Source organism: Rhyacophila brunnea, unplaced genomic scaffold (assembly GCF_057557595.1).
Source record: "Rhyacophila brunnea isolate RB1 unplaced genomic scaffold, BYU_Rbru_1.0 scaffold_4, whole genome shotgun sequence".
NCBI classification, from domain to species: domain Eukaryota; kingdom Metazoa; phylum Arthropoda; class Insecta; order Trichoptera; family Rhyacophilidae; genus Rhyacophila; species Rhyacophila brunnea.
The window spans coordinates 50,160,574-50,422,964 of NW_028233068.1; the positions used below are offsets into that span (position 1 = coordinate 50,160,574).

General features: G+C 32.8%; 3 protein-coding genes and 1 long non-coding RNA gene across 5 annotated transcripts; all 4 read left to right on the forward strand.

Annotated features, from left to right (window-relative positions):
* Positions 1-731: 731 nt before the first annotated feature.
* LOC147067484 (uncharacterized) lies at positions 732-56,233 on the forward strand. Of its 2 annotated transcripts, XM_085954108.1 has the most exons (7): positions 735-1,068; positions 32,573-32,670; positions 34,980-35,068; positions 37,912-38,054; positions 45,283-45,474; positions 50,917-52,698; positions 54,999-56,233. In XM_085954108.1, the coding sequence occupies exons 1-7, from the start codon at positions 1,030-1,032 to the stop codon at positions 55,152-55,154; spliced, it is 2,499 nt and encodes an 832-aa protein (XP_085810234.1). In that variant the 5' UTR covers positions 735-1,029; the 3' UTR covers positions 55,155-56,233. The 2 variants fall into 2 exon arrangements, with proteins under 2 accessions (XP_085810233.1, XP_085810234.1); XM_085954107.1 differs by lacking the exon at positions 54,999-56,233 and having other exon boundaries at positions 732-1,068; positions 50,917-53,452.
* Positions 56,234-74,604: 18,371 nt separating this feature from the next.
* Positions 74,605-200,591, forward strand: LOC147067485 (uncharacterized). Its single transcript, XM_085954286.1, has 47 exons — positions 74,605-75,544; positions 109,383-109,484; positions 124,126-124,305; positions 125,444-125,560; positions 128,006-128,158; positions 129,478-129,643; positions 129,808-129,968; positions 130,062-130,231; positions 130,586-130,692; positions 131,467-131,627; positions 131,891-132,094; positions 133,492-133,731; positions 134,187-134,333; positions 134,595-134,738; positions 135,984-136,105; positions 137,362-137,455; positions 137,997-138,174; positions 141,592-141,744; positions 141,907-142,033; positions 143,340-143,360; positions 143,673-143,792; positions 144,058-144,162; positions 145,054-145,214; positions 145,352-145,474; positions 146,735-146,823; positions 156,717-156,921; positions 159,997-160,023; positions 169,228-169,387; positions 170,743-170,908; positions 171,621-171,833; positions 172,537-172,709; positions 173,169-173,338; positions 175,412-175,564; positions 175,654-175,926; positions 176,019-176,212; positions 176,292-177,566; positions 177,770-177,982; positions 178,388-178,639; positions 179,378-180,368; positions 181,293-181,490; positions 182,069-182,183; positions 183,211-183,443; positions 184,196-184,332; positions 184,442-186,263; positions 186,954-187,064; positions 187,889-187,990; positions 194,602-200,591. Exons 1-47 carry the CDS (start codon positions 75,515-75,517, stop codon positions 200,589-200,591), a joined length of 16,548 nt encoding a protein of 5,515 aa, XP_085810412.1. The 5' UTR covers positions 74,605-75,514.
* A 5,601-nt stretch (positions 200,592-206,192) lies between these two features.
* LOC147067486 (uncharacterized) lies at positions 206,193-212,134 on the forward strand. The gene is made up of 4 exons (XR_015071498.1): positions 206,193-206,356; positions 208,270-208,396; positions 209,133-209,211; positions 210,914-212,134. It is a non-coding gene; the product is annotated as an uncharacterized LOC147067486 (long non-coding RNA).
* A 7,586-nt stretch (positions 212,135-219,720) lies between these two features.
* Positions 219,721-244,845, forward strand: LOC147067487 (dual serine/threonine and tyrosine protein kinase-like). The gene is made up of 19 exons (XM_085954288.1): positions 219,721-219,895; positions 221,703-221,886; positions 222,200-222,366; positions 222,640-222,753; positions 223,516-224,145; positions 225,519-226,023; positions 228,790-229,040; positions 229,305-229,421; positions 230,259-230,373; positions 231,736-232,345; positions 237,596-237,751; positions 238,598-238,724; positions 239,642-239,852; positions 240,536-240,668; positions 240,752-240,936; positions 241,977-242,202; positions 243,105-243,190; positions 243,458-243,645; positions 244,556-244,845. Exons 2-18 carry the CDS (start codon positions 221,721-221,723, stop codon positions 243,622-243,624), a joined length of 3,966 nt encoding a protein of 1,321 aa, XP_085810414.1. The 5' UTR covers positions 219,721-219,895; positions 221,703-221,720; the 3' UTR covers positions 243,625-243,645; positions 244,556-244,845.
* The last annotated feature ends 17,546 nt before the right edge of the window (positions 244,846-262,391 follow it).

The window sequence follows — 262,391 nt, forward strand, 5'->3', positions numbered from 1 at the left end:
GAACTGTTTCCTCGTGTCATGCCTATCAGGCACTATTAGTAAAGGTTGCGAGACTACTCAATGCGCTCCCCAAAGCCATAGACATTTTCAGTGATGTGCTGTGTATTTTGTTTTACTGTATAAAATTGTTTATGTTTTTTTAATTTTTTTCTTCTTCTCTAATGTGAGGGTAATATTAACTTGTTATAATGTAAATCTCATGTTGTGAACGTCCTGAATTTTGATTTGTTTTCTTAAATTAATAAATAAATAAAATAATATGTGAATGGTTTATAGTGGTTGGTAGTGGTTTTATTTTTTGTGATATTCGGTCAATTAAAATGATGTTATAATTTATTATTAATCATAGATGTTAAATTATAAAAAAATCTTGAATATATTTCCAAACATGTAATTATTATGATTATACATTGACTGATGTGTAGAATTGTTAATGAATGAATAAAATAAAATACAATGTTAACGCAATCGATAGCTTCAATGCCATTTAACTTTTCAAATTAGCATCACTTGTGATGTAAAACCACTTCACAAATTGAATTTCATCGGAACTAAATTGAATCATCGACATATCACTTTTATTTGAGAAATGATTACATATTACAGAGTACATACAGTTGATTCTGAGCAAGAAAAAACGCTTACGATAACGAAATATTACTTCCAGTTTTTCTTTCCGAATAAAAGCTTAATTATTAGTTACGCTTTCCACCGCCAGGTTAAAACCGTGTGCCAGTCTGCATTACATTTTCGCTGAAAGCGGACATGATCGGTTAGTTCCCGCGAATTTCACACAGTTAAAAACTAATCTCAAACTTTATCAATCTAACTAAATAACGTCATTCAGCGATAACTCACACGCGACAATGTTGATACGGATTTAACTTAATTACGCGTGTTTTAAAACTGTGCTTTTGTAATGTTATTCTAGTGGCAGTGTTATTAATCGTGTTAGTTTACATTATGTGTAAATCTGTTCCGGTGATGTTGTGATTGAGCATATATTAAAAATATCTGTTATATATTATTATGCTGACATGTATTCTGGAATTACTCTGGTTTAAACAGGTAAACACAACAAAATAGCTGGTATCATCATCATCAATATGTATATTGTTTACCATTAGTATGTTTCGTTGAATATTAGAAATTCCTGCATAATAGTAGGTGAGCCTGCAGTGGCGAAGGGTGGAGGTAGGCTGTGAAGATCCGCTATAAATAGTGAACACTAAACTTTGTCAGTCATACGTTTTTGTTTTCATTGAAATAAGACTACAATTTACAGATAGTGTTGGTTAGTTTTTAAAATTCAATGAAACCCTGCGAAAACCAAGCCATAATAGATATTAGTAAAAAAAAATACTAGTCTATCTATAAAAAACCTAAAATTATGCAATTAAATTATACAAAAGTTTGAATATTTTATAGATATATGTAATGATATATTATACCTACTTTGGCTTACGCAGGACTTCATGAATTTAAAAAAATTAACCAAAAATATGTATAATATGTATTCTTATTCCAACGAAAACAAATAAGTGTAAATGAAAAAGTGTCCACAATTTTGTCGTATCGCCCAAAATATACTAAAACTATTATGGTTTGGTTAGACAGGGATTAATTGATTGTTAAAACTGACCGATACTATTTGTAAATAAATTGTTGTCTTAGTTCAATAAAAACAAATACGTATGACTAACAAAGTTTAATGTGCACTATTTATGGGGAATCTTAACAGCCTACCTCCACCCTTCGCTACTGAGGTGAGGTGATGAATAAAATATTTTTTTTTAACTTTTAATCTAAGATAATAATCTTCTTCAAATCTTTATACTGCACGACAGGTGATATTAATATAATTTTACAATAATTACTACAATATATTAATAAATACGTATATTATCCCATACACTCTTTTCACAATATTATTATTATATAAACATAAATACTTCCTACAGACATATTTTATATCGTAGTGATCTTTTCTGACTTTTGTTTTATTTGTTTACAAACAGCACACGCTACGTGGAGATATCTTTTTATCTACGTATATACAGTAATTTAAATGCTTTAGCTATCTAAATGCCATTATTACATATTTCAGAAACGATTTTTGGAGTTTACGTGGTGTAATCAGAAGAAGATTTCGTCTTTCCTCATTGTGTTATTATACAATATTAATTAAATACTTTCCCATACAGATACGGGATTGATTAAAACACAATACGTATCATAGATACATTTACCAGAAAGTTTATGTTTTATTATCCTAACTATAAATACTGAAAATAATATCTAATCACGCCCCCCCCCCCCCAGCTGTCGATTTTGCCCGATGTCGTCGCTAGGCAGGGTGTCATGTGACCTTCTCAGAATTTTTGGTGTGCTCATTATTTGATTGAGCAGGTGTTTAGTTCATTTATATTACATTGTAAATCGACATGCGATCGTTACAAAATTTAAGATAACTCCAAGTTATACGACCATCAGAAGCCGTCTCTAGCCTAATCCCCAAAAAGAGAGTCAGTTTAGTGGATGTTCGTATTTAATGACCCATCCGACATTAATTTAATTATAATAATAAAAAGGAGAATTTAAAACTTTTCTTTATTTTATGGAAAGATTTTTAAGAAAAAAAATATGGAAGAAGGTTTGTACGGAGGTCGATTTTATGCAACATGGAAGTGAAGCTAAAGAATAGATTAATAAGGCTAATAATTAAAAATTCAGGTCATTTCGCATTGCAGCCTACATAGCTGGTTGTATAGTATAATTTGTACAGTTGTTGAAAAAGTCACTACAGTTTATTGAATATCAATGATTTCATACCCTGGCGACCCTCATAATTTAATACGTAAGGCAGTACTCTCAGGCCGGGAATTCTGAGTGCAATCTCGGCGAGGTTAAAATATATACGATTGTTTGTTCCAAGTTGGTTTATGATTGTATCATTCATAACGTTTTTTCACTGTGTATTTGGAATTAAGAAATTTACTTTTTGAAATAGATTGAATAGTAAATAACTATTTCTCTTAAAAAATATGTTATCAAACCTCTTGGAGCCTAAATCTATACAGGGCTCTAGAACTGTTTAAAAATTATCTGGGTGGACAAAATATACCCCGATTTTACATATAGGAAAGCAGGGGAAGTTGAATATAACCTTTATATATATATGGACAGTGACGTCCCTAGACAAAATGCCGCTCCTGGGCAGCGCCATAATGCCGCCCCATTTTTAAACAATATTTTTTAATATCCGTGCTCGTTTCGTTTCTGGTCACCAAAGACATCGAAGGGCAACGGAAGTAAACTAGACATCGCGAAACTGACAAAAATTAAAGTCCTCTTAAACTTTTTAAGCTAATTAATACAATTTGTTTCCAACCAGTGAGCTGAATTTTTGAAAGGAACGATATTTTCGTTATAAAGTACTAAGTTTAGGGAGTTATTTCTATATATACCAAATGATTTTCTTCGGTTTGCCGCCCTTCAAGTAACTGCCGCCCCCAAGCGACGCTCAATCTGCCTACCCCCACGGGACGTCACTGTATGGAGCCTAAACATAATAAGAAAGTGAGGCTAAAAAGAATCCTGGTCATTTTCATACAAACTGTGAAGAGATAGTAGCAGTTTGTTGATATTGCATTGGACAATGGCACGTGAACAAAAACACAAAAACGTGGATTTATAATCATTGAAAAATACAGTAAGGATGGTAAGTACTTGAAATTGTCAGTAACTCTTGAGTGTGCCATCTTATTAAAACGGGCGCCTCGTGCGCCTGTTGTATAAACCAGTCGTCAAACAACATGAAGCTTTTATTTTTCAATAATAATTACCTATTATGACATTCTATTAATCAACAAAAGATTGATACCTACATCTCAGACTTTTAACTATTTTTAATCTGTTGAAACAATATTCTGTAATTCTGTACCCACATAGAATATTTAATATTGAGTGTCCATGCTTACCGCCCGATGGAAAAGTTTACCTAAGAGTATATGTAAATATGTATGTAGGTATGTAGGTATATACGTTTTGCAGTAAAGGTTGCGCAAAGAGTGTCAGTGGAGGGAAGCCATTTATTCCGCCAGTGTCCGAGTGACCCAAATTCTAATCTACACTAATTCACTGAGCAGGTGTCATATAAAGAAATGCAGATAACTTAAACATACTTACCTAAATTTAAATATGTTTTTAGACTTTTCACTAATATCCAAAAAAATACGACAGATATTTAATTTTATTAAACAAACATAATTTAAATTAATGTGAAATTACCATATTCGTACTATGGAATATATTTAATGGACCCCCGTGCAGAGTTGAGATTACCTTAAGAGATGTCGTACATACTAGGAAATGTAAATTAGTTCTGAATTCAAATCAAACATAAAATATGAATTATTAAAATCCAATAAAATAATGTTATTACTTGATTATGGTTAAATCTACACAATATTGTGTTTTGTTATACCTAGGCACGTGAGACTGCAGTCAAAATTCGAATTATTATAGTTTTTTTTATTCCATTTTAAATTTTGAGTTTATTTTATATTGACTCCATTGCGCTCAACACTGAATACAGTGAGATCCAGGAGGGTTAGGCAGGTCATGCGTCGCGTTGCGGCGGAAAATCATAAAGGACGGCAATTACAAATTCTGAAGGCAGTTGCAGTTTTCTATGAAGCGGGCAATGCTGAGATATTAGTTTAAAAAAATCAAAAGGGGGTCTCCAAACTTGTCAGCGCCTCAGATCTGCACGTGGGTACCTAAAACCACCACTATTTGAGAGTGGATTTCGTGAAAATGCTCTAATCGTCAGTATTTAAAAAAAAAAATCACTTTAACACTTTCGCATACAATTTGAGACCAAAAATGAATGGGGACGGCATTCTAAGTCTGCATATGGGCGGCACTTTACCTAGGGACGACACTGACTAATATTCACAAAATGTAATATATTATGTCACTTAAAATACATATCGCGCAAAAAGGGCTATCTTAGACCAAGTTGAATTCCAACACACATCTTCTGATTGCTGGCGAATACTATAAAAAAATCATTTATTTCCAAAACTGATTGCTGCATTCTTATTTATTCTGTATAGTATGAATTCAATATTGTGACGTCAAAGTTAAAATAATATGAACTTATCTATGAATATAATTTAGTAATTTAATTACAGCGATAATAGTCGTGATGGATTTTTAAAGACCTTCAGATCTTAAGAGAACTTGCTTACTACAATATAGGTATTAAGCCACTTGAGCCAGTTACTTAACGGTTACCTACAAATAAGAAGAATTCCATTGGACCCAAAGTTAACATTAACTGAATAATTAATACACATTTAAATGAAATTAATTTGATATTCAGCGAAACCAAATATTTCATATAAGTATATAATATTGTCATCTATCTATAGTATATCAGTTCTTTAACGACAAAATTCAGTATAGGTATGTATAGGATAATATTATTGGGCAGGTTTACTCGCGCATAGATAGATAGGCGAGAAGTTGTAAAGTAACAGTGTTTATATCGAGACGTAGTGTTAACAGCAATGTGAACCAAAATAGATCTCACAACCAATTTGTGAAAGTGAGTTCTATTTCTTGGGCATTCGGTTTGACAGGCGACTTAAAACAAAACCAAGATCCTACATTCCTGACTAGACTGACACTTTATAATTGGATAGTCCAAAGTAAGATAGAAATATTTATCCAGTATACATTTCGTTTACAGTCAATCCTTGTTGGAGGCTGAAAGTTCATCCATCGTATTAAAAAAAAAAACAGCGCTTGAAATGGATTTTTTCACGAACTGGAGCGCTAAATAATATTCTAAAAATATTAACATATTTATCTAATTATACGTATATTTTATAAAAATAAGTGTGTTAGATTGTTGTGTTATATGGCCTATCTAGCTCAGATGTTCAAATAAATTTTTCCACGAGACGAAGCGATTATTTTGAGGATTTCATGTACCGGAACGGCGCTCCAGTGCCCTCCAGTCCATTTCGAGCCATGTAAAAAATAAATAACTTCATCCACAAGTTTTTTTGTTTTTGATAATTAAAACCGATTACAACGTCTTCTCTTGGTGTAGTTTTCTACCGAAAGTTGGCGACTGAATTGAAGTAGATGTCCATATCCTGGACCTGTCGTATCTATCAGACCACTGACGTCTTGAACGTTCAAACACATTTTTTGATGTTACGTATATAAGAGAATTATTATTTAGTCCACGCGTTTACTGTCCTCTACCATTGATTACCATGGCCCGGACTAATAAGTATCAAGGCCATCACTATAATCAGGCCGTGGCATGAAACTGTAAATTTTAATCGTTACGTTATCTTGTACTTTGAATTCAATATCGTAAATACCAAACGGTGTAGAAAATGATGGTTGTTTCATATTGAGAAAAATGGTAATACATCACGTTATAAGTTAAGCGATAACTAGCACTACCATCGGAACAATTTAGCTCCTAACTATAGATGACATTACTGAGTACGTATGTTTGAAAAATTATATGTCCAGTTGTCTTGGACCAGTACCTTCGTTCATACGTTTCTAGTCCATAGACTTTAATACACCTAAAATTAAAACCTGAGTACCGAAGTGTGTGTGAACAATAGTATTGTACAAGTATAGAAAGTTTAAATAACTTTTTTCCAACACTAGAATATTAATAGATAATATATATAAAAAATATATTTTTAGAATATAATACATCATTTTTTTATGAAGCGTACACTCTAGCTACGCTCCGGTGCACTCCAGTTCATTTCGAGCCCTGCTTTTTCTAATAATTATGTAACTATATTAATTCTATCAAATATACTCACATGCAAGTACATATTATTAATATTTAAATCAATATACACTCACTATACTGCCTTTCTAAGGAAGAAGGCAGTAACTGACTCTCACACACTTTCGAGATAAATGACATAACGTGTTTTTTCTCAAACTTTAGTACTGTGAATTAATAAAAATCGGTGGTAATTTTTATTAGTAGGATGTTAAAATACAAACAAAGTGATAATAAACAAGCAATAACTGCAATGAATAGGTGCAATTACTGCCTTTTTGCTAAAAAAAAATATAATTTTAGAAGATGTCTATTTTTTCACTAGGGATTTTAGCGGTAAATGACTAACGGTATTTTAGTGATAATACTGATTTTAAAGTGAACAGAATATATAGCTTTCAAAATTACCTAACGGATGACATTCATCTATTTCTAAAGAAAACTAAAGAAGAGTCTTGACATATTCATTGAGAACCGACCAGGGAGTTTAAAAGCAGGAAAACAAAAAGGGTATCTTTCGTCGAATGAATTCCCAAACCTAATTTAAAAAGATTTATATTTCCTTACAAGAAAGAACTTGACTTTGATATCTACTCCCAATCGAAATATATGGTCACCGTAGTGTTGGGATGTTTTATATGTGAAATGGTGGAATGAAGCAAGTCGTCAGCTGAATGCAAAACTATTCCAACTTACTTTTGAAATTTTTGAGGAGAGAGTTTTTTAAAACAACTTACTGAAATTATTTATTATCTTTATGGATAAATGGATGCATCATATTTTAGTAGGATTATTGATGAAAAAAATGGTGTATACGCTTGTCCATATAAATAATAAATAGCTGAAGTAGGCTGTTTCAAAAAACTCTTCTGCAAAATATTTCAAATGTGAGTTAGAATAGTTCTGCATTCAGCTGACGATTAGTGTCCAAGGTAAGAATATCACACCAAAAAAATAACAGGCATCAAAATATTCATATTAAATCAAAAATCGATACATCTGCATGATATTCTTAATTTAATTATGTAGTAATAATTAATATTATATAATATATATACCAGTGGCGAAGTGTGGAGGTAGGCTGTTAAGATCCGATATAAATAGTACACATTTAACTTTGTCAGTTATACGTATTTGTTTTCATTGAACGAATACTACAATTTTATTTACAAATGTTGTTGGTTAGTTTTAAAATTCAATTAAACCCTGCGAAACCAAGCCATAATAGATAATAGTCAAAAAATACTCGTATATATCTATGAAATACCTAAAATTACGCCATTAAATCATAGATAATTTTGGATATTTTATAGATAGAATAATATTTGTATACAGTATGGCTTGGTTGAGCAGAAAACTGACCAACAACATGTGTAATACTACTAGGTATTCTTAATTCAACGAAAACAAATAAGTATGAATGAAAAAGTGTGCACAATTTTGTCAGACCGCCCAAAGTATATTAATACTATTATGGTTGGGTTTAGGCAGGGTTAACTTGTTTTTTTTTTAAATTGATCAACTCCATCTATAAATAATTGTAGTCTTACTTCAATAAAAATAAATACGTATGACTGACAAAGTTTAATGTGCACTATTTATGTCGGATCTTAACAGCCTACCTCCACCCTTTGCCATGGATATATACGTAACTTGGAGCAGCGTAAGAAATATGAAATATTTGACCAAGAGGGATTTCAACACACAGCTTTAATTTTTCGGACAATTGATTATTCATTAAGCAAACCAAGTGGTCTTCCTGCTGATAATATATAATTCATACGTAACTGAGTATGTTTTCAAATTCCGTTAACTCTATCATCATTGTTATCAAAATATTAAATTCCTGTGTATGAAAATAAAATGTAGATTCCGCGAACCGACACTGTAAGACGTGAATACCGGTCAATGCGCTTAAAATCAAATCTCTTCTGCTTTCGCCAAATTAAAAATATTACGAGTATCATCATCATAACTAGAAGAACAACCGCCAATGGATGCATGATTCCTTCAACAACACTCACTATGAGTGTATCTTCAAATCGTCCACTTTTAAATTCAGTAGGTATCTTCCCCAAGAATACGGCAGTTTTCGTGTATTTAACCTCCGGCGACTGAATTGTTGGCTATCACTCTCTCTATTCACAGTCGTTTCGATGTATCAACACACTGCCGACTGAAGAGGAAAGCCGATACATTTCACGAATGGTGCTACCTTTCCGCCCCTCCCGTTCTCTATGGATGACCTGTCATTGCCTGTCATTGGTGTCATTATTAATAAATAGTATGGAAATGGACCACTCGTTATGCAAAAAGTTATGATCAGGCTTTATTAATCTAAAGATGGCCGTGATCAACATCATCAGGAATCTAACCCTGAACACCCGGCAGTGGCGAAGGGTGGAGGTAGGCTGTTAATATCCTCCATAAATAGTGCACACTAAACTTTTTCAAGCATACGTGTTTGTTTTCATTCACATAAGACTACAATTTACAGATGGTGTTGGTTTATTTTTAAAATTCAATTAAACCCTGTAAAAACCAAGTTTTGGCTTTTGTCGTCGTTTCACGTCGTGATCACGTCGGGCCCGTTTAATTATGTCGGGGTCACCACTCAGTAGATGATGTGGAGGCAGGTGAGTTGATTGAGACAGCGGTGTAGATGTATGTAGATGTTTATTGTATTGGTGCAGAGTACAGAGAGTTACACTGGTAGGTAGATGTAACCGAGATTTGTTTGTGTTGATGATATTATTGAGCTGAGAGACTTTATTCGAGTGGAATGACGTTGACTATGTCGAGTGAAGAACCCGTGACAATAGTAGTGCCTCTCGTGACGGATTCGATGAGTTAAGTGAGGATTCCTGCATTGTCCTTCCAATTATTTATACAAATGCAATAGGTACCTATTACAAGATATATTGTCGCAATTACCAATCATAACAGACCCTACTGATCTAGTTATGATCGAGGAAATGCATAGATAACAGTAAAAAAATACTCGTCTATCTATAAAATATCTAAAATTATGCAATTAAATCATACATAACTTTGGATATTTTATAGATAGAATAATATTTTTATTAGAATAATTTATTTTACAGGCAGGGCTTAATTGATTTTTAAAAACTAACAAACATAATCTGTAAATTGTAGTCTTAGTTCAATAAAAACAAATACGTATGACTAATAAAGTTTAATTTGCATTATTTATGGCGGATCTTTACAGCCTACCTCCACCCTTCGCTACTTACCCCCGATATGGCCCAATATATATATAAACCAATGCTGTACCCAGGTCGCCATAATATGATGATATATGGGTTTGTATTGTTTGGTTTCCTTAAATATTACTTAGGTAGATACGAGTATAAAAAGCTTATTTTAAACTTTAAGCTCGTATCACTTGAAGCTACGCAGGAATAATGATAGGTTATTCGGCAATCAAATATTTTAGAGTTTCAATGAGGTGCGAACAACACACTCGAATATGTTCATACATAAACATAGGGATTAAATGGTACAGAAATAGAATACTTAGGTATGTATTGTAGTTTCAATAAATGGCAGCGAATATTTCATTTTATACGCATTCACCGGGAATCGCTATTACTTACTAGCGCATGTATAATTTTATTTTAAAGTTTACCTTTTATTATCAATTTTTTAATTTTTAATCGATATATCGGATTTAGTTTCTAACCAAATTTAATTGGTCTACACTATTTTTAATAATATGTTAAATTATTATGATATCAACTTAACGTTACGAGGTAGGAAGAATATAACTATACATTTTGTATTTATAACATTAAACTTGTATGATGTGATATTCTACTGCGTACGTCACTTAAAGCCCAGTACAATGCTTTACATATTTTCATAACAGTATATATTATATATTACAACTTTCTTTGTTGATAACTTTACGGGTTATTTTTTATTTGAATGGTCAATTTTGGTTTTGGTTTTGGTCCATATATGGCTGCAGGTGAAAGTTATTGTTTTTAATGAACCCCACTTTTTGACGTGTTTTTAGTTATAATACGCTGAAAATCCTGTAAACTCAGGCTTATAACTTGAAAGTCTTGAAACTGATTGGAAATTGAATGTACAGATAACAGGCGGCTCCAATTTCACTATTTAACTATGTGACCTGGCATAAAAGGACTATTTAGATTTCTAATTTAATGCAACCGCTGTCAGAACCCTCATTTTTTTAGAAGGATTGGTCACATTGGGAAAATCTAATTTTGGTTCTGTTCCGGTTCTTTACAATAAATATACCTATATGTAACATTACCTACATACCAAGTTATGTGTATATTGTATTTTAATTATATGACCATCTACTACATTTTGTATTCAATTCAATTTAAACCATTCGGTACTGTTCGGTTATACCGGAGCCAGCGGAAAACGCATTTTGAAAATAGCCGATAAACTGGATTATTTGTTAGGTTAACCTAACCAAACCTAACCTAACCTAACCTAACCTAACCTAACCCAACCTAACCGAACCTAAACTAACCCAAACTAACAAATAATCCAGTTTATCGGCTATTTTCAAAATGCGTTTTCCGCTGGCTCCGGTATAACCGAACAGTACCAACCATTCTTAACATCACTAACACTTCGATTCGAAATTTCACGATATAAAATAGTATAAAAAAGCATATTCCCCAAACGGAGAACTTTGCTGAAAATTTACGATCGTCGAATATAAGGAAGTACCTACGTTTGTACGAAAAGCAATTCAAGCCAGAGAGGAATTTGTTTTCTGCCTCTCAATAGGTAGGTACATTTGATAGCTTTTGCGGCGTTCAGGAAATAAATAAACTTTAATACGCGGGTACGTACTACATACCATAGGGACTCAATCTAGTGCATTGTCAGTGTGTCGTTATTGAGCTCATTAGAGCAGCGCTTCCCAACCCCTTTTGCTCCACGAATTATAAAATTTTCTTGATCATATAACAGGAATAAACTAAACTTGATACAATTCTTTTTAATAGACAAAAACGAAGACGACAGTTTACATCACTGTCAAATTTTAGTTTTACCTAGTTTAAAAAGTATAAATATAAGCGAATGCAAAGAAAACCTGAGATTTACGTGCTTGCTCTTTTTAGTATTATGACCCGCCTTTGTATCTACAGAGATCCGAAGTAGGTATTTTGTCTGTTACGTTTGTAAAAATTTTATCGGTTTTTTAGCAGTGGGGAGCATTTTTAGCTGTGGTTTAGATATATGTAGATAGCTACGATGACAATTCCTAATACAATGCTTAATCACTGTAATTCTGTCAAGTTTAATAATTAAGATATCCAAATAAATGATTCTTGCGCAACTTCTCTTCATGTTTCCACAATTGAGTATTATGCAAATCAGCGCTCGAAATGTAAAATTTTACGAACCGGAGCGCTCGATAATTTTACGAAAATATTACCTAACATTATTATCTAATTGTATATGTATTTAAAAAAATAAGTGTGTTAGATTTTTATATTATATGGTATATGTCGCTCAGAGGATCAAATTAATATTTCCACGAGACGGAGCGATAATTTTGGGGATGTTACGAACCAGAACGGCGCTCCGGTGTGTTCCGATCCATTTCGAGCCCTAATGTAAATGTTTCTTGCGTAATGTTCTCCCGGTTCTGTCACTGGGACCTCTCTCATCCTCTTCAAGGAGTGCATGAGTGATGATTAGTGGTTACCAATCCCAGTTATAATAAATCCTGATACTTTTGTGTTTCATTCGATGCTTGAAAGACCTGCTTGTAATAATTTATAATAAAGACATTTTAAATGACATCATCTGTCTAGCATCAACACAATAAACAAGACTAAATATTAAAAAAAATCTTAACGTCGACGTCATCGCAGCACACTTAGCGTCTCCGGAAACTTCTATGTATCCAGTTCGCCGTATCATACTTCACCGTGAAATGTTGTATCGGAAATATATGGGTTATCCCATTCGCTGCGGACCTTTTAATTAATATTTAATTACCACATTTAAATAACATTCTTATTATATCTAATGTCCACCTGATGGGCAACGCACCAGTTGCGTTGGACGCAGTGAATCGGAAAGACCGTCCAACCTCTTTGGGTCGTATAGTACTGACATAAAATTCATGTCTAAATAAAACACGGTTCTTGTCAGTTTACACTTTACAGGAAGCCAGCAGCAAACAAATTTTGAAAATAGCCGATGTATTGAATTATTTTTTACGCTAGGCTACGTTTGGTAAGGTTTTCATTCTTGGATTCACGAATTTAGCCAAAATTATGAAAATTGAATTAACGTTCATATTGAATTGGAGACCGTATAGTACACGGTCATCTCTTTCAGATAAGAAAGCTCACGGCAAACTGTGTAACGGTGAAATGTTTTACGTACAATTTACATGCAACCCTGCCTTAGAGTGAGCTTATAATGGATTAGGAAAATGGTATCTACTTAACTCACTTATCTGCATATTGGATTATCACTATAGTCATTCATTTAATACTTTTACTGCTTCATTGAGTAAAGTATTATCGTGGAATTTTTATCCAGTGTCACCTTGGTTATATATTACATGTGAAATTCTTCGTCTTATTCAATAATTTGGCATCATTGGACCCCGACTAGTCTCCACTGTTCAGCCATGGAATGATATCTTATTAACACGAGTTGCCTCTTGTGAATGAGTAACTAACCAAGGATTCTTCTGTCTTTCTCTCGACCATGTCCAATCCTAATACGATCATAATATGGGCCTCCACAGAATGGATGTCTATATTAACAGATTTTGTTTTTCAAAAGAAATGGATGTTAGCCACTTACTCAACCTATTAGGTCCATACTCTGACTCATACACAAATTGAAAGTGTACTTACCAGACCCAGGATTCGAACCTGGGACCCACGATGATATAGGCCGACCTAACCTAACCAAGGATATTGAATACAAACATTTCTAATCTCAGAAAAGGTTAATAGGACTGATGATTACATTAGAAGTCGTTTCACATTCATTTTAATCATTCATCAGTCATCACATTTATCCTGTAAGAATTAAATAATTGTAAATGAGGCTCTTTTGTACAACTTGACAGGAATATTTATAATTTATATGAATCAGTTAATTAAATATAAAAACGTAACAGTACATATATATATATATATATATAAATATACGTAGACAGCCTTTTTTATAAAAAAAATATGGTAAACAATGTTATCAACGCAGATAATATTATTAATTTTACTAAGTTTTATTTCATTAAGTTCACCACCAGTTCTACCATAGTTTAAAGTCTTTAAATTTTCTGAAATCGGTGTTAAGGGCTGTACTTTTAAAAATTACAGCACCCCCGTATTTATAATATCAATCGTTTGGTTGTGGAACTCGATACCATACTAAATATTACTAGTTAGATAGGTGTTTTAGGCTGTTTACCACTGTTCACCTACATCGCATATTCTCTTCGTCTTAAGTTTATTCTTACAATTTGATTCGTACACTCGTATGGCGTATATTTGTTTCTATTATTTTTCCGAGGCTTTAACTGCGACTTACTGTCATATCGCCTTTTCTTATCTGGTAAAGGATCCGCCAATCAGGCCCTCCCTCTAATTCTGTTCAAGAATTTTATAATTCTACCGAGGTCTTCCGTTCTACCCACCGCCAGGGCACCTATCAATTGATCGACATTCTTGAAGATATCCGCAATTCGCAGCTGTACTCTGTGTCGTTCATATTGAGGAAATTGTACTGCTTTTCATTGTGTGTCCTGTTCTGAGTCTCAGAATCAGCTTAAGCTAATTTCTCTTCAAAGGAGACTCCACAAACCAGGGCACCGAACGTGGGGATGGTAGAATGGACTTAATCTATTTCCCTTTTCGTATAGGCGTATATGATGTTGATGATTGCATAACAGTATATACCTACTATAATATAGTGACGAAGGGTGGAGGTAGGCTGTTAAGATCCGCCATAAATAGTGCACACTAAACTTTGTCGGTCACACGTATTTGTTTTCATCGAAACAAGACTAAAATTTCCAGATGGTGTTGGTAAGTTTTTAATATTCCATTAAACCCCTCGAAAACAGAGCCACAATAGCCTACCTATAAAATATCTAAAATTATGCAATTAAATCATACATAACTTTGGATATTTTATAGATAGAATAATATTTTTATCTGTTATAGTTTGGTTAGGCTTAATTAGAAAAAATGAACCAACAATAATTCATGTAATATGTATTAATCCAACGAAAACAATGAAAAAGTGATAAAAAAAAAGTGTGCACAATTTTATCGTATCACCCAAAATATACCTAAACTATTATGATTTGGTTTAGGCAGGGTTTAATTGATTTTTAAAAACTAACCGATACCATCTGTAAATAGTAGTCTTAGTTCAATAATAACAAATACGTATGACTAACAAAGTGTAATCTGCACTATTTATGGCGGATCTTAATAGCCTACCTCCACCCTTCGCTAATGGTGTGTCGTATTGTTAGCCTTAGTATCAGCTTAAACTCATTTCTCTTCAAGAAACTCCACAAACCAGGGCACCGAACGGGATGGTAGAATGGACTTACTCCATTTCTCCGTTTCGTATAGGCGTATATTATGATGTTTATAATTTAAAAACAGTTCATACTATAAGATATACGTCATAGAAAAAATTTCTTTTATAAAAACAGAGCCTTCTTATAGTATTATAAAAGTGATTATATGATTAAATTAGATGAAAGCAAAAAAGTAATGTTTGAGGCTTTCACGCTTGTTTTTTTTATCGTAATAGATTTTTGGGTTTCCACCGTGTTTACTTCTTCCTTCTTTCCTCAACGTCAGCAATTGCCGAGCACTCGATGGACACAGGATACAAATTTGACTTTGAAACCAAGATATTGGGTCGGAATAAAGGATATTTCGCACGATTGGTAAAGGAGGCCATCGAAATCCATAGAAACCCTGAAAATATTCATACGGATGATGGGTCAGGGTTAAAAACGTCATGGCTTCCGGCGCTATCAGCAAAATCTAATATTTGAGGCGGTATCTCTGGTCGTAACGATTGACACATTTCTCTGAGCAATGTTTGCTCTTAGCTAATCGGTTTCCTTTTGACATTCTTAGAGCAACGTTTACATTTATATACGTACACTACACTTCATCATAAAACATAGCATCTCTTGGTAATGGCCTCTGCAACTAGCCCGAAACGTCGAGGAAAGAAGGAAGAAGTACACACGGTGGAAACCCAACAATCGATTACGATGAGAACGTATCAATCAATCATGGCATGTCATCAATGACTGCCCTATACTAGAAAGGGAGCGATGAACTCGATGTAGATAGCATAATCATGAAATTGACATCCAAAAGCCTCACGAAGTACTAAGCAATAGAACTACACAAAATATTTAATCCTGGCCATAAAGAAAATTAAAGAACCTAATAAGCCCCACAATGGCAACTTTACTGTAGTACCGAATAAGCTATTCTGGTTGCAAACTGCATCTAGTTATGAACCATATAATTTAATCTCTTAACTTAACTGAGTTGGCGAAATTTTATTTATCACTTTGGGTTTAGCGGCCGACTTCTCGTCTGTTAATAGGTCTGTGATATTTAATAATGGGTCAACAAAATCTATTTCCGTTTTGTTTCGCACACTGACCATTCCTACGAATGCTCTACTCTGAAACTCAAGATGAATGCATGGTGCATAGCACTGGCGAAGACTCCATACTAGGCGATTATTTAAAGCCTACCTTCTTAAGAAAAATATTTTTTAATTGCATATTGACATATTTATATAATCCCTCGATTATTTTATATTCTATAAAAATAATTTAATTTACCAACGACAAATGTCCTATAATATATGGACATGTATTATACAGATTACAAAACAATCTGCAAAGGTTTAAAGAAAAATATACCACAGCGCGCCATCTATGAACTGTGATATTTTTTCGTATGGACTTTACGTCACGTAACCTCAGTCAGTCTATCGAATTGTATAAAATATGGTAGGCTCCTATCGCAGAGCTTAAAACCTTCGCGCATAATATTGTTGTTATGACTGCACTTTGTCCAAAATAATTAATAATTTAAAAAAAATCTAAGGCGTTTAATCGCGTATTATTAATTTTAATTTTAATTTTTTAATTTTAAAAATAAAAATAAATTTTATCTAATGATTTTTTATGTGTATAATGTTTTGAAAAATACGTAATTTATACTCATCGCTCAATTTTATATCGTCAGTGAGTTTTTGAAATTTCATTGAATTAGTGCATCGTCGTTATTTATGTGTACCTATTAATTAATAGTAATATCGTGTTATCATCTTATTTCCCGTAAGTATACCTGACAAGTGTGCTCTTTTTCTCAGATCTCCAAAGCCTACCTCTTTCCAAAAGTCACCCTTCGCCACTGGTGCATAGGTATAATATTATATTTCTGAAGACATTATTTTCAATAAAAACTGGATTGTACCTTCATGTATGTACCAATACCTAAAAGCCATCATCGTCTGTATTATGCCAATGTTTAGGTGAATCCCTAAAATCAGTAATAATCGTATGTCCTCACAATTTTAACTATCTATTCTGTATTCAATATTAAATATTATATTATACTTAGAATGCATCGCGTTTTCACTGAAATATGTTAACTTCAAAATATCTTAGAAACATAACTATTAAAGTAACGTAACTGTAATACGTTAAATTTGCTGAGGAAATTAAAAAAGTTCAGTAAAAGTTTTCTTGAAAACTCGTCGGGTTTTTGTTGAATTTCCACGTAAAAATATAAAATTGAAATTTACTATATCTGTACATAAAATGGTCGGATCGATGCAACTTAACTAGCAACATTTAGCCAAAATAATATAGATATGTACAGGTAAATTTGTAATGCCACTACCTATATTATGTTGGTTTAAATTGTCACGGCCACGAACACATCATCAGTAGGTACTTAAAGTTTTAAACAACCACGATTTATAAAAAAAAAGATGACATAGTAACCATATAATTGAAAATAGACTTTAAATTAAATATGTATAAAAATTCACTCTAGTAAAGATATTATATTATAAACTTTGATATAAGAAACCGTTGCAAAACATACATAATAATATTATATAAGATATCTAACTCATTTTTTCTTAGAGTCGAGACCTTTTTTAGCTCTCCATACCATTTCTTTTCTTCAATACAAAAAAGCTTTTTAAGTAAGTATAAATTTTAATACAGCAGCGTTTCTCAATTAACTTTAATTACGTAACCCTTTTATATTTCGTACAACATAATGGAACCCCTTAAATATTTTAGCGTCGCACGAAAAAACAATTTTCGTCACGATTTTTTTTCTTCAAGTGTTGAAAAAGATTCATATTTATTTCCACAGTAGGTAGAGATCCAAAACTGTAATCAGATGAATAAGAGTGATAATATTTTGTCACGAATTTTCCAACAAGATATACAGTTTCGTGATATTCACAAAATATTTGTTTAAAGTACTCGTATAGGTATATTATAATATAGATAATATTCTAACTCTTGCCTCAGTTTAAACATTCTTAGAATGATTTTATCTCGTGATGCCACGGAGCTTCTGAATCCAAAAACATAATATGATTGACTTTTCATAAAATTAAAATCTGTCAGCTTTCGAAATGGAAAATGTTACGAACCGGAACGCTCAATAATTTTCCGAAAATATTAACATAGTTAAGTATCAATTTTATGTACATATGTTATTAAAATATTTTTTGTTATATGGATTTTCTAGCTCGGATGGTCAAGTATTTTTTTTCTACGAGACGGAGCGATAATTTTGGGGATTTCATGGACCGGAACGGCACTCCGGAACGCTCCGTTCTATTTCGATCCCTATAATCTGGACAGCTTTGTCTAGCATTTTTTTTAAAGTTTTATTGAAATAACTTTAGTTAAATTCTAATGGATCTATTCCATTTGAGCCGAGAGTGATGGTGAATATTGGTGAGTGCGCGTAGTGCCTGAAGATGCTGAAATATGAAACTTCGGTCGCAAAAAACAACTCGAATGGAATAGTACAAAACTTAAATCCATTAGAATTTAAATTCAAATTCCATCAAGTTCTCGGTCGATTATTAATTTTAGTTACCTAAGTAAATTAGTCTTACTCAATTATTTTGTCAATATCATAATTATCTTACTTAAATTAGCAAACCCTCACTGAACCCATTATTATAACCCATTTGACTAAATTTTGGAAACGTTGTAACATATTGTCACATCAATACTACAACTAGATAACGCTGATTTGGTTATTGTTGGTAAAATTGAATTTAAACTTTTACCTGATTAACATAAATCTATTACCATACCATAATTATTATTTAAAATAAAAATGGAAAATTGTGCTTGTCTAATTGGGAAAAAATGTTGTAGATACGTATATTATTTTATTTAATTTATTTGTTTATTTAGTTGCATTTAACATGTTAACGCGCGTGTTTGAACACGTACCTAACCGAAAAAAAATCTTTTTTTTAAACGGTACCTACATGTTCAAACACGTGCGTTATCATGATCTTACTCCCTACTTCAGTTTTAGTTTGTCAATTTATGGCTACGGCCGTATGTTGTAGCTTAACCACTGGGTATTGCCAAAAGAAATGGCGTATTTCAAAAAACACTACCTTATTCTTAGGTCAATAATTACTATAAAGCAATCATTATTCGTAGAATGTTTATCACACATGAATGGTCAAAGACATAGCTTATAATTCGTATCTTTAGAATTATCTTCAAATGTGTTAATCTTGCCCATTTTTGAATAATAAAATTATTATAACTAATTCTTGTCAAATTTGGGAACACAGAGATTATCAATATAATTTTTTTTCGTAAATATTTCACTATAATAATGTCGACATAAATTATACTGATGGTTTTATAAATGCGTTTAAAAATTAATAAATGTAGAGAATCTTAACACCACTGCACATGTATGTACTGAAATATGACTATATTCTAAAATATAAAGCGAGAGGTTTAAAAGAATACTATTTTATGTAATAAAAATACTTTATGCAGTCATCAAATGTTTAAAATAAATATAAAAGATAATAAAGCTTCAAAATTATATAAATAGATTATCTACAACGTTTAAGGAATGTCTAGGATCATGCTTTGAAAATAGAATAAAAGCTTCATTTTGACCCACGCTGAGCACGTCCACCCTTAAGAAAATAGTTTAATACTTTGGGTGGGTAACAAAAAAGAGCAGGAGTGGTTCTGTGTGAGACAGGCTGATATAACGGGATCAAATTGCATTAATTGGTAACACCACTCAAAAGCAATCTTCTATACCTAACTATCATCATCATCGGCACTACAACCCAATGTGGGTCTTGGCCGCCTCCAGGAAACGTCTCCACTCCCCTCTGTCTGCCGCAAGCTCCCTCCACCACTTTAGTCTCAGGGATGCTGTGTCTCTTTCTATACAGTACAGCCACCGCAGTCTAGGTCTCCCGATCCTCCTTTTCCCTTCTGGTCTGTTGAAGAAAAGCCTCTTTGATGGTTAGGTGTCTTCCATCCTTGAGACATACCTAACTATAGCAGAATAAATTTATAAATAAGTTTTGGCATTAATTAGGTTACAATAATAAAACAAGTATTATAGTCTTATCATCTCTATGAAGCATTCTTTCTAAAAATCAGTGAAAGTCTTTGAAATGTATATTCTATCTCAGTCGGCAACCCGTTATAAAAAGAATTATAAAAATCCAAGCCATGTTTACAATTTTTAGACAGATGGTACGCCTACAAGTTCATATTAATGACGTAAAATTTGGCTTCAGATAAAACCGAATCCATTCACTGATGAATTTAAAAATAAATTAAATTATCACAATATTCCACTAGCCGCTAGTTATTAAATATTTTATATAACTAGCCGCGTTGGTTGTTTAGTGTTGCACTATTAATCGTTACAATATATTGTAGCGAAATGGTTATAGCGTTGTGCAAACGATGCTGCAATCCCACAGGCTCGGTGAAACTCATAGTTTTGTTTTCTTGTATTCTTCCTATTGTCGTGTATATGGGGAATATCCGCAGACGCGAACATCCAAGACTTTCTAGGACCATGGAAATTGAGGTCGGAAGAACATAAACGATAACAAACAGAAATGATTCATGCCTTTCAGATCTAACAGTTGAAGTAATATAAATTATGAGTATGTTCAAATATTTATTCTCAGAGCTTTAAAGCTCAGAAGTTCAATCATTATAATATTATGATATTCCTTCCATGGGAAAATTACAAGCAATGCGGCAGTTTAGAGTTCTCATTTCTAAATAAATATGACAAAATATTCATCATAATCACGACCGCATTGTGCTACAAAGAATTTTCCACGGTTTTTTAAAATGCAGTTTCGTTCAGGGCGAAGCCTGCAATACTCATCTTTCTCAGTCGGTACATTGTTATTTTAAATTAGCATCAAGTAGGATCGTTTTGCAAAAAAATGAGACGCCTCCTTAGCAATCGAGATCTTAACTTAGGTCTGAGACTGCGTATGGTACGTTGTTATGTTCTCTCAATTCTTTTCTATTGTATGGAAGTATGGACGCTAAACCAAGAGATGTCACGGAGACTTCAAGCATTCGAGATGTGTCTGTATAGGCACATCCTCAAAATTCCTTGGACAGACCGGGTGACAAATGTTGAAGTTCTCAATCGAATTGGGAAGGACCGAGAAGTTCTACGTAGTATCAACACCAGGAAACTACAGTACCTCGGCTACATTATGAGAGGACAAAAATACAGCATTCCCCAACTTGTCATTCAAGGAAAGATTAATGGGAAGCGTAGCAGAGGACGGCGCCACATTTCGTGGCTTAAGAACCTCCGTGATTGGTACGAGTGCAGCTCCACTGAACTGTTCCGGGTAGCAGACGACAAAGATAAGATCGCCTTGATGATGGCCGACCTCCGCTAGGGGATGGCACAATAAGAAGAAGAAAGATCGTTTTCATGAAAAATTCCCTAAAGAAACCTTGATAGTAAACGCTAGGCATACATACAGTAAATAAAAAAATCCTTGATCACTTTATGGCCGTTTCATTGGTTTCCAATATTTCATTGATACTACAGCTGGACGCAGCAAACGAACATATCATCACGGGTGTGCTGCGGAGTGGGTTTAATTAGTGAAAATATTTTGGAGACAATCACGGTTTTCTTCTCACCTCATTCGCAATTTGCAGGATCATAAGAATATCACAATTCCTAGTATTAACGTTTACTTTAGTATGCTCAGTCCGTATGTGTTTTATCTTCTCCCAAACTCTCTCCAAAGCATTTTGTCTGGAACATTTTGAGAGGGCTGTATGTCAACTGATGACCGTTTACTATTATTTACAAAACAGACAGCTACTGTTAAAACTATTTGGTCACCTATTCATAGATATATTCAAGAAAATAACGAGATCATTTTGTCATAGTGCAGTTTTTATCGGGATATGATCTATCTTTTACGTCGTGAATGCATTGAGTAGAGTGTAGTGTAGGCTAAGGCCCGTTTCACACGGGACACCTGTGTGGCGCCACCGGCGTGATTCCGCATTTACATAATATAAATGAACGCGTCACTCATGTGTCCCCGTCTGCACGCGACCATTCAGTTATGTGTAAATGCGGAGTATCGCCACACTGGTGGCGCCACGCAGGTGTCCCGTGTGGAACGGGTCTAAGGCCATCACAATCGATAAGTACCCTTCATACGAGTATGGAAAAATGTAAAATGACAGTCATATGCTTGTTTTGTCTCGTATCACCGTGAATTCAATAAAGACGATCTGAATGCGAATGAAAATGAGATCTCCGCTGCTGCAATGTTTTAGAGTCAAGATACGATATATAAATACTTAGTAAATAGGATTCGTAAACTTGACTAAGTGATTAGAATTTCTGTGCAGTGGTGGGACTTTATAGAGCATAATATAATTATTTATGTTTCTAGCATTTAATGTGTCACTATATTCAGTTGTATAACACAAAAACACCGATCGACTCTTTACTCTTTCCGTTAGCTTTCTAGCACAAAGTTCGTAAACTAACATCTATTTTTAATCTGATTTTGTAGTTATTTTAGTGAACCAAAAATATTTCTATAGAGGTTTACGTGGGCGCTAACTCGTGCCGCACATCGTAAAAGCGTAATATTGAGTTTTATTTTTATGACATCGTCACTATGCATAAGCCATTATCAAAACATGCTTAGCTAATATAATTATCAGCCAATAAAGTCTGAAGATCTGGACTCGAAGTGACTAGATACCTAACTTATAATACACTCCATCATCGGATATTTCTTGGTCGCCTTTTAATAATCTAGGCCGCTTCATCTGGCACAATTTAAAGTGTGATTGAAATATTTTTAGCTACCAGGTACATGTCTGCGAATAACATAATTACCTACACATTACCTTTTGGTGAGTGCACATAGTGCATGAAGGTGCCTAAAGGCGAAACCCGGGAGCAAAAAACGACTCAAATGGAATAGTACAAAACTTAAATACATTAGAATTTAAATTCAAATTCCGTCAACTACCTTCGGTCGATAGTATTAATATTATGATTTCTTCTTCTTTCTTCTTTCGACCATATTCTAATAATTTTTTTTCTAATATTGATAGTTCTGAGAATAAAATAGTCTGAATAATTAAATATTGCATAATATTCTTTTGACCATAAATATTTTTTTATCGTAAATATTTTACTAAAATTATCTCGTCATAAATTATACTAATGGTTTTATAAATTCGTTTAAAAATTAATAAATGTAAAAAATCTTAACACCACTGCACAGTTATGTACCGAAATATGACTATATTCTAAAACATTAGAGCGAGAGGTGTAAAAGAATACTATTTTATGTAATAAAAATACTTTATGCAGTCATCAAATGTTTAAAATAAATATAAAGGATAATAAGGCTTCAAAATTATACAAATAGATTATCTACAACGTTTAAGGTATGTCCAGGATCATGCTTTAAAAATAGATAAAAAGCTCCATTTTGACCCACGCTGAGCACGTCCGCCCTTAATTAAAAAAAAAACAAATGGCTTAAAATATTTTTAAAGATAAGTGTTACTTTTACTTCTCAGATCGTCTGTGTTGATAGTATTTTTGTTATGCATATTATGATTTTATGATTATTATTATTATTATTGTGTAAATAAACAGACATCTTTCAACATAATTCATGTTAAAAAAATTAACGTGTGTCCTGTTAATAACGGAATATTTTGCAAAGCTTGGCACATTTTCAAAAAACAACATCCAAAAATACCCCATAACTTATAAAATAATTAATCCTAAAAACCTGCCATTAGCTCGATTTTTAGCAAGAGATCGGTGTGATCTATTTATCATCATTATAATTAATTATTTTACCGAAGCGTAAAAATGGCGTAAAATTTGATGGCGTTAAACTTATTAGCATATTTTTTTTTCAAAATTCAATTATTTTTTTCGATACTTATATCATCACCGTCTATTCTTCTTTTTCCACCCTCTTTCAACATAAATCTTAAAAAAGCATAACCAACAGTTAAATTATAGATTACAAAAGAATGTGAGACAAATAAAAATATATTTCTGGAATTACTCATTTGGTGGAATTTGAATTTAAATTCTAATTGATGAAAGCTTCGTACTGTTCCATAGAAATTGTTTTTAACGGCCTGGCTTTCACCTTTCGGTGTTCACGCTCTACATAATATATTAATTCTAGCAAAAGACAGGAAGGCAGTCAGTTGTATATTTGCCATATATAATCTATAAATTTTATACAGTTTAAAGATATGGAAAGGTGTGTATATAAATTATATTTTCTATTAAATATTACAAACCTGGTATAAATTAGAATGATTTTTTGTTTTTCACTTTCATTATCATTATTTCATTGAGTAAACCTAATTGACACCACAAAAATGGCGGGATTTTTGATACTACGTTAGCATGTTGAACTTTATCAAGTATGAGTACCCAAATTTACATTTGAGTTTATGTAATGTTATAATTATTGACAATACGTGATTGGTTATAGAAAAGGAACTATGCCAAGAGTAAGAAATAATACATACAAGTAATATGGGAAATGGATTGATAGTAAAACTCCAAGTTAGATTAGGGAGGGGACTGAGCATTTTTTATGTGAAACTCGTCAGAAGTGGGAAGCAATTAACATCTATGTTGTTAATTAATAATATATTTTATTAATTTTTATTAATATTTTTACTTTTCTAAGATTTCTAAACCAACTCGACATGCTCTGTAAAGTATTTTTTAGGTATTGTCTCTAACAAAATTATTATTATTTTCAATTATATATTCCCAATGCTTAGGGCCGCACAAAATTGTGTTTTTGCTAATTGCTTTTCAAATGCAAATTAACACGTTAATTACAAAATTAATTAAAAGGGCCCGTAAGCATTGGGTTAAACAACCAAGTATTGAATGCTCTTTGGGTTTACCCAATGTAGACCCTGTCACAGTAATTTCATACAAACTCATAAATCCAGCTGTTATCTTTTTGAATTAATAAGCTATAAAGTTTCAGTTGAGACATATTTAGGTATACTATTTACACATTATATTTATACAAGATTAATAATTATAATATTTATACTACAACAAAAAACACATTATTTAATTCATGTTATTTATAGGTTTGTTTTTGTTTTTTATATTTAAAATTACTTGTCATTGCTATATTTAAAGTATAAAATGCTTATTCTATGTCACTTGGCGAGCATTTTGAAATTTTTGTGGATGAGTCATCGAGATATATAATTTGACGTATAATTTTAATTAAGTATTACGTTAAATTAACTATTTGAATTGTAAATTATTATCTCGAGATTATAACTACGTGTTCGTAAGTATATGCGATTGTTTCTATTTAAGGAGGTTGTTGATAAGATTCTAAGCATATACTTTGTAAATATATAAAAAAATATATATAACTAGCTAAATCAAACGTTTCAATTGGGAGCCCACCTTTCTATTAATACGAAAACGAACGCATGGATACCATAATACACTATTAAATACAAAATATAACAAACACACCAAATACAGAGTAATCAATCAATCACTTCACAAGAGATAGAAGATAGAGAAGATCAATCAAACTGACAATAATTCATTACTTAACTACCCCTAAAATAATACAAGGGTTTGAAGGGTTACTATCTCTAAGAAAATCTATGCCGCTATTATAGCAATCCGAGTAACCTTCATGAAATCTATCTGATGGAGAATTCGCATCGGTCCGCATATATTATATTATTATATAATATAATACACACTATATGTGTGTTCACAGATATTTTTTTATTCATGGATATTAAAGGTATTTTTATTTTATTTTATTTTGTTAATAATATTGTTGATTAATTGAGTTAGCATTTACTTGGTAGAAAAACATTTTACAATCTTATCATTTGTGATATTATTAATGTCTCCAACTATTATTTTCGACTCATTCGCACACGGTGCCTGATTGATTGTCTGTGAAACCATGAGTTGCGGGTTTGACCGGCTGGTATAAATGCAAGCTGATTTTCAATATGTGTTTAATGCAGTGCAAGATTTCAATAAGTTGGTCGAATGGTTAACAACTATCCCTCGTAAAAATCTGTTAACATAAAATCCACGGTCCCATATTACGTGGTTCAGTAATGTACTTTTTTATTAATATTTTGACGTTTTTCAACTATGAATAGTAAACATATAACATATAAAGCGAGGGGTAGGTTACATTAGTACATATATTTTATATCGATATTAGCTGTGCCTATTCGGTATATAACTCTTTAACTTATGTAACTCAATTAGCTTTTCCATACATCTGTAATAGCATGCGACCAAGTGGATGTAATTTTATGAAATTTTATGAATGAAAACTAATAGGTAAAGATGGTCATAACACTCATAACCATGTTCATATGCTCCAAATAAGGGGCGGATATGGCCAACGAAGACTCTAGCCATAGGATTCAAATTCGTACTCACGTGACTCAAGTCTCCACAGTAGGATAATCTCCCACTAGTCCATAGTAAAGAAGGGTGCCGGACAAAATCCCGAAGGCCGAAATCCCGAATGCTGAAATCCTGAATGGCCGAAAATTTATTTTTAGGGATTTCGGCCCTCGGGATTCCGGCCATTCGGGATTTCGGCCATTCGGGATTTCAGCATTCGGGAGTTCGGCCTTCAGGATTCCGGCCTTCGGGATTTCGACCCAAACCCAGTAAAGAATATGCCAAAGAGAACACTAAATTAAATGAAAATATTTTAGACAAACTTGTTTTTAATGAAATAAAAATATGTAAACTCTTTTTTAATAAACAGCTTTATAGTGAGCATTAAACGATATCCATTTGTTTTCTACAGTAGCGTCGCGACGCGCGGTGGCGCCGGCTGACCAAAACGACGTCGGCGTCGTCAGTCGGTCAGTATGCTCTTACTCCGTGTGGTTTACGAGAAACCGTCACTGAACCGCGTATAGTTTACGATGCGAGCTGTCACTGTACGCATAAAATATAAGCATCACAATGAAACCCGAAATAGCATTTTTTTTTTACAAATATGCAAAATTAGTGGGTGGTAGTAACGATATTTTGCGCCGTAAATTATTATAAAATTCAATTTTATTTATTTTTATTGAAATTAACCGGATATTATACAATTTTCATGTTGTTTTGAATTGTATATACACTTAATATGTAATTATACTACGTGATGCAATAAACGGTGGCCTAATCTAATCAGTCTTTCCAGACTTCTGATCTAATGACTTTAACTGTCTATATTTTGATATTTTAGTAGGTAAACAAAAACAAATCTACTTTTGAAGTCCGGACACTTAGATTTGCTTATCGCAAAAAAAACTGTCAAAAATGTTCTATAATTCACGCGTGGAAAGGATAGCAAAATTAGAATATCATACATTGTATTTTACGTAATTTTCCTCTCGGCAGATTTCCCAATTTTCAATAAATGAAAAGAAAACCAGCATCCTACTTAAATAATATGTACCTATCTACAGACAAAATATTGTGTTACAACAGTTATAATTCTGAAATTTTGGGGATGGTCTGAGACGTCTATTAGGGGTTGAACTATTCGGGATTCCTATGTGACTGCCTGGCCGCAACTTATATGTATTATAATATAAGTACTCTTCAATTACACGATTTAATCCAAAAATCGTTGTTTTTTCTTCTAACGTTATAGTGTTTTATTTTATCATAGTTTTACTTTATTTTATGTTTACATGTAATGTTAGTGTTCTAGTAAAACTATTTTAACGGTTTTTCGGAATATTTATTCAAAAACCATAAAACAGCTGACAGCGCCTTTTATTTATAGCTTGCAAGCCAGTTTTATTGGAAACTTAATAAAAATCTCCAAGATATATATTACACACTTTATTATGCCAGTAAACATATCAGACATGTGCTCCAAATGGGTAATAAAGTTTATTTTTGCTAAATCAAATCATTCATGTCCAAATTTTTTTGATAGTGTTGGGTCACTACTGTGGTGTTCGATGTGTAGATTGAGGATGATGATAATGAAGTCTACGATGTAGCAGGGTGAGATTTATTATCAGCGTATCGGTACAATAGTATATTATACAATGATAGTTACGAGCTAAGTACTTGGATTCGAGTGACATCTAGATAAATTATTCTTCGTTATTTATACAATAAAAAGTAACACATTAACATAAAATTCTGGTACATAATAACATTAGACTAATTATAGAATCAGCGTTTTAAATTGAGTAGCGAAATGAAATATTATTTGTTATTACAGTTGTAAGAAAATATGATACTATGAAAAATGATTATTCGGCTAATACACCGTAATGGTATAATGTGCTGTGATATGATGTAATAATACACCGTCTCTAATTTTGCCAACCGACTTGCTGATCTAGCTCAGTTGTTTGCTGGAAATGGATTCGCTGGGAATATATTACTGCAGAGTAATTTGAAACCTTTAAACAATAGATATTTGATCGCTATTATTCTGCAGCTACAATAGTATGAAGGCTTTTAGAGACATACTTAAAAAATTAGCATCTCTCAAAATGAATTAACTTTTATCAAACATATTCTTTTTCTTATTATAAACGCTTTCACATAATATATGCTCATATTAAAAACTAAATGAATTACTAGTTACATTCATTCGCACATACTCTGGTGGAACCAAATAATACGCACAAGTTTTTTTGCGTCGTTTCCGCTCTATTCCCTTGATGTTGATATACGATTAATAATTCTAGAATACACATAGGATCGGATTTGCAGTAGAAGGGGCCATGGTATAATACATATTAGGGGTTCCAAGACATCTTATTAATATGTAGAGTTATTAAATAATACTCTTTTTTTGTTGCTAAATCACTTCATCAAAATGTATTATTCTTAACATTTCAGGCTTTATTGGCATAAGGACAGGTGAACTTAATCGATGTTGACTAAAATGGTACTTCACAAATAATTTGTATTTCAGGTCTATATAATATTCTAGGTTTATTTATAAAATTTTAGTTAAGCGTCAATTACATTGAGCTTTTTTACGAGCTGCTTATTGGCGAATTTAAAAGCGGGCGGTTCAGCTACTGCGATTTCATGATTACACACAAAACTTTCCATTCGCTGATAAGCCACAAGCCAGCGAGCGATTTTGACGGAACGTAGTTCGTTTTTTTACCGGGAGGTCGCTACGCTCCATAACAATGTTTCCATTAAACGTCAAAAATGTAAATTTCAAAATGAGTAGTTCGTTTTTCCACCACCATCGCTCTACTGCGCAGACGCAGTAAGCCCACACGCCGGCGTGTAGTGTGAAAAGTTGACCGGCTTTCAACTTTTCTAGGTGGAGTGTTTACAACCTGCTTATTAGCTTATTCGATGATTACACTGGGCGAATTTACAGGCAGATTATAAATTTGCCAATAATCAGCTCATAAAAAAGCTCAATGTAATTGACGCTTTAGGCACATGGCGTATAAAACTTTGGCTAGTAGTATAATGTACTTGAATAATAAATTCCAATAATACTTCGGATGCCATCACTAACTACAACTTATTTAGTAAAAAAAGTCATATTCAAATGCTTTCAATGGAAATTTACCGAACTTCAACTACTTATATATGAAATTAATTTCACATTCCCTTACGTTATTCACGTTATAGCATACCTACCTTCAATGAATATTTAAGAAACATATTTAATAAATTCATTAAAAATTAACATGTTATTATAAATTATAAGATTGGGATGTTTTATACATACCTACTTAAGGACCCACGTGCGCCATGTAGGTGAATGAATGAAAACAAATACGTATAACTGACAAAGTTTATTGTGCACTATTTATGTCGGATCTTATCAACCTACCTCCACTCTTCACCACTGGATTATATAGCCGTAAATGTTAGTTGGAGATCTGGAAGACAATGCAATTATTAATAGTGTGGTGGGAAGGAAACGAAATTTTATCAATTTCTATGTCTATAATAATTTTATTGTCAGTGTGTGATTTACTCTGTTTTATTTTAATCAATTCCACAGTGTATTTTCTCGAAAATTACCAGAGCCGTCAATTTTCCGACTCGTCTAATCGATCAGGAATGCCTGCCTTTAAATAATCTTGCGTAGATTCTGCGAAACGGGGAAGCTTTTGTTTACGCATCTCGACCAAGTAATTAAATTAAGCTCTCCAACATAAACTTGGTACGATTTGTTAGGCCATTATTGACCATCAACTGTAGTCATTGCTATTAACATACATCACGTTATTAAAATAATGCAGAGTCAAGGCTGATCTGATGATGAATACGAATCTTTAAATAACTCACAATAATTTGCAAACATTTCAATAACACAGAGGAAAGTGTCGTATCTGCCAAATTTAGCCATTTTATCTATTCCTTATTAATTTTGGTTTTATAATCGTAGAGTTTAATTTTAATGAACATGATAGCTCAGGTAAACAGCGTTGGTATTTGTTAATGGTGCGACTAACTGAATGATTTATATAATATTTTCGATATATAAATATTTAAATATACCTACCAATGAGAACAATGAATGGCTCAGGTCGCCAATTGCATGTGTCTAACTTTGGCGGTGAAGCATTCAAATTGAAACGATATCGTGGCAAATTATAAATTTAGAAAATCTTTTTTATACAAGTGTAATATGAACAAAAATAATATATGTATAAAGAAATACACGATGTTTATCAAATAAAAGCCTACTACAAGAATAGACCACAAATTTTAAATACCGTTTGGAGGTAACATGGAAAAAACATATCATGTTATTTTGAAACCAGTATATTATTTATTGGATTGTAAAATTGCAAATATTCATTTACAAATGATCGAATGACAGAATAAGCAACTTCGAGATTTTGTTTTACCTCTCTACTGAAAGTGTTGATTTACAATACTTCACCTCTGGTGCAAAATTACTTGAGTTTCTTCCTGTCATATAGTTACACTGTTACATGTACAAATTATAGTTTACTGAGATAAACATAAACGCACTAGCCAACATACATTTGTATTGAAAGACAATGGATTATTTTGACAGTGTTAATATAATGTCAAGTTTATTTTTAATGAAATATGTTAGGTAACAAACAATAGAGATAATAAAGAAAAATGTATGGAATTAATATTCAATTAACATATTGCTTGTCCATCGGTGACCGTGACTTGGAAATATACTTGTCATCGACTTCATAATCCAGATTCTTCCGAAGAACCACCTCACCAGCCGTATATGGTAAACTTTGTCAGAAATTTCCTGCTTGAGACAAAGTACTTCAGACCCTGAAATAAAAGTGTAATTTTTAATACAATAACAGTGAACAATATTAGTATAAATTGCAAATATCTTTCTACGTCTATAGTACCCATATCCCTAACATAGTTTGTCACTTCGAATATAAATACGAATATCATTGTCACTTTCCCTCCACGGATCGTTCGATATAAAATTTATGGAAGTAAAAATAGGACATAATATACTGTATTACACCGCTCGAAATTGATAAATTTACGAACCGGAGCGCTCGACAGTTTTCTGAAGATTTTGACATAGTAAAGTTATCAAAGTTTATGTGTTTTTTTTTCATAAAAATAATTGTGTTAGATTTTCTATTATATGGCCTATCCAGCTCAGACGGTCAAATCATTTATTCCACGAGACGGAGCGATAATTTTACCGATTTCACGAACAGGAACGGCGCTCCGGTGCGTTCCGGTCCATTTCGAGCCCTGCTGTATTATCTAAAAACAGACATAAAACATTCGTTTTTCAAGTGATAAACTGCTGTAGAATTTTAACGTCAACATATTTACAGGCTAATGGAGAAGTTTGGGCGTAAAGGCCACCGACTGGATGAAATTGTGAAAGTGAAAAGGGTTTAATTTTTCAGTTAATGTTCCTACCTATTATTTTAATTAAATTTGATTGAATGGATGTGCATTTTTATTGTTCTTTCACTTCACACAACCAAAACACGATACGAGTGTCATTACCCGTTGTTACTTGTTCTCAAGTATTCTCCAATGTATACATGAGTAATTAATATTATGACAAATTAATATTTTACAGGCATTCGATTGCAAAAGCTCCGCCATCATGTCGGGGATGTCAGGAGGTAGCATGTTGCGAACGCGCAGGAAGGATGCCAACATTAAGCCAAACAGAAGGTAAATATGTTGTTTTTGAAATTAAAAAAAAAATAATAGTACTAATAATACTCATGTGTCACATAGCCTAACATGTTTCATTCTGCTATATATACGAGGGTGGGTCAATAAGTCCTTAGAAAAGCCGACAGGTGGTGCGACTAGTACTGTAAGCGGTTTGTTTTCATGCAGCGGCACTACCGATTCAGTATGCTGCGAAGTTTCAATCAGATTGGTCGGGTTGTTGTGTGTTTCTCGTACATTTAAAAAAAAATTTTGCTTGTGGAAAATGGAAAAATGGAAAATGGAAAAAAATTGAGTTTAGAACTGTTATTAAACATTTTAATATAAAAGGGTTAACAGCAAAGGAAATAAGAAATGAGTTGGATTTAGTTCACGGCATATCTGCTCCTTCACTTGCAACTATTTATAACTGGTTAAATGAATTTAAACGTGGTCGTACATCAACAAAGGATGAACCACGCTCAGGACGTCCTGTAGAGGTGACTACACCAGAAATGATCAATAAAATCCACGATATGGTGTTAAGTGACCGAAGATTAAAGTTGAGTGAGATAATTGAGGTTACAGGGATCTCAAAAGGTAGCGTCATTTCTATTTTACATGACAAATTGGGCATGAAAAATATATCTGCAAGATGGGTGCCGCGTTTGCTCACAGTCGACAATAAACGCAATAGGGTGGTGGCCTCTAAAGCCCTGTTGTCGCTCATGCAACGCAATCCGGATGAATTTTTTCGTCGCTTTGTGACTGTAGATGAAACATGGATACACCACTGTACTCCCGAGACGAAAGAACAGTCAAAGCAGTGGATTGCGAAGGCAAACCATGTCCAAAGAAGGCGAAAACCGTAAAATCAGCTGGTAAGGTTATGGCTACTGTATTTTGGGATGCACGTGAAATTATTTTCGTTGACTATTTGGAAAAAGGAAAAAAAATAACAGGGGATTATTATGCATCTTTATTGGACCAGCTAAAAAACAAAATTGAAGAAAAACGGCCTCATTTAAACAGAAAAAAAATCCTCTTTCATCAGGACAATGCCCGTGTTCACACATGTTTATGATCAATGGCTAAAATTGAAGAATTGAAGTTCGAATTGGTCGACCACCCACCGTATTCGCCAGATTTAGCCCCCAGTGACTTTTTCCTTTTCCCAAACTTAAAAAAATGGCTAAGTGGACAACGTTTTTTTTCAAATGAAGAAGTCATCGATCGGACAAATGCTTATTTTGAGGACCTTCCGAAAACTTATTTTTCTCACGGTTTAAAAAATATTGAGAAACTTCTAACCAAGTGTATTGAGCTCCAAGGAGATTATGTTGAGAAATAAAAAAAAAATACAAAAATAAAAATAAAAACTGTTTTAATGCTTTTTTCTAAGGAATTATTGACCCACCCTCGTACTAAACGATAACAGAGATGGATAAGGCGCGAAATATATTATGGTGCATGTCGCAGTGCATGTCGCATCACGTGACGTCACAGTAAGCGGCCGCTACGGGGAAAAAGTGTGTAACGTCATTTTTCTTGGTGTTTAAAATGTTATCAGATTGATGCTCCCATCCCGTAGCACATTTTGAAGTTTTAAACGAGCATTGTCAGTTGGCAAAATCTGCCGAAATCACCAAAACAACAATGAGGTCAACTCACGTTGAACCGCACTGCATCGACACCTGCATGACGTTTTGAACGTTTTTATCATATTCTAGAATATTTTATATATCTAAACTTTTTCGAATCATGTCAAAATCACGTTTTTTGTTTTTAGTGGTCGGCACTATGTATTTTCTATAATAATATTGTCTATTATATATTGTCTGCAGGTTGGATTATATTAAAAATATTATCTATGGATATAATATTGCAAGTCATTGTAACGTACGCACACGTTAAATTAATTTAAATTAGCATGAATAATTAATAATAATTCAAAATACTAATACATTAGAGTTGGCACTCTCTATAATTGAATCTAGAAAGGTGGTGATCATTCAAAATATTCTGCAAAATTACGAAACCATAGACTAAATTTGTCGCCGTGACAGCGTGACAGTGACATGCCATGCATCTCAATTTGATCACAACTTAAGATAAACAAACGTATTGAAATAAATTGAATTAAAAATACGTCGATTGATTATATTCTTATTTTGAAAAAATGGTTTTGTTCATAATATCTATAAAACAAAACACATTTAGTTTGGTTAATTTGAAAACAGAATTGTAGGAATTCTCTGTCACCATAGTTGGTGATGGTTGGTGATGAGTAATGGAAATTTGTTTATATGTATTTTTTTATTTTTCAGGTTGGATAGAAAATCGTCCCGTGGTATGATATATGAAAATGAAGAATTACGACTAAGGACGATTAATATTAACGCAGAAGTAGAAAGAGGTGACTATATAATTATTAAAATCTGAACATTATCCATAGAAACAAAAGACAGAATTTTTATATACTCTTAAAATAATATGTAATTGCCAAATATTTGACACACTAGTGAAAACAACTCTTATACCAAATAATATTTTAATTTTAGGGATCTAAACTGTGTATCAATCAATTATAAAATTGAAAAAATTTAACAAATTTGGTATGCTATCAGAAAAAAAACGACTTTTCTCTAAACATTTGCATGACGGTTTAAACTGTATGTAATAAATACTATTGTTTTGTAGTTTGTATTTTTTTTTTCCATTTACTTATTTTTCTCATTATATTATTCTATCATTCTATCATTATATTATGGGTATTCTGCGAAAAAGCACTAAGTCAAAATTTTGCTGTTTTGACTTAATGATGAGGTAATCTTATTAAGAGTACGCTCTATAGTCTACAAAAACACACACAGTCATATCTATAAAACTGGCGAAGATAATTTATGTTACAAGTCAAAAAGACATACATCTATTCAGATAAAATGCACCAAAGGGACTTAGTGCATTTGCTTCTCTCATTCTCAGGCTATATTCACAAAATTCTGGGTGCGAAACTGCACTAAGTCATACTCAAAGCAATATCGCAGAAAAGAATTTGCCTTTTATATATATAAAACAAGTTAAGACCGTCCAAACTTTCAAACTCGATTATCTCAAAACTAGTATTTTTGACTTAATACTTATTCGCAGAATACCCACGATTATTAATATGTATATGCGTACAATGGCCGAGCAGCTTGCACGTCGGTTTATAATGTCGTGGGCAGGGAACTCAGAAATAATGGGAACTGAAATACACAACGGGTAAGGCGATAGCAGGTAACCGACTCGAGTAAGGAAGAATCCGGGTTAAACTTACACACATGTTAAGAATACGTTTTACGTCGAATACTAAAAACTGCTCTCGGTTTATGCATTTACGCTCATTTAATGTTAGTGTATTACACACACTATTGCACGTGCATAATGCGTGCTTCATTTTCGTAGGACACTCACACATTCAAAAGCCTGCTTCACCATGTGGCGTATTGAATATTGCCTATCGGTATTCTATTTATTATCTGTTCTGTGGTCGTGGGTATCAGGTTCGAATCTTGGGTCTGGTAAATTAACATATGTATTGTTTTTCAATTTGTGTTTGAAATGAGAGTGTGGACCTAATATGTTTAGAAAGTGGCTAACATCTATTTCTCGTTAAAAAAAATGTTAATACAAACCTCCACTCTGTAGAGGCCCATATAATCCTGTTAGGATCGGCTATGGTCAAAATAATAATATGCAATATTTAATTATTCGGACTATTTTATTCTCAAAACTATCAATATTAGAAAAATCTTAAAAGTTTTCCGATTACCTACTCCTGACGCCATTTATAAATCAATTGAATAATGGCATTTCGTCCGCTTCAATTTAACATTGCCAACTGATCCAACATCATTGTTTCGAAAACTAGTTGCAACCAGTATGAGTATTCTACAACGTTTTTCTTAGGTCGTATTCTTATTTCTCCGGTGGTTGTTTATCCGGTACAAATCTTGCAATCGATTTTTAACTAACTTCTCGACTAGCTGGACATTTGAAACTTTTAGAATACATCAGAACACGATGCCAATGCATTTTTTTTAAATTCTTTTAACCATCTTTAAGTAGAATTGAATTCATTTTCAGTTAATGCTGTTTTGTATGAAAAGTTATTTCGGAAGAAATCCGTAATTCAATCCACTATTATTGGTTGCTAGGGGTCTGGGGTCCTAGCAACTAAATTATTAATATACATATAAGTGCGTTACTATGGAAATCAATATGAATGTCAAAATGACATTACAGTATTATTTCTATCAAGTACATTTTTTTTGATCGTTTAATCTAGTCAAGTCAAGTTTATATGATTCATCAGAAAATTTAAAAATGTTGTATATAAAAAGTTCTTTTTATCTTGTAATTATTTGTATATTTAAAAATAATGGTGAGCTGCTATTTCTTCCTAGAATTATTTAAACTATTAAAACAACAGAATTTCGCTTACTCGATTTAGTTTATTCATTTATAAACGTTATAAAAACATTATATTTTAAAACTAAATAGAATTAAAAGAATCTCGTTAACTCAAATACAATTATGAAGTTTAGATATAATAACTTATTAAATTATAGTATTAAAATTACAGTTATATTTAATAAAAAATCGGTGTGTGTACTTATGTACGCGCGTTAGAAGTTATACTTTTTTGGCGTAACAAAACAAAAACAAAACTTGTGATAACCTAGATTCTTCGACTAGCTCTTAATTATCTTGTTAAATTACACACTCAAGAAAAAGCACCGATTATTGGAACGCCGTTGGCTTATTTCTATACACTTTAACTTATATTACTAAATTATATAATTATTTATCGTTGTTTTTATTTTTAAAGTAAGAATTGCCACTATGACGTGTAATAGTTTATTTACGTAAGGAATTGCAAATGGCCGACAATAATACATTCGCTGCCTAGGCAACGGAACAAATCTAAACTATAATATTATACTGTATAATCGTTATGATTGGAGTATCATACTGTGGCGTAATGGTAGTACGTTCGGCTGATAACCGAACAATCGGTGGTTCGAATGCAATCGAGTGCGTTTATTTTCGTGTGAAAAAATAAATTATGTGTTACATGTCACGCGCCAAAAATACACTCTTATATGATTTTCCAAACGCGCCTAAAGGAGTATAACTTCAATAAAATTCTTATTTAATAAAGGTTATTCAAAAATTTAAGACAATAAATGGTTTAAGTATCGTTTTCCATTGCAGGACAGACTGATATCAAAAAACTAAAACGCGAGAATGAGCAACTTCGTCGGGAGGTCGGAGCAATTCGAGGAGAGTACGACAGACTGGAGAGACTCCTGAGATCCAGGCACCAAAACCCCAGCGACCACAACTCAGACCCCGAGGTAAACACATCGGTTGATGACAGAAACCGTGGTCTCCAAGACCCAGCAGTTTTAAAGCTTCCCGGGAATAAAATCAAGAATAAGTTGCAGAGGTTTCTTTTTAAAAAAGAGGTGATATGGAAAATAATACCATGGTTTTCATATGCATCTAAATGTTCTAGTTTAGATAATTTTTGAGTAGGTATGTTTTCCATCCTTTTAGTCTGGTGGTGTTTTTAGTCTCATTGACCACAAAACGTCATTTATGTTCTTTTGCTGTGATTTGTCTTTTTGATTTTAACATCCCTTTTTTCACCTCTGTATTATGTTTAAAGTGTTACCATTCCTGTTGGTAATCTAATACTATACTGATTTATTTAAGTTATCAATTGATAGTAATCGCATTTGACTTCAGCATTAAATAAGGGTAGTAAACCGATATACATAATGAAGCAGTGATGAGGGGTGAATGTAGGCTATTTAGATCCGACATAAATAGTGCACATTAAACTTTGTCAGTCATACTCGTATGTTCTCATTGAACTATGAATACAAATTGCAAATGGTGCTGGTTATTTTTTTAAATTCAATTAAACCCTCCCTAAACCAACTCATAGTAGTTTATATGCTATGGGCGATCCGACAAAAATAGTGCACACTTTTTCAGTTCACTTGTTAGTTGTTTGTTTTCGTTGAATTAAGAATAGGTACATAATATTAGAGATGGTGTTGGTTGGTTTTTTTAAATTCATTAAGCTTTACCTAAAACAAACCATAATAGATAAAAAATATTCTTCTAATGACATAATTTTAGATTGTTTTATAGATTGACGAATATTTTATGATTATTAGCTATTCTGGCTGGTTTACGTAAGGTTTAATTTAATTGTGAAAACTAACCAATGCTATCTGCAATTTATAGTTTTAGTTCAATTAAAACAAATATGTATGACTGATAAAGTGTAGTGTGCATTATTTTTGTCGGATCTTAACAGCCTACGTCCATTCTTCGCAACTGCAATAAAACAATAGACTGATTCGTATTATTAATTTTTTGATATATAGGCGCGCGCTTCTCTACCGGGATTTCACTCCATATTGTTGTAAATCATTTATTTACGCAGAATTTATTCAGTTTCTGAGAGCACGCTTCTCAACCCGTGCCTCACCTAATATTGTTGCAAGTGTGAAGAAGTTTCTTTTGAGATATCGAGAATTGTATTAAAAGTTTTCTAAATATTTATAAAATTGATAGCCATAAAGTACTCTACTAATATTGGTCCAGTAGTTATTGCCGAACAAGTGTTTGTATTGTATGAAGGTTGCTTAAGTTGCCCGTGTTAGAAGAACCAATAATGAAGTTATTCAAGTTTCATCAATGTTAGTCTAGTAGTATTTTTTTTAAATCTAAAACAAAAGGAATGGAAATGGTAATAAAACTAGTAGTAGGTACATACATAAATAGTCTTTAAATATATAATATACTTACATTGGCAATTCTGTATATCGAAGTAAGCTCATTAGTCATTACGTTCCAGTGGGTCTATTCTATACTTATCGAACGCTAAAGTGATAAATAGTATCAAACTTAGGGTAGGCTTGTATCAAAGTATTAGCACTTATTGTAACAATTACAATAAGTTGGTTTTTATTGTTGCAATACGTGCTTTATTCTAACAGCAGCAAGATAGGTACTGTTAAAATATAGCACTTATTTCAACAATAAAAACCAACTTCGTGTAATTGTTACAATAAGTGCTAATATTTTGATACAAACCTACCCTAAAGTTTGATAATATTCATCACTTTATCACTTTAGCGGTCGATAAGTATAGAATAGACCCACAGGTCAGAGAGTGGGTCATGGCGTGAATTACGCTGGATGATTTTTTTCCCCAATCTATGTTAGTATAGTATCCAGTTTTTGAATACAGCTTTAACACCAATTCGTGTAGAGTTAAACAAATGGCTAATATTATCTAATCCTCACAAATAAATATATTAGGATACAATCCTTCAGTTGAACATATTATATCATACGTTCTACCTTGAAATTAAAATCGTATTAATTAAGTTAATAAAGTTTTAACACGATTAACAATTCACTCGAATAAAAATCGCAAATCATATTTTTGTGTATTTATTTAATTTAGTGTTTCTTTTGTAACCATTTTTTGTATTACTATCGCAATAGTATGAATAATAATAACTGTGAATCAAACATTTTAATAACAGTAATGTCTGTTTGAATTTGAATAGTACTTTATTACGTACTCCCAGAACATTTAAATATTTCTTGTTTATTCAGTTAGCGGTTAAACACAAAAAAGATTTATGATTGGCGTTTGAAGTTTTCACAACATCTTAGCTCACTTTCCTTAGTCAATTAAAATAATATAACATCAACGTCATCATCCTTGACGCAACGGCCCTGGTGGATCCTGGCCTCATTTAATTTCCGTCGCCATTCTGACCTTTTCTGGATACTAACTACTATACAGCCATCGCGTCTTGGGCATTCTAACACTCCTCCGACCAGATAGTTTCGCCTGAAAATCTTTCCGGGCTGGTCGAACCAAGTCATTGAGTGGACATACCAACCCATCTTTGTAATTTGGATGGTTGAATTATGCCAGGTTTTCCAAATTTGTGGAATACTTTATAATCGTGATACATGTACCACACTCTACCTTAATTGTTGGCTTCAAATATCGTTATCAAGTATCTTTCTTTCAAATATTAGCAAACCATGTTTCGACTTTTTATTATACATACTTAATATAAAACATTCTGATTAATAAACTGTGTCAATTAAATATAGTCGTAATAACACATAACGTGGACTGTGTTAAGGCTATACCTCAGTTGAGGCATGGTCTAAAAAGATCGTGACTAGCCGATGCGCGGATTGCGGATCGCGGGTGCAAATGACGATAATGAATATAATTTGTCATATAAATCCAACACGCGTCCATTTAATGTTTTGTTTATTGTTCTATTAGTAACAATAATAATACATTCATTGACATGTTTTCTTTTTAAAGTAAATGGGTAACGTTTTTAGTCATCTTTACACGATTAAAGAATTAATACCCCCGTCGCCATTACAAAACAAATTGACGTATTCACACCTCGACGTTCGGTCTCCGAGTGCCAGCGAGTCCAAAATTTCGTCGCGCCTATAGTTGAAAATTATTTGCCGTTTCACTGAAGTATCGCCTTAAGTAATTTATATAGGATAATACAAACATATCACATTTCCGTGAGGTTCACTAGTTTAGGCACGAAACAAGACTTAGCAAGCTTAGGGGTGTCGGGGTAAGAGAAAGTGATGCAATATGCTTGATGTAAATATAGTTGACAATAGAAACCGTAACTAAATCACATTAACCCTGGTTATAATATCTGCATGCAAGAATCGCATCTATGCATATTCATGTTTAAATGGTTTGACTATACTGACTATCAAAACTGTTTCCTCGTGTCAGACACCAACAGAGTGAATGCACCCCCAGAGACATATTACACATTTTCGGTGATGTGCTCTATATTTTGTTTTTAAAATTATATTTTATTGTAAAACGTTGTATTTTGTTTTGTTTTCTATCTTCTGAAATTAACCTTTTCTTTATATTTTTAATATACTCGTAACTGACTTTATTATAAAATATTATTTTTAATTTAAATGACATGTTGTAATTATTGCCTTGAACTAATATTTTATGTCGGCATGAATATCATACCTATCCCTAAAACAATAATTGTAAGATTGAAATTGCAAAAGGGGGGACATGCTCAGCGTACGTCAAAATGGAGCTTTTATGCTATTTTCAAAGCATGATCCTGGACATTCCTTTAACGTTGTAGATAATCTATTTACATAATTTTGAAGCCTTATTATCTTTTATATTTATTTTAAACATTTGATAACTGCATAAAGTATTTTTATTACATAAAATAGTATTCTTTTAAACCTCTCGCTCTAATGTTTTAGAATATAGTCATATTTCAGTACGTCCATGTGAAGTGGTGTTAAGATTTTTTATATTTATTAATATTTAAAAGCATTTATAAAACTATTAGTAAAATTTATGTCGACATTATTATAGTGAAATATTTACAATAAAAATTATATTGATAATCTCTGTGATCCCAAATTTGACAAGAATTAGGCATCTTATTATTCAAAAAAATGGGTAAGATTTACACATTTAAAGATAATTTTAAAGATACTGATTATAAGCTATGTCTTTGACCATTCAAATATGGTAAACATCCTACGAATAATGTTTGCTTTATAATAATTATTGACCTAAGAATAAGGTAGTATTTTTTTTGAAATACGCCATTTCTATTGGCATTTCCCAGTGGCTAAGCTACAACATACGGCCGTAGCCATAAATTGACAAACGATAAATGAAGTAAGGAGTAAGATCATGGTAACGTGTGTGTTTGAACATGGACCGTTTAAAAAAAATCGGTTAGGTACATGATACAGATTATCTACAACGTATAAGGAATGTCCAGGATCATGCTTTGAAAATAGCATAAAAGCACAATTTTGACGTACGTACGCTGAGCTTGTGGTCAGTTAATGGAATATGAAAGTACTAACTAAAAAAAAGTTGATTTTAATCTATCTAATAGATATAATAAAATGGTAGATTTTTTTGTCAGGATTATTTTTTCATCCCACTGAGCCAACAAATGATTAAAGGCCCCAAAGAAAAATATTACTTAATACAACCGTATGGAAGCACTCAACAAAAATACATCAATGTCAGAAAAGAAAAAAAAATCTCGATTTGTTTAAAGTTTTTTTTTTGTTTTTTTTTTGTCTTATTATTTATTATCTCTAAGTCCATCTATCATATTTATATCTAAAGAACGCGAAGCAATGATTTAAAACGTATGGAAAATTGATGTTTCTCAATTTATTGAATCTTTTATTTTTTTGAAACATGGTTCATTCATTCAAAAACTCATTGAAATAAAGGTAATTTAATAAGAATATATACGTTTCTGATTATATTTTTATTCACTGCAACAATGTGAACGTTTTATTTTTAATGTTCACTCATGTTAATAAATTATTTGAATAAATTAATATGCGTTTGAATTCAACACATTAATTGATATTAGTTATGAAAAAAAAATATGCTAAAGTCATAGAGAATTATTCATTAGGTAGTGGTATATATTTTAATGAAACACTTTCATAAGTTTACGATTGTGTGTAAGAGAATATGTTTAGGTACTATATCACAAATGTCATTCTTGTTAATTTTCTACGATTAGCTAATTAACTAATTTTAAACACCTCTGAATATGTAGGGTATTTAAAAATATTTTGTCATGCGACATAATTTCTTTTAAAATCAATTAATTGTCTTTTATAATATGGTATGTTTCGTTTGAATTATTAACATTAATATTGGCTCGTGTACAGGGTGGGCCCGAGATAGTGCAACATTGGACCAACGCCTCTCTTCATCCAACGACTGTTGTTATCCTGAAAATTTCTACGCAACCGTACTACAACTGTAAAACTCCGTGTAGCAAAGTTTGCAATAAACAATTCAAACCAAAAATAATAATATAATATAAACAAAATTGTCTATCTTATTTTTTATGCATATTGATATTTGCAACATGATAATATTCAATAATACAATGCAGTATATTTTTGTATACCTACCTATTCACCTGCAATAATAATTGAAAGTCATAAAACTACTTAAATCGTTCGACGCGGACGACACGCCTGCCGTGTCCCCGTTAAACGGTCATTATATGCAATTAGCATGTTATTTAAATGTGGTAATTAAAAAATAATTAAAAGGTACACAGTGATTGTGTACACTATTCTGGGCATGTAACTATGTTCGTTATAACTTATGGAGGTTATGTTATGCATTTAACCATACCCGACAATTTAATTAATAAATTATAAAATACATTAGCGTTTTATTTTTGCGTTGTGAAATAATTGTCTCCATCCAGTCTACTAGTCGCTAGATAGATGGTATTGCTTTCTCTTTGGGCACTTTTGAGAACCCAATGAACAGCCAGGAAATTAATGATCAATATATCGTAATCTAAATATATATATAAATATATATATTTAAAATTATTAACACATTGAAGTAGTTAGTCTCATAAATGATTATTTTTGTTCATTGTCAGTAAAATATAAAAGTCTACATTGATTAAAAATGATTTAAAACGACGAATATCGGAATAATGAACTGAAGATAATTACTAAATACAATTTGCATTAATATCGTCATGGGTGCTGTAATGATAAAACATAATTGAATATTATATATGAAAGACCTACCCCCGAGATTAAAACAGCTGCTTTGATGATTTAAAAATATTGGACTATAAAAGATGTTGAGACGGGTCCAATGAAGTGCTGGATGGTCCATCCTGAATCGTAATTGGTAAGTCATATTTTCATTTTGCGTATTCTATTTAATCGGTAATAATAAAATTAAATTATTTTTCATATTATAAAAATGTGGTCACATTATAGTATTTAATAATATTAGTTTCAATTGATTATATTTCTAAATCCGTGTAAAACAAGGAAACAAGAACAAAATATAATATATTACATCCATATATTATATTATATAGTGTATAATGTATAGGTACATGGTAAGAGTCCATAATTCTGTAAACAAAATGGACCGACAGCGATTCGAAGCTCACATTTTTCACTTTGTGGTTGATGGCTCTTTTCCATTAAGCAAACCCAACTACTATTCTTGCGAATAATTGCGACTAACAGCTATCTGAAGTATTTTAAATTAAAGTTGGTATGTTTCTGAGTTTTCTCAATAAAAATAATCCTACATTTTTTAAAGTGTAATTATATATAATCTAGTCTAGATTTAAAAATATGCAATAGATATATATGTAATGAAGATATCAATATAGGTACTTATAAACAAGAGAAAAATTTCTTGAATGGAAGTAGAAAGAAATTCGTACTTTTTATGTAGAAATATATTGATTAATTCCTAATTAAGCTACAAAGAGTTGTATGCTTTTAAATATTTGGCCCAGTAGTGAGTAGACAATAAGTGGCAACAGAGGCTTTGAAACGTTGGTCCAGAGATTTTACTGACGTGGTTATAGTCGCTGAACAGATAATTATTAGTACAGTAAATAATCTAACCCATGCCGATAGTATAATAATGTGTCTGTGACGCTTCTAATGTGTCAATTATTTTGGTTCCAGGCATCCGACAGTTGCTGCAGCGGTTGCGAATCCGAGTGCTGCAATGTTCAGAACGACGTGAATACAGCCTGTGACACTCCCGGAGGACCTCAGTTGCGCGCCGTTGGCGGGTGCGATGGAGGCGCTGGGAGAGGGGGGCTTTCGGCTGTACCCGAGGAAACTGGGGCACGAACGCCCCCCAAAACCGGAACAGTAAGAATATTTTTGTAATTTATTGCTTAGGCCTTAGTGCATGATTTATGTTAATTGTTTATTAATTATTGTAAGTGATTGTTGTAAGCAGTCATATTTTTAAATAGTTTATTTTTTTTTTATTGTTTATTTAGACTCAGTGCACATAAAATTAAAATGAATGTAATTATCTTGTCATCAAAAATATACCTATTGTAATAAGCATCCCAGTCAATCCTGCGTTTCTAAGTTTTCTAATACACTTATACATTTTTCTCAAAAAGACTATTATTTTTTCATGATGTAGTAATTTTTTATACCTGGGATAATAATATTTTTATTATTTACGCATGCCACAGAGCTATCTTGTGGACGTTTCATAAAACACAACTCCTATACTCATGCAACCCTATAACTTTAATGCTTTCTTACAATATGATCATTCTACAATCCGACACGCACCTCGTATTATGCTCCCCGTATAAATTTTTAGCAGGCATAATATTTTTCTTAAGTGCATTTATCAATTTGTTTCGAAACATGTTTATTTTTCATCACAAAGCCATCGACAAATCAACGGGAAATTTCGAAAGTGTAAAATAATAAATAATACTTCATAGAAATTCACTGTTTTTTTTATCTGATGATATTTCAGAAAACTGTTCGTATTGTATGATTATTTGTATGTTTTTCTTGTGGAAAATTTATGCAATAATTCTTGGGTATTTCTTGAAACCCTTTTTTCAAACTGTCATAAACTAAGCCGGCCACGTCAACCAGCGCCAAAATATTTGTGACAGTTTGCGCGGTTTTAAAGCAATATAAATTTGTTGGCAAAGTTTCAATGTTTACGCCTCAAAAATATATATCTATTCACTATAATAAACTGACGTCACCAGGACAGTATTTGGATATTAAATCGCCTAGACGAGATTTAGTTGTTTTAGAAGTTTAAAAAATCGTGTCTTACCATTTCCACTGACGAGTTGAGCTTAAAATATTATATTAAGGTGATATTGGAAAACTGGCATCATGAATTTTCGTATACACTATTGTCTCAGATAGATGAATCACAAACTAAACTGCGTCCTTAATATTTTGTATATTCAAGACTTTTTCTCCACTCGGACTATTAAATTGTAATGCAATTTGTTGGCTGCCGTGATTCTCAGAGTGACTTTGTTTTAGTATATGTGTATGTTTATAATATGTAAATGTGATCTCTTCATCAAACACGTTTTGAAATGGTTGGATGAAATGATATTTATAAACTAACAAGTTCACTGAAAGCCATTTTACTGACGACTATAGATTCAACTTAAAGTGATGTGTGAAAATTGAGAATATCTAAACATTTTCAATTGTTCATCTTAACTAAAATGTAATATACTAGTCGATTTCCGCACCCGTTGCCATTTTCGGCGAACCAATTAAGGATCCCCCCCCCCCCTTTTGCTATACATGTAAAACAACAACGCACACTAATTAAATCTTTAGATTACACTTTCTCGAAAATTAGATCAACTACACCGAAGTTTTGTTTAGATTTCTACCCCGTTTACACGTGCATAGATTTACTGTGCACAGTAATAAAATGTATGGGGAAACGTGTATTATCCTGCAGTTGGCAAGATTGCGTGCATAAATCAAACAAGTTTGGAAGGTTCAAAATTCAACGCGACAGTAAGATTATTTTCGATCTGCGCCTGCGCAGTAGAGCGATAGAGAGCGAGATAGCGATAGAAGACATGCCGGTAAAAAACGAAATACTCATTTTGAGCTCCGATTTTCAATACGACCTGTCAGATAGTAGTATAAAATAACAAACTCGCGTCTCGCTTACTCTTGAAGAATGAGATTGGAGAGACAGTCAGCACTTTTACGTGTAAACAGTTATTGTCATGACTATTTAAAATAAGCACAATAGCCGACAGTAATTCTATGCATGTGTACAGGCGCTATTATACCTATCTGAAAAATTTCAATGAAGTTTTTAGATCGATGAAGTCAGATAAACAGTATTTTTTTAATAGAATGTATTGTCACCGCGTTAACGGTTGTATACTGAATTTGAATATTCGTAAAATAGACAAAGTTATTAAGAGTAACGTGACAAAAACCTAACGAAACAACTTATCCTAAAAACAAAACAGATTTCTCAAACAGAGAATGATAAATATTCATACTGATTTTACCCAAAAAATATAAGCGTAAGCCAAAAATGATCCTGAGTTGAATGCTTTAAATTCAATAAAATATTTTATTAATTTTTCTCACATCTATTCCTAGAAGCGGTCCTGTAATTTAGTATCAGGGAATGTTAGTATTACGAAAATCTCTGGGAAGTTAGCATGTGGCACACATGTAGTATCAGCCATCTTGTTCTAACGTCAACAAGAAGCGGAAAATATTTCAAGTATACATAAAAGTGCGCTTTTTATGAAGTTTCATTAACATTCCCGTGTTATTTGTTTGACTTTCTCGAAGATGATTGTGCTAGCTTGCAGTAAAGGTGTGTTGAAAGTTTCACAAACAACTGCAGTGATGTTTTCAACGGTTTCAAATAATTTATGCTCGAGATAACTTTTGCAACTTGCTGTTGGCGGCCGATTTTTCGTATGTCAACGTTTTTCCGGATACACTATTATTTGAGGTTATGAATGAAAGGTTTGTAGGATATTTTTTTCATTTATTGTAAAATAAATACATACGTTATACAGTATTATATTTACCTGTACAATTTAATTGATTTGACGCTAGATCATTTCACTTTCGATATTTTTAATGTATATTATTTTATGTGTTCGTATCGGAAATTACCAAGGTCTTATCAACAGTGCAAAGTAAATTACAATTTTTAACATCACATACAAATCAAACAATAAATATCTTTGAAATTGTTGATTTATGTGTAAATTTTAAATTAGTTTATCTATAAATTTTTAATTTATCTAACATCATTTATCATTGGATAGGTATTTAACATTGTTTGTTGTATTGTTTGCCTTTTTAAAATTTTTATTTAAATATACCTAAACATAATTTAAGGGTAATTTTATAGTAAACAATATCGTTTTTGTTATTCTGGTCATTTGAGACAAAAAACGTAACACAAGTGTTTTTCGGTTGTTTTTCAGTAGGTTGTGTTAAGTTTTGGTATGGTTTTTATTTATTTCCTGGCTTTAGGCTAATATTTGTTTCAATAAAATAAACGTTCAAACACGCGCGTTAACATAATTTTACTCCCTACTTTAATTATAGTTTGTCAATTTATGGCTACGGCCGTATGTTGCAGCTTAACCACTAGGGAATTTCAAAAGAAATGGCGTATTTCAAAATAACACTACCTTATTCTTAGGTCAATAATTATTATAAAGCAATCATTATTCATTAGATTTTTATCACACTTGAATGGTCAAAGACATAGCTTATAATAAGTATCTTTAGAATCATCTTCAAATGTGTTAATCTTGCCGATTTTTTGAATAATAAAATACCTAATTCTTGTCAAATTTGGGATCACAGAGATTATCAATATAATTTTTTATCGTGAATATTTTACAAAAATTATCTCGTAATAAATTATACTAATGGTTTCATAAATGCGTTTAAAAATTAATAAATGTAAAAAATTTTAACACCACTGCACAGTTATGTACCGAAATATGACTATATTCTAAAACATTAGAGCGAGAGGTTTAAAAGAATACTATTTTATGTAACAAAAATACTTTATGCAGTCATCAAATGTTTAAATTAACTATAAAGGATAATAAGGCTTAAAATTATATAAATAGATTATCTACAACGTTTAAGGAGTGTCCAGGATCATGGTTTGAAAATACAATAAAAACTCAATTTTGACCTTCGACGAGCATGTCCCCCCTTAAGTAGATAAAGCCTGTCTAAATATTCATTCAAATTTGTATATAAACTGCTAAAATAGGTTCTGTTAAATATGCTTTCTCATAATATTGTCTTTGATACATTAAGTGTATTTATATTATTGTCTCCATTTTTGTTAGACTACAAAAGATGTCTAGATAATAAGTAGGCGTAGGTCGTCTGGAAGGAGTTATTTTTACTCAATTTTTATTTCGATTCATAGAAGAAGTGGTGAGTAATAACTCAAATAAGTTTAGTTTAATTTAGTTTGGCCGATCGCCAGTTTTTTGCATGCTTATCACCATACTAATAAATTTATTCCACGCAACTCAACCTCAACTGAAGCATGTCTGTCATGTTTTAATGGTGAACGCGAAAGATTTATATGGAAACATCGATTACAAGCGGATTCGCCTCTCGGTCATGGTTTTATTTCGGTTCTTGAGAGATACTGAATTCAATTTGTAAAGTCACGTTAGTCAGATGAAAGCTTGCAATGCATTATCATTTAAATAACTTTCATTCTGCACATACATACGTTCTCATACCATGTGTTATCCCAACGTTTTTAGCATCATAACAATTTAACATTTTTACATGGTGATTTACAATAAAAATGTTTTAAAAATATACACTAAAAATACATAGAAAATATCACGAAATGAACGTTTGTACCACTTCAATATTTAAAAAAAAAAAGAATTTTTGGTAAAGTCCGTTATATAAAATACACTAAGTATGTGCATTTGTTGAAAACATAAAGTTTTGAAGCTATTACAAAAATCTTAGCAATTTTTTTGGACCGAGTGGGGTTAGAGTACACATCTTTCAATTTCCGTGTTTGTGCTCAATTAATACCTATAATACCATAATACCAATACCATAATACCTATAATACCAATAAACACCTCTGATAATTTACAGAGTTATTATTATAAATTTTGAGAAAAGTTGAGTCGATTATTTATTTGATCACTTGGAAAGTGAAAGATGTGTATTCGAATCTCACTTAGTCGAAAACAATACAGAATTTATCTAATATGTATGCTTTTGAGAATAATTGTCAAAATTATGAATGTTGATTTTTTTATGTTAGCTTATAATTATGTATTATATTGATTTATACTTTTTTTACTATTGCTAAACCACGTTTGTGACCTATATTTATATTACTGTTCGCTGCAAACTAGGTACTACAATTAATAAAAATGATGTACAAAAATATATTTCTTGAAATAGCGTTTTTTTATAATGTGTGCACGAATTATCAAAACTTGTAAAAAAAAATATAACAGTGATCCGACGGTTAAAGAAGATGGCGAAGAGTTTTTGAAAATAAAATAGTCACTACAGCATCTTGTAACTGAAAATATTACATTAAATTTATGACGTTTGGTGGACCCTGAAAAAATAAATAAGGAGGGTGGGATATTAGAAAAGACAGCTTTGATCAAACAATATAATAAGGATTATATCCCGTCAAACAATCCTTTTTATTAATCATAATATCAAACAGTCAATGTCATGATGACACACAATATATAAGGATAATATTGAAAGTGTACCTTCTCGTTGCAGGTCCACCAATCGTCCAGTAGCTGCCACCGACAAAGCCCACCCTCCAACATCATACCAACCCCTTGCGAACTAAAGCCGGACAATTGCGGTTTCTCAACAATGGAATCTCCCAATAAAGAATACTTCAAAGCTGTTGTGACAGTTCCACTCGCGTCACATCTACCGGAAACCCCCTGTATCTGCCTGACGCCGTCAGCCATCTTTCCCAAGACCGGTTTAGACGTTCTCGTAAACAATAACAACTCATTTGATAACTTTGAAGGATTGTGTATAGCGCCTCCGATCGGATTTATTATCCCAGCAATACAAACCAGTGACGATGATATGTATCAGATAGTTCCAAATGTTGAAATAAGTAGCGTTGAAAGAAACGAAGCAACAACTTCGAGTGATGACGTCAGCAGTGCTAATACCGTTAAGTGCCTTGTTCCAATATCAAATGAACTCGTTCCAATTCCAAAACGTAAACAATTCCCTAACGGGGGAAATGTGGAAGATTTACTGGGAGATATGGAATCTGTAGCAAGTAGTAGTCCAGAATACTTAAAAGATTCCTATTTTGTTTGCAAGACAAAGAAAGTCATACAACAGTTGACAACTGTTCAAAATACAACAAATATCAGTAATGCAAACGCTGGTGGTGGTTGTGGGTGTAACTGTGGATGTAAAACTAATAATGTTGTAGAAAATAGATCACCGCCAGATGTAGTCATAATTGATTCCAGCGTTGAAAACATGGGACCACAATTTTATAGAACTGAAAAGAACATAGAATTAAATTACGATTATCCAAAAGCTTTCTTTGAAAGTACAAATGACGACCCCGTGCCTATCATCGAAGAAAGTGTTGACGCACCAGAAGGAGATGTTTTGAAGAGCGTTGACTTAACACAAACTACTCACACGACCACTGAAGTAAACAGTACTGTTATGATGTTTGAAAGAAAAAAAATACTTCCAAAAAGCAAGAACAAGTTTCCATTTTTTGCTAGATCACACTCAGCTCCAACTGAAGTCGTATCCAATGAACCAATTTACGCTACAGTTAAAAAATTACCTAAAAAGTTAAAAAGGCTTAACATAAGAAATCTAGAAAATGAAATAAAATATATTCCACCAAATGAATTCAAAGAAGATACTAGTAAACGGTTAGATAATGAACAAACAATAGAGACATCAGAATCTGATTCACCGGAAATCTTGCCTAAAACAAATGGACAACTTAAAATTGAGAGTCTTAGTGAATCTTCTGATAGAGTAAACATAAATCATGATGATAAAGTGATTCCAAAGAGTCCTTCGAGGAAAAAGAAAAGATTCTCAATTTATTTTAAAAGAAAAAGCAGTAGTAAGAGTAAATTAAAGTTAGATGCAACAATAGTGGATCCAGCTAAACGAGAAGAATGTGGAAAATTACTGACAGTGCAAATTAATAACGAAGAAGCTGATAAACTTTTAGACATATCTTCGTCATTAGATTCTCCAGACGGTTTAAGATTTAAGGATACGGCGCCGACTTATACTAACTGTAAGAGACATAGGAAATCAAAACAACATGGGACCAGCAGAGAGTTGAAAAACCATTTGTCATCTCGTAGATGTTCTTGTGGGGGTAAAATCCAACACGGCGAAGAATGCGAGGAAAAAATAAAGTTCGGGGAGTGCACTGGCGGTTTTTGTAAAGTGCATCACAATAAAGGTTGCTCCATTAAAAAGGATCACTCGAATCATAGGAAAGGACATAGTCCATCGAGACATTATTTTAAGCACGACAGTTATCAGGTATATAGAGCTTTTATGCATGTATTACTTTATGGAGTCCACGTCGAAATCGAAACAACATACGGCACATTGCTGAAAATTATGTCTACTATAAATAAAACATATGTATATCCACCAATAATTAATATGTTGAACATATCTATTATAACAGTGTTAATTTTGATATATGCCGAAAAGAACGCTACCACAAATATGATGTATACAATGGGTATCCAATCATTTGACATCGTTTTGCCAGATTGAGTCTAAAGAAAGTGTCTTGGGCCACATATGGATAAACAATAATTGTCTTTTTTAGCTTTTTCTGCCATTTTTCTCTGACCAAACTCTAAGTGAGAGTTTATTTATCAAAAAAATCTTTAATATAACAGGTTTTATTCCCAACATTAAAAATTTAGTTCTGAATCTCGGCGAGAGATTTTTCACGAAAAACTACGATTTAAAAAAAGGTCAAAATGGGCTTTGGAATTGGACATGACTGTTGTAGACAGAAACACTGTCGTGCATCTTAAAACACTTTATACAAGAGCTATATTATGTACACCATTGGTAACTAAATTATTTAATTGAGAATTTCATACAAACACCAGAATTCAAACCCGCTACTGATCGATCCGGAGCCCGACGTATGTGTAAAATGTAAAAATGTAAAATTCATTTATTTAAAAAAGACACATTGAGCACATAGCAAATTATTAATTCAATACATTCACAACATGACATTTAGAATAAAAAATACAGGTTAATCAACTTAGTAGAGAAAAAAAACAAAGAAAAAATAATTTTATAGAAAAGATATAAAATAAAAAAATAACAATTCAAAAAAATACGAATGAAACAATAAAATACATAATGCATCGCTAAAAATGTCTACATCTCTAGGGAGTGCATTGACCAGCCGCACAGCCCTCGCTATTAGTGCCCGGTGAGCCTGACATGAGGAAACAGCTTTCACCTAAAATGTAATTGACGGGTGCATAAAAATACAAATTTTCCAGAATATCGGGATTGGAAACTATACCACGTGAGAGCAGGGAAAAATGCTTTAAGAGCAGAATATTGTTTGGATCAGTGGTCCGCAATCTTATTTTCATGTTGGGAGCAATTTTTGAAAATTGCCAAGGGATTTAATATAATAAATGTGTATATTTATCTTTTGACAATCAGGTTAAATTTATTTTTATAAAAATTGTCTAATTTGATATAATGGACATGACGTAGGCTTTCATAGTGATTATATTACAGCATTTTCTTCTAATAATTGTCGATATGTCGGGTCATATTATAGCACAATCATTAGGACGTGTGTTTGCTGCGTATGCCATACAACTGATATCGAGACAACACATTCTAATAATGACGTCAGTCTAATAATTGAAAACAGATATATATTAAGATGTTCAACACATCCTCTGGGATTGCCCGCTTATGTAACTCGAACGTACTGAGCTGTTTGCCAGGGTCCGTCCTCACACGGGCCCAATTGGACATGGAGATCTGATAGCAACCGAGGCCAACTTTGCGGCATTCGAGGAATTTGCGTCGTATGGGTAGCAGAATAGTCCCGACTCCTCTGTAGACTCATCCATTTCTATTCGTGACACTCAGTATGCGCTTAACATCAGCGAACAGCAGAGGCAGTCCAAAAACAAAAAAAAAATCTTAACTTTCTTCTTTAAGCAATAAGGTTCATGGTTGCAGCCGCACGTCTCGGGACGGAATGAGCACTTAAAATCACTTCTTTCAGACACGTTTAAAGCGTCATGGAAAGCGGCCGTGCATATTCACGGCTGTGCATATATGACAGGTGGTGGTGGGAACTTTAACGTAGTATTACTTAAATATATTTTAAATACTAAAGTTGACTTTTCCCACACACTGAAGATATGTGAGATAATAAGTGTAAGAAAATATGACTTTTTATCAGAATTTACAAGAGAATGCACGTTTATAAATGAAATGGTATTTAAATTGTTTCAATTTCTCATATTCGATTACCACTTGAATTTACAAGTTTAAAATTATAATAACATAACTATTGGTGAAACACGCTTCGGTTTACACATTTCTCTCGATTTTTCTAAAACATCGAAATTTCCCACTTGATTTTTAAAAAAAATCCACACCTTAGTTAATAATATTATCAATGAAAAATTCGTTATTCAAAAAATGATTCTTTTCATTATAAAGGCAGGGCATAAATTAATTCAATAGCATAGTAATATATTATATTATACATTTATAAACATGGCAGCAAATTAATCTCACTGCATTATTTTAGAACTGTTATTTCCTTTCAGGAGATAACCACATCGCATTCGGAAAGAGAACGCACCAACAGTCTCTCGTCCTCAGGCCATTCCGGCTTCAGCCTATCAGCAACAAAGCAGACTCCAAGCGCCAGGAGAGAAGGCAGCATACCATGGTGTGGATGTTGGGGAAACAGTTGCATATGACATTATCAAGTTTACTGTACCATCATTTCGGATAACTTACCTCATCTGATCAGCCTGACTTCAGTCCATATTTTTTTTATAAAAATACTAAATTCTAATAATTGTATATATCATTTTAATTAAAAGTGCAATACAGTTGTGTTAAAATAAGTGCCATCCCCTTAAAACGATTATGTTTTTTTTTATGTTTGGGCCACAAGTTCCTAACAATATTATTTTTTTAAATACTTGATCGAGTCTGAACACGGAAGAACATACGTGTACTAATCGTAATTAACACTTTTTACAACCATGTCCTTGCTTTTTCGTACTAGGTGGTTGTTAGTATTTTTTGAACAATCATGAACTTGAGATGGCTTTAAGAAAAATACATAAATATTGTATCCTCACCGGGAATCGAACCCAGAACTCTCGGGTGGAAGGCCAGCTCCTTACGCACTGCACCATTGAGTCGCCTTAATACTTCAATTACCAGCGTAACAATTAATACACTGACAATACTTGCATATGGCCGTGACGTTTGGCAAACAATAATTAACCAACTAGCATACAATCATTTGTCAAATTTAATATAACTATTATAATTTTGGTTTTTGTCCTGGGTGACCTACCAAACGTGTTACGTTAGGTTAGGTTAGTACTGAATTTAAAGTCACGCCATTTGTTATATATAAACCAGCCATATTTTGCGTAAAATTGATCAAAGTTGCGTGGGCGTTGTTACGTATGCGGATTGGTTAATGTGGTGAGTTCTAATCATATGGTCTAAAGTTAAATGAACATGTTTAAGTTATCAGAAAAGATATTACAATAATATGAATAAAAAGACAGTGAGAACTAATTAAGTGCAGTGAAATATTGTCTTCTTCAGAAGGTCGTTGTGATTTTAATAGATTTCTAGTTTTGAATATTTGAAATACGTGAAGGTCCTGTGTACGCATATTATATTTTATACCTAATGTATCCAAGATATTATCATTAAAATGATAACATATAATAATATATACATACAAATATGCATTAGTTATGTATTACGTAGAAATATGTAAATTGTTTTTAGAGAGGAAATAACGTGTACATTGTTTGGTTTACTTTAAAAGATATTCTAAAAAAATATGTGTACAAAATAGTAGAATCTGATTCGTTCATCATATTATTTATTATTTAATTCGCATTATGACCAATAAGAAGTATTATAATATCATATATCATAAAACAATAGCGTTAAAAGAATAATTATTCTTCCCATTATCAAAGTCAATAATAAAATGAACGATTTACATTACAATGACTACCTACCTTCAAATTATATTTAAAATATTTTATGTATATTAAAAGGTCTATAAAAGGACGTATACTTGATAATTACAATTTCAATGGAAAATATAATTCGTGTTTAATGAGTCCATATTCTTTTTATCTTGAAATGTTTTAATAAAAAAATAGGCTACTGAGAGATCAAAGAATCTAAGTATTTTTTTTATATTAGAAAAGAATTGTTAATTTTGTTTTTTACGCCTTTGTATTGTTTTCATTTGAAAAGACATTCAAATTTAATTTTATCTCGGGCTGTTTAAACTCAATTTCAGGATCTTTTCTCCTTTGAATAAATGATTTTCTAACGTATTTAATATTCTAGCATGGCACATTGGGGATTTCCAGATCCTTATGAATCATTACAGCGTCCGGACAATTTTGACTGCGATAATTTCAAGTGTGGCCAGATTAACGAGCTAAACCAATACTACTTGCTTTCATATTGAAGAAATTAATAATAACTATTTCACTACAAAACAATAATTGTGAATATAACTCTAGTTATTAAAAACTTTTATTGTGTCACTACCGAATGCTGTCTTCTAATAGGAACTTACAACCAATCAGATACACGCAAGCGTATTTTTCTTTTAACTTAGCAGGTAATATACAGGCAGCAGGAATATTAAAAAATCCTGAAAATAAAATATACCTTTGTTTTTCTCGACGGACAATTTTCTGTAAATCAATTACCGGCCACACTTACGCGGATTCACCGTACACGATGCTATTTTATTTTTTTGAATGAAGACATTTTTAACGTAAACAAAATAAACCTTTATAATGAAAATTCCATCAGTAACAGTTACTGGTAGAATTCGTATAATGATTTAAATATATTATAATTATGTAGTCCTAAAACTGTTGAAGTATTATAATTTTAAAGTATCCATTGTGCAACTTTTTTGTTTACTGATTATGAGTAAAATGTATTTTATATTAAGTGTAAAAATATAAATAAAAACATTTTTTAATATTAATAATAATTGTGGGGCCGAGGATTAAAATGAGTACACGTGATATATTATATTTATGTAAACAATATAATGATATAAATTTCGGAAAAGATTTGAGATTAGAGATTGACCTTTTCTGATTATTTCTCGAGACGACATTTCTCGATCATAACTAGTCTTAACATTGTATTCCATATACATGTATAAAATGTTCATATTAATTTCATACCAACGTATTATAGAATTTAAATATGTTGGCTTTAATTTTGCTCTCGTTAATTATACTAAAATATTAAATAAGATTGTATTAAAATAACACCTCTTGCCAGAATGTTAAAAACAGTCATAATGACTATAGAGTATATTTTAATCGAATATTAGGTTTGAAGTCAATTTATTAAATTTGGGCAATGGTGCACTTGTACTCGTTCAATCCACATCACCTCAATTATTATGCCTTGTTTGATTTATTTATAGCTTGAGATAATTTATACTGGGTAGCAATCCGGACAGTGGCGCACCCAGGGGGGGGGGGCAAGGGGCCCTGGCACCCCCCAAAACTGAAAATTATTAGAATGATTTTAAACATTGAAATTGAAAGCCAATAAACTATACCTTTGGGCTTAGACAAATAAAAACACGGCAAAAAAATGATTTGTAATAATTCTCCAGCACCCTTTTTAGAAAAATTTCTTAAATTTTAATTACTAACACAAAAATTTCGAAACACTAATGTCAGGTTTTTTTAGAAACCCAATCCCTAATGGAACTGTCAAAAATTCTCGGTGTCCACCCAAATTCCGGAGTGGTGTAGGTCATGGCTGGGGAGGGCTGACAGGGCTCTAGCCTGGGGGCCCGGGCTGTGGGGGGCCCGGCGTGTCGGGTTGGCCAGATAAGTGAGATAAACACACATCATAAATTAGCTTTAATAGAAAAAAAAAGTCACCTGCGGCGCTATTATACTTTATGGCCATGAACATTTTCAATTACTTATATATGTGCAATATATTTTTTGATTATTATGTGTCGATACTCGACAGCTCCATTATTAAAGTAGATGTATTAAAAACCGCCAATAATTCACTGTATAAGTTTACCCTTAATTTGAACTAAAACACAATTTGAAAAACGTTAATGTAGTGTTTCACACTGCCTTTAATATTAGCGGTAGGTAGGGAGCCCGCCAAATATACCAGCCTGAGGGCCCGTTTCAGGATGTGGGGACCATGGTGTAGGTACACCGAGTGCAATAGACCGATAAACGAGAAATTAGGCTGTGAAGAAGAAAAAGAGCCTATAGGACTAATTTACATTCTCCTCCTTGCCCCCCCCCCACAATATTAAATCCTGGGTGCGCCACTGAATCCGGACATATTAACCATAACATTTCTTCCTGAATTATAACCCCTTCGACGTATATGATCTACCTACAACATTTTCAATCACTTCTCGTTTGTGTTCTTGCTTAAACCCCTGGTAATATTAGTATCTCAAAGGTGTGCCAAATTAGCAAACCAAATAATATTTAGTGATCTTCTTGAACACCTACTGGCGGTTTAGGGTACATGAAACCCCCAGGCGCTGACTGATTTTGAGCCTCCTTACGATATAAATTAATACAATATTTATTTCATAAAAATTAGAATGATAATTTTATTGGATAAACTTTCATTGATTAAACAGATGGTAATAAACGAATATATTTCGTGTATGATTTGTTGATATTCTATGATAAGCTTGGAGACCCCTCTGCAATTAGCTGCCATTGAGTTATATTATAATGTAATAGAATTATGCTGCTACGATTTTTACATTTGAAGAAATCCCATCTGTATTATAATTTGAAATCTTTCAACAAATCGATCGCCTCTCGCGCTTGAAAGATAACCAACCACCACTGAGGACACTGGGATAGAATTATTTTTAAAAATTTACACAAAAGCCTAAAACTCTCCTATGGTATCTGCAAACAGTGTTGCTATCTTGTTTAATGCTGATTGTAGTAAAAAGTGAACCTTTTTTGTCTTTAAATCTTCAAAATTATAGTATTTTGGCGTAACAAATTATTTAACTATATTTATAGTACGGTTATTTTGCAGATAATTAAAATTATTATAGTATTGTACTATAATTATACTACGGTTGGCAATACTGTCTACACATAACTGAGTAGTTTAAATTTAAAGTATTATTGGTAAACCAGAAACGAACTAACTTAAGAGATATTTAAAAGGGAATATTAGAATTATACGTTATATAGTTTGTTAGACATAATAACTAGAATACAATTTTTTAAAATGCCGTTTACTCTAACTGCGCGTAGTTAGCGAAAAGTATATATACCTATATACCACAATGATATTGTTTAGATTTCAGTCGCTTTTCTTACTTACACAATAGTTTTCCACTAACTGAGTTATGCTAATCGCATTAAGGATAAGTTTCACTGTGCGCCCTTTTAAGTGAAAGGCCCCACAACTTTTACAGTACTAAACAAATAAATAAACAGATATTAAGTGCATCAACATGTTAAACATATTCCTAAGTTCACCGCGCTATTTGTCCCCGTTTGCTCAATTTATTAAGATGATTTAGTAAACTTTCTTGCGAAAATTTTAGAGAGTCGATAGCTGTTTACGTGTATTTCCATTGGCTATAATTATTATTCCATATTCAAGATTGAAGGCAAATAGCCAAAGTGTAAAAAGTATGAATTAGTGTGGTACACTTAAGTTTTTTAAAGTGCCCTCAGAAGATGGTATTAATTTAATAAATCGATGGTTTTAGCAATATACAGAAAGAAAAACTACGATTTTTACTTCATGCAGAGTATATAGATCTCCATAATGCAGAAGTATAAGTAGTTTTAAATGACATTTGTGCTCGGATTGGATATTAGCCATTCACGCATAAGCAACACGTAATACGTGAGATAAGGCAGGAGGAATGAATGAATTCTAAAACCAAGTTTTGAATTTTGTATATTTATAAGAATACAAACAATATATTTTATGAATTACCATCGAGATTCCCGAAATGTAATGCATGACTGCCAAACATCTTCCCTATGATGAAACATAATAATTTGGTATGACTATTATTTTCAACAAATTACACATTTACTCATATGGTGTCAGAGTGTAGAAGACAAAGTCGATGTGCACACAGAATTAAAATCACAAATTAGTGACGTAGAGTCCCAATGCACGATTGATTTTGATACCCCCCTACGATAAAAATAACAATTTCACGTCCATAAACTCTACTACTAAATATGTATTCCTGCCATAGTTTGCTCTTGTTTAGCATCACATGATCTGCCTACTCTCACATGATGTCAATGACTTTAACATTATTGAATATAGCTGTGCGTTTGTTCTGTGAAATCTACAACCGACATTATCAATAAAAATATATACATCAATTTATGATAAATACTTATCTTTAATAGATGTTAGGTATAATTTAATAATTCTATGACAGGTTTGAGCTATTTGGAGGCCTCGTTATAAAAAATAGGATGCGTCGTTTGCGTCAGGGAATATCGCTGCTGATAAACACCACCAAAACAGTATAATGTCAGGAATAGTACTCAATGGACAAACACCGGCAACATAACGGTGCATTTTCATCAGCTAGGTGGATAGCAAAAAGTTTCCTATGGAAATAATTCAAGCCGTTCATTGATTTCAAGGATATGCTCAGTGGCTTCGATAATAAAATAAATCGACAAAAGGTTATTCTATACTGAAAAAACATTTCATTCTAATGTAAGGATATTGATAAAATATTGATCAAGCGGTGTATGTCGGTTTATAATTATTATAACACTTATCTTTTTTAAATTATAGATTGAAAATCACTGCACTCGAAGCTCAACGGAAATTAAAGGTATGCATTTTTATGTCAGTCGTCAGTTAATTGAACACCTTTTGCCTGTTTTCAGATTCTATATTGCAATTAAAATAAATTTGTTGTTTGTGAATATAAAATAGCACGTACCCTATTATTTATAGCATGCAATATATTAATTCAGTGACAATATCATTTGACCCAGTAAAATATAGAATATAAAGTAGAGTATAATGCAGGTTACAATAAAAATAAATTGCATATTAATTAAGAACTGTGTTGTGCCTCGTTTTTTGTACTAAATTCATTAAAATATACTTTTCTCATAATTAGTTTTAATTAATATGGGTATAAGATATCATTGATAATAATTAATTATTGTAATAATTAATATGAGTGTTTTTTACAATAAAAAAAGGAATTCTACATTTCTGGTCAAAGATGGAACATGAGAACTTCTATGGTGTGGAGGTATTGTATTGATTATTGATTGTTAACCATTTACTAAATGTATGCTTTGGATTAAAGCACTTACTTACTTCATTACATCACGCTCAAGGACGGACACAAGGTCGCAACATTTTCTTCGGTCACGCTCCTCCGAATTTACACGGCTGCTATATATGTGGTACGCCGAATGTACGAAATTGACTATTACATGGAATGGTCAAAATTTTGCCTAATTCATATAATGGTCAAGCCCATTGCCTTATTCATGATTTAGGTAAATTAACTGCCGAGTGCGTGAATTCGCCAGGGTATGGAATTCTTAAACTGTCAACAGACAGTAGAAAAAGTAAATTTAATACGGATGGTTTTATTAGTTATAATTGGACATAATATAATATTATTATTATTAGGTTAGGTTAGGCTTTGTAATTCTGAATTCAACTGAATGTCCATTTTGAGGTTAGTTAACAAGTTTCAACAAACTATCAAATCATACTATCACAAACAAACAATCGACCATTGCACGATTGATACCCAAGCACGAATCAAATCGCGAAAATACCTTTTAATAAAATTCTTCCGTTATCATATTATAGTTCTAGATTTTTTTGGGCATACCTAGTAGTGGATATGAACGTCACTGTAGTTATTGATTTGTATATTTTTATATTACAATGACATTTGACACATTTGGTTGGTTTGATTAGTTGCAAAAAACGCCACCGAAGCGCGACCATCTATTTTGACCAATGCATGAGCATTTGACACATTTGGTTTAGTTGCAAAAATCACCACCGTAGCGCTACTATCTAATTTGCCCAATTCATGAACTAGGCAGAAAAATTACTGCCGAATTCACGCACTTCGCAGATATTTTGTCTAATTCATGAATAAGGCAACGGGCTTGCATTTTTCATGAAATGGGAAAAATTTTGCCCATTTCATGTAATACTCAATTTCGCACATTCGGCGTAACATATAAATTAATAATATTATATAATATATATCTTTAAATTCAAATATATGTATATACCGGACGACCAAAATTATTATTCAGTCTATTAAAATTCCATTTCATTTTCATCGTGCCATTAGAGAACAATATAGCTCATTTAATTAACGATCGTAATTGTTGTATTGTTAACAAAAGGAAAGGATATTAATAGACATTCTAAACTAAACAAACAAGATGGTGGTGAACCATAGTATAGAAAATTTTGGATCGCTACAGGAACATCAATATATTTACGTTAATAACATTAATTACCAGTCATAGTATAAAAGTGGCTCATACGTTTCTTTGTGCATGCAGAAATAGTGCCAGTTACAAGAAATTGGAATACTTATAGTATTTTTCAGAAAAAATCGTGAAAAATTTCACAGTTCATGCTTAAAATACAAAATGATTTTTGAGCAAACCTTACAAATTATAAATCATTAATTGACGTCGCACAGTCTCAAGGGTTCCGTCGCCGGCCTTCCCTCACCCTGCAGCGATGCTATAAAAGTGAACTGCGCGCTGCAGGTCTGGCATGGCAGCAGGCGCGAGAGTTTGCGATGGACCAAGAGAAGTGGCGCGAACTTGTGCTTGCCCTATGCCCCAATGCTAGGGCGTGACAGGGTGAAAGAAGAAAGAAGAAGAATTGGATTAGGTTAGCATTAAGTGTTCTCCTTCTAACATCCAATTGAAGAAAAAACATAGTATTTTCCAGCCGCAGGATGCCATTGATGCCAACTCACCGATATAATAAGAAGCGGTAATTCTCGGATTATTATAATATAATCTATTAAAAATGGGTACAAAACTTACATTACAATGTGGTAATTCGATGTTATGCTTAAGCATAAATTATGTTGCAATTCGTCATCAAATTGGCAAATACTTTATTTATATTATGCACCCCTGATACACTCAGGGGTTTATAAGTAGCCAGAGTTGAATTTAAAATTTTCTACATTTTCTTTTATTTTCAGAAATAATTAAATTCTACAATACGTTAAAAATTTGTCTGCAGTTGGTAATGCATAACTCGTATTAATCTAGTGATATTTAAAAATAGATTACATAATCCACATAATGTAATAATTACGACCAATATAGGTGTGATCCACTTACAAAAACGAAAATATCTGAAATTCTAGGGTATATCAAACAGTTTTGAAACTGTAGCTACTCATTCATATAATCTGTTATTGGTCTAACTTCTATATCAATCAATTAAATACCTAACGTTTTACTTTAGTCGACGGCCTTATTTAATTTAATTTAAACCAACAATTTTGGTAATGAATATAAACGTAGTATTTATTATGTTATGTTGGAAAATATTTCAGCAATAATGAAATTTCTAATACAAAGACATTTATTTTGAATACTTTTAGAAAACAATATATTATTTTTATATTATTATTATTATTAAACTGGCACTAGGGGCCGTTCAGGTCCATGGCCGACTGCACAACGTTTCTCCAGGCATCTCTATCCAGCGCTCTCTCTTCCCAGTTGACTATCCCCAGCCTTTCCGCATCCCTTTGAATGTTGTCCGCCCATCTCCGTCGAGGGCGGCCAAGAGGTCGAGTGCCAGCTGGTGTGCCTTTGTAAATCCTATAGAGAGTGTGTTTAAATTCTAACTTAATAAAATTTTAGAGATGTGTAGAAATGGTCAAAATCTCGTTTCCTAATGAATCAATCAGTAAAGCACCAAATGCAAATCGATACCAATATTTGTGAGTTATTTCCAAAATTTCTATTTTTATAAATATAAAATCATGCTATACCTTAATGTGCCCCTGTGATGGGGTAGCAATACAATGGAGAGAATAGTGACACAAAAGCCAATTATTATTCACCCCTAAGTGTATTATTTTTATTCTACTGTATGTATAATGTGCTGCATTTTGATTATACCATAGTGGTAAGTAATTCGTCACTACACATCTGAAAAAAATTACATAAATCTCATGTCATATAATTAAATGTTAAAGTTTAATTAAATCTTCTCACGGATTACGTAAAACTTCGCTGCTTTAATATGCGGTTCATTTTTTATGGCTGAAAAATATACGTACGTTTTGTTAGACATATAATAATAAAAATGTCAGAATTTAGTTGAAATGTCAACCTTATTTCATCCACGCAATTGCAAAAGAAAATCCTTCATCCATGACCATGAGGCATTATAGGTTTATTAATACTGTATTCATGGTGAAGTAGTTGGTACTATAGGTTGCGATCGAGAAATCTCGTCTAGAGAATTCTCGAGAAATTATTTTTCTGAGAATTTTTCGAGAAATAAATTTTCAGAAATTTCTCGAGAAATCATCAATGCGATTATAAATCGAGAAATTGTTATTACGCTACGCTGTCAACTGCAACTACATTTTTTAAAATATGCCGGTACAAAATATTTTAGAAAAGCAAAACATCAAAGCCGTCGATGTAAAATTTCTTTAAAATGTCGATGAAAAAAATTTTGTCCGGAAAAAATTAAAATTAATTATAGAGCTAAAAAAAGATCTCGGCTTAGATTCTGAATGGAATTTTTTTGTATTTTTTTGACCATAAAACCTAGAAATAGAACATTCAGTTAGTAAAATATTAGCAAATAGTAATTTCATAAAAATATTGATTTCTCAAGAAAATCGAGGATTCAAAATAACAATCTAGAATTCTTGGTAAAACAAAATATTCTTGATTTCGAGAATTCTCGAATCTCGAGAAAAAAGTAACAGTTGGCCCCTACTGTGCCCGCCTCTGAAGCAAAAAATATATTTTTTTTGTTTGCTTATGTGTGCGTGATTTCAAGCAACGGGTTGTAAAGGTAAACCATTTTACGTTGGCACTATAAGCGATTTCTAGCAAAACTATTTTTCAATCATGGCTTAGTAACGTGGATGTGAATTTTTTTTATACTAAGATGTCGGTTTTTTCTAATGATGCGGTATCCGGTTCGTGATAAAGCGTCAAGTTTTAATTAATTTATTCGCTCCTTCATTTGCTGCCCTGTACAATTTGTTGCCTCTAAGCAAATCATGATCTGCCTACCCACACGGAACCTCACTGAATAAACCTCTTTGTCGATTCTAGGATAACTACAAAACTGTAAGACTAAAAAATACGTTCGATTCACATCATTTTATTTCAATTCAAAAACCATTAATTTAATGTTTTTTTTTTAATATAACCATAAAATTCAAAATAAAATAACAATTTGCAAATATTAATTATATTACGCTGTTTAAATAATTGTTTTTATTTGTTACAATCTACTTAGTTTAGGTTAGATATATTATTATAATTTATTATTGAACTGCTCTTTTAAAATATATTTTTTTAAATTATTTATTTATTCAATCATACACATTTTTGAAAACAATGTGCATTCATAATATGGCTTCTGTTAACACAAAATTGTGCTCACATCCCAGAAATAATATCTTAGCATAACCAAGTCTATTTCAAGGAACGAGAAAATATAATATTCCCAAGAAAGGGCAAGTCGGATAATAACCTTGCCGAGAAAAATAATAAAATTAATTAAACCGCGCAATAGAATCTTTCAATATTGTTTGTATGGTTTAATTACAAAACAGGAATAGTCTCGGTATATTTCTTTTCTGGTACTCATACTCATAAGAATTCAAGAATAAAATAATTATTATTTTCAACATCTGTTATTTTAACATAGATAACTTGAAAATACCGCACATATATAACCACTAGAAGAAATTATGGTACTGTTCGGTTATCAGGAATACAGCGGAAAACACATTTTGAAAATAGCCGATAAACTGGATAATTTGTTAGGTTAACCCAACCAAACCTAACCTAACCTAACCTAACCTAACCTAACCCAACCTAACCTAACCTAACCTAACCTGACCTGACCTAACCTGACCTAACCTAACCTAACCTAACCTAAACTAACCCAAACTAACAAATAATCCAGTATATCGGGTATTTTCAAAATGTGTTTTCCGCTGTATTCCTGATAACCGAACAGTACCGAAATTATTATTGACTATCGGTTTCTGTATATATTCCGTCTAAAAGAAATGGTTTATTAATAATTGTTAGCAAGTTCAAGTAGACGTTATAACTAAAATATCTGGCGAGAGTCCGGGCGTCGGTTACTGATTAATGTAATTTATACTCCTTGATTTAATACACAGAATTTGATCGTCAATAATAACACGATTTGATAAGCATTTCATGTAGGACCTACTAGTTTAAATTGTCGCAATTAGATAGAAGGCTCGTAGCATAATTGGTTATAGCACATTGGCGCGATACCAGTGGTTATACGGGCTCAAATCACGTCGAGCATCGTATTTTTTTCATATGATTTTTTTCTAGTGGGTTTATATCTGAGGTGTTTTCAAGTTATGTATGTTCAATATATTATGGAATGTTACATTCTCAAAATCTTGTGAATAATTCGTTGATTAAAAGAAATGGTTTATTAAAAATCTGTTATTTTGTCTGAGACCAGATTTCTAGAGCCATGACGAACGGTCGGTTATTTTTTTCCAATGGGTTGCGCAGTGCATTTTTTTTAAATCGCCAAGACCACATAGCATTGGTGAGGGGTGGAGGTAGGCTGTTAGGATTCGACATAAATAGGGCACACTAAACACTTTGTCAGTCAAACTTATTTGTTTATTTATTTTATTATTTTTTTTAACAATTTTTAACCAGTTCAACTAAACTTAGTAAAAGTAAAATCTTTCTGGAATCACAATTTAATCTTGTAATAAAAATATTTCGCATGATTCCCTCCAAAATATAATATATATAATCCAAAATCTTTGTTGTAAAGATTTTTTAGTAAATACAACACGCGATACGGATTCCAAAATAGCCCAGATAGGCTTCAGTCGAATAATCATTTATTTATTGAAACGGATAACTTAATTCGTAATTCGTCAGGTGGGTAGGCTTCCCTCTGCCCAATGACGTAGAAAAATACCCCATCTCTCATAGCCATCTCATAATTCATAAGGCATTTCAATTACGGAAATAGACATTCAATTAACTATTCATACCAAAATATTTTTCATTATAACAACATTTTTCGTCTAAGAGAATCTTATAAAATCAAAAAAATGTACTTAAATTAGATTAATATTAATATTTACCATTTGGCAGATAAATATATTCTGTGCTAAATATTTTTCTATATATTCCAGAAGTTTTCGATCTTTTTCGTTCCACTGTGCCGCTAGTGCCTGGAGATTTTTAGGGGGTCCTGTAACGAATTCCCAAAATAATATTTCTATATAATTTTCTTGCAAATTTGTTCCGTGCATAGTAAGTAAAGTCGCCAGCATTAAAAAAGGTGTGTTTTTTATTATAATTGTTATCGATAGTTAACCACTTTTAATTTGATTGATCTTTTGTGATAAAAAACATGGTAATTGTGAATTATTTTTATTGGACCGTAAATTAAGGAGGTACCTTAATTTTTGATCTAACGGGAAATATTATTTATCTGTGTGTCCAAATCTATGAATCTTCTCTGATGGACCCAGTTTGACAACATCTATTATATGGCGAAGTATCCTTTTTTGTTCGTTGGTTTATTTTGTGGTCTGTCCACATTATCTTCTTCTTTGCCCATATCCGCCCTTTAGCTGGAGCATATGGACACCACGCGGCGCCTCCAAGAATCCCTGTCGCTCGCCAGTCTTCTTGCTTCGTTCCAGGTATACACTCTGTAGATTGTATTGAGCGGCCTTCCAGGACGCCGGAATCCGGTCGGCTTGAAGAACAGGCAAGCCAGGTTAAAGTTCTCTTCTGGCATCCGCAGCACGTGGCCAAGCCAGGTCCAACGTCGCCTCTTCACTTTCAGTGTGATGAGAGGCTGCTTGGTACGTTCTCTTATCTCCTCGTTGCTCCTAAAGTCATCCACCGCACACCCAGTATTCGTCGCAAACATCTGTTTTCGAAGCTCAGTATACGGTTGCTCTGAGCCTTCGTAAGGTGCCATGATTCGCTACCGTAAAGCAGCACCATTAGAAGGCAAGCGTCGAATAGGCGGCATTTGGTTTTGACCGAGTACAATCGTGAGTCCCAGACATTTCGCATCGAGTTGAATGTTGCTCCAGCCATTCCCATTCGGATAGCGAGCTCTTTCTGCAAAATGCCATCTCCCGTGATGTGTACCCCCAGGTACTTGAAGCTGTCGACGCTCTCGACGTTTTGTCCATCGCTAATCAGAGGGAAATCTGGATCAGGACAGGTACTATTGCACAAGACCACATTATACCCGCCCGTAAAACTATTGTATCATCAAACTGATTATATTCAACAAAGAATGGGTGCAATAAAAGGAACTAATAGAGGCCTTTATCAGGGAATAGATCAACCTCTGTTGAAGATTGTGTATTTATTATTTTACCATAGACCAGCATTTTGATAGATAATTTAAAACCATACGACTACGCTTTCCTTGTTATCTTTACATGTTCTTTGGATGAGTTGATAGCCAAAGCCATTACCTAGATGTACATTTCTCAATACTGTATCTATTTCCAAACGATTGGCATGAAAGAAAATGTAATCATTGTTAATTCACGTAAAATATAGGACTAAGGAACGGAAGATTTTATTCATATAGAAAATTAAATAATAATCCAGGTGAAAAGTTGTATTATTATGATTGTTTCTAATGTATTTTACAACGTTTTTATTAGCTCGTATTCTTGTTTGTCCGGTGGTTGTTAGTCCAGTACAAATCTTGCAAGCGATTTTTAAATAACTTCCCGACTAGCTAGACATTTGAAACTTTTAGAATATATCAGAACACGATGCCAATGCATTTTTAACCATCTTTAAGCAGAATTGAATTCATTTTCAATTAATTCTGTTTTGTATGGAAAGTTATTTCAGAAAAATCCGTAAAAAGTAAAAGACTATTATTGGTTGCTAAGAGGGTGGTCCTAGCAACTAAATTATTAATATATACCTGCGTTACTATGAAAATCAAAATAAAATGTCAAAATGACATTTCAGTATTCTATATTTGTTTGTTTGTTTGCTTTTTATTTGAGCTATTGAGCATAATAATTCAACAGAAAATTTAAAAACGTTGTATATAAAAAGTTCTTTTTATCTTGTAATTATTCTTAATGCTTTTTATGCTAATGTGGCAGGCAGGTTACATGCTAGTTGGTTACCAAAAAAGAGGTCATGAGCATTTTTTTCACCATGAAGTTTTTGAAATCTTGAAATCAAACTAACTACAATTTCTCCACTTCGCTGCGGCACACACTTTAAATACTACTGATTTAATGTAATAAGACAAAACCAGTCATGGAATATAAATGTTAAAAGTTACTATAATTAATAATATTTTATCAAACATACAGTGTGTTGTTATTTTAATCACATGCCTAGCAAATGCATTTTATGTTGTTTTGTTGCATTGTAATGTGTTACGATTTAGAGTATGGTCCTAATATTATTATATATTATATTATGATAATACATCTATCTATAAGAATACATCTGTTAACAGCCTACTTTGGGGGGCGACCAAGTTTCTCACCGAACTATAGGGCTTAAGATAATGATTATAATCTCAAATCAATCACTTCATAGTTTTAACAAATTCATGACAATATTATACTTTTAGATAAAATTTTATATTTCTTTAGATAGCCAATTTGAAATAAATTTAAAAAAAAACATTCATTTGGCAAAACGGAGTAGATACCTTTATAAGTTTATTGATTCAAAATACCTACTGACAAAGAAAATTTTTGTCAATTAAATATTCAAAAATTCCGCATACTAATTGTATATTATAACACCTAGTGGTGTTTATATACATATATCCTTAATTTTAAACGCTTTTTATCTAAAAATATATTTTTTTCAGTTATTTTTTTATGATATTGTTTAATTGTATTGAATTTCATTTAAAAATCGCCATTGGTCACCTCCGTCATAATATTTTAGAGCAATTTTTCCGAATTTATTTACACCTGTCAAATTTAAGATAGAAAAACGTGTCAGCCATTTTAGTTGACCTGTCAAAATATTTGACGTTCCTATTTTAGCGTTTTTATGGTGGTGGGCGTTGGGGAAAATTTCTCTAAAGAACGCCACCGTCTAAGAAAGATCCAATACACTATTAATGAGCGCTTAATACCATTTTTAAATATCTTTTTATTTTAGAATGAATTTTGTTTATATACCTACAGAAAATTACAAAAAATAACTGATATATAGATAAAAAAGAATATAGGTACTTGATACATTAATACATATTATGATTTGTCTTACATAATTACTTCCATCTTTCGTCACATACGCAAGATCTTGTAAATTTTCCGTCACAATTTTGACATGCGATTCACCTCGCTACGCCACCGTAGACGCACTTGAATTGGATGTGGAGACATCATCGATGGTATAGGAAAATAAAATAAGGTAAGAAAGTATACTTACCTGCACAATAAATAATTTAAATGCCTTCATATCATATACTTATGGGCTCAGATATTATAGGCACAGAGGAAAAATAACATTAATAAAAAACACCGTCTTTGTTTGTCTCAGTTTGTCAACTAAAATCTGCAATGCCCACGATAGCTGAGTACCCGGTTCGAATTCAGGGTTTGGAACATTCACATGTTGTTTTACGTTATATGATTGGACCCAGAGTATGGACCTGATAGGCTGAGTAAGTAGCTGATATCAATTTCTCGTAAAAAGAAAACATTTACATTTTTTTTTTTGGCTTAAGAGGGGCTCGGCGTGGCGTATCGACTAGCCAAGTGAGATAAACATACATCAAAAAATTGCACTAATGGTAAAAAAATGTGTGGTTGTGCAATACAATTTTGGGTTATTGTTTGTCGATTTTCATTCTTCATTCACTTCATTCAAATATACAAAAAAATCGCCAAAATATACACTGAATAACTACCCTTAATTATTTTACCTCGAACACCACTTGGAATACGCAACTGTAGATCGTCACATTATCTTTAATTAACCGTTGTGATAGGTAGGGGGCCCGCCAAAGATTCTAGCCTGGGGGCCCGCTACAGGGTATGGGGGCCATGGAAGGGACCATCCATCAAACGTTGGCGAGTAAGCCAAGAGCACACATTATATATTACAGTGTTAATGATTATCTAATTAGTAAATCTTAAAGATATGACAAAAATATATTTAATATAATATATAATTGATTATTTTGAGGACACTTTCCGCCCCAATTAGAGAAACAGCGTCAAGTGTGTGTGCATGTTTGATTTACAGCTTAACTATCATTTGTACGTATATATGTATATATATGGGGGAGACGGTTTTGATATAAAACGTACTGCCGGCAAAATAATGGCTCCGTGGGGTGGGGAGTGGTGAGCTCAGAATCGAGTATGGGGTGCGGTCGATAGCAGCAGCGACTGTGCGCGCGCACCTCACGAAAAATTTAAGCTCGCGGTGATGCAAGGTGAATTATAATATTTTTTTTTTTAAGTTATACCTACTTCTTTTGGGACGTTTAGTAGAGAGTGAAATTGAGACGTTACGAAAGTGCGCGACAGTATGAAGTTAGCTGCGAATCAGTCAGCTGTATACAAACGCAAGTTTGATAGTAGAATTGTTCCGTTGCTTAGGCAATGAATTTATAATTGACTGCCATTTGCAATTCCTTACGTAAACATACGATTAAACGTCAGAGTGACAGTTGTTACTTTAAAAATAAAAACAACGAGAAATAATTATATAATTTAGTAATATAAGTTAGAGTGTATAGAAATAAACCAATGGCACTCCAATAAGCGGTCCTTTTTCTTGAGTGTGTAATTTAACAAGATAATTAAGAGCTAGTCGAAGAATCTAGGTTATCGCAAGTTTTGTTTTGTTACGCCAAAGAAGTATAACTTCTAACGTGCGTACATAAGTACACGCACCGATTTTTTATTATTTAAAACTAATGTGAGACATCAGGATAAATTAAAAATTCTTTCATTCAAAAAAAAAAAAAAAAAAATGATCTTGCAAATAATTGCATGTGCGTGCACAAAACTATTATCACGGCGATGGACTTTATTTCGTCACCACATATTAACATATTATAAAGTCTAATAATGGAGTGTCTTCTATTAAAATATTGAATACCTAATTCAAGTTTACATATTATAAATTAATGCGTAATATCTGCTTATTTTCTTTTATCTATTCATGCATGCTGCAGCAACCATAAAATAACTAAATAAATGGAAACAATATATCTGTCAATAAAAGGTTATTAAGTTTTGTCTCAAATATTGGCAGCGGTCTATTTCCCTTAAAACATAAATGAGGAGTGTATATTTTTTGTTAAACGTATCAAATGGAATATCAAGAAATTTGTATCAAATAAATCTACGAATAAAAATACATCATCCATAATATAAATAACTATGAACATACATCATTTGGAAACATTTCTGATAAATATGTAACCAATAGAGAACAGATTTTTTTTTTGTTGAAAAAAATACGACATCCAGCAGGATTCGAATATGCGCCTCTCAAGATTCGCGCCCACGTTCATTGACCACTATGATCTAGGAATCATATTATCTAATTGCGACCAATTTTAACTATCTAGTGACATTGTGTACAAGACCGCATTTGCGGCATGGCAGGCGAGGTGGACCGCCTCCCCCAAGGTGCGGCACACTTACCGTTTTTTTCCAGACATATTTTGCAGACACCAAACTAGAAGACTCCAACCTTCGCACTGGATTAGCCAGTTCCTCACCGGCCATGGCAACTTCGCCGCTAGACTCCACGAGTTTGGCTTGATAGTAGATGGGCCGGGTTGTACCTGCGGGCATGGCCACCAAGATGTTGAACACATCCTCTGGGATTTCCCGCGTACGGAACTCGAACGAGCGGAGCTGTTTACCAGGGTCCGTCCTCACACGGGCCCGATTGGTCATAGAGATCTGATAGCAACCGAGGCCAACTTTGCGGCATTCGAGAAATTTGCAGCGTCGTATGGGGAGACTCATCCATTTCAATTCGTGACACTCAGTATGCGGGTACACAAAGCGCTTAACGTCAGCGGACAGTAGAGCCAGTCCAAAAAACAAAAAAAAAATCTTTCTTAACTTTCTTCTTTAAGCACTACTGTGCATGGTTGCAGCATCAGTCCCGTGCGGCTCCGTCTCGGGACGGAATGAGTACTTAAAATCACTTCTTTCAGATACGTTTAAAGCGTCATAGAAAGCGGCCGTGCATATCCACGGATGTGCATATAATATGACGGCTGATGGTGGGCACTTTAACGTAGGTTTCTGCAATACTTTATGAAGCGCTTTCTAAATTATGTTACTATTGGCAATCGGCTTGTGTATTTTAAATCTAAATCATGCATGTGAATAAAAAAATAGTTAATTAAATTACTGTGACTTAAAAAGACACCGAATAAATAACCATTATAATATTATGATTTTTTTTCTTTTATGATGTTAATTGACAATTATTGTTATTATTAAAGTTATATTTAAAGACATTTTATTAATTAAAATAAAACACAATATGTTGTACTTATTTCACTTAGTTTAATAATAATCAGGACCGGTTATCGTCCGCTTCAATGAGACATTGTCAACTAATAACATATATTATGACATATATAACCGATATGTATACCTACTAATAATACCTACGTATCTTTAGAAGTTCGATATTTTGTTTTAGTTTTTAATAATTGTTCTTTTTCTGATTTTGATCTTTAATATTCCACGTAAACTTATTAATATATTATGCCTTGAAAGAAGCTTTAGAAAAACATTGTCCTTGTTATGACACTACGAAACCACCCTTAAAAGGCGATAATTACGCATGCGCTGAACACCTCGCGCTCGGTGTACACTTGTTACAGCCCCCAGTGGAAACTCAGATATCTGTCTGACAGAATGTGACCTTCGTAGAATCGTTGTCAAACAAGAAAATAAAAGAAAAGAAAATGTCGCCGTGAAACGGCCGCATAGCCAACCGATCTATCTTAATTAGTGTAGTGTAATATTAATCATTCCAATAGACAATATCCGGGACTTTACGTCACGACATTCCGCGCGAATTTGCCGACGTTGAAATTTAAGTCTTTCCGGTTACCGCGATCATTGTAACGTTAGTCAAAAAGTAGCTTATTAATCATAAAATAAAGGCTTTAGCAACATAAATGAATCATAATAATAATCAACTATGCTTTATTAAAAATCCTTGTAATAAAAACACGCTATAAGTAAGTGATATTGATATTTTCCGTCGGTGTTTTTGCATACAATGGCCGCCCACCGTTGACATTTCTGGTAAAAACTGGAATCCGTTCCATTCGAAGCCTTGTGCGCGCCGCACATTGTTTGTTTGCGAAATAAGTAGCATCGGATATATATCGTTATCGTATTAATTCATACGGCGGAAGTGAAATGAAAATCTTTTACCGTTGCAATGCGGAAATCGGTGCCCTTGCGGAAAACTTGTGTCACACTTCAGACTGATCGATAAAAAGGACATGAATCATGCGAGAATATTCGCTTTTATGCATTAAAAACATTGAAACTGCGGACATATTACTGCTTAAAATCAACTAAAACATATGCTATAGAATTATTCGACGTTTTGTTGTGTTATTTCGTTAATTTTTGTTTTAAAATACGTGGTTTAAAGCCTTTAAACTGTCACGTTTTAATTGCGTTAGATGTTGTGAGTGTGTACATATTGCAAATAGACAAGATTTATCTCCAGAAGAAATACTAGAAAACTTTAACATCATGACTACCGAAACAGCAAATCCAAGCCAGGTATGATTTCTAAAATACTATCAATATTATGTTACCAATGTCATTGAAATAAACTAGTGTCACTAGTAGCATGTTAAAAAATACTAGTTGATGATACTTGTTTCGAAAAACAAAACCGATCCTGGTTTCAATAAAGTTATGGATAATTACGATACTAAACGATCTATATTGTGAAGATTTTGTATTTAGTGAAAACGCATACCTACCGGCATTTCCAGCGAGGCCGGGAAATAGATTGTCAAATATTACAAATTGTTAAAAAAAAAAATATTGATATGTTGTTATGTATGCTGTTCCTTAGAACTAATAGTATAGAAGTCACATTTCTATACATCGTTTTTTATTTACGTATATATATTTAAATACATTTCCATAATCTGTTAATGCTGAAAATATGTGAGACCAGTAATTCCAAAACAATGTTTCAATTATATTTTCAAACTAAAAGGGTAATTTTTCTAACTCCTCATGAAAAAAAATGTGCGAAAATACCTTCCAAACTTTTAATTCGAATGTACAGGTATATAAACTAAATTAGCAATGATAAATCCAGTCATACTACGGTGGTATACTAGAGGTAGAAAACGCCCGAAAAGGAGACCTAGAGGCCTCTGGATATACGAGATAATTAAACTTGGAGAAAATGTTGGCAATGGTATGCACAGTCAAGAGTTGAGAGGAAAGGAATTATCTTGTAGAGAATTTCATTAATTGAAATTGAGAGACAGATATTTATTATTTTAGTAATATGAACCCCAATTTTATTATAATATTGTATCCCCCACAATTCACAGTATATTTTATAATTTTATTTTACCGGCCTATAATACCGAAACTAGTAAATTAAACACTTGGCTATGAATAGTACAAATATATTTTCAGTGTATCTTTATTATCTATTATTCTTGAAAAAAAAATCTATGGCGTAGAAACAAAACCACCAGTGATAAATATTATACTTCGATCTAAAATACGAACTATTCTTTTTAACAATTTTTCACACAATATCTACACTGCAATAAAATAATATTATATTATGTAATTGATTGGTGAAACCATTATTTCAAGAGACATTTTAGGGATACCATTACCATCTTAATGAAAGACCGTAAAAGCATAACGTAGATCTAAAATCATATAATATTTAAAGCTGTGACATTTATAATATGAAATAATTACAAGATAAAAAGAACTTTTTATGTACAACGTTTTTAAATTTTCTGTTGAATTATTATGCTCAATATGCTCAAACTTTTACTTGATATGAAGTAAATAAAAAACAAACAAATATAGAATACTGAAATGTCATTTTGACATTTCATTTTGATTTCCATAGTAACGCACGTATATATTAATAATTTATCTGCTAGGACCACCCCCTTAGCAACCAATAATAGTATTTTACATTTTACGGATTTTTCTGAACTAACGTTCCATACAAAACAGAATTAACTGAAAATGAATCAAATTCTACGTAAAGATGGCCAAGAATGCATTGGCATCGTGTTCTGATATATTCTAAAAGTTTCAAATGTCTAGCTAGTCGGGAAGTTAGTTAAAAATTGATTGCAAGATTTGTACTGGACAAACAACCACCGGACAAACAAGAATACGAGCTAATAAAAACGTTGTAAAATACGCTTTATGTTAACCTTAGAGTAACAATATAAAGAGATTGGCTATTGTTTGGCAAAATGAAGCCATGTTTCTCAAACATAACGCAAAGTAGAACATCAATTTTATTATTATCAACTTAACTATGAAACGTTATACCATCATATTGCTTCTCAGTACGACAACCAAATTTAAACACAGCATAGGTAGTTAAACATATTTCTACTAAAATAATTACCACTAACTTTATATTTAACACAAAAATTTTAGCAACATGTGCCTGCAGTTTTTAAATGAATGTTATCATTCAAATCGATATTTACCGGCGAAATTTCCAAAAAAAAAAATTCTGCCGTAGAAATTCTATCTTATGCTAACGCATATTGCAAAGATATAAGCGTGCTGAATGCTTTTTCATTCGCACTTAAGGTTCGTTTTTGTTCATGCCTTGATGATAACAGTAATATTCCATCAAGAATACAATATTTTTCGGAAACTTTATGCCGTAGACAGCCATAGCCTATGATACACATCTGCCCACGCAACAATATTATTAAACATGTACTATATTTATGTGCTTCATTTGGTTCTACAATTGGAACTTGAATATTTCCTACGTGCTCTAAATGAAACAATTAGTAACGGAAAGCTCTATGACGTAGCTCTAAAACCGTAGAGGTCGTAATATTCGAAAAAAATATGCTATTATTAATTTTACCTAATTGTTATTCCCAAGTGTCTGTAAATATAGTCAATAGTATCTAATTATTGTTGGCCACGCGCTATGCTACATATTATTATTTTTATTTTTATAACCCTGCGACGCCCCTCAGGGGCTGAATATTAAACAATACGCCATCTGGCGATGACTCAACAACACTCCACGGGGTGAAATTTCAGCAATTTCACCCCCGCTCTTTTTTGCAATTAGGTCATATTTTGTAAACCTTTTTTTTATAATTGATAAATTTATCTATTTTTTATCGCTTTTTTATCTTAAATTCAAAGGTCGGTGTTACATTAATTACTCTTTTTTAACATTAATCTCCGCGAACTCATGAAATTAATATTTATTTGTTGGCGTCTCACCTTAGTTACCGCGATGAATTTTATACCGCCGTAAATCAACTATACATAATTTGAAAACATCTTATGCACATACACACTAGAAAAAATCATTTTGTAGAAAAAAATACGACACCCGACGGGACTTGAACCTGTATCTGCTGGATTCGCGCCAGTATGCTGTTCCAATTAAGTTACGGGCATTTTAGTTAATTACAACGATTTTAACTAGTAGTCGTTACATGAAATGCTTATCGAATTGCGTTATAATGTTGGCTATCGGTTTTAGTGTATTAAACTAAGGTAGGTATCAATTAATTCCTTAATTACTAACCGACGTTGCGGATTACTTCATTATTTAGTTATTATAACGTACTTAGACTTGCTAATAATTTAATAAACTATTTTCTTTATTCAACGAACAAGTCACAAGATTTGAGAATGTAACATTCTATATTTAATGAATATACATAATTATAAAACATATCATGCATAAAAAATCATTTTGTAGAAAGTTATAGTAGAAGAATGACAAAAATCACCAGCTATACGTCATATAAACTTGGTCTTCTACACTGCAGACGTGTCTATAAAAAATGGAATTCGCACTATACAGTATACGTCAACATTTATAGAAAAAGTGCGGTTATGCGTCTGGAACTGGAACTAAAAATTTCAATGATCTGATAAAACGGGATTACAGAAACTACACGCAAATACCGAGAAAACGTGAATTCTGGGCACGTACAATCTAGGTTATACTGTATTAACATTTATAAGGTGGAGTATAATAGAACAGCGTTCATACAATTATTTTATAAAGAGTATAAAAATGTCTAGTCATTTTTAATATTGTCAGAATTTTTCCAGTTGCTTGTGTTTGAAATTATTTTAAAATACCCACGTTATCTCATTCCACTCCAGTTGCGCAACATAACTTTAAACAAATAGCGGTTTCATTAATTTCGACTCAAAGTTTTTATTCTTTAAAGCTCAAAGTTCTTTAAACGAGTTTCAACATAAAAAATAAAAATCAATTATCGCGTAAACTTTTCGTGACCGCTAGGCAAATTTTCCAAACTAAATCTCGGTTAAAAATTTGCATAATTTTTTAAAAACTTTTTTCATTTCAAATCCAATTTGCTTTATTTTTTAAGAGAAATGGCAATTTGTGATAAAAGTTTCTTTTGTCTGACATATAAAGTATTTTCTTTATCTGTGTATAATAATTTATAAAAATTGAGTTTTACTTTCATTGTGTATTGTAACGAATTAGCCATCTGTCAATGATAAGCTATAGATTTTTCTTTACATCAGCAATCTACCATTAGTGGAAAAGGCGGGTGTGAATCAGTGTTGCCATCTTTTGCTATGCTGATTATAGTACAAAGGCGTAAAAATTATAGTATTTATAAAAAAAAGTATATAGTACTAATATATCTAAGATGCATTCTGCAGCTTTTTGGTCATATTGTTCCACGTTGACCGAATAACATGAAGACACTGGTGATTTTCGGTAGCTTCCAGGGAAGACGAAACCAAGAAAGAGCTTTAGCACACAGGACCTAACTAGGGGCAGGCTTCGTACAGCTCTCAAGAGGAAGATCGACAGAAGTGAAGAAAAAATGAGGTTATGTTCCTCAGTCATAAGGGAACGACCAAGAAGAGAGTCGTGTATATTGAAACTCGGCTATTCAAATGTAATACACAATACAAATAGAAATCATAGTAAGATTTTATATAATTGTTATCTAAATAATCTGCCAATCTAAAACTCGCCCAATTTATACTTGAACAGATTTATTTCGGTCTGGCTGTCATGATATCGTCTTTGCCCGACGTGCGCATACCTACAATTTAGGTGTAAATCCGAATGATTTATTTTTCCAATATCCTCCGACGTGATAACAAAGTGTCGAACCGTCTTTCAATTATAGTGGGTTACGAGGGTCCGGCAATTTTCTGTTGTATCGATAAAATCGGCCAGTAATAGGTTGTAAGATTCTATCTTTTCTATTATTTATTGACAGATTCATACGATAACGTTTATACCACTATCTCTAGTATCGATACGGTAATATATACAGACATTTTTATCACTGGGCGTCAACAACCCCTGGCCATGCCAGCAAATGCTCCGTGATTACAACAACGCGAATTGTCCAATTATCGCATATCGCTAATTCATATACGGTCAGCACATTCTGCAAGAGTGACAATACGTCTGTGATGGTCGATAACTCAGCGAAACGAAACATCGAGGTGGCAGCAATGCGACCGTCAGCATATTACCCAATTGTGACCTACATCAACAATAGATTGCCGGAATTTATCGAATATTCATTTCAATAAATAGCGAGTCACGGTTGATGGGAAATGCCACTCCACCAACACGCCTCGAATGGTGGTACTCTGTATCGTAACATCTCGGACTGAACAGATCTCACCGCGTGTTACTTTACACGGTTAACTTCACACCTGTCTTTGTATCTATTTGTCAGTGAATAAACGCTCTTCTTAAGTCACTCAAGTAACCTCCAACCAGTCTTTCATCTCCAACATCATCACCCTCACATATATAAATATACAGAAAATTATATATTGTATAAACGTATTTTTTAGTGAACAAAAAACCGGATTCGGAGTGGGGTAACCAGAATTATTATGGATTATATGACGAATATACTCAGATATATATATATATATATAGTATTGCGCTTACTGTGTCCAACTAATTCTGTATTCCTAGTCCAGCTGTTGCTACCATCAAAAGCATGTTGAAACTCAATGACGGGCCTTAACAGCAAAACTAGACAGGAAACTTTAGCTCATCACAGACACAGCAGTAGATTTGTTTCCACTTTTTTCTATCAAAACTTCCCTTTTTGTTAAAACTTCAATTCCCCCTACAACTTAAATGTCACCCTTGGTTTTCTCTGGCTGCCCCCATCCAAGTCAGCCGCAAACATCTTTAATCCAATTATAAACTTGTGGTAGTATCTTCAGATCAGTAAATATGTCAATAAATGTAATACATCTAGGGTCGGCCAGGTCTTGGTTGGTATTTACGATGTGTTGGCCCCCGTACATATTATACATTTTGCTTCTCCATCTCCCATCTCCATTCAGTTTTAAAAAGCCATTTAATGTAACAGGTGACATTGCATTTTTTCAATGTATTTTCAAATAAAGTAGATAATAATAATTAATAACAGCCACCCTTAAACAGTATTCTTGGGATTGCTGCCAAAAGTTGTTAAGTCGATAATTTAGACATTTAGAGTTAGCAACGGATTATGTGTCTATACTATATATAAATACGTATGCTAGAAAAAAAATCAAGGTCACCCGATATACAGAACTTGCACATAAAGCACAAATAAATTTGCATTATGCCTTATTTTACAAGGCAAATGGCAATTAGGTACTCCATATATCATGATTTCGAGCCTTACCAACTTTGGCAGTAACACCACGATTGTCCAAGTTATCATTAGTTATTCCGAATTGACAATACCTATGTCGTCTTAAAATATTTCGAATTTAAAAATACGGACTCACACATTTATATCTAGACATACAAAATATTTTTACCTCTCTATTCACATAATTCGCCAAAATATTATAAATATTTTTAAAAAATCCAGTAAGTACCTATTCAATTCCATATCATTTTGTAGTGAAACAATTTTTACTTATATCTCTTTTTCTCAACGCCCGAATTGATTTATATGAATCTCTAAAAAACTTTATGTATTACAATTTACAAAATAATATATATTATGTATAATATTAATGTATAATTAATGTATAATATATTTCATATTCTAAAAATATGAAAAATAACTTAATCCAGATTCAGAGAAGTATGTAGTTCCAAATATTTTGCAAAACACTTTCAAGAATAGCTCATTAATATTGGGTATAGCGAAAATAAGTATCCATATTTCTATATCATTCTGTAGTATAATAATTTCCATTTCATTCCGATTTTAATTTTTATAAGATACTGCATCTTACTCAATCACGAAAGGTTTAGTCTGACCACGAGCCTACACCAACTGAAAGACATATTTGGCCTAAAAAGTATTTTTGACAGGCTATCATTTTACTTTACAATACAGCATGCCACTCGTATAATGCAAAAAGCATAACTTTTTATTCAATCACGAAACACAATATTATTAGCGTGTTTTTTTGTATAATGGTGAATTTCAGAATCGCTTCGTCATCCTTCGCTTGACGGCCAACAAAAACTGATTACCTATCTCAAAGTTTTTGCATTATGTATAAGCTATAAGGCTAACATCAGCAGAAATTCAACGTAAACTCATAAACTAAAATCCATCTTGTTGGGTCAACTTATTTTAATCTCGGCAGTAAAAAATGTGAATAAATTTAAAACTTTCGATAGATATTTGTGTAGTTAATATATCAGTACATAAAATTTATACAATTTTGAATTCTTTGAAGCGCCACGTAGTATCTATTATACTTAATGCCCAGTTTATACTAACATAAATCTATCTAAATATTTAAAAAAAAATATAGTGGATCTATTATATCTGAGGCGTTTTCAAATTATGTATGTTCACTGAAGAATTATTCAATGATTATTAAATTATTAGCAAGTGCAAGTACATTATAAATAAAATTTGGAGAGATCCTGATACCGGTTAGTAATTATACTTCGATTCAAAAAACACAAGCCGTCTGCCAAAAAATAACGTAATTTGTGAAGCGCAAACTTCTAGTTAATTTCATTCCAATTAGATAGGATTTCAATTTCAATTCAATTTATTTATTTTTACATATTGCGGAATTACAAATTATAATTTTAAGACGTTCACAACGTGACATGAAACATTATTATAAAGAAGTAATAAAAGGGATAAAAATGAAAATATAAAAAGAGAACATACTATAAACACAAGCAGTGATAATACAATTATACATATATATAAGTTCAAAAAAGTACACTGAGTGTGCTAAGAAGACCCTATTTTAAGAATTTATTAAATAGCGGCTCAGTTTGTAAAGCATGTAGCTGCAGAATAATAGCGATCAGATATCTATTGTTTAATGTATCAAATTACTCTGCAGTAATATATTCCCAGCGAATCAATTGCCAGCAAACAACTCTTAGCTAGATCAGCAAGTTGATTGGCAAAATTAGATACGGTATATTACTACATCATATCACAGCACATTATATCATTACGGTGTATTAGCTGAATAATCATTTTTCATGCTATCATATTTTCCTACGATTGTAATAATAAATAATATTTCATTTCGCTACTCGATTTAAAACGCTGACTCTATAATTAGTCCAATATGAATTTAATGTTAACGTATTACTTTTTAGTAGACATTGGCGCAAATCCAGTGGATGCAGTTTCGAGTCACGCTGGGCGTCGTATTTTTTCAAAATCATACTTTCTAGTAGACATATTATCAGAGGTGTTTTCAAATTTTGTATGGTCAATAAATATATTTGTAAACATAAATATTCCATAAAACTGTTGCATAACTGCATTTGAAATGTTTCCATTTTTTGTTTGTATTCGGCCGCAGATGGAAAACATGTGCAAATATTTCCATAGTTCGTGGATGTGTTTTATTGTTTATATAATCGGACGTAGTTACGTATGATTTTAGTAAACTATATTTAATTGTGTAACAGTTTTTACACGTGTACACGTGCGTCAAGTTTCAAACAAATGATTGTAAACGTGCTTTTATGTAGCAACACATTTTGCAAATCATTTTACAATAATTTATATGTGGACATACTTCGACTGATCATAAGAAGTGGATATTACGTATAAAAAGAGGTATGTTTTATGATGGCTAATCATAAATAAAATAAATGAAAAATATACTATAATATTTTTCTTGAACCATAATATATCATAATTAGCATTTAGTCACTAAATTATTAAATTCCTTGTAATTAACTTTTTATGTAAATAGTAAGCTTTCCTCAAAAATATTCTATATATCTTTTATTCATTATTATAAATTATTAACTAGTGTACATAAAACTGGTGCAAATAATCTAAATGCCATAATTTCTTAATTATCTTATATTTGCTAGTATTCTGTTCATAGTGTCAATTAATAAGTATTGCCCATAGGATAGAAAATGTTAGAACAATAATTATCGGGTGTGGTTGTGGGGAATCAGATGGTTAGCGATGTCTACTATATATCTTGATATTGAACATATATCAGAAAAATAACACATATTATACGATGTAATATACATAAAATATTGGTAGTGATGACCCATTGAGGTAGATAAAGCATGCACTACAATCTACATACACGTGACACATTCTAAGGCATAAAGCCCATTGACGCAGCGAGTGGGGCGCTCGCGCAAAATTTCTACAAGTGGCGCGTAAATCGTCGAAAATACAACGTAATCAAATACGCCAGCGCACACTGGATTTGACGACGCCTTGTGCCCGCGTGCCGCATGAGTCACCGTTTTTTGCTTCTCAGCGATACGATTTAACGAAAATACAACGGAGTCCATTCATTGAACACAGCAAGCAAAATCACGCTCCTCGAAGCGTCGTTGATAAGACGGGCGAGAAGCCATTATTAAGAACAGTGTACGCTTTGTTTAGTTATTGCGTGTCCGATATTTAATTACAAGCCCCGAGAAATAATATAATATTTTTATCGCTTTGTTATGAGAGACGCTGTAATAATAATTATTTTGTGCTTCTTGGGCCCCTTATTACATAGGTGAAGGGTAATGCGCGGCAAGAGGCGTGTGATTATGGTTATGAATATACGCTTCTTACGCCGACTGCGCCCGCTCGTCCGTCTTGATGGGCTTTATGCCTAAAGGGCATCAAAATAAGACGGAAAGAGAATACATACAACTTACTTTTGAGAGAAGGTTTTTTAGAATGACACATAACGGATTTTTTTTGATCATATCCGATCCTAGTAAGATCATAATTTTATGGGCCTCCATAGAGTAGATATTTGTATTAACAGATATTTGTTTTTATGAGAAACGGATGTTAGCCACTTGCCCAATCTATTAGGTCCATACTCTGACTCAAACACAAAGTGAAAAACAATATGTTTATTTGCCAGACCCAGGATTCGAACCTGGAACCCACAACATCATAGGCCGATGCTTAAGCCGCTCGGTCATCGTGGGAGTAGAACGTTATAACGGAATAGCCGATAAATAATGAATTGAATCTAATTGAAATATTACTGTCTAGTGTCTACAATTAATAATCGTCGCATCTGAAACGCCAGATTTTTTAAATACGTATAAATTACTACTGGATAAAATGGTGAGCGAGGGTTCAATACTATTCTGCTATATGTAATTTAAAGAAATGTTTACGGCCATGATGTACACGTACAATTTACCGGACACAACTGGCGTCAAATCTCATAAACAAAATACACTTGTAGCCATTCTCTACCATTGCTATTATTTATATATCATTTTACAATCAGCTGTCACATTAAATAAATATACAAAAGCGTGTTATTACATTTAAGTAAGCATATCCCTTTAACGATACAAAACATGAAATAAACTTGTATTATGATTCACACAAAAGCTTAACCTTGTATAGATTTTGATACATTAAATATCACTCAAACAATAATAGTTATGATTGCTTTCTATAGTAGAACACAGTGTGTGGTATATTATCATATGGGCTAGTTCTACGCTAATTCAAGTTATGTAAGTTAACTTTGGCGTTTACTCATATCGATCGTAGTTAAATCAGAAAAGCGCGTGCTGAAAATGCGTAAGTAGAAAAAGTTTTCACACAGTTAGGTAAGCGTTTAGGCGTTGCTCCTACCTATGTATAAATTGTAGTGCAGGCTTAACTAACATAACACAGACTTGTCGACGTCGGAAAATTGAATTGACGCAAGCAGCGCACGTCATTTTACGGAAACGTTCAAACAGAGTACATGTTTAACAGCCGCTTATACTCATAATGCTTGAAGTTTAAATCGAACCTAATATTTTACCACGTTTTTATTAGCTCGTATTCTTGTTTGTCCAGTACAAATTTTTTCGGTACTGTTCGGTTAAAGCGGATACAGCGGAAAACACATTTTGAAAATAGCCGATAAACTGGATTATTTGTTAGGTTAACCTAACCTAACCTAACCTAACCTAACCTAACCTAATCTAACCTAACCCAACCTAACCTAACCTAAACTAACCCAAACTAACAAATAATCCAGTTTATCGGCTATTTTCAAAATGCGTTTTCCGCTGTATCCGCTTTAACCGAACAGTACCATTTTTTCTTGTTTGTCCAAGATTTGTATTGGACGATTGAAGATTTTTAACTAACTTTCCGACTAGCCAGACATTTGAAACTTTTAGAATATATCAGAACACAGCGACAATGCAATCTTTTAATACTTTTATCCATCTTTAAGCAGAATTGAATTCATTTTCAGTTAATTCTGTTTTGTATGGTGGTTGCTAAGGGGGACCTAGCAACTAAATTATTAATATATACGTGCGTTACTATAGAAATCAATATGAAATGTCAAAATGACATTTCAGTATTCTATATTTATTCAGTATTTCTATCAAGTACAAAAAAAGTATTTATTAATATATAGAATTGTCAAGTTTATATGATTCAACAGAAAATTTAAAAACGTGGTATATAAAAAGTTCTTTTTATTCTTGTAATTATTTTATAATACAACTAGCTGAAGTACCCGGCTTCGCACAGGGTCGCTCCGTGGTTATATTTATCTTAGATATTTGAAAAATAATAAGAGGTAATTATTTTTTTAATATTAAAATATCTGTGTAATACAATATGGCAATATGAAAATAATTCTAATAGGAGTAAAGGTCAAACATAAGAACACTAAATTAAAATCGAATCCAAAATATGAAAACGTTATTAATGTTATTAATATGTAGTAAAAAAAAAACAAAATTGGATGGAAAAAACAAACAACAAACTTTGTATTTTATATAATAATAATTTAGAAACCTTCGCAGGTGTGCGCACAACAACTGACAAAAGTTTCATCGCAATCGGATGAATGGTATAGGAGCGCATACGAATAGTAGAAGAAGATGATTTTCTAAATCAGAAATCTTTGTGGGCATGTGCATGACAACTCACCAAAGTTTCATTGCAATCGGATTAATGGTATAGGAACGCATACGAATAGAAGAAGAAGAAGAAGAAGATGGTTGTACTAATTCAAAAACCTTCGCGGGCGTGCGCACAACAACTGGTCAAAATTTCATCACAATCGGATGAATGGCATAAGAACGCATACAAATAGAAGAAGAAAAAGATGATTGTACTAATTGAGAAACCTTTGCGGGCAAGGGCACAACACTTGATCAAAATGTCATTGCAATCGGATGAATGGTGTAGGTACGAATTCGAATAGAAGAAGAAGATGATGGTTTTACTAATTCAGAAACCTTTGCAGGCGTGCGCACGACAATTCACCAAAGTTTCATTGCAATCGGATGAATGGTATAGGAACGCATAGGAATAGAAGAAGATGGTTGTACTAATTCAGAAACCTTCGCGGGCTTGCGCACAACAACTGGTCAAATTTTCATCGCAATTAGATGAATGGTATAAGAACGCATACGAATAGAAGAAGATAGAATGAAGAAGAAGAAGAAGATGATGGTTTTACTAATTCAGAAACCTTTGCAGGCGTGCGCACGACAACTCACCAAAGTTTCATTGCAATCGGATGAATGGTATAGGAACGCATACGAATAGAAGAAGATGGTTGTACTAATTCAGAAACCTTTGCGGGCTTGCGCACAACAACTGGTCAAATTTTCATCGCAATTGGATGAATGGTATAAGAACGCATACGAATAGAAGAAGATAGAATGAAGAAGAAGAAGAAGATGATGATTTTTCTAATTCAGAAACCTTCATGGATGTGCATACAACTACTTACCAAATTTTCATTGCAATCGGATGAATGGTATAGGAACCAAGGAAGAAGAAGAAGATACTTGTACTAATTCAAAAACCATTGCGGGTGTTACCACAATAACTGACGAAGGTTTCATCGCAATCGGATGAATGGTATAGGGACCTTACGAATAAAAGAAAATAGAATGAAGAAGAAGAAGAAGAAGAAGAAGAAGAAGATGGTTGTACTAATTCAGAAACCTTCGCGGGTGTTGGCACAATTATTGACGAAAATTTTATTGCAATCGGATGAATGGAATAGGAACGCATACGAATAGAATAATATAGAATAGAAGAAAAAGAAGAAGAAAAAGATGGTTGTACTAATTCAAAAACCAACAACTGACGAAGGTTTTATTCCAATCGGATGATAGGGACCATACGAATAATGAAGATAAAATGAAGAAGAAGAAGAAGAAGAAGATGGTTGTACTATTTTAGAAACCTTTGCGGGTGTTAACACAATAACTGACGAAGGTTTCATCGCAATCGGATGAATGGTATAGGAACCATACGAATAAAGGAAGATAGAATGAAGAAAAAGAAGAAAAATGATGATTTTTCTAATTTAGAAACCTTCATGAATGTGCATACAACCACTTACCAACATTTCATTGCAATCGGATGAATGGTATAGGAACCATACGAATAAAAGAAAATAGAATGAAGAAGAAGAAGAAGATGATGATTTTTCTAATTCAGAAACCTTCATGGGTGTGCATACAACCACTTTCCAAAATTTCATTGCAATCGGATGAATGGTATAGGAACGCATACGGGACAGACACACAGACAGACAGACATACAGACAGACAGACATTCATTTTTATATATTAGTATAGCCTATACTCTTCCCGCAAGTGCAAGCAATAAGTTTACAAAGTTTTATCGCAATCGGATATACGGTATGGCTGCGCATTAAATACGAACAAACAAACACACAAACACACAAATATTAATTTTTATATATTAGATTAACTCTCTGTTTTACTCGTACGAAAATATATTATTCATAATATTAATACGATCGAAGATACTTGATGGAATTTAAATTTAAATTCTAATGTATTTAAGTTTTATACTATTCCATTTGAGTCGTTTTTTTGCGACCCAGGTCTCGCTATTCGGCATCTTCAGGCACTGTGTACACCCACCAAAAGGCAAATAAACACTGAAAATGAATACTATTAATAATTAAATTTATTTGTTATATAAGTTAGAGTTAATAGAATTCGTTTTCAATGATTATTTGCCTTTTGGAGATTGTACACAGTGCCTGAAGATTCCGAAAGGTGCACAATTGCAAAATCGATTCAAATGGAATAGTCTAGAACTTAAATTCATTAGAACATATTCTTCAGTTAATGATTCCAACGTTAAACCAAAAATTCATTGAAAATACATATTTTTAAGTTTAAAAAATCTTGATTCGTGTAGAATTTCGGGTCTGGAAAATTCACACGCTGTTTCTCAGTATGTGTTTGGAACAAATAACAATAATTCATGCCTTTCAGATCCACTAATTGCAGTCATATAAGTATATTAAACTGCAATTCTGCAGCATTTTATGCTCAGCAGTTCAGTCCCATGCGACATTTATTTTGTCCACGAGAAAACTACAAATTTATAACGGGTGGTTTTTTTAGGTTTGTTTTTCAAATTGGCAACACTTTTTCCAGCCAGGTTGACAGCTGATAGCTGGTTTGTGTTCAATTTAGTTAGCCATTTTACCATGAATAGATTTACGCAAAAATTACGATTTCAAATTGTGCAAATTTAATTCGAAAATCGTGGTTCAGTTCAGTTCATTTTCTCCACAAAATTTTCTTCAGCGATAAGGCTCATCTTTGGTTGAATGGCTACGTCAATAAGCAAAATTGCCACATTTACAGTAAAGAAAACCCACAAGCCATTATTGAGACGCTATTACATCCACAAAAAGTCACGGTTTTGTGTGCTTTACCGACTGGTGGTCCGGATCGGTCCATATTTCTTCAAAAATGATGCCAGCCAGAACATGACAGTCAATGGAGAGTACTTTAGATAAATGATTACTGACTTTTTCATTCCCCAATTGAATGGCATTAATGTGGTTGAACTGTGGTTTCTAAAAGACGGCGCAACATGCCACACAGCGCGCGCCACAATCAATTTATTGGAGGAATCATTCGATGAGCACATAATTTTTCGTTATGGACCTGTGAATTGGCCTCCAAGATCGTGTGATTTAACACATTTTTAGATTTTTTTTTGTAGGGATATGTGAATTCAATAGTCTACGCCGATAAACCAGAGACGATACATGACTTGGAAGCCAAAATTCGCCACGTTATTGCCGATATACGGTCCCAGCTGCTCGAAAAATTGGTCGAAAATCGGACTTCCAGATTGCGCTTTCTTCGAGCCAGCCACGGCGCCCATATGCCCGAAAACGTATTTAAACACTAACAGCATAAAATTATATTTCTAATAAAGCCAATAACATGTCTAATACTACATATTTATGTGTTTTATTATGTAATATTATTCCACACGTCCAATAAATTATACTAGTCAAACAATAAAAGTATTTTACTCCAAAATTATTCTGGAGATATTCTGCCAAGGTATGTACTATCTATAACGTATTATGTTCACGTCACTCAACACTGTTCTCTTGAAAATGTTAAAAAAACATTAGCTAGGCAGTTATGATAATTGGAATCCATTACTCATATCAAATGTCTAAATAGCATGTAAATTTATTTTTCCGGCAATTTCAAAAATAAATTACACGCAATTAGATTAATTACGACCCTTGTAAACTTCAATGTCGGATCATTTAATTATAATAGAAGATTCATGAGGTAGTACAATAGAGAAGGAGACCAAAGGCTTTTTAAAATATTCCCTATTTAATGTTAAACCCAATATAGCTATTAAGTATATTCACATAATATATACCTAGTCATACTTTTTGATATTAACGTTCTTATCAGTTATAGTTAATTGAGATGTCTTTTACTTTTTACGTATGTTAGTTAATAATAGTGTTACAACCGAAGTAGTTATCGACTAATAAGTGAAAATTGTGGAATTTAATATTAATAACATTATTTATGGTTATCACCATATGTTTTGAATGGATTTATCATTCGATTATCACCGTTTACTTTGACAATATCAGTAATTATTAATTTATATTTATAAAGATTTAGGATTACATTCATAAAACATTCCTAGATAAATAAATAATTATAAAATGCAATTTTATCGTACTAATTTCACTTGTATTGTATAACTTGACCGGTTTCGTCCGCCTCACAGTGACATGTTCAACATTCTTTTGACAATGTTGACATACAGTAGAAATAGACACCAGATCCCTGAATAGTGAAGGTAGAGGTTGTGATCGAGAATTCTCTAGAAATCGTCGGAAAAATAAATTTCGACGAGAAATTCATTTTCTAAAATTTCAAAATAACAAAGGGAAGTTGAAACGTAAACAGAAAGCTGCCAACCGGAACCAGAATTTAAAAAAATCTCATAAAAAAGTTTAAAAACAACTTGATTGAGCCGGAACCGAACATTTTTAATTCGCCTGTGAAAAAAAATGGTAAGAAAAGCCGAAAGGCGGAGAGTTCGGACCGAATGAGTTAAAAAAGTAAAGAAAGATATTTCACCAGAATTTTCGAGATTCTCAAGAAATCAATAAATCAGTCGCGAATAATTATCGAGAAAAAAATTTGTATTGAAGAATTCTCGAATCGAAATTACAAACTTTCCGTGAAGATATACAGAGGGGAGTGGCTACGTTTTCTGGAGACGGCCAAGACCCGCATTAGATTATAGTACCCCGATAATAATCATGCCATAATATTAGTCTCGGACACTAGAAATATCTTTGATATCATAGTTCCAGCCTTCATGCGGAAAGACATCTTTTAAATATCTCAGGAAATCTTTTAGATTTATACTTGCCTGAAACCTGTCATATTGACAGGTGTTGTCAGTAGTAGTGAAGTTAATATGTATTATTTACTTGTCGACGTCGATAGCCATTATCCGACTGACTTTGTACAAATAATAATACAACTACCCCATGAAAGTTTTCGAACCAATATAGCCTGGTTTTTATGACGTCATCGGGAAACGTGGGAATAGCGTGACTGATAGGTATGTACCTGTCACAGACCAAATAACTAAAATGTTCCCACCCTCAAATATTACTTAACCCTTCACTGCTGGGGAGTTTTTTTTTTATTTTTGACAAATTGTTAATTCCCCCATGTTGACACCCTTTTTGTGAGTCACCCCCGCAAGGGATGATTTTTTTATGTTTGTGATAAATACATTGACGGTTCTTATGTATCTACCTACCCATGACCTGCCTAACACAATGCTCCAACATTCACTATATTATTATAATCCAGAATACGGTTGTTCTTCTAAATCCTAGTCGTCATATTACTACAGAGAGACAAAAAACGGTTATCCATAAAATATTTTAATTAATTGAGTTACAATATATCAGTGGCGAAGGGTAGAGGTAGGCTGTTAAGATCCGACATAAATAGTGCACACTTAACTTTGTCAGTCATACGTATATGTTGTCATTGAACTAAGACTACAATTTACAGATGATGTTGGTTAGTTTTTAAAATTCAATTAAACCCTGTGAAAACCAAGCCATAATAGATAATAGCCAAAAAGTGATCATTTATCTATAAAATGTTGCCATTAAATCAAACATAATTTCGGATATATTATAGATAGAATAATATATTATCTATTATGGTTTGGTTCTGGCAGGGTTTAATGAATTTTATAAAACTAACCAACACAATATGTTAATTAAATGAAAACAAATAAGTGTGAAAGCAAAGATGTGCACTATTTGGTCGGATCGTCCATAGCATACTAAAACTATTAAGGTTTGGCTTAGGCGGGGTTTAATTGATTTTTAAAAACTAACCAACACCATCTGTAAATTTTAGTCGTAGTTCAATAAAAATAAATACGTATAACTGATAAAGTTTGGCGTGCACTATTTATGTTGGGTATTAACCTTAGACTATAGATACATATAGACGCCACCCGTTGCATTGCTAAAATAAATGAAGCCGCGTGCCTTGCGTTCGGTTTGTGAGCGAGCGAACGCATTCGTCTACAAATGTTCGAGACCATAGACCATTTCGCTAGTGCTCGCCCAAAGTGCTCGCACTAGACGCTCAGAATTAAAATATAATTTTCTATTTTTTTACGTTATATAGTATTTTTAAGCGGTCAAAATGCAACCATTAGATAAAGATATCCATAATTTAAGTTATTTTAAAGAAACACTAGGTCACTGATATTAAAATATATAATAAAATACAAATAAATTATCACGAACATGTATCAACTTACTTATGAAACGTAATACCATCTTCTTGCTTATCAGTACGGCTACCACATTTTAAGACAACACACAGAACCATCTTTTCTACTTAATTAACCAAAAATATTTACCATTGACTTTATGTTTAACACAAAAAATATCAATTTTAGCAACACGAGCTCGCAAGATGTCGACGCTATTTGAAGCGTTTCGCCCCGATTTGATGGCGATACTTTTGGAAACTGGCTTGTAGCTAGTAGAACTTTTATCTTACTCTAGCGCGTGTCGCAGAGATTGTAAGGGTGCCGAATACTTTCTCACTCGCACTCATGCATCGTTTTTGTTCAGGCCTTGGTATTAACAGCCTATCTCCACCCTTCGCCACTACAATAATATATACATGGAGGTATATAAATATAGCCCCGCCGGTGTTTGGATTTTCGATATTTAAAATGTCTTTTGCATAGGTTTTATTTTTAAATATTGTTCGGTGCTGGTGTGTAAAATGTCCACACATTAGACAAACCAGCACGGAATGATCGTTTTGTACCGTGATTTAAAAAAATCTATACACAATGCTAATATTAGAAAAGAATAAGCGATGCGTTGACCAATCATGTAGTAGAGGGGCCGGTATCCGCATAACAACCATCGTCGCCGTTTGGTCCACACATTGGACAAACCAATACCGAATGATTGTTTTTTACCGTGGTTTCTTGGACATTTTTGGAAAAATATCTCTGTTTCTAATGATTTTTTTTTTTTAATTATTTCGATACGTCTATATAAAAGAAATTGAAATGCATTAAAAACTCAATTTTGCCAAAAATGGAACGTCAATCGTTTGCCCATTTGTCCACGCGAAAGGTTTCTTCAGCGATGTTCCAATTTTCTCAGCTACATCTTTACGGTAGTTATAACGGGTGTTATTATGACCCTGGGGTTACCCGGTCATAATGCTGTCATGACACGGTTAACCAGGGTGGTAATGGCACTGAACACGGCTTATCAGACACGACAGAACAGGGTGCGGCCGTCCCATAATTGGGCAACGCGAACTTTCAAATACTGGGATATTTTTGGACGTTACATAATATTATATTAATAAGCATACAATAGAAGGTGCACTTATCTACCTACTTATTGCCGGAACGGATTGACAGTAAAATATGATGCCACTCACAGTCAAGGAAAAATGGAGCTGTTTATGTAAGAAGTGGGACAGATAATAATAGAATTTCATTTCAGATAAGCTTGATTCACCTCAGTATAATAGCATATATTTTTCCGTTTCCATTCTTTTGAGTACACCCGCTGACGATGCCACTTTTAAAAAACAATTAACACATTAAATTCTGCAGACTTTTGGTCGCACACTACGTCGTAAAAAATGATGACATCAAAAAGTTTATACGAAATAATTACAAGATAAAAAGAAATTTTTATATACAACGTTTTTAAATTGTCTGTTGAATCATATAAACTTGACTTGACTAGCTTAAACGATCAAAAAAATTTTTACTTGACAGAAATAATACTGAAATGTCATTTTGGCATGTCATATTGATTTCCATAGTAACGCACGTATATATTAATAATTTAGTTGCTAGGTCCCCAGACCCCTAGCAACCAATAATGGTGTCGAAATAACTTTTCATACAAAACAGAATTAACTGAAAATGAATTCAATTCTACTTAAATATGGCTAAAAGTATTTAAAAATGCATTGGCATCGTGTTATGATATATTCTAAAAGTTTCAAATGTCTAGCTAGTCGGGAAGTTAGTTAAAAATCGATCTCAAGATTTGTACCGGACAAAGAACCACCGGACAAATAAGAATACGAGCTAACAAAAACGTTATAAAATACATTATGTTGATCATAATGTTTAGGTAAAAGAACGTCATAACTAAAATATAAACAATGGTAATGTTTTTGAAATATTTTTTTTGCTAATGCTACGATATTAATGAGATTATTTACGATGTTTCAAAACCATTGTAATAAATGGAACAAACATAATTTGAACAGATTTATGAAAAAACAACCAATAGACAAAATCTTTTTGAAAAAAGTACGACACAGGATTGGAACCTACGCCCCTGCGTCAGGGTTTTCGAATTATGTATGATTTTACTGAATAACTCGACTAAATTTGTTTGTTCGTACACGTTTAGTTACTAAATTACTCGCCACTCGACTAAATTACTCGACTAATCCGAACCGGTCTATAGGGACACTCCCAGAGGATGTGACCAGGATCCTGCAATTAAGCATGTCGGAGATTCTACTGGGCCAAGCTGCCAGAACATTATGCCATTAAAACACCCACCATAGGCCACCGAATGATTGAATAAATTTTGCTGATAAAATACTTCTTACATTGTTATTTACAAATTGTTATTGACTGCTGTAATAATAAAATATAAAACTAATTACTATGGTCGCTCTTATGCAGAAAATATGGAAATCTACAAAGTAAAGATTGTATTAAGTAATAGATATTTTTTAAATAGAAATGGTTGTTAGCTATGGTTCCAATCAAACAAATTTTGAAATAGGTAAGTACTGTGTTCAGCTGCAGAATCAAATTCGTAACCCACGGCTTCAGAGACGGGCTTGATCAATGGCTTGATCAATCAGGCCATCGGGCTGTCAAAATATACTATGATTACCCTTTAATCGATTTAACCCAATGTGATGAATTATGCTCTATGGCACAAGTACCATTTTCAGCCTGCTGCCATTTTATCTGTGCAAAAAAATCATGTGTTCTTTTCCATGTGTCTACCTATTTATATATTTTTCCTTTTCGTCACGCAATACTAAGCACATACCCTTCCATATCATTTTACGTCACTTTCAGAACCCGAGATGGATCTTTATTTTTTCACATTCTTGCAAATTCAATATAAATGTCGTTCGTTATATACAGAATTGTATGTAACTTCAGTGGGGTGATTCAAACCTAAAGTATATGCCTATTATTTATAACTAATTCAATATTTCGTAAGCGCACAAAAAATAGCTATCTTTATACATCTACGACGACAGCTGCAAACCCTCTACGAGGTAAAGTCTACGCGGCGTAGAAGGCTAAAAAGTTAATTAATATATTATTCGCTTCTAAGTGAAGCATTTACACCTTCATAAAGTTTAGTTTATATTAACAGCCTTTTTTATGAGGGATGATTTAATTTTAATTTAAACTGCATTAATTATAAATGAGTTCATTTAATGTCTTGTTTTCAATGGAAAAGTGACTTTTTTGAATGACCCATTTTACCTCTCGAGTTCAGATGTGATTATCTATATTAAATTAGTGGCAATAATTTCTAAATGGTATTTAATATATGATAGTCTAGGACAGATATAGTCAACCTTTATATACCCACTGCCCACTTTTGTATCTGTGTTAGTAGTAAAATTTTCTAACCGCCCACCGGTTCTACAGTAATGGTGATTTATATAGTAGGGAAGTAGCTTTACTTTATAAAATTTATGAAGCAGGGTTACAGCAAGTTAAAGCATATACTAATAATTACTTACCAAATACTTTATGTCAGACTTTCGCTAAGTTTGGCAGAATAAATCTTTATAAAACTACTTACTGTAGTTAAATCTATCTTTTTATTTATACTTTGCATACATAAAAGCATGAAGTCTAATGAAATTACTTTTAAATAATTAAATTATTAATGAGATCCCTGAAGCTGATGCTGCGAAACTAAATACTGGATATCTGGCTCAATTTTTGTGAGGAACAAACGAAGGTCTCCTCTTTTGGAAATATTCAGGCGGTTTCTTTCTATGGTCATAATATGATAAACAGCACCAAAGACTGATTCCACAAGATATGAGGTAGGGAAAGGATTTTTACGAAAACATAATGAAAATGTTTTTAAAACCCCTACCGCCCAACATGAAAGCTATAACGCCCACTAGTGGGCGGTAGGGACCGGGTTGACTACTCCTGGTCACTCTAGGATATCAAGACGATAATTTATTTGTGTAAATATAATAATATATAGTTTCGCTCTTATCATATCTCGACGCACCTACGGTGGCCTAATTGGTAGGGCACACGTTTCTGAAAATGTGGGTTTAATCCTGCGTCTGTAAAAATGCATGTTGTTCTATTAAGGTGCTTAATCTCTTAAATATCTACCTAGTAGGTAAATAAAACATTTAACAACCATTTTTCGTAAAAAAAAATGTTATAAACCTCTTCTGCAGGCAGCTAAGATTCTCATCGTAATATTATGGAGCTATAAAAATCTATAACATCTAAGAACTACTACCCTCTCTGTCTACCGCAAGCTCCCTTCACCATTTAAGGACTTATTTACACCGTTTCAGTACTAATCATTAGTACACGCTACTCGCACTAACACCAACATGACTGTGTAAATACGCCGAATAATAATGCTTATTACTAAATCGGTTGGTTTATACATGCGGATATTAGTAGAGAATACTAGTGATGAAAACTAAGCTCGTGTAAATAAGTCATTAGTTTCAAGGACGCTGTGTCTCTATCTACAATGTTCCTTTTTGGTCTATTGATGATGATTATATTGTGTAGATGGGTGTATTACATCCTCGATACGTGATCAGCCCCACGTTGTCACCCCACTTTCGCAAATGTACAATGTCATCTTCGTCACCTGCAGCTCCAAAGACCCTTCTCAATATCTTCATTTTAAGCATACCGAATGTCCTCTCATATTTTTTGAAAATGCCCAGCATTCCGTCCCATATTTCAATATGGACTCGATAATGGTTTTGCTTAATTGACCTGCAACTTTACGTTCTTTTTGTGAGACAAATATTTCATTTAGGACTGGTTTCTTTCTAGTTACAGCGTTGAACATTTACATTTTTAAATTCTAATTGATTTAAGTTTTGTACTATTCCATTACTCAAATGGAATAGTACAATTTATTAAAATTCAAATTCTATTAAGTACTTTCGGTCGATGGTATTAATATTTACACATTTACAAAATTATTTTGTATTTAAAACTGAACATAGGTACCTACATTAGATATGTTATTAGTTATTTATTCATTAGTTATAAGTTAGGTAGTTAATCAGTACCCTGATTTAAATTATAAAGTTAGCAAGTATCCATTTATATACGAAATTCGATACCGTTGGGCACTGTTATTATGTTAGTTTATGGTGCTTTACGTTATATGGCCGGAAACTAGACATAATCTCGAATCGAGGGGTAGTTAAGTGTCAACCAGCGTTTCATTTTCAAATAAACACATTTATTTCGGTAATAATTAATTACACATTCGACAAAGCACATTTACAACAAACACGGTTATGGAATTGATTGTTTTTTTACTTATAAATACAAGCTGAACTACATTTTGATTGGAATGCTTGTTTGTAGTAGCAAGAGTGACGATCAGCAGCCCTTTTCCCCTCGAGCTGTCTGAAATCGAAATGCTTACATTAACGCTTTCGCAGATAAAAATCGCACGTTGCTAAAAACGCGCCAATTTCAAATAAAATCAAACCAAGTCTGCTTTGATCATCGCTTAATATTACAACAATATATCGACTCACCGGTATTATCGATGTATTATTACGATGGTAACAACACCTACTATTGTTTACTTCTTCTTCCATCCTGTCACGAACCAATATTGGGGCATAGGGCAAGCACATGTTCGCGTCACTTTCCTCGGTCCATCGCCAACTCTTGCACCTACCGCCATGTCAGACCTGCAGCACGTAGGTCACTCCTGTAACACCGCTGCAGGGTGAGGGAGGGCCGGCCACGGCGACGGAACCCTTGAAGCTGTGCCACAAGGGTACGAAGTGTCGCACTCTTTGGCGGCATCCGGAACACGTGTCCCAGTCACGTAAAGCGTCTCTTTGGTAACCTCAATCACCGAAGGCTCCTGTGTCTGCTCACGAAATCGGATGTTTGTAACGCGGTCGTACCAATGTACCCTTAAGATTCGGTGGAGACATCAATTCTCAAAGCTCAAAAGCCGAGACTCTTGAAGCTTAAGTAAGATGCCATGTCTCACAGCCATACAGGAGCACAGGTAGCACGCACGCGTTAAACAAAAAATAACGTTTTAATTAATTTAACGTATTTGTTTTTGTTTATTGTTTACTAGTAGTTATTAATTAGTAATTATTCTCATGCTCATGGTACACAACCCCCGATGGCAAAAGAAGACCTGGAGGACCGAAATTGAAATGGCTGGACTGTGCCACGGGAAAAATGCTCGGTCAAAACAATTATAGAGTGTCGGCGCTGGTTCGTCCAGAATGGAGGAAGTTTTTAAAGGAGGCCAAGACCCACCAAGGGTTGTAGTGCCATAAATTATAATGAATTATTTTCAATAAGAAAAGTTAAATCAGTTGCTCTATAGATATGATGATTTCCCTCAAAGTTAAAGATGTTAGCTCGAATATCACTCGGATTTTCTTAAATAAAAACAATATTTTATACGATACCCATTCGCAAGCAATAATATTGCTTATATATTATATTTCGTAACCTAACACCCATCCTACCGTTTCATATATCATACTTAAAGATGAAAATGTATCTCCTCATATTATTCTGTGTTCGTCTGGCTGTGTACGAATTTATTTATTCCCAAGGGCAATTTATTATATCATCGACATTGATCTTCTGAAACTTCGTGCTAAGCCTGCGTTAAGCCTATTTTAAGTTTTGGAGTTATTCGCGATAGAATATTTTCATGAAAATTATAACATAAATGACAATTAAACACGTAAATACAATATATTGTGTATTATAATTGCCGCCGTGGACAAATGATCGAATTTCCGTTTCTTATGCTGTGGATTGAGGCTTCTAAATTTATGTCTGGATATTTATTTTCACGTGTCATTTTTTGAATTTGTGATAAAATCAAAACAATTGAGTAACCATTTTTCGTAAAAAGTCTGTAAACGGGCATTAAAACATTTTAGAAAGACTCTTATAGTAAATGTCACCAGATTATATGGCCAAAGATAATGATTAAATATTTTTTAACACAAAATATATATGTTATTAGGTGTATAATGTACATATATATATAATTTTTAACATTAGCCATAAGGTCCAATGACAGTTGTGTAATAATAGACGTGAAATGATTTTTTTTTGTTTGTTTCTTGCCGTGAAGCCCAATAACAGTGGCAAAACTCCCAGGCGTGAAGAATTTACATATATTATTATGTAAATATATTTTGATCTCACCGGGATCGAACCTGGAGCTCGCGGATGGAAAGCCAGCGCTTTACGCACTGCTCCACGAGAGCCGCCTGATGATGATATCGTGATCATATAAACACCCGGACTTTGAGAAAACCACATAATAAATATATGTTATCCTCCGGGAATCGAACCCGGAACATCTGCGTGAGAGCCAAGTGCCTGGAGCAGGTATGCTGGGAACGGTTGTGCCTACAGTGTAGTAGTAAAAAAACGCTTGCCTTCAACGCCTCCAACGACTAGCTCAAAATCATAACTATTTTTAATCCGTCTGTGTTTAAATGGATTGAATAGTTAAGAACTATTAACGCAAACCCATAAAAACTTATCTAGCATAACTGCGAATGATACATATTTACGCATATGTTATGGCTAGGTACTCTATAAATGAACTGGTCATTTCGAAAACCCCATAACTGACAGAAAGCAAATGTTTCAGGAGAGATAAAAAAATGTGTATTTTTTTGTTATTAAAAAAAACTCCTCGAAAGCTGTAGAATAATATATTATGGAGCATTTAAATTCAAAAATAAATATGAAATTGTATCTAATTTAATACTTTGGACGCTGAAGACGCACCTGGCGCGTAATGACCAGGCAACCGATCGATGTAATTAACGTGCATTTTAAAAGTGGTAATTAAAAAATCATTATCTAGTCAGCAGTGAATGAGTTAAAAATCTGTTTTAATTTCTTATAATTGTGTTGTTTTCGAAATGAACATGTGAAATACCGGTATAATTGTTAATTAATAATTTCATTACTTACAAACATAATTTTTAATAATTAATATTTAGTATTTCAGATAATAAGTTCACCAAAAAAATGAATCAATCGTCATTTTCAGGTTTTCAAAATGACCAGTTCAAATATATAACGATATATGGTATAATTCAAAGAAATATAACTCCTTATTATTCGTTATTCTTATCCTTTTCAGAAGTATGCGATTATCATATAGGCCGTGTATTTCGACGACAGTAACTCTGAAAAGATTTCTCTTGATATCATGGGATCATCCTAGTAGAAATATTGCCTGACAGCGGGTACATTCTGTTGTCGTGCAATTATTGTGTATAATTTATATACAAACATTATGATATAACATATTATTACATTTATATTATGTTTATAAATTGGTCGCACGTGCCGCCTCTTCGTTAATATTAACCAAAATAGCTGTCCGCGTGCGTAGTGGGTATCCACTTTCCTAATTTGCAGAGATTTGATTTATATTTTTCACAAATAAGATTTTTTTTTATTGCTTTCATCACGTGATAATATAAAATGTAGGAAGACAGTAATAATATATTTTACGACCAATCCAAATAAGCAGTGAACCTTGAAAGATTTTATGAGATATACGAGTATCATATTGTCAGTCAGTTAACGTTTTGATTTAGATTAAATGACATGTGTTATACTTTCTAGACTTCCTGACATAATATATTAATTCTCTACAACTATGAGTAGGTCATATTTTTGATATTTTGGAAAATCCGTCTGATCAACCTATGATTACACTGTAATTTAAAGTGTTGTAAAGTTTATCATTTAATTTATAATTTGTAATTAGGGATTATAATTAGTAAAAGTTTAGTAATTAGTAACCACCCTAAAAATACAATGCAATTGTAATTACTTAAAGTAACTACTATAATATTAAAGTTTCTTTTTTATGCGATAACTCTGCATTAAAATTTATTGATCTCTCATTAAAAATTAGAAAGTTGTTAGTTTGTATTAATCAAGACTGAATCATTTTTCGCAAGATTTGTAATAAAGCATTTTTCATAGAATATATATATATATATATATAATAAAAGCCACAGATACTAACCATTTGAAAAATATTAAATACATATTCCAAGCCAGATTCCAACACACGTCTTTGACAAATGATATCTACTTATATTTTTTAATATTTCTTGCGACGTGAGGATATGCTAATCACACAAGAAAAAGACTTACAAGGGTACCCCCAAACCTGTCACAGACATCCACATACCAAAAACCATATTTTTTTAGAGTGGGTTTCGTGGAAATTATAGCCTAAGATAAATAATAAAAAAGCTAAGTAGGTGTAATTTTTATGTAACAATTTTTCAGATATTTTTTAATTGAAAATGAAAGAGGACGGCATTCTATGTCTGCTTAATGGCGGCGCTTTGCTTCGGGACGCCACTGACCTGTGTGAGAATGACGGTTACATGTAAATTGTACGTAAAACATTTCACCGTGGCACAGTTCGACGTGAGCTTTCTTATCGGTAAGACATGACCGTATACTATATGGTCTCCAACTTTATTAGATTCGATATGAACAATTCAATTTTCATAGCTGAACTGAATTCATAAATTATTCATGAATGAAAACCTAACCTAATCTAACTTAATAATCCAGTATATCGGCTATTTTAAAAATTTGTTTGCTGCTGGCTTCCTGTAATGTGTAAACCGACTATAACCGTGTTTTATTTAGACATGAATTGTATGTCAACGTTATACGACCCAAAGAGGTTGGAGGGTCTTTAATATACGGCCATATATTTCCGATAAAACATTTCACGGTGAAGTGTGATACGGCGAACAGCATACGCACAAGTTTGAGGGCACGGAGAATGACACGATTTTCTATAATAAAAATGTTTTTAGGGAAAAAAATATCCCGTTATATTTTTTACGGTATGATATTAAAAATGATTATTCAAACTGTTGTCGATTTTTTTAATGTTATCATTGGGAAAACCTTAGAATAGACACAATAACATTTCGTGTATATTCAAGATATTATAAATAACACGTACAAGTAAATATAGATACCTATTATTTTCTCTTAATATCATACTGATTTTCTTTTATAACAAGATTTCCGGAAAATACTCACAGAGACGTGAAATTTCATTAAGGAACGCTCGCAGAAATTTTCGTGTGAATAAACTAATAAGCAAGACTGGAAAGCAATATTTCTACAAAAGAAAACTCGACGCGTATTTGCCGGTGCGTACAAAATAAAAGACAGTAAAAAATGTGCTGTATTGTAGAATATATCCATGTACAATAGATATACATATATATATATATGTGTGTGTGTTTACAAAAATACAACAATCGCATAAGCTTAACGAATAAAAATCGCAGGTTTAGAGCCTTTTTTTTCTTTTCGCATTTATACTTTATACGTGAATGTTTAGTCTACAGAACTTCCCAACCGTTGTGCCGCGAGTAATTTATATGAAAGTGTACTGCTAGATATAATGTATTTTGGAAGTGACTAAGGGTGAACCTGTCACACGAAAAAGTTTGGGAACCAATTTAGAGGATTTTATTCCTGTAACTGCCGCAAGCACAACGTATTTTTTATACGAATAGCGATTCTTTTTGGGGAAATTTAATTTACGTTTAGATCTTCGGGTTTGTATAGATATACATATATATGTTGTATTATAAAACATATATATATTTCGCTTTGATTGAGCAGTGATGTTGGTTGAAACCGCAATGCGTCTCCAGCGCGACGCCTTTGAAGTGTATTGCTTAGGTACTTCGCTTACCTTTATCCACCCACTCACCTTCTCAGAAAGAATTATTTATTTAACGTTAGCAAAAGAAAATTTTATAAACTTTCTTTTCGTCACAGACAAAAAAAATAAGGTTTTATTAAGACAATTTTATTACATCAGTGTATAACATTTATATATCAGGAACGTTACATTCTGCTAGTATCAAACGATCTAATTAATTATTATATTATATAATTGGATTCTAAATCTGTATATATTTCACTAAAAAAAGTATTCATATAAAGTGTATGAAAATAATGGATAGGTACATCTATTATTCTGGTGACTCATTCAGAGAAATGTTAAATTTCACCGCAGGATTCTATATAACACCGTGTTATATAACTACCACTTATATATAAAATAAAAATAAAATAAATTAATATAAAAATTATATTATCTGGTCTGTACCTACTACCTACAGTAGACATGTTCGATCGAGGTAATTTAAAATCGATTCTACAACAATAAAAAGTAATATATCAATTACTAATTTTCTCAATATATTTATTCACTTTCATAACGAGCTACTTCTCGGGTATACCGAGCAAAACTTTTATTGTGTCGATCATTTAAAAACAACATTTTCGACCCTTAGCAATACAATCCGACCGGGCAGTTAGCTAGACCGATGCCGCCGGGATCTGATTAGATTCATGACACTAGTTAAGTGTCTAGGTAGCTAATTGGTGTTTTCGCTGATAATATTGAAAAAGTATCCACGCATATGGTTGAAATTGCATGTAAAAAATCCAAGCTTTGTGAAGTCAGTACCTAGGTACCTACCAGCGCCGGCGGCTCAGCACTTCATTACAATAAAAATCTTCTTTTGTAGTTTATGCATGCCATGCTTGTTTCGGGGATTTTTACGATGGTTTTCAGATTTTTTATGTTCTATGCTTAAATAGAACGTGGCGCAAAAAATGTTATATAACGAGCAAATTCAGTCGGTCCCATCTTCCTCGTTATAACCAAGTTCAACTGTATTATTATTATTTATTTACGAAGTCTGTGGTGAGGCTTATATATAATATGTACATTATACACTGTTATTACATATATATAAGATAAATCGTTATAAAAACAAACAACAGATCATGATATTATTCATAATGGGTAGGTACGTAATATTACATTTTAGCTTCAACCGTGCGCTATTATAATTTATACCTACAAGTTACATTCTCCCAGAATTATTTGGATACACAAAAACGCTTTGATATTTGGATGAGCTATAAACATCTCAAGATTAAGTGGTAGGCACTTGATAATTCTGACTTCTTAAATTTTAAAGGAGCCTTCGTCTTTGACCGTCATGAAGCGGACATTACGAAATAATGTGATTTATATCTTCATGGTCGCTTCCGCACTGACATTTAGGATTGTTTATTATACCTAGGAACACTGCAAGATTATAGTTGATCAGATCAATGATCAATTTACATATACCAAAATAATTGTATCTACATTATTCGTCGGTGTTTTGTAAATATGACGAATTAACCAAAATGCTATTTTACAGGAGGAGGATTTTTAACATTTGACATTTATTTATTAATTACCTGTGGATGATTATAAATGTCTAACAAGTTTATAATAAAGCTTAGAAAGAATACTGTCTGTTTATAATAGGCTTTGTAATATAATATTTTAGAAGGCCTAATTTCACATTCGCTTTTTATCCGTAACACTAATCTGGATATTCGCCCTTACGATATACAAATACACATTACGGAGATACAAATACGCCGTTTTTACACAACAAATCTAGTGAGGTACATATTGTTTCCCATTTAAATATCAATTTCGACAAAATGATTGATTCGCCCTTTTTACAAAACACCAATGATATACACATTTGGGATTTTAAAAAAATTAACAAATTTATACAAACAACTTCAAACAAATAAAGGAACATAGTAAAGTTAAACGTCTCAATTATATTCTAGTGCTTGAAAAGTAGATAAAATCATTACCTATAAGCATAAAAAAATCAATTCAAAAATCAACACAAAAAGGTAATTTATTCCAGAATCTATTTTAATCACATATCCTTAGTGCATAGTTAGCTCAATATACAATGGTTATTACAAAAAAATCTGAATATAGATTCTATAAAATGTACATAATATGTAGACACTTGAGTACTGTCAGACGTCGCGACGCCAAATCGTTGCGCAAGAGGTACTTACATACCTGTGCTAACAGGCGTCTGCAGTCTACGTCAGCTATAGGCAACATTTTATACATCTGTATGTTTGTCAATTAATTAATATATCAATATATATACGATAATGGTTAGGTACGATAAGGTTCATCTACTGAGAATTTTGCATAGACCAAGGAATTCTAATTGTATAACACAAACACGCCCTCCAAACCAAACCCGCCCCGCAACACACTCGGTCTTAATCGAGCTTGCCACGAGGCACTACGTTTGATGTGAAGTATCTGTACAGTTGTTTACGCCTGGTAATGTCCCAGGAGCAGTTACCCGAGACTGAGGTCGCTACGTTCTCAAGTAAGCTTTGACAGAGTTTACTGATTTTACTCTAATGCAAAGTGCCGCAGCTTACCATCCGGACAGCAAAAAATATATGAAGCAATGTTCACGCTCGCAGTAAGATGCCGTAATTTTTTGAAAGGCCTTTGTGGCGACCAGGTCGGACGGCCCGATGTGCCCAACAGCTAGTTGGACAATATTCACGCGTATCGTTATTACTATATTTAGAACTCATTTTTTGTCTGCATTCTACATACAATATGGATTATATTATAATACAATACTCGGATACCTAGCAGACGTGTTATCAGAAGAACTACATTGTTGTAAAAACATGAATGTAGATTTTCCACGCAGAACACAGTGTGTTAGTTTACTTATATATTCTTCTATCGCATTAGGCACTTGAAATCTGAATTTATTTAATATTTATTTGTCGACGATTTTTTCATTATTTTACTAGGTATCTTAAGATATGCAATTTTTATATATAAATACATTTAATTAAGCTTCACTAGGCATATATTTAATTTATTGTTGAATCTAATGAGGTTTGATGTTATCGCTTCGCTCGTGGATACGTTCCTACAAATAAAAATCGTGCATTGCCCACATTGAGTTTGGGCAAACGCGATATAAAATCTCATTGGTTGATAACCACCCCATACTACCTAATTATTCTATACAACAATGGCTGCATAATATCATCTAATAATACTACGCCGATTAATGAATGGCCCCGAAAACATTTTGAAGTGATATAAATTGTCTATGAATTAAATATAATGTGAATTTAGCTAAATGCATATCCTATATAATAAATCAATGGTAGAATATGTGAAAACAATATAGGAAAAACTAATTTTAGTGTATAATCCACGGCTTACTTTTTACAAAACAATTATATTGCTGACAACAAACGTTTCAATACTTTTACAAATATGTACGATAGATCTAGTCAAAATGGTTAGCAATCACTCTTTCACAGTTCACAGCCGTGCTGCGTCGTTTCCCCTATCGACCCACATCATGGCGGACCCTATAGACATGCGATACGATACGACAATTTGCTATCCTGTTATAGAATCTGTGGCCTGGAATAGAATGGACATTTTATCCCAATCGTATAGACACGTATAAAAACATATACGCCCACAGATTTATTAATAGATATCAATTTCACTATCTTCTTTCTCTCCCATTTGGGGCTGAGTAACGGAACGACTAAAATGAGATTTAGAAAAAAACTTTTCGTAGACATCAGATATTTTTTGCTTGCGAATATTTTAATAAAATAACAGTAATTTATAATAAATAACCTACTATCATTTTTGTCTTGATTTTATTCTGTACCAATATATACTTAATATCATAGCCCAACATTATGAAGAGGGCCCCCAGGCTAGGATCTTTGGCGGGCCTCCCTATCTATCGCTAAAGATAAAGGCAGTGTGACGCTCTAGGGTAGGTATATCAAATAGTGTACGCGATTAAATTAATATGTATATTTACTTATTTAGTGTTTTTTTGTGTATTTTAATACACCCATATGAATTATGGAGTTGTCGAGTATCGATACAGAATTAAAAATTATATCGTACAACCACATAATTTTAAATAACAACAATATTGATGAATAATAGCGCCGCAAGTGACTTTTTTTACTATTAGAGAGAATTTATGATGTGTGTTTATATCTTATCTGGTTGACTCGCCACGCCGGGCTAGACTCCTGCCAGCCCCCCCCTTTTGTGGGGGACGTGCTTAATATAATAGTATATTATTTATATTAGCGAACAACAATGTATTCATATTAAAACATAAATGTACCAATAATTATTATAGACTATTACTAACAGGGAGTATTTTTTTTAAATCTTCACCATAAACCTGCCATACTTATAATATAAAGTTTTTTAATTTTTTGAGGTACAGTTAGGTACAGGGTATTTCATCATAGCTGATGCAAATAATTTTACTAGGTATATTATCATGATCACTGATGAGACCCGAGTATTGTAACTTGTCATTCAATAGAAGAAAGTAGGAGAGTCGATTGAGGAAAAATTCTATTCAAGACTAGATAATTTAAGATGTTGATTTGGTTGCACCTTACATCAAGGGTTAAGATTCTGACGATAATATGAGAGTATCTAAAGATCAAAAAGGTTCCATTTCAGGGCTCGAAATGGACCGGAGCGCCGTTCCGGTTCATAAAATCCCGAAAACTATCGCTCCATCTCGTTGAAAAAAATATTTGACCGTCCGAGTTAGATAAGCCATATAACAAAAAAATCTAACACTTATTTTTTAAAATACATATAAAATTAAATAACTATGTTAATATTTTCGTAAAATTCTTAAGCGTTCCGGTTCGTAAAATTTTCCATTTCGAGCGTTGTTCCATTTATTATATATTATGTACCTACCTAAATACCAATGAGCTTTGAATTTCGCTAAATACTAATTATTATATATTTTCTCTTTCAGACGGATGCCAGCACTGCATTTTTGCGGGCTGCCCGAGCTGGCCAGCTGGACAAAATCCTGGCTCTGCTCAACCAGGATATTGACATCAATGTCAGCAATGCCGTAAGTACCCAATATAACAAACTCTTTGTGATGTTAAGCAGATGGCCTGCACTTGTAACACGCTTAACTGGAAGAGAATTCTCGCGTCAACGATATATATTTTAAAATCTATAAATCGTCGCGACGCAAGGCAAATTATGTAAAGTTTTTATTTCTTGACTAGTTTGTCATATGTATGTATTGAAATATTATAATTTTTACAATAATTTAGCCGTCTAAACTGTCAAAACTGTATATCTAGCTCTAAATCATGGGTGGCCAACCCGCGGCCCACTGGGTGTCAACTTGTGGCCCGTGGAGCAGTGAGAAAATAAAAATAATAATAAATCAAATGCTACCGCTAGATGTGCTAATTTCGCAAATTGAGGTTCGATATTGGCTCAAGATTTTAAAAAGCAACGTGTGCTTTTAGCTGCATTTGCAACGCCATTCTCCGTAGACGTTAATTTATTACCGGGAAATTTACAATTGAACATTGTGATATATGTTGCGATGAACAGTTAAAGGAGAAATTCCATCAGGTTGGTTTAGAAGAGTTTTACAAAACATATTTGGACAAGGAGAAATATCCTGCATTATTTTTACAAACATGCTCTAATGATGACTTCGCTATTTGGAAACACTTACACGTGTGAACAGCTTTGTCGGATGAAGCATAATATATCAAATCCCGAGTGAGAACACTTCTTTATATAAGTTCTTTAGATAAGTTTGTTGGACTGTAACATAAAAATTGAAATGATATTTTAGTATTTCTACTCGCGCTTAGAAGAAAACGTGCTCATACATATTTCCTTAGAAAATAGATCTAATCTTCCTTCGAGCGGTTGCCACTTTGAATCCGAGATGATTTCCTTGTCTGTATAATAATAAATAATATCATTATAACTACCTACTCATAACTGGGTACTTATTTGTAATCTTAATTTATTATTTTTATATTATTTTGTTCATTTTTATTATTTAAAAAAGGTCTAATCTAATAAATATGTTTGATTCTCATTTATGTTTTATTTTATTAATATATATTTCTTTTTTGTGTCGTATAATAAAAAAATCAGTTGTGCGCCCCGGTAATAAATCTCATTTTTAGAATCTGGCCCGGCTGCTGAAAAGGTTGGCCACCCATGCTCTAAATCTTAAAGCAGCCAAGAGAGGAAGAGAGGGACTGTTAAAACATAGCACTTTTTGACAGTTTAGACTTATTGTAACAATCAACCGCCTCAATACATAAATCATCCTGTTGTACGCAAAGATAACAATGTCGCCTACAAAGTGCAGGTGAATGAGTCACTGTTATCCCAGTCAAGTCACCCTAACAGATGTTCCAGAGTAGAGTTGAATAATTTGGGTGAGATCGTGTCGCCTTGCGGGACGCCCTTATTGCCTGTTTCGCTGGCTGTTGCAATACTGTATGTTATTCAGAATGTAGGTTTTATAAATATAATATAATAGCACTCTTTTACGAAAACCGTTTGATACACATAATTGCTATGTACCCAGTTATTTTTTTAATATCGTGCCGTGATAACGTGATTTTTTTTATAAATAATGATATAATGACATATATATATATACTCTGGTTATACACGTATCAAATTAAAGTTATATTACATAATAATATAAATCCTTGAAGAGTTATTTGTATTGTTATCGGCACAACGTGAAACTTTTAGAATTACTACAATAATATAATATATTTTGTATAAATTACAGCTGTTATCTCTCTTTCGCACGGAATTTCGCGTTATATATCGGAATATCTGAAGTGGAAATGCCTAAGCGAGGTTTTAATCACAATTCTTGGATAAAATGTTATTGCGCGGTGCCGTACTTGAAAAGCGAAATAAAAATAAACAAGGTCTCGGCAAGGATATTAACAACCCCATTTCACCCCATATTACCTGAGAACATCATACTAAATAACTTTTTATCAGTTGATAAATGTTTATTACATTCATAAAATACCAGTATTTTTAACAGTAAGGGCCAAAGCTAGGAACGTATACATAAACTATTAACGCCATACTCCGGATACGAATTTTGCAAATATGCCTATTCAAAAATGCTAGATCTGGCAAAAAAACGCTAAGTTGGTAACGCTACTGCCACTACGCACCTACGTAATATTACGTGTAATCTATTTATTTGAATCACATAGTGTCAATAAATAACAGGGCTTGAAATGGACTGAAGCGCACCGGAATGCAGCTCCGTCTCGTGGTAAAAATAATATTGCGTTCCGGTTCGTGAATGATTAAAAATTACTACTAAATTTACTAATTTTTATATATTTTTAAAAAAAATAATACAAATCTTATCGGATTCTTGGTAAAAAAAATATTTTTTGTGTCACGCCGTAAACTACATCTGATCTACATATCATCAACGTGCAGACATGTTATTGCATTTGACCGTCTTAGCTAGGTAGATGTTCAACAAAAAATCTGTAACACCATTTGTATATACTAACTTTTCATAAACTGTATGCGAATATAATTTTGGAAAACTCCGATTCTTAAAAAATGTCTATTTCAAGCGCCAATTAATAAAACAGAAAAAATAACGCATCGCCATGGACCAAGGCTTTGTAACCGAATTCGATTCATTACTTTCACGCACACACGCTCAGTTTATAAAACGCAAGAAACACGAAGCGCGCAGGGTGTCCACAAATATTACCAATATGGAATTCATGTTTCATTTTTCACGCATCGTACGATACAGGTATATAGATAAGATAATCTTTGGCACGTGTTAAAATGTATCGCTTATACTGCAGACTTGAGAGATAAATCATGTTACAGCCTCGCCAAAACGCAACCCATGTCCCTTATTTTTGTGTTCCCTGATACTTACTTTAACCTGCTAAGAAAAAAGACAGTATTTTTGGTTTTAGTGAAATGAGAACCCAAGTTTTAAGCTTAAACTTTTAAATTTATGACAATTTATAATTAGAGATCCTGTCAAGACAATCCAATAATTTTACTTAATATGTGTCGCTACATTTCAAAATCAGCCAAGTCCATCTTTAGGTATTTTTAATTTTTTTTGTGAATTGCTGAAGAACTACTGCTTTCTAACATTTCTGCATTATCAAAATGTGGGATTTATTAATTTTAAATATTCTATACTCGAAATAATATAAACTTTCACCCTTGTGACTGTGTATTTGAGAAAACAAAAAGCTGTTTTTCTCCTATTCATCTATTATGGACTTGGCTGATTTTGAAATCTAGCGACACATATAGGGTAAACTGTAGTTTAAAACTTGGGTTCTCATTTCACCGAAACCAAAAATACTGTCTTTTTACTTACCAGGGCAAAAATACTTCCACTGTAGTAGAAAATACCTAATTCAAAACAGTATTAATTATATATTATACTTATAAATATATTACTTATACTAGTATCTTCGGCATTAGCATATGGTTACCATATTAACCTGATCATTAGCAAAGACCTAAGTTATCTAAAATTTGATATTATTTATCCGCCTGTTCATATTGACTTTCATTTAGGCACGGTGTATCCAGAACAATATTTTATTTCGAAATAAACACAAAAAATACACGATTTTTGGGACGTTTGGTTTAGTTTTGGGACGATTAGTTCCTCGTTTTATGTTCAAATTTAAAGTCAAGATTCATATCTACGATAACCGTAAATCTCCCAATTTTGCCGCAGAATCTGATGAACTGCTGCGCACGCAATCTATAAAATCACCCGCACAACCTCAACAACAGAATTAATCAACAAGTATTCTTTTTTTAAATAGACGAAAAGAAAAAAACTCGGACAAAAATTTGAGTACCTACCTACTCAAAGAAAGACGTATGGCAACCCTACTTAACATAGTTACTCAAAGACCTTCCCTTTCTTCACAGTCACGTAATGTGCGATGCTTAATATGAAAACTTTATAATATTATTATTATCACTGAGCATAAAATTTCGAGAGTGGGAGATGTCGAAGTTGCTAACTTGACACTAGATTATATAACTTAATTATTATATTTCTTACAAACGACGTGTCTAAGCATGAAAATCACGAAAACTCTTCCAGTGAATGTAATATATTATAGAACACATTTATGAAATTAATCTATCACTTGAAATTCACTAAGTACGTTCAAAATATATTTTACGACACGCATTTTTCTCACATAGTAATTATATTAAATATGACTTACGAAACATAGAGCAAGTAGGAATTATTTTAATAAATTCTTAATAAATAGGGTCTACGTGGCACATTCGTTGTATTTTTTATGATTTTTACCGTGTCATGTTATGAACGTCTTCAATTTAACATTTTTATTGAAAATACGTAATTCGGAAACAACTCAGTGACATATATATTAAGAAAATCTTGAAAAAATATGGTCCCGGACAGGAAGGAACCTGCATCTATCGGATTCCCGTCAATGTGCCTTAACAATTGAGTCACGTGCACTCTACCTAATTAAGATGAAATTAATTAATAGTCTTGCAACTGAAGCACTTTTCAAATTTTGTTAATAGCAACTGAATCAAGATACCAATAATAGGTACATACCTTGATTCCTAGCCAGCGTCAGGATTTCTCCAAATTTTACTTGCACTTACTATTAATACATTGGACGCTAACGCTAAAGCGCGTAACGATTAAGGTGGCCATTCGATATAATTAGCATGCTATTTACCGGATAAGACTCGGTCCTGCATAAATCGGATTCTGGTCAATGCTGAGAAAATTTGAATAATTACCTTGTATTATAATTATTGAATATACTTATATAATTTGAAAATATCTCATGCATATACACAGTAGAAAAAATCATTTAGTAGAAAAAAATACGACACCCGACGTGACTTGAACCTATCTGCTGGATTCGCGCCAGTATACTTTTCCAATTAAGCTACGGGCAACTTACGACAATTTTAACTAAATGCGTTATAATGTTAGCTATCGATTTTAGTATATTGAATTAAGGTATGTATCAATTAATTCCTTAATTACTAACCCTCGTCGCGAATTACTCCATTATTAAGTTTTTATAACTATATAGAATGTTATATTCTCAAAGCTTGTTTCTTATTCGTTGAATAAAAAAAATAGTTTATTAAATTATAATTATTGTTATTGTTATCAATGCTATGGTGTGGGAGTCAAAAAGAGTTATCTAACGTGAACAAGAGACTGGTGATAAAATTTCCAAGTTACAATGCTGTAGAGAAGAGATGGGAAAATCGTAAGGATAGTAATGTTTCATAACTTATCATAAATTAGTATGACCTAAAAAACCTGAATCTCTTGAAAAGATTATAGAAGACAGTTTTAAAAAATATTTGTATCGTAAACTGTCTCAGATATTTTTCGATAAAACGGCTACTTGTTTTTCACGCTATCAAAGTCTGCTTTACCGTGTATTTTACTTGACATTTTACGGACAATTAATGCCATAAATACCTGAGTCAGCAAGGCTAGCTTTTAATCATACGCCTCGGATAAATAAATTGGTTGTAATACAAGCTAAGCAAGGTCTTGGTAATGAATGACACAACAAGCCCCCATCTCCCCTCTCTTATTAGACACGAACAAGCTGACAGTGTATATAGCATGTACCACTCACGAATATCTACAATATAACATGTATAGGTATCCATTTTAATTATCACAATTTCATTGTTTTTTTTTTATTTTAGACACCCCTCTATGGTCTATGAGTATGTGACCCAGTGGAGAAGGGTGACTTTTGGAAAGAGATAGGCTGTGGAGATCTGATAAAAAGAACACACTTGTCAGGTATACTTACGAGAAATAAGAAGATAATACGATATTACTACTAATGAATAGGTACACACTAATGACAACGACACACTAATTTAATGAAACTTCAAAAACCCACTGACGACATAAAATTAAGTGATCAGTTTCAATTAAGTACCTATTTTTTCAAAACATTTATACACATCAAAAATCATTAGATAAAAGTTTTTTAAGTTTTTTGTAAACACTCCATATTTATTAATATTCGATTAAACATCATAGAACTTATTTTTTTTAAATTATCTAATTATTAATTATTTAGTTTTAGGCTCTGCGATCGGAGCTTACCTTAGTTCATACAATTCGATAGAATGGGCGGGGCTACGTGACGTTAAGTCCATATGGAAAAAAAATTAAGAATTATTTGAAACATAATCCGACCTTTATTTACGTCAAGATAGATGGCGCGCTGTGGTATATTTTTAAAAACCTTTGTAGATTGTTTTGTAGTTTTATCTGTGTAATACATTCCTACACATACGGCATCTCTTGTTGGCAAAATAAATTATTTTATAAAATATATCTTCATGGAAGGCAACATCGTGACAATATACGGCCAGCAATACTCCCGAAATCGGATTTTCAGAATGCGCTTTGTCAAGAACAGCCGCGGAGGCCAAAATATGTCCGAAATCATTTTCAAATGTTAATAGCATGATTCGAATAACAAAAAACCTTTTAATTAAAAGTAAATTTTTGTGTTATTTTTTTACAATTTCAAGTTCTATTGGGCTTTTAAAAAAACATACTTTATGCGTGTTCGCATAAAAACAAATAATAATAATAATATTAGCTCAGTAAAATTTACTGAACACACAAATATATAAATAATCTCAAACCACAAAAAAAACTATTTTCCCCAACAGCATAAAATAATGGCAAAAAGCGATTTGACGTCACGTAACTTATAAAAATTGTCATCGTTATTTATGTATCATCGTTCCCTGCCACTTTTGAATTATTACCTATATTTTTTTAACTTGATTTATTCATAAATTAAAACAAAAAGCTTTTAAAATTGTGTCCTTGGACGAAGAAAATAATATACGAGCCATAAGGTACCAACATCTATCTCCCCGCTAGCGTGACTTTCGTAAGGAGATTATTTTGTACGTGGTTGGAAAACTTTAGCGCATTTCCAGTAATGGAAAATATTTTCATTAAATTTTAACATTCTTGGTATATTCCTTTCATATATTATGTACGTTTTATTATACTTCTACAATACAGCTCCAACAAACACACGTGACTAATAAATATTATATGGCATTTTCATGTTATACATACTTATTATTATTATAATAGTAAAGAAACTTGAAGTACATAATATGATTAGCTCAAATAGGAAAGGACTCAGACGCAAAAGGCGCCAACTTTCAAATTTTGGCAAAAGGACGTCTTAAAGACTGGAACGAATTAAGGCATGGGCTTTAGGAACGACATCCTAGCTGTATACACATATTATTATGTTTACATTCTCTTACTGGAAAAAAAATCCTTGTTTGAAAACATCACTATCATAGATATATACTACAATAGAGTTCTAATGATGTGAAATAGGTTATAAAAATAAATGACTTTCTACACACAATAATTATGCGCCTTTAAGCAGACTTGGAATGCCGCCTCCTTTCATTTTTAATCTAGAATTGTCCGCAAACTCCTTAAATATATACTTCGGCTGGAAATTCTGACCGAATTCATTTGAAATCAAGTAAGACATGCTTCGACGCGCTGCAATTGCAGTGCCAGGCACACGGCACAAACAGATAAAAACTTTAAAATTACGCCATCTACTGAAATGGTTAGGTAATCAATTATTTCAAACTACCCTTGTGGGTCTATTCTATGCTTATCGACCGCTAAAGTGATGAAGTGATAAATATTATCAAACTTAGGGTAGGTTTGTATCAAAATATTAGCACTTATTGTAACAATTACACGAAGTTGGTTTTTATTGTTGCAATAGGTGCTATATTTTAACAGCACCTATCTTGCTGCTGTTAAAATATCGCACTTATTGCAACAATAAAAACCAGCTTCGTGTAATTGTTACAATAAGTGCTAATATTTTGATAAAACCTACCCTAAGTTTGATACTATTTATCAATTTAGTGTTCGATAAATATAGAATAGACCCACCGAAGCTTATCTGGGTGCGTATCCGGTTATTCAAACCGGGTAATTATATGATAATCCTTCCGATCCCCCATATAGTTTTTGAAAACTGCCCACCAACATGCAATTCAGTCATCAGATCAAGCGTAAAAAGATGTGATGACCAGAAGCCTATATAATTATTACGGTTGCATTAAGCTAAGTACTTACCAAACTTACCTATGTCCGTTCTTTTGTAAAAATATAACTTAACCTAACCTCGCTATTGTATTGTCTGCTTATTAGTCATTTATGGAATATAGGGTTTCAACATCAGTAAACACCTAGCGTCTCTAGTTTGTCAACCTGTTTCTAACTTGTCGTATTGGATTTTTTTTAATTACAACGTAAACATTGCTATATTTTATTACCACGGTTTTATTAGCTCGTATTCTTGATGGTCCAGTACAAATTTTTTCTTGTTTGTCCAAGATTTTTAACTAACTTTCAGACTAGCTAGACATTTGAAACTTTTAGAATATATCAGAACACGGCGACAATGCATTCTTTTAATACTTTTAGCCATCTTTAAGCAGAATTGAATTCATATTCAGTTAATTCTGTTTTGTATGAAAAGTTATTTCGGAAAAAAATTCATAAAAAGTAAATCACTATTATTGGTTGCTAAGCGGGTCCTAGCAACTAAATTATTAATATATACGTGCGTTACTATGGAAATCAATACGAAATGTCAAAATGACATTTCAGTATTCTATATGTATTCAGTATTTCTATCAAGTACAAAGAAAGTATTTATTAATAAGTACATAGAATTGTGAAGTTTATATGATTCAACAGAAAATTGAAAAACGTGGTATATAAAAAGTTCTTTTTATCTTGTAATTATTTATATATTGGCTGAAGTTTTTCTACCCGAAATTCTACCCTGCCGAATTTACTCACACCGCAAATTCAATTTTTCAAAAATTAATATAATAACTGATTACACGTAAAAGTGCTGACTGTCTCGCCAATCTTATTTTATGGTGCTATATTTTGACTGGTTGTGAAATTTGGTAAACGTCAAAAATGCTCTGCGTGGTGTAGTTCGTTTCTTTCCCGATAGGTTCACCACAGTTGTTCTACTGAGCATGCGTAGATATCTCACAAGTTCCAAATGCCTCATGAAAATTCAGAAGCTGCTGAACTGTTTTGATACATGCACGCAATCTTGCAACTTGCACGATAATACGTGTTTACAGTGCATTTTCTTGTTATGGCCGCGATAATACGTACTGTCAGCAATAAATCAATGCATGTGTAAACGGGGTGTTAAGTTACAACTGGGGTGACGAATTGTCTTTCAACCCACTGATAATCACAGCATGATTGTTTCAATTGGATGGAGCAGCTGTGTTTCGTACTTATGGGTAAAATTCAATATGAAATGAATTTATACCTCAAATAGGTACAGTTTTGTGTACCAAAAAATATTGATTCAAATACCAGCTCGTTCGCATCACTGGTGTACCCAACTGTACTGCGACAAATCACGATACCTCCGTTTTTACAACGTAAAAACTTACACTGCCGAATTTACGACCCTCCGTATAAAATGTTTGTTAAGGTTTATTGGATCTTGCGACCGGATTAAGTCAACTTAGTTTGAGAAACCTTGAAACTTTTAATACGTTTTTTTTCTTATTCTAAATACGACAATAAGGTTAAACGATAACACTGGCTTATTTTTAAGGTGTATGATTCCACAGTGAGATAAATGATAACTGCTTTCGTGGGGGTAGGCTCGATATGTGTTGCATAGCGGCGGCATAGAACGAATAATAAATATCACAACTTTTGATAGCAGTGGCATTTTTTCATGAACCAGACGATACTATCGCTTCATTAGAAAGTATTAACATCTTAGTTTAAAAAATAATCGAATCGTAAATAATCCTGACATAACTTTGTTTGTACTATAATACCTAGGTAACCATTGCAATACATATTGTAATAGCAGTTTATCGCACAGGCAAAATTTTCACATGGGTGTCTCCAAATCTGTCAGCAGTGTCTGTAGTAGGTACTCACTCTATATTATTTAATAAAATAAACATTAGAACCGGCTTCGTTATCGGACATTATTAGTTTATAATATCTAATTGATGCGGACGAAACTGGTCCTGATGATGTATGATGTATCTATAGTCTAAGGTCCTGAGTTTATTAAATAATGTAGAATAAGTACCTACTACATTTTGTGATTAATTTTTAATTAATAATAATTAGAAAAAAAGTTGACCATGTGAAAAAAGTTGAACTCACGTCTTTCACTTTCCAGGTAAGTGCTTTAGCCTCTAAGCTATCGATCCGTCTATGATTCAGGCGAATTATTTCTTATATTTACGTTTGAACTAAGGTACTTTTTTTTCTAGAAGTTTTTCTAATAAATATGTATGTTTCTGCGATTTTCAAAATTTTGTTTTTTTTCTATAATAAAGAATCTGGCATTCTTAAAACCGTATAGATATTCTTTCTCTCTTTTGACCATGTCCGATACTAATAAGATAATATGGGCCTCCACATTTACTGCTGACCAGATAATTACGAAGTAAATACCACATTTAAATATCATGTTAATTATATCTAATGGCCAACTAATGCAAATGCACCAGTCGCGTTGTCAGCACTAAATGAGTTAACAGATTTTTTTACGAGAAATGGATGTAGCCACTTGCTCAACCTATTAGGTCCATACTTTGACTTTGACAAACACGAATTGAAAAACAATAATATGTGTATTTGCCATACTCAGGATTCAAACCTGGAACCCACGACATTATAAGCCAATGCGTAAACTGCTCGGCCAACGTGGGCGTATGAATATTCAGTATTGAATAAAAAAATATAAGTACATTTTATAATAACATTTATAATACAGATCAATCGAATCGATTTATTTTTGTTAGCCTTAGTTTTAGTTTTCTCTAGCCTTGTTAGATGTACTTATCTACTTTATGTAACCTAAATTTACATAAAAATACAGCAACATTACACAACGTTGTATTTATTAGTAACCTGTTTTAATGTTAGCGATTAGAAGCATTATTTTAAAGCAATTTAAATACTGACATTAAATTTACGCCAGCACATTTGAATTGCAAATATTTACACCATAAAAACTCACCCCAGTCTCCACCGCGATAATTGGTAAAAAAGCAAACTCAGAAAAATTCAATATGATCACGTATAGAATTGCTGTTTCTGTTTCTGGCAGTGTGAACTTATTAAAACCGCTATATAATTTGCTATGAGAGCACGGCCTTTTTATTGCTTTGCAATAATAGGCAAATATTATACCTATTTAATAACTAGACAAAAATTCTAGTGTTTTTACCCAGGATATCGCAGTCTATGAAAAAACTTTGGTCCATCGCAAAAATTTTGGCTCATAATTTTTCTGGTTATAATTTTATAAAATATTTATTGCTTTTTAATTCTCGCTATTTTATCGTCGTTTCGGATTTATAGCTAAGTTCTATATTGCTCTCGTGGTGCAGTACGTAAAGAGTTGGCCTTTCATCCGGGACCTCCGGGTTCTACCCGGTGACACAATAATATATTTATGTAATTTATTCATAGCTTGAGAGTTTGTGATTGTTTCACTTATATTACTAAATACACTACTGTCAATCGGGTCCCTAGGGGTGGTGTAGTGTTAAAAAGAATAAAAAGGAAATCTTGTCAAATGTTTCCCCAATAGCCTAGTAGTTTATACAATCCTATATTTACAGAAGTAGGTAAGTACCTACATATCATTTACAAAGTTATTACGGCTGTTCTCGCTTCGTTTAAGCGTGACCGTAATTTATCTGCGATTAAATTTTAAAACTGCAATTTAATACAATTTTACTGATAAAATTATCATTACGGTTATTATAAAACCATTAAAAAGATTTAATTTTCATTAAAAATGAGCGTACGTCAGTAAGTCACAGTGACGTCCCGTGGGGGTAGGTAGATTGAGCGTCGCTTGGGGGCGGCAGTTACTTGAAGGGTGGCAAACCAAGGAAAATCATTTGGTATATATAGAAATAACTACCTAAACTGAGTACTTAATAACGAAAATATCGTTCCTTTCAAAAATTCAGCTCACTGGTTGGAAACATAATGTATTAATTAACTTAACAGGACTTTAATTTTTGTCAGTTTCGCGATGTCTAGTTTAGGTACTTCCGTTGCCCTTCGACGTCCTTGATGACCAGAAACAACACGAGCACGGATATTAAAAAATATTGAATAAAAAAAATGGGGCGGCATTATGGCGCTGCCCAGGGCGGCATTTTGTCTAGAGACGTCACTGGTAAGTCAGATTAAGATTAAGTACTATATAGGTACCTACGTCTTTCTTTATTTAAAAAACATCGATGTTTGTGGAAAATATAAATGCTTTAAATCCTCCTTATTTATTTCGATTTGAGATTGAGTGTTGTGACCCAATAAAACCTCGGTTTGACATTAAAAAACAAGTTATTTATTTAATCTATTGTTTATAAAAATCGTCATTTTTAAATAACAAAAAAAATACGTTAAAACTACGATTTTTTTTTTAAATCGTTATGCCACTTTCTGAAGAACTTATCAAACTACATGTTAGTGATAAAAATATTAATATAGTACTGATAATAATCGAACTTCAGAAAACACACATTGTATATCGTTTTTATTGTAAGTTTATTTTTTAACTATAAAACCATTTTTATATATTTTCAGATGCGTATTGATTATTTAACATAAAATTTATCAGCACAATGTATCTATTTAATTACAGTTTTTGCTAAAACGACGTGACTAATATGCCTACTAATTTTATATGAATTTATGACAAAATATCCATCGTCAATCGACAAATATATTGTTGATAGTTTTATGACATCACCGAAAACGTTCCATAAGGGTTCGTTTGAAACTTTTCCGTTTTTCCCTACCCTATCCTACGCAAAATATTATTATTAGTGATTTTCCTTACGGATATAGGCCAATTTCCCGTTACAATAATACGTTATAAAGTTTGTGCTAATTAACTTTTATGGCATGACTTTTTGCCTTTCTACGCCACGTTTCAAATTTCGTTAAAAGCTTGGAGGAGTTGTTTTTCGTTCATTTTATTGGTTCAATTTTATTTTACAATAATAAATTAATACCTACGGGCCTTCGAAAACTCTATTAAATAAATTGAAATTGACAGTAGGACCTACCCACGCACGGTCTGAAGCACGAGATTTAAAATGTCCCAAAAATAATTATATTATATTACGAACTGCCTACATAGCACGTAATATTTTATTTTATTACTATAACATAATATAGTAAGGCCTGGGCAAACTTTTTTGATACAGGGCCACATTAGGAATATAAAATGAACGGCGGGGCACAGGTAAAATAATATTTTTAGACATACCAACATTATTTCGTCACTGTTCTGGCAAAAGACACTAATTCGACAAAATGAGATATTGAGTTAGTTATACCAAAATGTTCCTTATTTCAAACTTTACCGTCTGGAAACCTTCTTAATAAATAAACAGTATTTATTTTAAAGTCATCCTTTTTACGATTACAATAAACTCACATGATAGACCATTTCAACAACTTCAAAGTCAAACTCAAAACTAGTATTCTCCAGTTAGTGTGTTCTGCCAGAACAGAGACGATTTATTTTCTTGAAAAAGGAATTTCAACACAAAAAAATAAATGATTATCTAATAACCAACAATAATGAAACTGTTTTACATTTTTTAACATTTATTTTAATTTCAAGTGTTAATTTTGCAGTTGAGATTCTTAAAACTGCTTGTAAATGTTCATCGGTGTAGCTTGATCGTAAATAGTTTTTATTCATATTCATAATTGAAAATGTTTGTTCACATACCTATGTAGGTTGATCCAAAAATAGCCAACATTTTAGAGCAGAATCTTGAAGTTGTTCGAATAATTAAGAGTGATGTAAAATTTGCAGATATCTTCTCGACAGTGCAATTCATGTACATGTTCAAATTTTATTTTTAAAAAAGCTAAAATAAAAAAAAATTAAATGTAAGAAAAAGAAAACTTTTTTCAGAAATACGATTAAATCTCGCGACCCTCACAGAAATACTTGGCGGGCCATATTTTGCCCAGACCTGCTATATACTTATTATATTATATTGTCTCAAACAGCGGTAGAATATTGGTAGAATACTAAAAATAAATACTTAGGTATCAGAAATCATCGATCGTTATTCGGCCTAGAAAAAAATATTATTAAAGGTACACGCAACTATTGATCAGTAAGATATGAGATGAATCAGTTACCTATCTTACAAACTCGGTATCAAAGGGTCAATTTCAAATATAAAGCCGATAGCTATGTAGCTTTTATAGTGTAGAAAACTACCTACATATTAGATGGGAAGACACATTAATTAATTAGTCCATAGGACAAGCGATAATAATATGTAAGTATAAGAATAATTGCTTGCATACACGCGTAAGGCCGGTGGAATGGCTGAAAAAATCCCAGTAAACCAACGAGCTTTCAAGTACATATTATTATTCATTTGTATTCCAAATTCTGAACAACGGACGCATGGTGGTAGGACGGTATTGATTCCAAACATGACAGTCATCCGCCCCTGATTTCGACTCATATCTTTACTATGTTCTTGATCAAAGCATTGTCTTTTGTCCTCAGAATGGGCTTAATGCCATGCATTTGGCGAGCAAAGATGGGCATGCAGAGGTGGTGGGCGTGCTCCTGCAGCGAGGTGCTCACATCGACGCCGCCACCAAAAAAGGGAACACCGCGTTGCATATTGCCGCGCTTGCAGGACAGGAGACGGTGGTACGACTTCTGGTTCAGAGTGGGGCACAGGTAATTTCAAAAACTAATATTTTTATTGACATCTTCGAAATGTATGGTAATTGTGCTGCAGATGCCCGCATGAGCTTTTATATATACATTTTAACGAAAACAGTTTATTCCATGTAGACAATTATATTAATTACCCTTTTCTGTCGGTGCAGATGCTTTTCGGTCCAATAATTATTATTAATTTAAAATTTAAAATTTTCATACATTTTGAAGCATCATTATCACAAACTTTACGTTATATTAGGTTTTTTTTTCTAGGTGCCTTTATGGATACCTCGCATTTACTATCGAGTTTCTTAAGGACTTTGGCACGCAAACTACTCTACTTGATGCTAGTCAAATGAAAATTGTGCCGGCTGAGAGAATATGCCTTATTGAAAACTATTTTTCTACCCGCATCGGGTATTGCTAATTTGAATTCGGACAGGGCCTATGAAACCGCCTTGCAAAAACCCTGGAAAATTCTTAGTAGCGCAAGGCGGAAGTGATTCTGATGAATATTTTGTCGTATTCATTGGGAACTGAGGACTGCGATTTGTAGTCGAGTTTTTTCCCGTGGTAAAAGAAATGTCGCATAGGACTGATATTCTGAGCATATACTTGGGGTAGGCATGGCCCCCACATCCTGGAGCGGGCCCCCAAGCCAGGATCTTTGCCCCCACTACCTATCGCTAAGGTTAAAGGCAGTCTGACGCTCTACTGTTGCGTTTTTCAAATGGTGTTCGAGATCAAATAAAATTCAGTGTATTTTTAGCGACTTTTTAACACCGACATTTTTTACTATTGGAGCAAATTTAAGATGTGTGTTTATATCATTTATCTGGTTGACCCGCCACGGCACCCCCCCTGATCCCGGGCCCCCAGGCTAGAGCCATATCATCTCCCTATTTTGGAGTCATGGGGGTAGGTTAGGTTTGGTTAGGTTATGTTAGGTTAGGTTTGGTCTGAAAAGAAAGTTATAAAATGTCATGCGGGATCTGTTGCATATTTACCAAATGTATTATTAATAGATTTTTATATCTCTTTTATTGTCAAAATATATTTTTTAATCGAAACTTTCAAATTTTACTTTATTAAAAAAATATGTATTTTACTTTATTTACAAAATTATCTACATACCTATTAATCTTATTTCCAGGTTAACATCCAATCACAAAATGGCTTTACTCCTCTGTACATGGCAGCTCAGGAAAATCACGATGGAGTAGTCAAGTTTCTACTCGCGAACGGTGCTAATCAGAGTTTGGCAACAGAAGTAAGTTCAATAATTCACTATGTCCGATAATATGGTTGTTGACTTTTAATATAGGGTTTATAATACATGTTACACCGAATGTGTGAAATTGCGTATTAAGTACATGAAATCGGCAATTTTTTTCCTAATTCATGAAAAATGCAAGCCCGTTGCCTTATTCATGAATTATGTAAATTATCTGCCGAGTGCGTGAATGAAGCACGCATTATGCACGTGCAATAGTGTGTGTAATACATCAACATTAAATGGCCGTAAATGCATAAACCGAGGGCAGTTTTCAGTATTAGACGTACAACGTATTCTTGACACGTGTGTAAATTTAACCCGGATTCTTCCTTACTCGAGACGGTTACCTGCTATCGCCTTACCCGTTGGGTATTTCAGTTCCCATTATTTCTGAGTACCCTGGTTTTATTAGTTTATTAACATTTTTCCGATTTCATGTAATACGTAATTTCACACTTTCGGCGTAATATATATATATATATATATATATATATACATTATATCTATCTACCTATTTATAATGCCATTATCATAATCAGTTTGGATCAATACACTGATAGACGAAGTCCTTTCCAACCCAATTACTTCCTCTCAGATCTATGAGTTTCTTCTTTTATCAACATTTGTTTCGATATGAACGTCCCACACCGGTAAACATTACATAAAATGTTAATTCAAAATTTGATTTTTTAAATATTATTCTATAGCTGCAAGCATTTTTTTAGACAACGAAACAAAATAATTTAATATTTAAATTTATTGAAGTTATACTTCTTTAGGGGCGTTTGGAAAATCAGATCAGAGTGTATTTTTGGCGTGTGACATGTATCACATAATTTATTTTTTCACAGAAAAAAAACACACTCGATTGGATTCGAACCATCGATTGTTCGGTTATCAGCCGAACGCACAACCATTACGCCACAGAATGATACTGCAATCGTGACGATTATACAGTTTAATATTATCTTTTAGAATTGTTTCGTTGCTAGGCAGCGAATTTATTATTGTCGGCCATTTGCAATTCCTTACGTAAACAAACTATTAAACATCATAGTGGCAGTTGTTACTTTAAAAATAAAAACAACGAAAAATAATTATATAATTTAGTATTATAAGTTAAAGTGTATAGAAATAAACCAACGGCGTTCCAATAAGTGGTCCTTTTTCTTGAGTGTGTAATTTAACAAGATAATTAAGAGCTAGTCGAAGAATCTAAGTTATCACAAGTTTTGTTTTTGTTTTGTTACGCCGAAGAAGTATAACTTCTAACGCGCGTACATAATTACACACACCGAATTTTTCCTTCTTAAATATATATATATTAAACCTTCTTCTATTACCTCAAGGGGATACGCGTGAGATTAATATTAACGTTTTATTATTGAATCGCAATCAAATTGCCTGCTATTCTGGTAGATCTAGCAGCCTGGGATGGTGAACCCAGAATAGACTCTGCATATGACGCCAAATTTATATCGAAAGTATCGACTTGCAAATTGTAAAAGTGAAAAATCAGCGAAATCTCAAACGGCGCCGTCTCTGCATACTTCACAATCTTATTAAAATCCAATACAATTGATTAGGACGCCAAGCTCTCTGCAAGACCTAGCTAGACAGACTGGCGAGAACCAGCTGTCACTAATAATTTATTGTTTACTTCAGCGTTTCTCAAACAAAAAAGAAATACCTAGCTGGTAATATTTTTTACTGTCAGCTTTGTTCCCTTTTGACCATATAATTTTAATATTAACCATTTTAAATGTCAAATAATATTTCGTACTGGCAGCATATTATTTAATATTTATATTTTTATAACGCCAACATTCATTAAAATGTCAAAATTCAAAAATCAAAATGAAAACATCAGCGCAATTATTAATAGTCAATAGTTTCGTGTAATTTTATACCTGGTAGGTAGGTACGTAATAATTCAGCTTACAATGTAATAATCTAACCAATATATATTGGAGTTCATGAGGAGGAACCAACTAGGTAATTAAATACATACGTATTAGTTGTCAAAATAATATAATATATTTTTTCACAAACACCAGAGACCATAATATAAACACAATCCGTTCCATTGTTTCGCTCGTCTCGTTTTTGCCTCATTTGTGAATAATAATGACATTAATTTATTACTGAGTAAAGTCCTCCAAAAGCATTCTCTGCCCTTCAGCAGTGCATGTACTTTCTCTTTGTGACCACCCAATTTTTAAACAGAGACAATATCCTTCATACTATACTACAATCATTCCTTCGTGACTGCTTCAAATTATAAATTGTCAGTAGTTCATGGTACCTACCTTGAAAAAATGATCCACAGAATAGAATGCATTGTTAGTATCACCAGCTAATTACTTGTAGGAGCGAAGGGTCTTCGTTACTAATTTTATTTATCCCTGTATCTAAAGATGCAACGTAAATGTTTTCCAGGATGGTTTCACCCCACTTGCCGTTGCTATGCAACAGGGTCATGAGAAGGTCGTCGCCGTTCTACTAGAAGCTGACACCGGTCGGGTGAGGTTGCCAGCCCTGCACATCGCTGCCAAGAAAGACGACTGCAAGGCAGCTGCTCTTTTACTAGAGGTTTGTATATGATAACATAATTACTGAGACCTTAAAGGCCTCTGATCGAAAAGGTCATGGATTCAAGTCACGTAAAGCCCTTAGTGATGGATCTAATTAATAATATTTAATATATAATAATTAATAGTGAATGACTATGTAAGCCTTTCCGGGCCAAAATAGCATGACTGTAAGCTTTCTCTCTTCGACCAACTCGGTGTATAACAAAATCCCTGTAACCACTCAAATAGGTAAGTAATTGTACACAAAAAATAAACCACTAATATTATTATATTGTGTCGTAATATCATTATATTGCTATTTTTACTAGGTACGTAGAATTTAGGTATGGTTTTAATTTTATTTTATCATAAGGTGCCTCAAAATCAATCACTGTCTCGGGGCTTCAAATCTATAAACCCGCCAATGCTTCAACAGAACATATGAACTCTTTCTGTATGCTTAAGTACATTGTCCGCCTCTTGGGAGGTTGACATGAGGGTCGGGTGACTGCCAGACTTCCCTTGAGCAGGGAGCTCTGAATCACTTAAAACTGACAACGTAACCCACCCATTATGTTTGTTCATAAATGTGCAAAGCTTGGTATTGGTGGGGATGCACCATGTTTCCATTTCTTCATAAAGCCATATGCCACAGTACTAAAATTTCATTTTACTTGACAGTGTTGTTAAGGCGAAACTTCAGTGAAACGGCAAATAATTTTCAACTATAGGCGCGACGAAATTTTGGACTCGCTGGCACTCGGAGATCGAACGTCGAGGCGTGAATACGTCAATTTGTTTCGTGATGGCAATATTTTTAGACCATGCCTCAACTGAGGTATAGCCTTAAGCCTAAATAGTTATCACTGCCAGCCAATTTTTACTAGGTGGGCATGGTGGGCAGCTCTTTTTGGAATAAAATAAATCCCTTAAAAAATATGAAATAGGAACAAAATGATAAATATTTGTGAAAATTTATCAAATCAACATGTTTCTTGAGTTTAACCTGAATATTTTCACACTAAAATGATAAATATTATTTAGAAAATATACACAGTTCATTCAGAAGTTATGACGTTTACAAGATCCCGCGTGTTAACTCGTCCGTGGCACTGATCAGGTTTTAACATTACAAAGTATATAGTTATAACCTCTTCTTTTAGTTTTTACATTGGAGATTGGTTTTAAATTTGACATAATATGTATATACAATGGCATTGTGGAATGGATCATTCATTATCTATATTTAATGTATACTACAACAGACCTTCAGAATTAATGTTTACAATGGGCCAAAATCTTTTCGCAACCGACTAAAACTTACTTATTTTGTTTCAGAACGATCATAATCCAGATGTAACATCAAAATCAGGATTCACCCCTCTACACATAGCTGCCCACTATGGTAACGAATCAGTTGCAAAATTACTGCTTACAAAAGGAGCCGATGTTAACTGCGCAGCAAAACACAATATCTGCCCGCTTCATGTTGCCGCCAAATGGGGTAAGCCATGAAAAATGCCAAATTTTAATAAAATATCACTAATTGAAATATCTGTAGTTCAAATTGTTCATTAATATATATGTATGTTTCACTATTCTCAATATAAAAAAACAATTTTAAATTGTAGTAAATTAAAAATTGTTGTTTGGTTTTGTTGTTCTTAGGTAAAGCAAATATGGTGGCATTGCTGGCAGAAAACAGTGGACAGGTAGATGCCAAAACCCGCGATGGACTCACACCTCTTCATTGCGCCGCGCGGTCAGGACACGAACACGTGGTGGACATGCTACTCGAAAGAGGAGCACCTATTAGTGGTAAAAGCAAGGTGAGCTATATAAATATTATTAAACATATATATTTCATTTCAAATCATGATTGTTTTAAAATAAATTTTGAATAATGATTATTTAAATTTCAGAATGGTTTGGCACCTCTTCATATGGCGGCTCAAGGAGATCACTCTGACGCTGCCAGAATTCTTCTGTACCACAGAGCTCCCGTCGATGATCTCACTGTCGATTACCTGACCGCTCTTCATGTTGCGGCTCATTGCGGCCATGTCAAAGTCGCTAAACTTCTATTGGACCGGTATGGAATCCTTAATTTTTTTTATTTACCACGAGATTTTTATTTGCTACAAATGGATTTTTGCTTTTTCAATTCACATTATAATACAAACGTAACTTATATCTGCCTGTGAAAGAACTATTAACTGCATCAATTATTATCCTTATACTACATACACACGCACATTCTTGCTCGATAGTTTCACACTCATTCAAACATGTCTCAATCATGTTTCAATACAATACAATCATAAAAATATATATGTGATACTAAAAGTTTCTAAAGCCCATTCTAAATCCAAGCTCTTCTATTAATCGTTCATACATGCTATTCATAGTAATCTAAATTACCGATCTGTGATTGTTAATGTTACAGAAATGCTGATGCCAATGCAAGAGCGTTAAATGGATTCACACCTCTTCACATAGCATGCAAGAAAAATAGAATAAAAGTCGTTGAATTACTACTCAAGTATGGTGCAAGTAAGTAAATTTTTTGACTTGGTATCTTAATGGAAGTAATTTACACTATTTGTATGAATCTGCATAAAAATACTTATAAAATATGAATCAACAATTACGCATATGACATACACGTGAATCCAGACTATGAGTTCGCCATCCCAAATCTTATCTATAAGTAGGTATGGATTATTACTTTTGTGTGATGTTTGTACATATGTCAGCTTATAATTCGGGTAACTATGACTTAGGTCGATGTATTAAAATATAAACAATGTCTATTGTAGAAGGACCAAAACTACACACATTGATGAGAACTGTTAACAATTCAACAGTCAATTTACCTACGACAAGATAGAACAGGGCCTTAGCTAGTAACAAATTTTAGTTAGGGTATCAGAAATTTGAAATGTTCCAATTTTGGGTGGGTCTATATGTCGTACCAGGAGGTCAGATAAAGGAAAAAATGTTATAGAAATTAAGCTTCAAGAACCCTCATTTTATAGATGGGGTATGACTCTATACTGGCTATAGAAGGACATTTACGTTTTAAGGTCGGGCATTACCCCTCTATGCCACCCCACTAACTATGGGTCTGGTGACATTGTACTTCTCTTCCCTATTCCCATCTCCTAAAAGACTATTGAGTGGATTTCTAAAAACAAAAAAAATTTTACACCCATAATGTTAAACAAGTCAGTTCACCACCAAGGCCCCGATAATATATACGCTGTCTGCAGAAATATAAAATGAAAATGTTATAACAATAATGCAATAATTATTTCTTGTGTTTAGGCATATCAGCAACAACAGAATCAGGCCTGACTCCACTACACGTAGCTGCATTCATGGGCTGTATGAACATCGTCATCTACCTTCTGCAACATGAGGCCAGTCCAGATGTACCGACTGTCAGAGGCGAGACACCATTGCATCTGGCAGCCAGAGCTAATCAGGTGATTAATTAATTTACTATTTATCCTTCCAATATAAGACGTTAGTTACTAAAGGCATCCACATAATAAATTCTTTTGAAAGTATTTATTGATTCAATCCAAGAATTGAACTTATCTTTTTTAACCGTATCACATTTTGCAATCTCGATATAATCCCAGTAAGCCTTCCAGCTTTTGAAAGGTCTAAATGAAGACGGCATGGTGACCGTCAGGTCTAATTGATTACAACATGTGGTATGTAATATATCTTTTTATTCTTCCAGACCGACATCATTAGAATCCTTCTTCGTAACGGAGCCGCGGTGGATGCCAGAGCTCGAGAAATGCAGACAGCACTTCACATTGCGTCTCGCCTCGGCAATGTCGACATCGTTCTACTCCTGGTGCAGCACGGAGCTCAATTGGATGCGCTCACCGCAGATAACTACAATGCCCTACACATAGCAGCTAAACAACACAATCATGAGGTAAGCTTCCTCATTGAAAACTGGTACTATGAGCAAAATGAGTCTACTTTGCACCTCATACACATTAGTCCAAGTCAAATACATTTCATGGCTTCTTTTGACTGATTCGCTTATTTGAGTCACAAAGTACAAAATTCCTCCGCCCCTTCACCTTACGTGATACTTCTCCATCTCCTGGTTCATGATCACGTTTGTCTGACATTCTTCTATCTTCAGATGAATCATGCAGAATGTTAGTTGAATGGATGTGTTACTGTTTAGTCATGATGTTACGAGTAAGATGGTGTACCTCCAGGCAGCCTCTGACTCACGTGTTTCAAGTCAGTCATACATGAATGATGCATGTCTACTATTCACTTTGTACCTAGAACGATTTGAAAAAATTGTAAATAAGGAAACTAGTCTGTTAACATCAATACTTCAACTTTAAAACTTGACTTTTAAGCCAAGGCAGTCAGTAGGTATGGATGGCTGAAAATTAGTATGTAGGTATATTATGACTTGCATACAAACTTCACATTTCAGACTTTCTATTGTTACCAGACAAGAAAGAAAAGATCCCGGCGCGACAATTTCAAATTCCAAATCCACAATTTAATCAAAGTCAGGAGGGCCGCGACCGAAAGTTTGGTTCTTCTGCCGTGCGAGATGGTGTCCCGGCTTGACCGATAACTTCTAAGAAAGACCCCTCCAGCCGAGGCGCGTCCAAAATTTACAGTTCACAGCCGTGACAAATAACCCGCCGGCATCCCGCGCGTACCGCACCTTCCGAGCAAAAAAGTGCACCGATCCCCAAAATCTGTGATTTTAGATAATTGTAAGACAGTACTGGTTCTCCCGCCAAAGTGGAAGCTGGCATCTAGGGCGGCACCATTGGTGCGGCCCGGATTCTTTACGATGTAAACTGTAAAGTCGCGCTCGTTTCATTATTATAAATCAGTGAATCCCTTTTGTGTAATCGGCTCGATAATAATCCCTATAACCACCCCAAAACCACGCGTCGCGTCCTCGATAAAACGCTTTCGCGTCAATTTGGCTAATGTGTCCAAACACGTGCTCCCATATAATGACTGTGCGATAGCTAAATCTAAGACTCCTGTGTAAGTGTAATTAATGATGTAATCCAACCGATGTCTGAAAAATTAATGTAATTAAACGTCCCTGCGCAGGGAAATTGTTAAATCGAAAAGATGTGTTTTAAATAAATTAAACCCCATGATGTCACACTCCCAATCGAAGCGATGCTCAAGAAAAACCTGCCAGTCCACATGTGAGTTCCACCATTCTTCTCGGTATCACTATTAAATATTTGAATATTATCAAAAAATTGCTTGGTTATCTTCTTTTATATTGTGGTCTTAATTTTCTATATAAATAATTTAATTGTTCCTTTTCAGGTGGCAGCAGTGCTTCTAGAACACGGTGCCCCACCAAATGCAGTGACTAAGAAAGGCTTCACCCCGCTCCATTTGGCGGCTAAATACGGCAACCTGAAGGTGGCCACACTTCTCATGCAGCAACGAGGCGCCGAATTAGATCCGCGAGGAAAGAACGGAGTCACTCCGCTGCATGTAGCTGCACAGTACAAGCATCACGCCGTGGCCACTGCGCTACTTGAAAAGGGCGCCGATCCTAAGGTAGGACTAATTATTCTACAACTAAAGATGTTGACTGATCATAATGTTTATTTTCTCAAGGAATAATGGAAATCAAGTGAATGTACACTCTTTGTGCAATAAATAACCTACTACATTCGAAGGGCTTCTGCCCAGATATTGTATATCCAATTTTCGTAAAATCAAATGTGAGAAATCGAAAACGAAATGAACATAATATTATATCATGTGTTTGAATGAGACAAAAAAAATCGAATTTCAAAATATAAATAAAATATTGCATAAAAATAATTTCTTGTACCTAGCGAAAAATTCGAATTTTAAATGTTTGAATTTCAGAGTTTTTACTATATTGTAATGAGTGTTTACACTCTTAACTGAATCACCACACACCGAAGACGTTTAATTTCAAAACAAATTGATGATTTTTCTCATTGTATACATAAATAACCATTCATTTACTATTTTTCAACTAGGCTGCAGCAAAGAACGGCCACACCCCGCTTCACATAGCAGCCCGCAAAAACCAAATGGAAACCGCGGCCGCGTTGATGGAGAAGGGTGCAGTCGTGGATGCTGAATCACGCGCCGGATGCACACCACTACATTTAGCGGCACATCAGGTCAATATTTTTATAACTTTTATGACAAAAAAAATTGTATCACTTCAGCTCCTTTTCAAAGAAAGCAATTACTAAGTTGAACCTTTATCACGCATTATGTATGCGGTGTGATAACTGCCGACCCATTTTTTTACTTATATATCAATTGTATCTCTTTAATCCTCAGCCCTTTACTCAATATAATATTTGTCTTTCCTAAATTTCCAAATTCTAATAAATCTCAGTTGATGTTGAACATATCATTACTTGTGAATATTTCAGGGCCATGCTGAGATGTGTTCCCTCCTGATGGAGCAAGGAGCAGAAGCAGGGCGAAGAGCTCGAAGTGGATTAGCAGCTCTCCATCTCGCAGCCCAAGAAGACCATGTGCCAGTTGCCAAGATGCTCGTCAATAATGGAGCAAAGGTAAAGACTCTTTCAACATGCACACATGAATCATTTTTATAAAGCTATTTCAATGTATATATATATACACAATGGCGGCTGGTCTATTAGGTCATTTGGTCAATGACCCTCCAAAAATAAACATCTTTCAATCTATGTAGGTTATAATCTAAGATGTAGGTACAATGTATTATAATAATTATCAGCTAACACGTCAAGGCGAGACGCACACGGACGGACGAACTGTGTGTATAAAATTCAAACAAACAGAATCCGCTTGGTCGCTATACTTTGGGTCATTTTGGAATACGCCGGGATAAAATATTTCTAATATTTCTCTTTCTCTCTCATTTTCCATATGTGAAACGGAGAAAGCACACATTTTGCCAGTCTTTTTTTTAATTTGTTTTTACGCAGCATAGGCAAGATTTTCGTCATTGTCCGAGAAAGAGATAACAATACATTTTTCAGTGTGTTAAAGGAAACAGGTATAAAACGTTGTTCTGTTATTAATTATTATTGCCTCGCGATTTCATCAAGCATGTTTTGTTTTACCTACCAAACATGCGATTTCATTGAGCATGTTTTGTTTTACCTACCAATTGTTTCAACCGTATTATTTTTATCTGGTTAACCTTTTTATATTTTTATTATTTCAAACTTCCTATTGTTGTCTGAAAGTTTCATATGCAATGTCATTGTTTGTTTTGTAATATTATAGTACTCTACCAAAAATAGCTTTTTAGTTTAGTTTAAATACAACCTTTGACTAAAACGCATCGACTGCATTCATTGTGTTAAACAGTTAAACCATTGTATAAATGTTACCCTTTAAAATGTAATCTGCTATAGGTATCAATCATAAAAGTAACCTTCTAATAAAATCAGTGGAAATATAAAAAGTGTTTATATATAAATGATCCCGCCATTTCATAACAGTACACAACACTTTTTCTGATAGTGACAGTTTAATGAAAAATGAAGCTAAAAAGCTACGGAGTTTTTATTAAATATTTTTGATTGTTTGATGTGAAAATATACATTTTTTTGAAGGGTAAGTAGGTACCTATCTTTTCTATCTAACTATCTAACAATTTATAGCACTTCTTTTATAATGTTTAAAAAGCCAGTTTGCTATACGTCTTTTAAGTGTACAACGAAAAGGCAAATTAAAATAATATAAAATTATTTAAAACTGACCTCCCATATTATCTAGCAAAGAGCCGCCAATGTATATACATGATTGTTTTTGTCTTTTGTCAACAGGTGGACGTGTGTACAAAGGGTGGCTACACGCCCCTTCACGTGGCGAGTCACTTTGGACAGACCAATATGGTGAAATTCCTGCTTGAATCTGGAGCTGATGTCCAAGCTACTACATGTCATGGGTAATTCATAATTTATTCGATATGTAGTAATTATTATTAATCCACTAAATAAATATTTTTAGTATAATATTAATGTTAGGCGTATTCATGTATAATGTAGTTACAACAACTCATGGATTTTATAGAAAACAAGCAGGCTTTACGAAACACAATTCTCGAATATAACTATGTAATTTTCAAAAATACTGATTGTATTCAAGAAATGTTTTCTATTTATTTTTAATAACAAAATCACTTTTATGTCCCTTGTCAACAACCCGGACAATTTATTAGCTTACTCAAAATACAAGTTATGTACTGCAATATTGGAGGAAATTAATAAACACTATGACATTAAACACAATAATATTGTATGTTGGCCACATTGTTTCACTCCAAATAATGATAATAGAATAATACAGTTTGGAGTGTCTTCTTTCGAAAGTTCCATTAGAAAATTTTTCTTTTTATTGATTCCTCAATAATGCAGTAACAATGGAGTAAATGACCGTCTAATTCCAAAAAGCGATAAGTCCACATTTGGTCAAAATCGAGAAAAAAATACGCATGTATTCTTTGTATAATTTTACACAATATGTGTTGATCTATAAATTCCAAAACGCGACATAACCCTACGAAAAAAAATATTTTAAGTCTCGATTTATTACAAAAAGCGCCAAGTCCGTGTTTCATATTATTTAAAGCTTGGTTGATTTCGTTTGTGTTTAATTCAACCAATAAGGGAACGTTCAATATTGAAAAGGGCGTCTCCCATGCAGTTGCATCTGGTAAACTTATGACAGTGCCACGGAAATATGTGCCTTATGCGGCGTAAATTTAAAAGTGAAGAACAAATGGCGCTATGTCCAATTTTATTTTGCCTATATTTATTACATTTAAGAGTTTATCGGCTAAAACAAATTGCCATTTGGTTCTAATTTCGACATAGAATACAACGGAGAAAATAATCTCACGTTAAAACAAATAATTGGAGCTTGAAACATAAAAACGTTGTTTCCCAAAAATATTGAATTGAAAAAAATAGTAAAAAAAAACCTGGAATTAAAATTTAACTTTATATTTTGTCTGCGTTCAATTGTCTGTAGTAGTCAATTTTCCGAGACCCGCTTCGCAAACTTCTGCTATTTTGAGGTGTCAAAAATTGAATATACGAATATACTTGAATTTTTTCATTTCAAGATGCATCTTTTTTTAATATACATATTAATTATGTAGTATGTGCTATGTGTCTCTAATTAACATATTACTTGTTTTAGATACACCGCCTTACATCACGCTGCTCAGCAAGGTCATATCAATATTGTTAATCTACTCCTCGAACATAAGGCTGACGCAAACGCCACCACTAATGTAAGCATAATATATATTTATTTGAAAGAACTTTGTATCAAACCAATGTAGCATTGGTCCCAGATGCAGAGATGTCGCTGTTATGTAAGCTGTCTTAAAATGTTGTTTTTATAACCTGATGCAAAGTCGATTGTCACTTGCGTTTTCCGATTTCGTTACAAAGCATGATGGCACTGGTCACTCTCAACACTCAATTTTGGCTGTGTAAATTAAGAGAATTGTTTCAAGTTACTTTTGTGCTTAAGTATAACTATGAATTTAGATAAAAGCCTGTTTAACAAATGGTTAGGTACATAATTTGACTCATAGATATTTCTTTAGTTGCATACAATAATACTGTGTTTTTTTTCTTATTAACACTACAACAAGCCATGAGGCCTAATGAAAGTAGTGTAGTAGTAACCCTCGAATGAAAAGACAATACCTTACTTATTGGATGTAGGTTCGCCAAACCAAAGTTACACAGGACAATGATTGTAATATAAACTATTTTATATATTCATTGTTAATTTTAATCATGAAATCTATGCTTATTTCACAGAATGGTCAAACTCCACTGGATATAGCCCAAAGGCTGGGATATGTTACAGTAATGGACACATTGAAGGGAGTTTCGGAACCTTCACCAGTGCCAGCTCAAGCTAAAGATGACAAATACAGACCTGTCGCTCCGGAGACCATGTATGAGACATTCATGTCGGATTCAGAAGAGGAAGGAGGTGGGTCACTTACTCATACTGATTCATTATTCTCCTCTTCCTTGTACACACACATTTAGTGCATGTTGATTAAAATCTACGACAATTTCTCCTGAACAGCATTATGAGATACAAATTAACTTAACGCTTTCAATATGTTCGGTTAATACGGCTGTATCACCCAGGTGGGGGTGAGCTGACTGTCTATTTAGTGACTTATTCACTGAAATTTTGCAAATAAATAATAAATTATGATAAAAAAAGCATTGCTTCTATAGTAACATCTATCGACAGAATATTTTACTAACGCTATGACATGACCCGGCTCACGGCTAGCTCAATAATGCTACCGGGCCGTCACTGAGGAGACTAGTGATGAACTAGGAGGGTGGATCTCCTTTGTAGTATCACAACTTTTGAATTCCCAAATAAAACTCTCAGCTGGTGTGGTGCCGAATTTATTCAGGTTCTAGAGTTCACGGTTTCACAATAAAGTTAACTGTCATTGTTCCCGTAACTAAATCTCATTAAAGTATCAGTAAACTATTTATTTGTTCACTATAGGATCTCTGTGAAATCTTTCACAAGTTTCCAAAAAGTCACACCTAACTCGGAGAATGTATACGCAGATATTCTTTGAATATTTTTATTCCATGAAATATTTTCCCGTAAGAAAAATATAAATTATTCTTTAGTCACATAGTATTGGGTTTATAAAAAGAATAGAATTTATTTTATTGTTGTTTATAAAGTTTATTTATGTTCACAGCATGTTTACAAATATTTATTTGTGTTTACAAACTTGTTTACAAAAGGTTTGCTTAATGTTTACAAATTTATTTACTAAAATTTGTTTTTATGTTTACAAATTTATTTACTAAAATTTGTTTTTATAATTATGTTTACTTAATAAAGTTTCAAAAATTTATTTTATAATTCCGAAAAGATTTGTAAAATTTATTAATACAAACTGAGTTTATTAATTTGTTTTTATAAAACAAATCCGATCGCGTAATTTATCCCGATTACGTCACCTCGTATGATGCGTAATAAAAAATAAAATTACTCCGCGTCGTGCGTCACTACCGGCAGATACGTGGTATTCGCGCTACGTTTTAGCGGCATACGTCACTACCGACAGATACGTGGTATTCGCGCTACGTTTTGCCCGCCGAAGGGGACTTACTCGTACGTATGTATCGCGAATGTACTGAGAACCATGTCTCGCAACTTTGCAGTGAGGACTGCTGCTTGCTGAAGATCGCTGGTGAAGAGTGTAGAAACTAATGATTTTACGGGAAAAGACGTCACCTTTTATACCCTCCGGATAGAGGTTTAACAGGAAACAGTCCGTAAGGGATAGCAGATCTATATCTTTCTCTCACGGGATAAATTTACGTATATCTCCCGTTCCTGACAACTTTCTAATAGAGATATCTTCTACTTTAGTCGGGTTAAATTTACTCTACTTTATTTCCGCAAAATTAAGACTCAATAGGGGTGTCTTAAACACCCTCTAGAACATGTCCCTTAAATACGCAGTTATGATGACGTAAGCAAAATAGTCGATTTTATATGATTTTTCGTGTTCAAACGAAGGGGAAAGTTTCTAGCTTTCCAACGAGGTATCGGAATAGGCATTCGTGTACTAGATAAGGGGATGGCAGTCTTTAAATTTAAAACGTCAAAACGAAAGGTTGACACCCACGTGCTGGTCCTTTCCACCACTCTTGGCCTTTTTAGGCCAATAGAATTTTACTAAGTTTTAATAAAACTGTTTGGTCCCGCAGAAACTTTCTCATTCGATATTTACCTTTCGGACGAACATTATTACGTGAAAATACCATAATATTATACTTAACATTTCCACTTAAGTATATAAATGCTTAATTCTAACAAGATGTTATACATGAGCAGTTACTAACTTATTTAATCTCGCATGGTAGCTTTTACATAGTAATTTGAATATAACCTTGAATCTATCTTTACCTCGCGAGTCAGCACAGCTGGGCCGTGTTTTTGACTGAAATAGATTTTCTTTAAAGTTCAAGGTTGTGTGATAATTCGTATTTTTAGTTGTGATATTTGATCCTTTTATTACTTAGGATGCGATTAAGATTTATTATTGTTTATGGGTAGAAACCCATCTATACCAGAATCTTAAGTTTTTCCAATTGCTACTTTTACAATATTCATTATAGTCAGCGAGTTATAGTATTAATAAAATCTATAATTATAATTAAGCGTCTATAAATATAGGTACGCGTTTACAGTATTTTTATAACGATAGTTAGCTTCTATCTTGTATCGATAAAATTAGTATTAAAATTCTTTATTCACAATTATACAGTATATAAATTTATAAATATTCAATTTTCTTTTTCAATTTTCATACATTTCCATTATTGCTATAAAAGTTATTGAAGCATGTACTTGCTAAATTTTACGTAAACAATCTCTCCCATAACTTATTTTCTAAGTTTAATGGAGATTTCCCGGAAATTTATATTCAAAATAGATCGCGTTGAATTTCACGACGTGACATTTCGAGGTCTGTGGTCACAGCGTTCCAATTACACTTTAGCAGTCTCGATTTTCTGAGGCGAAATTTTTACGTAAAATTTTTATTACATTTACAAAGAAAAGGTTAACAACATACATTTTACTTCCTATTACTAAACGATTACGCTACTGGTTACCTGTTCATGGTCTTTTTCGACCATTTCTTCCCTGCTTCTTCCATAGTTTAGAACCATGGGACTTGTATATCCTGTTTGTACCTTGTCGTGAGGTTGTCGCACGGCTATTGAGAAGTAGAATTGACTACAAGGCTAGATTTGTATAGTTATGTCGTTAAACCATACTCTGCCACAAACACTAACTGAAGGTCGGCGTTTCTGCTCGTGTCAGCTAGCTGGTTACGCTTTTCATAGTGGACTGTAATTTATTGGTGGGATGATCGTGGTGGTGGATGTAGATGCTGGGGGGGCATACTGCGTTGTGCCTGGTCTTGCGACAATACTGAGGATTTGAGGTAGAAGGCAAGAAAGGAATGAGGGCCACTATAATTGGCCCAACCACTAGCATTATAATTTCTACTAATATAACATTGTAAAGTTAGTCGCATTTGAACAATCAAACAATAAACATCAATCAAAATCAGTTCTGTGTAATTAATTAATTCTGACTCCACATGTTAAAACTTAATTAATACAGTCCATAAAACAATGTCGCCAATTTGTAGTTGTTTTTGAAAAACAGGAAAATAACAAAAAAATATATATTTACTTAACTCTTTTTTGGTGATATTTTATAATTAAATGCTTATTCAATCAATACCTCATACTGTGGGTTGGTTTTAACTCTGTATGCATCATTTTATTTTTTTGGTTATTGTATACTCGATTTTTTGTTACGATATTGAACTTTCTGTTTTAGGTGAAGACACAATGTTGACTGATCAACCATACAGATATCTAACAGTCGATGATATGAAGTCTCTTGGAGATGATTCTCTTCCAATCGATGTGACCAGGGACGAAAGAGCAGAATCTGTTATAGGAATGAAGAACGTCATGGAAGTCTCACAAGGTAAATACAGCCAAGATACCTTTATCCTTGCTTCCACTGTGATATCCTTAATCCAGCTGGGTCTTGTACCATATAATATGCCTAATGTCATCATTGTTATAATATGTATTTGTTTGTTTCTGGAATGGCGTCCAAAAATTTGTGGTATTTTAATATTTCTAGGCTCCGCGGCGAATGGTCCTCCATATGTGATTGACGAGATATCAACTGTTAAGACAGTCAACCACTTGTACAATGCTGAAGTGATGAAGGAAGGTTACTGTTACAACGTTGACTCCACACAACCAAAGTAAGGAACTGCTTTTAATTTATCAACATTAACTGATCATAACTTCTTCTTTCTTTTGACCATGTCCGATCCTAGTAGGATCACATGGACCTTTTGCATTAACAGATCTTTGTTTTTACAAGAAATGAATGTCAGCCACTTGCTCAATCTATTAGGTTCATACTCTGACTCCACACACAAATTGAAAAACAATATGTGTATTTGCCAGACCCAGAGTTCGAACCTGAGACCGACGACATTATTAGCCGACGCCTAAGCCGCTCGACCATCGTGGGCATAAATTTTACTATTGTAATTTAGATCAAGATACTTTTTTAATTTTTAACTAATCATTACTTTGCAAAACAAAGAAACATACCTATTCAGAATATCTTTTAAAAAATCTTGGACCGGGTGGGATTTAAACACACATCTTTCACTTGCCGGGCGAGTGCTCTAACTATTAAACTACTGACAACTTATTATTCAGTATTCAGATTTTATAAATTATTTTTAATTAAAATAATAACATTGCCAAGTTAATTCATAGTTCATGCCGGGATCGCTTTAAATTTATAACCACCGCTCGCCAAGCGAAAGACATGGATTCAAATTCCACTCAGTCCACGATTCTTTCTAGGATTTTTCTAAGTATAATATATTTCTGAGGCTTTTCCATGTTATGTATTTTCAATGATGATTGCTACGTTCTTGAATCTTATGTATATTCTCAATTTTGAACATAAACAATTAATAATGCAATAATGCTATTATTGCAAAATGAAATTTCATGATAAGACTACTTTTCCGGAAAGGTACTCAATTATTGTGACATAATATATACCCTCTTTAGGATATCTGTAGACAAGGCGAAATTATTCACAGCGGTACCTATCCAACCTCCTATAGGAAGTGGAACAATAAAGAAGATGAATAAAGTAGAACCTCGATTATTCAGACTAATTGGGGATGACGGTTGTCCGGATAATAATCGAAAAAAAGTTAAAATATCTATTTTGAAAAATGGACCTTTATTACTAATTATATATTTTAAATTGTACATTTTTATTATTAATTATAAGAAACTGTTAATCAAAATAATCTTGATAATCGTGGTCGGAATAACTGATGTTCTACTGTTAAATTACATAATGTTATGTATGTTTGTTCTGGAAATGGTTCTAAAATTTTTAAACCTTGAGGTTTTTGTAAAATTAGCTAACTTCTTTTATATGTATTTCTTTTACAGGTTTTTTATGGAAAATATCTCTAATATAATTTTCTCCATTCAATGCATTCACTAAATCTTTAAATGGACGCTTACCAGGAGAAAACTGCAATGGAAAAAGTAAGTGAATTGGTGCCTACCGAATTATATTTCACTTATAACTGCTCATAACACATTACAATACTATATTATTATTATCATATAAATTAATATTAATTATTTTGATCTTGCACACAGACAAAAATTTTTTGCATATTATACTATAATAATAATATATTTTTTTAGATGTTAAAACTCATTTAGTGCTAACACCGCGGCTGGCGCGTTTGGAGCAGTTGGCCATTAGATGTAATTAACGTGTTATTTAAATGCGGTAATTGAAATGTCAGCAGTGATTGTGTTTTAATTGTATAATTTAAATGTTTTGTTTAGTTTCCTGGTGTCATTCCTGGTGGATGCTCGGGGAGGAGCGATGCGAGGTATCAGGGGCGGAGGGGTGAGGGTCATCGTGCCGCCACTCTCTGCCCAACAGCCTACCAGGATCACTTGCCGGTATATGCATTGAATTAACTCCACTCCTATTATCAAGCTACCCTGAAACAACTACTGTTTAGGGATAAATTTACATGCGAAGACATATTATTACATCAATAACTGATATAGATATAAAAGAAATGGTGAAATTATGGATTTTGTCATAATTATGTTCTATTTTGAATTATTGAAATGTTATTCAAAATATTTTTACCCTGACAAAAAAAAATATTATACATCGCATCATTTCCTAAAAATATTTTTTTTTATTATATATTTCTAGTTATGTGCGAGCTCAAAGAGTTAGTCACATGCCGCCTTTAATGGAGGGAGAAGCCCTTGCGAGCAGAGTTTTGGAATTGGGACCAGTCTCAGCCAAGTTTATCGGGTGAGAAATTGGCCATATATTATAATAGTGCTCAATGCCTACACATCTTGGCATATTTACTAATGTACTATTAGATGAACTCTGTGTATGGCATGAATATGTTGATAAGTCTAAAAACATCAATTCTCAGGGCAGCTATTTGTATGATACACCAGTTCAATAGGGGAACAACTCATAAATCCTTGTTCCGAGATAATGGCGTTTGAATTTTTTGCAGTAATTCTTATTTTAATTTTAAAGCCTTGATTTCGATGAAAGTGTATATTTTTTTTGTATTTGATTTAGTGGAATTCATCAATGCACAATGAATTTGTACATTTTAATAACGAATTAACAAATAAATTTGATTATATAATGGAATTACTGATTAATCTTAGAAAGGATTATTAGATTTTATGACACATTGAAGAAATTTTTAATTATTTTTTTTTGCTGAATTATAAAGAGAAGACCTTTCTACATCAAATGGCATTCTTAACTCAAAACCCTTAAATTTTGAGTTGTTCCCCTATTGAACTGGTGTATCGGTATGTTTGGCTTTCTGTTGTAAATCAGTTTTTGGGTCATTTTAAATTTTAGTAAAATGCTTGTAAATTATCAACAACTAATATTTAAAAAAAACATTCCTGATTTATCACAGAATTCCAACCTTACAAATAGCTGCCCTGAGAATTGATATTTTTAGTCTTATCAACATATTCACACCATACACGGAACTAATAATAAGATGTTTCATTTGTTTAACCAGAATACCTGCTCGTCAGATTTTGTCTTGAATACATTTGAATTCAATGTAATTATCAGAGATATTGTTATTTGAAAAAATATTTAAACAAACACTGTCAAATTTTGTTCATATCATGTCATGTCATGTAAATTTTGATTTTTCAGACCAATAATTTTAGAGGTGCCACATTACGCCTCGCTCCGAGGCAAAGAACGAGAAATTGTGATCTTGCGGTCAGACAACGGAACAACGTGGAGAGAACACGCCTTGGAAGCAGCCGATTGTGCTGTTCAAGATATTTTGGCAGACACATTGGAAATTGAAGGTATATCAAAGAGAATCATAATATCATTAGAAATGTTGTTTCAGATGATAATAATATTCTGTTAATAAAATTGTCCTCTGAGATTTTATACCCATTATTTCATCAGACACAGTTATATGAAGACAAATTGTTGATAGATCCACCTGAGGACCCGGGAGCTCCGCCGTCCCGGATGACCAGAATCCTCACTCACGACTTCCCGCAATACTTTGCTGTCATTTCCCGCATCAGACAAGAAGTGCACGCTATAGGACCTGAAGGTAAATTGTAGTTAATAATATGTTTTAAAATAAAAGATGCTGCATATAGCAAATGGAGCTTTTTGTGGTTTTCGTATCATTGCTAGAGCATATTTCAGTTTGTGCCATTTTTCTAAGCAACAAACAATGAATTACTTCTTCTCTTTTCAGAGTTTGTGTGAAAATTAGTAGACCCGGATTCCTTTTTTGTGCTTCACTTTCATATTATGTTCAGGGTTCATTCGTATAGAAAAAGGTTTTTTTTCAAAATCTTTGATTAAAATACTAGTTAAGCATGATGTTACTTCCAATTTAAGGCTTACTTGGCCAGACACACCTAATGATTTTGATAGCATCATAAATCGTCAGATGTTCGGATTTAGAACTAAGCTCAATACAGTAAAAAAGTATTGAATGATATATCAAATGTTAGCATGTGGCGCCCCGCTCCCCTTAGCAGACAACTATACTGGTGGATCTATACCAATATTCATTGCTTGGTGGATGAAAATAGCGACAGAATATTTTGTTTTTACCATGACTGAAAAGGTTGTGCTTCTAGAATCTAGATTAACCCTTTTGGGTTCAGTATTTATCTTCATAATTACCGTGATGGTGTTAGTGTTTATATATTTATTAAGCTAGTGTACTTATAATATATATTATGTATATTCATATTGACTGCTTATTCTGCAAACCGGCTAACTCCATTTGGGCAAATTGTTCAGGAAGGAGAAAAAATTTAATAATTTGACTATCATGTGAAATTTAACAATTCCAAGCTGCACTTTGAATTAATACACTATTTTAGCCCTTTTATATATAAAGAAAAATTATATAAAGAGCGGAGTTGAATTTTGTGTGATCATAGAAAACATGCTTTATAACAAAATGCCATCAAAATCTCATTTTTGATCATAAGTTCAGTTAGCTGGTTTGCGGATTAAGCAGTCAATATATATGTATATATATTCTTTTTACTACAAAAAGCCATCAGGCCCAATGAAAGTAGTGTAGTGAAACAGTATTGTATTTAGTAATAGAAGGGACACAATCAAACACCCAGGTTTTGATAAAATCACATAAATATAATTACTGTATTGTGACCTCACTGAAAATCGAATTCAGGGCCCCAGGATGAAAGGCCAGTGCATACACTGGACTACGAGGGCCGCCGAGAGGCTAGTGTTTATGCTTACCATAATAAAATGTAAAGTAAAAGCAAATGTGTGCTTATTTTCTTATAACATGTAAATAAGATGAATTTCTCACTATTTCCAGGCGGCATGGTGTCCAGTTCTGTGGTTCCCCAAGTGCAGGCGGTGTTCCCGCAGGGCGCCCTCACCAAGAAGATCAAAGTGGGCCTGCAGGTAAACCTGTTCAGGCCTCGCACCTGCGCCAACCAGGCTAATATGCAGCTCAAGAAAATTACCGTCAACCATGTCGGAAAGAAAAAGCGATTCTCACTCGTGTGGTAGACACACCACGTATCCTCAACAATACCTGTCAAAATTTAGTAACACGACTACTAACATCGTTATTAATATTTTATCACTAAGTATTAGTGCTTTTCCTCAGGCCTTAACGTTCATAAAGAATTTTAGATGTAACATCACAATGCGTATTTACCAAAATCTTTTCATTATAGTCAACGTAATTTACGACTACAACAATATGATACATTCCGAGTTCACCTCCAAATGACCAATCACTGAACGACATATTTAAGGAAAGGTTAAAGAAAGTCATCGAATTTAATTCTGAAAAGAAAATATTCAATTCAGAACCATTTAATTGGTTAAGAAAATACATTTTTAGGGCACTGTGAAAATGCGTCTTGAAATGAAAAAGTTCATAAACCACTGCTATGTTATATTATAGCGATATGAATTTAATAAATATTCAATTTCTACAGACACATCTCAATTTTAAAAGTCAGATCACAATACGTTGAGGAGAGGGGAAGCTCTATAAACAATAATATTACTGAAATAACATAATTTCGAAAACCTCAGAAACATACATATTAGAAAAAATTATGAAAATAAAACAAGTTTGACCGAGTAGGACTCGAACTCACGTATTACACTTTCCGGGTGAGTGCTTTCGCCTCTAATCTGTCTATCCACATATGATTCATACAAATTATTTCTTATAACTACGCTAACTGAGGTATTTCTAATTACACCAAACATGAGGCTATCTACTTTGTGATTAATAAGTAAATTGGTAAATATTACCAATGTAATTGATTAAAATGAAATAATTGCAGTTCAATGGAATTTGTACAACTTTTATTGAGTCGAAATTTTAAAGGAATTACCTGATATAATACCGTGATATTTCAACCCACCTGGATCGAAAATTTGTTTGAACAGCTTCTATGAAAAATTTCTATCTAAACTGTCATTTGTAGGCAAAATAAGATGAGTAAAAAAACTTTTGCCAAACTTATTCATGGTTGTTAAAAATTTCTAATGACAATATAAAGTGTTCAAAAAGTCTTTTATCTCTATTGACTATATTCTTTTTTGTCACTTCAGTTATGTATGTATTCATATTAAAAACAACTTAATACAGGAAGCGTTATGCGTTATTTAAATACTTTATAAACTAAAGGGGGGCTTTATCCAAACTGAAGTGACGATCTTCTTTGCTCTAGACGTAAAAATATTATCTAATATTTATAAATGTAAGGAGAATTAAGTCTTGTTCGGTTTTCTGAATTTGCTCTCCGGGAAAGAAGAATTGATATATGAGAAATTGAAAATTTGCAGGTATAATTAAATTTGCCTTAGAAAATAATATATTGTAAATTAGTTTAAGATGGTATAACCATAAAATTATGATCAAGAAAGAGATTTAATTACATTTATTTTGCGTTAACAATAATAAAATAAAGTACCAAGCGATTTAATTATTATATAATACCCAAAATTCATTCATTGACGTCTTTGTATTCGGCTAACCACGTGGTAATGTTGTCCAAAAAAAAGGTTACAATTGAATCACTAAGAGGAAATAAATATAGTGAAGCGAAAATGATACAACTACTATGCAGACAAAGAAGTCGCCTGATGGTAAATACCAGGACCAGGTCAGCAAGACCGGTAGGGGAAAATATGCCTCAATAACTTCGTTCCGGCGGCATTTTTATGCAAAACTCAGGGATATCAACTAATTTAAATGTTCACATTGTAATTTATAAACTCTTTGTGTTAATTACGCCCTGACAACCACCTTTGCTAACAAATCTTGCTTTATTGATATAGTTGATATAGTATCATCGTATCAAAACAAAAATTAAAATGTTTATTAAAATCGGTACCAATACAACATTGGCCATACATTATGTGTGTATACATACATTGCTAACATAAGACTGTTATTACACTTGTATCAATTGACTTCCACGTATTACTGTAATTTGGCTAGGATTCAAGTTATAGTTCATGACTTTTAACAAATGGTAACATGATGTAATTTTTTTATCGGCAGCTAACTAATAATAGTAAATTAAATAAACACTTGTGAAATAACTTCTGTACATATTTATTTTTATTATTGTTTATTGAATAATAAAAAAAAATTAAACTCCTGTTAAATTAGATCAGAATTTAGATATGTAATAGATTAAACAGAAATTAGAGTTGAGAATTTGTAGGAAATTACATGATATGTATATTGGAAGTTATCAAATATTAGCACAGGTCTACAGAACATGCACGGTCACATTATTGTTCACAGAATATTGATGAGTAGGTTTAACGTTTATCTACATCGTAAGGAAATAGAATGACGATACATGATACCTAATATGGATTAGTCACCCCCATAATTTGGCCATAATAAATACAATAGTGCTGTTGTGTGCAATAACATAATAAACCCTGAATGTAAAAGAGAGATAGACATATCTTAGTACCCGTGTCTTTTGACTTATAACGTATACGTACATTTTATTAAATCCTATAGATACAATTCTATTTCATTTCAGGTTAATGTAATGAGTCTATCTCTGTCAAAACAGTTAGCCCATTTAGAATATTAATATTACAAATTTTTACAATACTTAAAATTGTAATTAATTACATTTTTCTTAATGTTCCAAATAAATAATTATTATAATTAAACGGAAAATATATGTAATTAATAGTGGACTAACAATGACACTATAATCGTCTATCAATGATCGATGGACGAAAAAACATCAATACATAATAATTATCTAAGTATTTACATACAAATATTTATTTTGTCATAAATTTTACAAAACTTGCCTTTCACTAAATTATCTTTTGGATCAATTGTAAATTTAATCATACTAGGTATTTATTTACTTAATAATAAATTGAATCATTAATAACTTAATTTAAAAAAAACTTATTAGATTGTAATATGGTAAGTAAGTAGTACATCAATGACATAGAATAGAATATATTATTATGAATAATTTGATAACTCACAGAAAATAAAAACAGGGAAGAGAAAGCAAGATAATATTATATTATGATTACTGGGCACACATCTTCAATTAAGCAATATTGAAACATGGAATTTTATAATCTGAGTCGCATTTTATGTTTCGAAAAGAAAACACTTAGTATTAGTTTCAACATTATTGTAAATTGACGATTTATTCATCGAAACTATCAACCAGTGGTGAAGGGTAGATTTAGGCTGTTAACATCCGATATAAACAGTGCACACTGAATTTTATCAGTCATACGTATTTGTTTTCATTGAACTAAGACTACAAATTAATGCATAGTGTTGGTTAATTTTTAAAATTCAATTATATATATATATATAGATAATAGTCAAAAAATATTCATCTATCTATAAAATGTTTTCATCTATTATAGTTTGCTTTGGCAGTGTGTAATGAATTTTAAAAAAACTTTTTGAAAACACCATCTGTAATAATGTATTCTTAATTAAATGAAAACAAAGTATGACAGAAAAAGTGTGCACTATTTTTGTCGGATCGCTCATAACATACCTAAACTACCTAGTATGATTTGGCTGAGGCAAGGTTTAATTGATTTTTAAAAACCAACCAGCGCCATCTGCAATTTGTATTCTTAATTCAATAAAAACAAATATGTATGAGTGACAAAGTTTAGTGTACACTATTTTTATCGAATCTTAACAGCCTACCTCCACCCCTCGCCACTGCAATCACCCATCACAATTTATTGTCATACATCCGAGATGCCAAATTGAATGATGAAAGTACAAATTTTTGTCTAATAGCTATAGCAGACTTTTTTATTACCTCTTTCTGTTACAAACTTTCTAAACAGTATGCACTTTTCGACATTATATTAAATTTTACACCTTGTAGATTTACAACATGGTCTATACCTATCCATATTTTTTACACTTTCTCCTATTTATTATTCCCAGTTGTTTCTAACACTGTCTTTATTGTCTCATTCAAAGAGATTTTTATATGTACATAATATAATGTACTTTTTTACAATTTTACAATCACTTCAGAGATAACTATTGTAGGTACATATAGGATTTATTTTATTAAATAAAGTAATTGTTAACACACATATAAACAATACTGGCAATAATGAATCATTCTAAATAAAATAATATTGTTAGACCTAGAGATATTTCCTATTTTATCTCTTTTTATGATTTCAATTCATATCCCATTTAATTCAGGATAGCCAAAACAAAATTATGCTAAAAGAATGAATTTGTATTAAATTTTTATTTTTTTGTTAAATTATGGACATTAATATTTATCTCTTAAATTAAATATTATACTTAATTATATTGGAATTAATATTGTATTAAACTGTTCTTAACTACATGGTATATGAGGTGTATATCTTTAAAATCCAATGTCTTCATAATATTATGGTCAAAATCTAACAAAAAATACGTACGTATTGTATTATGTGTAATTCCATACAATATGTTATCTGAAACCCACCAAAAGCATACGTAGAAATGTTTCAAAATCTTTGTCGATTATTTAAACAATATTTAAAAAATATATATAACAATGATTTTATTTTTCTTTTATTGCAATAAGGGTTTATCAGCTAATTAATGAAAATGGACATATTGTTCTAATTTTAAAATACAATATGATGGGGAAAAAACTAACCATTAAGGCCTTGTCCGCATTCCAGGTACATGTGACCTCATTGAGCCGTCCACATGCACTCTTATGGCAATTTCAAAATAAATAACAAGAATATATCTTGCCACTATATCATGAGATATCAAATCTCAGGAGCCGTGTTTCACGACTGAGTTGCAGTCTTTCTTCTCGCACTCGCGCTTGTTTTTTTATGTCCATTCAAAAATGAATTACGGCACCTAGCTTGTTCACTGCCAAATGAAACATGTTATATGGACGCAGCACATTTTTGGTACTCACGTGTCAAGCGCGGTTAGACACGCGCCATCCTGACAACGTCTGACGCTTGACACACAACAAAATTGTTTACCACAAGTACTGGACTGTGGACAATGATTTTTGAAGATAAATACCTCATGTCTGATATATTTAATGTATTTCATGTTGAATTGGATGTGTTAAGTGCCCAATAAATTTAGTCAAAGGGAAAAATTACCAAAACATATTTTAAAATATTAGCTTAGCTTAACTTAAATATAAATTATTATAAATTAACACAATTTTATAATTATCAGCTTGAAGTATAAATGCATGTCATTCCTTGAAAATACACATTAGTGAATTATATAATGTACCTATGTATGTTCTAACAATACTATGTATGTAATATATACATATTATGTAACTGAAAATGTATTTCAGTGAGAACTATTTCAACTTAAATAATTGTACCTTTGACCAATGTTGGGCTTAATAGCTTATAAAATGATCTCTATAGGATATTAAAAAATAAAACAACGATTTTTTTCACGTTTGGTAATATTTTTCATATAATATTCAAGACACGTAATATTACTAAAGATATTATTGCAATTAAATATAAATTCCTATTACAAACTTTGTGTGAACATCTATTTAATTGAATCGGTTCAACTTTCTCACAGTGATGAAATCTGTTGCGGAATGACATGTGTAAAATAATACTAATTATATTTCAATAAAAAAATCATATATGGATTATATTAAATAATATTTTTTGTACATTATTTTTTTATTTGGTTATACATATTAAAATAATAAAATAAATTATTTGTAGCAACAAGAAACAAAAGATTCTTTCATTTCGTTGTGAAATGAAGATTTTTAAATAAGGAAAACTGCGGATGAATAGTAAAAATGACATCGGACAGCTGAAATAAAATGGCGCAAATTAATTACGTGATTAAGTGTGTTGGCAAAATGTACTTTCATATGAATGTGTTGATTGTTTTATTTACATGCAGGTGTGTATGGAAATTAATTATACAGGGGGTATCTTATATTTGACCGAGGTGCTCATTTACAAAATCAATTATTGATGAATTTAAATATTTCATGATATAGATTTCCAAGAATTAGTTTGACATAGTTTCATGGAAAAATTATACTTTTGCAATCATTTTCAGCAATCAGAAAAACTGTTGAAACGATTTTTACTATAAGCAATTTAAAAAATACCAAATATTTGCTTAAATAAAATTTTACACTTACTGAACAATTCTGTTTATTTTTTTATCGTTCTTAGCTATCATAAAATATATAGTTTTCTTTTTAGGACACGGCTTTTTATAGTATGTAGGGATCCAAGGAAAATATAAGAAATCCCACGTCAAAAGCAAAAAAAATATGTATGTATATTTACTGTTTTGTAAACTGAATTTATTGGGTATCTTAAAACATTTTAATGTAGATATAATATTTTTTTGTCAAATTCAATATTGTTAATGTTGCCATAAGAGAGAAATATTATTGTCCGTTCCTTCCTTCCCACCCTAATGAAGTTTTGCTATGCCTCTCCATTTTTTTCTCTACAAAAATAATTTTTGACTCGGTCCACAATTTAAAAAAAATCCTCACCTATCCCACCCACGCTTAGATATATTATACATATGTGTTTTTGCTTTTGCATATTTTTTTTACAATTACACAAATGCATGCCGAAAACATACAAAATGTCACAAAGATAACAATATTTTACATCCTAATTGTGAAAATCGTCTTATTAATAGAATTAAATACATTATTATGACGTTTAGGTGTCTTAAAAATACTATTGAAATATTGATCTAAATTTATTTTTCCATGATTATTATAACTCATAAAGCAACCATAGAAATTGTCTGCCGACCGAATTCGGAACTAAAATCACAATTATCAAAAAGCTACAAAAGAAACTGTCACATGTTTGCGCAATACTAAATTGTGATTAAAAATCTTGATTATATTGGAATTCGTCAAAATGTAAAAGTTTCTAATGAAAATTAATTTTTGATAATGTACGCAACAATGACACAACAATGATATTTGACGACAACTTGTAGTGGATGTACAATAATTTAGTTATCAATCAAATTTTCTTAATTTCAAATCTAGATGCATGTAAATGTAAATAAGAAAATATGTTTTATTGATTTTTTAACCATTCTCTTATATTTCACGCTATCAATTATGTATTTCAAAATTCAAATATTAATCAAAAAAATTTTAATTATTGGAAAAAAATTAAAACTAAAATTAGATACTACCTAATAACTTATTATTATATGTACATTGGATATTAAGAAAGATGATTTTCACAATAGTAATAATATATTTTAGTAAATTTGCGCCATTAATGCTTGATTCTCTGTCCTGCTTTGATTGTTCCGTTTTGGTTTTCTTTATTTCGTCTTCACTTCATGATTGTCTCACTCCACCCCAAACTCCCCTCCTATAAAAACTACTGAAAAAATAATATGAAACATTTCAGAAATACTCCTATGTAACATTACATCGAGAGGTAGTACATACTTGCCAAAAGAGCATTAGTGGTAATTCAGAACTTTACACGAAAGCAAAAAAAGTTGTATCTTCGTCACGGCGTAACTCTTACCGTGATAAAGTCGCACTTTGGGACACTAAAAATGACATTCTAAATAATTTAACCCCACAATAATACATTTTCGCTAAGCTGGCTCGCACATCAAAACTCGTCTTCTTCTGCAACGTTTCGAATACGTCGATGTGACGTCATCGTTATTCTCAAAAGACACGTTGCCAAATGGAGCTCCGCACATTGATCGAATGCGACTTTTTAGTTTGAAAAAAATATCTAGTGCTGCTAGCAACAAATTGCATGCATCTCGGGCTATGAGTCGAAGACGCCAGAACACATATGCACATCTACGAATTGGTCATTCCTATACCGGCTCGCCGGTCGCCGCATCCAAATATATAAACGTTTCGAGAGGTTACGCACGACTGTTGTTAGGTAGATGTGCGCGGTTTTCATATGCAACATCGGAGCGATGTTAATAGAAGGTTTGATTTATTACTGCGGCAGACGAGGCGAGTTTAAATGTGAGAGCCGTCAAGCTGTCCCTAACATTGGTCTAGTACCCCACGATTATTAAATAGTACCTACTTACAAAATTAGCTCTCACTAATCAATTTTACGGTTTCCTAAAGGGTTTGTGGCCAAAACGAAACTAAATCTCTAATAGTTACTACCATTATGTTAAAGCCAAAGTATGTGCAACAGGCCACTGAGCCATCACAGTATATTTGAAAATAATAATAATAATTCAAGGCAATCTTAATCCAATATATTATACATGGTCACAAAGATAGATTCGTATACTCATAAGTTTTTTTTCTGATTGTTGAATGTGATAACAAAATCTCCATGCCTTATACTGCTTTTCCCAAATCGCAACCATCCAATCATATTTAATGACATTATTATTAACGTGTTGTTGCTTCGGTATAACTACAGTGACAACCATCGTACAATATTGCATCAACAAATCTTGACACGGAACGGGAAATGATGGTAGCTGTGTCCATATACAAATTGGGTTTACTCACTACATCTAGATACAGCTATCAAACTAGATTAATAATCTAAGATTAGAAAAACTGTATAGTAAATGACAGACTCACTCATCCCACTAACTGGATTTTAGGGCACTGAATAAAAAAATAAATTATGCACTAAGTTTACCGTGAAGCAATAATGTTTTAAAACTACAGGTTTACCTAGTTGCTTTTTTATTACAATGGCATTCTACACTAAATTTATTTTTTGTGAATTATTAATTCTACACATCAACCTTGTAACAGTGGGGTGCTAAATTAATAAAAACTGCACTATAGGTATCATGTTAATTTAATGTATAATTAAATTTTATGTTGAAAAAGGACCAAACACCTAAAAAAAGCTCAATGATATTTTAGACCCAGGTAATCTTTGTTTGGACTACACCCACGGTGGCAGTGCGGCTTAAGCGTTGGACTATCATGCTGTGGGTCCCAGGTTCGAATCCTGGGTCTGGAGGTACACATATTGTTGTTCAATTTGTGTGTGAGTCAGGGTATGGACCTAATAGGTTGAGCAAGTGGCTGACATCCATTTCTCGTAAAAAACAAAATCTGTTAATACCAACCTCTACTCTCTGGAGGCCCATATGATCCTAATAGGATCGGACATGGTCGGAATCTTTGTTTACCTATAAAAATATACTGATATGATTAGAAATGTAATATGATAAGTAAGTAATGGCCAAGTGACTTACGCATCAGCTTATAATGTTGTGAGTCACAGGTTCGAATCCTGGGTCTGGCAAATACACATATTGTTTTTCAATTAGTGTTTGGAGTCAGAGTATGGACCTAATAGGCTGAGCAAGTGGCTAACATCCATTTCTCATAAAAACGAAAAATCTGTCAATACAAACCTGAGGCCGATTTGATCCTAGTAGGATCAGACATAGTCAAAAAGAAGAAGAAGAAAATGTATATTATATTATAATGTTCCCAGTCATACCTAGCATATTACTTATTCATTGTGATATAATTCTACTTTTAATGTTCAGAAATACAAAATGTTTAGTGTAGCCATGTATTTTCGAAAATAAAATGATCTTAAAAAAGAATATTTATTTCAAAATATAAGTATATTTTCAATGTATTGTACTTCAAAAGATTGATTTTCGACTATGTTGCCAAGAAATATTAAAATAATTTATAATGTCATTCTTCTCATTCAACGTCTGTTTATAATTTAAACGGTTATATTCCTTAATAAGATGACTTGAATTTAATACATAGTCATCATTAGGATATTGTGTTGTGTTACAGGCGCAGACCATCGAGGCAGATCTGACAGCCAAACTCCTGGGTCGCGGAGTGGCTGTTTCCCCCGTGGTGACGGTGGAACCTCGCCGTAGAAAGTTCCACAAAGCCATTACGTTGAGCATGCCAGCACCGCGCCCTCACTCGCAGGGCATGATCAATCAATACACTACCTCCGCCCCCACCCTCAGACTTCTCTGCTCCATATCAGGTAGGTTTCCAGAGAAATCTGGATTCACCGATATCTGTATTGTTTACTAGTGGTACGGTATTATGACTAAATTTGGTTTTATTTAACATTCATTACTACAAATTTTTCAATTCAAATCTTATAATAACTTACATTCTTATAAATTATTTTACAGAGCTCGATATGACATGTAAAACAGTATTATTCAATGTGAAGTGGTTTTCACTTGTGCACACTTGAATTCACATACATATTTTATTGTATGATGTGTTGAATGTGCAGACTAAATTAGGACATTACAGTACTCTCTCAGTAATCCGCCACCCCAAAAACCAGGCAAATGTCCAATTAGTGAAAGCGGCGGATTATAGTGCAAACATAAAAAAAAATATGGTAAAAATTAAAACAGGTATTTCGTACAAATAGTTTTTTTGAGAAATTTGTACTAGCAAATTACGGTTTTATTTATAATTAAATTCAAGTATTTACTAAATTATACATTTTTGTAAACTAAGTTTATTAACTAAATATTAAACAGTAAATCACTTGACACAACCAGTTGTTCAGTGAGGCAGATATTCTTGAATGGCTTAGGATTCCTGGCTTCTCCCCTATGACAAAAAGCTTCATTTTGTGTGTCCCGGTTGCACTGGAGCACGGCATAATTGTGATGCGGTCCTTGGGCACTTTCCTCCCTGGTACATTACTTTCTTCGCGATGAACGTACGTTTTACGAAGGGGAAGTTTCCAAAATAAATCCGTTTCATCTGCGTTGTATACTTGTACGCGGCAGGCTACTGAATTTGGCAATCGAATACCGGCGAATTATAGAGCTTGATTTTGTGCTTTCAACTAGTAAAAATAACGGCGGATTATAGTAGTTGTCGGATAATCGAGCGGCGGATTACTGAGAGTGTTCATTTATGCTCTGTTTTCTAATGTTTTTTTAATCTTTATCTTGATTTGGAAAATCTATCTTTCTAAATAATATAATCTATATTACTTATGTGTCGGTTGAATATATGAATGTACTTAAAAATATTTTAATTAACCAAATTTGGTCATATTAACCGAATAGGAAATTGGTATAGTTTTTTGCAATAAATCTACATTAGCAATGGTTTTCATTTTTATTATTTTTGTGTTATAATTTTCAATTCAATATTGGGTTATATTTATTGCGTTACAGAAGGGAAGAATTAAAAATTCATACACAACTCTCCTACTGATACCATTGACATTGTACATTATTTTTATTTATTTAAATTTAAAAAATATCTGATTGCAGTCTATTGATAACATTGTATAAAGCCAATTTGAATTGGTAGCAGCCATTTTGCAACAGTGGGATAATTAATTATTGTCCCGTTGGCATATTGTAGTTTTTTGTATTGCAAATTGGTTTAAATAAATCAATTATAATATTTGTTTTTTTACCATTGATTTAACTTGTCTATATATATTAAAAAAAGAGGATTTTATTGTTAGCCGATTAATTGGGCATGATTTATTATTAAATAGGTAATAATAGTTCAATTAATACTAAAATAGTTAACCCCTTCCTTTTTCTAGAAGCATTATCCATAAAGAATTAATAATATTGATATATCATAGATTTGAAATATTTTTACAATATTAGATCTAGTTTTATTACGTAAACTAGACAATATTATTCTGTATTGAAAGAGACATTCGATAGTTAGATCTAGTAACTGTACATATTAATATTAAATATATATTATTATAAAAATTAAGTTGTTATTCGTAAAGTATTAAAGTTTGTTAGAATTACAGTTTGACGCCATGATTATTACATACATTATTAATTATTTGTTTGTTTAATACATAATCACATCATCATTCTTATATACAAAAATTAATTGTCAGTGTGTAACGAGTACTCGATTATTTATCTCCCAGTGATGATAATTTATTTTACTGATATCTGATGAATAAAATATATTTTTTACGTAAATAATTTTACAGGAATAAATAAAATTGTTAATAAATCATTTCACATATCTAATATTTTTTTTTACATTTTTATAGGAATATATTTTCAGTTGCTACATTGTTTTTTTGTTTATTATTTTCATAACATTCTTAGTAGAACTGTTCAGCTAGACATATTTTCATTTAACATAATATTCTACAATGATTATCAATAAAATATTCATGTATTTTTATTTCCATTTACATATTTTTTATCAATTATTTTTATTTTATACATACATCATAATTATTGGTAAGGGTGTGAATAGTGTGTGTGTGTGCGTGTGTACTTATTTTGTTATTTTAAAGTGCAGTTGTAATCGTATCCGTGTGTCATTGTGCAGGTATTCAAAATGGAACAATAATCTACATCACAAATACTATCAAACCAAATACCTTTAACTGAAATATAATATATTTTAACTACCATAACATTATTTTAAACTTTATTGCACAACGATGCATAGATTAACTTTTGATGAATATTGGTATTGATATAAAATAAAATTAATAACTTTGAGTAGACAACAGAATGTTTGATTCAACTCTGTTCCAATTACACAATATTTGTTTTACATAATAAAAGCATCGTACAACCAATAATTCCAGTACCTATACATAGTATCATATGTTTTGGTGCACTATAATATTTTATGATAAGTAACTGTCTAACACACTGTCTTATCACAGACAATATCACAGTTTCGTGTAATTACTATAAATACTAAGTGACTCATTGTCAGTTGAACTGCTTAACTTTTTATATCCCCGAAACAATTAATAAACAATATTACATTAATTCTTGCCAGATTCTGGATCGAAAAATTTGTTTGAAGATATTTTTAACTTTCACGTCGTTGAATGACGTTTATTTGGTTATGCAGAATAAATATATTATTTATTTTGTGATGTAACAAATGCACAGCAGATGCGTTTGTTGTGCGCAGTTCCATTTTGTAATGCCTGGTCTCTTGTGTGTTGTGTTATTTGCACGCTAACCTTCCCCCGCCCGCCCGTCCCGCCATTCCCGGTGGCGGTCGACATTTTGTGCGCTCGTGTGGCGGCCATTTACAACTCGACGGACATCTTGCATCTCGCGAACAGGCGTTTTTCGCAAAAGATCTCTCGAAGGTAAATCTCCCCCCATTTCATACATTCACCCCACATGCATTTATATTTTTTATCTATATCAAGCAGCAAGGAAAATAAAAACACAACAAACTTGGCAGTATTTACAATAAACGATTAGTCCCAATATACTTCCCATGAAAAAAAAAATTCTACAACAGTATGTTTTCTTCTGCCAAAAGTAGAATTTCAAATATATGAAAACTAAAAATTATTAAGAAAACCAAATTCATTTTTGTCCAAAATGGGATTTAAGAGTTTTATGAGATAGACCGATGATATTTTATATCTCATTATCAAGAAATCAGACATCTTTAAATAATTATTTCAGTTACACTGCCAATGATATATATTAATTACGAAATAATAATTTACAAATTTTTGGATGTTTTGATTTTGCAATGGAAAACATCATAACTCAAAATCTGAAGACTAATCGTTTACTTTAATTACCTGCTTTCATCTAGAGTTCTATCATATGAATACACTTTTAATAAGTTCCACAAAATTTTGTATTGAATCCCAAAAAAACAACTTTTGTCACTATTGTCATAAAGTTGCTATACAATTTTTTTTGGAATCGGAAAAAGTTTATTCTTGATCTCGATCCTGGAAAATTCCGAAATGAGCACTATTATCAGTTGAAGATAATTAATACAAATAATACCGAATGATCACGTTTTTTTTATTATTTTCAATGTCCGATATATAAAAACAATTTACCGGACAAAAAAAATTATAATACTGTACAAACAATGCACGTATTAATTACTACACGTACCGAATAAGTTACAACAGTAAAATATTTGTTTATGGTGAATATTTTAATTTGCTTAATGCCATGCTTCGTTCAACTTCAATAATTTATTAATCGATCTCAACAAAACAAAAAAAGACTCTGTGCACCATTAATATTTAAACAACCACCTTTATTTTAACGCAAAATACATAACTGACAAACTACTGTCAAGTTTTTAACATTAAAACAATTTGTTATATTATTCGTTATAAACGTATATATTTCACTATATCGTGTATAAAAAAAACCGCACTATACAATGCATTTTTATTCATAACCTAAGAATTAGGTTGTTAATATTTTTTTTAAAAATTCCCATCACTGAAAATTAAGCACAAATGATATCTAGAATCTTAGAAAGATGCATTTTTTTTGATCTCAGTCAATAAATCACTAGAAATCCCTAGGAGTTGCACTAGATTTATTTATTTCTTGCAATAAAAAGAGTACCTTCACCTTAACAATATAAAAAAATATATATTTTTATGATATTTTAACAGATAAAATCATTTGTCAAAATACCAAAAAGATGATAAATAATCATAACCATTTTATGAATAATAATTCTTTCAACCACACATTATTATTATTATTATTATAGAAATATTCCATAAAAATAGCTACCTCCAAAATTAGGTTAGAAAATTTAAAAAGGATTAGGTGACAAAAATCATTGTATTATTAATTATTAATAAGTAGGAATCATTTAAATCACCTTCATGCATATATTACTCATCAATATTTGTTTATTTAATTGATTAAAGTTTTTTATTTATATTTTCATTATATATTTTGTACTTACTACATTTTTATACTACTAAGATTATAAAATTATTTTTTAAAGCAATTTTTAAAGTTACCGATATAATTGATTTTTAGTTTGTATTGTTCTATCTATGAATTTTTATTAACACTCAACAGATGTCAGTACAAAAGCGTATTCTGTGAAACTCATTTTCACGGTTATTTAAATATAAATGAGAATGCGAGAGCACATGCTTTGTGAATGGTTACAGCCAATATGTTGGAAGAGTGCAACAATGCCCACGTCAGCTTTCTGTTTCAACTATAAGAGTATATTTTTTCTCACCCCACCTGATATTTTATCACTATTTCATTTTATTTTTTAATATTTGGTTTGTTTCTTCAATATGTTATTTATTATTCACCGGTTGTATGCTCACATTTTGATTTTCTCTTCACTTCAAACATTGTATTTTCATTTTTGTTTATTTGCATTAAAGCTGTATGTCATTTTATACCTATATGCTTAACTTTTGTAGTATTTGAATTTTCATTATGATATATCTTGTTCAATATGATTATTAACCATGTGATGAATTGTATTTTTGTGAAAAATACAGTTTTCAAATTAATATACGAATGATATGAATTTGTATTGGTATATTATTTTATATTCAAGTTAATTTCAACATATCTTTACTTTACGTCATAACTAGATACTGTGTATGCATTTCCGTCAAATTTGTCATTCTAGAAACTGATAAAATTTTATTAATTGACTTTTCATGACTTCTAATTAACTTAATTTAATCAGATAGAATAAAACAAGTATTACAGTATTTCAACTTAACTTGTAATTTACAAGAATCAAGACCAGCTTCATTTGTTTTAAACAAAAATGTTTGTTTAAAGCAAATGTAACTGTTCGTGATCATTACTAAATTATGTGAAATGAGTACCTACTCTAAAATTTGTTTCTTTTTATATTTTATTGATTAACGGCTTTCTACCAATAATTATATGGTGTCAAGGAAAAGGTTGATAAGTCAGAACTTGATATTAAGATGTAATAAGGACATAACGTCAGTAATTTTCTACAAATACGTATCTCAAAAAACACAACTTTTCAGTTGAGGCAAATAACAACTTTATTCTGTCAGTTTTTAATTCAGAAATAAATTTTCTTCAATGAAATATCCATTTTGTATAGTTACACATATTTTCATGAAAAAAATGTTATGTTTCTTCAATCTATCGTACTATACTTTCAACCGATCAGTCATATTGTCGGAGATACGAGAATGCGTTGCAACTTTACTGTGAATCATTCCACAATATTACTGCAGTAAACAAGTATCTTGGCTTACGAGAAATAACTTCAGTATAATCATCTGTTGGAGTTCAGTATTCTGTGTACTTACAAACACATAACTCAAGATACGAGTTTATAATATTTATAAAAGTCTTTTACTGTGATACGAGTTTTTTGTAATTGCTTAAATCAATTTATGTTACAAAGTATGTTTTGAGATACGTGTTAGTGGAATATGTGCGTATTCAAATTCTGAATTCATTACATCAAACAACTCAAAATGACAAAAATTGAGATACGTGTTTAAGTCAGCACAGTAAATTTTGTTTTCCTTGCTATTTATTTAGAAAAGAGAATAATTATACTACTGATTCTGAATCTCTCTTTTTTTTCGTTAATGAAAATTAAAAGATACTCAGTATACACTTCTCAACTTCAACCTGTTTTGACTCATCTCCCTTTTCCTTGACACCACAAAAATGATAGTTACCTATTAACTATAGTAACTTAATATAAACGATGTATACTGAGAAGTGCATTGTACAATTTTACTCAAATCTATTAATGATGACATTAACTTTATGAATATACAATATCTAGTAAAATCTAAAAATCTCATTTAAAATGTTATTTCAAAAAATAAGCTTAATAAAAATGCAAATCCATATTTAGCAGCTAACAATAATATCATATGAAATATATGTCACAATAATTTATTTCCTTTGTCGTGTATCTAATGGAATTATTAATTATTGTGATTTGAAATTTTAAAAAAATCGTATTACTTACCTAATTGCATATGATAAGACTATGCCAGACTAAAAGTTAAGTTGTAGGCTGCAATTAAAATTCAACAAATATGACATTTGGTATGTTCTGTCTTCTTTTTCACATTATGGAAACATTTCACGCTATAGAGAGGTTTGTCATACATCATGCATGAAAATAAAGATGATAGAATATACCATAATATACAGAATTATATAGTCTTTTGATTTGAATTTTGATTTTGGCATACTGTTTACTAATATTCTTACTTTCATCTTTAATTATTCTATTTTTGAAGTGAAATCATTTATATACATGGTACAATTCTTTTTCCATTTTTTTATTATTTCTTTTTTCCATTTGATATAAGGTATTTTTTTTATATCTACATGATTATCATCAATATTTCTAATAGATAGCGAAATATAATGCAGGAACTACTGGAACCCAATTAAATTTACAGCCGATACATTACAGATCGATTAGTATTACGATGGTCTCAGTCCTAAACTAGGCAGTATGTTTTCCAAATAAATACTTCATTATTTTTTAAATATATTATATGTATAGGTATTTAAAAAATATTCTGAAAGTTTTAGGCAAAAAATATTTTATATACTTAAATTATTAATAGCATCATAATTGCCGAACGGTAACATGTCGACTTATAATGTCGTGTGTTCGAATCCCAGGTCTGGTAAATTCACATATTGTTTTTCTATGTGTGTTTGAACCCAGACTATGGACCAAATAGGTTGACCAAGTAACTAACATCCATGTAACGTAAAAAGAAATTGTGGAGGCCCGTATGATCCTCTTAGGATTGAACATGGTGATACATATATGTATTAATAAAACATATCACTAAGTTTTATTTTTCATTATAATAATATTGTGATGAACTTTTACACATAAATTTAAAACATTTATCATAATTCTAATATTAGTAATTGACAGCATGGCTAACAAAGCTAATGTGGGTGTTTTTTGTTTTACATAACCAACATTCTTAATCTTTCCTATGCATCACGATACTCTACTATTGCAGTATCTGACAGGCCGCAGATTTTTAATGACACACGTTGAATGTAAAGCGAAGCTCTTACTACAATCACTGTAATACCGATAATTTGTGGCTCAGTATTTCACAATCATTCAAACAGATGTCACTGTGTGTTTAATTTCTTGTATTATGCAAATCAGTCGACAGTGGCTAGTAATTTGAGTTTAAAGTCGGATAAGATAACTCGGGAAATTTAGATATGCAGCCTGACGATCACGACCTCATAGAGCGAGATAACTCGCTGAAGGCATAGATCCGGTTAAATAAAAATCAATTGACATTGAATATTTATTAAAATCAATTGAAAATTCAGTTAGCAGACTTAGACACATCGACGTTTCATTCATTTAGTGTATCCACCATACGACATATTCTTTCTGATGTGTGGTCAGGGCGGCACATTTTCAAAGGCCTTAGGGGTCACCAGCATTTCCCTAACCAATCCACAAGAATTAAGATTAAACAGTAATAAAAAATTCTTACGTAGTTATCTCAAAGTAAATATAAAATTGAAGACAGATAAAGTTGCCAGTTTGGGGCCAGCTATATTCGGTCTGAATGAGTTAGTTCAATGTTGAGAGCATCAGTTGTAAAGAACAGCTGTTTTTTCTATTGCGTCAAAGTATAAGCGTGCGAGTCAGTCCCAACAGATCCACATACTTGCATAAGTGTATTGCATTGAGCCAGAACATTAGTAAACATATTTATTTGTTTGTACCGTTTCCTCTTCAAATTTTCAATAATTTGTTTGTTGACAATCATGAGTAATATTTAATAATCTTTAATAAACTCATTTCCATCTATAAAAACAGAGGAATTTTTTAAATCAAGAAACCAGGTGTATTTCTTGTTTTGACACAAGTAAGGAGGAACGCGAAGAGATGAGAACAAGTAGAAAAAGTTATAATTGGCATTAGCGTAATACCCCGTTTACATGTCCATGGATTTACTAGTGACTGTATCTATTATCGCGTCCATAAAAAAAAAATGCACATGTAAGCACAAGTAAACGCAAGATTGCATACATGAATTTAAAAAGTTCAGAAGCTTCTGAATTTTCACGCAAAAATTGGATTGTGCGTATCCACGCCTGCGCAGTAGAACGATAGTGGCGTACCTGCCTGTAAAAAAATGAACTACACAGTGCAGACTCGTTTTGAGGTTAACCGATTTTCACGACTTGTCAAATAGTACCATAAAATGACAACATCGCGTCTCGCTTGCTTGTCTCGCAACTCTTGAAGAATGAGATTGGCAAAACAGTGACCACTTTTACATGTAAACAGTTATTATCGCGATAGTTTAAAATACACACTATTGGTGCAAGTAAATCCATGCACATGTACAGGCGCTATAATGGCATAAGTATTAATAATTAACTAAAATGTTGAAAGGTTTTTTTATATTTAACAAACTCTGACCCCCAACTATTTTATATTACCAAAACTTATTTAAACGTATTGAACAATTTATTTTTAAACACAAATCCATCTTATCACGTTTCATCAATTCCTTAAACATATTTTCGAAAAAATAAACTTGTGGCTGTAATAATCATATAAGTATTTTAAGAAACTTTTACTAAAATTACCAAAACTATAATTTACATTATTTATTTATTATAAATACAACATTATTATTCAATCCCATTTTTTTAGTATTTTTAATATACTTAAATCATATTTTTATACATCCCCATAATATTTGTGAGATCATTAATATCATTATTAATAAATCAATCGTATTCACGATTTTAATGAAGTTAGAAGAATGTATTTGTATGTATGCGCTCAATTTATGCTTGTTTGTAATGAATGGCTGTATATAAGTTTATTTTATATAAATGAATGAGCATGTGAGATTCTCAAGCATCAATTAAATATTTTACTTCAGCTTAAATTTTCAATATTCATTTTTCCATAGAATTGCTCATAATTAATTATTTATCCTTATCCTTCATTAATTCGAATTAATTCTCGAAAAAATCATATATTATTTAATTTAGAAGTTAATATTTAATTTCACCAAAAATACAATGACATCTGTTGCTAGTCAATACGATTATTGCGACCTTATCTCTGATCACATTTAATTTAAAAATAGAACATAATTATATTGTATACAATATACATTTATGTATCGTTTGGTATACATTGTGTATTACTAATATTTATTTTGTTGCATAATGAGGTGGTATTATATTTTTATTTGTTTTCATTTGGTCAATCCCATCAAACACATTTTGACAATTTCCTTCGAGAGATCTGCTTACGAAATCGCACTGCACAAAATATTTGAAGTTACGATAAAACAATGTCGACGACAATATTGTATGCTATATTTTTAAGTTATGCAAAATCCAAACATGTCTTCCGAAATTCTTCATCATGTGAAATAAAAATGGGCCTAACCATTCACAAAGATTTTGCATTTTATACTGACATTAATCCTTTATGATTATTTTTTTATTTCAAATAATAATGATTTTCATTCTGCAACACTTGATGATATTTGATAGTAATATTTATTTTTGTGATAGTTTTTACAATAATTATTGTGTATTTTAATATTTTATTTAGTGATGCAAATTAGATTGGCATGATGCAATGTTTATGAAGGCATGTTATAGTTTACCATATTATAAATAATTATATTATTAATCTATTGTTGTATGTTTAAAACAAAAGAATATTTTACACAGCGTAGACTTTTTGTTATATTGCCGTATTTTAAGTTACCAACAATTATAATAATTTTATTGAAACAATGATATTAATAAATAGACTTGAATTGACTTTCTAAATGAGGAATGTAAACATTTCGTTGTACATAAAGTAGTCATGTGTTTTCTCCAACTGAAATATCAGAACATGGATTTTTTACAGGTTTCCAATTTATTTTATCATTCATATAATGATCTTATAATTCTAATATAGCTGTCAATATATAGTTAGGTAGGTATCTAATTTCTCACCATAGAGAGTGTACAGCGATGAAGGACTACACAAACACAGAACTGGAAAAAATCAATTCCACTAGATAAGTAAATATTTTTTAGTAGGTTTCGTCGAATTTGTCTTTAATGACAAATTTCAACACTGTGGCTATCTTCATATAGATATTTTATTTGTTTACCAAATAGAAAAGATTCGAGTACGACGTTTTTATTTTTTACCATTTCTGGGATTGATTTTTCTTTTATCAGACTTACAGCCACAAGTTTATACCGAAAAAGAACAAGAAGTGGAAATCTAATTAATTAATAACAACTATTTATTGATCCACGTTTTCATTAGAACAAACAAATTATTTTATTAAAATGACCTTCAACGGTATATAAATCAGCTATTCCACAAAATTATAACATGTATTACAAATGCAGTAAATGAAGTAAATCGTAAAATTACAACATTTTAAAATAAAAGTGGGTTTTATTTGAGAAATAAATTAAAACTTTATAATTACAATAAAAAATATTTTAAAGAAAGCCATTAGATATTTTGCATTTACTCTCAGGAAGTATGTTTTAATCAATACATAAAATCAAAAAAATTATAAACAGTTACTGAAATTCAATCAATTCAAAATGCTTTCTAATTTTATTGACAATAAATTGATTCCTAGAATATTGATTGGGTGACAACATTTTATCATAGAACTGTCTATTTTCCGTTCATATAAATGAAGGCTTGCTCCACTTTCATTTACCTAACCTTATGGCACCTATGGTCATAATATGGCCATCCACGAAGCTGTGGGTTGCAGGTTTGATCCTGCATCTAGCAAAAATTACATACTCTTTTTTTTTAATGTATGTTCAAAACAGACTCAATAGGTTGGGAAACGTCGAACAACCATTTCTCATAAAAAGTTTATTAACATAAGCGCCTGTATAAGCCCATATGCCTTAGTTAAGAGCGATAATGGAAATTTCCTTTTTTACTACTTACGTTAATTGGTCAAACTCATTTTTTTTTGATTCAACAATCCAATGTGAATCTTGACCTGCTTACGAAGTGGTTTCTTCAGAATCTCATTCTTCATAAACAGACACTTTTTTACAACTTTACGTCAGTCAACCTATAATATTTATTGAACAAAAGAACTGATAACTTGACATTGTAGACAATGGCGCCAAATAATGTACAATTAAATAAAAATATCTAAAATTACACAGTATATTACAACTAATAATATCATAATAGACATAAAAAATAAAATGTATTCATATTTATATTGATAAATAAAAAAAAATGGGAAAAGTTGGGCGCAACATTATGAATAACTTACATAACACTTGTACTTTGTTAAATAATAATGCATGAAAAAAAAACATTTACACAACCAAAATAAATTAAAAAAACAACAAACATAATGTCTCATTGAATATGTCGACATCCCCAAGCAGTGCATTGATGAGTCTTAAAGTGTCATATTACATAGCTAATCAATTATTCTCATTGTATCTTTCAATATCGAATGAAGTAGATATTAGATTAACATTGTTGTAACACACATCAGGTGGTACAAATCGAGCGCACTGGGAAGATGTCACCGATAGCACCCCGCTCACGTTTGTCAACGACTGTGTTTCTTTCACCACTACCGTCTCCGCCCGATACTGGCTCATGGATTGTCGAAATGTCAGCGAGGCTACCAAAATGGCTACAGAATTATACAGGTATTGTAAAATTATGCACTTGATTTATTTAAATAAATAAGCCTTTTGTAATGAAATCATATTATGTATACATAACAGTTATGGACAACAGGTCGATCACACACCAACTTTTGGTTGGTCACAGCCCTATTCGTAATTTTAAATCACATTTTTGTATGATTTGTGGTTTACGTTTCTCAAGGATTAACAAATTTTACTTAAATTGACCATTTACAACTAAAAAATAAAACAGTAAGTAACTTGATTTGTAGTTTTAATAATAATATAAATCAATATTTTATGTTGATTAATAGTCTTCATGAAAAACCCTGAACCTTCTCCGAATAAATATGGATACCATTAACCAAAACATTCAATTTTAATTAAACTTTTAAAAGATACGTTATAAAAACATTATGTTAGACTTCATCAGATTAAAAAAATTTAAAATATTCAGTACTTGTCTACATGTTTTCCTTTTAAAGAAGATTTAATTCTGAAATATATATTTATTTTTTTTGTTAACTGTCAATTCATAAAATATATTATGTGAAAAAATTTTCCATATTAAATGACACGTACTGGTGCAAAGCCATGTCAATGCAATGTTTGCTTGTGTCTTGATATTCTGAAAAAACAACATAATGACTAAAACACATAGCATTAAACATTCTGGTAAAAATCCATATCAATGCAATGTATGCTCATTTAAATGCTTGTGTCTTGAAAAACACATATTAGAGGAAAACTATACCAATGCTAGGTTTGCTCATTTAAATGCGTGTTGCTTGGTATTCTCAATTAAATTAAACAAGTACACCGGTGAGAAACCATATCAATGGATTATTTGGTCAATTATTATGCGAAATTGAATTTGATGCGACTATACGATGGCCGAGTGGCTTAAGCGTCGGCCTATAACGTAGTGGGTGCCAGGTTCAAATCCTGGATATGACAAATATACATATTGTTTTTCAATTTATATTTGGATCCTAGCTAGAGCATACGCAAGTTGAGTAAACAGTTAACATCTATTTCTCTAAAGAAAAACTGCTAAAAAATCTATTCGGGAGGCGGAAATTTTTATTCAATGTATTCATATTTGACAGTAGATTTTACTCAAAAAATCTAACAAATAAAAATAGCTATCTTTTGATTCCGAAAAAAAAATTTGACAGCTCGAAAAAAATATACTTGAGAATTTCGAGTTGAATTTTCTCAAAAAACCTGTCTCGAATACTCGAGATTTAAATATTCCAAGAAAATGGAATTACAATCACAACCTCTAGATAATATATTGACATTATTTCTTGCATGAAATAGAAAGCCTGGTGTTAGTTTCCCTCCTTACCTTATTAATTTTTGTGTCCATTCAGGGAAGCGATCCATGTGCCGTTCATGGCGAAGTTCGTTGTGTATGCAAAGCGGACAGAACATGTTGAAGCTCAATTGAGAGTGTTCTGCGTCACCGATGATAAAGAAGACAAAACTTTGGAAAGGATGGAGAGGTTCTCGCAAGTTGCCAAGAGTCGAGATGTTGAGGTGATAATCAAATAAATATTTTTTTTCTTCTTAGTCCATGTTCGTCTTTAGGTGGAGCATATGGTCACCACGCGACGCATTAAAGAATTCCTTATCACTTGCCAGTCTTCTTTGCAGCTTTCTAGATAATGCCAGTATCTTGTAGCTCCGCCATACACAATTTTTGAATTTGTATTTAGCGACTTTCGAGAACGTCCGAATATGATTAACTCGAAGAAAAGGCTGGCCAAATTAAAACTCTCTTCAGACATACCTAGAATGCGGCTGACCACGCGGAGTATCGAATCTTAATCTTACGTGTAATGAGAGACTGCATGTTCCACTCTCTTATCTCTTCCTTTTACCACCTTACACAGTATCTAGTGGACGCATCTATTCTCGAAGCTCAGCATATGGTTGCTCTGAATATTCCTTTACGGTTCCATTACGAATTAATATTAAAAAAATAATTCGTAAATTTACTACATCTAAAATAAATTGTCTCAATACAGATATAGTTTTGTTTTCATATAATAAATTCTAAAATATTTAATTATGTACAGTTTACAATAAAGTAAAGTGAAACAGGAAAACAAGAGATTAATACGATTTAAGCATGAGAGACACTTCTATCACTTGCTTGTATCTTTTAGTAGTTACTTATTTATCACAGGAAAAAAATAAATTGCTATATGCTTATACATGCTTACTTATGTATATTATTTACCATCAGGTTCATGAAGGGAAGCCTGTATACTTGGAATTCGGTGGCAACTTCACACCGGTCGCGAAGAGCGGTGAACAACCCAAATTGGAATTCAGAGCATTCAAAGAAAGCAGACTGCGGTTGGGGGCGATGGTGAGAGGCTCGCATGCTGATGCTGTCGCCAGATGTCAGTTTATGAGAGAACCAAAGAGGCCTAAAGGAGAGCCCACACAACCTCCGGTAAGGCATTTGGGAATGTGGTCAATTTATTCTCGATTAAATATTATATATAGAGACAGACGATGTTGTCTGTCAGCAGAAGCTGCAAAAATGTTACTCGGTCTGATGATTAAATTGGATTAATTAAATTAACATTTAGTGTTGCAGTTTTGTTGCTAATGTTACTCTTCGTTGTTGTGCCTTCAAAACTATACAGGAGAAGCAAAAACATGTGCCCCAGACTATGAAAACATAATTTTTAAAAACAGTTCCTGAATATGTATTATGAAATTGTTCTTAAAATTTAAATATTCAATGTTTTTTGTCTCTCCTGTATTGATTTTCAAAAAACACATTCCCGATTTTGAGGTTTAACAAGAACTTATACTTGTATTTAGTTAGAGATAAAAACGCAATGCGATTGTGTTACGGGCCGTCATTATTAATTATATGGACGATCACATATAATAGCAAATAACTGTATGCAAGTAGTAACCAATTCAAGAGTGTCACTAACTGGCCACCATTTTTTTTATCTACAATGTAGTCAATGCTGCTATAGCAATAATTATTATATAGAGAATATTAATTTTACTATATTCACCAATTCAACCATACTAAAAATGCTCTGGAATCGCTATCGAGAGTTGTAATACAAACATTGCTTAATCTCTGTGGTTAAACGAAAATGAAATACATAGTAATTTATATTGGTCATTTTCAGATCTGCGTATTAAATATTCTCCTTCCCGAGGAAGTGTTTCCAATGGACCTGACACTTCCCCCTTACCAAAGCAAACACATCGCCACTGACGAAACCTTCATCACTGAAAACAATGTCTCCGTTCATCATGAAGACTTGGAATCCAAGAGACAAATCAGACTCAGCGATACAAGGTATAGAATTGGCAAATGATCAATTTTACTCTTACTTCACTGTGGTGGACGTCAAAAGAGAGGAATGGCTGAGCCCTTCTTCCGATTCATCGGGTCTTTGCTCTGGATTAAACGTACATTGAAAAAGGCAACATGCAAATTTTGCCAGATACGGAATTGAACCTTTAGAGACAGTCGTTCTACCAACTACGATATTGTGTGTACAATATAAATGGTTATTATCATATTTTGCAGGCATAGAACGCTTTTAGAGGTTGGCACTCTTCCTAAGATATACTATGTGTGAATATAAATTATGCTTCTGTTAAGATAATGGAATATATTCTTTTCAGTGAATGATAAACTTTGATAAACCTTATCATAACCTCAAAAGCTAGTTATATCGTACATATTTTATTGAATATCAGTTACCAATAAACTTCTTTGGTACTGCAATTTATTATGGTGAATATTTTGTAGGATAACTTCAATCTGCAACCTATTGGGAATGGACTGGGTACCACTAGCATACGAACTGGGTGTGAGCTCTGCAAGTGTGGGCAGCATAAGAGAGAGAGGGAATAATGGAGCGCAACAAGCGGCGCTGATGCTCAAACTGTGGCGGGAACAGGGAGGACTAAAGGCACATGGTAAGCAATGCATCTCTACAAAATACGTACAGCAGTTCACTATTACATCAGCTACGAGGGTGGGTCAATAATTCCTTAGAAAAAAGCATTAAAACAGTTTTTATTTTTGTATTTTTTTTTTATTTCTCAACATAATCTCCTTGGAGCTCAATACACTTGGTAAGACGTTTCTCAATTTTTTTTAAACCGTCAGAAAAATAAGTTTTCGGAAGGTCCTCAAAATAAGCATTTGTCCGATCGATGACTTCTTCATTTGAAAAAAAACGTTGTCCACTTAGCCATTTTTTTAAGTTTGGGAAAAGTAAAAAGTCACTGGGGGCTAAATCTGGCGAATACGGTGGGTGGTCGACCAATTCGAACTTCAATTCTTCAATTTTAGCCATTGATCGTAAACATGTGTGAACACGGGCATTGTCCTGATGAAAGAGGATTTTTTTCCTGTTTAAATGAGGCCGTTTTTCTTCAATTTTGTTTTTTAGCTGGTCCAATAAAGATGCATAATAATCCCCTGTTATTGTTTTTCTTTTTCCAAATAGTCAACGAAAATAATTTCACGTGCATCCCAAAATACAGTAGCCATAACCTTACCAGCTGATTTTACGGTTTTCGCCTTCTTTGGACATGGTTTGCCTTCGCAATCCACTGCTTTGACTGTTCTTTCGTCTCGGGAGTATAGTGGTGTATCCATGTTTCATCCACAGTCACAAAGCGACGAAAAAATTCATCCGGATTGCGTTGCATGAGCGACAACAGGGCTTTAGAGGCCACCACCCTATTGCGTTTATTGTCGACTGTGAGCAAACGCGGCACCCATCTTGCAGAAATATTTTCCATGCCCAATTTGTCATGTAAAATAGAAATGACGCTACCTTTTGAGATCCCTGTAACCTCATTTATCTCACTCAACTTTAATCTTCGGTCACTTAACACCATATCGTGGATTTTATTGATCATTTCTGGTGTAGTCACCTCTACAGGACGTCCTGAGCGTGGTTCATCCTTTGTTGATGTACGACCACGTTTAAATTCATTTAACCAGTTATAAATAGTTGCAAGTGAAGGAGCAGATATGCCGTGAACTAAATCCAACTCATTTTTTATTTCCTTTGCTGTTAACCCTTTTATATTAAAATGTTTAATAACAGATCTAAACTCAATTTTCTCCATTTTCAATTTTTCCATTTTCCACAAGCAATTTTTTTTTTTAAATGTACGAGAAACACACAACAACCCGACCAATCTGATTGAAACTTCGCAGCATACTGAATCGGTAGTGCCGCTGCAAGAAAACAAACCGCTTACAGTTCTAGTCGCGCCACCTGTCGGCTTTTCTAAGGACTTATTGACCCACCCTCGTATAATGAGAAATATTGACTTCTAAATAAACTGCTTCATATTCATTGCAACTCTAAAGAGCATGGCTATGAAGTAAGAGTTGTCAAAAATTAACTTTTTTTGAAAATGTATTATAGACATAGTTAATAAAAGATTGTAGCTGGATTTAGAGACGGAATCGGAGTCGTATTGATTCTGAAGCAGAACTGCAAAGGTCAAACCTTAGACAACTTCTTTAAACAATAAGTGCGTATTCTACCTGGTCTTCTGGCCCCTATCTTCCCCTGTACTAGGCTTTGTGTACTATTTGTCATTTCACATGATGTAGCGAAATAGTTTGAGTGTATGTTTCCTCACAGTGAATAAAATTCCTGGACTTTTCTTTGGTATCACATTGTTTCTATATGCTGAGGATTCTCTGGTAAACTCACACCTCGAAAGCCTTAATTTTATTACTCATTAATTAATTTCGCTTAATTTGTTTCAATTAAATCATTGATCAATAATAAATACTAATAATAACATTGGCTTGTTTCTCAAAATTATTAAAAATCAAAGACTAAAAACATTTAGAAAAATAAAGAAAACTTTCTATGACCATTGTTCAAATTTATGTCAATGAATATAGGTATGTAGGTAATACTGATAAATGCTTATACTTTCATAAAAAAAACTTTGTGTTGCCTTTTGTATAATTTTGGTTGCAGTATATAATTAAATTTTCTTTCTTGTTTGTAGATAATGCCTTGGAGTTGGCCTTATGTAGAATAGGACGAGAAGATGTTCTTCTACCACAAAGTACAGCGGATGCTGAACGAAGAATCCAACGGAACATTTACCAAGAGAGACAGTCCTCTGAAGAAATTGTCGGATATAAAAGTCCTGATTCAGGTATTTTCTCTACTTTATGATGTCTTATGAATTAGCTTTCATTTATATAGAATATTTTTTTAAATCGAATAATATTGATGTTTTTGCAGAGCTGTTTGAAAAAGATAGAACAGGTAGCCCAATCCTGGAGCAGGAAGATGTCAACAAAGTCTTAGATAAGGACGACATCCAGCTACTCGAAACCGATCTTCTGAGACGGCAGCAGCAGAAGGGAAATAAAGAATTTTCAATGGACGACTCAGTCGGCGAAAGAGATGAAGCGAAATATTCACCAGAAGAGAAGTCTTATGTTGGAGAAACAGAAGAAGGAAGTGATATTGAACCTTCTCTGACTCCATCTGAAGAGAGTGAAGAAGAAGAAGGTATTTGCTTCTTACTTAAAACTATTATAGATACATTTAGATATATTTTATTTTAAGTTATGGTAGCAACACTATTCTGTGAAAGTAAACAGGACAAGTTATTGTTTTAGGTGTGAAGAAAAGTGTTGCTGAAAGAAAAATTCAAATTACTCGGAAGCTTAGTTCCAGCAAAGTTCCAAGCTCGAAACAAAAACGTGAACTTAAGGAAGAAATTATTGAAATCAAAAAACAAATTAATCCGGAAATAAAAAAGTTCCACGTGCAGCAAACATCCGTTGTTCAACAGGTAGTACTTTGTCATTGTATGTAACTTGAATGAATCAATAATAAGTATTCCATTAAAAAATATATTTTTTGTATTTTAGGCCTCCACAGAATCGGTCACCAAAGAGCCTGTTGGAAAATTATCCAAGAAATCTTCTGAAGAAGACGAGATAAAGAAACCTCCTTCCCCGCATATTGTAGAGCAAGTGGAATCTCCAAAAGAGAAGGTGTTGCCCAAAGCTGGTCCTCGCCACATGCAAAAACACGTCAGAAACGAATCGATGATAAGATTTTCTTCTGGCGATTTTTCAGACATCCAAGTGACCCAAAAGAAACCAGGCGAACGGATTACAGAAACCAAGGTTATTGAAGAAACTATCATAAAAGGAGCCATTCCCACTTCTAAAACTGAAGTGAAGAAAGAAACCATCACCACAATTGACGGAGGAACAAAAACAATTACCACAAAAGAAGAAACTATTTCATTCGAAGGTAGAGATATTGCCGAAGCCCCGTTGAGGCAGAAAATAAGCAGCTTTGAAAGTAAAATGCAAACAGAGAAGACTACCAAAACGGAGAAGATAGAAACATCAAAGTTCAAATTGACAGAAGAAGCTCTAAAGAAACACACGGAAGGCCACGGAACATCGGCTGAATACACAGAAGATTTTATTAAAGATCAAATCCGATCGCAAACTGAGCATGAAGAGATGATTTACAAAGGGCCTACAGATTTATCCAGGGATCCGGGAAGTCCGGATCTTGTTGCAGATTTTGCTGCTGAACTAATGAAAGCCGAAGAAACTTTTATGGCGTCCGCTGACCATACGGCTGATAAATATACCGATAATTACTTCAAAGGACCTCAGCCGACTTTGCCAAAGTCTTTCCCAAGAGCGATGCGAACAGATTCAACAATTGTTCAGTTTTCATCTGAAGAAGACAACGAGTATCTGAAGAAATCCACCGATTCAGAAACAGAACCAGAATCCCAAGTGGTCACCGTGAAACAGAAAGTCGGAATGCTCGAGGAACAAATTAGTACCGAAAAGTTAGTCAATCTACCGATTTCCAAATCTAAAGAAAAAATCGCTTCGGAGGCTATCAAATCTCCGAAACTAACTATTAACATCGAACAGGAATTAATTGAAGAAGCCGAAGACGACTTTTTAAGCAGAGAAGTCAAAGCTCTGGAATATGAAGCCGTTAAGGTGATCAAGGAAACAGACGTGGATAGGTTGAGGGTGGACTCTCTCGAAGATTCGCTGCAAATATCTTCCGATGAGGATGCTCAGATTCAGCCGACAGATGACGAGAGCGAGTCGCATATGAAAGAACAGCTGTCATTTGAAACTGCAGATATCACAACGAAAATGGTGAGCTTCGCAACACCAGTTCTTTTTAACAAAACATATTACATGGATTCTTAGAATCAATGCTTGTATCAGATAAAAATCGAAATACTTCCTGGAGACCCACAATTGGTTGTGGTGCAATTTAGTATTAATAAAATAATTATGTAACTAAAAATTTGAAAATATTTATAGTAATGGATTTTGTAAAATACAATTACTTACAGACAAAAACACAGTCTTCCGATTTGAAGACGGAAACGGCATCTGACACATCACAGCCTGCCTCCATTCCTCAGACGATGCACGATTCCCCGCGGCACATCTCCCAGGAATCCCCTCTGCCCGGCTGGCAGTCCACAATCGACAAAACTGACTCTTTGGCAGACTCTGTGCAAAGTACAGAAAGGGACAGCTACGTGTCACAATCAGAATCAAAGGTACATTTAATACTTAATTAATAGTAGTATACCTATGCGTAGTGATGTAATGTGTATGGTCTTGTGCTCCATATAGCAAAATCAATATTTGCACAATATTAAAACACCATGAGAATAAATTATTCGTGACACCTAGTACTAAAAATATTTACACAATCACATTTTAATTTATTTTCCATGGGCCTATATTGAGAATCATCCGACACATGAGATCACAGATGCTGAGAATATTTTATGATCTATGTAAGAAACTAGTAGGTAACATTGAAGATAATAATTATGAAAGAAGTGTAGCAAAGTGTTCAACAATCAGATTCATTGAACTAATCTCCCGATTGAGGTAGAAATAATTCACTTTAATCCCTTCTGTTTAAAAATGTCTTGAAAGGTATGCCTAATTCACAGGTATATTCCAAGGAATCCCGACCGGGCCGTAGCGATTCGCTAGATGAAGCATCGCAATTCTCCGACATGGAGGAAACTCAAATAGGAGCAGCCTTTGCGGCTGTAGGGGCGGCCGCCTCGCAAATTGAATCGGCAGTCGTGGCTCCGGCTCCCAAGCCCGCCTTGGTGAGGGCTGACACAGCTCGGTTCTTGGAACAGGAGAGCATGTTCAGTTCCGGAGAGTTGAGTGACAAGTTTAAGAGGAAGCCCAGAGTAATAATTTTTTTCATTATATTTTCATTATGGTCAACTATAACATATTGACTGTGTTTAGGAAAAAGGGCGTAACCCACACAACAAATTTTACAGGAGAGGCATAAACGTTTTTTGAATGATTTTGGTTCAATATTAATAAAAAAAAAAATAGTCACAGACATTGGGTGCATGATGATTGATTATTTGGTGTAATCTACTAGTAATTAAAGTAGTTATTACAGAAAAATCATTAAAATTGAGGGAAAATACTTTTTTCCTTAAATTGAAACTTAATTAAAACTTAATTAAAACCTGAATTTAGACAATAAATCGGCATTTGCGGCTTACTTCCTTTTTACAGAACGTGTATTTAGTTGAATACATTGTTAATATCTAATAAAAGCACTTTTCGAAAAATCGAGCGTTACGCCCTTTTTCCTAAACACAGTCGATATCTTTTATTTCACTATGAATATCTTATAAGTAGACACCTAATGTTAGCTTCCAACTTTGGGATACCTTCCACTAAACGGGACATATGGCCACGAGGCGAGATATCAATTTGAGGTTTGTTGATGTTAAAACGACAAATAAATATTACCATGTGGTAAATAATCAAATTTACGATTTTATACAGTCGGCTAAAATACTTTAATAATCAATAATATTATTTACCCTCACTTTTTTTATAAAAGTTACACATGCATTTTAATTAATAATACATGGTTATAAAATATAATATCTGTTATATTCCAGACACCGACTCAAGAAATCAGCGCAAAGGCCAGACAGTTCATTGAAACTGTGCCTGAAGATGATTCATCAGTCCAAGACTGCTTCTTCTCGAAGAGAATTTACTCTGACTCATTAGAAGAATCAGAGCAGTACGGAACGGACACCGATTCTCGGAGACCGTCGGAAGCAGACTCTTTAAAATCAGATAAGTCAGACCCGTCCGGCAAAGACCCCGATTTCAAAATGCCCAAAATATCTTCAGAAATTGAAGAAGGTGTAGATGAAAATATCGACTCCAGTCTGATAGACGATGAGAGATTAGATTCTGATAAAGACTACGAATCAGATGTCAAATTCGAATTTGTTAAAGTCAAGAGTGATAGTAAAGATGAAGACAGTGAAGGTTCTGACCGAATATTCGATAGCAAGAAAGAACCGAGCGATGTGGCAGAAGAAACCTTATTCAAAAAGATTACAAAACGGCATTCGAGAAACGAGTCAGTTTCGCTGACCAAGTTTTCTTCCCTTGAATTGAAGGACGGTGACATAGCCCACATGACAATTGTACCACCAGAAATACCTCTAAGAGCAACAGAGTTCCAGATGTTCGTAACCGAAGCCACCGACGATTACCCTGATGAAAGACTGTCATCTTTCGAAAGGGAAGAATTATCTGATAAGATTTCTTCAGAGAGTAGCCGTGAAATCGAAATGTCCGAGAAGAAATCATCGGAAGGAGATATATCTAATAAAATAAGCTCAGAAGACGGTGTGACAGATAAAGTGTCCAGCGACAGCGGCGCTCAAATTGACGATTCAGATTTGAAAGCTTCCAGCGATACATTGCACGGTGCCGGAATTAAATCTCCAGATTTGGTGATGGACGATGAAAAAGATGATCCCAAGACAAAAGTTTCTCCCACAGAGAAGGTTGATATTAAACTTACTGGCCGGAAGGAATCAAATTCTGACACAGCATCAGGGATCTCTGCAAAGTTAGATGACTCCTTGAGTAAGTATTAACAACAAAATACAAGAATCTCACTATTCATGATTGTCAGTATAATACTTCGAGTTACAACTAAAACCATTTTTTTCTGCACTATTATGGGTGTCACAGAGTAGAAATTATCTTAACAGATTTTATTATGAGGAATGGTTGTATACAGTGACGTCCCTAGACAAAATGCCACCCCTAGGCAGGTCCAAAATGCCGACCCATTTTTTTTAAAGAGCAGGTATTTTTATCATTCACAACTTCCAAAACTCACGAGTGACTAGCAAAGATATTTTTTGATCAGTTAGATAAATATGTACCTACCTATAATTCGTAAATCTGCACGTGTCAGTGTTGGTCAATGCAAGAACTTGACGTCCGAAGACAACGGAAGTAAACTAGACATCGCGAATCCGACAAAAAAAATACATTCCTGTTAAACCTTTTATGTTAATTATTTGTTTCCAACCAGTGAGCTAAATTTTTAATGGAAAGATATTTCCGTTGTTACTAAGTTTGAGTGGCTATTTCTACATATACCTAATAATTCTCATCGATTTGGCGCCCTTCAAATAACTGCCCCCCCCCAAACGTCGCTCAATATGCCTACCCCCACGGGACGTCACTGGTTGTATAGCAATTCTCTCAACAGATCAGATCATTGCAGTGGATCAAACGTACTTTGAAAATATGTAAATTTGCCGGATGTGGGTTTCGAACAGACTACTTTAAAGATGTACACTAAGCCTCCAGGTGTAGACTTGAGTGATACCCATATACTATGCTTAGAAGCATAAATGGTAATTAGTGATCTTTTTTTGAAGACATTAGTTATTTTGTAAAGACATTGGATATTTTAAAAAAATTTAATAAGATGTCCTAGAACTCCTGTTGCATATTTCCAAGTATGAAATATTATTAACAATATTGTCTTTACAGAAGGAATAAAACGGGCATCTCTCGGCAGCGCAGGAGAAGGAGGTTCCATGGAATTGACCGCACGCACAGGAAAGAGAGCATCGGATGCTCCCAGTTTGACAGATTCACGAGACTACACTTTCGAGGAATCAGAAGATAGCATCCCACAAGGCAGACCCGATAAGCATGACATCGAATCTAGGGCCAAGGCCATACTTGGTAAGCTATACTAAATAAATGCAATATACGTAGTGATACTTAATGAAAAATTTGCCAGTAAAACCAGTTAGCAATCATTTCCTACTTTCTTGTTTGGCTAATGGAAGGATAGTAGTTAAATCCTGGTGGTAAAGACTTTAAACTCAAATTACTAGCCACTGTTGATTGATTTGCATAATCTAAAAAATTACACAAACAGTGACATCTGTTTGAATAACTATGAAATACTAAGCTACGAATTATCGGTATTACAGCGATTGTAGTAATAGCTTCGCTCTACATTCAACGTATGTCGTTAAAAATCTGCGATACTGCCATAGTAATATCATGAGGCACAGAAAAGGTTAAGGAAGAAAATCAAAATATGCATGCCAATCATGGGATGTTGATCCTGGTACACTTCTGACAAAACTTTCAAAGGCCCCTAATATTAGTTATGCCACGGTATATATCTGTCGGCGTGTGGTGAGTATAAAAGCAAGTTGGCTAAAAAAACTCACCTTGTCTGAACTATTCATTTGTCATGATTCTGTGAGCATTAAATTTAATTGATAGTTTTTATTCGATTTTTGTTATAGAACCAATTTATGACAAAGCTATCCGTGCTGTGCGAGGAGATTCTCTTGATGATGTGGAACCTTTCTGTTTGGATCAGGACTCTGAGTCACCACGTCTTCCAGGAATTGAAGAAACGTAGGTTTCCTTTAATTTTACATAATCTAAATGTTCGATTTTCATTGTGTTTATTAATGATTACTATTGGCACAATTTGTCATTTGTAAATACAAACCTTACGTCACAAAAATCGTATAAGGTAACCAGAAAGGGGCAGTTTTCCGTGCCCTCTAATATTACCGTTTTGCACATGATTCTGTTCTACCATCGGGGTAGCTCAATAATATACAAAACAGTGACAATGAATCTGGCACTACCCAACAGTGAAGACATGTGACGAAAGATGTCACTTTGCCTCGAATGGTACAATCATGAATTGTAACCGTATATAAAAGAGGGACAACTTATGCGGACAAAAAGAATAATTATAGATACCGAAACATCTAATCTACTTCTTCAATAAGCCAGAATAGAAAAATGGAGAAAAAATTAACTGAATATTAAATTAAGGTAGGTATCAATTACTTCCTTAATTACTAACCGAAGTCGCGGATTACTCCGTTAATTTTTTCTAGTGTGTATATGCATGAGATGTTTTCAAATTATGTGTATTCAGTATATAGAAAGCTACATTCTGAAATCTTGTGTCTTATTCGTTGAAATAAAGAAATAGTTAATTAAAATTATTAGTACGTTATAAAAATTAAGTAATGGAGTAGGTACTCCGCGACGTCGGTTAGTAATTAAGGAATTAATTGATACCTACCGTAATTTAATGTACTTAAACCGATAGCCAACCTTATAACACTATTCGATAAGCATTTCATGAAACAACTACTAGTTAAAATCGTCATAATTATCTAAGGCGCCCGTAGCTTAGTTGGTAAAACATACTGGCGTGAATCAAGCAGAGACAGGTTCAAGTCCCATCAGGTGTCGTATTTTTTTCTACAAGACGATTTTTCTAGTGTGTATATGCATGAGGTGTTTTCAAATTATGTATAACATGTATATAGAATGTTAAATTCTGAAATCTTGTGTCTTATTCGTTGAATAAAAGAAATAGTTTATTAAAAATACATGTTATTTTTTTTTTCATTTTCAGGCAAACTATGTCTGATAAACCAGACGAAGATGAGACAACAGTGAAAGCATCAGCTCTCGCTTCTGCTCTGGAGGGAATCGTCAGCTCGGCGACAACAGTCACAAGCGGCGTTGTCCACGAAATCAAGCATTTGTCTCTTGCCAAAGCCTTGTCCAAGGATGGAGGAAAAGATTACTCTGTCCATTCATCTCCTGATGAAGTCGAGGAGAAGATATGCACTGATTCTGAATCAGGTGATAGAATTCTCATTCCATTTCTATTACAAATGATAAAAATTACGAATATTTTATAAAATATCATCAACAAATGGGCTGATCTTGGTTTTATTAACATGGTTTATTGCTTTGCGTCTTTGGACTAAAGGAGGACTTTCTGTTATAATAACTATGCCCGAGATGCTTGGAATGTCACGAATCACTATATGATGTTTTACCATTTATCTGCTGAATGATTATAACGCTACAACCTAGACATGCATGTAAAACTACCACAGACACTGTGGCTAGTGATGTATATGTCCAACTGATCCATAACTGATCAATGAAGTATTGATCGAATATGCAAACACAAGAATATTATTGCCATGTTGATAAAATAATTTATGGATTCACTATACTTACTTGGTATACTGTATCCACAATGCGGATTCTGTTAACCAATGACAAAGCAACCATTAAATTATTCCAAATATATATTAATTTACAATTATTCAATTTTGTATTCATGTCGTTTGTATATTTTTTTACCATTCTATGACAATTAAAAATAAGTATGTTGATTATTATCAGGAAATCAAAATTTAAAAAATGTCATGAATTCTGATTTCATATGCAACGTTCACTGAATACCTCCCTACTTTCATAGCCGTTATTACGTAACATCTATATACATTGACATTATTTCAATTTAACATAACTCAATCTTCGACACATTTCGGGCTATGCGTATAACTAACTTACATATTAACCGATATTCTTTATTTTAGAATTGGATCAAGCCAAAGTTTTGGAAATTATTGAACCGACTTCAGAAGGAGACGTCGGTTATGTACCCAGTTTTGACACAACCAAGTTGAAGCAAGACTCGCTTGATGATGCAGATGACTTCTTCCCAGAAAAAGAGGTATGGATGAAATTCCATAGTTCTCTTAGACATCAATAAAAAATGAAAATATAATACATACATGTTTTTTGATTACTTTACCATTTCATGATGCCTTACTTCCTTTCAGATGGGCTACGATGATATATACACCACGACAAGTAAGCAGACTACCACACAGTCATCTAAACCGGGATTTGAATCTTCCACGGTTACCACGACAGTTTCAACTGTAGAAAAATCTGCTACAGGAACAAAAACTGTCCATGAAACGTCGGAGACTAAAATAGTAGAAAGCACCCTTCGCACCACCGAGAGCTTGGTGTCCAAACTCGAAGATCTGGGATCCAAGTTTGAAACTACGGAATCGAGCAGAGAGGCGGCGCAAGAACATTTCGACTCGATCAGAAATCAAATATCCGTCGATGAAGACGAAGAAGATTCTGATTATCAGCATCACATTCCGTCCACGCTCTCCGAAATCGGTGCGACTGTCGCCGCTTCCATCGGAATCAATCTCATGTCAGGAGACTTGATAAAAAGTGGCACATTCGTGCGTAAAGGATCTAAAGATACAAGTTTAGACGTTGAACCGAAGGACGGCGCCGATCATAAATTAAAATTGAGCGGATCCAAAGATTCTCTTACTAAGCGAGAGCATAGTTTTACTGAATTACTTTCGGATGCCAGCTCCACGTTAGCCGCTTCGATCGGCATCAATGTTAAATCGGATGAAAGGGAAGATTTACTTACCGGAACAGTTCAGCCGGTATCTAAAGAATTAAAACATTCTGTAGAAAAACGAGATTCACTTATAACTGAATTGATATCAGATGTAAACACAACATTAGCTGCTACCGCTGGTGTCATTTATAAAGGTGATAGTATTGATATTCAACATTCCGGAGATGACCGTCCAACATTGAAGTCCGCAGGATCTAAAGACTCCCACGAACATGATGTTTCAGAATTAATTGCCGATACCAGTTCTACATTGGCGGCGTCGATCGGTGTTGACCTTAAATTGGAAGAAAAGGAAGATAGACACTCTGAAAAAGATCATCCAATTTCTACAGATTTGAAACATTCCATTGAGAAGCAGGACTCCATTGTTACTGAATTGATTTCAGATGTGAACACAACTTTAGCTGCCACCGTCGGAGTCGACTATAAACCTGAAAATATTGATTTAGATCATGCCGTTAAAGATCACCCCCGGTTGAAATCTGTAGGATCGAAAGACTCGCACGATCATGAAGTTTCAGAATTGATTGCCGACGTTAGCTCAACGTTAGCCGCATCGGTAGGAATCGATTATAAGCCTGAAGAATTAATCCATCATCTGGCTGATTTGAAACCTTCCGAATCAAAAGAATCATTAGCGAAAAGCGATGTACATGTGTCAGAGTTAATCTCTGATGCCGGATCAGCATTGGCTGCATCTGTCGGAATCGATTTCAAGCCTCATGAAGTCGATTTCCACACGGACACTTTTCATACGGTGACAAGTACAACGGAAACTATTACACATTCTGTTCAGAAAATATCAGAGACCACTGAAAAATCCAAAACTAGTCGGGAATCTAGTGTTGAAAGTGCACCTGTTGGAGTTCCTCTTAAATTCGGTGAAGAACATTTTTTGAAACAAGAATCAACAGAGTTGGATAAATTTGAATTAGACGACACCATCTCATCTTCCGCCGCTAAGTCGGTGAAAGAAGCTATCTCTCTCGTCGAAAGTAGGATCGAAGAGGAAGGAGACGGTACGAAGAAAAGCTTGGATGATGAAAGGAGTCCCGAGCTGTCAATGGATGACGTAGAAGACGGTGACAAATTACCCCCTGGAATGAAAGACGTTGACCGACTAGTTCGGAGGTGCTCCGATCTTCTCGAAGGAATCTCGCAGCCAGACGGCTCCATCATCAGGATTGATACGAGTCATGTAACTCATGGTAGGTAACTGCTTGTTATTGAATATTACTGTTTTACGGTTACAATAAAATATTTTTTTTTTTCGACCATGTCCGATCCTAATAGGATCATATGGGCCTCCACAGAGTAGAGGTTTGTATTAACAGATTTTGTTTTTTTACGAGAAATGGATGTCAGCCACTTGCTCAACCTATTAGGTCCATACCCTGACTCACACACAAATTGAAAAACAATATGTGTACTTGCCAGACCCAGGATTCGAACCTGAGACCCACGGCGTGATAGTCCAACGCTTAAGCCGCACGGCCACCGTGGGTGTGTGGGTGGTAAAATATATTAATCTACCATAATAGAGGAAAAAATGCGATAGCGATTCTGGAACGTTTTAGTATGGTTGATTTGGTGACTATAAAAAATTTACATTTTCTACATTGTCAGCATTGATGGCATTGTCTGTACTTAATAAAATAAAATAAAATTGCACCCTACTATTTTACATGATTGTTCATCTAAATAATAATGCAAAACTTGTAACAATAGTGCAACGAGTTTTTAATGCAGTACTGTAATGCCAAATAAATCTTAGTGTGAATTTTGCTACAAATGAATCTGTACTGCTTCACTTTCATTCGAAAAAGATCCATTTCCATAGAAGAGTGTTCTTCCTCAACATCTTGGATTCAAATACTAATGTTTACTTTATATTTCAGGTCTGTCATTGAAGTTCTCGAAGACACCTCCACCGTCGCCAGTGGACTTGATTCACCGGGAGCAGGCTGGCGTGGCTTCCATTGCACAACTTACAGGACAGCAAACGAAGGGTATATATGACAACAAAATCCATTCTACTCCATAATATATATGAAAGACGTAATCACAATACTTTCCATCCTCTATGATTCTCAATAGAACTTTTGAAAACTTGAAAAAAGATTAATTAATCAAACAGCTGCAAGTTATTTCACATTTCAGATTCATTTTTAGCAAACATAATGTATGTCACATGTGTATAAAACATTAAAATAAGCCGCCATTTATTTTTTATTTATAAACAATACTGCCAACACTGAGAATAATCATGTTTCTATAGTTACCAATTCAACCATATTAAAATTGTTCCGGAATCGTCATCGAATGTTTAATACAAAAAGTTCATAATTTGAGATTTTAAAGCCATGAGTACAAGTAAAAATTTCAACTTTACAAAAGATTGAAATGAGCTAAGTAACAATTTGAACATACATAATTTGAAAACACCTGTGAGAAATATATAACCACTAAAAAAAAATTGAAAAAAAAATACGACACCTGCGTGATTTGAATCCGCAAAGAATTTTTAATTTACCTGGCGTCAGAATCTCTCCAAATTTTTGATAAAATATACTTACACTTGCTAATATGTAATTTAACTATTTTTTATTTAACAAATAATTCACAATATTTAAGAATGTAACATTCTTTATTGAACATACGTAATATGTTTCACTAACCAAAAAATTGTAATATCGTTATGGAATAACTCTTGTTCACAGGGCTTTTAAATAATTCAACCCCATTAGTATGTCATTTTTTCTCCCTCTGTCTATAGTTCTTTGGTGTCATTACATAATTGCTAACAGTAGTTGCTAAATTAATTCCCAATTAGGTCCTGACGCTTTTCCGGATCAGACGCCCAGTAAGCTTTCTCCCAAAGACATCCGAGTCCTCAAAGATCACCTGCAATTGGACACCGACACCATGCACACAGGTAAGACAACCCGCCAAACATAAATCTGATACTTCAACTCATAGCAATTACGATTGATCCTATTGCACTATACATTATTTTTATCAAGCAATAGTTACGGTCCTTGGCTTCTGATTTGGCAGCTGGCTTTTACTGTACCTAAGAAATTCTTTCATCATTATTACTATTGTATTTTTGAAATAATTTACATTCTCGTAAAGAATACACTCATTTTGCAATAACACACACTGTTGATAATTAATTTTATTATTTTTTTTAATGGCGGGCTATAACTTTTTTTAAAGGGTAGAATAATTAACCAATAGACAGATTTTTTCAAAATTTACAATACCTTATTCTATTTATACATTTCTCCATTACATATACATATACACCATAACCACTCTCAATTTTACTAATTACTTGACAAGTCGAAACAGTCAACGAGCTTTCCAACAAAATGAAAAACAACATAAAAAGATATATTTGAGAAGATATAACTCACATTTTTGTTATTTTTTTGTTAAATATACCAAGTAATTCTAAAAACAGTAAATCTATATAAAGAAAAATAGTTGGTTATCAAAAGTCACTTTAAACCCTGTGAAAATCGTTGACAAAGTTGACTGTTGTTGTCATAACTCACATTTTTCAATGAATTGAAGTTATGTCATGAAGGCCTTCCTAATCTATCAGGAAGCTCTATTTCTCATAGTATGCTATGTGTCTACTGCCTTAGGAGTATAAAAAGAAATAATGTCGACCCACTGACTCATTAATATTCAAGGGAGTTCAATACTTTTCTAGTGAGTTATGACTCTATGCAACTCATTTATACACTATATTCAATACGGAAACAACTAAAAAAAAAACCTTTGAAATTTTAGCCCAATAGAATTTAGCAATCCTCAATGAATTTTTACAGTTTTTTTTACTGAATTATGTATAAAGAAAAAATCGTTTCACGTCATTAACTTGGATTTTTGATTTGTTTCTGTGGAGTAAATGTAGTTTTTAAAACGATAATAGTTAAATACGGTCCTTTTATTATCTATTATCATAGCGGTTCCAAAGGGGGGAGGTTACCCATAGTTTAATTGTCTTACGTATTACATATTATCACATAACTAAAATGTCATTAAATAAAGAGACGAAGATTTTCCAATCTTTCCTCCAAAATAATATTAAAATCTACTTGTTATTTGTATATCTCCGACACCTCTTTGTATACTAATTAACTTTATCTACTGCAGTTAAAATTAACTGTTCTTTCATATTGCTGTATTGAAAATAATCTTACATTAATTTTTCAATGATGGTATGTACATAATTCACTGGTCAGTTAAAATAAAATTAACACTGAATTTTCACATTTCCTTTCTTACAACTATGGGATAGCAAATTTCTACACATTTTAGCATGTTGATTATACAATCATTCAGTCACTATTTTTTTCCATTTTCTAGTGTAGATTGAATTTAATATTATTTCGTTATATTCTAATCTGCACATATTCTCGGTGTGTTTTAATATTTACCGGTAGTATATATTTTATTTTTATTTTATTCTTTTATTCACCTACAAAACGGTTAATTGGAACATTAATTAAACAACTAAATAATCAATTGTCGTTGTCTACTAAATAATTTCAAACGACAGAAACAATGATTTAAAAAATATAATATGTCATCTACTTCTACACATTTTCTCAAGCAAATAACTTTATATCATCTTCTAGTAAAATAATGCATAATAATGTAACATAAAGTTGCTTTTTATTTCAATGTATTTGATTGATTAGTAATTATGTAATTTCTCCTGTCCCTATACCAATACACAATATTTTAAGCTAAAATAATAATATATATATTATATTCCTCCAAACCTTAGCCACCTAAATAGCTATACCATATCTCATAATATTATATTGGTATACATATTGTATTCTAGATTTAAGTGTTCTAATTAATAATATAATGGTTATAAATATTTAATAATATAAAATATATTATGTAGCATATTATCCACAAGTATGATTCAATAATATAAAAATATGAATGAGGTGCATAATCTGCTTTGGAATCCATTTTTTTTTCTTTTTCTAATGAGCAAACTGTTTATTTATAATTAAAAAATAAATCAAGTCAAGTAAATACATCGTTCATTTATTTTCTACATCAATGAAAGAATGTCATTAAATTAATGAATCTAATGAATGATATTGTATACAGTAATATTATAATAATGATTTATTTTTTATTTATGAAACAAACAGTGACATTTACCAGAGAAATAATATGGGAAATTTCATGACTTGTTTGTATAGAGGCTTCTTAGATATAAACTATGTTTTATAAAGAAGCAAAATACGCCATATCGCATGTTAATTTGTGTTAAACTACATAAGTAGGTAATTAAAAGTTTGCAGAAAAAATAATTTAAATAAAAATTGGGCCAGAAATCATCGCAAATAATCTAAACCAATAAAAATGGAGTTCCAATTATTGTTGAGGTTAACAATTATAATTTTTATTGGGAAAAAACAAATCGTATTTTTATATTATCTCAGATTATACCGATCCACTTCCAGAACACGTTGAATTTTCTGCAGCGATTCCCCAGGATCATGATCATATTATATTAAATATAACTAAGATAACATATTAATTAAGTATGTTCAATCAGTAAAATGAATATATGAAAAATATTTCCAATACATTTGATTTATTTAAACATTTTTGCCACAAGATGTCATCAAAGTAGTGATAGAGGAGGGGTTTAGCTTTAATAATTCGGAATATCATACGCTGTAACGCTTGGTATATCGTGCATTTATTAATATATTGCCATACTATTCACACAATGTATGCATTTTTCTTTTGTTTCGCGATAACCGCGGAGACCTAATGAATACCAAAGATTTGTGGTAAGTAAACGAATGCAATGAGAGATGTTGCCAACATGAAAAAAATTAAGCAACCCTATTTATTATTTCATCGCCGTCTTATCGCTTTTTATCCTATTTAAATTTATGTATATTTTTTATACACGAGAGAAATCCTGTAATGTCTTGAAAAAGAAATTTATATTTCGTTCATGCGAATGCTTTTTTTTCGCTAGAATATTGTATTTATTTAATGTTTACTAACTGTTTATATAGCAATTTTATCGTATAATTTTATCCCTTTTAATAATACTGTCTGCGTAAAGAACTTTCAATATACATTATGTCATGGCAAATATTATGGAATTTTCTGATGCTTTATGTCAATTTATGCACCATAGTAATGTGTCGTCATATCCGTACCATCCTTCTAGTGTACATTCAGATAGATCATGTATGGATACTTGTTTAATATTCTAAGGTGAATACTCCATATACCACCATACTACCAGAGGCACCTAGCCGGAGGATAATATGAAGCTTGTAATTTGTGACATTTTTTTGATAATCTACATTTTAAAGTGTTTTAATTATTAAATACATATCTATCTTTTTATTTAAAGTCAAATGTAATCTTACAATTTAAAAAATAATTGTGTGTACCAATACAAAGTGGGAATTCGTTTTCGAGATTTCTTTTGAAAATCGATGTTTTTTAAAATTAATATAAAAAACACTAAAACTATGAATTTATCAAAAATCTTTACTGTACATTAGAGATAATTTAATAAACTAGATTTTAATAATAAACATAATTACAAAATAATATGTAATAATAAAATGGGATCCTTTGATGAATTCAGATTTTGTAATGTTAATGATTTATTAATTAAAACACTTTAAAATGTAAATTATCAAAAAAATGTTTCAAATTGCAAGCTTCATATTTTTTTGGTAAGTGCGTCTGGTTGATGGAGTATTCACCTTAATTGAATTAGCATTTACGTAGTAGAACTCCATTATAATCCTTTTGAAACAAAGTTATTTTTGTTAATTCTACTTTAATTGAGTCATTTACGTTGACAGCTGTTTCTGGCTATAACTATAAACTTGTTAAATAGTCTAATGCATTTTAAACACTAACATTACCCGTTACGAACACGATCTCATGCAATGTGAATCACATATATAGCAATACGCATCAAAAGAATTTATCATTTGTCACTGAGAAATGTTTGAACTAAAAAACCTTTTTTTTTAACTAAATAGTGCGAAAACTGTCAAATAAAATAAGTCACAAAAACTGCATAATATGACAGGGCATACGTACATCAACGACTCGTAAATTATTACAACCGGTAGCTAAAAGTCACTTTGTGTTATGTTAATCTATTTAAGATGAACTTATTTAAATATGTATCTCATATTATATCACTATATGTAGCCAGCAAGAATGGAATGGATATGTTTTGGATTTGCGATACAAATATTTTGCATATTTTTAACATCCTTTTTATATTCATTTTAAAACAATTTAAACTGAATTCATTATATTTGTCATGGCGTTATTTTTAAATAGTTCCCATGTTCAATTGTTTATGTGTATGGTTGTAAATTTTTTATATTAATTTAATAATAATTTCCCCCATGTTTATAATACTTTACGATTATGATTTTACTAGAAGGTATATGAAATTATTCAGCTTCCCTTGAATTATTTCCAATTGGCCGTTTTGTACAGGCATCCTTTAGCTGTGTGTTTTCATCAGTGGCCATATTGGAAGATTGCGTTGCTTGCAGGAAAAACTGTATTTGTGTTACACCGATTGGCTCTTCTACAGGAATTCAAAAGACAACATTTACAACAAAACCGTCAAACAATATTATGAATACTATGTTACTGGGAAAAGTTGATTACTTTTTACTACACTCTAAATCACACTTAGACCAAAAGATCACCCTAAATAATTAATGGAGATAATTTATAAGCCATGCTAGAGTAATTTGAGTATCTTTCCTCCACACATTCTTGATTATTTAGAATAATTAAAGTGCATAATTCATTCCTGAGTGAATATGAAAAGATATCTCCATTATATATTATGAATTTACAGTCTACAGTTCGCTGACTGTTATTTGGTAATGAAAGATAGTATCTTTGACAATAATATATCTCACAAGGCAAAAAAAATATTCTCATGAGAATTAGATTTAAAATATTCTAGTATTAAGTACAACGATTTCCAGTAGGTGTCCAAATCACTTTCCAAATTTTTCATTAAAATTAAGGACACCATTTTAAAATATACCTGTCTAATCTTTTGAGTACAGCGCAGGGTACAGTGCATAATTATTATGAAGAGAGATTCAAGAATATGTTATCTAGAATATTGTACCTGATTCGTTGCTCATAATATAATGTATGAATCACGCAGTCATGAATTTTTTAAGTGATCAAAAAATTAGCATTTAAATGACTTGATGGTGCTAATTCATGTTTGTTTTTTAAACTAAATTACCACTAATTTCATATATTATGGTGATTACCGAGTTATTTAACTGTCAGTTATATAAAAAGCAACCTTTTATGATTGTGTGATTCGCTTTATATCGATAATATTTCAGGTATAACAAATTCTTTATATTTCGGCATTATTTTGTTTCTAATATTTTCATAGTAATAACGTACTAAAACCATGCTATACTATACGGATTTGAAAGATGGATTATACAATAATTTCGACATATTATATAAAATTTATACATCATGATTGTGAACAATTTTCAATTATGATGGGATGGTTTGATGCAACTCAAAAAGAAATCAATGCTATGCTTCCAACATTGTCAATTTCATCTACGCAATCGTTCATTCAACACCGCATTCATTTCTTCGATCACTATAAATTATAACATAAACATTTAGCTCCGAGTACTTATATATTGTGTGTATGAAAATAATAATAGTTTTCGCTCCGTCATCTTCATGTTACATTCAATATTAATTTATAATAATAGTTATTTCTTCACTTTCAAATACTTATCTTTTTCTTCATTGGAAATACCATGATATTATTCTTCAGGCAATACAAACCAAAGATCGCCATTACTAAATCAATCATTGGTAGGTAGTTGATTTAAAATACATATATTTGAAAAAATTTCATCATATCTATATCAAAAAACTGTTGTATATCTGTATCTATATCAAAAAGATGCTGTGGTCTTTTTTAATAAATTTAGTGGTAAATTTGTAATGAAATTATTTGTTTCATCATTTTTATCACAACTCATAACTATCATCTCATCATGTCATCAGTCATCATCATTTTTTTTATTCTTACTAAGTGCACTTTTTCTTCTTCCACTATTATTCACTTTAAATAATGTTTGGTTGATAAATTAATAATTTTAATAACTGTTTTCAATCAAAGCTTTCCATGTAATGAAGATATCACGCCATTTAAAGCTATGGTACCTACTTATATTTATCTTCAATCTTCAAGAAATTAATACTTTTTTAATACTAATGTATTTATATTTTGTTCTTGTTTTAATTAAATAAAAAAAAATCATTCACACGCTTACTTGGCTTGCTTCAATGCAAATTGTTCTAAAAAATTTTTTTTCTTCAAATACAGATTAAGTACTAATAATTTAAAGACTTTCTTCTTCAAATCCTAAAATAAATAAATTCTTGATAAAACATCGTGTGATAGTTGTCTTCATTAAAGTTTTTGTTTTTCAGATCTCGTGACGGAGGTCAAAACCAAAGTGCTCAGTCGATCCGCGAGTCCCAAATCTCCCACGAGACACCACGCCGACAACATTTCCTTTGTAAACGTAGACGCTTTGACAATACACCCAGAGCCTGATGTTAAATCGATTTCGCCAGATGACACGGCCGCGCGAGATTCCCAAACCGTCAAACAAGCCGGCAAGATTTCCACGGAAACGATCACAAAAACGGAAACCGTAACCGATGCCCAAACTAAAGTTAAAGATTTTCAAGAATCGCAAATAAGTTTCAAAGAAGAGACGAGAAAGAAATTTGAAGACATGAAACGTGACTTCGAAGACAACGCCATTGCCAAATTTGAACAAATGAAGAAAGAATTTGTCGGCAAAGATATAACCAAAAAGACATTCGAAGACGGGACGACTCTTATATCTACGAAAGAATCTGTGACTCATCAAATATCCGGCAAAGAGTTTTTTTCGGAAAAGAAAGAAACAGTCTCGACAGACGATGATATCAAAGCAAAAGTGGAAACCAAAAGACAGATTTCCGGAGAAGAATACGAATTAAAACAGAAAGAATCAATTGAAAAGAGCGGTGATGTCACTCATAGTGAAAGATCGTCAGTGGAACGAGATGAGAAAGGTTCGGCCGAAAGAGAAGATTCTGAGATACAAGAAGCTAAGAAAATGGGAGACGATGTCGCTGTAGTAGTCACAACGCAAAGAGAGTTCGCCGAGCAAAGCTTGTACTCCGGAAGACAGAGCAAGTCTGAAGAAAAGATGACCGCGATAAAGGATGACGTGTCTAAGAAGTCAGAAATATCTTACTCAGAAAGAGATCTATCTCATGAACAGTGGGGGAAAGAATATTTTACCGAGCGAACCGAGTTGGAGCCCACCGAAGAAGTTGAAGCTGAATTTTCTCAAGGAAAAGATGTTGAAATGGTATCAGCGGTCAAGATCGTAGAGAAGGATGAAAAAATTACTTCAGAAGAACTTACTCATGAAGGAGTAGTAATAAGTGCAACAAAAGGCTATAGCAAGGAAGAGTCTACTGTGGAAAGCAAAGAGCATGACGATTTGAGCTCTGACATTTCTCACGATACCAGTTTTAAGAGCGAGGTAGCCGGCAAGCGAGGATCTTTCGATGAAAAATCGGAAATGTCTCCCAAGAGCAGATCCAAATCCTTGAAAAAAGAGGAAGTGTACGAAGTCGACTTTATTAAAGAAATCAGAGTATCCACATCCCAGCGCGACAAAAGTTTGAGTCAAGGAGGAAGCCTGGACACACAATCTGAATCGGACCTTACGGGCGAATCAGATTTTGTTATGCAGGCGCACCAGGACTTACCTGAAGACTTAAAACACGATGATGTTTCAAAATTCAAAGGTAAAACTGACGACAACCTTGAAAAAAAGTTATCACCGGTTCACAAGCCTGAGGAACACATAATTCAAGAGCACGTCTGGGAAGTTTCGGTTCAACAGCACGAGCCTTTAGATGAAGTGGCTTCAGAAATACATTTACAGTCTAAGTCTATTCGAGATGAATCTCGATCGTGGGACGTGGATTTCGCATCATCTTCTATTTCCGGTAGTGACATCGGATTGACAACAATAAGCTCCGACAGAGATGTCAAAATACGGTTGAACGGACTCAGCTTAGCCAGTTCGGAAGACATACACGACGTCGAAGCTCCGAGCGAGGATTTCGAATCTTTCAAGGACTCCATGATCAAGTCTGGAGAGAGCGTTGAAACCGAGTACATGATCCAATCAATAGATTCTCAGGATGCAGAAACCCTGCAAAAGTCCATGGATTCGGTGAGCGCTGATACCATGCAGCATTCGGAGAAAGACGATTACTCTCTGGAGGCCGAGTCATTTGTGCCGGACTTGCATCACAGGAGAGGTGATCACAGAATTGTCAAAGAGAAAAGCCTAGAAGACATCTGCAGCAGCGGGTACGACACCGATCTCTCGTCGGCCGAGTTTCTCGCTTCGAAACTTGAACACGAGCGAGTAGACATCACGGAGCCCGTCAGACCGCAGCCTCTAGCCCAACTGTCCGACCTCGAAAAGACCATAGATGAGGTCAAGCAGTCTCTGGAAGCCGCACACGGGCAAATTATTAGTGAGAAAAGCGACAGCACCATCAAATATAAACAGTCGCCATCCGAATTTGAATTCAAACTCATCAGCCCGGACAGGCCTGAAGTCATCCAGGAAGAACCATCAGAGGCTGCGAAATCTGAAATAATAAAAACGGACTCCAGACCCACCGTCACTGGATACATTCAGAAGCAAGCTTATGCCTCTTCCGCGGAATTGGAAGAACAGCATCAAGTCAAAAAGGACTATGTCGAACTAGGCGAAGAATTGACAACAAAAGACAAATCGATCGAGATCACCATGACCGACAGAGATATACAGATCAGCGTCAAAGACAGTGACACTTCGTCCTCCAAGCACGATGACATAACGACTATCACTTCTGATGATGAAAAAGAGACCGCCCATGAAAGAGATAGACCATGCAACACACAACAAGAATTCAGCGACTTTTCAACGGGATTGGAGAGTGGGCCGATTTCTTTATTAGACACCGAAACTGAGCTAACTTCGGATAAAGAAGAGTCTCCTAAGGGAAGTCCCGAAGCTTTAGTTAAACTTAGACCTATACATAAGCATGTCAAATCCGCCCATATGACCGCCGGCGACCGAAGATCTACCTCAGACGTGGAAGGGTGGTCCAGCTCAGGTGAAAGTCATTACCAAAGCTTCGAACACACGGACAGCCCGCAAAGTAGACCTCTTTCTTCCGATGTAGAAAACTTACTCACTGGACAGAGCACAGCAGATTTTCACAGTGCACTGACTACCCAAGATATATCATTACGATCCCATAAGACATCCAAAGAATACTATTCTGCCGTCAGTTCCATAAGCTCGCGAGACAGTATGAGAAGCTTGGACTCTGAAAGTTCAGGAAATTTGGCGAGCGTGGATATTTCGGATGCCTCGGAGACTCTCGTGCCTTCAGCTACCGAACTGAAAGAAGAAATGATGGAGAGCGGTAATTTCAATGAACCGTTCGAAACCGATTCCGCTAAATTGAAAGATATCTCGATCAAAGAGACGGAAGAATCAGCAGAAGACTTGGAAGTTCGACAGATTCAAATGATTTCGAGTCTCGATGTGGTTAATCAGCCGATCGGCTCCAGCGATCATTCAGAAGAAGGCTCTCTCGATGATGAAGTGAATGCTATCAATGAAAACTCAGAGATCATAAGTAAAATGAAACGATCGCATGAGATGAGTTTTCAACCAAAGGAACTGTTACCGGATAAATTCCCTTCGGAGAGTTTATCCGAGAGTGTGGATATGGATTTGGAATCAATGATGCCCGAGTCCGATTCGCAAGTGTTTACTATGAGCAAAATCGAAACGGGCCCGAGGGAAATCAGACACGTCAAGGAGTCCACTGAGGTGACTTCAACTAAAAGTACACACAGTAAGAGTAAGGAATCGCCGAAATCTTTTGAGGTGTCAGAGAAGATTGTAGAATATCACACGTCATCCGTTGTCTACAAAACTCCTGAAAAAAAACAGAAGCCTGCAGAAATAGAGGAAACGGTCATTGAAAGAAAAGTGACCACAGTTAAGACTGAATCCAAGCCGTCGGTAATAACTACCACTGTAGAACAGCAAAGTCGAGACATCGATTTCGATGCTATGATGGGAGAAATTATACCCAAAGGTAGCCAAGAATACGAAGAAATTGTTAGTTGTCAAGTTTTGATATCGAAATCCGGCCCGTCCGTCTCGGGTAGCTCATCATATGAAAAGAAAATAGCCGGACCCTATCCGCTCGACAGTCAGCAGAGTTCTTCGTCGAGCTTGAAGATTCAAGAAGATCATCTTTCGACTCCCCAAACTCCCATTTCGAATCCGAGCCAGAGCTCAGAATCAACCGACAACGGAAGGGAATATGTCTTGGATGACATGTATGAAATCTCCGAGGACCCTGAACTTTTCCACAGCGAAAGGGCAATGACCGACTCGAAATCGGAAATATCAGTCACGGCAGAAGAGCGAACTCTCTACGAAACTCAAAAAGAGCCTGATTCCCCTTCCAGTGATGAATTTGAAATGGTGGACAAGCCGAGCGAAATCGACGACTTCGTCGTTATCGAAGAAGTCGCCAAAGAAGCTTCAGAATTCGACGCGGAAGGTAAAAGTTTATCAATTGGAAAAATAGCCATGGTGAAGAAGCATGATGAAGAAATTGAGGAATACCTATCTCAAACTGCAAAGAAAACGTCTGAAACCGAGTATAGTACATCTGGTTCATTATCGGAAGAAGAAATTCTTCAATATGAGCTAGAACAGAAGAGATTGAAAGCTGCAGAAAATGCTGAAATCGAAGCGGGGAAAAAATGGATTCAAATGCAATTCGAAGGAGATTTAGCTGCCGCCAGGTACGACTATGAGAGAGGTCCACTCGAGGATATCAAAGAAGAAGAGATGACCGATTTTGACGCAAGCAGATTCGGCAGCTTGACTTCGCAAAAAGAATCTGTCGGTAGCTACGGAAGCTTGAAGAATTCTTATGGAAGTCTTTCAGAATCCGAAATGAATCTGCGCAAACGCTACATGATGAGATACGGCGAACAAGACGACGTCTCAGTTAGCTCTCTGCAAGAGTTCGAACACTTGGAACAGGCCCTTTCGATGGAAAATTATCAACACTCTTCATCATCGCAAGATTCATTGAACGGATCCCTCTCCCGGAGATATCACCTCAGTAAAGGTCCACAGGGTGACGACGTTTCCGTATCCAGCTTGAAGGAGTTCGAAGGTCTCGAATCGGCTTGCCTCGAGGCTTTGAAAATTGAAATAAATGCCAAACAAAAAGAAGCTCTTCTGCTATCGCACGACGGCAGGTTAAGCAGTGCCGGATTTTTGGACATGGAAAGGCGCTCATATAGTCAAGGCAGTTCGGAGAGCAGTCCTCCACAAAAAAGTGGTAGCAGCCCTGGCCAGAAGAGTGGAAGCCCCTCTCAGAAAAGCAGCAGTCCTTCTTTGAAAAGCGGAAGTCCTGGACAAAAATTCGGAAGTCCATCCCAAAGACCTGTTTCCGAGACAACGGCTCTTAGAAAAATGATCGACCAACAGATGGCAGAGGGGGCGGGAGATGGCAAAGGAATGACTTCCCCTATTACTGATGGAGGAACGACAATCACCTATGTAACAGCTCAAAAGAAGGTTTTCGACAATCGAGGAGCATTTTACGTCCCGGACACTGAGAGCGGAGATTGCGGAGAAGTCATCTGCTCTAAAAAAATCACCTACGAATGTCAAAAAGGCGCCGATGGCGAGCCTTCGATATGCCGAGAGGCGACAGAGCATCAGAGCACAAAAGATGACCCACAAGAATTAACCGAATTAGGTTCATCCTTTACAGAATTGGACACAAACATGATAGGAGTTATAACGACAACAAAAGTTGTTCAGAAGCGATTCATAGATGGTAAAATGGTATCAGAAACCGTGACGACGTCTACCGGAAAAGGTGTAGACATCCCTGGGGCTATGCAGGAAGATCAGAGTGGAGAATTCGGCTCAGGCAGCTTTCACAGCATCGATGTGGGTTCGGGAAAATCAGATTTCTCAACGTCGATGACATCTCAACAGTCTGATACGGAAAGCCTCATCACTATGATGGAGCAGCAACTGGATTCAGAATTGGGGTCGTTAGAAACTTTGACATTCAGCAAGAAAGTGGTTGTGACCTCGAAGCCTATGGAACTCGACTTAGGTTCTAGATCCAGTGACGCCAGCGACTCTGGCTTGAGAGAGACCTCTCCCTTGTCCAATAGATCAGGCTCTGGTGTGTTCTCTGGCATTACCTCTAAACCCTTTACAGATCCCGCCAGTGGTTCTTGGAGTGGCCTGGACGAGGATATGAGCTCATCAGGAAGTTTCAGCAGGTAATGATAAATTCCGATTTTACATAATATCACTATGTTGTTCAATAAATGTATCTCCTGAATAATATGCATATAACTAATCCTAATCCTACTTGTTGAAACTCATAGTAAATGATGGACCGGAATAGTATTAAGTAATACATATTATTATGTTACTTCATTTTGAATGATTTTATTCAGACAATGTTCCCTCTAATTTGATGTTCTTTATACAAAATACTTTGGATGTGCACTGTACAAAAAATGTTGAAACATTCTTGTTTGGTTAATATAGACAGACAAATGTAAAAAAACAGGAGTTCCTTCATACTTATAACTTTACAAATACGGCTTTATACTGATATAAAATAATATTGTGTAAAAATTTATTTTTCAATTCACATGTTTTATGTAGATTTTTAAAACTGATTGAACAATTTGCTGCAATTAAAAACTTCTTTATATGTGCACAAGTGTGCTTAGACGCTTAGAGGGAACACTGTATACAGGTATATATTATTATGTGGCAAAGATATTCTTCATTGATAATAATTACAATACATTTCAGATTAGACATTATTTTCAAGTTTTCCTAATTTTGTTGTATTATCTCATTTTCAAATAGTTAAGATTAAATACAATGACGTTATTTAAAAATCGAATGTTGTTGAAATGCTCATTATATTATCCAATCAATGCCACTTTGAAAATGAGGGTGTTTAATAAATTATATAAGTTCACAATGTATTAAAAGATTATCATATCAGCAACACGCGGCACCTATCGTAATCCAATTTGCTAGTCGTTTGACATCGGGAGGTCTCCAGTTCAGTATATTTTCTTCGCTGGCATGGTAATCATCAGTGGGGATGCAACATTACTTATGTAAACGTAAAACACCTTTTCGAAAACAGTACATACAGTTAATCAATAATTAAATACTTTTACAATAATTAAAGAGTAACAGGGTATACTTCTGTCAATATTTTTTCAGTAAATACCCTATTATTGAGAAAAGTCAGTTTGCATTGTATACAATTTTGTTGGGGATACTTTGTGCCTTATTCTGTATACAGCAGAGTATTTAATATATAAATACTCAATGCTGTCAGTGAATTTATAAACTTGGCATTCTCATATAATTTTTCTACAGAAAGAATCGACAGTATATATTATTTAATATATGTAGGTATAGGTAAATCATTTTACAGTGGCACCATGGGTACGGCAAATGCGGCTTGCAATTGTAGTGGTATTATTTGCTAGCATTGAAACAGGCATTGTCGCAAGCAATTCAATACACGTGCGAATCGCCTATGGTGCCACTGTAGAATGATTTACCTATACTAAACTTTCATTAACAATTAATTTAATATGTCCATAATTTGTTTTTTTCATACCTACTCAATTCTATGGCAATAGGCAACTAATAATATTATACTTCAGAAGCTTCTAAACTTTTTTAATTCATGCACGCAATCGTGCAATTTTTTTGTTACGGTCGCGATAATACGTACCTTCTATCACCAGTAAATCCATGCACGTGTAAATGGGGTTTTAGATTATTTTTTTAGTTTTACAATATTTAAACATGCATTCGTCCATGAATAAATTCATTCCATTTTAATGTCAACTTTTTATTTTGAAATATCAATGATATTGACATTCGGTTTCATTCAAAATGACATTGTATATTGTAGCCTCTCTCACAAATAGGGCTTAGGGGCCTAATATGTCGGGCTATGCCAATGGGTTAGACATAAGTAAGTTGGCAATATGGTGTTGTTGCATCCCCATTGCCAAGTACGAAATGTAACTCGCCTATGATGTTCCCAGGAATGAGCGGCATGAGCTGAAGCAGGCCAGGCTCGGAAGGTAAAACTCCTCACTCGCCCTCTATATACTTTATCGTCCTGTGATCTTTATGTGTAGATCGTCTATGTGTATATGTTACCGACACATTAGCCAACAATGTCTTCTTGTTATTGTTTTGTTTTACACTTACACCATTTTTGTTACATCACTCAGTGTACACAAATACTGTTTAAAGCTATGCCATCATATGGACTTTATACAATATTATTTCAACAGATACGGCGCTTTGTAATCAATAGAATAGATTTGCTATGTTTCTAAATCTAGGAAACATTTTTTATCCCTCTGTTACTATGTAAGTTTTTTTATTATAGATTAATATAAATGTTAAAACATTAATACTAATTATTGCCATTGAAAATATTAATAAATATTTAGATTAATGCCGCGTAATATTCTTCAAATATTAAGCAGGAATTTTGCCAGAGTATTTGATCGTTACACTGTTGCATCCTCTGTATACTTAATACAAATTGTATATATTATTATGAAAGCCCAAAAAGTATGAGATTTAAGTGGTGATTTTACTTATGTGATCACTGCATCCGAGTCAAACGCGTATATAGGAAATTCAGTTTCAATTTTTCCACGCACAAAATAGAATTAATGTTATCTAATGTCACTGATTTTACTTGTACATGCGATAATCAGTCGATTCTACATTTTGTTCATTTTACTATGAATTTTGACTGAAATATTGCAATGCGATGATCGCATAGCAGATATTATGTACATGCATTGTAATGCAACTGTTCATTGAATCCTTTTGATTTTTTAACGATATTTTTTTATTATTATTATTATTAAACATTTATTTTAATTCAGCAGTTGCATTGAACAAAGAAACAAAAACGGCACTTTCTATTATCATTAAATGTTGGTAAATCAATAAAAATGTTCTTTATAGGTATAATTTTTGAAAAAACTATTCTAAAATGTTATTTTTTATTAGTATACATACGACATTTTAGAATAAGTACTTACCTAAAGTAAATACCTATAAGAAATAAATTAAAATTTTTTGTTGACTTTATGAAAAGATTTTATGAAAATAGAAATTGCTATTTTTGTTTCCAGACCCCTCAATTTCCTTTGTGATGATCGTATATTGCATAACCAAAAACACCACTTTATTGCTCTATTGTGGTTAATTCTACTATTTACCGAATGCAAATGACTGTCTTAAATACCTTCAAATATGACTTTGTATTGGGCATTAAAATGATAAATTTTCAACATACATTTCATACTGATATTATGTAATTCAACAGTAATAAATATTTAAGTATTATAAACACATTCAATGGTAATGCACAATGTGAGCACTATATGCTTAAGCAAAATTCCGGCTATAGACAATGGATCCTAATTCTAAAGAAGTAATTTGAAAATTGGTTTCCTTAAAGTGGTACGATTTGATGTTCCTTAAATTGTATACAACTTCATTTAAAATTAATTAGTTGACAATGAAAGATAAGCTATAAAGATACTTACTCGTTGTATAAAAGAATATTTCATACCTAACCTAAGTTGAACAATTTTACAATAATTACAACGAATAATTCACAAGATTTTGAGTATGTAACATTTCATAATATATTGGACATATATATATCTTGAAAACACCTCAGATATATATATACCCACTGGAAAAAATCATATTTGATTCCGTCGAGCATCTTATTTTTTTTTCAACTATGATTTTTTCTAGTGGGTATATATATTGATAGATATGGGTTTACGTAGGGTGTTGATTTACACTTTTCCACTTATTAAAAACACTGTTTCAGGGGCATTAAGTATATTTCGCTTGACAAGTAACAATTAATTACTAACAACATTTGTAAACGGCGCGAAAAAGGTAGCGAATCGTATTTAGAGGCGACGTAAGAGGCTCAAGGCTAGGTAGCCGACTGACCGTACCCACTTCTCGACCCTTAGTCCCCCCAGAAACAGATAACGGTAACTTTCCTTTTCTTTGTTTCGCTGTGCATTATGGTCCAGCCTTGACTCATTTACAATTACAATAATATCATTATATTCCCAACTCTGTTGATTGAAGGATTTTTGATGGGGGATTTAGGCATTATGATATTTGGTAACAATATATAATATATCTGAGATGTTTTCAAGTTATGTAAATATGTTAAATTATTATACAATCGAATTTAGATTTGAACATAGCCCAACAACTCTATAGAAATGATTTTTTTATAATAAGTATGTCTTTGATGTCATGTCTGTACATAATAATTTTATTTCATAGGCAAACACAGATTTAAGAATTGTGATATTTATTTTAATGTATTCATAGAATTATGTTTTCTGACAGTTGATGAAATGTTTGAATAGGCAATGTGAATGTTATCCGGTGGCCATGTTTATAATTTATGACATTTCAGAGCGAAGGAGGAAGACCTGATGCTGGGCAGCACGGACAGCCTGGAGCAGACCAGCTCCAACGCCACGAGGGCCACCTACAACTACGAAGTGGACACGCCCATGACCGGGAGCTTAACGAGCGCTGGTAAACTATCCACATACCTTGAATATGAATCATTGGCTGTATGCCATAAAACACACTAATCCTATGATGACTAATAATATTCGTTACACACAGTTTTCTTTCATGAAATTAAACTTAAATTATAGTACTGTACATATCCAAAGGATTCTCAAGACATTTTCCAGACTTCTATTGGAGAAGATATCATGGAGAAAGCTGTTACTTTATGAAGCACCCCCATAGCTCTTTCCACAGTTCACTGCGACACACGTATGTCAAACATAATCGACACAATGCACAAAAACAACCTTTCAATTATTATGTGCCTCTTGATGACTATGTAGACACCCTAATTCTTTCTCTAAACTCTATAAAGCAACTCAAAATTTCAAGGTATTTAATCTAATTATACAATTCAATGTAGAAAGATAATTCTGGAAGAAAAACCTTTATTAAGATTAATCATCAATTTAATTCTATACAGGAATTTCTGGATTGATTCCTTATTGAACTGCAAAATTTCATTGACCATGGCTAAATTCTATTAGAGTAAATAAAAAAACAGATTTCCCTTAAAAACCAAGGTTTTTACATTAAAATGAGCCATTAATTATCTTAGAACATATCAGTTGCCATGGACCAAGGTTTTGAAGGCGGGCTCGGTTTATTACTCAGGCCATAAATCTCAAGAAACACAAAGTGCGCCGAGTGTCATAAAATATCACCTATATTGTATGCACGTTTTGTTGACGTGACAAACTATTTAACGTGACAATCTATTAATTACATATTTTTAATATGTGTTCAAGTTTATCCCATATTTCTCCTCACCCAAGGTTTAAAACTTGTTACTACCACACCCAACAGGTAACGCACTTCCCATCATTTCTAAGTTCCCTGCTTATTTCTGTATTGAAGTAGGTTATCATTTTAATTATTTTCACATTGACATTATATCTGTATACAAAAGAAAAAGAAAATTAGTCTAATATCACTACTTTCAAAGAGAGCCAGAAAAGGGTTGAGTTTTGGACAACTTTTTGTATTCATTTGTGAACTTTTACAGTTCTGGGTGAAATTTATTAATTCAATGTTATTGATGCGACTGTACCCTTTTCTCCTTTACTCATTTATACATTATATGTATATTGTCAATTTAGCATATTCTCAACCCATGACCGTTCCACACTCTAGTAAATATAATATTATATAATGTATGTCGTATTTGTCCAGGGTCAAATACAATGGTCTCCTCGCTGGAGACACTGGAGCCGTTGACGACGGTCTGTGACAAAGGAGAAAGGACCCTTCGACTAAGTACCGAAGACTGTTTTACGGCTGATCATTCTGGAAGCGACCATATGGACGAATATGAAGTACAAGAACCAGATTCAGATCTGGATAAACAGGTACATTTGGTTTATGAATGAATATATTAATATCTCGATTTCTTAATTGTAGTCTTTCTTTTAAAACAATCAAAACATGTAGGTAATTAATTTATGTATTATTTCATATTTAGTTGGCCAGATTTATTTCTATGAGTAGGCTAAACGCTAGTATTGCCTTAAGTTCAGCTATTGAATGAACAAAACTGCAATAATTTCAATCTCACAATTTAACATTGTCGATATTATGAAAATGAAGCTTAAGTTACTAAGGCTAGTGATTAAATTAGATGAAAATCATTTCACATTGCAGGTTCAAATCATGTAGTAAGTTCACACTTGTGCTCTGAAATTTATTTACCAGAGCTTCACACTGAGATTAAACCATCTTGCATTAGTTTGTAGATTGTAAATAATTAATTAAATTAACACTGTTAACCAGTGGCGGCCGGTGGTCTTCAGAATAGAATTTTCTGGTAGTGCGCAATGGTTTACCTTATATACCCAGCATTGGAGCATAGGGCAAGCACAAGTTCGCGCCACTTCCCTCGGTCCAACGCCATCTCTTGCGCCTCCCGCCATGTCAGACCTGCAGCACGTAGGTCGCTTTTGTAGCACCGCTGCAGGGTGAGGGAGGGCCGGCCATGGCAACGGAACCTTTGAGGCTGTGCCATAAGGGTACGAAGTGTCACACTATTTGGCGGCATCAGGAACACTTGTCCTAGCCACGTAAAGGTAGTAAAGCGTCTCTCCATGATTACCTTAATCACGGAAGGCTGCCGTGTCAATAAGCTAAGATAATATCTTAGTGTAAAATAACTGAAACGTCGAACTTCTCAGAAGGTAAATTAAATATGTCTTTATTTATTTATTCTATTTCTTAAAAAAGTTTTTAAACAATTAGAATGATTGATCAATATCATTAGAATTAGATTGATCATTAGAATGAATGATTGATCAATAAAGAAAAATAAATGTCACGGCTTATCGCTTTACGCTCCGAACAATGGATGCGTCAGCCAAATATGAACCGTCGTAAAACGGATGACGTACGCTGGGTCACTTTGTTAATAGTGCACAGCAGTATGTTAGTTTTTAAATCTCATATTATTATTGATTTAAGTGAACTTATAAAATAAACTAACATTGCGTGGGTAATATTTATATTGTAAATCAGCGTTCCTTCGAACTCATATTTATTTCTGATGTATTTATATGTCATTAAAAGTATATTTCTCTTATATTATCGTTCTTACTTATTATTCAGCTACGACCTACTACTCATGTAGTGCTGCTGTGTTTTTTTTTTTATTATATTGAATGTATTTGAGTGGTTTAGAAATAAATGCGTTAGTTTGTATTTTCGTAAAAGTTTGGCGATTCATTAAATCTTAAATGTGAAATTATTAAAAATTAACTCACCAACATTGTTATAAAACAGAAACTGGCATTTTTGTTTCTAGAGTCCTAATTTCGTGCGCCGATCATAAAGTGTGTAAAAAATGCTACACAAAACGCTACCCAGGAACATTGGACTACCGTTTAAGAAGTATACAATGACCTCATTGTAATCCTGTGCAAACTGAAAATCCATTTGCATTGCAATCGATCGCTTTGCGCACATGAACAGGGTATTGTTCATAATACTGCTACATGTTCTACTTCGCGAAGTGAGTGATACACATATGAATAACAATGAAAAGTTGAGTGATGTCGTCAAAAATGCAGGCAGTGCGTAGCACTTGGATGGTATTAGAGTAGCCGCCGCTGCTGTAAACAGCAGTCCCCCATTTTCTTACAAATCTTCTGGAGTGCCTATTAAGTATTTCAATGCAAAATGTTAAATAGGCTTCCTGTTATTAGATCCAATTCTTAAGTTTTTACATCAACTCTAATTGTAATTTAATTAATAACCTTTCATCTTGATCCTTCAGGGCCACTCAAAACCTCATCCGAAAGAACGGACAATCAGGTTCGGCAGCGAAGGATCGTCAGAAGAAACTTCGACCGGCCAGTCGGGCTCCGCAACCTTCTTCATCGGAGATACTCCAATCGTTAGAGGTAATTTTAAACATTTCAAATATAATATCTTTCAAGACTCTTTGGTTTTTGCAAAGGTATTTTTTTTTCAAAAGTAGTTTCAAAAAAATATTTTCATAATGATTGTATAATTTGAAGACCTTTCAAGATGCGGATTGTACACCAATACAATGATGATTTCCTGAGCTATTACCAATAAGACAAACCTTATAGCTACCATCCCATTCCAAAGAGAACTTATAGCTACCATCAAGTGTCAAAATACTGCATACTTCACAATAAGTGGTATGATTTACTCCAGCTTATAACACAGGGAAAGGTAGAGGGGAGCATAGGTGTAGGCAGAAGGAGATATTTTTGCTATGCAACCGCCGTAAATAGCTCCAAGGTGTTAGTGATCCTATATGACTGGCCCAGGATAAATATATAGATGTACCTACTGCAATTTGGTCACAATAGAATTTTGTAATGAAAGAAGAAGATAATCAGTTCCACAAAATAAGGTTTTTAGCTAATAGTTATTTCAGTTGTCACACCATTTTTGTGGCCATTATTCACTCTAGTAATTATTTCAAAAGTCATAACAAATAGGTACTAGCACAGGGCAGTTATTTAAAAAAAAAATCACATATACCCTTGAGTCGTTGGCAAATCCACACTAAGTAGCCATTTTTATGCCAAAATTAAATCTTGATTTTGTGGACATTTTCAAATACAAATTGCTGTTTATTAATTTTATTTCCAATTGATATTGAAGGTGAAAAGAGTGGTGAAAAGAGTGGTGAATCGAGTGCCACAACTTCGGAAACCGCACCTCCCGTTCCTGCCCAGAGAAAGTAAGTAACTCTTTTTAAATTTTCTAAATTTAATATTCCTTATGTACCGATTAGCCATTTTTATCATCTTCATTTCTGTGAGAACAATAATTTAAATAATTTTCAATCTATATTAACGTAGCAATTAATTACTTTGTAGTTTCCCAACAGTTAATATTCTAGTATCAATTATTTCAATGCATAGATAGAGTTTCATATTGTTTAATTTTAGATGAATTGAACGTATATATTGTTGAACAACGACATGTTAAAACTCTCAACTAACAATCCCCTCCAGTGCAGCTAATCGCACTTCCGTTTTCAAATAAGGTACGCTACAAAATTTATCATTTCATTTTACACTCCCGTGGTGTACTGATCAATCAATTTACGTAATTTGAAGCATTATATAATAAAAATATGTCTAAAATGATCAGGAGTTATGTTAGAATTATTATTAGTAAACTTTTGGTTTACTGCGAAGAAGAAAAAGAGTCGCATCTAAAAGGAGAGCTGATACATTATTTAAACAGGACATGTACGTCACTGAGAAGTCTTCTATGTGCAACTACAGCGATTTCCTGTTAGTGCCGATTTCTTGTTGTCGGACAGTAGTTTGGTGTGCAATTAGAGATCAAATGATCGAATGAATGCTGAAATTGATAATATCAATAATTGTTGATTGATAATGACAAAATTGTTGATTATGTATATCATAATCAACAATTTTGTCATATCTTAAATATAGAATATACAATCGGCGTAATGGTACCCAATTCAAAATCTTCTTAGATGGACAAGGATCAATAATTTAGTACTATTCAATTTAACAATAATTTTACTAGCAGTTGTCCAACAGAAAGAACAAAGGAAACAAAAGTAAATTACCAGTTTCCCTTCTAAACAATCTAAACTTAACTTCGATTCTAATAAATCTGCAATTTTTATTGTTTACACACTCTCATAATATACAACTCAAATTATTTCTGAATTGTATGATTAAAATGACCTAATAACTTATTAGCCACTTCATTTTTTAAAGAGTTATAAATGGTACTCTCTTGCACTTATTTTACATTTTTCTTAGCTCGTATTCTTATTTGTCCAGTGGTTCTTTGTCCGGTACAAATCTTGCAATCGATTTTTAACTACTTTCCCGACTAGCTGGACATTTGAAACTTTTAGAATATATCAGAATACGAGGCCAATACATTTTTTTAATACTTTTAGCCATCTTTAAGTAGAATTGAATTCATTTTCAATTAATTCTGTTTTGTATGAAAAGTTATTTCGGAAGAAATCCGTAATCCAATCCACAATTATCGGTTGCTATGGGTCTGGGGTCCTAGCAACTAAATTATTAATATATATGTGTGCGTTACTATGGAAATCAATATGAATGTTAAAATGACATTTCAGTATTATTTCTATCAAGTACAAATTTTTTTGATCGTTTAAGCTAGTCAAGTCAAGTTTATATGATTCAACAGAAAATTTAAAAATGTTGTATATAAAAAGTTCTTTTTATCTTGTAATTATTTACATTTAAAATTTACAACTGGGGTAACTTTTTAACAATTCGAATTTGGCAAAAAAAAATCTGTATTTTCCACATCTTCTTAGTCGAAACAGCGAACAAAATAGAGTAAGCCCCTCAAAAAACAACTACCTACTGTCTTCCTTAAGAATCTGTATTGTAACTAAATATTGATTCATATTTCAGATCTCTAACGGGCTTGACGAAACCAATTTCATTTGAAACGGGAAGATTTAAAGTCCACGGAAGCAAAGAAGACGACGGAGACGATGAGGAAAACGTTTAAAAACAAAAAATAATAGTAAATTACAACATCGACTTGCGAAGGCTTAGTTAGTCCTTTCTGTTTCAAATTGCATTGCACTACCAGAGTCCATTTTTCTAGAAGCTATGGATACTTTCCCGCCTGTAGAGAATTTTACATCTTTCTTATGGTGACGATATCTATGTATCATACGATAAAATTCACTGTTATAAGATACATTGCATTATATCCCTTCTATAATATAACATGCTTATGTTGCATTTGTATGCACTTAAATGTTTTGTGTCACGTTTCATATTGTATCATGAATAGATGTATGTGCTACAATGTGGAATATACTTCATTATATCGATGATATATTACATGAAACCGTTCCATATTAAATAAACCGTAAAGATGAAAATAATTAACATGATGTTTGCGTTTCAATGTCAACTGTATCAGTGCTATATTGTTAGATATATATTATTGTTTGAATTTTTGGTTCAAAAAGATATATTTGCAATTCTTTTAATAATATGGCTATTTTATATTATTGAATGATGACCGCTCATTAAGCATTTGTGTAATTTACAAATTGGCCTATTTTTCAACATTTTGTATAAAGATCAAATAGGTACAAAATCTGACTTGTTACTATGTTATTATGATTTTGATTAATTATGAAGACCTAAAAAAGTTTGTAGAATATCTGTAGGTGCTTAGAAAGTTGAAATATCTTTCTTTGTTGTATGTGATTATTTAGGGTTTGATTTAATTTTCGAACAATTCATATTTTTGACATTCATATGATGCAGTTGGCACTTACGTAACAACATATTAAAATATGAGAAGGGCAGAGAAGAAATAAAAGTAATAAGTACCTAACCGCATGTTTATTTTCTGTTTATATAATTATATAAGTACTGTGCTTTAATGGTGCTTCGAGACTTGTCGTTAGTATTTCTATGTATTGAATGTGAATCAACTACAACTTAATATACCTATCGTAGGTTATGGAAAGGCCTTACAGTAAAACTTCATTCAAAGCCATTGAACGTTGGATCAAACTAGAAGAAACTTTTCTATAGACGTTATAATGAAACGAATTGAATTAGGTTTTGATATGAATTTAAGCTGGAGATGAGCGAGTACACAATATCAACAAAAAAAATGACAGATACGAAAAGAACTGTTTACTCTGAGATTCAAATTTAAATATGTATATTCATCTCTTTAGAGTTCTTTTTATCAAAGATACAATCTACTATTATATTTAATGACAAAACAATTGAAAAGAGTAAAATAAAATTTTACTACATCAATAAAATAACAATTTTTTTACGAGTATGTTGTCAATTGTCGGAAATGGTGGTTATAGAAATATGTGTATGTACGAGCATTGTCTATTCATCTTTATATTAAATAATGACATATTACATACAACTAGACAACAAATTTATATCTACATATTATCATTATGTAAGTACCCAAGAGTGGAATTTACCATGTATCTATCTTCAATAATTTTAATTAAGGGAACTGTTTCACTGCAACCTTTAACAGCCAATTTATATTATAATGTATTACAGCTGGTTATTATATCAATTTAAGATCTGATCATAATATATTTATATTCTCATTGAAAATGTACATTTGAAACAGTGCATCTATAATGTGGACAATGTAATATAATATGAATTAATATGGAATATTATCAGTATGACGACAGTAATAATAAATAATAAATACCAAGTTTAAAATGTGTAAAGTTTGCAGTGAAGTGAGTTCTAAACACTCATGTGACAAATAAAATAGACCAAAGACTATCTATAGTAAAAAAAGATCTTTCCAAATGGCACCTATCGCAGTAATAATATTTTATTATGTATTTTGAAAGCTGTGTGCTTTTTAAAGCTGAAAAATTGCTTGGAATTTGATTTCTTATTTATAAAATAAAAACAAATCGTCAACATGACTACTATTATAGCACTTCTCTTCACATGCATACATAGTTTCTTAATTTAAGATTAAGAGAAGAACGGCACATTAATAATGGGTTATCCATGTTCTGGTATGAATTTGTTTTTTAAATAAAACACACACATCGTTAACTTTTAACATATTAACGTTAATGTAGACTTTCAACTGACGATCAGAGTTACCGACTTAGCGCTTTTTTTGCCAGATCTAGCGTTTTTACCGATATCCATCTAAGGCCGTCATTTTATACCAATTTTATGTCAATATTCAATTTCTTTTCATAAAAAATCTAGCATTTTTCTTTATTATTTAATCCCATCAGCATATTTTCTTTACATGACAGTTGACAACACCGCTGACAATATGTCAAAGTAAAATATTTGACAGGTAACAAAATGACAGGACTGTAAAATTCTTACCACAAGTTGGATAACCCTATATTACTATCATAAAACAAAATTCTAACACTGAAAGTCATAGTAAATCACAAGTATTATAGTCATTACAGCCAGTTAGATTACATACTAACGATTATTTCTAATATGGCTCTTCAACTGTTTTGTTCTATTTTGACGACTTCTGGATTGGAAACTCGGTGCATTCGGTGTTTGAAGATGCCGGTGTGTTCCGACAGGTAAAAATACGGCTGGTTGCTTCTTACAAGTCCAAGATGGATCGGCGAGCATTGTGTATTATCGCATCATATGTTCGCCTTAAGCTAAAATAGTATTTAAATCCATTGTATAAATGATAAGGTGAATGTTAACTAACCATAGCACAAAATCGTGTAACGTTTAGAATTAGGAGTAAATCTTCTTCTCAACTGAAAGAAGTACTAGTCAAAAGTTATTTCCTTTTAATTTTATCTTTTAGTATGAAGAAAATAATTAACATGTCCATTTACAGTAGCTTCGCATTATATAATAATTATTGTAGTAATCATGGATTTTGTCTCGCCTTCAATAATTGAATAAAGCATAGTATTTCTTTTCGTTACATTGTATACCTACCATAATTTCTTAAAATTCATTATTAATTAATTTATTCATTTTAAAAGTTATGAGGAACTAAAATCCTGAAATTATTTTTGATACTGTCGATTTGTTTAGAAGGTTGTTTTTTTATGATTCGGCTTTGTTTAAATAAAAAACGAAATATTTGTTATTCCAATATTATAGAAATCTATATTATGAAATACTAGATGTAGATTTTTATAAGAAAAACTGTTTTAAAAATTATTTTAATGTTGAGTTTTATCAACATTTTTTATTTCAATACTTTATTATGACAACATTATTCATTTTATTGCTTCCTATAGTTACATTTTTATATTACGTTTGTTTCTACATTAGATTCAGTTTATAATATTAGTAGTTTTGATGCGTTCAATTTAATTATAAGGATTTTTTCTAAAAATACCAATGAAATCAGTTTTACTGATAGGGTGGATATGAGGCGCCGAGTCGCTAAACTGGCTCCTGGCGATTTTTCGATAAAATGAGTTTTGAATGTACTTAGATGCTCTATCGATAGATCTATCGACTTTTCCAGTTGAGAGTTTCAAATTCCTCCCAATTTCATCAAAAAATCAAAATGAATATTGACGTGAGTCGCCAAGCGCGCTCTTTGAAAAAATATGGAGTCGCTAAATTGTCTCTTCTTAACCGACCAATCAGACGCCGCCATTCAAATACTGACTTCAAACGTACGGTAAAATCTCTATACAACCGCGTAAAACCGTTCGCGTCTGTGCAGTGAGAAAGCCTTGATTTTGCTTCGTCTATTTGATTGTTTTTACTAATTAATAATGGATGTTTCATAAGTAAGTGTAACAGAATCTCTACCAGGAGAATCAAGGAAGCATTTAAGAAATCCAGCTGGTTGGAAATGTAACGTGTTACGCCAAGAAAGGTATTTAAAAATTGACATTCCTAACATTAATTTTTGATATAGATGCTTCAATAATCCAGTGGTGTTTCATAATATTATTTTTTGTTTCGTACGCTTTTTTTAAATTATGCCGTAGATACATAATATTGTATATTTAGCGTGATGTAATTATTATGAGATCTCTAAGTACAGATTTTTAACATATTTTGCTTGTGTCAAAAAATAATATTATTGGGGCCTTTAATAATTGGACATTATTTTTTAATCACTTGATGAATTATAATAAATTGATTTAGGATAACCGCCATAAATCTCATTATATATATTTACATAATATCTAAGTATAGTCATTATTTTATACTTTTGTATATATATTTTATTAACCTCTATCTTTACTTTTTTATTTTCAAAGTTATTAATTATTGTATTTTTCATAATTTGTTGCAGATATTCATCTAAAAAATTGCCCGAGTATCCTCAGTGTAATCATGACACTAAGAACTATAAGTGCAGTTCATTAAATGGAACTGATATTAGACATTTCCATACTGCATTTTATGAAAAGGCAGTGAAACTTGCTCAAGATACATTTATAGTGAAGTATTGTAAAGGAGTTTCAGTGATGTCACACAGTGGGGCTGAAAGAAAAAAATCTTCTTAATTTTATAGTGACCTACCTACTTTTAATTCCTCTCTCCACCTTGGAACAACTAAATCATCAATGATTATGCTTTCTATGTATGTGTTATTGGGACCATCATTTATTCACATATTTGGTATACTTGTGTAATTTCTTGCTCGCTTCTCATTAATAAACACGATTCTTTATTCTGAAAAAATGCTTTTTTTCTATGTACATACATATATACCTACCGCTATAAATGCTAAAAAGATGCAATGTAAAAAAGGATTTACCGTGTAGTAGGTAAGTATGGTGAGAACATATTTGTTTGGCAAAATAAATTCTAAAATATCTATATTAATTGAAATAAATACGGCCCGCTACTGAACAGTCATTTCCGGCCGACCTTATCCCATAAGTGCCAAACTCGACTCTATTGACATGTAACGTCAAAGCGTGAGTCACAAATTTGGCTCCTTGCGACAGCGAGTGATGCAAGTGTGCTCTCCGGACAATTAAAATGCATTTATTTGGAATATTGGCGCATATAAATTGAATTTGACGTTTTAATTTACTATTCCATATAAACCGGAAACTAGAAAATAACTTAAATTACACTTAAAGTTATCACACTGCCCATAAGAGTTTTTCGTGATTTACTCAAAACTCAAAAAACCCCCAGGAGCCAGTTTAGCGACTCGGCGCCTCATATCGAATATGAGGAATTAAGACATTTTGTATTAGTAGTGATAAAAAAATTGATTGTCTGACTCGGAAGGAAGGTCTGAAAATTGATTTCATTTATACATTTTGATATTTAAACCCAGAAGAAACCAAATAAAATATGTAACAAAAGGTAACAGATATTTCTACATGATATGTAGTCAAAGGCTCATTTAGATAGTAGTAAGTACCTATAAATTATAACAACCTCTTGTATAAATATAATTTAATTGTACTTTTAGTATGATAAACTTATTTTAATTCCCAGTCCTAATACGTACTAACATGGATTGCTTTTTAAAATGTACGAACTTTAATTCACTTCACATAAACATTTAAAAATAGATAATTCACCACCGCGGTCGATTTCTCAGCTATTCGCTAATTCAATTCTGCTGAGTACCCGCGTGGTTAAATTGATAAGTAAATAATAATGTGTAACCTACAAACAATTAAGTTTGAATAAATTTATAAGCCAGTAAAGTTTATTTTTATCGTTTGGGCAGCATTGTTTCTATTGTTTTATGCGGCTTTTATAAAGTTACTTATTTATTTACGAATAAGAGCTTACGTTTTATGCTAGCAAAGGATGAAAGACTTTTATAACGGTAGTTTTGATAATTCTGGAATAAATATATATATTAATAAATTTATATTTATTAAAGGATAAGTGTTTGTATCAAATTTGTATTGTTGTACGAAATGCCTGGCTTCGTGTGTTATATATTACGGAATGTCTGTTATAATATTATTATTATATGATAGAAAAATACCAAAAGATTAATTATAAACAATAATAATATGTACCAATGTTCTATGAATTAAACACTTGATATTATATTATATTATTGACAACGTAAAAAAATATTTAATTTTTATTAATAAGGTGTATTTCAATGATTACTATCACCGCTGGATTAAATTAATACTATAATAATATTATTATGTGAAGCAACATTGTTTTAGCTAAGCTTTGTATCCTAGAATTATGTGAAGTTTTAAATTACCTATGTATATAAATTACCTGTTTGTCAAATTGTACAACAGAATCAAATGCTATAAAATATTATTTTATGGGTACGGTTAGAGAGTTTTTAGTTTGTTAAAATACTTGTTTGTCCAAATAGAGGCATTACATCCTAAATCACAATCATGTTAAAAGTCTTCATTTTTTTTATATTGTTCTCAATAAAATAGATATAATAATATGATGTTTGAATCTTCACATAGTTCTGTGCGCTAGTTAGGGCTTACCAATAATTAATACCAATATATTATTGAGAAATATTAGCTAATTGATTTTAAATTTAACTAATGTGCTTTGTGTGCAGCCGCAGAGATGTCGGCTGTTCGGCAACATGAACAAAATAAATATTATGGAATCTTGAATGTATTCAAATACTACGCTGATGAGTAATAATAAATTATTGTGTATCTCTCTCTCTCATTCCATTCTTTGTGTTTGTCGGGAAGTCTCAATAAAGATGATGAAAATTTGCTGACTTGTTTGTTTTATTTCATTATTTTTCGTTGTATAAGTAACATGGAACTTGAGGTAATGCTTGATGAAGCAGTAGAAAAATCTCCTTTTAATGCAGTGAACGTGCAACAGGTCGCATCCACTTGCAGGTGAACTTGCCCACCATTGATCGCAGCTGTAAGTCAGGTATTAAAACGAGAAGTGTCTCAACATGAGGTATTTACTTGATATAAGGTAGTGTGCGGGGTAGGAATGGAAGTTAAATGCATCGTCAACCTATAGAGCTGTTCATTCCCACAACAAGACGCATGCATTCTACATAGGCTACATAATGTGTGCAAATGTCTCAGACAAACAGTAACTTAAGAGCATACACAAGTGAAACAGTAGGTGGAATGAAATTTCGTACTCGTCGCCAATCGGAGACCGACAGTCGAGGTGTGAGCACGTCAATTTGTTTTGTGATGGCGTCGGAGGAATATATTCTTAAATCGTGTAAAGATGAGTAAAAGACCTTACGCATGTACTTGAAAAAGAAAACATGTCCATGAATATACTATTATTATTACTAATATAACATTAAATGGACGCATGTTGAATTTTTATGACAAATTATATTTCGTTCGGTTCGCGTCATTTGCACCGGTTGCTCAGTCGATCAATCAGCGTAACAAACTTGGGATAGTTCCTCGTAAAAAGTGAACATGTACAGCTAGGGTTAAAGTTAATAAATAGATAGTGGACATTTGAAAAACAACTACACTGAAGAAGATGGCTGATCGCATTGCTGTTTGGTTTTCAATGACTCACGGAGAAACCCGTAGAAAATAAAATCATACAGATTTCACTTACAGTATGGGACTCATCTGCATTATACTGATATATAACCCCATTGGTGGTTATATATCACTATAACCCCATGTTGAAAACCGCTCCATACTAATTAGCAACATACCACCCCATATCAGTGGGCCATGGGCCGGTCCTAGCAAATGCGAGATCCGATTTGAGCGTGTGCACGTGGCACCTATGTACAGAGAACAAATATTATATTACTCGAGTTTTTGCTTTTTCAAACCTCATTAAGTAAGTATATTTATATTTGGAATAATTTACTGAACATTTTTTGACACTCATTATAAACGCGTCAATCAAGATGATATTTTTCTAGCCATTTTCACATTATGCCATATCCGGTTATTATTTTCTATAATATAACTTATCAATATTACAAATTGTTTCACATTTAAATCGAAGAATTTGCACTTAGGACCGTCCACATATGGCATCACATGATTTTGGTTATTTTTAAATCTCCCCCACCCCGACCCCACCATCACATTTCGTCACATAACCTTTTACCACTCTTGTCTATATTACGTCACATTTTTGACAATACGTAACAGAAAAAAAAATTTTGTGTATTCAGATTCTTTTATGTTTTTTGTTTACTTTGTCACATTTTCTCTGACCCCCTTTGTCTCAAATCATCACATTTTATCAAACCCCCCTAGAACGTGATGTCATATATGGACGGTCCCTAATACTATGGTTTTACACTCACGGTGCGATTAATTTGATCATCTGGATCTTTTCGAAGTTTTCTTGGAAAGAAACAGTTATTTACAGTAAAAAAAAAATAGGATGTTTTTAATTGAATTATTTACTTCATTAAATTTGATGAAACAAAATATAACAGTGGAGGGGAGCTGTTGTAGCCGACCACTTGACTGTAGTGAAAGGAAAGCCGCCACTGGGTAATCGTTATGGGTATTCTATAACACAAGTTTGTAGTTATTTAATTTGCAGTCAGTGTGTATGTCACAAACAAAAAATAAAAGAAATATATTTTAAGCGATCGCACTACCTTACAGACATAATAATAATATCAGCAGTAAGAATTAGAGATTATTAAACGTTTTTTAAGCACCACCTAATCTCTTTGGTTACAATAATGGTGGATTAATCTAACCCCATATTGCATTTTTTTTAAGTAGACACATATTTTTTTAATAATATGGCAACCATGCAAAATTGAACATTATTTATTTGACAGCTCCAATGAAAGGAAAATGGCCGGCTAATGGGATAGTAATGTTTATCCTTTTGTTATCGTTTGAAATCCATTTAATTTACATGTCTGTCAACACAAGATGTGCCAAAATACTATAGTGATAATTAAAATAAATAAAACGCCCCGAATGATACATCATTATTGACATTTCGGTGAGTATTTCGCAATCAGCTTTTGTTGATATCCTCACTACTTAGTTTCTAAATAGATATTTATTCACGGAAGCCAATTAGCTATGAAAAATGACAACTACCTCCCGCTTATCACCGTTATTAATTACAATACCAATTGATTACAATGATGAAATCTCATTTTCGTGACAAATCCCGCACGTAGTGCACCTACTCCATAATATTTACATAGGTGTTGAATAGGTACGTCCGTAGATGCTATGAATATCGGTATTGTGATTAGGTCATCTCTAACTGGTTTGGACAGAGATCGTCACATTTACATTAAATTTATTATTTTCTATTGACTTATTATTGCTCATTTTTTATTTAGCTGTCAAAATAATGGGAACATTTTTAAAGCATTAGGTAGATACCTACCTATTTCTATTACTGATAGATTTGTGTATACATTTCAACATAAAAATATATAACAATCCATGATTTAGCATCCCTTGAATTGAATTGTTTACATAGATTTACAACTTTGTCATTCTAATATTATTGTTAAATCATTATTATCAGACAGGGTCAATCCACTACTGGATGAAGGCCTCCTCTAGCTTCCTCCTCGGTTTCTAGTTCTTCACTGCCACATACATCCACAGAACTTTATGAGTTTGTCTATCCAGCGAGTTGTAAGGCATCCCTGTGGTCGTTTAGTGCCCCTTGGGTACCATTATACGACGCCACTTGTCCACTCCATGAGCAACATAACCAACCCATTGCTATTTCATCTGCTTAGCCACCTCTGTCACATCGCAAGCTCTTGTCTGCTTCCTAACTCAATGGTTTCTTTTGTGGTCTTTCCGCGTTATGAGTAATTTTTGGAATTCCTTTACATTAAGAGTCCAGGTGGCATACATTGGTTGAACATGTTAGACATAACATCGCTATATGATTGGTTTGTCTGTTTTTATCGAAATCGACCTTTTAATGCAGAACGATTTTTGTATCTAAATGGACCAGAACCATCCTTTTCTTTAAATTGCTTTGTAATAAATACAGCATTCATATGCTGTAGAAACAACAATTTAAATACCTCCATGTATTTAAATATAGGATAATGAAATTTGTTTTTCGTCTCCTGAAGAGTTGATATTTGGTCTATTCGACAAACCAATCCTACAGCGACGAAAGACACAGTGGGAGTTCACTTTGAAAGATACTATTCAGGTGCTCAACTACACTCCACACCAGTGGTTATGTGAACAATCTCGTCCTACATAATACCTAAACATACCACCTATTTTTTTTTCAGGAGATTGTTAAAACTGTCTAATTTTTGTTTTAAATAAAAGTTCGAAATTCAATAAAATCGACAAAGTTTCTGTTCAAAATGACATTCCTGGTATTTAGGAGGTTTGCATATTTTCAAATGGACTTCGTTTACTGAGGGTTTAATTGAATTTAAAAAAACTAACAAACACTATCTCCAATTTGTAGTATTAGTTTATTAAAAACAAATACGTAAGACTAAGAAAGTTTAGTATATACCCTCTCGTTCTATCACAACAGCCCGAGATTGTAAACATGTTATCCAAATCTTCAACTTTCGACCATACCAAAGATGTATATTTATTTATAGCCCGAAACAGTTATCAATGTAAAGGACTCAATTCAAGTGGAAATAACAAAAATTACTTTGTTTCAAAACCATTAAATATCAGTATGTTCACAAATACAATCGTGTTGCATGCCGATTCCTCTATTTTATATTCTAACTCTAACAGTCTTCTTATAACCTTTTTCACTTCGTCAACATGACATTTTTTCAACATTTTTCCAGATCTCCATTTGTAGAAAGATGGCAAGAAGGAACTTGCACCTGAAGGGCGAAGATTCGTCTTCGCCCAGCAGTCTGGGGTATGAAATGCGTCGCTTCCAGTCCCATCGTAGACAACTGCACCGCATCTTAGGAGACACCCTGCGAGCCCTCAAAGGAGTGGCTCATATGAATCTGTTTCCATTGGGTGAGTATTGCTAACATTTGGAAATAATTGCTTCCAACCCCACATTGTGTAGGTTTATCAAGAATTACTATATCTTGAGAATTAGCAAACAGGAAACCTAATATGGTTAATACTTTAAAAGATTTTATTTTGTAACACTACCATATTGTTAGATGTATGTGTTACATATTTATATTATTTAACCGGTAGATGTCGAAAGCAATTTGAACAAATGAAATTCAAAAGTGTAAAACCAGCCAGATAACAATTTTAGTTCTGAAAAAGACATTGTAAACTAGTTTAACACAATAATCATTTTCTATTCTGATTTCAGAGTCAGCGATAGTAGACGCCATTCGTGAATCGAAAGAGGGTGCTCTCCGGCCGCCGGCCATAGTTGCGTTGGGACCGGCTAGAGCTCGTCTCGTCAATCTACTCCTCGGAGAGAGACTTCTCCCCGTCAGGCAACCTTCCTCGTCCCCAGGAAGAGGATGGCGATGGGTCAGTCTGTGATTAAATGCTTCACTTTTTTTTTTCAATCGCAATTACTATTTTATTTTCATTTGTAACCACTTAAATTATATAAAATATTATACTCTTAAAGAGTTTTCTTTTTAAATAAAGGATGGATATTCCTCATACCTGTTTTTTCTCGTTTACCTTATTCAAAAACTCCCATAATTTACGCAAAACCAAAATGTCTTTTCGCCAAATTAATGAGATTCTATTGTATATTGAAAAGATATCAAATGTCATTATATATGATTTTTTCAGCTGCGTATTCAACACGGTCATAGGCGTCAGATCAGACTCAGTCTTGGAACGGACATTGAAGTTGTAGAACCTCTTCTTCCGATGGATTCAAATTGGGATCAAATTCCTCATCAGGTACAACAATACCAAATCTTTTTCAGATAACAAATCTTTTGAAATACAATTTTTGTTTTTGCATAAATGAGACGGTAATTCAAACATTTTAGATAAATTGAATAAAGCATTCGACGGTATTCTGGTGAATTCTACAGTTTATTTTTCAATACAGTAATGAATACGTGTATTAATTAAGGCGCTAAGTACCAAAATAATAAAAACTGACATTTTTATAGAAAAATGTTCTACATACCAACGCCAATAACTTCAACTATAGTCTAAGTGCTTCATGCATGTCAAAAAAATACAGAAAATAATTAAACCTGTCGATGTTGTAAGTCCGTTGGCGTGTTTTATTTATAATGGTATAAGTAGCACTGCAGTGGTCAACGGCATTCAATATAAAATAGCTAACGATGATGTGTTGACACTTCCGAGTTCTTAATACCTAAAATTATAGAAGCTGCCGTGATTGCTTCACACTGTAAAACTACATTTTTCAAAAGGTCTGCTTCATGAAATTTTACTGCAATGACTCGGTATTTTGTAACTACAGGCAATACTACTTTTTGGTACTTAGAGCCTTATTTAATACACGTATTCAGTTTATGACATTGACCGCTTGCTTCTTTTCACCACCTAGAAAGGGAGGGATCAGATGAATAGCCAATGGTCCAATAAAAACATACGCTGTACTTAGGAGTATATTATATAGGTAATTTAAAATAATTAAAGCATATCCGTATCGGTAATTAGTAATTACCATTGTTTACTTCACAGGATTTGAAAAGGACAGACACCCTAGATTTATCTACAGTGATGGACATCGAACTTTGCAATCAGTTCCTCCAAAACGGAATACAAATCCTCGTCCCGCCGGATCTCGGAGATCTCTCTCTGGATGACCGAGCCCCCTACGAATTCGCATATGAGTCTACCATAAGAGATTACGAAACCTTCTACTCCAAACGCGGCCCACTCCTGGAAAACGTCTTCCCAATTATTATTTACGCTCTCGATGAAGTCGGACCGCCAGTTTCTATTAAAGCAAACAGGGGATCTAAACTGAAGCGAGATAATGCTAAAAGAAACAAAGAGAAAAGAAAAACTAATACTGTCGCAAAGAGTTTTATCGACACATTTAATCGAATGAAATTGAGCAATGACCGTCGAGATTGTAAACAGAAAGACAGAAATTCCAAATTTTATTTTGAACTTGATGATGAAATGGTCGTGTGTGACGATATCTCTGATTCCATCGGCATCATCTTCGAAACCGAGGAAGCCAGCGAAGCTATAAACTGTGATAACGAAATGAAAGATGGCGCCCCAAATATGGATGATGAGACAAGCAAAATCAAGTGTCCGCCTGATTTAGAGTATGATGCATTTACTGGACTCAGTGAAGAGGTATTTATAGAATCTTCTATCCTAGTCCATATTGATAATTTTATACCAGAGCCAAATTAGTGTTTTTTTCACATAATCGTCGCCTGATGATGATGAATCGTGGGATATCTAAAAAAACGTCTTTTTTTATCTGCTTATAAAATTCATTATTTTTCATAGTGTTAAGTGCTGTACTGAGATATTTGGTCTTACTAGTAAAATTTCTTAGTATGAGAAGTATACCACTATAACATTGAATAAAAAATCCCGCTATGTTAAATGTTAAACTGGGATAACATACATGTCTTACTATAGCTCAAAAATATGTTACTGACGAAATATATGGTCGTTTGCCTTTGGTTTTGTTTAAAATATTTACTTTATAAATATATGAGATGATTAACAAGTTTTAATTTTACTAAGAATATAAAATAATGAATTTCTTTAAACCTCAATATCTCAATACTATGTTTTTTAGATGTCCCACTACAGTTCTCAGGCGACGATATTCACAGAACTACCTACATTTTATATATCTTTTGTTTAATGTTCTTTCTAGTTTCGAATATTTTTTTAGTTTTTAGTTTTTTAATGCCCAAAACAGGTTAAAGTTTACCTCCAGAAAGATTCCTAACCGTTCGGGTTTGGCGGAACCCTTGATACATTTACCAAGCCCACACATCATCATCATGATCAGCCTGAATCTATCCACTGCTGGATGAAGGCCTCTCCAAGCTGAATCCACTTCTCGGTCCTGTGTGTTGCGTTGCCATTTACTTCCACAGAACTTAATAATTTCATTGATCCAGCGACCTCTAGGTCTACCTTGCAGACATTTTGTACCTCTTGGATACCACTGGATGATTAGATTTGTTTAAAGATTATTCCTTCTTCAAGCTATGTGCCCAGCCCATTTCTACTTTAGTCACTTAGCGAACTCTATTACATCGCAACCCTTGTCTGTTTCCTTATCCACTCATTCCTCCTTTTGTCCTTTCGCGTTATGCCCAGCATGCACCTTTCCATGCCACTTAGGATACATATTAAGGTCCAAATAGGAAAAATAGAAAACAGCTGTGTAAAGCTTTGTTCAATGCTATTGTTAAGCAGGTCAATAGACACTCATTTGACAATACATAGTATAACAATATTATAAACACATAACAGATAATAAATAGAATACCGATAGGCTATATTCAATATGCTGCATGTTGAAGCAGGCTTTTGAATGTGTGAGTGTCCTACGAAAATGAAGCACGCATTATGCACGTGCAATAGTGTGTTTAATACACCAACATATAATTTTTCCTAAAAATGTTCGTGATTTATTAGGATAGTATATTTGGTGCAGTCAAATAAATCCGAATAATTAATGATTACCGTTTATATTTCAGAATCTCTTGGATCTTCGACAAATATACGAACTCCACCCAAACGCTCAAGTTCTATTCACTCTCTTCTCTGATAGTGCCGAATCCGACTCGAACCCCCAGCCCAAATTGAGGCTGCCACCCACTTTAAAAGTGACCAACCGCGACAGTCACTTCAACACTTCTGTAGAAAATGACTCCCTGAATGAGACTCCCGACGCCACTTATCTAAAACAAGAACGGGACGACTTCATGAAATTTGAATGCTCATCCGTTTCACCTATGGCTAAAGATTATTTGGTCCCCAAGATGGCCGACACTCCGCCATTGAAAAATCAAGACAGGATTAATAACACAAAACACATTGTGTCGAAAGCGGAAACTCTGCTAGAGTCTATTGACAATGAACTGTTGATATCGGGAAGCAGCGATGATTCGAATGTTTTCTCTCTGGATGACGCCAGAGAGGTTCTTTTGGATAAGCAGAGACAGTTCCTTGCGGGACTCGTAGAACAATTGCATCAGATGTGTAAGTTATTCTTTTTGTAATATTGATATAATAGATGTATGTATAACCTGTCACTTAATAATAAGTAGGGAGCGGATTTATATGCAACAAAAAACATGATTATATGTATGCATATAGGCACTTAAAATCATTAAAATATGCACTTAAAAATTTATTTTTATGCAAAAAAATTGTAAATACCCACTTCACCCAATATTACTGATAAAAATTCGAATAACAAATTAATAATCTTAACACATTGATCGCCAACTAGTTTTACATAAAATAGTTAAAAAATGATTATTTGTTTTTAAGGTATTATTTGATAGGTTATGAAAGAATATAATGTTTTTTTTTCATTTTGATGATTTTTTTACGTAAATATTGGTTTTTATGATGTGCCGGCCACATGTGTCCGTCGCGGCGCCAACAAGTTAATTTATTCTATTGCGCCGTGCCAGCCATTTCGCCGGTCACCTGTCCATATGTGTTGGCGAGGGCATGGTGCCATTTCGCGGTCGAATTATATTTAGATTTAGATGGTATAATAAACAGAAAAGGCACAAATACGGAATAAAAGTTTTCAAATTGGGTAGTATAATACATGGATACACATAAACTGGAAATGTACGTATACATACCTTATAATCATTTTTGTTATTCTTTTTTTTTATTATTTACATATTTTTTATAACTTACATTTTTTAAATCTATTTAATTTTTATTTTTATATCAATAAAAACACATTTACAATTTAAAAGGAAAACTTTTTTTTTATTATGTACATTCTTTACATTAGTGAGCCTATATTTTGTGACTGGGAAGACATATTTTCAGGCCAAGTGGCAGTAATATACAGAAGGGCCATGCCGGTCACCGTGTATCGAAAAATGCACTGCGCGCGTGCCCGCCGGCGCTGTAGAACAACTCGAAGGCAGGTCTTCTTTGCCGGTCACCGGTGACCCCCATGGCCCCCTGAACGTAATCCAATGCCGGTCACCGGTGACCCCCATGGCGATCAACGTGTTAATCAATATACCTAGAACAATAAAAAAAAAACACAAATAATCAATACAAAGTTAATCAATCAAATTTTCAAAATAGTTTGTTTACAAGTACAAATAATTGAATAAGAAATGCAATGTTGACTATACACAACGACACATTAAACTATTCCTAAATACTATTTACTGTTTTTTTTGTCCGGAAAAAAGTTACAATATTTTTTTTCAATACATATTGTGCTCTGGCATTAATTTTTTTCGCATATCTGTCAGTATTTTGTTTATATGCGGAAAATGACCTCTCAACGTCCACAGTGTTGATTGGGCAAAATTTAAATAAAGGTGTCCGATTTGACTTCACTTTTTCTGATAAATCCACAGCTCAGGGATGCCATTAAAAAATGCGAGGGCGTCTAAACTATCTACCTACCTAATTTAGTTTAGTTATATTTTGATAAAATAATTTTTATAAACTGAAATTATAAATGCAAAAGCCCTAAAATATGCATTTATTTATGAAATATGCACTAATGTCTCAAATATGCTCTAACGTCTATAAAATATGCATTTATATGCACGATAAAATTTTATTTTTGGATTCTGCGTCTTTCAAAACGGATTTCTGTGCAACTCTCATAGCAGTGCATACACCCTAACAAAACGTGCACTAGCATATAAATCGGGTCCCTAATAATAAGTCACATTGCATAGATATCACATTGTACTATAAATATTGTGTAAATTACCCTTCATTGACTAACTGACAGTCTTCAGCACAGATGGCTTGTTTCTTTTATATAAAATCTTTTAAGGTATCCATAAAATGGTGTCGGTAAACACCAGGAAATAGACATTGGACTATATAATAGAAGGAGTCTTATGCTATAAACACATTGCCATCATCTCACATGAGCTCACATGCTATAACTATCGGAACATTCAATAATATAAACTGACATATAAAAACACTTCCTCTGTAGTTTAGTAGTAGTCTACTCCAATTTCTTTGGTATTTACTAATTACAAAATATTCTCTTTATGTAGTCAAGTTGTCCTAAACAACGATTACTATGTTGAGTGTAGTTATAATAGTAAGAAACCTTTTAGCGCACATTTAAGCCCTATTTTTTAGCACCTATTTTTAAATAGTTTTGGATAATTACATATTTTTACATATTCTAGGTTTAAGCACATATTTTCACATAAACACAAAATTTCAATGTTCCTGGACCAATTGGAATAAAAATAAGTACAAAATTAAATAGTGTTTCAAATGAAAATACTGGACTTCAAACACTGCAGAATATTAAAGCTGTTTTGGAAAATCCATCAGATGTTTCAATTTTTTCTACTTCAGAAATAGTTTCATTTACATACACAACAATAACATCTGTAGAAGTGGAAAGAAGTTTTTCCATGTATAAAAATTTGCTAGGATCAAATCGTTAAAGATTCACTTTCGAAAACTTGAAGCATTATTTTATTATTTATTGTAATAAAGTGTTTTCTGTTTGTGAATAAATAATAAATTAAACTTTTGAAATATATATGATTTATTGTAATACTTAAATTTTTAGAACCTATTTTTGTTTTTTAGCACATAATTATGAAATTTTAATAACATATTTTCCAATTATATCTACATATTTTAGGTACCTATTATTCATTTTTTAGCACCTAAAAATCCTAAACCTAATTATAATACATATTCTTATGATAAAATTATGCTAGATATCAAAACACTTATTTTTCTTAAAAATATAAAACTATATTTAATTTACAGCTCATCCGTTTTCTCACAACCACTTTACTGGCCATTGGCTAATAGTCGACGATAGCTATATAAATGAGAAAGAATACAATGACCAATGTTGTAAGATCAATAATGGCGACCCTTCCAAAGTGGCCGGTCAGACCGACACAGCTGATTGTGATATTGTTCTCAGACGAGATGAGTTCATTGAGAACTTGGTGACATTCAGCAAGGGATGCCTGCAGAATTATATACTTGACGATTGTGATAAACTCAGCGAGGTGAGTAAATGTTCAATAATAAGAATCTAACATTCTTAAATCTTCTGTGTATATTCAATATCGAATAAAAAATAATAATTTGACAAGTGAAATTAATTAGTTAACCCAAATGCACATGTTTATTTTATTTAGTGTCTTGAAAAAATGACAATTTTTCTATTATTTTCTTAAAATTAATAGGATTTGCACTTCAATGATCACTTCTGCAGCATGTGTAAACCACAAATTACTTTATTAATATTATGTGTCAATTTTGTTTTTCAGATACACAATTCGCTTCTTCAACAATTTATTTTATCTTCTTTTGACATGTTGAGAGAGATGCAAATTATACCGAAAAAGATTCAATATGTCGCCCAAGTGGAACAAAAACTGTACGATGTAAGATTCTTTTTATTCTACTCTAATAACCAAATGCAGAGATGTCGATGTTAAGTTAGCCCTAACTAAAATGTTATAATAAGGATAATAATAATAATAGATCCTTGTTTTTCCCACTTCCGCTAAGTCGCCGATTTTGGCAGCCTAGGGCGGCACGGAAACAATAATAAATAACCTGTACAAAAGTAAATCAATTGTTTTAAAATAATTATTTCCATGTTAGTGGGTATTTTTCTTGAATGGTCCCAAGGTTAGGAAGAGAGATGATCCAGTCACGCTCTGTGAGTTTTATACTTAAGCGTATAGAAGTCGTTTATTTTTGTAGTCTTGATAATAGTGTTATACAAACGAAATAGATATTGATTAAAAAAAAACAACTGGAATTTAACATAATTTTTATTATCATTTTGTTTAAGGTATTTAAAAGTATTTAATTATGACTATGCATCTGGTCCTTAACTATTTTAGAGCTACAATATACATACTATAATTTAAATAAAAATGGAAGGTTTGAACAAAAAAAAGATCTTATCTTGCCTAAGCAATAAATTATTGTTCATACCAAAGAGGTTTTCAATTTTATCACTGCCACTGGAGATTATTATGGAGATGCCCATATTCGCAAAAATTGTTCATAGCCCATTGTCAGTTTTGACCACAATGAAGTTAGCTGCACAATAGTCATATGGGTAATGAACGGCCCCGATTGCATTATGCGAAACGTCAAATTCATTCTTAAATATCAAACACTATGAATATATTAAACTTTTTTTATTTAAATTTAAAAGTCAATGATTTTTAAATGTTTTATACCAATATTGTTATTTACTGTTGTAGACCCTGAATGAAAAATTCTCTGAAGGCGAAAAGAGCGAAGAGCTATTGCAAATGATGCAGAGGGTCTTGGAAGAAATGAAAAATAATATCAACAACATCAACTGGGCAGGAAGTGGTACGCCATAGTGTATCAATTTTATTTGTATGCTTCACTTTACCACAAGAAATCTTGTTTCAATTCAATTAATTTTCCTTATAGGTCTGATATAATCATTAAATATTTAGATGCTAATTTAATATACTTGCAACTTTTATTTTAGAAGAAATTTGAATTACCTGTTATAAATTTATATGTACCTATGTAATAACAGAAAGTTTTTTTTGCTTATATAGAACTTTTTTTTTTCGACCATGTCCGATCCTAATAAGATCATACGGGCCTCCACAGCATGGAGGTTTGTATTAACAGATTTTGTTTTTACGAAAAATGGATGTCACTGCCACGATGGCCGCGCGGCTTAATCGTCGGACTATAGCGTCGTGGGTCCCAGGTTCGAATCATAGGTCTGGCAAGTCCACATATTGTTTTTCAATTGTGTATGAGTCAGAGTATGGACCTAATAGGTTGAGCAAGTGGCATGTAGAACTTACGAAAGGGTTAACTGTCAAATTGTGCTATGTAAGTGTCACAGCTCACTTTTTGACATTTATGATCAGCATAGTCTGGAAAACCATCATGAATAGAGTCACACTTCAAGAATGCTACCAAATTATCCAAATTTACTTTGAAAATCAGCCGTCAATTCGCGCAACTTATAGATGACTTTGTGATTTTTATGGCACACATAATCGTCCATCTTAGTAAAGCATCTGTTGAACTGTGGATATCCACAAAAATGCACTGTTTAATGCGGTTTACACGCTGGTGACATCAACGGACCTTATTTCTTCAAAAATGAGGCCGGAGCTCGCATTACGGACATTATTATCGGTGACTTTATTTTTTAAATATGGATGACATTAATCTCGACAAAATGTTTTCAACAAATGGTTTCAACAGGATGCCGCTATGTACCATACGGTATATATTGACTTATTGAAATCAAAATTTGGCGATAAGTTGATTTCATGAAATGAACCTGTCAATTGTCAGGTCCAAGGTCATGCTATTTGACACCTCAACAGCAACAATTAGTGTCTTGGAACACAGCCAGCAGTGCTGGAAAAAGTGGCCTAAAATTGGTCGTCCAAAATGCGCTTTGTCAATGTCATATGTTCGCAAAATCGTCGTGGTGGCCATATGGGCGGAATCATTTCCAAATATTAATCTTTTGAAAAAAATAAAAATGGTGAAGTTAATTTTTTTTGTTATTTTTTACAATTTCAAGTTGAATTGAGTCTAAAAGACCCTTTATATAATACGAAAAATTTCGATATCTCTCAGTAAATCGGTTTCCTTCTGTTTCATCACGTTTCAATAAATTATAAAGTGCATCATATTACCCACGTTCAATGGTTTTTACAATTTTTTTTCAAGATTCTCCTTGTCACGGAAGCAACGAATGCCTCAACATGATCCCAAGCTCCGTATTCTACGAAATCACTGATGATGAAATCCCGATTATAGAAGAAGAAGTTTCCACACCCGACGTAATGCCAAACGGAAAGACCACATGCAAGCCTAAAAAAACCCTACCGGATCTAATAGAAAATACAATGACCTCGTATAATTTAAAAGATTACTGTATAATTGTCAAAACTCCTGAAATTAATGATGACCCTAATTTGAAGAATATTGAAATAAACTTGACTAATGGAGAGCACTCCAAATCTGATGACATCAGAACACCAGTCAATACAACAAACCATTCTAATCTATTGGAAAATGGCGACTGTCCCGAGAGCATGTCAGCGGAAGCAATGCAAGCCGCAAGGACCAAATTGGACATGGCAGATATTCAGGCTTTGAGAGGCCAAGAAAAATTGCTTTGCAAGACGGTGGGCTCCAAAAAAACTCAGATATCTTTCAAGCAGGCTTCTTTGGAAGTTCAAAGGGCCGTACTCGCACGACTCAGCAGGAATATCAGTATTCAACTCGTCAAATTTGTGGACTGCTTGAGGGACAATTACTACGGCACCTTGCAGAGGTTAGTCATTGTCTGTAACTAGTACCCATTCAGAGTAATGATCCATAGCCTTTTCATCAGCAAATTTATCCATTATTTAAAAGTTGATTTTTCTCCTTCAATTACCTTCTTTTTATAACATTTACTGCCATTATAAATTTATTTGAAAACAATAAAAATCCACAACTTAACCCAGTGGTTGGCAAACTTATTAGTCAAAAGAGCCAAATATCAACAGTATAACGATTGAGATTTCTTTTGAGAGCCAAATTTCTTAAACTTAAACTATATAAAGTATAGGTACACTGTTTATTAACTTAATAAACTTTAATTAAAGTTTTAAATCTTAATTAAACTAGAAGAGACACTTGTGGATAATATGCTTTAAAAATTATTTCAAACCTTTAGGTAGACATATCAGGCAACAGATCATAAAAATGTCAAGTAAAACACAAGGAAATATATTTTTGTAAAGAACACTCGTTATTCAGTCATTTGAATCGCGCGCCATTGCGAAGACGGGTGTACTCGATGTGTCACCAGGGTTATCAAAACAAAACATTGGTCATGCATCGAAAAGTGTGCATCGATAATATTTTTATTTACCATTTAATTAATTATTACGATTACGTTAGTGTTATGTATTTTTTCTTAGTGATTTGTCGATAGAAACATTTTGACGTTTTGTTTTTAGTATTTTTTGTCATTATAAATATATGTGAAATAATTATTTCACCCGCCAAAATGTCACTACCACATAATATTATCGAAGAAATAATGCTGAAAAATATTTTATCGACGCACAGCTCTCCAGTAAATTTGTATGGCTTTGTTCATTGTTCCATATTTGATATTCACATTATTATAATGGTAATAATTTTTATTTTTTATGTGCCACGAAACTGTGTTAGCTCTGTTCACATGGTCGTATTATGCCTAGCGATTATTCGACAGGCCTTTTGTACAATGAAAAAGCCGACGGCGCCTCATAAATTATATTATAATAGTATTTTAGCATTGCGGTAATTATTTTTAGTGTTTTATTCTCCAAAACATCCTAATGGTAATGAGTAAGTGTCACGATGACAACATTATTTTATGGCGAAGAAAATAAATATAGGTTCAGAATTTGAAACGGTAATAAAATTTGAGTTTACGACTTACTAAATGCGATAACCCACTGATTATTCCACAAGTGATTTAGTAATATATCTGTCATAGACTGTAACCAACTCCGGCAGCTCAACTCAGCCCTGTGTATAACAAACACAAACGCGGCGAATTGCTCGGTAGTATGTGTTGAAACCGTGTATGTGAAGACTGGACGGCCGCCATTTTGAACGCGCGGTCAAAGCTTGGATATTTTTTAGCGTCTTCATTTTCTTCGATTTATTTCAGTGAGAATGTCACGAATATAGTTTATTTCTTGGTGCATTTGGAATAACTGATATATAGTTTATCTAGTAATCAATTTTTTAATTTTGAAATCGATCTGTTTTAGCTGTAGTGACCGTTTTAACAGATCAGTTGACTGAAAATAAATTCCCGCGAAAATGGCTCGCATCAAAAGGGTTAATAATGATCTTATTTATTGATAAAAATTAAATTGTAAGTAAGGTATCCATACAATTAAATCATGACAAACACTTGATATCCATCTCCTTGAAAAGTTTGGGGAGGTCAGGTTTGTATGTTGTTGTTTTTAATTTTAGGCACGATTCCAGATTCTCATCAATAAGACAACTTTTCAATTTACTCTTGATAAGGTTCATGCTTGAATAAAATTGTTCGCATGAATATGTAGAACCGCAAAGGGAAAGTACGGCCAACGCTAGTTTTTTCAACTGATCATATGAGTCAGGAATACTATTCCAGGTGTTAAAAATCATCATGTCTTCCTTCTCCAGGTCTTTCAAAGCAGACTACTTGTGCAGTGAACCATGTTTATATTTGTTTTTCTCCAATATGTCCATATCAGCACAAAGACGTTCAAATTTGGAGCTCCATAATTCTTTATTTTTAAATCCAGCAATTGCATTTCAATGTTGCCAAAGTCAGCATTAAGAGGGAAAAAATAATTCTGTTACCTCAGCATTAAGAGGTTTTTTTTTTTAACAAAGACTGACGTCGCTTTGCTGTTTCTGAATTCCTGAAACCTGTTGAGAAAAGCGTCCCTCCTATTTAAAATTTTTGTTTTGAAATAGCAAATGTCAATATCAGAATGATTTTCTAGGCGATGCTTCAGCAGGCTTAGTTAGCAAAGATTCTCTTTCGAAATCTTGAGCAAAAAGGGATAATTTGTTTTCGAATGAAATAACTTCTAATATCGAAATAAAATGTGTTTCTTTCCCCCTGCAGTTTACGATTAAGCTAATTTAGATGAGACATAACTTCTACCATGAAATAAAATTTTTGGATCAACTGATCGTCCGTTATTTCTGGATAGTGAACACCCTTCTCAAGGAGAAATGCTTTAATTTCTGTTAATAAGGAAGCGAAACATTTTTAAACGTTTCCTCTTTATAACCAACGTACCTTGTTATGCAGCAGAAGATCTGCGTGCTCACTCTCCATTTCAACTAAAAAATCTTTAAATTGGCGATGATTAAGAGCTTTAGCTATAATGGAGTTGATAATCTTAATCACAAATTCCATAAATTTGCAAATTTCTTCTGGAAATGTCTGCGCACAAAGTACTTCTTGGCGAATGATGCAATGGTAAGCAAGTAGGTATCTTGTGATTATTTTGTTGTTTCAAAACAGTAACAAACCCTTTCCCTACGCCGGTCATACTTTTCGCTCTGTCTGTTGAAATTGACATAATTTTATCGAGTGAAATATGATCTTTTTCCATGCACTCAATTACCCTCTCCACGTGCTTGACCTTTGAGTGGCAATAATCCTTAAAGTTCTTCTTTAAGACCAGTAGATGAAATAAATCGTACAAATTGGTCCTCTATCATTTATGTTACAAGACTCGTCAACTGCTATTGATAACGCTGAAACCAATTTAAGATCTTCGATTTGCTGGTTGGTTATATTCGAAGACATTTTGACTGTTCTATCTTTCACTATTTTTGTCCGCACGTGGTCATTTGTGGTAGAGCCACACTCAAGGGGCCAAAGAGCCACATGTGGCTCGCGAGCCATAGTTTGCTGACAACTGACCTAACATAACCACACCGCATGCAATGAATAAGTATAAGGTTCCAAACAGTTTTTTTATTTTTTAAACACACAATTTGCCACAAATTTATTGAATTATAGCGAGAACAATACAGGGGGTCCTCATTATCTGATTATTCATTATCCGAGTCCCCAGAGTTTCGAATTTGCAGGAAAATGTAAAAAACACTATAAAAAAACACAAGCGCCAGTCGTCAACTGTCTCTTTCAATTCCACACTTCTATGCTATTTCTGTCTTGCTCACGTGTCTTTTTCTTTTCTAAACGTGCCCCAATTAGACCCATTTTCCAGGTAATTTTGGTCCCCGTTTTAAGCGGATTCGCTAGGGTATTTTTTCGGTCTCAATTACCCACGGATAATGAGGACCCCCTGTATAACTCTTTACCACATCGTATATCAATATCTATTATAGCAGGGATGGCAAACCTTTTTACGTACACGTGCCAAAATTTCCGAAATATTATTTTTTGATTGTCTGACGTGCCGGGCAGTTTTTCGAGTAGTTCGAGCGGGAAAAAATGAAAAAAATAGTTATAAGAATTCTATTAAAAAAGTTCAAAAATAATAAGCAATTGAGTTCTTGAGTATTATTACTATAATACTTACTTAGTCTGATTCTTTACGCACAAATTGACGCCAACATTTTTCGGATCAGATGAGCCAACCCCGCCGCCTTATGAGGTCAGTGCTATAATATTATTATGTGTGACGCATAAAACCTAAGGTCCCACCCATCTATGCAATTTAAATTAATTATAATGCTTATTCTTCAAGAGTATCAGCTGCCTGTTATTTTTTATACAATGCAATACAATGTCATTTATGCATGAATTTCGTCGTTTCCGTTTGCGCATCGATTGATAAATATTATAGGTAAAAATATTATTGAAAACCGAAGAAAATATTATGCATATATATATTTAGGTATTTGAAAAACTTTTTGTAAAAAAAATATCTTTTAAATTATAAGTACCTATATCTATTTTTTTCTCTTCAACACAAAGCATTCGCATGCCATAACAAAATCATTTCGCGTGCCATACGTTCGCCATCCCTGTGTTATAGTATAGTAAACTTTAAGACTTATAATCAACAAAAGCATTTTACCACATTCCACTGAAAAACCTAGTCTATATAATTTATAGGTATGGCAGAATTTTTTTTCATATATTTTATTTAGAAAATTAATACTATCGACCGATTAAAATTGTTCTGATTCTAATTGATTTAGATTTGTATTATTCCATTTGAATGATTGTTTGCAGCATAGATTTCGCCACAATCACATATAATGTCTTTATTTGCCATTGATGAGTGCGCATAGTGCCTGAAGATGCCGAAAAACATAACCCGGGTAGCAAAAAATTACTCAAATAGAATAAAAATAGTACAAAACTAAATCGATTACAATATTTTATTTAGTCGGCAGGTTGCAATACACGGCACTGCTTTAGACAACTAATTATGAATCTTTTATATTTTACGAACAGCAAATTGAAAATTCCTTTCATTTGAATTCAAATCTTTTTTTAACACTTCTAAACTGATTCAGATAGATGTAAGGGTATTCTTTTCTCGGATCAATATTTGTGTATATACCGCATAATATTACTTTTATAATTTTTTACAAAATTATATTAATAATTAAAGAAATCGTAAGAATATTATTATATAATAGTTATTACACAAAACTATAATATTTTTGCCATAATTGTTGTACAAATACTATTATTATAGTACATACTGCCAGCAATACCTCGCAAATAACCAAAAGTTCAACCGCCATGCCCCTCAAATCGTTCACATACAACCAATGGTATAATTACAACAGTTCGAGAAGTTCTGCTCTATGACAAGTTAAATCACCATTTTTGTTCTCCATAGAGTGTAAGATATATTATAAGAATTTTTGTCAGCCATTCACCTAGTATATTGGTTGCTGTACAACAACAAACTCAAACCCACACCTACAGTTTCAGAGACGTCATGCTTCTGAACAGCTATGTGCTATTCTCTATAATAACTGTAGTTCAATTGTCATCATCGATAACTGCAGAAATTAAATGTTGGCGTGTTGTTGTCAGATGTCTGGAATCGTTGGAAGAAGGCAGAAGTCGCAGGGCGGCGTCAGAAGCAGTCCGCCGCATCCTATTGGTCACCAGATCGGTGGACCTCCAACAGTGCGCTTCTTTCTCATTCCTGCACGCCCTCGTTGATCAACTTAGAAGGTTCTTCAACAGGTAAATTATGTAATAATTACTATTTATATAATTAACACACAATCATAATGAGATACTTGCATTAAAGTAATTTTTAATGAATTCTGACTCAATAAGAATGATCTTAAGTAAATAGAAAAATTTATATATTTTCTTTTCTGTCGTTTAGACCATATTAAAGCATCCATTTTTTATGTATGTTCAAAAAATCAAATGATTTAAACACATATTTTTTGAGTTATTAATATTTCGCACCATCGCAACTAAACTGCCACAATCCAAAAAACGTCAAACAGAGAAAATCAGTTTTTATCTTTTGCATTTTTTTACTGTGTTTGGTACAGTTCGGTTATACAGAATACAGCGGAGAACACATTTTGAAAATAGCCGATAAACTGGATTATTTGTTAGGTTAACCTAATCAAACCTAACCTAACCCAAACTAACAAATAATCCAGTTTATTGGCTATTTTCAAAATGCGTTTTCCGCTTTATTCCGTATAACCGAACAGTACCCTGTGTTTTTGAAATATGTTTAGATATTGAATGAAGTTTTGACTTGAATTCTATGACTTAGAGATATGAAATTTTCGGTACATATACTATAAACGATAGACAATGAAACGTAGTAATTAACTCAAAACACGTAAATTTGGACTTAGTTTAACGGTTTAGTTGCGAGGGTGCGATTTGATTGTTGGAAGTCAATTTCGTATACTATATACAAAAAAGTCGGTAGTCAATGGATTAAATGTTAAAAGATCGTCGGAATCCCATTAATTTGAGGGCCATACTATATGAAGATATGATTGCTCTTGGAAATTATGAATAATAGTGAATTACTGTTGTATGAATGATTCTTTTCAGAATGTCATTTTCTCCGAGCGGCAACAAATCGTGCTGCGTTCAAAGCACGCGCTGGAGACGCCAAGTTGCTTTGGATACCATTGAATCTCTCAACGCTTCCAAACTTTCCAAACTTATATCAACACAGGTAATGTAAATCATCTTGCTATAATATATTCTTCTTATGCCTTGTCCTCTCCATAAGTGCAACATGAGATCTCCATGAAGCACTTCCAAGTCTTGTTGTTTCTTCTCTGACCATCTTGTAGCTTTGCTGGATAAATCGAGTGAATATTATTTTACCCACATTATGCACATACATTGTTATAATAAGAAAATTGAGAAAGGTCTAAATATATATTAGAAACAATTTGACTCGATTGTGGCTGAACATGACCTCTGGCATAAATATAATATATGCAAATGCTATTTAAATGATTTGTCAAATAATTGTATTATTCGGTCATACAGAAAACTGTAACTAAATAAAATGTTACGACTTGATAAATGACATTTGTAATTCGAGGATTAGGCCGAAACCTGATTCTGCGGGTCTATTCTATACACAAGGCGACTATCGACCGCTAAAGTGATAGTATTTATTGCATATTTGTATTGAGGTATTATAATTGTTACAATAAGTTAGCCGTCTAAACAGTCAAAACTGTCTATCTCGCTATAAATTTTATCACACCCAAAATATAGCAATAATGCAGCAATTACAACCAATTTATTGTAATTGTTACAATAAGTGCTAATACTTTGATACAAACCTACCCTAAGTTTAATAATATTTATCACTTTATCACTTTAGCGGTCGATAAGTATAGAATAGACCCACTGGTATTCTTACAACTAGGATTAGCTTAAATTTAGTAATATTATTAAGATTCAGTTGTATTTTATGTTCCTGTACAAATTTGAAAAACTTTAATATTACTTTACCAAAATTCTAAATTTACATTCCTAATTAAGGTATTACATATTATGTTGAATTGCTCTGTGCGTACTTATTACTGGATTTCCCCACCTCAATCTTAACAGTAAGTAATCTTTTATTTCCAGTTACGAGAACGGGTCCGTCTATCACATGAGCAATTTCAATCAGCCTTGCAGGTTCTAGGCGAACACCATGCGGCACGTCTCCAGCAAACTGAAGAATTGAAATTGGCTCTGCGAAAATTTCACGCTCCGCGTTTTGCTCGCCTCTGTCTAGAGAGCACTTCATTGGGAGATCTAGCTCGACACGGCCTACCAAATCTCGCTAAGGAAATAGGTATGTCATCATTCATCTTATATCGTGAAATATTATCAGGTCGTAATCTTCTGCATCAGTGGTGCTTAGTATAGGTGGGAAAACTGGTTGATTTTGAAGACTAAGTATACTTACTACCAGTATAAAAAAATACTTGGTATCGAAACTTGTTCCAAAATACTTACCAGTATTTGAAATATCGGCTTTAATAGAATCGCTAAAAATACACTGAGCCGATTCCGCTCCTTTCCGTTCCTTTCCTTCCTTTCCTTTCCGATCGCTTTTCGAAATGTCCCATTTATTATAAAATTTTAAACAGATATTTATGAGTTGTTTTTATGTTAGGTTATAATATTCTTATTAACATATTAAAATGAATATACATACCTACAATGATTTTTTTTAAATTTTAAACATGTTTTCCTGTGTCACACAAAATTTATGACCTATTGTTCATACATAAGATTATGTCATTCGAGTGCAATAATAAACTAATAAATTAAAAAATACTTGAAAGTCTACCAAGTAGTGAGCGACACGCATGATCTCATCGCATGCATTCGAACAAGTTTATTGGGCCACTCGTATTGAGTATGGGTAGTTTGCATCCGAGACTTGAGTACACAAACTGGTGACAGTATTTCCAACTCACCTCTAGTGCTTAGTTATTAACATCACAATATTCATCATATTATTTTCCATAGGTCGTGGACAATATGGAGTAGTGTATGCGGTGAAAGGACCGTGGGCGGGGTTCGAACCGTGCGCCGTGAAGAGCGTCGTTCCTCCAGACGAAAGACACTTCAACGAATTAGCAATGGAATTTTTTCACACCAGGTAAACTGAGGCATGTGTTCAGAATACCAGCATTTCATCTCAACAGCATCACATTATTACATGTTTTTAAATTTGTGTTATAGAAACATTCCAACCCACGAACGCATAGTGAAGCTGCGAGGTTCGGTGATTGATCACTCGTACGAGGGTGGCAGCCCTGCTGTATTGCTGGTATCGGAACGTCTCAAGTGGGACCTGTATTGTGCTTTACGCCATGCCAAACTCACATTCGAACAACGAATGCAGGTTGCCGTGGACATCGTCGAGGGTAAATAATATATTTTTTTACCCTCTTTTTCATACCATTTTCTTTCCCCTATGTCCAACATAGTGAACTTATGAAAACCACATCTCTGTAAAAAAGAAATATCTTCATGGCCAAGATATAAACTAAAAAAAAATACTATTTCTTCGTTACGTTAAGTTAAGTTACTACGGATTTTTCATATTGTTAATTAATTTTTTTAATATCAAGACATGAAATTACAAAACAATAAATGACTTCACAGATTTTGTTAAGAAATAATTCACAAAGACAATCGATAAGTCAATTTGTATGATCACGTTTTCTAATTATTAATAGGTAGGTATGTATCTTTCCGCGACTTTTCAAAATGATGTATTTTCAATTAAAAAAAATGCTGTATTCTTAAATCGTGTGTGTAAGTTAGAAAAATAATTTAAAATAAAAAATATCTGTACTGTTCGGTTATCAGGAATACATCGGAAAAGACATTTTGAAAATAGCCGATAAACTGGATTATTTGTTAGATTAACCTAACCAAACCTAACCTAACATAACCTAACCTAAACTAACCTAAACTAACAAATCGAGGGCTTAGTGTCAAACAACACTATCTACAAAAGTACAACTTTACAGGAGAGCCAAAAATCGTTATTTTAGATTCATGTAACTCAACAAGGGAAATGTTTATTTAAAACCTAATGTTAATATTTTATAATTTATTGTGTATTGTACATTTGTCTTGCTTATGATGATGTTAAAATTTATAGGGATAGTTTTTAAAAAATATGAAAACAAGGGTAACTTATGTAGTTAGCGTTAAACTTTACTGACGATTTAATAAGAAATTAGAAAAGATTGACATAATGTTGTTTGACTATCATGTAGCCGTAAATGTAAAATAACGTTATCTCAAAAAAAAAAAAAAAAACACATTTTTGTAGATAACGTTGTCTGACTTTAAGCACTCGAAATAATCCAGTATATCGGGTATTTTCAAAATGTATTTTCCGCTGTATTCCTGATAACCGAACAGTACCAAAATATCTTATATTTGTTGTTAGGTATTCGATATCTCCACTCTCAAGGCTTAGTACACCGTGATATCAAACTGAAAAATGTTCTACTGGACGAGACCAACCGAGCCAAGTTGACAGATTTGGGTTTCTGCATCCCGGAGGCTATGATGTCAGGATCTATTGTAGGGACACCCGTTCACATGGCTCCCGAATTGCTCTCGGGAAACTATGACAACACGGTCGATATCTATGCCTTTGGTATACTCTTTTGGTATGTATGTTTCGTTAATGTATTCGATAATTCGCGTGAATCAAGCTCTAACAACAGAAGATATTGAATGTTAGCAGTTTTCTGGATTTTACCTGTCAGATATCTGCTTTATTTCAAAAGTAAAATATATTTTATAAAATGTCTTCATATTAAGTTGGTATATTATATTATAATACTTATGAGATAAAAAGAGCTGTTTATATCAGGGTTTCTCACTTTCGAGTTTTTTTTTCTATAGGATTAATAATAATTTTAATTGAATTATCAATAATTCTTGTGACTGATGCAAACTAGCAAAAAAACTTATTACTTAAAAGGAAATGGTGAATGTTCTTACACCATAAGCCTATAAACAAAGTAGTATGTTTCTGAAAGGGATGGTTTGTGATAACTACATAAGTATCTTATATTATACAATAAAGTGGTAATACACGAAACATTTTTTGTCTCTTTAAAAATTGTGATATCTTTATATTGATAAAGATATTTCTCAGACAGAATCTTGGTTAATCGTTGGTTAATCGTTGGTTAATCTTGGTATCGCATCAATTAATAAATGCGATAATATAATACCATTATATAAAACAGTGAACCTGTAACTACAGAATCCATCCCGCTAACAATAACATAAAACACGTCTACTATCATATTGATTTGAGCGAGTACATTTTTTGCATAGAGCGTCCCTTTGCAGGAGTTCAACCACTTTCAAAGCCACTCGGACTTTTATTATTACCAATAAAAAATAAATATTCACTGGTATTGGATACTAGGTTACTATTGATTTTTTTAAATGGTTTATTCTATTTTTGGTAACAAATTATTATTTAATTTTTGTCCATGTTTCCAGAACAATTTACCATATGTATAGTCAATTAATGATTTCTTTAATAATTTGACAGGTATGTTTGTTCTGGTACTGTGAATCTTCCTTCTGCTTTTGAGAATTTTCAAAACAAAGAACAACTCTGGAATAGAGTCGGGAAAGGTAATTTTACAATTCGATTTCAATTACTTTTATAATAATTTATTAATTTTATTATATCAGCATTTACATTTACTAATAAAAATTTTAAAAAACTTCCACTAATTTTTTGGTTTCTGTGGTTTTCCTTGTCCTCCTTAAGTAGACATTGATATTATATTCAGTTCTCTAATCTTGATAATGGTGTGAAAATCTATCAATTGTTAAACTATTAATTGGATGTCTTAGATAATTTGACTCCGGTATGTGATGATCTCCCCTTATACATAGGTCTCCGGCCTGAGCGTCTCCGGCAGTTCTCTGAGGTGTGTTGGGTGCTAATGGAGAAGTGTTGGGCCGCCGATCCCAATGAACGGCCTCTTCTGGGCGATGTTCAACCCATTCTGGAGACCACCAGAGATCACCCTCCTCCTGAAGCTGCCTTCTTCGAAGACTGATCACAAAGATAAAATGATAAGGTTGACTTTCTTTTCCTTATTATGCAACCATTTTATTACCCATTCTATATTATTTAACACATGGCTAAGAGGGGAACATTGTATATTTCTCAATCAAGATAGAAGATATCAAGTGGCTAGAACATTATGGATACACTGGGTATGTATGTCAATGTACGATATTTCAAAACACTTTTTGTACTTTCTTAATTAATAATGATGTTTTATGATTTGTATATAAATGATAATTAAGTACAAGGGTCCTCATTATCCGAGTCCCCGCAATTACGAATTTGCAGAAAACGAAAAGAACGTCAAAAAAGGAATCAACTCTCGATACTTATTTTATTTACCTAAAACATAGGTTTATATTATATTTTTAATAAAAAATAAACCTACAGTAATAAAATATTTGTTTCATTTTTCTAAACTTGTCCCAATTAGTAACAAGTAATTTTGGTCCACTTTTTAAGCGGATTGATTCGCTTTAAGAGGTATTTTTTCGGCACCAATTAAACTCGGATAACAAGGAACCCCTGTATATTCTTTTAGGGTTGTGCATTTGCCATTAGTGAATGCATAGTGCCTGAAGATGCCGAAAGGCGAAATCCAAATTGAAAAACCTCCCTACCTTCATTCACATATTACTTTTTAAATAAATAAATTTTGGTTTTGTCAGTTGGGACAATTTCAACCGATTCAGTAATAAAATATTTATTTTATATGATAATTCTAAATACAGAATTAATCATAAAATATGATAAGTGGTCAGTCAACGAAAAAACATTAATAATTTTATGAAACATATTTTGGTACCAAAAATGCCTATTGGTTGTATTCAAATTAAAGACTTCTTACTGTTGCCTGGTGCAAATTACATTTAAAATTAAATTAGAATATAATAAGTGCTAAATGTTTTATTAAATTTTAGGAAGTCCTGTGACCGTCCGGTATTGAGAAAGATTAAATTAACAATCATCGCATGAAAAAAGATGTGTTACTAAAACACGGACTAGTCGTAAAAGATGGATTGTAAATCTGATGTAATTTTATACAATTGACTTTAAGTATACTTACTTTGTGAATATATATTATTTTTATACCCTAATTTTTATATTTATTAAATGAAATTAGTGATTTAAGGGATGACCGAATTTAAAAATGAATTCAAATAATCTGTCTACTTACAGAAATGTTCTGTGTCAAAAATATTCACAATTTTAATAAACGTCCATAGCTTTTTCTAAGACTTCAGCTCCAATAGTGCCTTATGTTCAAAGAGTCAGTATATTGTAGTAGTTATTATAAATTATGATTCGTGCTTAACACAAAATATATATGTTCACATCAATGCAACAGTAGGACAATCTGCAAATCATAGTTTGGAGATAACGGCTGTTTTGTGTTTTGCAATATCTTAAATATAATGATACACACAATTGAAGAAAAGTGTTACTTTTTCTTGGTATTGTTTTAGAAAAAAAAATACATTTTATGGTACTTAAATGTAATTATAATTTTTAATATTTCACAGACAGTTTGTTGTTGAGAATAAATACTCATTATCCTAGTGTTGCATTGAAGTATGTTATATTATTACGTTTATGTTGTATAGTCAATAAGAAGGACAATGGAGCATATTATTTTAAATAAACATTATAATTAATAAAGGCATATATTATTTATTTCATAAACACACATAATTAAACAAAAGTTAAAAAATGGTTCAAGTCATTCAAAAAAACTAAGAAAATACATAAACATACAAAAATTTATGAAACCACAAAATAATATCCTATGTAAATTAATATTCGTTGTCTGATTGTACATTTTTTGAATAGTTTCAGTATCTTTTAAATTAAAAAAAAATCCTGATGAACCCTCGGAATAACATTTGATTCACAAAGAGATAAAAGATAGGATAAAGTGACATTGTCATACATTGCTTTTAAGCGTCTATGTAGATTGAAGATTAAAGTTACAGAATATCCTACTGCTTCATAACTCAAAACACGGTTTTTGCAGAATAACCTACTGTTGTATTGATGTGACGGTATGACATGGCAATACAGAATAACAAGAACAATAAAATTCTAAGAGTTAATTTTAGATTACGATTAAATTTGACCTACTTATTAAATAAGGTCCTGAGGATTAAACTTTGTAGTACAAATGAGCAGGAGCAGTTTTTACATCACCATATATTTATATCTACGCATGAAACAGGATTCAAACATGTACATATCCGCTTTGTACAAATATTTTATTCCTAACATTGAATTATATCACAGATGTGGTATACAGACCTACAAACTTATCTGTAGAATGGCCAAAAATGGAACTACGAACTACCATAGGACGCCATATTGAAAATTTCATTTGAATACCAGATTTTGTCCAGCTATGAGTCTTGATTGGGTAGTTTTCGACAGTGGCTCCCCCATCTCATTCTTCAGATAAGTTTGTAGGTCTGTATAAAAGGTTGTTATTATTTTCATAGCAACGTTGTTTTGGCTTGACTTGTCCTCCAAACACTCAGAACAATAAACATGGAATATTTTATTTTGGAATGAATCATTTGAGAACAAATTTTATTTACAGAATGTTGAAAACAATTATTATGTATGGGAGAAATTAACTTTGAAGTTGATTTTCACAACTCGATCACCGGGGCACTCTTGTATCCGTTTAATACTCAGCACCTCAAATATAAATTAATGGTTCATACATAATGCGAAAACTCCAAAGGTGTGACAATAAATACTCTTGAAGATACTATATAGCAGTGCTTCCCAATCTTTTTTTTAAATGCGACTAATCTTTAACATAACAAACATTAGTAAACAAACGACCTAGCCACCTGAATATTAAGGGGGTACGGCTATAATTTTTTATTCTTACTGAGTAATTTTTTTTAATACATATTTTATAAATTCTTCTAGAACTTCTAAAATTTCAAAATACGTCCATTCGTATTTATAATTTTACAAATAAGGCTTTAGATGCTGAAAAAAAAATGTGTAACATTTCACTAAATTCACAAATTTTTATTTAGGTTTTTAACTGAATTATACCATGCGCAGCAATCAAGTTATATTATGCACACTTGGAGGGAACACTGCTAATAAATCAGTCGAACTATTGATTATATTAACCTTACTTATAGACTTACATGCACTGTCCCGCAGACAAATTATATTGTAAACATTTGCCTGCAAACATTGCTATCAACTTAAATGTAATTTGGACAGGGCATGTTGTAAAAAATCACACACTTTAATAATAATACGAGACTATCTGTTGCTACTTCCGTTGAAACAATAAAAAAACTAACACTTGCAGTTTGGGCGGTGTATTTTACCCGCAGCATAATACAAAAAAACACTTGAAATGTTAAAAATGCAATTTTTATAAATTGTTTATGTGTTTTAACTGTATCAGGCTTTAGAAACTGTTATCCAGACTGATTACTTTTTTTTCACGTATTGGTGTCCTCAGTCATCCAGGATTGTTACTTCTTTGTATACAGGTTTCCACCAATATATACTCCTTGCCAATTGAAATGTGTTGTACATTTATAGATCAAGTGACATTACAATACTGAAATAATATTATCAAAATATGCGATCTCATTCAATTCAAGGCTCTGTCAAATAAAAATGGATGGATTTTACTGGCAGGTGACTCACTCATTTCTCTATGATATTTGACTTGACCCGTCAACAAGGTCCAATATTGTTATGATAAAAAGAAATTCAGTACATATATTGATTTGATATAATTTAGTTTTGATCATATTTTTAGGCCGATGTCGGGCTTATAATTTTTATTTAGGTAAACTCCATTACCAGTGAGATAAACAATAAACAGGTTTTTGTTAAATTGGTGTCAAAAAAAAATCAACCAGTCTGATTTTTAAGTGATATAAAATTGGACCATATATTATTATGTTTTTAAAATTTATATTATCAGACTGACATTTATCAAAAAATAAATCAAGTAGGGTCGGGGCGAACTTGCAACTTTTATACTAATTATTAATTTAAGCGAATTGTACACTAAACTATTACAACATTAGGTATACATGAATCGTAATTTTATTTTTATGACTATTATATGAAACATCTCAAGTGCACTTTTTATAAGATTATTGTGATAATTTTCCTGAAATAATTGGACGTATTTCTGCAAACAAGATCCAACCCACGCGTGTAACATGTTGAGAAAATTCAATATTTGAGTTAGAATTGATTTAAAATGATGTGTGATTATTTGATTTTATTGAAGTATCCCATCAGATGTTTAAATTAAATAATCACAAATCATATTTTTTAAATCAATCATCCCTCAAATATTGAATTTTCTCAACATGTTACACGTGTGGATTGGATCTTGTTTGCAGAAATACGTCCAATTGTGATGCTGTCAAATGGCGGTGAAACAATAACTCACTCATATAATATGTAATATTCATATGTTATAATTATTATTCGTTGTTGAAGTTTTTGTTTTATTTCCAAAATTATTTGGTTATAAAAATGTATGTTGCATTTATAAAAACATGTATGACTTTTTTGTTTTTATTTAATTATTTTTCTTGTCTTGCAGATTTTTTAATCAAAACTAAAAAATAATTAATATTATTATCTATGTAAAATACCTAGTAATAATTAATTGCATAATTCTGTTGTTATTAATTTCTAATTCATTGTACCTAAGTTTTTGTATGTCGCCTACTCTTAATTTATACTTAAATCAACATTTATTATGTGTGTTGAATAAAATACTTAATTCATCTCCTTCTCAGATTGTAGTCCACAGCATTAAATGGATTACAAAAAATGTATTATGTTAAATAAAAATTACCATTCTTTATTTTCATTAACTTATTATCTCTGATTTCTGACTGAAATTCAAAATTGATTAACCAAACTATTCATGAAATAATATTTATTTAAAAAAAGTTTATATTTATTTAATGAAGTATTAATTGAAAATCGATAACTGATTATTATTGTTATAAAACTAATAAAAATAAATAATTTGATTCACTTATTATTTCATTTATTTTTCCCAACTCCTTAAAACTTAAATAATTACAAGATAAAAAGAACTTTTTATATACAACGTTTTTAAATTTTCTGTCGAATCATATAAACTTGACTTGACTAGCTTAAACGATCAAAAAAATTTGTACTTGATAGAAAAAATACTGAAATGTCATTTTGACATGTCATATTGATTTCCATAGTAACGCACATATATATTAATAATTTAGTTGCTTGGACCCCAGACCCCTAGCAACCAATAATGGTGTCGAAATAACTTTTCATACAAAACAGAATTAATTGAAAATGAATTCAATTCTTCTTAAAGATGGTTAAAAGTATTTAAAAAATGCATTGGCATCATGTTCTGATATATTCTAAAAGTTTCAAATGTCTAGCTAGTCGGAAAGTTAGTTAAAAATCGATTGCAAGATTTGTACCGGACAAAAAAGAATAAGAGAAACGTTGTAAAATATAAACAGCCCTGTGGAAAGATACTTATAGTGTTAACCATACATTGCGCTGACTATGCAAACATGCCCAAGTGAATGAAATCTTTGTTGCGATAGCCAATTAAATATACCTGAAATTAATTAAAATCAAAATTTATGGCATTTTTGCGTAGTTTGGTTCACAGTTAGATCTGGGTCCAAAATACGTTGAAAGACAACATATGAATTTGCCAGATTCAAACCTGTGATCCACGACTTCATAAGCAGATACAGCACAGCCATCACGCTTCTTTCATTATTTCTAAATAAATATTATAATTTGATAAATATACAGGATCAACGGGGAGGGGGGATTCCCTTGTTTGGTCTCTACGTTTATTGTACAAAATTTGCGATGACATACTGTTGAGTAATGGATTTCACGCAGTGGTTGCCAAACCGTGGCACATTGGATGATTACAAGTGGCGCATTGATATTATTACTAGCCATCTCAATGATCTAAATTTAAAACTACGAGGCAAGAATAAATTATTTCCTAGCTTAGTAAATAGCATCAGTTCATTTAAAATGAAATTAAAACTGTTTATCTCTCTTAAGTTAAAAAATGAGGATTTGAGTCAATTTCCACACTTGAAAGAGCAGAATGAATGTGCTGCGGATAATAGCAATTTGACCAAAAATATTGAAAAAATCAAGATATTGCAAGGGTCATTTGAAAGTCGTTTTCATGATTTTGCTAAAGAAGAAAACTGCATGCTCGCATTTATAAACCCATTTTCACTTAGTGAACAAAATGTAATGCAGATGCCTAGTAACATACAAATGGAACTGATTGATTTAAAAACAAATTCATTATTGAAAATGAAATTTGATGAGCTTTTTCCAGATCAAAATGCTTCTGACATGATTAATTTATGACGTTCATTACCCTGTGAACATTTTCCAGAGCTAAGAAAACTTCCAAAAAGTTATATATGTCGCTTTGGATCGACATTTTCACCCATGAAATTGATTAAAAACAAAACAAGTCGCTAATAACTGATACAAATTTGAAGAATTCTCTGCTATTCTCAGTAACAAATTTAACACCATATATTGAAAGACTAGCGAAATCCAAATGCTCAAAAGCTCTCAGTGCCCCATCCAGCTCAGAGCTCTCTCTCTCTCATCACATCCAACAACTGTGGTCCAGAGTTATCTTGACCAAACGAGACTCTCCAGCAGCTGTAGCATCATCAGCAGGGTCCACGGCAGCGATCACCCTCTCGTCCAAGAGATCATTTCTGACTATTGTAGATTGGTGCTCCAATAAACGTGGGTTTATAATAAATATTTATATATATGGTTTATAATAAAATTAATTAATTTAATTGCATGATTGAGTTATTCACTTTCCTCCCCTAAGTGAAGCAGATCCTACCCCTATCTCTATTTTCCAACCCCAACCATGAATGTAAGAAGGTAAAAAAGGTGCTTAAGTTGTATGACGCACCTGTGAAAAAAATTGGCGCATGGTATGCAAAAGGTTGGTTGGTTGGTGCAAACGTTTTACAGCACTCACTTGCTCTTAATCTTCGTCGTTCTCTTCTAACAACTCCATGCATTGATTGTGAAGAGAAAGGACCTTTTCAATGGTTTTAACACTAAACTTTCGCACGGGAACAGGTTCAGAAACGTTATTTTCTAGGGACGTATGGCAGTCCATTTCCTGCAGCTCTTCATTAGTCAAGGGTTCGCCGTGTGATTTTAACAAAGTCTGAATATCATCTACATCACCTTCGATGGCTAGAGGTGGGAAAACTGGTCGATTTGGTAGACAAGTTACTACCAGTATAAAAAAATACTTATTATCGAAACTTGTTCCAAAATACTTACCAGTATTTGAAATATCAGCTTTAATAGAATCGTTAAAAATACATCGGCTTTTCGAAAAGTCCCATTTTCGAGACAGGTACAGCTGGAGCTGTGGCACTAGTCACTCCTGTTTCAGTAGAAAATACTGAAGCATTAAAAGCACTGGTTTCATTTATTTATTAAGTATTTTCATGTACAGGTGGAGCTATATTTTGCCTGGAAAATTCAATATGAATAGTTGGGTGCTTGCGCTGTAAATGTTTCTTCAAATTTGACAGATGGCATAATCTGTAACTATTTCTTTGAAACAATTCCACACGAAACTAAACCTTTAGGAGCCATTTTTACACAAATTGTTTATTAAGGCCATGCATTAGTTGAGGCACGGTCTAAAAAGATCGTTGCTAGGCGATGTGCGGATTGCGGGTCGCGGGTGCAAAAGACGCCTGTCAAACGAAATATTATTTCTCATATAAATCCAACATACGTCCATTTTATGTTCTGTTTATTATTCTATTAGTAACAATAATAATATATTCATTGACATGTTTTCTTTTTAAAGTAAATGGGTAACGTTTTTAGTCATCTTTACACGATTTTAGAATTAATTGGCCCGTCGCCATCACGCAGCAAAGTGACGTACGTCTGACTCGACGTTCTCTCAATGAATGCGAAGCGAGTACAAAATTTCGTCGCGCGTACAGTTGAAAATTATTTGGCGTTTCACTGATGCGTCACCTTAAGTATAATATAATTATTATCCATTTATACAATCACGCATACAATTTGAATTCAGTTTATGTTTATAAGTTCCAATTATAACACTAAAAAATCGAGAAACTCGACGTGACGAAACCAGATAAACACGTAGTCAGTTAGCGTTATCAGAACTCGAATACTAGTACCTATTCCGGGACTTGCGACTGACATCAACTCGATATAAGTGTCATACTCAACTGAAACTAAAACTAACTCCGTAGTAATACTAAACATAAGGGAGTCGCGACTTCTACGCGATTATGTCATACATAGCAACACTACCAACTAGCTAGCTGACGGCGAGACCTCATAGCATTTGCGTCGAACTCCGGGACTTGAGACTGACGTCAACTCGATATAAGTCTCATGCTCAACTAAAACTAAAACGAACTCAATAATATTACTATAAAACGAACATGACGTAACCATTTCTGTCCTACACTATACCAACTTTACAACTGAGGAGAAAGGGAGAGCAATAATAGTTTAGTATAATATCACGGCTAGACATACGTGTATTATGATATCTCGCTCGCGCGCATTTACTGTCAATAGCATTGAAAGTCAACCAACAGTACCGACTAGCGAGTCGCGGCGATGATATCATCGAATGCGTTTGAACTTCTAATACGTTTCAAGTTTCTTGGGCCACACGTACTGAGTATGGGTAGTACATGCTGAGACTTGAGTACGCAAACTGATGACAGTATTTCTAACTCACCTCTAGTTATGGCTATAAGATTAGAATTAGGGGTATTATACAACGTTTACACGTGCATGGATGTACTGTGCACAGTAAGAAAATGTATGGAGAAACATGTATTATCCTGCAGTTGGCAAGATTGCGTGCATAAATCAAACAAGTTTGGAAGGTTCCAAATTCAACGCGAAAATAAGATTATTTTCAATCTGCACCTGCGCAGTAGAGCCGTACATGCCGGTAAAAAAACGAACTACTCATTTTGAGCTTAACCGAGTTTCAATACGACCTGTCAGATAGTAGTATAAAATGACAACCTCGCGTCTCACTTATTCTTGAAGAACGAGATTGGAGAGACAGTCAGCACTTTTACGTGTAAACAGTTATTGTCATGATAGTTTAAAATAAGTACGACTGCCGACAGTAATTCCATGCACATGTACAGGTGCTATAATAGCCCGTTTACACGTGCATGGATTTACTGTTGACAGTAAGAAAATGTATGGGTAAACATTTATTATCCTGCAGTTGGCAAGATTGCATCCATGAATCAAACAAGTTTGGAAGCTTCTGAATTTTCATGCGACAGTAAATTTTTGATGAGATTGAATGAGATTTTACAACTTTCTTTTTAGACCAAACCAAACCTAACCTAATCTAACTTACCCCAACCTAATATTACCTCATATAATCTTAGTTTGTGATAATGGTGCATCAAAATGTGTGAAAATTTCAACGATTATTGGATCGAAAAGCCGATGCGCCGACAGAAAAGGGTATTTATTATAATTGTCTACATGGAATAAACTGTTTTCGTAAAAAAAAATTATGAAAGCTAATGGGTACCTCTGCGGCAAAATTACCAATTTTTTTTCGATCTGCGCCTGCGCAGTAGAACGATAGTGGAGAACTGCCGCCAAAAAAATGAACTTGCAGGTTGACTGATTTTCACTGCTGTCAAATACTACGAAATAGCACCATAAAATGACGACATCGCGTCTCGCTCACTCTTAAAGGATGAATTAGAGAGACAATCAGCACTTTTACGTGTAAACAGTTATTATCATGATAGTTTAAAATAAGCACTATTGCCGCCAGTAACTCCATGCACGTATACAGGCGCTATAATAAAGCTATATGTACATTAAAATTGTTTTTAGTTTTTGAGGAAATATTGTAATCGCAGAAGGTACAAACTTGTTTATGTAAAAAAAATAGTCAATTTTAGGCCTACTTTCGTAATAACGTCAATATTTGGATGCTGACTTATAAAACAAGTAAGTAGTGATATTTAACCCGAAAAGTAATTGAACTTTTTGAAAATATCAAAAAAAATATACATATTTTTAATTTATCACGAATTTGTCCAGGCTTTCATCGTTAAATATAAGACTTCCTCTTCTTATATCGACTATTTAATTATTATTTGACTATTAATGTTTTGTCAATATCCCAATAGAACACAATAAATTGAAATATATGGTAATCGTGGCCAAAAAAATCCTGCCTCAGATTATCTGAGAAATTTGGTTTCTAGACATTTTCTGTAGTTTACAGAATTTCCCCGATAAAATACTGGTAACTTTTTTTTGTCGGAAATTTAAAAGAATGTGACTACTTACCAACGTAGATAGATATACCATCAGCGTTTTTCTGATATTCTTTGGGAATGTCACCATCGAAATAAAAATTCATAGTTGATATACCTACTATGGATATCAGAATCACTACTTTAATCATCTAATATTAAATACCGGTAATTGTGCCGCAGATGTGGCCATGAGCTTTTATAATTTTTTTTTATGAAAACAGTTTATTCGATGTAGACCATTATAATAAATGACTTTTTCTGTCGACGCATCAGTTTTTCGATCCAATACTCGTTGATTGAAAATTTTAAATTTTCATACATTTTGATGCACCATTATCACAAACTAAGATCATATGAGTTAATATTAGGCTGGGGTAGGTTAGATTAGAAGGTAAAAATTCGGTTATAAGTTGTAAAATCTCATGGCCACCTTTGCGGCATATTTACCAAAGTACCAATTGACGAATCACTATCACTACTGTCTTGTTTTTTCTTTTTTGATTGGAGCTGCTTTTTTATTTTAGACAGTTTCAATAATTGACCCCATATCCGGAAAAGTAGCGTTATCCTGAAAACGGTGTTCTAAGATATTGGCAGTTAAACATTTCAGTTGATTGTTGTGGAGATACCCATTATCGAAAATATTTAATTCTGATGAACAAAAGTAGTATGAGTAATTGAGAACACGTTTTATGAAACAAAAAAAGTTTATTGGATAAACAAGCCTGTTTATAATAAAATATGGTAACAAGTTTAAAGCTGTTTTTCCGTATAACATAAAATAATCGTATAACTCTGATTTTGATGATAACATCCTTTACCCTAAGTTTTCAGTGAGTCACTTGAAGTCTTCATCAGGAGGTCCATTTCCAACATTTATTGGGATAAATTCTAATATTTTTGTTGTTATTATTGTTGACTTCACAAAAGGCAAACAAGACAAAATGTCTTCCCATTTTATTTCCCATTTCCCAAAACTTGGAAAATAAATTATTTTGTTCAACGGCTGAAAAAATGTATTGCACAACTTCTGAAAGCACTAAAGCACAGTAATGTACAGTATAATATTTTCTTGATAATCTTTCCTTTAAAAGTTTTATAATTTTGACCACTATTCGTTTTTGATGTAATATTTAGTTTCATCAATGACATGCCTTTATTGAAAAAATAGATTCGGATTTTATACTCTGAAGAGTAAAAATAAATTTATCGCAATAACAAATGGTGTGTATGTACTCACTATGTAGTGTACGGCATAGATATTATGCTGTACGGATAAATAGAGTACCTCGCGCAGTCAGTTTAAACTGTCTACTGCCACCTATTGTTAGAATATCATAGTAATATTTGGTGAGTGCATGCATAGGTGTATGCCTCCTAATTTAAACTGATTTACCGAAAAACAGCGTTATCGCGATAACACTCGTTTTCCGTATATGGGCTCAATTGTTTGTGATGTCCTGAGCAGGCTTTTTATGAATTAAGGCTTACAACATTCGCTGTGTTATGACTTCCGCTCCTTTTACGACACGCTTCTTTTTTACACTAGTGTTCAAATAATTTTGCTTTACTGTTTTAATAAACAATTCTTCAAATGAGATAGACGTCAAATTTTGAATACTTGTTACTACCAAACCAGATTGTGGAAGTAATGTCGAAGAGATAGTCGAAGTAGATGGTACTGCTAATATGTCTGTTGGAAGCTGTATAATTTGAACATCTCTCGAAACAACTTCTCTTGAAGTGTATGCATGTACATTCGTGGCGTATGTTGAGGAATTTTGAATATTTTCACGGTCTTTTCTTGTCAAATGAAAAATTGGAATATTTCTGACCAGCGGAGACATTCTGGATCGTATTTATCTGTATCTATGACAAATCTATCGAATGGACTTATTCCAGCTTTTCTAATACGTTTGCAATCACTAACGGCTGTAAATTGTTCCAAGAAACTGCGACCAACTCGGAAAAATCTTTTTTTTGGAACTTTAAAATCAAAATCCGATTTTAAAGATTTTTATAACAGCCAAATTAAGAGGCTGTAGTAAATGACTATGGGGTGGAAGTTTTAGAATGGTAATCTGGTTATCTTGGGTTAAATTAATTACTTCATCATTTACGTGAGTACTATGCCCATCGTAGATAAAATAATACAGGCCTTTACTCATTTATAGAATGAATGAAAGTATTTTTCAAATAATTAAGGAAAACTTGAGTTTCCATATATCCATTCGCAGTCGCAGCATAGCACATCATAGCAAAGCTTTTTTCATCTGATGCTAGCCATTGGCACCATACATTTTTCACTTTAAATATTATTAATGGTAGGGCTTTTTGACCGGCGGCACTTACAGCTGTCAAAATAGAAATATTTACTATTGTAACTCAATTGTAGTTCTTAAAATTTCTTAATAGAATTCTTTAAAACTATTTTTTCATTTATTCCCATGCAATTAGCTCGGCACGTCACAGTCAAAAAATAATATTTGGGAAATTTTGACATGCATACGTAAAAAGGTTCGCCAATATGGTCCATTTATAGAAAAATTGTATAGGGGCTGCTGAGTTCGTTTCAGTGTACTCTGAAAATTTTAGGCACAGTGCTACTGCGTAAATGAAGCATATATTTTTTTCCACGATAGATTCAAAAACATTGAAAGGAACAACAAAACGGATAAACAAAATAAAACACATTTATATAAAGTAATACTGTTGTTTTTTTATTGTACATAATATTATAATTTCTCTGATAAATCACAAATAAAAATCAATGATAATAATAATATGACAATGTGCAATGCAATCAATAACAAATATGATATGTGAAATCTCATAAGAATGAGCGAAATTATCTAAATCTAGAAAGTATTTTCTATATTATTTTCTTTTGAATGAGACTTATTTTTAATCTTAGATAGATTTTAAATATTACCCACTTAATAACATATGTTTGACTGTTAACTGGACTTACGTATCTTATATCATTACGTATTGGCTATGTTAACAACTATTGCCTGACCAAATCTTTCAGTACCTATATCATGGAACAGATAATATGTAAACATGTGGCACATGGAAACAAAATGATATATATATGCACACTGCTTCAGTTTACAGGTAAAACAAAAGCAGGAGAAGATGGATTTCTTGACTGAAGAATTTGTGTCAGTGGTTTGACCAAAGTCAGTTTTACACGAATAAGAAATTAAAACAATTGTAGCCAACGTGTGTCCAGAAGACTGCACGTAAAAAAGAATAAATCTTTCAAATAAAAAAAATTATCCTCAGAGACATTGATTGATAAAAAATATGTTTTACTGGCTTATTAATATCATATATATTTTTTATACAATAGATAATAATGCATATTTTGAATCCTTGAAAAAGGTTACAACAAAAATTGCTTAATATTATGTCTTAGTTACACATTTTAAATTACTGGAAACATTTTCACTTAACAAAAGATTGTAATCATTTTTTTTATTTTTTTTAACACTACATGAGACCCAATGAAAGTAGTGTAGTGAAACAGTAGTGTATTTAGTAATAGAAGAGAAACAATCAAAAACACTAAGGTTTAGACAATCACATAAATATATTGTGACCTCATCGAGAATCAAACTCGGGGCCCTCGGATGAAAGACCCAGCGGCTTACTTAAGACGATAAATCAGTGAAACGGCAAATAATTTTCAACTATAGGCGTGACGAAATTTTGGACTCGCTGGCATTCGGAGAGAGAATGTCGAACTGGGAACACGTCAATTTGTTTCGTGATGGCGAAGGAGGTATTAATTCTTAAATCGTGTAAAGATGACTAAAAACGTTACCCATTTACTTGAAAAAGAAAACATGTCAATGAATATATTATTATTGTTACTAATAGAACAATAAACAGAACATTAAATGGACGCATGTTGGATTTATATGACAAATTATATTTCGTTCGGTATGCGTCATTTGCACCCGCGACCCGCAATCTGTGCATCGCCTAGCCACGATCTTTTTAGACCGTGCCTCAACTGAGGCCTTAGCCTTAAGGTATGATTATGCTATGTGATGTGATTTTTATCTAACTAGTTATATCGGCATAGGGATACATTTTTCTATTACCTACGATTAATTGAGTTTATTTCTGGACGTTCACACTTTTTAATACTTCAATGGTAATAAAGAGACATGTTGTTTTTTTCGTATTCATATAAAAATAATCATCCAAATAAAATGATAGGATTAACTTTAACAAAATAAGTATTTGTTGTCAGGACAATAAAAGCCATTTTCTACAGATAAATGCAAGTGAATTGCTAAAACACAATATATATTTTTTTTTAAATCTAGTAGCAATTTAAAATGTAATTACTATTATAACATAAACAAAAAAATTTAGTAAATTTATATTTATGAATTTGTTCAACAAGTACGGTTTTACTATAACTGACTAATGGAATAATTTTTTACTAATCTGCTAATTTATATAATAATTAGAAATCTAACACTTTACCAACTGCTCTCGCCACTGTGGCGTACTATTGCAGTGAAACACTTGGGACGCCAATAGACGTCCAGCTTTGCCATACAAAATAAATTTGATATGCGAAAAATTCACCAACAGATGATTGGACATACATTTGAAACATGCATTCGCGCTAAAATAATTATGTATATTTAGCATTTTTTTCATCAATGTCAGTTATTTTAGATATTCGTTTTATTTGGTTTTACTCAAAAAGTTTCGTTCACCCTTACATATTTCTATGTGTTAAATCTCGCAGGCACGGAGTGTCATTGGGCGCATTGTTTATATGTATGTCAGATGTAATAATTTTTTAGTACGGTCGTAAATGACATTCCAAAGTGACATGGGTCTTAAATCATTCTTAAACCATTACTATATTGTGGAATAATAACTATATTTAGTAGATTAGTGACAATAGACATTTAAAAATTGATTGAAACATATCAGGTGGTTCAAGTTACATAATTTTTAATTTTGTGACTTTTTAACTCTGCTGATTTTAACAAAACATTGTTAGTATTTGGTGTACTATGCGTAATTTTCACGGTAGATAAAGTGATAAGATATTCAAATGTAATATTCACATTGGATGGATGAATATATATACATCAAAAGATCATCAATCACAAACTGAAATAATCGGATCAACAATTAAATGGTCCTGGTAGAATTAGTAGTTGTTTTTAATGTAATATCTTGAATTCAAGCCCCTTGTCATATCCAATGTGAAGATGCAACATTGGACCTAACTCGGCCACAGACATAAGGATTCCTTGAGAGAGTCTCAACCTGGCCTGCCTTTTTTCAAGCCCACTAAAAAACTGCTAAATAATATCCACAGGGTATATACAGCAAAGCTACGGGATGATGCCATGACATGGGAAGACTGACAAGAGACAAAGATTCTTGGAATTGCCAAGTGGTATTAATATACTCCACATAACGAGTCGACAAGGACAAGGAAAAAAGTAGAAATGACTGGCTTTAAATTGCGTTTTATTCACCAGTATGTGTTTTTATGAGAGGCGATGATTATATGAAATATATGCTTTTTCCTTCACTAAAGTCCCTTAAAGACATGTCAAAAAATACTTTGGAAAGCTCTAGCACGATGGCGCGTAACTCTCAAAGAAACATGATTTTTGCCGTTCATATTTTTATTATTTAGTTAAACCATTTACTATCAGTTTTCATTCTTCCTTTTAGTGTTGTCTTCTATCGAAAGTTGGCGACCTACTTGCAATACATTTCCCATCTAGAGCCTTATCATATCAGATCACCAACACATTGAGATATTGAACCACTTATGGAGGTTGCATAGTCGTCAAGACAATCTTCTTCCGTATGCCTCTGTTGCCCTCTATCATTCCCTGCATTATGAGTATCACTCATAACCCATTTCTTTTAGATTTTCCACTTGATCTATAAATACATAACTTGTCCAATCGATTCATGAGTTACTGATACGTGTTTGTAACTTATAATATTTTTTTAAATAACCGCAATCTTATAATTAAGTATAATAATAAATTAAATAAAAATATGGCAAATATATATATATTGCTGCACCGTTTATTAAAGTTATTTCTTTGAGAATATTATTTTTTCATTATAACAATTTATCACATTTTAAAGAAATTGAAAATAGGAATTTGAATAATTTAGTAAAATGAGAGTATTTTTTTTCTCACCAGGGCGTTTCCCCACACCATCGACTGAGAGTATAAAATATTTTCTCGTTTTAATTTGACCAACACACAATGCTGCATAGCAATGGAGATGAGACTTTGTGAGATAAATAAACTATACAATGTATAATAATAAAGCGATAGTGTATAAAATAAATAAAATCATAATTAACAGTGTTTCTTAGGAACAGATGCACTTATAAAGTTAATCACATAATTAAATTGAAATGTAATATTGAAACGGAAGAATACTCTTGTAATAATACGTAAGATTGGGTTTAAAATCAAATCAAAATAACGACGTCAATGTTCTCCAAAATGATTGGATTTGTAACGCCTTGTTTAATATATTTATATTGTTTTTTCTGATGTTTTACGAATCAATACTATTTTTAAATCTCTTTAGTTTCAACAATGCCTTCAGCTTGGAATCACAATTTGGAAAACTCTAAGAGAAAATTGACATGACTGGTTAATTACAACTAAATAAAATAATATTATTTATCTAATTTCAAACCTTATAAAAAATTTACAGTATTCAAACCAGATATAAATTATAAAATAAACTAATAAAACTATTTAATATTTACCTACATTAATTACATATTATTAAAGATGCAGTTACTGCTTTTATAAAATGTATCTATGTATCACTTGGTTCAATGATACTCAACCTTTTTTTTCTTCGGGCCAAATACATATATTTGTAAAGTAACGCGGGCCGCATCACTACTGGTGTGACAAAAAAAATCATGAAACCCCCCCTTTTTTACAAACATTTTTGAGATTTTAAAAATTATAAACAAAAGTAATATGTATCAAGCGTTTATTTCAAAATTAAAAATCATGTTCCTGATAATAAATGTGTTTCGGGCCGCACATAAAAGCTTAAAGGGCCGCATGTGGCCCGCCGGCCGCAGGTTGAGTATCGCTGACTTGGTTGGTATTCACTACATACAAAAATTATTTTTATCATTTTAAAGGGTGAAATTTATCAAGCATCAGCACTTCAATATTCATACCATTTTATAAATTATCATGGCCAACCAATAAATGCTTTATCTTTTAAAAAAGTAAATATTTATGTTTAGAGCAATATAGCACCTGTACACGTACATGGATTTACTTGCACCAATATTGTGTATTTTAAACTATCGTGATAATAACTGTTTACACTTAAAAGTACTCTGTCCGGCCAAACTCATTCTTCAAGAGTAAATGAGACACGATGTTGTCATTTTATGATGCTATTTGACAGATCGTAAAAATCGGTTAACCTCAAAATGACTGCGCAGTGTAGTTCGTTTTTTTACCGGCAGGTTTGCCACTATCGTTCTACTGCTCAGGCGCAGATATTGCATAGTCCAATTGTCGCGTGAAAATTCAGAAGCTTCTGAACGTTTTTAATTCATGCTTTTTTAATCCAATCTTGCAATTTTCATGACAACACGTGTTTACACGTGCATGTTTTTGTTATGGTCGCAATAATAGATACTGTACTGTCAGCAGTAAATCCATGCACCTGTAAACAGGGTAATATAGCTGCTGCCATTTTTCATTCCATAATTTACAACAAAAATCAGAAATTCAGCTCATGTGAAAAGATTTTGATATTTGTGAAAAATTTCAGCATGCAGGAAGATTTAGAAGGGAATTTTTTGCAACAAATAATATTTCAAGTACTGTCAGGCACAAGCCGGAAGTCGCTGTCGTTGACTAAATAGGAGGAGCTTGTTTAGTTCACAATTTTAACATGTGGATAACTCGTCGCTAACCGGAAGGCGCTATAACCGAAAATGGGAGAAGCTTGTTAGTTCACAGTTTTAACACGTAGCCAAGAAGATCTTGTTGGACAGTATACATAAACATGAATTTAAAATTATTTTTTCTATAATAATTTATCAATAATAGCTTCTATCACATAATTTTATAAAAATCTACGTACATTTATATATATAATATATGTAGTTCACTAATCAATGATGAATTAATTATCTTATATATTTACATATTGCTTCAAAAATAATTACTTGCACTGTATTATTATCTATTTTACTTCACTTTATAATAATATGAAATTCAATACAAATCATAATAATTTATTGCAGTTTCACCAATCTGTTAGATTTTAATCATTGTTTTCAGTATAACTTGGT

Bases quoted from the DNA above. Each gene is read 5' to 3' on its own strand.
- LOC147067484 (XM_085954107.1), top strand. From the start codon at position 1,030: ATGCTGACATGTATTCTGGAATTACTCTGGTTTAAACAG. The intron at 1,069-32,572 runs GTAAACACAACA...AATATTTTACAG, and splicing joins AATTACTCTGGTTTAAACAG to GCATTCGATTGCAAAAGCTC. The intron at 35,069-37,911 runs GTGACTATATAA...TTTCCATTGCAG, and splicing joins TAACGCAGAAGTAGAAAGAG to GACAGACTGATATCAAAAAA.
- LOC147067487 (XM_085954288.1), top strand. From the start codon at position 221,721: ATGGCAAGAAGGAACTTGCACCTGAAGGGCGAAGATTCGTCTTCGCCC. The intron at 229,422-230,258 runs GTAAGATTCTTT...TTACTGTTGTAG, and splicing joins TGGAACAAAAACTGTACGAT to ACCCTGAATGAAAAATTCTC. The intron at 242,203-243,104 runs GTATGTATGTTT...ATAATTTGACAG, and splicing joins GCCTTTGGTATACTCTTTTG to GTATGTTTGTTCTGGTACTG.
- LOC147067485 (XM_085954286.1), top strand. From the start codon at position 75,515: ATGACTACCGAAACAGCAAATCCAAGCCAG. The intron at 109,485-124,125 runs GTAAGTACCCAA...TTTTGTCCTCAG, and splicing joins ACATCAATGTCAGCAATGCC to AATGGGCTTAATGCCATGCA. The intron at 146,824-156,716 runs GTAAACCTGTTC...GTTGTGTTACAG, and splicing joins AGATCAAAGTGGGCCTGCAG to GCGCAGACCATCGAGGCAGA.